At 34.6% G+C, this 222,174-nt stretch overlaps 22 protein-coding genes, 1 long non-coding RNA gene and 3 pseudogenes across 28 annotated transcripts; 9 read left to right on the forward strand and 17 right to left on the reverse strand.

Annotated features, from left to right (window-relative positions):
- Positions 1 to 2,577: 2,577 nt before the first annotated feature.
- LOC123911400 lies at positions 2,578 to 3,839 on the forward strand. Its single transcript, XM_045962802.1, has 2 exons — positions 2,578 to 2,934; positions 3,036 to 3,839. The coding sequence occupies exons 1-2, from the start codon at positions 2,731 to 2,733 to the stop codon at positions 3,786 to 3,788; spliced, it is 957 nt and encodes a 318-aa protein (XP_045818758.1). The 5' UTR covers positions 2,578 to 2,730; the 3' UTR covers positions 3,789 to 3,839.
- A 574-nt stretch (positions 3,840 to 4,413) lies between these two features.
- Positions 4,414 to 4,806, reverse strand: LOC123905214. Its single transcript, XM_045954841.1, has one exon. It carries the CDS (start codon positions 4,804 to 4,806, stop codon positions 4,414 to 4,416), a length of 393 nt encoding a protein of 130 aa, XP_045810797.1.
- Positions 4,807 to 6,206: 1,400 nt separating this feature from the next.
- On the reverse strand, positions 6,207 to 9,132 carry LOC123905216 (PKS-NRPS hybrid synthetase cheA-like). The gene is made up of 2 exons (XM_045954842.1): positions 7,417 to 9,132; positions 6,207 to 7,202 (listed from the first exon to the last, which is right to left on the reverse strand). Exons 1-2 carry the CDS (start codon positions 9,130 to 9,132, stop codon positions 6,207 to 6,209), a joined length of 2,712 nt encoding a protein of 903 aa, XP_045810798.1.
- Positions 9,133 to 11,149: 2,017 nt separating this feature from the next.
- Positions 11,150 to 22,293, reverse strand: LOC123911401 (peroxisomal acyl-coenzyme A oxidase 1-like). The gene is made up of 14 exons (XM_045962804.1): positions 21,988 to 22,293; positions 21,210 to 21,318; positions 21,021 to 21,082; positions 20,659 to 20,868; positions 20,376 to 20,463; positions 20,131 to 20,293; positions 19,251 to 19,449; positions 18,566 to 18,763; positions 13,014 to 13,145; positions 12,744 to 12,864; positions 12,523 to 12,633; positions 12,110 to 12,179; positions 11,652 to 11,835; positions 11,150 to 11,564 (listed from the first exon to the last, which is right to left on the reverse strand). Exons 1-14 carry the CDS (start codon positions 22,123 to 22,125, stop codon positions 11,355 to 11,357), a joined length of 1,995 nt encoding a protein of 664 aa, XP_045818760.1. The 5' UTR covers positions 22,126 to 22,293; the 3' UTR covers positions 11,150 to 11,354.
- Positions 22,294 to 23,701: 1,408 nt separating this feature from the next.
- Positions 23,702 to 25,936, reverse strand: LOC123911402 (60S ribosomal protein L10a-1-like). Its single transcript, XM_045962805.1, has 5 exons — positions 25,794 to 25,936; positions 25,498 to 25,717; positions 24,811 to 24,976; positions 24,341 to 24,546; positions 23,702 to 23,916 (listed from the first exon to the last, which is right to left on the reverse strand). Exons 1-5 carry the CDS (start codon positions 25,796 to 25,798, stop codon positions 23,863 to 23,865), a joined length of 651 nt encoding a protein of 216 aa, XP_045818761.1. The 5' UTR covers positions 25,799 to 25,936; the 3' UTR covers positions 23,702 to 23,862.
- Positions 25,937 to 30,628: 4,692 nt separating this feature from the next.
- LOC123911403 (E3 ubiquitin-protein ligase HOS1) lies at positions 30,629 to 37,694 on the reverse strand. The gene is made up of 10 exons (XM_045962806.1): positions 37,334 to 37,694; positions 35,838 to 36,228; positions 35,466 to 35,600; positions 35,186 to 35,361; positions 34,309 to 34,716; positions 34,040 to 34,198; positions 33,118 to 33,612; positions 32,277 to 32,414; positions 31,365 to 32,077; positions 30,629 to 31,233 (listed from the first exon to the last, which is right to left on the reverse strand). The coding sequence occupies exons 1-10, from the start codon at positions 37,448 to 37,450 to the stop codon at positions 31,065 to 31,067; spliced, it is 2,901 nt and encodes a 966-aa protein (XP_045818762.1). The 5' UTR covers positions 37,451 to 37,694; the 3' UTR covers positions 30,629 to 31,064.
- Positions 37,695 to 61,955: 24,261 nt separating this feature from the next.
- LOC123905217 lies at positions 61,956 to 63,158 on the forward strand. Its single transcript, XM_045954843.1, has one exon. It carries the CDS (start codon positions 61,956 to 61,958, stop codon positions 63,156 to 63,158), a length of 1,203 nt encoding a protein of 400 aa, XP_045810799.1.
- A 15,774-nt stretch (positions 63,159 to 78,932) lies between these two features.
- On the forward strand, positions 78,933 to 81,088 carry LOC123911408 (homeobox-leucine zipper protein HAT4-like). The gene is made up of 4 exons (XM_045962811.1): positions 78,933 to 79,408; positions 79,665 to 79,978; positions 80,075 to 80,154; positions 80,425 to 81,088. Exons 1-4 carry the CDS (start codon positions 79,237 to 79,239, stop codon positions 80,753 to 80,755), a joined length of 897 nt encoding a protein of 298 aa, XP_045818767.1. The 5' UTR covers positions 78,933 to 79,236; the 3' UTR covers positions 80,756 to 81,088.
- A 661-nt stretch (positions 81,089 to 81,749) lies between these two features.
- Positions 81,750 to 124,161, reverse strand: LOC123911406 (palmitoyl-protein thioesterase 1-like). Of its 3 annotated transcripts, none has more exons than XM_045962810.1 (12): positions 123,964 to 124,161; positions 123,783 to 123,867; positions 123,020 to 123,071; positions 122,910 to 122,930; positions 122,762 to 122,815; positions 122,175 to 122,225; positions 84,495 to 84,557; positions 83,588 to 83,653; positions 83,383 to 83,421; positions 83,040 to 83,162; positions 82,858 to 82,950; positions 81,750 to 82,430 (listed from the first exon to the last, which is right to left on the reverse strand). In XM_045962810.1, the coding sequence occupies exons 1-12, from the start codon at positions 124,055 to 124,057 to the stop codon at positions 82,191 to 82,193; spliced, it is 981 nt and encodes a 326-aa protein (XP_045818766.1). In that variant the 5' UTR covers positions 124,058 to 124,161; the 3' UTR covers positions 81,750 to 82,190. The 3 variants fall into 3 exon arrangements, with proteins under 3 accessions (XP_045818766.1, XP_045818765.1, XP_045818764.1); XM_045962809.1 differs by lacking the exons at positions 122,175 to 122,225; positions 122,762 to 122,815; positions 122,910 to 122,930; positions 123,020 to 123,071; positions 123,783 to 123,867 and adding exons at positions 84,806 to 84,856; positions 85,761 to 85,814; positions 85,909 to 85,929; positions 86,016 to 86,067; positions 86,657 to 86,741 and having other exon boundaries at positions 123,964 to 124,123; XM_045962808.1 differs by lacking the exons at positions 122,175 to 122,225; positions 122,762 to 122,815; positions 122,910 to 122,930; ... (1 more) ...; positions 123,783 to 123,867; positions 123,964 to 124,161 and adding exons at positions 84,806 to 84,856; positions 85,761 to 85,814; positions 85,909 to 85,929; ... (1 more) ...; positions 86,657 to 86,741; positions 86,873 to 87,064.
- On the reverse strand, positions 95,561 to 99,063 carry LOC123908596 (palmitoyl-protein thioesterase 1-like). Its single transcript, XM_045959280.1, has 5 exons — positions 99,037 to 99,063; positions 97,131 to 97,182; positions 96,552 to 96,673; positions 96,349 to 96,441; positions 95,561 to 95,966 (listed from the first exon to the last, which is right to left on the reverse strand). The coding sequence occupies exons 1-5, from the start codon at positions 99,061 to 99,063 to the stop codon at positions 95,814 to 95,816; spliced, it is 447 nt and encodes a 148-aa protein (XP_045815236.1). The 3' UTR covers positions 95,561 to 95,813.
- Positions 124,162 to 124,883: 722 nt separating the features above from the next.
- On the forward strand, positions 124,884 to 128,588 carry LOC123911405 (annotated as a pseudogene).
- Positions 128,589 to 129,064: 476 nt separating this feature from the next.
- On the reverse strand, positions 129,065 to 135,299 carry LOC123911409 (palmitoyl-protein thioesterase 1-like). 2 transcript variants are annotated; one of them, XM_045962812.1, is made up of 12 exons: positions 135,147 to 135,298; positions 134,991 to 135,069; positions 134,239 to 134,290; positions 134,130 to 134,150; positions 133,982 to 134,035; positions 133,289 to 133,339; positions 132,627 to 132,689; positions 131,223 to 131,288; positions 131,035 to 131,073; positions 130,694 to 130,816; positions 129,976 to 130,068; positions 129,065 to 129,450 (listed from the first exon to the last, which is right to left on the reverse strand). In XM_045962812.1, exons 1-12 carry the CDS (start codon positions 135,241 to 135,243, stop codon positions 129,298 to 129,300), a joined length of 891 nt encoding a protein of 296 aa, XP_045818768.1. In that variant the 5' UTR covers positions 135,244 to 135,298; the 3' UTR covers positions 129,065 to 129,297. The 2 variants fall into 2 exon arrangements, with proteins under 2 accessions (XP_045818768.1, XP_045818769.1); XM_045962813.1 differs by lacking the exon at positions 129,976 to 130,068 and having other exon boundaries at positions 135,147 to 135,299.
- Positions 135,300 to 136,526: 1,227 nt separating this feature from the next.
- On the forward strand, positions 136,527 to 140,674 carry LOC123911404 (putative disease resistance protein At3g14460). Its single transcript, XM_045962807.1, is given in 2 exon segments — positions 136,527 to 136,902; positions 136,905 to 140,674. Coding segments are annotated over 2 exon segments (3,819 nt in total). The 5' UTR covers positions 136,527 to 136,626; the 3' UTR covers positions 140,448 to 140,674.
- Positions 140,675 to 144,664: 3,990 nt separating this feature from the next.
- Positions 144,665 to 147,468, reverse strand: LOC123911410 (palmitoyl-protein thioesterase 3-like). Of its 3 annotated transcripts, none has more exons than XM_045962817.1 (8): positions 147,187 to 147,468; positions 147,024 to 147,108; positions 146,493 to 146,544; positions 146,382 to 146,402; positions 146,227 to 146,280; positions 145,740 to 145,790; positions 145,590 to 145,626; positions 144,665 to 145,171 (listed from the first exon to the last, which is right to left on the reverse strand). In XM_045962817.1, the coding sequence occupies exons 1-8, from the start codon at positions 147,269 to 147,271 to the stop codon at positions 145,092 to 145,094; spliced, it is 465 nt and encodes a 154-aa protein (XP_045818773.1). In that variant the 5' UTR covers positions 147,272 to 147,468; the 3' UTR covers positions 144,665 to 145,091. The 3 variants fall into 3 exon arrangements, with proteins under 3 accessions (XP_045818773.1, XP_045818771.1, XP_045818772.1); XM_045962815.1 differs by having other exon boundaries at positions 145,564 to 145,626; XM_045962816.1 differs by lacking the exon at positions 146,382 to 146,402 and having other exon boundaries at positions 145,564 to 145,626.
- Positions 147,469 to 148,353: 885 nt separating this feature from the next.
- Positions 148,354 to 150,685, reverse strand: LOC123911411 (putative RING-H2 finger protein ATL21A). Its single transcript, XM_045962818.1, has 2 exons — positions 149,286 to 150,685; positions 148,354 to 148,662 (listed from the first exon to the last, which is right to left on the reverse strand). Exons 1-2 carry the CDS (start codon positions 149,884 to 149,886, stop codon positions 148,541 to 148,543), a joined length of 723 nt encoding a protein of 240 aa, XP_045818774.1. The 5' UTR covers positions 149,887 to 150,685; the 3' UTR covers positions 148,354 to 148,540.
- Positions 150,686 to 150,788: 103 nt separating this feature from the next.
- Positions 150,789 to 154,560, reverse strand: LOC123911412 (deSI-like protein At4g17486). Its single transcript, XM_045962819.1, has 5 exons — positions 154,455 to 154,560; positions 154,114 to 154,349; positions 152,812 to 153,099; positions 152,444 to 152,524; positions 150,789 to 151,204 (listed from the first exon to the last, which is right to left on the reverse strand). Exons 2-5 carry the CDS (start codon positions 154,265 to 154,267, stop codon positions 151,053 to 151,055), a joined length of 675 nt encoding a protein of 224 aa, XP_045818775.1. The 5' UTR covers positions 154,268 to 154,349; positions 154,455 to 154,560; the 3' UTR covers positions 150,789 to 151,052.
- A 4,509-nt stretch (positions 154,561 to 159,069) lies between these two features.
- On the forward strand, positions 159,070 to 160,692 carry LOC123911413 (ethylene-responsive transcription factor 1A-like). The gene has a single exon (XM_045962820.1). It carries the CDS (start codon positions 159,549 to 159,551, stop codon positions 160,239 to 160,241), a length of 693 nt encoding a protein of 230 aa, XP_045818776.1. The 5' UTR covers positions 159,070 to 159,548; the 3' UTR covers positions 160,242 to 160,692.
- A 5,067-nt stretch (positions 160,693 to 165,759) lies between these two features.
- LOC123905218 (cysteine proteinase inhibitor 5-like) lies at positions 165,760 to 166,098 on the reverse strand. Its single transcript, XM_045954844.1, has one exon. The coding sequence runs from the start codon at positions 166,096 to 166,098 to the stop codon at positions 165,760 to 165,762; it is 339 nt and encodes a 112-aa protein (XP_045810800.1).
- A 1,929-nt stretch (positions 166,099 to 168,027) lies between these two features.
- On the forward strand, positions 168,028 to 168,632 carry LOC123905219 (senescence-specific cysteine protease SAG39-like). Its single transcript, XM_045954845.1, has 2 exons — positions 168,028 to 168,331; positions 168,439 to 168,632. Exons 1-2 carry the CDS (start codon positions 168,028 to 168,030, stop codon positions 168,630 to 168,632), a joined length of 498 nt encoding a protein of 165 aa, XP_045810801.1.
- Positions 168,633 to 168,639: 7 nt separating this feature from the next.
- On the reverse strand, positions 168,640 to 169,635 carry LOC123905220 (annotated as a pseudogene).
- Positions 169,636 to 174,545: 4,910 nt separating this feature from the next.
- Positions 174,546 to 176,032, forward strand: LOC123911415. Its single transcript, XR_006810523.1, has 2 exons — positions 174,546 to 175,073; positions 175,877 to 176,032. It is a non-coding gene; the product is annotated as an uncharacterized LOC123911415 (long non-coding RNA).
- Positions 176,033 to 181,482: 5,450 nt separating this feature from the next.
- On the forward strand, positions 181,483 to 184,343 carry LOC123911416 (G-type lectin S-receptor-like serine/threonine-protein kinase LECRK1). Its single transcript, XM_045962821.1, has one exon. It carries the CDS (start codon positions 181,592 to 181,594, stop codon positions 184,010 to 184,012), a length of 2,421 nt encoding a protein of 806 aa, XP_045818777.1. The 5' UTR covers positions 181,483 to 181,591; the 3' UTR covers positions 184,013 to 184,343.
- Positions 184,344 to 184,633: 290 nt separating this feature from the next.
- Positions 184,634 to 186,194, reverse strand: LOC123905221 (annotated as a pseudogene).
- A 586-nt stretch (positions 186,195 to 186,780) lies between these two features.
- On the reverse strand, positions 186,781 to 188,409 carry LOC123911418 (choline transporter protein 1-like). Its single transcript, XM_045962824.1, has 2 exons — positions 188,096 to 188,409; positions 186,781 to 187,741 (listed from the first exon to the last, which is right to left on the reverse strand). Exons 1-2 carry the CDS (start codon positions 188,204 to 188,206, stop codon positions 187,394 to 187,396), a joined length of 459 nt encoding a protein of 152 aa, XP_045818780.1. The 5' UTR covers positions 188,207 to 188,409; the 3' UTR covers positions 186,781 to 187,393.
- A 144-nt stretch (positions 188,410 to 188,553) lies between these two features.
- Positions 188,554 to 190,906, reverse strand: LOC123911417. The gene is made up of 6 exons (XM_045962822.1): positions 190,766 to 190,906; positions 190,650 to 190,677; positions 190,338 to 190,531; positions 190,143 to 190,179; positions 189,758 to 189,975; positions 188,554 to 189,369 (listed from the first exon to the last, which is right to left on the reverse strand). Exons 1-6 carry the CDS (start codon positions 190,838 to 190,840, stop codon positions 188,716 to 188,718), a joined length of 1,206 nt encoding a protein of 401 aa, XP_045818778.1. The 5' UTR covers positions 190,841 to 190,906; the 3' UTR covers positions 188,554 to 188,715.
- A 5,290-nt stretch (positions 190,907 to 196,196) lies between these two features.
- Positions 196,197 to 203,694, reverse strand: LOC123911419 (polycomb group protein EMBRYONIC FLOWER 2-like). Its single transcript, XM_045962825.1, has 15 exons — positions 203,580 to 203,694; positions 203,270 to 203,425; positions 202,966 to 203,021; positions 201,407 to 201,471; positions 200,990 to 201,042; positions 200,061 to 200,114; positions 199,921 to 199,980; positions 199,161 to 199,207; positions 198,948 to 199,069; positions 198,442 to 198,718; positions 197,907 to 197,955; positions 197,511 to 197,594; positions 197,124 to 197,203; positions 196,893 to 196,982; positions 196,197 to 196,570 (listed from the first exon to the last, which is right to left on the reverse strand). Exons 2-15 carry the CDS (start codon positions 203,393 to 203,395, stop codon positions 196,447 to 196,449), a joined length of 1,287 nt encoding a protein of 428 aa, XP_045818781.1. The 5' UTR covers positions 203,396 to 203,425; positions 203,580 to 203,694; the 3' UTR covers positions 196,197 to 196,446.
- Positions 203,695 to 222,174: the final 18,480 nt, after the last annotated feature.

Here is a 222,174-nt window from a genome sequence, read left to right on the forward strand (position 1 = left end):
TTGTTTGTGGGTATGCAATGTGTTGGTGCAAATTTGGGGGTTAAAATTAAGATGTGGGAATTTTGGGATTTAGGGGTTCATGTTTTGAGAATTGAAATTTTGATAAAAGCTAAGATTTTTATTATTTTGAAATTTATTTTCTGGATTTTCAATGATGAAGTTATGTAGAGTAGGATGAAGGAATGAATGAAGAAGATGAAGGATGAAGAGCATGATGGTGCACGGCTAGATCCGGTGGACATGCAAAATCTAATGGTTTACTTTTCTTCAAAAAATTCAATGGTTAAGATTAAAAAATGTATTGAAGTATATGGTGGACCACCTATAATGTTGGTCCACTTAATATATTTGGGGTTGATAAATTAACGGAATGGACTAATATAACAAACGGTCAATCTTTAAGGGACCAAACCGAAACTTTTTTTCTTTATGGGACCAATATGAAACTAAAAATATCTTTAAGGGACCAATATACTAATTAAGTCTTTAATATTATATTCACCATGTATATCATCATGTCACACTAGCTTGTCCTCCTTGCATCAAATAAAGGAGTATCTAAAATATAATTAGCGACACTTAATAAAGACTCAATTTTTTTCCTTATCTCGCATTAGGGAGCATAGGTTGATTAATGGTAATGTTATGTACACCCTGAGGTTGTGGCCTCTGGGGATTGCATCCATCTTCCGTCCTTCTCTCTTTGCCAAGGTTCACTCATGACTTTGATTTTAGAACCATTCACAATCCTCCACCTACACTCATTCATTAGTACTTTTCGAGAAAGCCAAATACTACGCCGCGCTTAACTTGGATTACTGCCAAGGTGAGAATCAAATAGTGAAGAATTTGGAAAGTACCTTGCTTTGTAAATTTTTGCCACCAATGAGCTTGGCTTTGTCATGATTTTCCACCCTTGTTTTGCTACCATTGCCAAATTAAAAGTGATATTTTCTCTTTATGCCCCCCACGTTTCTTTTATACCCCCCTTACTTACGTTTTTGCCCCTGCACGGTGTTTCGGGTTATACGAATTGAACTTTAAAAAAATTCGGTTAATAGAAATCGATCGCGTTTACCTTCGAGTTTTGTTAACCGAAGTTAACTGATATAGAAACAGAAGCATTTCATAACCTCTCAGTTATGTTTTTTCTTCTAAACACCAACAACACCACTCCTTCTTCTTCTTGAGAGCGATTTTGTGGAAAACTTCAACATCCTATCTCAAACCATTCTTAATCAAGTAAGTTCCATGCATTTACATTCACTCTTTTCTCATTCCATGTTTTTCTTATCACATTCACTCTTTTCTACGTTTTTTTCCCTCCCTGAGTAATTTTCTATCTCAAAATTCTATGTTTGAATTGTTGATTAATGGTTAGTTGTTAGTTTAGTTAGATGTTAACATGAATGCATGTGATATTAGGTTTAATTTGTGTATGCAATTAGATGGTATTATGGTGTACACTAAGTGTTTGACAAAATGTGTAAGTAAAATTCAATATGCTTCCATATGAATAATGTTAACCATAGGTGTTAGGATTAAATGTTGATTGAATTATAGTTTGAATTTATCATAGTTTATAAGATTGTATTGAGTGTGAAGATATTTTTCCATGTTAGGATAAATATGGAAGAAAATGTTGGGAGAGGTAGACATGGCAAGCCAAGCAATGCAAATGCTTCCGCTCGTAGAGAGCTTGCTGCAAATCGCCCTGCCAAACGAGGTCGTAGTAAGCAGCAAGGACCAATTCCGGCGCGAGGGACACATGATGCTGAGGCGGGTGGTTCGCGTACGCGTACACGGTCACGTTTAGGCCAAGCACAAAATGCTGCTGAGGATGATGATTTTGACGCGGATCAATTTCTAAATCAGGATGCCGAGTATGGCGAACCTGAAGAACCGCAACCTGATGAACCGCAACCTGATGAACCGCAAATTGAAGAACCGCAACAACCACCACGACGGAGACCGCAACAGCGACCACGACAACCACGACGAGATGCAGCAAATGAGGGTTATGGAGGAGGACCAAGTGATATGTCATTATTAACACAATACGGAAATCATAGGGCGGTTCTGATATGGGATGCAGAACCAGATGATCACGAGGTACCGTTAAGTGTATTAATTGTTTTATTAAATGTATTAATTGTTTTAAATACTGTGATTATGTTAATTAAGTTTTCAATGTTTTGTGTTGTTGGAATTTTTCAGGTTTTAAAGAGGACTCTGCGTTGCCAAGCTAGCGGGAAAAAGGTTATGGACATCGTCAAACCGCCTCGTAGTGAGAGGTGGTTTTGGGATCCAATAGAAGCATCGGGATTGGAGCCGCTTACCCGTGTCAATTTTAGCGTACTTGACTATGGGGTTATATGGGCATTTGTTGAAAGATGGCATCCGGAAACAAGTACTTTCCACCTTCCGTTAGGTGAGCTCGGCATCACATTGGACGATGTACAATGTCTGTTACATCTTCCAATCCAAGGAAAGTTTTTGAACCATACGAAGATGTCAAGGGGAGAAGGGGCTGACATGGTTAGTTCATATCTAGGAGTTGAGCGACAGGATATTGATAAAGCATTTGCCGAAACCAACGGGGTACATTTGAAGCATACTACCCTGCAAACTCTATACACAACAAACCAGACGTCTGCTGAAAGAGCGATTGCTGAAAATAAGCCGGCGCATGTTGTTAGGCTTTACAGGGAGAGGAGCGTAAGGGCTTTTATGCTACATTTGGTCTGTTGTACCATATTCAGCAACAAGAGTAGTTACTACGCGGATGTTGTGTATTTGCAGTACTTTCAAGATTTGTCATGCGTTCATGAATGGAATTGGGGTGCTGCTGCTCTTGTTCATCTGCAGCATTATTTGGATCACGGGTCTGCGGTTAGCACGACTCAGATGGCTGGCTACATGTCATTTCTTCAGGTAAAAATATATGAGCGTTATATAAGATATTATTTGTATTTGTCTAATTTGTCACATAGACTATGTTTGGCTATAATGAATCTTGTTCGTCATACTTTCAGGGATGGATTATTGCGCACTTTCCGAGACTTAGTGTGTGGGTGGAGGCTCCTAGATATACAGCGAACATGCCACTAAATTCAAAGGTTGTTCCTGGGCAAGGACATAAGGATGCAGCTGGATATAGAAGCAGTTTGGACAATATTCAAACTTACGATTGCGTGTTCAGCCCGTATGATGCCCACCGACAAGTGCGACCTTTGATAAATGCATGTTGGTTTTCTGGATGGTTAAGGTGTGGTAAATTGAAAGCCAAGCATTTGCCGGAACGTGTGCTAAGACAATTTCAACATGTGCAAGGCATTCCAAGAAACCCGAGTATGTCTGCAACGCCGGGGATGAACTTGTGTGAGATAGATCGTGTGTTTACGGAAGAATTGGAGCTGAGGATGATAGATGAAGAGATGAGGGGTCGGCCTGTTACAAGCCCGTGGGACACTGAACCCGGATATATGTCATGGTTTTATAGAGTGTCGCATCCAGTTATGCGACCCGTAGAAGCTCCTGAATCACCACCAAGGCCACCTAATTTAGAGGTGTTAATAGAGGCGGCGGAAGCAAGAAATGACCCTAATCTAATGCAAGTTTGCCGGAGTGTCAAGGTTGAGGTCGAAAGGGCAGTTCGCGATGGTGAGGCGGTTGAAGGAACTCCAATTCATGGTACTTTGCAGCGGATTCTGAATTTGCTTAATCCGATACTTGCTTATAGGCGAATTAAGCGGGGGAAGGGGACACGCTACCACACTCGGGGGTAGACTTTGTTTGTTTTTGTAACTTTAATGTTGGCGTGGTTGTTTATAAACTCTGATGTTTGTTTTTATTTTTGATGTAACTTTGATTATGACAATTGGATGTAGTACACTACGTATTTTAGTATCGTTTAATTCGTAATTTGTTACCGGTTGTTACGTTTTTTAGTAATCGCTAAAATATTTTTAGATTGGATGGTTAATATGTTGATGCTCTGTCATATATAACATACTAAAATGTGTTATAAACAGGTTTGGACCTCAAATGTGTAGAGGTGGTGCAAGGCAGAGAGACTCACATTTACTGGTTTTTTGGCCTGATATACTTCGGTTCATAAGGCTCGAAATTGTTTAAATTCCCAGTAATTTCGGTTTGTATCAATCGAAACTTAAGTTTCGGTTTCTGCGGGTCGAAATTAGTTATATTTTGCGAAATTCATGTATATAGGGGGTATAAAAGACATGATGGGGGGGATTGAAGAATGGTAGGATTTAACTCGATATTAAAATTGTTTCGATAGAACTCTAATATTGAAATTGAAACGAACTTTAATACTAAAACGAAATTAGACAAATCAAACACAATAAACGGAAATTAGGAATTACATCGGAATGAAATTGTTACAACGCATCAAATGGAAACATGATTTCGATCTTCCGGACGAACAAGGCTAGCAAGGATGGCTTCGACAGATCTTGTCAGCGTTGCATCTAATTCGATAGGCCCCCTGTTGCTATACTGCTCGAAAATTGAGAACATAGTTTCAATATCATCATTGTTTTCAAGCATCATATCGGTGAAGGAAATGTGTCCGTCGGGACCGATCGACGGTTTACGGTACTTGAGACTCGAAACTGTTCTGTTATCGTTCTGGTTGTTGGTGGTACGATTCAGCTCGTTCAGTTGTTGTTTCAGACCATCGAACGTTTCACCATCGTTAATGCGAAACAAAATTGGTTTTTCGTGGTTGAAGTAAACTGCTGCAAGGGTAGATCTCATGCGTTGTGTGAGTGAGACATCCATTTTTTTGTGAGTTGAGTGTTGAAAAAAGATGTGGTAATGTACATTAATTTATAGATCATATTGTTGCACATTATTGTGGTAGGTGATGGTTAATGTGGTAGGTGATGGTTAATGTGGTAGGTGAAGTTTAAATGGTAGGTGATGGTTATTGTTGCACATATTGATTAATTAAAAAACTTACAACTTACATTGTTAATTCAAACATTCATTAACTGAAAATTACGTAACATAATATAAAATTCAACAACAACATAAACGGAAAATCAAAACATAAACGGAAAATCAAAAACATAAGGTAGCATACAAATGTGGATATTTCGGATCAATTTCAATCCAGTCGAACATTTTTCTCACATCTTCATCATCTTTCAACTCTTTCCATTCGTATTTCCGTGGTGCATCATCATATCCTCCAACATGGTCAGCTGCCAGATCGATATATGACTCATAATACGCTAGTTTGTCTATTTTGATTTGTCTAGCGTATTTGAAGCGATACATGGCTTCAATCGTATTTTTGATAGTTTGAAGAGTTGTTAAAGTGTTTTTCAAATCAACGCAGAACAACTCGTCGTTACCGCGAAACTTGATTGAAAATGGATAAGAAGTCGCTAAATTGTTTTTAACAAACCGTTTTGAAGTACTCATTTTGTAGAAAACGATTTCAATTATTTTCTAACTCTCCCTATACGTATTTATAATACATAGAAATCAATAATATCCACATATATTGTCGGTGCAATATCGACCACGAATATCGACCACGAAAATATTGTCGGTGCAATATCGACCACAAAATATTGTCGGTACAATATCGACCACAAAAACTTGTCGGTGCAATTTTGATCATTTTTCACATAATACCTACCTTTCTTCAATCCCCCCCATCAAGTCTCTTATACCCCCTATATTCTGTTTCGCAAAATTTAAATTTCTTTCGACTCGCAGAAACCGAAACATAGGTTTCGATTAATATAAACCGAAATTACTGGAACATTTCGGTTGATAAAGATCGAATTATGCAGAAACAAGGCCAGGTTATGCAGAATCAGTTGCAGAACCACCTCAAAATCGTCGAGGTCAAAACCTGTTTTTTCTTTCAATTCATTTCCAAAATTATATCAGGCTAAATACAATTTGTTACAACATTTCATAACCAAAGTTTCATAATCATATTTCATAACAATAATACCAAAGTTCAATATACAATAATACCACATTTCATAACCAAGGTTCATGTGTAAATTGCGCATACAAAGTTAATATGTTACAAAGCATAATCGGCATGGTATACATCACAAAATAATGCGCTTAGCTATCCTTTCAAAAAATAGTGCGCTTAGCTACCATTTCAAAAAATAATGCGCTTAGCTAATTCAAAATGAAACTACTAAAATCTACTACAATTCCAACGGATCGTCTTTGCTACCCTTTCCAATCGTGACTAAGTCATCGCCTGCTCTTTCAATGGTCAACAGCTCACCAAACTTTTGCATTCTATCCAAAAACATGGGCTCCCATTCTGCAGCTTCTTCGGAACAAGAGTTTTTCCACTGATGAGCCATTGGAGGTATCGGACATCCTACTTTCAATCGCACTAACACAAAGTGGTCAGCGAGCGCGCCGATGCAAATAATCTTGGAATCCAAGTCTGACGTGTCTGATGGAGGTTTGCCACGCAATGGGAAACAAGTTCTAGATGCTCCACACCTTTCCATATTTGATAGTTGAACAACAACCCTCTGAAAATGAGTAGCCACAACGTAACCCATATCCGGAAAAGTAAACCATTTGTCCTTGGTTGCAATAGCATGTTTACTCCTTCTCGGTGGTGGGAAAAGTGCATCCGTGACATACTTGTAACGCTCAGTATCGAACAACTCCACATATGATTCCTTATGCAATCTCAGCTCCCTCTCCATGTTCAGTCTGATCAACTCATAATCTTGTTGATTTCCTTTTTGGTGCAAAGCTACCACACGGTATCCACAATAACCGTCACCTTGAACGTCAATAATATCTTCAATAAATGGGTGCATGAACTTCGGCATATGGTTGATAAAAGGAATTTCAGGAGGTGCTGGAGGTGCTGGAGTCAAAGTACTGATGACGAGTTCTTTAGGCACCTCAGGCACTGTTTGTGAAGTCGACGGCTTTGACTTTGTTGGTTGCGACTGAGATGCCTGTGTAGCTGCAATATGATCATCAACATGCTCCCACCGAGACTTATCCCTGCTCGTGTATCTTGTGACACGAACTGATTTTTTCTTTCTAGCACCTTTTGTTTTGGCCTTTTGAATCGGAGGTTTCACAGAGGTGGTTTCTGGATATGCAATGAGACGAAGTTGATTCCTAATATCATTCTTCACGCTAACATCGGCTGTTTTTAATCGTTCCTACAAAGAAAGAAAAAAAATCAAACTCATTAAAATTAATTGTATACAAAGTGTAACATTATACACATAATGTAAAATTAAAATCATAATAAAAAAGTATACGAAATGTAACCATTATATTTATGAAGGTGTAATAACCTGAATTGCTTTCCACTCAGCCAAGCAATCATAATCGTCAGCCACGTCGCCCGGTGCCGGCTCATCTTCGAAACACAGTTTCTTCCATTTGAGGGTGAATCTCATCCAGTCGGATAGGTTTGTTATTTTTTATCTTCTTCGCAATCAAGCATGCACATGGCAACCCGTATGTCCTTCTCATAACACAGCCACACTTTTTGCTATCCATACCACATTCTTCGACCCTGTTTGCTTCGTCATAAATGTGATCCATAGCCTTTCTTGAGATTTTATAAAACAAGAATGCGTAAAGAGGATCATCATCGTATCTGTGTTCCGCAACAGACATACTCCGACTGAATTCACCTTGTACTTCAGTGAACTGACTTATCAACATCTTATTTATCGCTTCCCATCCTTTCACCAAGTCACCGTTACCGTCCTTCAAGTAACCTTTCAACACACCATGACATGATTCAGCTCTATTCGTGGTGTGATTCCCCATGTGCATATGTTGGTCTACCCAAGCATTGACAACCCTTTCTTTATCAGTGTCTAGGACAGTCTCTTCAACATAACGCAAAAACTTTGGCCATCTCGCACAGAGCTCCCTAAACACCATAACATTGTCAGCATATTCTTTTTCCGTTGGCGACTCTAACACATCATTAAAAGCATCGGTGATTTGATCCCACACATCAGTCTGCTTCTCATTCTCTCCATTCTTGATTTTCACAATTTCCTTCATCTTAGAGCTCACGTTCTTTTTTACATGGAAACGACAAACCATTGCAGCCGATGTTGGAAATACCTCGGAAACTGCATTCATCAGAGCCAAATCCCTATCGGTGACAATCACCTTCGGTCTAACATCCTCATTCCTTAAGAGACTGACACACTGCTCTAGAGTCCAAGTGAAGTTGTCTTCTCTTTCATTGGTAAGCCAAGCAAATCCAACATTGAAAGATCTCCCAGTTGATGTGAATCCGACAATCTCAAATAACGGCATTTTGTATTTGTTTGTTTTGTATGTCGAATCCATCAAAAGCACAGTAGGAAAAAAATTGAACAAACTTATAGATTTAGGATGTGCAAAGAAAATGTCTTGAACGTGTTCGGATCCGTCTGCAACAACCGTCCTATGTTTGAAAAAATACCCGGTCTCGACAAGTCTTTTGGAGAGGTGTTGCATTTCAGTCATTGATGCCCTCATTTTAAGTTTTAATCGATGACTTAAATTGTAGAGTTGCTTTGCCGTTGTCTTGTTGTTTGGATCCCTATCTTTCAATGTGGACATTATATTCTTAGGCGGAACCAAATTCCTTGACATTTCCTCCATACATTGCCTTTCTTCCGGTTTGAGACGACCGACAATGAGATGGCCTTCAACTGCCTTGTCCAACTCGTGGTTATGTTTGCCATTTACAACGGTCAAATGCCATGTTTTATCGGCATGACAATAACCACGGAGTCGAAATGGACAGCCGCATTTCCTCGTGCCGGTTTGATCAGATTTTAGCTTCTTATTTGTTGACACGTACCGGCCTCCCCGCTCGCAATCCAACCTGAAATATTGCTTCCTCTTATCGCTGCCGTTGTCGGATTTGCCAATTACAATTGCAAACTTTAGCTTTAAGGCAATCTCCCGAGCCCATCTAATCAACTCATCTCGGTCAGGGGTTGCCATTTCAGTGTAAAAATGATCTGATGTATCAATCTCATATGCAACAGGTCTAGATGGAGGTTTATCAGGCGGAACCTCAATAATTCCCGGGGCACAGATACCTAGCACAAGCTCTCGTTTGCCCGTCATAACTACATAATATAAGAGGAATAAACACATAATTAGCCACATATAATACTTAATACATATAAAATTGGTAGCACATTCTATAATCCATAACAGCTAAGGCAATGCAAGCAAAACAAACAGACATTGCAAAAATTAAAGTTCCAGTAATTTCGGTTAGTATCAACCGAATGAATCCTTCGGTTAGGCTTGGCAAGCAAACACGTTTAAACCAACACAAAACCAAAAGTTCCAGTCATTTCGATTCGTATTAACCGAAGGATTCCTTCGATTTCTATAAATCGAACGATTTTGTGTCAGAAACCTACCAACCTAGCATATATGACAGTCGAAAATAAAACAAATTAAACGGAAGATTACCTTAATATTGTGCTTCAAATCGCCTTCCAACCCTTAGCAAACGTTCCAAACTTGATTTTAAGCAGCGATTTGACTGAAAAACGAATTGGATTTTGGGATCTCTTTTGGTAGTGTGAGGATGAAGTATTGAAAGTGATGAAGAATGTGAGAGGTTGCTTTCTATATAAACATAGTTCGATTCGTAAAACTCGAAGGACAAAGCGAGTGGTTTTTAAAAACCGAAGTTTTTATTTTTTCGATTCGTAAAACCCGAATTTGCTAACCAAAAAAGTGGTCATTTTCGAAAGGCAAACTGGGATTTAAGGGGGTATAAAAGAAACGTGGGGGGTGGGGAGAGAAAATATCATTAAAAGTATATAAATCCGGGAAACGTGCCTCCTTGCACTTTTGGGTAAGCCATACGATCTCATGCCAACCACCTTATTCCTTTGTTGTTTGCTCCACCTCCCCACCAAAAAGAGTTCATCATCCGTTCTATTTCCTTGATTGTGGAGTCCGGTAATAAATAAATACTCATAACATATGACGAGATGGCTTGTAGCACTGACTTGATCATTACTTTTTTACCGGCTTTAGACAAAGCCCTTCCTCTCCAAGAGTTTATGCGCTTCCAAATCCAATTCTTCACATAAGCAAAAGTCTCCCTCTTCTTTCTGCCAATCATAGAGGGTAGGCCAAGGTAATTACTGGTACCTAGCACGTGTCAGACTCCATAATTTTTTAAAGGTCCTCTTGGGCTGCCATACTCATATTCCTACTAAAAAATACCTCCGACTTAGTCATGTTGATTTCTTGTCCTGAGGCTGCTTCATAGGTTTTTGAGGATCTGCATCAAATGATTAGTTTCTTGTAAATTTAACTTGCAAAATAAGAAGCAATCATCAGCAAAAAGAAGGTGAGACATCATAGGTGTTCCTCTACAAATCTTCACGCCATGAAGGTCTCCTTGTGCCACCGAATTTTTTATAAGAGTTGTTAATCCCTCGATCACCAAGATAAATAGGTAAGGAGAAAGAGGGTCTCCTTGCCTTAGCCCCTTCCATGCACTGATGCACCATTTGTTTTGATTGTTGGATCATTTCATTCCACAGGAGCTTATCATGTGTCGTCCACACAAGATCATTCTTGGCCAAAACTCTCACTCCCTCACAAGTCGCACCACCGAGATCTTAATTCCCTTTTCGTTTTCCTTATCCAATCCAATTTCATAACAAAGAAAAAGATCAACTTCATCTCCTTCATGGATACACTACATCCAGCGAGCCATTGTTTTTTTTTTCTTTAAATAAAAAACTCTTCTTTTTACAAATTTAATTAAAAACTATATAAAAAAGGGTGTTATAAAGTATGTTTCATTGGCTTAAAAATTGATAACGGGTCAAACTTTGATTTTATATGTTGCTGGATCTAAATCTATTGATGTGGTGGGTTGCAAAAAAAAAATGTTGTAGTTAGTTCACTTTTCTGTTCAGGAGAGTAAAGTACAGGAGTAGGTGAGAGAAGGATCAGGTGTAGCCAGACCATTGTATTATTTTATGGAACATCTTAATCTAACATTAAAAATAGGTATTGCACGGTGAAAGACATAGGAGACTGTTGCAAGCACATCTCATAAGCCTGTGATTGCATTGTCCCAAGAAATGTACATGCCACAAAAACATGAGTCATAAATAATGATACTTCCACTCATGAATGTTATTAACCATGGACATATACACCTTTTTTTTTATCAATAGCCATGGAAATAAACCTATCATCAAAGTTCAACCGGTGTGTATTCATCTACATTTATTTATCCAAATTTCATGCAACTTTATTGACGATTTTCAATAAAAATAGTACCACTACCCCAATTATAAAATAATCTAGAGTCGAGCGTTACGTAGTTGTTGCCTAAGTATTGGTTGAACATGTTCTTTAAAGCCATCAGGAACAACTGAATCGTTCAAAGGATCTTTCCAAGCCTCTTCATACAACTTAGGGTACACATTTCCGTCATAGCGCCCAAGAACCGAACCAAGCAAGTGATCAGTGTAATTAAACGCATCAACAAGCGCAATTGCATTAGGACGAACCTAATCACACACAAAATCATTAGCCTTCTTATATTACAGTAATAAAAAGCAGAAAATGCTATTAACTAGAAATCGTATCGGACAAACCTGTGAATACAAGGACCTCAACTGCTCATTCGCAAGTGATCCTTGTTTTTGAGTGATACAGCCAGTGGAAAGAAAATCTCCTAGATGATTATGAAGAAGAAATAAAGCATAAACGCTGCAAAGAACTTCTAGTTGCTGTTTTACACCATTTCCAGGTATATCTTGCTGCAGCTTCTCTATAAATCTAAAAAGCACAAGGCTTTGATCAACTTAAATGTATAATATTCAAGTATTCTCAAATTTACTAAACAACATTCTGCACTTCTTTCGGGCTACCAAACCATAAATTCAAATTTAGACTTGTACATGAAAAGTAATTGAGAAAAAGGGACAAATATTATGTGTTTCTCTAGAATATAATTAGACTTGATCTTTCTGGAGACAATTCAGTAGAATAACAATTAATCACCGACACATTAATTACAAACAAATGACGTGTAAATTCATTAAAAACTTACTTGGAAACAACAATTAACTGGCAATGTGCAGCTGCTGCCTCAACTAAATCAGCTGAGAGTTCTTGAAAACCTACCGTCAGAAAAATCATTAGCATACAATAATATTTAATCATGTTTCACAAATTACAATAATAAATCAACAGTGCACTTATAAGAGTTTTTGTATAAAACATGTCATTTTATTTGTAAGTATAATTTTTACACTGTAACCTATACAAACAGAATGTACAAAAAAATTGCAATGTTGTAACAGGACGGTATAGTCAATCTATTCTTCAAACATGTAAGAAACCACAGTATAATGTTGTAGGTAAAGACAAAACACATATGGTCTCCGATCACAAGTCAGTAAATACCAATCTACACAGACATGTCAATATAGCTTGTGATTCAAACAATATTGAATCATTTACCCTCTTCAGGATCAGTGAACTTGCTGAGATTTTGAGCAACAGCAACAGACATCCTGGCAGCCCTAGCTTCAAATGCTTCAATCACTACATTAGGCTTCAACCAATCCTCAGCTGAAAGGAATAAAAAAGAGTATAAAATCACAAATAGGACACAGGAATGCTTCGTGATATTAAATGAAAACATATTTGACTAATATCAAAAGATTACAATTTCATTATACCTCTTTTAACATCAGATTGATATTGTATCAATTGTTCCACGCGAGCCAAATAAGCCGTGGTACCAACAGGTTTATTTCCAGAACCCAACTGAGATATAGTCTTGATAAGATACCTTGCCACCTACGTGAGATTTTCTAGTTGTCAAAAACATCCCAATGTTTTCACAGAAAAAAAAAAAAAAAAAAAAAACAAAGATAATTCCTAAAAATATCATAAATCAGACAGCTACTAAGGGAAACTGAATGATGTATATTTAAAAATTAACAAACCTGTAAAAGTAGGACAGTATTGTCTCCTTCATATGTGCAGGCAGGAACATACACTGCAAACAACTCAGGTAGACCACTGCTACAAAGATAACCATGACCGCCACAAAGTTTACGGCATTCTTCAATTCCATTCTACAAATGGAAGTTAATTTATTTTATTTGAACTTAAAAAGCTTACAATTACTAAGTGAATAACACATATATGACATGGTACAATTAAAGGGTAATAACAAATTGACAGCAACAAAAACATTTTAATCATTTAAAAGTAGAGAAGGTTACTCATCCGGTTCGTTATCCTTCATACAAATAGATAGCATGAATTGCCATTAAAAAAAAATATAGCATGTGTAGAAAATAATAAGTGAATACTGTTATGTGTTATTCCTCAGCTCAAGGCTGGTTTAAATAGGAAGAGTACGAAAATAAAAGGAAATAATAGATAAGCTTAGAATCTCCTAGAAATAACAAACTAGGAAACTAAATATTTTCCAACACCCCCCCTCAAGTTGGTGCATAGATATCTATCATGCCCAACTTGCCTATCAAATGCTCAAAGGTGGGTCTTGCTAAGCTTTTGGTCAAGATATCCGCAGTTTGCTGACTCGAAGTTACAAAAGGTAGACATATGATTCCGGCGTCTAACTTCTCTTTTATGAAATGTCGATCGATCTCAATATGCTTGGTTCTGTCATGTTGAACTGGGTTATGAGCTATGCTAATAGCGGCTTTACTATCAGAGTATAATTTCAATGGAAGCTCAATTTTCATCTTAAGCTCTTCTAGGACTTTGTGGATCCATAATCCTTCACAAATACCTTGAGCCATAGCTCAAAACTCAGCTTCTGCACTACTTCTTGCTACAACTCCTTGTTTCTTGCTCCTCCATGTCACAAGATTACCCCAAACATAGGTACAATATCCAGATGTTGATCTTCTGTCAGTGACTGAACCTGCCCAATCAGCATCGGTAAAAATAGACACATTTCTTTCACTATTCTTCTTAAAAAATAATCCCTTTCCAGGATTTGCTTTCAAATATCGCAGTATCCTATAAACTGCCTCAAGATGTTCCTCAAAAGGAGAATGCATAAACTGACTCACTACACTAACCGAGAAAGCAATGTCAGGTCTAGTGTGTGACAAATAAATCAGTTTCCCAACCAATCTCTGGTACCTTCCAGTATCAACAGGAACACTACCTTCTTCCCAAAGTTTTGCATTAGGATCCATGGGAGTATCTGCTGGTCGACATCCACTCATTCATGTTTCTTCCAATAAATCTAGAATGTATTTTTGCTGGGAAACTACAATACCATCTTTTGATCGAGTAACCTCTATACCAAGAAAATATCTCATGGATCCCAAGTCCTTGATTTCAAAGTCTAATGCTAATTTCTCTTTTACTCTTGCCATTTCAACTATATCATCTCCAGTAAGGATGATATCATCAACATAAACAATTAGGACATCAATTTTTCCATTTTGGGAGAACTTTGTGAACAAGGTGTGGTCAGCTTGTCCTTGAATGTACCCTTGTTTCTTCATGGAATAAGTGAACTTTTCAAACCAAGCTCTAGGAGACTGCTTTAATCCATACAAAGACTTATTTAGTTTGCATACATTTGATCCAAACTTGTCTTCAAAGCCAGGAGGAATGTCCATATATACTTCTTCTTTTAAATCACCATTGAGAAAAACATTCTTAACATCCAACTGATGTAGGGGCCAATCTAAGTTAGCAGCAAGAGACAAGAGAATTCTAACAGTGTTCAATTTTGCAACAGGAGCAAAAGTCTCTGAGTAGTCTATACCATAGGTTTGAGTAAAACCCTTAGCCACCAACCGAGCCTTGTACCTTTCGATTGAGCCATCTGAATTATACTTCACAGTAAACACCCATTTGCATCCAACCGTCTTCTTGTCATCCGGTAGTGTCATAACACTCCAGGTTTTGTTCTTTTCAAGAGCTTTCATCTCCTCAAGTACAGCTTCCCTCCCCTTTGGAACTTCTAGAGCAACCTGTACATTTCTTGGAATCTCTACACTAGACAATTTTGAGGTGAAGGCAGAAAAAGACGAAGACAAATATGAATATGATATAAAATTGGACAATGGGTATTTAGTGCAAGATCTAACAGGTTTTCTAACAGCCACAGGATCATCGATATCAGGAAACAAAATACGACTCTCGGAAATAGAGATAGACTTACCTTTTCTTTTTTTAGGAAGTTGATCATCCCCCGGTTCAGATTCATGACAGTGTTGAGATGTGGACTCATCACTTTCTTTGTGATTCTTTCTCACAAAAACCTTTCATTTCCAAGTCTTGTTTCCTGCTTCAAACCTATTATCTTTAAATAACTCATTATTTTGTGGCATTTCAATTAGATCATCATTATCATTGTTTTCAAGATTCTCATTGTTTTCTTCATCAGAAAATGTAGGCTCAGATTCACCAAGTTCACTACTCATAACAGGAGTAGGATTAGATAAAGAATCATGGCCATTTTCTGTTGGTGCAGAAGTATAAGTCTTAGAACTTTGTGATACCGGCAAAGATAAATTATTAGAAAAAGTCATGTACTCAGTTTGAAACGAATCTTCATTTAAATTCCCCCCTGAAGATGCGTGTCAAAAAAAGGTTTGTTTTCAAAGAATGTAGCATCCATAGTGACAAACATTTTCTGGTTTTTTGGATCAAAACATTTATATCCCTTCTGGGTTGGAGACTACCCAACAAAAACACATTTTATAGCATGCGGTTCGAGTTTGCTAATATTCTTATGTTCATAAACAAATGCAGTGCAACCAAAGATTTTTAATGTCAAATCATTTGAAACACGATCATTAGGAAAACATTCTTTGAAAATATGAATTGGAGTTTGAAAATTAAGAACTTTGGAGGGCACTCTATTAATTATGCAGCGGTTAAAACCGCTTCACCCCACAAATAATTTGGTACTTTACTTGCGAAAAGTAAAGCTCTAACCACCTCCAACAGGTGCCTATTTTTTCTTTCTGCAACTCCATTTTGTTGGGGAGTGTTAGGACATGAACTTTGATGCACAATTCCATTTTCACGAAAAAAATCACTCAACATTGTGTTAAAATATTCTTTGCCGTTATCACTTCTAAATACTTGAATATTTGTTTGAAATTGATTTTGCACCATTTTAATAAAATCTTTTACAGCCTGACAAACGTCAGATTTCCCCTTTAACAAGTACACCCAACAAACTCTTGAGTGATCATCTATAAATGTGATAAACCATTTTTTATGAGAAAGTGTACTCGTTCGGTTAGAGCCCCAAACATCACTGTGAATAACAGAAAAAAGTTTTGATGGTTTGTAGGGTTGTAATGGAAAATGAGAACGATGATGTTTTGCAAATTCACATGCTTCACATTTAAACAAAGACAAATCCTTATTACGAAATAACTCAGGAAATAAGTGTTTTAAATAAGGAAAACTAGGATGCCCTAATCGTGAATGCCATAACTTAACATCATCATCATTATTATTCAGAACTAAAAAAGATTCAAAGCATGAACTTATTGGTTTGGAAGGTAGTTGTGATTCAGGTTCAATGTCGAAGTAGTAGAGTCCTCCACTCTCCTTAGCACTACCAATCATCTTCCCCGAGTTCAAATCCTGAAAAACACAATGAGTACGGAAAAAATTAGTTTGACAGTTTCTATCTTGGGCTAATTTACTGACAGACATGAGACTACAAGATAGATTTAGGACATGAAGAACATCTTTAAGGGTTAGACTTGGAGACAACACAACCGAACCTTTACCCGCAATGGCTGAAAAGGATCCATCTGCAATTTTTATTTTATGGTTACCTGCACATGGACTATAAGAAGAAAACAGAGTAGAATTACCTGTCATGTGATCACTTGCACCTGAATCTACTATCCAAGCACGACTGGGACCGACACTAAAAAGGGCAGAAGTACCTTTTGGGGCAACAGAGCCAGAAAGAGTGTTAGATTCAAGAATTTTGTACAGTCTGTCTAGTTGTTCCATCGTGAATGAAAGCTGAATTGAAGAAGACCGTTGCGCTTGATCAGAATTACTGGCTTGGAATGTATGACCCTCACCTCCACCTTTGTTCTTATGATTTGAAGTTCGCGGAAGACCATGTAATTTCCAACATTGAAAAATAGTATGTCCCAAACGATGACAATATTTGCATTCACGACGATATTTGAAAGTGGATGATCGTCGTCGAGAATAAAAAAAACGGCATAATTAATAATCTTAGCCAACTAGCACCGGAAGCAGCAAAGAAAAAGTAACTACGGTGAACAGTGTACGTGAACAGTGCGTAAATAGTATTTTTGGTGAACAGCAAGAACGTGAACAGTGCCGGCAATGAACAGTGTTACCGAATGAACAGTAGCGTGTGAACAGTACCGCGGTGAACAGTGCCACACACAAAATCGGTTGTCGTGATCAGACCGTAAACACGACGGCGGCTAGGGTTTTGCGGAAGCGAGACCCCCAAAACCAAGAGCTCTCGATACCATGTAGAAAATAATAAGTGAATACTGTTATGTGTTATTCCTCAGCTCAAGGCTGGTTTAAATAGGAAGAGTACAAAAATAAAAGGAAATAATAGATAAGTTTAGAATCTCCTAGAAATAACAAACTAGGAGTAGGACAGTATTGTCTCCTTCATATGTGCAGGCAGGAACATACACTGCAAACAACTCAGGTAGACCACTGCTACAAAGATAACCATGACCGCCACAAAGTTTACGGCATTCTTCAATTCCATTCTACAAATGGAAGTTAATTTATTTTATTTGAACTTAAAAAGCTTACAATTACTAAGTGAATAACACATATATGACATGGTACAATTAAAGGGTAATAACAAATTGACAGCAACAAAAACATTTTAATCATTTAAAAGTAGAGAAGGTTACTCATCCGGTTCGTTATCCTTCATACAAATAGATAGCATGAATTGCCATTAAAAAAAAATATAGCATGAATTATAATTTAATGGCAACAACTAAAAAATCAGAATAACCAGCACTTCAGAACAACCAAGCTTTTTGAACTGGAAATCCAGACTATTAGAATAATTATATAATTGTTCTTGCAAAAATAAATCACAATATGCTATGACCCGTGGTTTTAATTTTTACTTTAAATTTCAAGCTGATAACAAGGAGGATGTGGGATTATATGCATGTATAATCACATTCATAAATCTTCAGACAGTTCAATTTAAATGCTTTATCAGTAATGCATGGTAAAACACTAACACCCATCAATGTCTTCAAAATATTCACATGTTTCAATTAACAAAATGAACCGCATAAGGTAGCACTATAGAAATGAGGATATGAGTTTCAACATATAGAGAGAGATAGGTTAAGGGAGGAGACCTGTCGTAAAACTTATGGAACCTCACTAAAGGATAGCACAACATAAAAAAATTCCCAAATAAGAGTAAATCGCATAACAGTGTTTTAAATTTAATCTAAAGAAGCATAGAAATGAAAATAAGTACTATTAAGTAGTAACATACAGCAGTTGCGGAAGTAGTCAAGGATTTCAACCCTGCAGTGCATGCGTGGGCCTCGGGCAATGTTGAAAAATCATTAGCTTGTAATTTTTGAGTCACATCAGTGTAAAGCCATTTCAGCCACTCACTAACAAATCTGAAAGCATATGCAGAAGCTAGCAATGGGAAGAGTCTAGCCTGCTGTGTTTTGTAATCAATCACCTAAATCGAAGCAGAGAGCACAAAGTAAAACACACATTAAACATAAAAAGACAATTCTAACCATTCAATTTTATTGTGGCCGGCCAATAGCAAATAATTAATGCAAAGATGAGGAAGAATCCCATCAACCTTCCAACTACAGAATTTGCAAAAACATTTTTTTTGGTATAAAGAAAAACTACCTAAATTTACACAACCAATAACAACTTAATTAAAATGATTTGGCTTATATTTTAATAGTACTTTTTTTTTGGTTTGTAGGCTCACCACCTGAAACTCACACACGCCACTGCGAGGTCCCAGGTTCTAACCCGGGTGAAGATGTCTAGCCTAACAACATATTTTAATTGTAACTTTGTGTCCTCAGCATATTTCTCCTTAGCTTTCATCAAATTTACTTAATGAAAAATACCTCCTTAGCATATTTCTAATAACCATGAATTCTCCGACATGCAACATACTTGCATCAATGGGTTTTACACCTTACCTGTGTTTCAGGACCTCCATTTTGAGATCCAAACTGTCGTCGAACAGCACTATATCTGGTAGCAATACAAACTGCTCGTGACAATGCAATTGATGCATCAGCTACAATTGCCTGCCTCACATATACCATAGTTCCATAAATTAACTGTCTCGGAACACCAGAATGTACAAATTTTCCTTCTCTGGTGACCTGTGAAACCCTGGTAGATTGAAAAAACAGAGGAACCACCACATTATTCTATTGACAAAAACTAAAAAGCACACTGGTATTGAAAATGAGTAGAAAAGGTCATCTTAAGATATGCTTTCTTTGTTACAGATCTTTCGCCCACCCATCACAAGAGAGTGATGAGTTCTACTTAGGATGAACAGAACCCTTTGTTCCATTTTGCTTTCCTTAACCATCATTTTTATCCAGTTATATAAGTACATGCATAAATAATCTAAAAGGAAAACTATTAACAATTACATTAAAAAAGAAGTAGCAAATAATAATGTAGATGTCAATAATTTGATTATTAATAAGGCACTTAGTCCTAAGGATTTAACATCTTGCCTGGTGTGAAAAGTAGGTGCCAGTGAAATGCTCTTAATTCATAGACAAAAATACCTTCAATAATCTACCTACCATTGCTCACTGAAGATAATGACTAAAAGTACTTTTATTCATGTATTGGTTAATACTATTTGAATTTTATTCAGTCTTCCATCTTGTGAAGTCACTCCACAGACATTGCCTTCTAGTTTGGGCTATAGTAACTTTGTCCTCAAAGATCATTTATGTGCTATAAATTATACACCATTAAACCTCCAACTAAGATGATTGGAATTTTGGTTGGTAAGGTTATACAAAGGATGAATATGTAAAACTGAACTACTACCTCATTAACATTTGATTCCTTGGAATTCGTACGTGGTCAAAACATAGAACTCCATTATCCATGGAGTTATATGCCGCATTTCCAAATTTCATTCCAATATCTCCAACAGTTATGCCTGGAAGAGGCAAGTGATCATCCACGCTCCGGAGCTGGACAATGAAACCTTCAAATAGGACATATAGTAGTTAATAAATTTATGTTTGAGTCTAACACAAGAAATTTGGATGATTAAATTTGGTAATTACCGTGCACTCCATGGTCTTGACCATCAGTAATAAGACGGGCGTAAACAATAGCATGCGTGGATATTTTACCCAACCCACCAGGCCACCACTGTTTCAAATCAGCAATAAAATGTGATGATATATCCAAAATACAGACAAATAAGCTCGATGAATAAAAGAGAGAAACACAACTGTTTTCCCTGATTGCACTTGCCAATGCACTTAATAACATTGTAGCATTATAGAATCCCAAACAGCAAAATAATTGTAAAAGCTTTCAGAAGACATCACCCATTTCACTCACTTTGCTGGAAGTCAATGTGGGGCTGTGAATAATGAACTCGTCTGTTTTTGGATCAAATGTTGCAGTTGTTTCTAGGCCTTGAACATTGGATCCATGACCAAGTTCGGTTTGGGCATAACAACCAATTATTTGCATATTATTAGCCAGAGGCAACCACTTTTCCTGCTGCTCATCTGTTCCTTGTCCTTTGATAGCAGGCACAAACATTCCCTGCAAAAAAAATATGAATAACTGAAATTTAACACAACCTGATAATATGCACACAAAAGATATATCCGATTCATCCACATATTTATTGGTTTTGTCTTTTGCAATCTACATATATCTTTGATTAAGAAAACAGGACAAAATTTGAATTATACCCAATGAAGATCCGTAAAAGCAGGCTGATCCACAAAGGATCTAAGCTTAGAAGCTTCCTGTTCTGTAAGAATACAACACATAATATTATAAATAGTGAAAGATATCAAATGTAATAGCCTAATAGGAAACTAATTGCGTCCCGTAGAAGAAAATAACAAAAAACCAAATGCAAAAGCCAGAAGTGTCACCATTAAGACGAAGCTCGATGACCCTTTTCCATGCATGAGCTGCTTTTCTCAAAGTGTTCTTAAATAACTCCTTTCTATCAAGTGCGGTTCTGTTATCCTTCTGGAATACCTAGAAATGAGAAACAGCCAAAGCAAGGTTACAAATTTTTATAGAAGCCGCAGTCATCATTATCACCAAAAAAATTAAAATGTAAGATATGGGAGACAGAAGCTAGCTACATTACATGTTAAAGCTGAACAGTGACCTGCAAAACATGAACTAATCACCTAAGCACTGAAATCTCCTAATGCATAACTAAAAAAAATCAACCTTTTGCAGATCAACAACGAGTAATATCATATTCACATAGTTCCAAAAGTAAAACACTACCTTTTGTGCAAAAATATTTATAAAAAACTTGTCAATCAAATGTCTATTATTCCAAAATAAATAAGTGTCTATTATTCCAAAATAAGTTCATGTTTGGATAAACAAACTAATTAAAAACTTGTCAATCAAGTGTCTATTATTCCAAAATAAAGTCAAACTGCTTTCACATAAGTTATATGTTTCATAAGCTATCCTAATAAGCCAAAAAATAACTTATGAACATGCCATGCCATTACTTGTTTCAATAAGTTTTCTCAGACAGTCTCATAAGTATTTATGCAAGTAGATAAGCTGAAATAAGTGGATCCAAACACGTCCTTAACTAACTAACTAACTAACTAACTAACAGTTTCTCATAGCATTGGTAACATCGAAATGAAAGAGAAGAAAATAAAATAAAAAATTCACCGGATCGCTTGCAACAAGACGAGAAATCCGATCGGAAAGTTCAAATTCTTGACGAGAACCAGCCCAAACGATCTTCATATCGTTCACATCGAATTGTGCCTTGTTCCTCTCGAAAGCTAAATGATCAACACCGTCCATTTTGATTCGAAATCCGAACGGAACTGTGAAGTGTGAACTAACTCAGTTTTTTTCTGCAGTTCGGAAATTTCAACACACCAAATAAATGGTTTGAACTTTGAAGAAATGAAGATAGTGCGTGTGTTCTATCTACTACTGTGTGATGATGACGTTGAAAAAGTAGCCTATATAATCTTGTTTTAAACGTTTTTCAACTTCAAATCAAATGCTATAGTGATTAGTCAAAAAAAAATCTAAATATTAATGATGTTATTTTTTCCACAAACATTGACTAGATTTTAATTAATTTATTTATTAAAAAAAATATTTCATCCGATCCTTTTTGTAAGGAATACTTTGAAAAAATCACACAGACCAAGACAACACATTTTACATTGTTATTTTCATTTAATACTCTTTTTTTTTACGCAATTCATTTAATACTCTTAAAAAGGACGGATTTTTTTTTTTAAAAGTGTTCCTTATAAAAATGACCGAATGGAGTATTAACATGTGTCTGAAAGGCAGCCGCGTCCGCATAGCTCGATTAACCAGGATATTTCAAATTATTGTAGGGACCGGGGTTCACCGGTCCTCCCACTCGTGAACCCCGGTCCTCCCACTTATTCACCTTAAAAATAGAAATTGCTTCTCAAGGTTCTGACGAATCAACCGATATGTTACTATTGATGCCGGTGATTTGAGCTTCCTGTTTCATTAGAGTGGAATTTATACCGAGGAGTATGGAACCAAGCTAAATTACAGCGTCAACCATGGTTCAACCTCCGGATCATGGTTCACTCGGTTAGACCAATTCAACCGCTATTAAATCAGCGTTGGATAGTTATGACTTTATATGATTTAGTTATAAATTTAGCACAAAATATATATATATATATATATATATATATATATATATATATATATATATATATATATATATTTTTTTTTTTTTTGACAACAGCACAAAATATATTATTTAGTATCCGGTTTAATCGGTTAATATAATTTTGTACTTGACACTACATAATTTTGTAGAATTTGAAACATTTTATGTTCCCCCTCAAGTCCACGGGACACCTGCATGCAGAAAATATCAAACATAGTCGCTCATTTTAAGTGAAAAAATAAGGCCTTTTTCTAAATAAACTTTCAAAAGTAATTTTAATCACTCTGTTTTCTAAATTATGAACCATCAAATTAGAAGAACTGGTACAAGGTCAGAATGAAAAGAAAAAAAAACTGAATTTTGTTCAAACTTGACTATAATTTGTTGACACCTCATTTCTTGAAAACGTTTGTAGCATGGTAATAACAACCATTTTCCTTTTATGAATTCTTATTTCATTGGGTACAAATGCAGTTTAATTATAATTGGTTCTGATACTACACACAGAACTGAACCCTCTCCCCCAAATTTCAGTCAATGGATAGTTTTGAAAAATCCTAAAGAATGTGATTGTTTAACATCATTGAATAAGGATATCTCAAGCATTTCTTAGCAATACAATACAATTGTTCTACAATTAGAAATATGAAGATTCTGCGGGAAAGATACTTAGAATTGAAAGGAGAAGAGGGAAAAAAGAAGTAAAAGTAAACCACGGGGATTAAACAGCATTCAATAACACAAATACTAACGACAAAATATCAACGAACAAAATTGTAGACATAGGAAAATTCATATCCAGGCTATTACAATAACAAAATATTAAATGCAATCCCAAATTCACTGAAATTGAAAACACCCCTTTAAAATTAAAAGACGCGGTATGATTTGCCCATTGAACTCTTCAGATACAAGCACCTCACCTGAAACCAGCAATAGTTTACATTAGATGAATGGAAGGTTCAGCCAGATTAAATATTCTAAAGCAGGGAAACAGAAACAGAAGCAAAAACAAAATCACAGCAGCACAACTGAAGAACATATATTGTGAACATTGAAAATAAGGTACTGCTAAATGGTCACAAAGTTATCTGAGGCAAAACTTCAACAAAAAATGCAAACTAAAACAACATTTACTATTGATGTTATAGTGATGTTATAAACATATACTTGGGATGGATATTGAGAGCATATTGCCAGTCATCTTATTATGTCAAAGACTATTGCTCAATTTGATGTTATAGCCGGTTATTGCGTATCATCCAATGATTCAACACAACCACCATAAAATAGAAGGTAACAAAGCAATGATTTTACTCGATGAGATGTTATGAGTTGAATACTTACATTCTGCCAATTCTTTTTTAACAAGGACACGAGGAAGTTAACACTCAGTTGTACATTTTGGAATATTTGTTTCTCGTCCATACTGACATTGCCAACAGCTACTCCCATGCACAACACTTTCTTAAGCTGGAATTTAACCATAGCCTTAGTCTCATTGACCTTAGCCTCAAGAGATTCTTGGTGGGAAACAAGTGTAGGGAACTTTCCTGCAAAGCCATGCAAAATATCCAAATCAGCACAAGCAAAAATTTAAATTTGAAGGAAAAAAGTTAAGGCAAACTTTCAGAGAAACCAGGTCAGTAAATAAAAGTGAAGCAGGGGGATAGAGTATGAACCAAATACAGTTAGTAATCTTAAATTTAAAATAACTTAATACATTCACATATTACTAACATAAAACATAAACAGGATCTATGTCAATAAATATACTAACAGACAGCAATCCAAAACGCCCAAAATAGAACACATGCCTGCCTTGTTGAGACCAGGACCCAACAGACGAGGAATCTGCTTGATAACAGCTTCAGAAGCTAAAAAGGCTTGGTACCTCTTTGCCAATTTCTTCACCAGTTTCTTATTTTTGTTTAACTTCTTCAAAGCTTCAACATCCATCGATTCCAATCCTATTTTCTCTGCCTGAAATGTGCATATTAGAATGTAAGGCATTAACACAAGCAACTTATTTAGCAACAAACAGATATTCAAAAACACTACTATCCTGGCTAAGTCCCAGATGCAAAAATCACTACCATCAAAACTAAACAAAAGCTATGAAGCACACATACACTAACACGTCGCCCTAAAACAATTTGAGAAAACAACACAATTCAAAGTAATCATCATGTGTTGGTGTCATGACTCGTGTTGAGTAGGACACCGACAAGTGTCCTAATCTAAGGAGTGTTCGTGCTTCAAATACATTGTTGAATCATGGTTACAAATTGACAGACGGCACAAACATTGTGTCATTTGACTCATTACAAGAAAATAAGTCATTACTAGCAATCAATCAACCAAACAAATTTCAAATAACAGAAAAATAATGAGGATAATAATAATGCACACATTTGAAACTCAACTTGAATTCAGCACTAACTACTTCACCTATGTGTATATTCAATTCAACAAACAGTTTGAGTGCAACATGAAATTGTTACCTCCTCAACATGTTGGGCATCACCAAGCATGCAAATTTTCATCTTGGGTCGAGGAATATGTGGTAACTTAACAGACCCACTAAAACGCTTATCTTTCTGAGGATCATAGTTTTTTAGACCAATCTGGAGCTCAATAGTCTCCACAAATTTACGTCCTTTATCCTTTGAAGCACCCATGATTCCTGTAATTGCTTCTCTAACAGCATCACTCTGAAGCTTACTGCACATTCAACAACAAACAAATCAAAATAACTCCATTTTAGAGAGAGAGAGAGAGAGAGAGAGAGAGAGAGTACCTCATCTTCGATACTCCGAGTTGCGATGGAGAAGAGGAGCTGTGAAATCTGGTGTAGTTGTGAAATCTGCTGTGAAAAACCCTAGGAATTTTGGAGTTTTGTTTTGGGCTGCTTTGTGATCCAAGCCCACTATACTTTATTTTTTGTCTTCAGTTGTTTTTGTTAATAAAATTATTGTGTGATTAAATAAGTTAAAATCATCCTAAAAAGTAGAAATCTATTACTAATTGAAACATAAACGGTGACGATTCGGATCGTCGGCTGCAATTATGCCTGCTGCCATGTCTACTGCAGGAGATCATCCGTTCGATTGACATCTAATCATGGGTCATTGTTATATAGAACTAGAGTAGTTTTACTTTCTCGGCTCCAATTATTTCTTTAGTGCACATAGTTACTTTTTTCTTCTTTGGTATATTCATGGCTGGGCATTTTATATTTTTTATATAGTTTTTTTTTATACTAAGATCCCGTTTGAATTAGTTTATTTTTGAGTTTATGCAAATACAATTTCCGTCGGTGAGAACTTATAAATTAATATAAAGGCTTATTTATTTACATAACCTATGTTTCATAAGCTCAAAAATAAGTCAATTCAAACGGACCCTAAATATAATTTTAGTTCTGTAAAATGATGAGTTTTTAAGTTTAATTCCTAAAAATAATTACATTTTTTATTTTTGTTTGCATTTTATAGGGACTAATTTGAGGAATTAACGTATGTACTTTTTGTATAAAATATTCAAAAAAAAATTATTATTAAAAATTGCAATAATATGAAAGACTAGAATTATAATTAAAATTTAATAAGAACTATACTTTAAAGTTTGTGTGCTTTTACCATAACCGATTCCCTTTCGTTTTTATTTATTTTAAAAAGCAGAGTCGTATAGTATTACTCTTAATTTCCTAAACGTGTAAACCACATTATAATTACTTTTAAAATTAGTTATATTAAAAGAAATTATACCCGTTAAAAAAAAATTATAATTATTTTTTAAAAAATGTCGTACCAAGTACCGGGTAGTAGCAGTACCAGGTACCAGTACCTATGCAACGTATTATAAGTATAACTCAATTATAATAAATAATAAATAAAAATATGCAAACCACAACCAAACTAAATAGATATAAACAATTAAATAAAATACTCTCATATATATATATATATATATATATATATATATATATATATATATATATGGGGGCCGCTAATTTAGACCCAGTTGGGTCTAAATTAGCAAGGTGCACCTTTTGAGTTGGACAAAAATACCCTTTCTTTTTTTTAAAAAAAAAAAAAAACATATTGGCGCTGATCCAGTGTCGCGCGCCTACCGCAGGACCACCGTTACAGACCGTTGATTTCCATCAGACGGCCAAGAGATGATCTCATCATGGCTGTCGGATCAATCAGACAGTCCAGATCATCCATCTCCATGATAAGCCAGCGCGTGCAACACACTAGATCTGCGCCCGGAGAGAGAAAATTTCATTTTAAAAAAGCAGGACACGTGTCAACTGCTGGGTGGTTGGCGTGTTTTTTTTTTCATTTAATACTTTAAACTCAATTATTTCGTTGTAAATTAATTTTTTATTTTTTTATTTTTATACCAAAATTCATAATTTTTTTTTGTCTACAAATAGAGACTTGGTTCGTTTGATTTGGACACAAAAAAAAAAACTCAATTTTTCACTACCTTTAATTATCTTTATATAATACTGTGAAACCATTTAGCTGGTAGAATGGTTTCACAGTATAACTCTCTGAAACCATTTTACTGGTAGAATGGTTTCAGTGAGTAATTTCTTAATTGTTTGCTTCTGAAACCATTCTGAAACCATTTAGCTGGTACAATGGTTTCAGAGCGTTGTACTTTGAAACCATTTCACTGATAGAATGGTTTCAGGGGAGTTGATTTTTAATTGTTTGCTTCTGAAACCATTTTACTACTAGAATGGTTTCACAGTATAACTCTCTGAAACCATTCTTCCAGCTAAATGGTTTCAGAAGCAAACAATAGTTTTTAATTACCGTTTTATCTCATTTAATTAACGAAAAATAGTTCCAGGTCTCAAAAAATTTCATAAAATATACCAAAAGTTCCAGAATATTATCTAATATTTTATTAGAAACAAATAAAAACACAATTGGTTTCAGAGTACAAATCTATGAAATTATTATTATTATTTGTTAAATGGTTTTAAATAATCAGCGGAATTTGTGAAAATAATTTCATGACTTGAACTAGGGAGAGTGAGGTACACAAGAGGGTTCTAAATAATTCATAGTACTTTACATAAAATTTTGGAAATTTTTTATGGAATTATAATATTTTTAATTACCTTTTTACTCATTTAATTAACTAAAAATAGTTTCGGGTCTCCAAAAATTTCATACAATATACCAAAATTTCCAGAATATTATCTACTATTTTATTATGAAAAAATAAAAAAGAATAGAGCCTCCCTGAGGCCGCACGCGCCCCCACGCGCCGCCGGTGAGAGTGGGCGACGCGCACTGTTCATCGTCCCTCCCACCCGTTTTATGCAGAAACGGGTCGTGCGACCCGGCTTTTGACCCGGTTCGATCTCCCTCAATACTCAACGAAACTCGACGTTCCTTATATGGATTTTGATCGTTTTTCAATTTTACAAAGGTTTCCGGTATTAGTTTTTGAAATCGGCGTTCGATTCGCACGTAAAATGAGGTCGAAATTTGGAAGAAATTTAAAAAATGTAATAGTTGTTCTATTGTTTCAAAAAAAAAAAAAAAAAAAAGGTATTTTTATGATGCAAATTACATACATGCCCCAGTTGCTCTATTGTTTCAAAAAAAAAAATGGGTATTTTTGTCCAACTCAAAAGGTGCACCTTGCTAACTTAGACCTAACTAGGGTCTAAGTTAGAAAACCCCTATATATATATATATATATATATATATATATATATATATATATATATATATATATATATATATATATATATATGCGCTAATGAAATAAAAGAAGTCGAGGCTGTAAATCTTCTTTTTATATTCAAAAGACAATCCAACGATTTATCATTTGCAGCAGTGATGGCAGCAGGCGTCCTTGCAGCTGAGGATCCAAATGCAAACGGTGAAATCTTTTTTAAACAGTAGTGGCATATAGTCGGTGATGACATTTTTAATCTGGTTAAATCAACTTTCCACTCAGATTACTTTGACCCAGCTATTTCTGACACATTGATCATCCACATTCCAAAAATCGACCCCCTCCCCCCACCACTTTCAAAGATTTTAGACTGATCAGCTTGTGTAACATCGTCTACAAGATCATTACCAAAGTTCTTGTCCAACGACTCAGGCCTCTTCTTGATTCTATTATTGGACCCTACCAAAGTAGTTTTCTACCAAGTAGAGGTACTTCTGATAATGACATTGTTTTATAGAAAATCATTCACTTCATGCGGTGATCTAAGAAAAAGAAAGGTTATGTTGCTTTCAAGCTTGACCTGGAGAAAACCTTTAATAATGTTAACTGGAAGTTCCTTCAATCTTGCCTTCAAGACTTCGGCTTCCCTGATATCACTACTCGGCTTATTATGCATTGTGTTACTTCCTCAACTTATTCTATCCTATGGAATGGTAACAAAATGCCCCCCTTTAAGCCAACACATGGTCTAAGACAAGGAGACCCTCTATCACCTTATCTCTTCATCCTCTGCATGGAAAAACTCTCAATCGCCATCAACAATGCTGTCCAACGAAAAGCTTGGGACCCCGTCCATATTTTCGACAATAGTCCTCGCATGTCCCACCTCCTCTTTGGCGATGACGTCCTCCTATTCACCAAGGCCAAGAATTCTCAAATTCGCTTCATCACTGAATTGTTCGAACGCAGAGTTACTTGCCATCTACAAGGGTTTCACTTTGGCGAAAAATATGGCTATTGATGAGTTGCTTTGCTACTCTGATTCTCTCCACTGTATTAACCTCATAAAAGGTCCCAATATAAATTATCATGTTTATGCCGTGTTGATTTAAGACATCAAGAAATTGATTTCTCAAAGTAACACTATTATTTGACACACTCTCAGAGAGGGAAACAATTGTGCGGATTGTTTAGCCATGCTTGGAGCCTCTTCAGATTCTGATCTTACGATTCACGCATCTCCCCAAAAGGTCTCTTAGATATTCTCCGGAGCGACGCGGCTGGAACTTTCTTCCTTAGAAAATAGTTTTCTTTTTTCTCTTTTTGTCTTTTGTTTTTGATTTATAACCAAAAAAAAAGCAACATAGACAAAACAAAAAAAATAGAATCTTTTTAAAATATTAGAAATCTATTTTTAAAATTAGAAATCTATTTTTTACAATAAAAATTTAAAATATTATAATCTTTTTAAAATTAGAAATCTATTTTTTATAATAAAAAATAAATGATTTTTAAAATATTAGAAACTTTTTTTTTTGTTGACAATAATTTTTTTTTATCTAGAGACGGGTCTAGCTCAGATAAATCAGATAAAAATTAAAATGGTTTGGTTTGAACAATGAATTTATGATTCTAAAATTACAAACTTGTTGACCTGACATATTATAAAAAGTATATCTCTTTTTGTTTTTGTCGAGAGTTTAATGAACATCGTCAGTATATAAAATTACTTTACATCAACGATGAGTCATAACTTGTCAATATATACTTAATGATTTAGCTCTATTTGTAGCCCCAAAGTATCTCAATCATTCATCGATAGAAAATAATAGAAAATACGATGATTTATATTCTACACAGCAAACATTTGTCAAAAACTACTCTCTTAATTTTCTCAATGCCAAGCAGAAACTTGTAAAAGAATTATATTTGAGGTTCCAACGTAATTATTCATCATCGTCATACAAAGCTAGTTACCAAAATTCTCAGCTCCAAGAAGTGCAAAAAAATTATCAAACTTGGAAACGTCGTCATGTGAACTCAGCCTTCCATCAATACATCAACACATCCCCTACTACGGCTTTAAATTTTCTCAAAACATAATTTCATACAAGAGAAGAAAATATAACAGCTCGGATATAAATACAGAAGGAAAAGGACATAAAAATGCACCTTTTTTATAACTATTTCCTTCATTGGGTATTAGCCATAAGTAATGCCAGGATCAGTGCAAAGGTGCAAGTAAAAGCTCGAAGTTTCATACAAGCAAAAGCTCTAATCCTAAAAAAATCTGTTTGATGTGCACTTTCTTGTTTCCTCGTGAAATTTCCAGATTCCTATTACCAATAAAGTTGTGGTTTCATCTCTTGGCAACTCTGCTTCGTCTAATTGTCCTGGATGGAGTTGCATGATGAGCTATATCCATCGCTTTTTCCCAACCTTGATCTGCTTCCTCATCACTAGTTTCATCAGATCTCCATCTTGGTCCACCATTGATGTTCACTTCAGTATTTAATTTCTTCGTATGGCTAAAGAAATGAAGTACACAGAAGAATTCAGTCTACACTCTACCCAATATTAAACTAAAATTGTATATTACAGCTAATATCAACAAAAGAAAAGAAAGAGTAACAAAATAAAGAGGTAAATAGATTAATACCTCAGAGAAACATCCATTGGATCATTAGTGGACACTAAATTCCAAATATTATCATCTTTATGTGATTGTACATTCCTACTATAAATATTTGGGAGGTCATTTGTGAATTCTTTAGGATAGCTGAGCGTGGATCTAGCAACAGGGTTAGCTGTAGCCTTCCAGGAGAACATGGGACTGGTAGTTTGATCATGGCCAAAAAGCAGGTTCTGTTCAACTCCAGGCAATACTTTGTCTCGCACGTTTTCTTGGGAACTGCTTGGTGATCTGCTAAATCCCTTTGAAGGCATACCATTGGTGAGACGGATCTTATGATTCCTTGGAGTTGGAGTGTTATCATATCTAAGAATTTTACCAATTTTACCTTGACGACTTGAAACCCTCTCACTATTGGTAAATAACCCCTTGTGAGGGTATGGTGGCGAAATGAAATTACCAACCTCAGGAACAGTAGTGGGGAAAGGCGTGCCTATTTTAGCTGAAGTTGCTAAAGTTGATGAACCCAACAACCCAGTTGTAGGATCTTTATGCAGCATGAGGGAGGGATTAGCAGATGAAGGAATCAATAAACTGGTTGATGTTGAATCTTGAACCTGATGAACATCAAATTTATCAGGAACTTCAGCTACCCCATGAGAAGTAGCAGCACCTTCATTAAAGTTTCCGCTTTTTAGTTGTTCCTGCTCAACTTCTGGCAACAACTCCAAGCTTCTGTTCTGTTTTATTCAAATTTAAAATCATTTCGCAAGCTCAATGTAACAATGACAGTTTAATAAACATGTGAATTATTTATAGAACAAGCACAATATATGCCGTGGCTGCAAACCAGGAAAAAATAACTAATGTCTGTTGTGGTTCAAGGATAATTCTGACAGAAAATATTTGATTCAGAATACTATATTTTAAATTACTTACAACCAAATTAGATCTCCACTGAATAGTCTTTTCTAATCTTGATAAAAATTCTTGATTGATGGAACCTTTTGAAATGAAGTCTTGCTCCACCTTTTCGAGTTTAATATGAACTTGATATGCTTCAGAGTATCTGTAGCGCTGAAACCAGATAAATCATAAATATATAAGCCACAGATTCTGTCTCATTTTTGTCAAAATTAAATATTACGGTTAGAAAGTTACACTAAACTATCTTGACATTTAAGAAGTGAAAGAAAGTTTGAGCTTATTTATGGCAAGAATCATAACCTAATATCAAAGTTAGGTATATAAAGCCACATCAATACCAAGGCTTACTGCACCTATTATGATCCATTGATCAGGCTTTCTCAATCATATCCACAGATGATATGGATGAACTGGCCACAAATAAAATATTATAGAAGAGAGTCGCATCAAGAAAATCCAGGAAGCAAGTTGCATTGGGGTGGGATATATGTAATTGGCAAGGAAGGATATGCGTAATTCCTCATCTAGTACCAGTAGTGGATCTGGCTGGCAGGATAAGCCAGAGGGAACTACACTTGCAATGGGGTGGGATGTAATTAGCAAGCAAGGACTAGGTGATAGTAGATACTAAAGAAATATGGATAAGAAATTGTTGTCACAAAGGATATGAAAACCCAAATAGGTGGATAATAGTGACATGCATGAAATGGACCAGAATTAAACATGAGGAGAAAAGTTAAATTTACAAGATTAAAAAATTACAACTGCAAAGACGCCCCACAAGCAAAGCCACAAAACCAATGGACTAACAAGATCAATGTTATTAGTGGAACTAGCTATTGAAGTTGATTACCTGAATATAAAACACAACAAGTAGACTTCCAGTTGTCCTTAGGGGGTCTTCGGTAGCATAATCCAAAAGACACTTGTGTATATATTTTTCTTCATCAGAATTCCACGGCAATTCTAGCATTCGGTCCACCAAGTTTCTCCGAATACAAAGGCAACAAATCTCTGTTACCAGGACCTCCACCCACTCAACCCCGTTACAATTTTGGCCTTTTTGTTTCTCAGTATCGCCAGACAAACCTTTATTGAAAGTCTTCTCTTTCGCTTTGGTGCAGAGAACTCTCTGATGCATAAATGCCTCAGTCAGAAGCCCACACTCAATCCTTACCCGCACTGCAGTGACAGCATCCCTAAGTGAATTCATCTGCAGTCCACCATCACATCCAGACCATCTCAAAACCATGAGAGCTGTATCAGGACTACCCCTTTCCAACAGTACTTCAGCAATTTTAGGATGGGAAGTTGGGCCAGATATTTCAGGAAGAAGGCGGCACGCTTCCTAACAGAATAATAAACCACATTACTACTCTAAAAGGAAAAGAACCGGTCCATAATATATTAATATTACAATATGCATCAATTTTTACACAACCATTCGGAGATCAGTTTTTTAGCTTCCTTTTAATATTGGGAAAGGGGGATTCTATTTTCTGGTTGCTATTATTTAGCTTCCTGTAGTGCTCCACTACATTCTCACCAGCTCATGCTTTATATAAGGATCATATATTAAATTCCAACATACTACTAATACTAATAGACATACTGCTAGATTGCCTAGATTCTTTTCCCTAATGAATATATTCCTTATCATCGGTTAGTAGTTAAAAAAATCAGTATAATAATCTTGATATAAATAGATTTATCGTTGTTTTACTAAGATAAACAAGCGTTGAAACTCATTAAGCATAACGTTATGGCTAAGTTACCTGTAAAGATTCGTCTGTGTGATCATCAAGAAGGTAAAAAGTCAAAGACTCAAGTAATGAGTGCCTGCTAATACTAAATGCAGCTGCAAAGTCCTCTAGTATGTGTCTCCATTCCTCATCAGGAATAGTCCAGTGGCGATCGTACAAATAATACAGAAACTACAGAAGTTAAGGAAAGAAAGAAGTATTGCTCAAAATAATAATCATTTCCGACAGGAACATCCAGAGTTCCAAATCAGCGAGAAAAGGTAAGGGTGATAAAAGGATACTATTGCTTGTTTTGCAATCACCGCGTCAGAACTTCCATGCAAAAAGAGTAAGTCGGCAGCTGCTCGAAGATTTTTGAAGGGATAGTAACTCAGCACATGATCCGTATTGGACCTGAAAATTGATGCTTCATCTCTCTGCAAGACTGCAACTTCTAATCCATCTCCAATTTCAGGTATCATCACCTCCTCCAAATCAAGATTATTCAATGCATCTTCAATAAATAGAGATCCATCATGCCCTTTTGACTCCGTAGATTCATTTATTGCATCAGGCCAAGCACGTCTAATCGCTTCTGATTTCCGTTTGCGGACAACTGAAGCCCAAGATGAACTATTGGAATTGGAAAAGTGAGATCTCACTTTCTCCAAAAATTCATGTCTAATACACCAAATAATAATCTCCATATGCTGGGTACAACAAAGTAAATAAATTAATCACCAGAAAGAGGATTGTAACGAGCTACTTTATACATAAAAGAACTTCATATCTTTAGGATAGTGGGAGACAGAAAGATATAGAAGGTTACCAAAATAAGGGTATAGAAACAACATGAATGAAAGGGTAAGACAAATATCAGCCACTTCCACTGAAAGCCCCCAACACACAACATATAACATCTAAACAAAGGTCATTACATCCACACTTTTCAAGATTAAAAACAAAGCATCATTTAAACTTCAAAGTTCAAACACAACATAAAGGAAATAGCTAGAAGTACCATAAAAAAAGAGATATCAACACGTTTATCTAGATGATTTTACAGCACACGATCTGGGCAAGAAACATGACAAATCAAAATATCAATGCAAATGCAAAAATTGTAAATAGTTATATTATAGGATTCTCCGTTGAGCACAAATTCTTGCAAAATTATACCTGCTTTGTCTTTAATATGCTCTCTTGAAGATGGTGCAGATCATGAAGTTGTGCTGAAAGAGTACCCTTAAAAGATGACTCCAAAATGTCTAGCACATTTGATATGCCCTTCAGGTATAATGAAAATTTCAGAAGTAAACTTAATCTATCTTTCATTCCTGAGATATCAAGATTATCTAGTAAAATCTGTTAGGGAGACAAATATTAATTAGTCTGAAAAATAGGTAATACTAGTAATTAACTTTAGATACCAACAACTATAAAAAAAAATTGAGGATACAAATTCCCTGTAGTTCAGTCATGATGTTTTTGAATGTCCTCTTGCACCAATCCTTCACTACCACTTCATCCAACAAAAATGCTATGACAGGATCACTGGAAACAGCAGTTTCATCCATACATACATCTGTAATATCTGTAAAGTTTCTGGTCAAGAAAATGCGAAGTAGAGATAATAGGCGACATTACAAGACATTAGAACCAATACAAAACATGGGAAATGAAGAAGAAAAACAAACTTTGAGTTTCTCTCAGACAAAAACACTAATAAGTACACAATTTTCTAACTAGCTTTCCTTACCAATAAATAGGTATTTTAATTAAAATTTTGTAAAATATTTATGCCAAAAAATGAGTGACACAGAAAGGATACAATGGCAAATTAAGGAAACCAAGTTATTCTCAAGTGCGACATCAAATAAAGAATAAAGGCGTTGGACGTCAGCAGTCAATTGTTTCTCCCCATCTTCTATTTCTTGAAATCTCTCATCACACCTTTTGGAAATAAGGCCAGCTTCCATGCACTCATAATAAAGTCGGTGACGCAGTTTAGTACCACTCTTAGGAATTGGGATTCTACAAATTGGACAGATGTCACACCGTTGACTACATTCTTCACATAATGAGGCGTGTCCACATGAATTCAACACATGGTGGACATAGCGACCACAGCTTCTCAAATCTCTAGTGGCCCGGCAGCGCTCAACTTTAGCTTCTTTGCACAATTCGATCAGATCAATAGCAGCCAAGTGCTCCAATGTTTCCTGAAACAAAACATCAAAGGCCATTTTTTCCCTTTGCTCAAACAGTAACTATTTATTTGAAAAATATGAAATGCTAATTTATATCTACAGCAAAATACTGTTTTTTACTTCGGCTAAACAGGCATAATGAGAATTCAAACTGAAATTCCATTTACAACCAAATGAAGGATTTGACATAGGTAACAACAATGCACTATACAAAAAAAAAATATTAGTATGAACTATGTGGTCAATAGCACACTATAGAAACATAGCGGACTGGAGCAGGCAGTGACCCCTACCGGAAGTATGTAGCAGCAGTAGCACCCGCTACATCGGCCAAACTCACAGATATCCACAGTTGTGATAGCCTCTAAATGCTACATAAAATAAAACTTGTTTTATTTATTACCCATTTTTTTGAATTTGAAATTTAATGTTTAGTTACTTTAAGCATCCAAAACTTGTTTGTTTTCTTGAGTTTTTGTGGTATTTACTTATATGTTCTGCATAAGACCTGTAACATTTCATTGCAATTTCATGAATTTTGAGTATTATTTAAATGTTTTGGGGCGCACGTGTGTGTGTGTGTGTGTGTGTGTGTATTAAATATGTATGCATAAATTCAGAATAGCAGTCATCAAACTATAGCTTTTTTGAGGTCAGCCGCTATGCACTGTTATCCCTGCTGGATAACTATAATTATCATTAGGTTTCAATATAAACTCTACAGTTCATTTTCACTGATCAATTTATAGCTCGTTACACCAATCCAAATAAAAACTCCATGCCACAAAACCTTGACTTAAAACCCTCACAAATTAGTTACTAATTAACACGAAACTTGTAAAATTAGGAATATGTTCAATAATAATAAATTTCAAGAATTCAATTTCTTAGTAGTTTACATTACACATTAACACAAGAACTTTTCTCACAGTGCTCTATACTGAAACTTATCATCATTCAAATAACTTTAATACTAAAATAACATTTCAAAGGTAAAATTAACTGTAAAAAATTTCTAACCAAACAGTGCGTTAGTGATTGAAAGAAACTAGGGTTTACAAAGTAGCTCAACGACAATAAAAACGCAGCAATTAAAATTGAGATGGAATAACAGTACCTGAACTAATCGGCTACTGTAGTTCGGCTCTACGGTTGGGGAAAATGATCTAGAAATGGCGGCGGCGCCACTGGAGCTCGACGAAATGGTGGTGCCTCCGTTGAGCTTCCTATCCATTATTTATCAGCGATGATAGGAAAACAGTGAAGTTTGTGAGATTTTGACGAATATAGAGATGAGGTGTGAGATTGGGGAATGGTGGTGGTTAGAGTTCACCGGAGGAACGCGTCGATGGTCGGAGAGAATAGAAGGAAGCTCTCGGAGAGGGAAACCTTTCACAGATTGGAGTTGGAGGGTTTTTGAAACATTTTTTGTTTTTTGCTTCTGTTACTGTAATTCTTCGCTTCAACTGATTTGGGCCAATAGAACAGAGTTACGGCCCAATATATCTTGGGCCCGATTTTTCGATTTTCATAAACGGGGCCGTTTGTGAGTTTTGAAAACTTCTCTTTCAGGGTCATGATTCTTTTCTCTCCCGAAAATCCAATTTTGCCATAAAAAAAATTCGGAACGCATTTTTCGAAGTTTTTCTAGTTCAAATTCATGACAAATTCGGTAAACACATTCCGAAGTTTTTTTTCAAGGCAAAAGAAATTCAGAAAACGCGTTCCGAAGTTTTTATTGAAGGGCAGAAAAGAAAATCCAAGGGAGAAAAAAGAAACATGGGAACCGGAAGAGAAGCTTTCGTGATTTTTTCCCCTACTGGAATTTTCGAAAACATTATGATAGTATTCTAGAATTTGAAATGCAGTTTTGCTTATGAAAATTAAGACATTTGACTCAAGTGGTTAATGAGTTCTTTCTATGTTAAGTTATTCGGGAGAAACCGAATTCGATTTTTAGTGCGAACAATTTTTTGTCAAACTGGTGGGAATTAGAGAATCAATAAAAACAAAAACAAAAAAGACTATAGAATATGTTTATTTAGTTAGTTTCACTAGCATCCTAGCTACACCAATTATAATCAACTTTTTCTCATTCATTCAATTGTAAAGTTAATCTTTCTCATAGTTTATTTTTATATTTGTTAGATTCCACCACCATGCTTCTCAATATATGAGAGTACACATTAACACAAGAACTTCTCGAACAAAAAAAATAATAGTGGTTTCAAAGAAAAATCAAGGCAGCATATATGAGAGTTTTACTATGAGTCTTTTGACCGATTGTGTCGATCCTTGAAATTCTCACCACTCTCAAACCCTTCCTTCTTCCCCCATACAACTTGAATTTTAAGGAATTATATTTTTTTGTAATTACAGCAGGACGCTATAATTCTACTATAACTGTTTTGGGCCACTTTAAAAAATTACTACTTTTTTGTTTTTCTTGAAGTTACTTTTTTGCGCTAACTCTCTGATTTCAAGAAGAACGCCGTTGATTTAGAGTTTAGCCGCAAATTAAATAAAGTTCGACAAAAAATTATTTTCATTAGAAATTAAATTCCAATCATTCGAAATAATTCATCCCGAGAGAGGTTTATTAATCATTTCAGTCTAATTCTTGATTTACTACTATTTCTCTTACATTATCATATTGTTATTTTGGTAAACTTTTAACACTATGTTGTAAGTAACTTTTAGAAAAAGAAATTAAACAAATGGATTTAATTACAATTCGATATCTCAAGTGAGCATGTGGTCTGAAACATCGTGTGCTGCTTCGGTTTGGGAGCTATCCATAAAAAGAACCCAACACACACTCACTCCCCAACAAAAGCTATTCAAAAGTGAATTAAGATATTAAGCCCCAATCTATGGTCTATAATAATATGTTAATGCAAGTAGACCACGTTTTGCACCAACAAAAAGCTTCCCTAATTTGCTCATTATATATGAACAATAGGGAACACACACCTGCTAATTATGCATTATTTTAACCAAAAGTGGCCCTCTCATACTCACACTAAGGCACCAACCTTTGTTAATTAATTAGTAGTAATATTGTGTTGGGCTGTCATATGATTTGGGGTCCATGAATCATGGTTGAATTTGAACAAGAGTTCAATGAAGAGAAGAAAAAAATCTTAGATGGGAAATGAAATTCGAACAGAATATAATAATTTAGGAGTAGTTTATATAATAATCATTGTTTCATGCTTCATATAATTACATGGAAACCTTTCATCATTTGAAGAATCAATAAGCAAAATGATTGGATTTATGTGAGCCTACGTTGATGCTATAGTTAAAGGAATAAGATACCTCTACATCATGAAATTTATAAATAATCATTGCACCCATGTGACATCTTATTCTTAGCATAAGTAACCTTTATCACCCCAAAGGACCAAAATGGCAAAACATGTTTTAGCCAAATTCTCAAATCCAATACTAACCGATAGGTACCAAAAATATTATTAAAAAAATTATTGTTTAAATTAAGAATTTTACAATTTTTTCACACTTATACTCCTCTGTTTCTAAAATATAAGAAAACTTTTACTTTTTACATTCATTATAAAAATGATATACTATTAAACAATATTATAGTCTAGATATATTAATTCTATAATTGATTTAAAAAATAAATTTTTTCTTATATATAGGATTAGAGGAATTAGTATATAAACTTAGTCATTTAACTATTGGAGAAAAAAAACTCTATTTCACCTATCCACCATGACCAACTGTAAAAAAAAAAAAACTACTTACATTACAAATTGTCTTTAATGATAATTACAATTGCCCTCCGTAAAAATGTTGTAATTGTTATAAAACTATGTATAAACAATAGGAATAATAGGGAAGAATAAAGAGAAAAGGAGAAGAGAGTAGAATAACATAGTCTGTATTATTCTTAAGTGTATACTTTACATGATACATGAGTTCTATTTATAAGCAAATGTAATGGGCCAATAACATGAGCCTAGAACTTATATGGACATCCACTAAATATTCATAACACTTCCCCTTGGATGTTCATCGAAGATATGCCTCATTAAAACCTTACTAGACAAAACCCATTGGGAAAAAATTCTAGTGAAGGAAAAAGAGTACAACATCCTTTGTGTTTGAACTGAACTGCCTCGTTAAAAACCTTACTAGGAAAACCCAGTGGGACAAAACCATGGTGAACGGAAAAAGAGTGCAGAACATATTTATGTCTCCCCCTCATAAAAACAATTATATATGAGATGAAGAAAATCAAATAATCTTCTGTAGTAGTTGCTCAAAAGTTTACTTGGCGATGACATGTAGAAAATTTGCTCTATCTTCCTTTTATGTTACTCCGCGAATTAGCAGTCTTGCGACGTTATCTTCATATTGAATTGTTGCAAGTGTTGAGTTTTTGTATGTTGGCTACGTTTTGCAAAAACATATTTTAGCCAAGTGTTGAGACATATGTGCTGACCCTAAGTGTTGTGACAAATGTTGGTACACTTTGGAACAACATCTGTCTGTGTATCTGTGCGCGCCAGCTAGCTGTTTTTAATTTCTACTCAATCTTTTGAAGATTTGATTGAAGAATTGTTTCAAGGTTTCTTACAGAGGAAGGCGCACGTGTTTAATGTGTTTCAGGAGGCAGCCGAACCCTAGTTATATTTTCTAAAGGAATTATATTTTTGAAAAATATATTTTTGTGTTTCAAAAATAGAACTATTATTTTCAGAAATATATCAGCTGCTGCCGCAATTCTAGAAGCCCTAATTTTGTCTTGAAGCCCAAGTCGTTCTACTACTATAAATACGAAGGCAAGCATATGGTTTCAAGTATCTAAAACCCTGTTCTTACAAAGCGTGTGTTATTAGGGTTTTAGAGTGTTAATTGTGAGCCTTTCTTGTATCTCATTGATGCAAGCTTAGGACCTGAGTTTATTGAGTTGTAAGTGTGAACTTCTCCTAAGCTTTGAAGTACGGAGATTGTTCTAGTGTTATGTGTGATTTGCTCGTAAGCTTTTAAGCAAGAGTAAATCATAGTTTTCATAGGAGTGTGTCTCCACCTTTTGTAATCGTTGAAGTTGATAGCAACGCTGAGTGTGTTGTTAAGGTGGGAATTGGGACGGGGTCTCATATCTAGGAGTTCCTAGGTAGAAGTGTCATTGGGTAGTGATTAAGTGAGGAGTTGTAAACGAGTGAGTTTAGCTTCGAAGTAATACTGCTGATAGTGAACTTCATTCCTGGATTGGTATCCCCTAGAGTAGGCAGGTTGGCTGAACTGAGTTAACAACTCTTGTGTGTTATTTACGTTACTATCTTTATTATTTTGTGTTCTGTGTTTTGTGTATAGACAAGTGTTGACGCATCTTGGTCAACATCTGTCTACTACGTGACGGACAAGTGTTGACACACTTTGATCAACACATGTCTACTGTGTGCCAGGAATTACAATTGGCATTAGGCTTGAGCATCGGTCGGTTTCACTCGGGTTCGGGCCGAAAATCACTAAATCGATAAAAACCGCAACCATTTAATTTGGACCCAATTCCGACCGTTTATATCTCTGGTTTGTTCGGGTTCGGGTCATACGGGTGGCGGGTTGAACGAGTCAGTTATTACGGGTTATATCAAAACTTTGTTTACATCTAAAACTCATCCATTCTCCAAAAATTCATAATTTTCGAATAGTTTAATACCTCGTACACAATGCAACAAAAGATAGACAAAGTAAATTAAAAAATAAAGAGGGTTAGATGCAGTTACTTTCTTTCAATATGTCGATCTAAAGATAATAAAATATCAAGTAGAAGAGACGTAGAAATTAAAATAGATTTAGAATATATATATATATTAGAATATTTTTTCCACCTTCTTCATCACCATATTATTAATTATAAGCTTTGTAAAATATAACATTTTTATCTTATATCAAAGATGGATAAAAATAACAAAGAGAAGAGTATATGAGATTGAGAGGGAGAGAAGGAAAAAAATTAATTTGCATTTAATGGTTGTTCGGTCGGTTTCGGTTATGGAGAGATAGAATTTTAGAGACTCGTACCCGCCTGTATGCAATCGTTCATGCCCGTTTTTTCGCAATTTGTTGACCCGAGACCCGACCCGCACCCGACCGAATGCTTCAATATGTTGTCGGTTATATCGGTTTCGAGTCGGGTCTCGGGTTCATGCTCACCCCTAATTGGCATCAGAGCAGACACCCTGTTCTGAATTTTAGGGTGAGCTCCAGGGAAACTTTTTCTGGCAGGTATGGACAAAGAAGGAGGGCTTGTCACCAGACCACCTCTTCTGGTTGGTGCTTCAAATTATGACTATTGGAAGTCTCGTATGATGGCTTTCCTAAAACAAATTGATAGCAAGACATGGAAAGCAGTTCTGAGAGGGTTGACACCACCTGTGAAAATGGACAAAGATGGTAAACCAACTCTTGAGTTGAAACCTGATGAAGAATGGTCCAAAGAAGAGGATGCGCTTGCTCTTGCAAACTCAAAAGCATTATACGCATTGTATAATGGTGTTGACAAGCACATATTCAGACTCATCAAAAAGTGTGTCTCTGCTAAGGAAGCTTGGAACATCCTTGAAACTGTTCATGAAGGTACCTCTAAAGTGAAGATGTCAAGGCTACAACTCCTAACCACTAAGTTTGAGAATCTAAGAATGAATGATGATGAAACCATTCAGGAATTTCACATGACCATACTTGACTATGATAATTAGTTTGATGCCTTGGGTGAAAAGATACCTGAAGAAAAGCTGGTAAGGAAGATGCTTAGGTCTTTACCTAAGAAGTTTGATATGAAGGTCACAGTTATTGAAGAAGCCAAAGATATCACAGAAATGAAGCTGGATGAACTGGTTGGTTCATTACAAACTTACGAGGTGGCTACAAATGAAAGGATGGATAAGAAGACCAAGAGCATTGCCTTTGTCTCGAATGCTGAGGAAGAAGATCAACAGAGTGACACGGAGTCTGAGAATAGCATCTCTGATGCAATGGTTCTTCTAGGAAAACAATTTAATAAGGTGCTAAAAATAATGGACAAACGTCCAAAGACAAGTGCAGTTGACACTGGTCGCAACACTTACAAAAATTTTAGAAAACCTATGTCAGATGAGAAGACAACTCTTAATAAAAGTGTCCAATGTCATGAATGTGAAGGGTATGGACACATTAAAACTATATGTGCAACCTTCTTGAAGAAACAAAAAATGGGGTTAACTGTTTCATGGTCAGATGAGGATTCTGAAGGAGAAGCTGATACTGCAAAGTCTATTCATGCACTGACAGATGTATGCACATCTGACACTGAATCATGTGATGAAGAGCTGACCTTTGATGAACTTGCTGAATCATACAAAGAGCTGTGTCTAAGGAGTGAAGAAGTCTGCAGAATCTCAGAAAAACAAAAGGAGACAATCTCAAAGTTGCAAACTGAAAGAATTGTCAATCTAACAAAAATCTCTGAGATTGGTGTTAAGTGTGAAGAAGGGTTGAAAACAATTGAGGAGCAGAAGGCAATCATCGCCAATCTGGAAACAGATAAGCTTGAGCAACTAGCAGAAATATCTAAGCTGAATGAAGAGGTAACTGAATTGAACTCTCATCTTGAGAATCTAAAGAAGCATGTTGTTATGTTATTTAAAGGAACTGACCTAGATGAAATCCTAGAAAAACTACCTACCCCTAGTAGAGCCAAAACAGGCATTGGGTATGAGTATAAAAGCGTTAATAGAATTAAGGATTACAACAAAGATGGAAAATATATGCCTGAGATAAGTAAGCAACCCTCTCCAACAATGTATGGAAAAATGTCACCGCACTTGTCCACCGGACATCATACTACACACAGACAAGTGTTACCACATATGGCTCCACATCGTCAAAGAAGGCAGAATCCTAGATTTATACCAAGGCATAAAAGCAAATATCGTTCATGGAGATGTCATCACTGTGGAAGAAAGGGGCACATAAGACCTTTCTGCTATAAGTTATATGGGTATCCAAATGAATCTATTCAAGAAAAACTTGATCCATCCATAACTAATGCAAAGAAGGAGTAGAAACAAAAGGTTGATGTAACCAACACCAAGGGCTGTGCAGCTGAAAGTTGTGAGAAAAGCTTGATTGCTCACACCTCTCTTAGAGTCTCATCAAAAGAAGATTGGTACTTTGATAGTGGTTGCTCTAGACACATGACCGGTGTTGAAAATTATTTGATGGATATAAAATCCTATGCAACAAGTTTTGTAACATTCGGAGATGGAGCTAAAGGAGAAATTAAAGGTATAGGAAGGCTGATTGACAATGGTCTACCTAAACTTGAAAAAGTTCTTATTGTAAAAGGGCTAACTGTTGATCTAATTAGTATACGCCAACTATGTGATCAAGGCATGCAAGTCAACTTTACAAAAAATGAATGTCTTGTTAGCAATGATGAAGGTGACATCCTGATGAAGGGTGTTAGATCGAATGATAATTGTTACTTGTGGGTTCCTCTTGAAGAAGCTAATGTATCTATATGTCTCTTAACTAAAGAAGATGAGGTTAAGTTGTGGGACCAAAAACTAGGACATCTTAACTTGAAGAGTATGAAGAGAGCTATATCTGAGGAAGCTATCAGAGGCTTACCAAACTTACAGATAGAGGAAGGCAACATCTGTGGCGAATGTCAGATTGGCAAGCAAACCAAAGTGTCGCACCAAAAGCTGCCACACCTGTCCACTTCTAGAGTTCTTGAGCTACTACACATGGACTTGATGGGTCCTATGCAAGTTGAAAGCCTTGGAGGTCTTCAGGTAAAACAAATGGAAGACACTATATTTATTTCTCAAGAAAAATATGCAAGAAACATTGTAAAGAAGTTTGGAATGGAAGGTGGGAGTCACAAAAGGACACCTGCACCTACACATTTGAAGCTTACCAAAGATGAGAAAGGAATTGATGTGGATCAAAGTCTCTACAGAAGTATGATTGGAAGCTTGTTATATCTTACAGCTAGCAGACCTGATATCATGTTTGCAGTAGGAGTCTGTGCTAGATATCAATCTGAACCCAAGATGAGTCATTTGACTCAAGTAAAGAGAATCTTCAAATATGTGAATGGAACATGTGGCTATGGAATATTATACTCTCACGGTAATAATTCTACCTTATTTGGCTATTGTGATGCAGATTGGGTAGGAAGTGCTGATGATAGAAAGAGCACTTCTGGTGCATGTTTCTTCTTAAGAAGTAATCTTGTATCTTGGTTTAGTAAGAAGCAGAATAGTGTGTCTCTATCCACAACTGAGGCTAAATATATAGCAGCTGGTAGCAGTTGCTCACAATTATTATGGATGGGACAAATGTTGAAGGTGACAGATGTAGAGACTAATGCAGCAACATCTGACCAGCACCTAGATGTATCTATTTCTGAAGTATCTAATTCTGAACCAGATAATGTCCCAACAAACAAAGGTCCATTAATCAGAGTTCAGAAGAACCACTTAAAAGAAATGTTTAATAGAAATCCTGACCAAGGAGTTACCAAAAGAAGATCTACATATGTAATTCTCAAGAATTTGAAAGAAGAAGCTCAATCTGGTAAGTTAAGGGGCAAGCTAAGTATTTGCCTATTTAAAGAATTGTAGCAGTTACTGCATGTAACGCTTGCAATCGCCTCTTTTCCCTCTCTCCATTGTATGGTGCACGCTAATCAAGGGAAATGTGATATGAATTCTTCTTCTAAAGTTAATGTTAATGTTGGTGCTTCTGGTAAAGTCATGATTGACTATGTGATTGATTGGTTCAAGAAAATCGTTTTTGAGACTAATGTTGTGCAAGATGTTGACACATCTTTGACCCGAGAGAATAAACAGGGTGAAACTGTTCCTGAAATCCCCGAACAGGTGACTGTTCCTGGAAATGAAAATGGCCAGGTGATGACTGATAATAAGGAAGAAGTGTCTGACGAACACACTGATGTTAATTCCCCATCTAATGAGAAAAGTTGTTTGAACTTGAAGAAGTTCATATTGGTTGAATGGTCCCTAGAAGTGGAGGATGGACTATTCATGACAAGGTGTTTAATAGATCGGTCCATTATTATTCAGGAGTGTAGCTTTGGTGATGATTTGTTGTATGGTTTGATTTATTTTCAAACCTATATTAACCTGTTGCACCTAGAGTGTGGAGTTTGTGCAAAGGTCATTATGTTGTGCCTGAAGTTTGTTGATGAGTTTTCTAGTTTGAATTTCGCTGCATATATATCTGATGGAAAACTCATGGTGGTTTAGTATGCAAAACTATGTTGTTCTTTGAAGATGTATCCCTTGGTGTGGTGATACTCGATGAAGGTCCAACTAACTTGTTAGAGATGCCAAAGATACTTGAGTGTGATCTCAAGTCCACTCAAAAAGGCAATCATATATGAGTTTGTTGAAGAGAGATCTGAATGATGTTATTAGCAATTTATTTTTCCAGACCTGAAAGTCAACCTCTAGTGGCTTTGATAAAAGATCTCTTAGTATGTTCCTTGAAAAGGGAACTGATGTCCTCCCAAATGTTGGAACATCTGACCAGCAGATTATGCAGTTATTAAGGGGGAGTCCTTAATCCGAAGCTGGAAGACCTTGAAGACATGTCAGACTCAATGTCTTGACACCTTTATATCGAGAATTTATTTTTCTCCATATGAATGGTGGTATTCCTATGAAACAGGATGGAGGTTGTTTACTCTAACTTGATATTATCAAGTCTATGAGAGCATGTAACTCTTGTTCTGTTGTAGTAAAAAGCACTTCAAGGGATTATGAACATTGGAGCTGTTTTCAACTTATGTTCAATGGTTAATTGTTATCTGTACTTTTAAGCGTCATCCAAATCACCTAGGATGAGCATTTTAGTTGTTTCAAGCAAGGAGGAGTTATTATTCTTTGAAGCAAAAGATTATTGTTCCTTGATATTGAAAGTTGATCAACTACTGATGGTTGATTCTTTTGTATCCCCCTGCTATTGTTAATTATGATGTTGGTGCTTCCACTAAAACCACAAGTGAGTTGCTGCTGATTCACTCGTGGAACTCGTCCCTAAGACGGATGTTGTGTCGGATGTTGATACATCTATGACACTGGAGACAAATGTTGTACCATGTGTAGGTACATCTGCTCAGCCAATGGTTGGTACTCTCACTAGGAAGCAGATGAAAATTCTTATGTTCTGAATGTGTCTCTGATATTGTGTGCTCATATATGTGATATTCAGAGGTGATTACTACTAGTATATATGACTGTTTCAGACATGTTTCTGAAACTTCTGGTTTGAAGTTCTTATGTGATTGTTGAAGATGGATTTGGTATATGCCTCTTGCAGTTGAAACTGGTTAATCTTCATCTGTGTGTGTGTAACTCTGAGCTAGATGTCATTGACATTGTGTCACCTGATTGGAAGAAAGATGACGTGTAAGTGTTCCTTCTTAGATGATGTCTCTTTCATGATGTGTAAACAAGGGGAAATGTCTGATGTGGTGGATATGATATGATTCCTCCACTACTGATTTATATATGATGAGGTATGTATCCCATTGTGTTATCTTCGGTTGTAGTAGCTCTGTGCACTATGTGGTTGATGTGACGAAGATAGTATAAGTTTATGTTTTATGACTTATGATCTTCATGCTATATTGCTGGAGTTTGGTGATGATATTGTGGATGAAAACTCGCATGTTCTCTGCATATTTTGTGGGTCTTGCCTTGGATTTCTAGCACCTCTGTGCGTGCCTATGATCTGTAATATGTGCACTCTGATATTTCTCTTGTCTGCTCCTCTATGTTTTCCTATGCATGGTGTTTGCCAAAATTATAGCTAAAAAGGGGGAGTAGTGTGTGTGTGTGACAAGTGTGTGGACAGATGTTCTCACATCTGGTGACTATTTCTGTATGCTCGTATTGAGGGGGAGTGTGTTTAATATGCATGTGTTGAGGGGGAGTAGTGAATATTCTTTCTCTATCTGATGTTCGTATGCATGTATTCAGGGGGAGTGTGAGTGATATTATCTCTTGATCGCCTGAATGTGTTTGATGTCAAGTGTTGTGGCACCTGACTATTGAGTCCACTATCCACTATGACTGAGAATTTATTTTTCTCAGATGTTTATGGGAATTTATTTTTCCCTGATGTTCTTATGATGAATGGATGCACTTTGACTACTGGGAGTTTATTTCTCCCTTGTGTTGTTCCATGAGGCTAGTTGTGTTTTATTCCGCTGTTGCATTGCCTCTGATGCTACTTACCTCTCTTGGAAGTAGTTTTATGATATGTTACCTTCTTTCCTAGTTGTGTGATCATGTTGACTCGAAGGAAAGGTAATATTGTATCTCTCTTAATGTTGGTCTAATATTGTTTTAGCCAAAATTTGTCAAAGGGGGAGATTGTTGGGTTTTTGTATGTTGGCTACATTTTGCAAAAACATATTTTAGCCAAGTGTTGAGAAATATGTGCTGACCCCAAGTGTTGTGACAAATGTTGGTACACTTTGGAACAACATCTGTCTGTGTATCTGTGCGCGCCAGCTAGCGGTTTTTAATTTCTACTCAATCTTTTGAAGATTTGATTAAAGAATTGTTTCAAGGTTTCTTACAGAGGAAGGCGCACGTGTTTAATGTGTTTCAGGAGGCAGCCGAACCCTAGTTATATTTTCTAAAGGAATTATATCTTTGAAAAATATATTTTTGTGTTTCAAAAATAGAACTATTATTTTCTGAAATATATCAGCTGCTGCCGCAATTCTAGAAGCCCTAATTTTGTCTTGAAGCCCAAGTCGTTCTACTACTATAAATACGAAGGCAAGCATATGGTTTCAAGTATCTAAAACTGTGTTCTTACAAAGCGTGTGTTATTAGGGTTTTAGAGTGTTAATTGTGAGCCTTTCTTGTATCTCATTGATGCAAGCTTAGGACCTGAGTTTATTGAGTTGTAAGTGTGAACTTCTCCTAAGCTTTGAAGTACGGAGATTGTTCTAGTGTTATGTGTGATTTGCTCGTAAGCTTTTAAGCAAGAGTAAATCTTAGTTTTCATAGGAGTGTGTCTCCACCTTTTGTAATCGTTGAAGTTGATAACAACGTTGAGTGTGTTGTTAAGGTGGGAATTGGGACGGGGTCTCATATCTAGGAGTTCCTAGGTAGAAGTGTCATTGGGTAGTGATTAAGTGAGGAGTTGTAAACGGGTGAATTTAGCTTTGAAGTAATACTGCTGATAGTGAACTTCATTCCTGGATTGGTATCCCCTAGAGTAGGCAGGTTGGCTGAATTGGGTTAACAACTCTTGTGTGTTATTTACGTTACTGTCTTTATTATTTTGTGTTATGTGTTCTGTGTATAGACAAGTGTTGACGCACCTCGGTCAACATCTGTCTACTACGTGACGGACAAGTGTTGACATACTTTGATCAACACCTGTCTACTGTGTGCCAGGAATTACAGCAAGAACCCTTCAGAAGAAAAAATTACAAATCTCTTGTATGTGATAAATCACGAACTTCAATAAAAACACATTCTTGACTCATCTCTCGTAGCGCTAAAGTTTCTTCATCATTTCATGGGGTTGTTGTTGTGATTTGTTTCGCAGATCTCTATGAGTGATTTTATTTCTTCATGTAAACATATAGTTTGTTTGTGATATATATCATTATGAGGATAAGAGAAATAACCTGCAAATATCTAAAATAACGAAACGTATACTTTATGATATATTGTCAACAAATATTAGGTCCATAATGTATTTGGCCCCAACTGAACTAAAATGTGGTACTTCGGGACCAATTAGTTCTTCATCATTTACTCGAACTCTAAAATATTCTTCAAATACTTATTTTGTAAGAAATGAAAATATCTCAAGCTCTTCAGGAGTTTCTTGAATATATTTTTATCATCAACATAAATATAAAAATTTCATTGTCAAATATTTTCTTAAAATAAACAAATTGTCATTTTCATATTTCTCACTTGGAAATATTCAACAAGAATATTATACAAACATGCACATATATTGCTCGAGTATATAAGGAGATTTATTCATGTTTATTAAGTCATCTCTCCAATAGTTTGATATATGTGTCTCACGAAAAATTACATCCTTCTGGGATTTTCATTTAATCATCATTATCAAGTGAGTCATTCAAACACATTGTAACACATATGTGCTACTAAACTTAATCAATTATAAAGAAGTTATGAATTTACTTCAGGTGAATACACCTCTTGAAAATTAATGGTAGACGTTTATCGTTATTTTCTTTTCGCGCGAAAACAAATTTGTACTAATTATTTTCATCTTCAAGTGTATGGACTGCTGGTCCAACAACCTTTTGCTTTGCAAAGCTAGTTTAATAATATCAATCGCGTCTACCTATCTAGTCAATAATTTCATTGTCTATAATCTTTAATAAACTTTGATCTATGATCCTCATTGACATTTATCACATATATAGCGCTTTATTATGGGCAAAAATATTGTCAACGTTGACTTCATCTCGGTTCCATCATATTTTATCCATGACATAATTTATTGAGATCTCTTTATTTTCATATATTTCAGGTACCTGATAAGTTCTTCTGGAACTCGAAAAATCAATCATTCATATTCTCACTTGGGTCATCTTTCTTTTTAGCTTTTTTTTTATTTGAGGATTTTCATCTTTGGAACCGATTAGCCTACCACGCTTCAGGGTGGTTAAATTTCATTTGCTTATCCAATAGGGACATCCATTTTGATTGGAGCCTTAGCAGCTGTTGATTAATTTCATAGACTATGCAAATGAATTATATGTCTTTAGAACTTCTGGTTCATACTAACTTGTAAGAGGATCAACACGAGATAAAATTTATTTCAAGTAATTCAATTGAACTTTTGGTTCACAATTTCAGCTGCTTATTCTCTCCCCCTAATATTGGGAAAACTAATTCATCACATGAGAACTAGCCTACATGGCTGAAAATAAGTCCAATTTTTTTTTTTTTTTGGCTCAATATTCTTTATAATATATATCAAATATATTTTCCCAATATTCTTTAAGAACTGTTTAAATGCATTATATTGGAGCAATTGCACATACACAACACATCAAAAAATGCTTATATGGGAATCATGTTTATAAACCAAAGTTCAAATTGTAAATTAGGGGAGAACTCGTAATAACTTGTTGGCTTGATGCGAATCATTATTTCACATACCATATTTGAATGTTCCCAAAATATAAAATTAGAAGTCATCATCTCATAAGTATCGGTCATGTAATTAAACTTTAGACGTCTAAAGAATGGATCTTCAAGTCCATTTTTTCTTGTATGATCATATTCTATTCGATATCAATTTCAACTGACATACGATACTTATCAAATATTTTCTTAGAATTAAAAAAATTAGATCTTAGCAACACTATTTGAGAAAACATTTTCACAATCTTCTGGTTGTGAGTTAACAACATGCATTTGACCAATTTAGTTGATGCATCAATTCAAGTCACAAAATGTCTAGATGGTCTAATTTCTCAAATTATCAATTTCTTTTGGGAACTGGTAACACAAAAATTATTAGAATGAGGGAACTTCAGGTCCTTCAATACATAACTATAGTTTTTTTTTTTTTTGCATCATAATAAATCCGGGATGACCCAACCGGTCTTGCCAACGATAAATTTAATATGATTTGTAAACTTCTGGTTTACAATAATTTTTGCTATGAATCTTCTGGATTCTTAGTTAAAGTACATCATATTATGGCTCTTCCGAGCTCATAATTTAAAACTCAATAAATTTCTATTAGCTTTTGAGGAATATCATGCATTCTTAATATTTACTTGTATTGTATATAATAAATCTTCCGGATTCGTAATTTATGTTTATTTTACTACAATTATTCTGAACTTGTAGAGAATGAATCTTCAGGATTTATAAAAAAAATTATTGCTTCTTTTCATAAATAATGATAAATATATACTTCTAATTTTAAAAGTCTTGCACACAACACTATAAATTTATGTGGCATCAGTAAAAACGGTTTTGCATTTATCACCTTGCCTGTAGTTACGTTTCAAGTGATAAAAAATAAATTGATTGTCTTTCAATGCAATAAACGCATGGGATCAATGCCTTTAATTAAACAAAAAAATTGAGTTGCCTATTTGTTTATGAAAACTGTATGTATGACATGATAATGACATTCAAATAAAACTCAAATGAATTTGAAAAGGCCTACATAAAAAATAGATCCGTAATACAAGATAAGTTAGATTTTAGAGTACCATAATATTAGTAATTTAGTTTGATTTCAGGAAAAAAATACACGTGTTTCTTCTTTCTTTCTTTTTTTTTCTTTCTGAAAAATGCCTTAAAACTAGGTGATTAGTTATTTAGTAGAAAATAAATTTAGCACAAATTTCAAAACAAATCATAACAAAACAAACTTGTTGTATCACCTATCAAATCTTATAAATGTGACTAATTAATCCTTCAACATACTCATAAAATTTGCTATTTCAGGAGCATAATCGAGAACTATATATATACCATTCAATATTTATACATAACGACTATGAAAAATCATTCTACGACTGTAGAGCAATTATTTATTTATTTTATTTGGTTCTTCGGGAACCATATTACAAATGATTTTCGCAGTGTTCAAAGAATAATTGATGCTTTGTGCAATCCTTCAGGGATGCGTGATAAGAGATCTATGTAAGAGATCTAATTTTGATTAATCCTTCATAGATGCATCAGTACTGAATTCTTGATCAGGAATTCATGGAGAATAAAAATTGGTTTTTAAGTAGTTCGAGAACTAACTATTGAATTCATTTGGAATTCATAAAAATTGATATTTTTCTAAGTTATTCGGGAACTAGGTTTATTGAATTCTTCAGGAATTCATAGATTAAATTTATTAGTTCTTCAGGAACTAACTAATGATTGAATTCTTCCGGAATTCAAGATTAAATATTAAGTTTTTCATGGAACTATATAATATAATAACTTGCAATCATTTACGGATGCATGAGCATGAATATATTTCTTCAAGAATATATAGAATAAATAAATTACAAAAACAAAAACATGATTAAAATTACATGATGCACAATAGCTAGCAACAAGACAATAAAATGGCGGTTTCGTATAAAGAATAATAAAAGCAAAACAAACAAACCAATTATTATGAATCAAGTAGTAAATTAGTAATAATATATTAGAAATACCGATCAATATATCTAAGGTTGCCATGAGGAGTTGATCGTGCGAGAACCATGTGTTGCCACAACTCTCTTGTCACCGGTTCACAAGCTCCCCTTTGCATCACCGTTTTTTTTCTTTTGCTGCCATGTCTACGACGTAACTTTGCAATGATAATTTGATAGAGTCTCGTGCTGATAACGTGTTATAAAACTATGTATAAACAATAGGAATAATAGGGAAGAATAAAGAGAAAAGGAGAAGAGAGTAGAATAATATAGTCTGTATTATTCTTAAGTGTATACTTTACATGATACCTGAGTTCTATTAATAAGCAAATGTAATGAGCCAATAACATGGGCCTTGAACTTATATGGACATCCACTAAATATTCATAACAGTAATGGTTTAACCAAATATTTTTTGTGTATAATTATAGAGATTAATTTTCTGAGATTAAAAAACATTTACGATTAAGAGTTGATCTTTGTTAGCAAAGTTATATTTTTCATATAGTACCAAATTACCAATCAAAGATCAAATTCTTAACCAATTAGTTAATAAATTCAAGTATTTATGAAACATTGTCTTGATTAAATTATAGTACTTCCTCTTTTATTTCTTGAAATTCAGTGGATTATACTCTTTTTGGGTTAAACTGAGTATCTACCGCACGTAATTGTAGAGATTAATTCATCGAATTTTTTGGTTAAGAGTTTTAACAATGTTTCATGCTCAAGTCATAAATCGAATCCAAAATCTTAGTTAAGATAGAAGAAATTTGTGTCATCTTATCTAATTGTTTTTGGGTTAGCGGGATTCTACTCTTTTATCAAGTACTACTCCGTCCCAAAATATAAGCAAAAAGTGGTCAACAAAAGTGGATGTATTTGGTTAAAAATTTAGTCCAAATACATTCATTTTGGTTGACCACTTTTTGCTTATATTTTGGGACGGAGGGAGTACACTTTTATTTCTTTCGCTTCAATTTTTTTAAGGAAACAACTTATTTATTTTAATCACGAATATACCCTTCCTCCTTGTTGCATATAAATAAGGATCATGTTAACATGTGCACCAATGACACATGTTAAGATTCTAAATATAGAAAATTGCATTTAATGTTAGAAAAAAATTTAATGTTTAAAAAGTTAAATACACAAATTTCAATATATTATTTCTACTTTTACTTCCTTAATATGTGCCTTTGATGCACATGTTAACATTTTCCTGTAAATAAATAATTTAGAATTGTTGAATATGTTGTTGTGTTGTTGGAGTTTGTTTGAAGTCCCACATTGCTTAGGTTCCCGGGCGGTTAAGTGTATAAATATGTGAGGGCAACCTTCCCCTTTGAGCTAGCTTTTGGGGATGAGATCCAAGCATATTTAACATGGTATCAGAGCCGGGTTAAGGACTGCAATGTGGACATTTGACCCAGGACCACGATAGGCGTGAGGGTGGGTGTTGAATATGTTGTTGTGTTGTTGGAGTTTGTTTGAAGTCTCACATTGCTTAGGTTCCCGGGCGGTTAAGTGTATAAATATGTGAGGGCAACCTTCCCCTTTGAGCTAGTTTTTGGGGATGAGATCCAAGCATATTTAACAAGAATAATCAAGCACGGGCATTCTGCATTCTTGTCCGCTGGCTGGATCACTTGTGTTTCTAACCCATCTATTCGAAAAAAAGCCACAAAATCCACCGCACGTGCAAAGCAATAGAAACCGAATCATCAAATAATGATATGAATGGTATACTATGCTCCATACACTTTTTTTCCCATACTAGTACACTTTATTTATTCATACTTTTTACACCTTTTAAGAAAAAATTATATATTACTTTTTTAATCAAAGATATTTTATTTCATCTAAAATAGCAATATTGCGAGGAGATCAAAAAATAATATGGCTAAATTGAAAGCCTAGCTATAAATTAAAAGCGACTTTATATATTAGTTTGTCTCAAAATAAAAGCTAAATTATAACGAGGACAAAACTTACATACATTTTCATACATGCATTTCTTACTTTTCCTCTCACTAAGAGGTAGTTTTTTTTATTAAAAAATAATTTTCTTTAATTTTTTCAAAATGAAAAAACACAAATAACCACCTCTTTGTGAGTGGAAAAGTAAGAAATGCATGTATGGAAATGCATGTAAGTTTTGTTCTTATAACTAACATTAAAGGAAGGAAGAAACATGCAATTGGACAATACAATTCTTAGTTCATTTCTCATAGTTAATTCAGTAAGCGCAACATTGACGATAGTTTGGTTGCCACCTTAAAAAATGACTTATAATAACCACAATCAATGGTTGGCTGAATAGATAATTGAAGTGCAGTAACCTCACATTCGAACATTGAGTTAATCGAAGAGAACCACACAATATAAGTTTCGACAATATGACATGAGCTATTACAAAAGCAACTGCCTACCAAAACGGCCTTCAATATTGAAGAGAGCGTGTATCATTAACATTACATTTAAGCGAAGTATGGATTCTTTTCGTCAAGATATAGGTTGACGAGGTGTATATTGTATTAGGGTCTCAGTGTGCTTGAGAGAATGTTCGATTGCACCATCAATAATCGCGAATAGAGTCGAACGTAGGATTACATGTGACAAAAACAATCACAACTCACAAGATTTTGCTCCCAAGTACATATGTTAACAAAAATGTATTATGATCCATAATAAGATATATATAATAATTGAAATAATGAAATAAAAATATCTATATATTAAAACATAATAATTTTATAGTTATTATTATTAAAATAATTACAACATTAGAATGTATTGAATATTCATTAATTATCTGTATATTTTTTGGTCTATATTTTTATCTTTCATTATTAAATAATTGAAATTTATAAATTGTTTTATTATTTACGTTTGAATCCAACTGTTAAAAGGCTAACTATCAATGTCTTTAGGACAATAATATAAAAAATTATTAGAAAAATTTATAGAATTTTACATAACCATTTTTGTTTATAGAAGTATAATAATCAACATATTTTCATTGTCAAAATTTTAAATAAATACTACTAGTAGTATTTTTTCTGTCTTGATTCCTTATGTTTCTCAAGACACCTTTTCAAAAAAATAAAAAAGTATAGTACAAAACTTATTAAAAAATATTTATTAATAAATATACATAAAAGTACTACTCTCTCCGGTCCTTATTATAAGAGAAGTTTTTCTTTTTAGATCCATTGTAAAATTAATATATCTGGACAATATTATAATCTAGATACATTAGTTTTACAATAAATCTAAAAAGTTAAACTTCTCCTATAATGACCAGAAAAGTATATGAACAGAGTGTTAACGTTTCTCTTAATGATAACCCAACTAACTAATGATTCGTTTAACGGTTTATCACATGATTACCAGCTCAGCCGATCACATGGCCAGATCTTTAAAATGTTAATCTTGCTTTAGAAAATTAAAAATTAAGACAAGTTGTGGATTATAACTATTCCTTGTTGGTACTACGTGGTTGCACATGCACGTGTGGAGAATCACACAATCCAAGTAATATTATGCCATGGTTAAGAAAGTGGGAGGAAGCTAAGGAATGAATAAGAGGAAGAGGAATTAGGATGAATAAAAAGTGATTAATATAATATGATTATGATGATTAAATGAAAGTGAGGTTTGACCATTGACTAGATCAAGCTCAAAACACAAAGTAACTTTGACCCTAAATGCACGTGGGATAGACATTCTACACGTGTGCTTCGCTGTCTCTGCAGTACCACTTGGAAATGGAAAATGGTGTGCCACGTAGGATCCATGTGGGAAAGAGAACATTTCTGCAAACCTTGCATGCAAACAATCTAGTTTCAACTTTCATGCTTCTATTTTTATTTTATTAAAATCAAAGCTTTTTGTCTTGGGCAGATCACTAATGATACATGCATTTTGGTACTCTCTCCTTTCATTATTAAAAGTAGTAAAAATTTATTTTTTTAATTTGTTATATAATTTTTATATTTAGTTTATATTTAAATCAGATATATCATTTATTTAATTTTAAAATTAAATTTTTGTTTATAATAGTGACTAAAGGAATTAGTACATAAAATGTGAGATGTGGTATAGTCTCATACTCTCATAAGAAAAATGTAGGGATGGTACCTCTAATCAGGAATTCGCGCTAACCTCTCACTAATCAAAAGAAATTTTTTGACAGAATGCACTCGTTTTTTTCTAAATCAGTTTTTTGGGGCGAGTACTGTTTGTACTTTTCCTACTAATGTGGGTTTAGTACCTCTTGTACTAATTCCATTTTTCTTTAATATATTAATATACTAATTACTGTTAAAAAAAAATTGTCTGGAGTACACCTTATTTTTAGTTCTATCCCAATTTGATTTTTTTTATTTATTTTTTAACATCTTTGTTGCACCGGATTTGCGTTAGATTTATACTCACGTAAACTTCATCATAAGAACAAAATTTTAATTGCTATTTTAGTTTGAAAATAACATTTATTTTAAAACAAATTCATCTTGTTAAAATGACCCACATTTTAAAATGAATGGAGTGTAACTTTAAAATTAAAGAATTTTAAAGACCACCTTTAGAACATTACTACTGTTAAATAAACAAATATTGGGTTGAAATATAATGAATTCAACTTTAAGAAATTTAAAAGTTGTTGTTTGAAATATAAAATTGTACTTGTTTTAATTTTCTCAACTAATACTCATATGACATTTGTTAACATAATTGCAAGGACAACCACATAAGAATCAACCTATTTCCCCCCACCCATTATATCCACCCCATAATTGTGCTAATGATTTTAGGGGAACAGAGAGATCCTTTTTAACAAGAGGGGGACAGAGACATGAGAGTAGGGTAGTGGTTGGTGTAATGATCCATTAATTGTTGAAGTGTGATTAACTTTGACAACGAATATAACATTAATAATTAAGTCATTCTTTGTGCAAACCTTAATTGGTTATTGGTGAAATATATATGCTGACTAGATTGCCATATTTTTTTAACGAAATTTATGTGACAAATTATGCTATAATCCGTTAAATATTTTTTTTTTTTGTTATAAATAATCCGTTAAATATTACTCCAATCAATACTAAATATAAGAAATAATCGAGTCAAAAATATTTAATATATTTAATCTAAAATTTAAAATTAATAACAACAATTTTCATTATTGACTTAACTGTTTTTTATAGGATAAATAAAGGATAAGAATGCGTAATTGATGATGTTGATGGAGAGCTCCGGCGCCATTAAATGTTGCGCGATTGAGTGTTATTATAAGTGTGACACTCCGAAGGTAACCATGTTGAAGTTCTGAATATGGATAATTTTTAAAGCAGACTAATTAGTAATTACTATCTTTTCTATCTAACCTCCGTATTATTGAGAATGATTCATTTGTAGTGAATTCAGATTGTCTTTGACCGGGTCCAAAACAAGACCAAGTTTTGTATAACGACTGATTAGATGAAATAAAATTCATTAATCCAAGAAAGGGGGGAAAGTGAAACATTTAATTTGGTTGGCGACAACTTGGTGTTTATGGCGTTTGAGAAATAACATTGTATTTAGAGGTGATTTTGCTGATTTTTCTGGTTTATTTGATCAAATTAAATTTGTCTCTTGGCTTTGGTTTAGTGGTAGAGCAGGGCGTAAATCAGGTTATTTGTATCAAAATTGGTGTATGAATCCTCTTTGTTGTTTACAAAGCATTTGAGGTCTTCAATATCTTTCTTTGTATTGTAAGGATTGAGTACTCCTTGTACTCCTTATTAATACATTGTTTGCTTATAAAAAAAAATTAATCTTTATATTTTAATCAACATAATCTTTTAAATACCACTTATACATCATTCTTGTTGTAGTATAAACCTACATATAAATATATAATACTCCGTCTGCTTATCAAATTACTAGCTTAATTAAAGAGACAAACTTGTATAACAATGCTAAGGGAGAGTACTCAATAATTCATGGGTGTGAGGGAAACAACACACATATACTGATATATTCCATCTGGTCTTATATATAAAAAAAAATTATTTTTTAGATTTATTATAAAGTTGATGCATCTGGACAACATTATAGTTTGAATGCATCAATTTTACAATTAATCTAAAAATTAAAATTTTTTTTATATATAGAATCGGAGGAAATAGTAAAGGACAAATAGTAGAATAAAAAAAAGACGAGATTCTTACTTAGAAACAAAGACATGAGAATGACTAAGAGAGGTGTGAAGTCTAATCAATTTAGGGGGGGTGTGTGCATGCGCGTGAGTAAATGTGGGGTGTGGTCCTACACGTGAGAGAAATAAAGAACTGAAGTGGTAGCACAAATTGTCCACAACCAATCATTGAAGTCTATACAATTATGAACCATCCTTTGCTAAGGGCAATAAAGGCAATGAATGAACATCAGGGTCCATAGTTCACGTGTGAATCACATGAGATGTACGGACCCAAGGAAGAAATACTATAATTTGGGTCCATATTTTGTTTGTCGTTTAACCATGTTCCCATTATTGGGTGTCTCATGACACGACGTGCTATTTTTTCAGTTTTAAAAAGCCGAGTAAATTTATTACTCCATCCGTCTCTTAATATAAGTCCGCTTTCTAATTTTTCACGTTATTAAAAAAAGTTAATAGTGTAATAAATATGTATTTTTTAGATATTATAATTACTATATATTGTTATTTATAAAAAGATGTATTTGTAGTTAACTTTACGTATTTCAATGCAAAATATGATTATGTTTGAAAAAGTAATAATAAATATGTCTAGGAAATTGAAAATGAGCTTATATTTAGAGACAATTTTTATTTTAAAAGGTGCTTATAATTAGGGACGGAGGGAGTATTTTTTCATAAAAAAAAACCTTATTTGTTTCAATTTGTGTATAATTTTCTCTTGAGAATATATGTACAAATTTTATTGGAAAAAGGCTAACTAGTTAAAAAAATATTATAATAAATTTACATTAACATTTGTGAAGTCAAAATTTATATTATATAAAAATAAAAATCATTAAAAGCTAAAAAGAATTAATTTACGAACAATTATTTTTTTTACAAAAAATTCAAAGCATCGTGCTAATTAATAATATAAAACGAAAAATTACATGCTTTATGTTCTGAACTGGGCCAAGGGCTGGCCCAATCCCTTCTGCCCGACATTTGGGGCACAACCCAACAAGGGGAGACTTCCCCGACACGTCAGCCAATGACGTGTCCTGCTCGACTTAACGGATTAGCACCACGTTAACCACGTGCTCATACATATGCGCATGTTGATCCACTCCTACGTAGCTTAACAGCTAAGCAGCACGTTTAGCACGTGCTCCTTTATCCAACCACAGCTGTCACGGAGCTTATCCCTTACCCGCGAATAGCGGAACGGCTCCAACCAAGATAGAGGCAAATAACGGCCTTCCCCTACGATACAGGGACTATCTTGGCAGTTGAGTCTATTGGGCCGGTTATCCCGGCCCAATAGACCAACCTTTGGCCTAGCGCTGGGGGCACTATATAAGCTCTCCTAGACAGGAGAGCCAGGTATTATGAATCATTCTATACCTTACTTTCTCTCTCTTCTTTTGTATCTCTTGTTCTCTTGCTGACTTAGGCATCGGAGCACCTGCAGGTACAAACCCCCCCTTTGGTGTGAAAGCTTGCTCAACGGACCGGCCTCAACCTTTCTGATCATCAGGTTAGATCAGTGGCGCCGTCTGTGGGAACTGAGTTCTTCCCCTTCTTTTGTCTTCAATCAAGACTCTAAAGATCAAAACCGATTCCGTTTCAACAAACAACTTCATTATGGCTAGTTCATCACAGCAACTCAACACCAATACCGGCGACGAGAACGTGCTCAACGTTCCACCCTCTCCGCCGCCGCAACATAACGTCGTTCTATCACCGGTGCGTGACGATACCACCGTAGCACGCGGTCCAGAAACCGACCCCCGCGACGGACGGGAAACCTCACTCTCGTCCGATGAAGAAGACGTCGAGGTCCTAACTGATCGTCGAATAGGCAAACGTTCGCAGTTCAAGCAAGAAACTCCGGCAAACAACGCTGGACAGCCCGCTACCTTGGCCAATTCCGAGATCACGGCCTTGATCGCTGCTCTGAAACAAACAACGGAGGCCATGCAGGCTCAAGGTCGTCGACTAGACGAACAAAGTGAAAGAATCGCCGCGCTGGAAAGGAGCCGGCGTCGCAGAAAGACCAACTCTCCCCCGCGGAGACACCAGGCTACTCCTTCCCCTCCCCGTCCGGCGGCCGTCAAACATCGACGCCCCGACCTAGAGAGGGTCGAAGTTACTCCTCGGAAGAGGGATCGTACTCCTCCACATCGCGAGGGTAGACTCTCCCCGGGCAAGAAAGGGAAACACGAAGCTTCGCGCCGCCATTCACCTCAAGGGTTGGCGCTGATGTCCAAGCAGGGCGCGTCGGGCAGCTACCGCTCTCGCAAATCTCGCAGTCCAACGCCCATGCCCGGCGATTATTCTCCTAGGTCTTCCGAGGACCATTCTCCCAACGGGAGTGATGAGGGCGATCCCCGATGCCCCCTTTCCAGAGACATCTTGAGGAAGCATATTCCAAAGGGCTTGGAGAGACCTCCTACGCTCCCCGCGTACGATGGTTTGACCGACCCCGACGATCACATTGCTAATGTCAATGCTAACCTGGATTTCAGGAATATTAGCGGTGCCATCAGGTGCAGACTTTTCCCGACCACGCTGAGGAAGGGAGCGATGGCATGGTACCAAAGCCTGCCCCCTCAATCTATCCACTCGTGGAAGGACCTTACAGACCAGTTCTGTAGACACTTCATTGCTTCCCGCAAGCACCCAAAAACTGTACACGCCTTGGAGGCCATATACCAAGCCGAGGGAGAAACCCTCCGCAATTTCGTCGAGAGGTTCAATAAAGAGGCCGTGCAGGTCGAGACGACCGACGATATGAAGAAGTATTTGTTGCAGAGGGGCCTTTGCCCGGGCAGCGATTTTGCCAAAGCTGTTGGCATAGAAAAACCACCCACCTGGGACGACCTCCTCTTAAAAGCTCAAAAGTACATTGAGTATGAGGAAGTCCAGGCAGCATATGTCGCCCACCTTGCCCGACCTGGAAGCAGCCACCCTGCCCGCGAATCCTCCCATAGGAGCGATGATAGGGGCGGCGACTGGGGACACGATAGAGGCGGCGATCGGGGTGGCGAGAGGGGCAGAGACAGAAGGAGGAGCGAAAGACGAGAGCCTCGTGGCCCTCCAAGCACATTCGCCACCTACACTCCCCTCATCAAATCACGGGGAGAGATATTCGCTGAAGTTCACATCTCTGAGTTCGACAGAGCAAATGTGAAGCAACCAAAGCCAACCCCCCTGAAGCTCGGCCAAGACAAAAATAGGTATTGCAGATACCACAAGAGTTATGGTCACAGGACCGACGACTGCATCCAGCTGAAGGATGCTATTGAAATCATGATCAGGAACGGACAACTAAGACAGTTCGTGAAAAGAAACAACGATCCTCGACCGGAGGCCGCGGAGACTCGCGCGGTCGAGGAGGTACTTCCACAACCAGCCGGGCAGAACAACGCCAAGCAGATAGCTACGAGCGTATCCCGGCCAGAAGATTTTGCTATCCCCAGCGGTTTTGGGGACACCTATACTGGTCCTACGCTTAGCACGTGAGACTATTTCACAGACTCATTCGTCATATCCGGTGGTCGTATGGACAAGCACACCGTCAGATCAATAAAAAGGAAATTCGAGGAGCTCATCAACACGTCCTCGAATATGAAAGCAACACTGGACAAGGCGAAGGGGCGGTCAATGCCTTTAGCCTTCTATCGCGAGGAGCTGCCCGGTGGGTCAGCCAATTTCCAAATTCCCCTCCTCGTCCGGGCAGACATGGCCAACATGGACGTCGTCGGGTCCTCATCGATCCGGGGAGCTCCTGCGACATTATGTACGCCAGTTTGTTCAGGACCTTACAGCTGGACGAGACACACCTCACCTCGTACTTGGGCTCAGATCTCACGGGATTCAACGGGGCAACCACTAAGCCTTGGGGCTATGTCGACCTCATAGTCACTTTTGGCTCCGAGGAAACTGCCAAGTCAATCAGGGTCAAATTCTTGGTCGTGGACTGCCCCTGCCTCTACTAGTGCATCATCGGCAAGACGGCCATAGCAGACCTGATCGCTGTCCCCTCCACTGCCCACCTGAAGATGAAGTATTACACTCATAAGGGGCAGGTTGCTACTTTACACGGGGACATTGAAGCCGCGAGGAGGTGCTTTGACGCAGCATCCAAAGGCAACAATTTCATTGGCAAAGCTCCTGAACCGAAGAAGCCAAAGCCTTCCTCGGAAACACCACCAAAGCCCTCCCCAGAAGCACCACCAAGTCTGCCCGGACCAAGTGTGAGCTCAGTTGATCTTGACAGCCGCACCTCTAAGAAAGAACACAATGAGGAGAAAAAGCTGAGGAAGGAGGAGAAGGAGGACGACGAGGCGAGCAAAGAGCATTACCGCCCCATTCCAGATGGAGACTTCGAGATAGTCCAGTTCGGCGGGGACCCAGCTAAATGAGTCAAGATTGGCACAGGGCTCCCCGACTTGGTAAGGAAGCAGCTGAAAGCCTGCCTTAGAGAAAATGCTGACTTATTCGCATGGCACGCTGCCGACATGCCCGGGCTGGATCCAAACATCGCTTGTCATCAACTTACTGTCGACCCACTTGCTAGTGCCGTAGTGCAACGTAGGCGTAGGCATCCTCCTGAAAAAGCTGTAAAAGACCTCCTAGAGGCAAATTTTATTTCTGAAGCCAGATACACTACCTGGTTGTCTAACGTTGTACTTGTGAAAAAATCTAATGGAAAATGGAGAATGTGTGTTGACTATACCGATCTCAATAGGGCTTGCCCTAAAGATTCTTATCCTTTACCTTGCATTGATAAATTAGTCGATAATTCTTCTGGCTTTAAATTATTGTCTTTTATGGATGCATATTCAGGATACAATCAAATCCCAATGGCTGTGGCCGACAGGGAAAAAACAGCTTTCATGACCGAGTCGGGCAACTATTACTACAACGTAATGCCCTTCGGTCTAAAAAACGCTGGTGCTACATACCAGCGGATGATGAACAGAGTATTCCGGGGAGAAATAGGCGACATGCTCGAAGTCTACATGGACGATATGATCGAAAAATCCCATGAGGAAACCGACCATACCGCCCACCTACGTAAGGTCTTCGAGCAGGCCAGAAGACACTACATGCGATTCAACCCAGAAAAGTGCACCTTCGGGGTACGGACAGGAAAGTTCCTCGGATTCTACCTAACAGAACGAGGAATCGAAGCCAACCCCGACAAATGTCGTGCCTTTACGGAGCTCCCAACTCCGAGCAACAAGAAATCCATACAAACCCTGAACGGAATGCTGACCTCATTATCCCGCTTTGTAGCAAAATCTGCTCAACACGCATTGCCCCTCTTCAAATTACTAAGGAAAGAAGCTGTGTTCGAATGGACGGACGAGTGCGAGCAGGCCCTCCAACATCTAAAGAAGGCCCTGTCCGAACCCCCAGTACTCTCACGCCCGGATGTCGAGGAAGTGTTATACATTTACCTCTCCGTCGCGTCTGAGGCCGTCAGCGCAGCTCTTGTCCGTGAAACAACGGAAGGACAAAAACCGGTGTAGTTTACGAGCAAGGCTCTCCAAGGGCCCGAACTCAGATATACACAAATCGAGAAGGTGGCCCTCGCCTTGATCAACGCAGCAAGAAGACTACGTCACTGCTTCCTAGCACACACAATCGTAGTCCGAACCGACCAGCCCGTCAAGTCGTTGCTTGGTCAGCCAGATATGGCGGGCAGGATGCTCAAATGGTCCCTCGAGCTTTCCGAATTCGACATTCGTTATGAAAGCAGGAAAGCGCTAAAATCACAAGTCCTAGCAGACTTTGTGGCCGAAATGACGAGTCCATCCTCCACGACAAGCGAGGCAGACAAATGGACAATATTCGTCGACGGAGCATCGAGCGCCACGGGAGCAGGAGCAGGAATTATCCTGGAAAACGAGAGCGGGATCATCATCGAAGTATCCCTAGCTTTATCCTTCCCGACCTCAAACAACCAAGCAGCATACGAGGCCTTCCTAGCAGGACTACGGTTAGCCGAGGACATGGAGGCAAAAGAAATTAAAATCTACACAGATTCACAACTTGTTGCCTCACAAGTATTAGGAGAATATCAAGCCAAAAATGATAACCTCTCCGAGTATTTAGCATTAGTGAAGGAAAAAATCACTAAGTTCGAATCCGTGGAAGTGCAACACGTTCCACGCGAGCATAACAAACGGGCAGACATCCTGTCCAAACTGGCGAGCACAAAAAAGAAAGGCAGAAACAAATCTGTCATTCAAGAAATACTCCCTCGACCAAGCATCGAGAAGACGACCAACGTCCTCGACATAAATGTCATTGGCGACAAAAATTGCTGGATGACCCCCGTTTATAACTTCCTCGCGAATGGAACCCTCCCCGACGATCAGAAAGAAGCTGCAATAATAAGACGTCGAGCATGCGCGTATGTTATCCTCGACGGAAAGTTATACAGACGAGAGTTCTCAATCCCACTCCTAAAATGCGTCGACGAGGAAACAGTCGACTACATCTTGCGCGAGGTACACGAGGGGATCAACGCCCATCACCTGGGAGGAAGATCGCTGGCCAGGAAAACCCTCTGAGCAGGATATTACTGGCCCACCATGCAGCAAGACGCTAAGGACCATGTGAAAAAATGCGACAAATATCAACGACACGGGGACATGCACCTAGCTCCACCCCACGAACTCAAATCTTTGTCGTCACCATGGCCCTTCGCTTGGTGGGGCATGGACATACTTGGCCCCTTCACAAAGGGACTCCACCAAAACAAATTCTTAATAGTCGCCGTGGACTATTTCACCAAATGGGTAGAGGCTGAACCCCTCTCCGACATAACGTCGTTCAGGATACTCCGTTTCTTCAAACGCGACGTACTCTGCCGGTTTGAGATACCACAAGCCGTCGTCACGGACAACGGGACACAATTCACGGACAAAGGATTCCAAGACTTCCTCGCTGCCCTGGGGACCAAGCAACATTTCACTTCCGTGGAACATCCCCAAACTAACGGGCAAGCCGAGGCCGCCAACAGAATAATCCTGCGCGGCCTACGACGAAGATTGGACCAAAATAAGAAGAAATGGGTCGAGGAGCTCGAAAGCGTCCTTTGGGCCTATCGCACAACACCACACTCCACAACCGGGGAGACTCCATTTCGAATGGTATATGGAACAGAAGCAGTCATCCCCGTGGATGTGGGCGAGCCATCTCGCCGAACCGAGCAACCGCTCGAAGAGGAAATGAATGACGAAGCTCTCTGTGAAGAGCTTGATCTCGTCGAAGAGATCCGTACGGGGGCATCCCTTCGGGAAGCCACCCTTAAACAAAAAATAGCTGCCCGACATGACATCAAGGTCATCAAAAGAGAATTTGAAGTGGGCAGCCTCGTCTCAAGACGAAATGCTAAGGACTCCCAGGATGGTAAACTGGCGGCCAACTGGGAAGGACCATATCGCGTCATTGACAAAACAGAAAATGGCGCATATTATCTCGAGGATCTTCGAGGAAAGAAACTTCCTCGACCTTGGAACGCCCAAAAATTAAAACAATATTATAGCTAAGTTATTGCCAAAATAAAAAAACACTTCTAAAAGGCTGCTCAGATCCTCTAGCAACGAGCCCGACACCTCGACAACGGAAAGCACGCGGGCACACGTGCTCGATCCAATAATTGAAAAAGAGATACTCTGGCTCAGGAAGGGCAGAGCGTCTCCCCGACGAGGATGACCTTTGAGACAAGCTCCTCGTCTTCGTGCCAAGGCTTAACGCCCAGCTCGCGATGGGAAGTTCAAGCCGCGGGGGCGGGCACAACAACGTGTCGGCGTCCGTATTAGCCTCAGAAACAACTCTAGGCGCTTAGACAGTTCCCTAAACTGTCTAAGTTAAATCCGAGGACGACCTCCTCGACGAAACGCGCTCGAAGCAAAAACTTGCAAATATAAAAACGGTTTTGTTGGGCAGGCATACAACAATGTCGAGCAGGTATACAAATGACAAAACCAAAAAATTTGTTAAGTTAAAAACGAGCAAGCATAAAGACATGCATAACACATTTCGAACAGGCATAACTTAGCAAAAACAAAAAGCAATAATTTAAACATACACACAAGGAGAATGAAATAAACGAGCAGGATCAAATAAACGGGCACTATCATAAAAATATCGGGCATAAAAACCAACTTGTTCGGATATTACAAAAAACGGGCACGCAGGCCCCCAAAAAAATTGTTATGAAATAAAAGACAAATAAACTACAAGTTCATGGCGCGCAGGCCCAAATAAGTCGTCGAGGAGGGCTAATGGCTTTCGTCGTGGCCTTCCTTATCCCCATCAGGATTTTTCCCCTCCTCGACAGCCTCCTCCTCAGCATCCTCCTCCCCGTCATCATCATCATTCTCCTCTTCCTCATCCTCCTCCTCTGCCAAAGCCATCTGTTTGTACTTCTCCGGAATTACGATCTGGCCTTTCTCAACCCTTTTGAGCTTGTGAATCCCCTCGGTGATCAGACCACGCTTGGAGTTCACAAGTTTCAGTTGGGCCACAACATTCTTCCAACCAAAAACCATGCTCGCCATCATTTGACCCCCAAACCTCCTGATCTCCTTCACGAGGTCTCCTCGAGTGGCAAATTTGAGGGTGTCCTCGGTTTCATCCTCAAGGGGAGCACACTTGGCTTGCAACATAGCCATTTCTTCCAACAGCTTACTCCTCTCCTCGGCACTGCTGACTTTCAGGTCCTCGAGCACCTTATTCGTCTTATCCAGCTGCTCAGCAGTAAGCCGAGCCTCCTCCATATTCTTAAAATAATTTTCCTGCTTGGACCTAAGGTCGAGCAGGTCATTTTCCAGCAAAGTGATCTCAGCCTCCAGCTTCCTGTTTTTGGCGGCCAACTTCTCTGCCTCATGAGTCGGGCCACCCTCATTCAAAACAAGTGCCGTCTCCGCCAACCTAATAACCGCCGCGACATCCCGGTTCAGTTGTTGTTGACGAGCAGCTGCAGAAGTGCCCAGCAGATAATTCCTCTCAAAAACAGGCACTTGGGGAGGATTATTGTCGAAGAAGCTCCCATTGGTTAGACAGGTGGGAAGAACAAACTCGCCATCCCCTTCGGACAGGTCAACAATAGTAGCCAGGGCCTCGTCCCTCTACCTCTTAGTTCGGCTACCCGGGGCCGCCTTAGAGCTCACAACCGGGGAGGACTGGCTCGGACTCCCGGACGCAGTTTCCTCCAGATTCATTGTGCTGCTCGACCCAACCTTGGCCCTCTTGGTTTTCTTCTTCGGCTTATCACCCTTGTGCTCGGCAGCCAGCTTAAAGAGCTCTGATGCAAGGTCGGCCATGTTATCTGCAACAAAACATTAAATGGTCAGTACCACGAGGAGGAGCAAAATAACAAAACATTATCAAAAATAAAGACCGGGCTTCCACTCTTACACTCTTACACGCAAGCAAAGCCTTGGTATTCACAAACCGGGCTTCCACTCTAGGCTTGCCATATTTATCAAGGGCCACCTTACCCGTAGCAGTAGTGAACGTGCAGGGCTTAAACCCCTTCACAAAGGTTTTCATTTTCAAAAACCCTGCCCGTTCCTCCGGGGTCAGATCCACCGCAGCACTTAAATACTCCTCCGTGCCCACCTGAAAATGCTCTGACGTCCACGCCAGCGGGAAACGAAGGGACCATTCAGTCACCGGTTCCCCTTGAGCGTCCAACTGAGGAGACCCATCCTCGAGGATCACCGCCTTATCCATGTAAAGAGAATTCAGGGCAAATTCCGTCACCGGCTTTATGACGTAGTATCTTTCCTTGAATCCCCGGGCAGATTCAACAAACATTTTAAAAATTTTGCTCGACGCATGCTTCAGAGAAACCCAGCCCTGTTGGTCCCCGACCCTCTGTCTCTGAATCTTAAAAATGTGAAAGAAAAGAGAAACGGTGGCCTCCACCTCCAGGTACCTACAGAGGACCTGATATGCCCGGATGAACGTCATGGCATTTGGATGGAGCTGCGAAGGGGCCACCTTTAGCCGACCAAAAACTTCAGCCTCGAAATCGTTGAACGGCAACTTATACCCCAGCTCTCTGAAAGCCAACTCATACATAGTAAACTCGCCCTCGGTATACGAAGAGCATATCCGCTCCCCTTCAGCGGGCACATGAACCTCCCAATTGACCGGCCCAGCGCCGTTGTTCTCGACTATTGTATAAAGCCGCGGATCGTTGGCAGTAACCACCGACGCGATGCCCCGCGGCTCGGGCGCAACCCAAGCTAATTCTGGATCTGTTATAGTGTCGACCAGCCTGTGTTTCGACGACGCCTGGCCCTCTGGAACTCCCTCTGTGTCCGACATTACGAAAACCTGAAAAGCAGCGAAAAGACAGTGAATTCGACAGTTATCAAATTCACCCTTTCACCGCAATTCAAGTGAAAGGGTGTAAGATAGGACGAGGACGCTGTCCCCGACGAAAAGCCCTTATCAAAATGGCAGAAACACGCTAATACAAAGGAGGCTAGCTAACGAAGTTGAAAACGGAGAGAAGGTCCCCGACACAAACTAGCAACATTGCTCGACACTCAGAAGCAAACTTAGTTTCGCATAAAACCTCAAGTTAAAAACGGGGAGAAGCTCCCCGACAAAGAGTTTTCTACAAACTCATCTATCAAATTTCCCAACAAAACTACGGGGAGAAGGTCCCCGACTCAAAACTCCTTTCAAGGATAAACGGGGAGAAGGTCCCCGACATTCATACAATTCGCAAAGACACGCAAGATTCGCGAAGGCGAAAACGGGAAGAAGCTCCCCAACATAGGGTCTAACTAACCTAGTTTTCTGCTACAATAAACGGGGAGAGGAAACAACATTCTCCTCCCCGACACAAAACACATAGATTTCCAGAAATCTATGAATGTTCTTCAGAGAACCCAGGAGATTCACAATCTTCATCATATGTTCGTCGCCATTTCCCAGAAATTCATCAAAATTCATCAAAGTTCATCAAGTTCTTTGTTTTTCCAGAAAAAGGGAAAAATAAGGGTAAAACCCAAAATAACGAAATACTACAACACATAGAAATGACGTTTGATAGTGAAAATACCACCACCAAACACCAATTTCTCACTAAAAACAGTGACATAAACTACTAACAAATGAGGCTCAAACTAAAAACTCAAAGCCCCAACACGAGACAAAACATAATCTATTATGGTCCAAGCACATTCAAAGGAAACACATGAACAGAGTCCAAAGAGGAAAATACACCCTCAAATCAACACAATAACGAGAAGGAACATTACCTTTGATAAAGAGAAAGTGAAGATCGAAGCTTTGGAACTGTTGGCAGAAAAAACCTTGAATCAACAAGATGAGGCTTTGATAGCAGCAGCAGCAACAGGAGAACGAAGAGAGTGCAACGAGTGAAAGTTTGCAAATGATCCCTTCTTCTCCCATTTATAGGCCTAAGGAGTTCACACGCCATGCATCGCGAATCAACGCACATGATCGCATCATAACCCTCGATCAAATCCAATGATCCAGATTAAAATCATCAAAGGGCTGAGATTTGATCTCGCAAAAACGAAAAGACGCGATGGATCCAACGGCCAGGAAACCCCCTCGTAAAACGAGGCAACTGCTGCATATTCCCAATGTCATCATTACTCTTTCCACTAGCACACACACGCGTCAAGATCAGACGAAACGTCTGTCTTTTCATTTCCCATCGAACAGACCACACATCTCTCGAGGGACTCATCATCATCACCAACGCAATTATCTCCCCGACTTAACGGACAAGCGAGGATTACGGGCAAGCGAAACAAACGCCATAAATAAACGTGCCCGCAAAAACAGGCAGCATCAACTTGATGCAATATACGCAATACTTCCTCGACAATCAGTCGAGGAATTAAAAAGCCAATGACTTTCAAAGGCAAAATCTCTTCCCCGTAAGTTCCTCCACGAACATCGTGGCACGCGCTACGAGCTAAGGAAAACTTCCTCCTTGAAAAGTTCTCCTCGTCATGCCACAGAGGAATTTACGAGCAACATATATACTCTCCTAGCGTAAACGAGCAACAATCATAATCAATGAATTATGAACTCCTCCTAGGATTGACGGGGAAAACAACTCCTCGACATACAGGCATGGACCTTAAGTCATTACTCCTATGACTAGGAGCAACGACTTGGGGGGCTCCTGTTCTGGACTGGGCCAAGGGCTGGCCCAATCCCTTCTGCCCGACATTTGGGGCACAACCCAACAAGGGGAGACTTCCCCGACACGTCAGCCAATGACGTGTCCTGCTCGACTTAACGGATTAGCACCACGTTAACCACGTGCTCATACATCCGCGCATGTTGATCCACTCCTACGTAGCTTAACAGCTAAGCAGCACGTTTAGCACGTGCTCCTTTATCCAACCACAGCCGTCACAGAGCTTATCCCTTACCCGCGAATAGCGGAACGGCTCCAACCAAGATAGCGGCAAATAACGGCCTTCCCCTACGATACAGGGATTATCTTGGCAGTTGAGTCTATTGGGCCGGTTATCCCGGCCCAATAGACCAACCTTTGGCTCAGCGCTGGGGGCACTATATAAGCTCTCCTAGACAGGAGAGCCAGGTATTCTGAATCATTCTATACCTTACTTTCTCTCTCTTCTTTTGTATCTCTTGTTCTCTTGCTGACTTAGGCATCGGAGCACCTGCAGGTACAAACCCCCCCTTTGATGTGAAAGCTTGCTCAACGGACCGGCCTCAACCTTTCTGATCATCAGGTTAGATCACTTTATATTAAAATGTTCTGAATAGCTATATATATTTCATTAATTTGAATAAATATTATTTATTTTTAGTCAAAAATATAGTTATAACAATCGTTTAGAAAAAATGTTGTAATAACAAATTGAAGTTGAAAACATTTTCTAAACGAAATGTTACACTATATATATAAAGAAAAGAATATAAACGCAAGCAAGTGGTTTATTCGTCATTGACAAAAGGTCTTTTCTTCCTTTAGGAGTTTATTTTTGTAAAGTACTTTTTTTTTTATGCAAAAGTAAAGTCCTTCTTTTCCTTTACAAGGAAAGCGATGCCATTATGATAATGATATTTTGCTGCCACAAACAATGAACAATTGTTTATGCTATTGATGATAGATCGGTGGATGAGCTAATGATTCACTAGACCTTCTAATAATAAAAAAAAAAAAAAACTACCGTCAAATCAGTGTTAATAATAATAGAGTAAAAATCATTGTAGATGTCAATTTTTAAAGAACGTAACAATGTTAGAAATTTCATATTAAGTATATTAAAAATGGTCATTAATATTTAACTCATGAAATTTTTTCACCTATGAGTTGGATTCTTCTCATATATTCAAGTCGTACCATGTTACTATTTTCATTATTTTTATAGTTTAATCAAATCAATTTCCTCTATATAATTGAATTTGAATTTAGTCCATGTGTCATTGAGTTTGAAAGTACTAGTGTAACATTGAATTTTGATAAAAAAATTATGAAGGAAACATAAAGCAGAAAATGCTCTTGATCTTTATCCATCTTATACTTTCCTCCACTCCTCTTTGCCCATGATGATCTCTATCATGATCACTGTCCTCTAGACGTGGCAATGTTTCAAATGTAATCTACATATTGTCCCCGGGGTATGTATGGCTTCACCGTGGATTCATACAACTCTAACCACACCAGCTAGCAACCATTAAAAAATTCAGACCCATCAATTCATCATACAATGTCATAAGTCACTAGTAAAATCATCATTCATATGGATCAAACCAAATTAATGGGTAGGGAATGTATAGAAGGTGGGAATAGTATAAATTAGTATTAAAAGGGGAAAAGTTAAATAGTGTTAACAACAACGAAAAATAGTGCTATGAGGTATATTAATTAGTAAACTAAATACTACTAATATGCCATCTTTACTTGATTCAGTTGTTATTTATGCTGAATTTGGTAAGAAAGAACCACAGTTTGATTCACTGCAATGCGATAATGAGAGAAATAAAAGCATTTGATGCCAAACCCAACCCACGAACCAGATTAATTAGATGGTTCAATGGATCGGATACTAGTGATGAAAAAAAAATCTAACTTAAAAAGATTATATAGTGCATACTGCACAATCATAAATAACATTATAATAAATCTTAGAATTGGGAGTTTTTTAACTCAATCATACAAAACCGGCTTGTGAGGTAAAAATTGCTTCTTATTTAGAAACTCTCGTTCATGCTATCTCATCTTCGATATGAGACTTTTCAACACACCCCTCATGCCCAATACTATTGGGCTTGTGCATTGATATAAATGATTGGTGACCCAACGGATCTTGAAGAGACTCTAATACCTTCTTAAAATTGAGAGTTGAATCTAACTCAACACTACAAAATCGACTTATATTTAGTCTATTTTTTAGTCAAAATACATTAATCATTCCATGAATCTAAAAAATTAATTTTTTCTTATATTAAAGACTGAAGAAAGTATCCGATATGAAATTTCTCAACAATAATACGAATTTTGCAAAATGTATCCATAATTTTGAAAATCCTTTCATAAAAACTCATAAACATGTGTGTGAGAGTATAATAGTAATTTGTTGATTGTGGAGAGTGGATGGTACGCACTAGAAGAAAGGGAGTGGAGGATGATGAATTAAAGGGGGAATAGTAGTACTAAAAACAGTAAAGAATGAATAAGATATCGGGAGTTCAAATGATTGTGATGAGGAAGATGTCGGTGCGTGAAGGGACAAGATGACACACAACAAATTTGTCCGGGAATGAGGGGCCCACGTGTGAGGTTATAGCACGTGTCTTGCATAAGGCAAGCATGTTGGTCCACGTGAGTTTGGGGTCAGTTAATGCTCCACGCTACCCTTCATTTCCCTATCCCCCTTTCATCCCACGTGAACTCCACGCATTCTTGTCTCCTTTCCCTCTCTCCAATCTTCATTCAATCAATTTCCTTTGGCTTTTTGCTAACCCTTTAACCATTATCAACTTGCTCCATTGCTTACTTTCAAAATTTTAGGGACAAGCCTAGTTAAAAACACCATTTTTAGATTTTCAGCATGAAACTTGAGATTTTTTTGGGTTACAATTGTTTGGTTGGAGTCTTTTCTTTTTAATCTATGGTCGGAGTCTTATAGTCTGTTTGGTACGATCGAAAAAAATTGGAATGAAAGAAAATTATGCAAATCAATTAATGAATTTGGACTAAAGTCATTCATTGGTTTGCATAATTTTCTTTTCTCACACTTTCTTTCCATCATACTAAACGAATCATTAACCTTGAATAAATAAAACTTTTTAAAAAGATATTGTACCTTTAAGGACCCGTTTGAAATAACTTATTTTTGAGCTTATTCAATATAAATTGTGTTTTATGTTGTTTTATAAGTTCACACTAGTGAAAATTATATTTTTACAAGCTATTTTATCATAAATCACCTTGACAAAGTTATAATAATACATAAAAGTTGCATAAGCTATTTACATAAGCTCAAAAAATAAGCTAATCCAAACAGAGCCTAAATTGGGTGAGGATTCTCTCGAGTGAAATTTTAACGGGAGGACCTCAAATGTACATCTACACGATTTATATTTTTTTAATAGTAAAAATTAAATACTAGTACAATAAAGAAAAAAATGAGTGGATAAGATGTCACATGAGGGAAATTTCATGGGAGACAATCCCCTCCCGCTTAAGTTATAAGACTCTCCTATTTATTGAACTAATTTTTTTTAGGTTAGATTTGACTAATATATTTAATTCCATCTACGCAAAATATAATTAAATTTAACTTTTTAATTTTATTGCATAATTAATAATTAATATATTTAAACTATACTATAAATCAATTTTTTTTAATTAAAGATCAAATATATTAATTAGGCAACAATTAATGTATTTGCTATGACATGTGTTAACCTTCTCCTTTAATATGATAGATATAGTACTTATTAGGTTGATAGTCATGATTGAATCGGCAGCATTGTTGCAATGATCGAACCTATCCTTTTGAATGTGAGTGTCCATTACGTAACTTCCATTAACCACTATTGTACAATTATTAGTAGTTGCAATAAATTTAAGGAAAATGCTAAACAGTGCCCTCGGGGCACTGGTTAATGAAGCAAAAATAGTAATTTAGTATTGGAGTTTGTGCAGTCAACTTCTCAAAAGTTTAAATAGTGTTATTTTCTATTCAAAACTTTCTTTTTTTAGTTTTCTTAACCAGTGCCCCGGGAGCACCGGTTAGCATAACCCTAAATTTAAATCATGGTCTATTAGTATTTATCATAAGAGTTCATCTAACATGTGTAATATTGCACATGTTAAAGCAATTAAAAGTAGTTGTTTCGATTTAATATAAAGTTTACAACTTCAAAAGATTACCCACTTTGGGACCGTCATGGTTTTGTCATTTATCAAAAAGGCGTCTCGGCGGATTGAAAGGTGTGAGTATTGTATATAAATTACCTAACCTCGATTACCAAGCTATATGAGACTATTTTCGATGTATCCATAACAGTAGCTCCAGTTGAGGCTAAGGGACTAAAAGGTGTCGACCCACGAGAACATGCGCAAGTTCGTTTTCCACCGACGACATCAATATTCTGATCTAACTTCAAGTTCACATATCCGAGAGATTGTCTGATTTGAGGTTAATCCGTCAGATTTTGTCCTTCATAGAAAAGGCCCATCAGTAATTTGAGTAGTGTTGTATATAAACTATCATTAGTCTCGATTACTAGACTCATTCGACCGAGTTTTCTAATTTAACTTATAAACACCCCTTAATTCAAGTTTGAACACAATACTAATAATTGTGTGAGTTTCTTCGTCGGCTAAGAAAAATTATGACCGAGTGTCACATGAATTAGGAATAATATTCGAACCAAACGAGGGACAAGAAAAATAATGAGGAGTAATCATGGCAAGTTACAGTGTTGAATGTTGATTTAGACAACAGTTGATAACTGTGTAGTCTAAAGAAAATGATGGCATGATGATGGTGTCCCCACTATTGGAATTTGACCTCAGCTGTTGATGTAGGAGCTGCTTCTCAATTAGGGTAAGTTTTCACGAGCAAACTGGCCCACCGGATTAAATGTTCCATAATTCTTGCGATTTGCCCTTAGACATCACCAAATGGACCAAACAGGAGAATTTAATTCAGGTTTGGTTGATTGACTAGTCAAAATTTTAGGTTACATCTTATTCCTCCCCCATTTTCGTTGTCAATTAATGCAAAGTTCAATGATTTTGTTGATTACAATCATCAACCCATCCCATGTTTAATGCAAGATTTCTTTTTTTTTTGGTTGAAATAATGAAAGAAATTTTATACAGCAGTACAACCTTAATGAAATTATCATCATTTTTACTGTATATTTGCTTCTTTTAACAAATGTCCTTAGATATTTTTTCTTTGTTTGTTTTTAGGTTTGATGTAAACTCATGATGAGTGAAGTTGCAAAAATGAAAAGATTACTATCGGGTCAATATCGATAGTCACCGTGGATATTCATGTTGATTCGTAATGAACATTACAATGTTAAGAATAAGTATCACAATTCCCGAGTCAGTCGGTCGTGGTAGACGACAATGAATGATGTTAAGTGATAATGATAGACGTGTCACACGCTAAGGTTGAATGAAATCTCATGACAAGTGAAAGTGCCAAAAAAAAAGAATTACCTTCAGATCAATATTGTTGTTAATTATTAACGAACGTTGTAATGTTAGGAATAAGTTTCACAACTCTCGTGTTGTGTCGGTGACATTAGACGACAATAAATTATGTTAAGTGATTATATTATAATAGATGGTGTCACACGCTACGCTAACATTGAATGATATCTAACTGAAATAAACATAATGGAAGGTGTTACTATTGTAACGACGATGACAGGTGATAAAGGATAACTACTGATTGCGTACATTTAAAAGAATATAAATTGTACACATAGATTGTAACTCAACGGACATAAATGTCAAAATTGTTAGGTCGGATGATATGACCAGGTTCGAACCCTGGTCTTTCTACTTTGTGTGTGAGGTACCCTGATCTTTGTGTATGAGTTTTAAATAGTTTGTCATTTCGTATATTTACTTAAAAAAATGTAAAATTATTACATTTTAATAGAAAATTAAGCACATAACTAAAATTTTAAAATGATCTGTTTTTGCACTAATTTAAAAGTTTTTAAAACTCAAGAATGAAGAGTTGTCAAAAAAAAAAAAAACTCAAGAATGAAGAAAAATAATAATATGTTTTTATACAAAATTTCAGGGCAAACTACCATTTTAACCCTTGAAATTACAACTTGTTGCCATATTGGGCTCTAAATGTATCAAAATTACAAATATACATTCGTAGTGACTCTTTTATTAGTAATTTCATGGACTACATTGATCAATACAAAAACATATTTGAAGACCAATTTGACTATCTAAAAACATACTGTATTTGAGAACCAAAATAACTAATAAACTAACGCTTTGACTAACATGCACAAGTGCACCATATGGTGTATGGTGCACAAGTTAGCGATTTTATTATAACGAATACGAATTTTATAAAATCTACCGTTGAATTGAAAATTTATATTACATAGATCATCCATAAAAAAAATTTAAAAATTTAAAAATCATTTGAAATGTTATTGAGACTTATAAATATTAACGGTATTTAATAAAAATTCATAAACCGTTAATTTTGACGGGTCTCAATAACATATCAAATGATTTTTAATTTTTTCAAAAAAAATTATGAATGATCTATATGATATAAACTTTTAATCAAAATTCGTATTCGTTATACTATTTTCGATGATTTGTACACGATACACAATATAAGAGACTTATGCACCATAGACTTTACATAAACTAAACATTTGTGCACCTAATTATAATTTGGGTCATGCTAACCGGTGCCCTCGAGGCACTGGTTAAGAAAACTAAAAAAGAAAATTTTAAAATTAAAAATAACACTGTTTATACTTTCGAGGTATTGACTGCACAAACTTCAATGTAATATTACTATATTTGGTTCCTTAAACAGACTGTTTAACATTTTCCTTATAATTTTGATACATTTAAAAATAAATATGACAACGAGATACACTTAGAAAAATGATGATTTGCCCAAATTTTTACTATAATAATGACTACTTATTCAAATATCTAACTATTCTGTGATTTTTTTTTCTTCATTGAAATAAATAAAGAATGAGAATGGTCAAAAGCAAAGAGTAGCATTATTTGGGGTAGGGGGGGCAAGACCCATGATTCAGATAATTCATAATTGGACTTGATGACCTGACTGGCATAAAGTCATCATGGTTGAACTCACCACTCCCCACTACCCCCCATTTTCTCTCCTTTCTATATATTCCTCACAACCCTGCCTCCCCACTTCCTAATTATCTCTCCCATCTCTCTCTCTCTCTCTCTCTCTCTCAACAAAAGCTTGTTCTCTTTCACTCTTCCTCTCCTTCAAATTACAAAGCACTTTAGTTTTCTTTCTTGTATTGCAAGAACTTATATTATTTAGAAATGATGGTTGAAAAGGAAGATTTGGGTTTGAGCCTAAGCTTGAACTTCCCTCAAAATCCACCACCAAATCCTCAATACCTTAATCTTATGTCTTCTTCAACTCATTCCTCTTCTCCTTCTACCTACAATCTCCAAAAACCATCTTCCAATGATGCTTTCACTTCTAATTCAGGTGTGTATCATTCAATTCTTTAGATCTGCTCCAACTCCTTAATCGGAATAATAATAATAAAATAATTTAATTCTTAAAAATTCTATTTAACAACCATTTATAAAATAGTTTCCTATAAATCTCTCTTTATTTAGTTTCTTTATACTAAACACGGACACCAGACATGACACATGTGTTATATCAGACACTGAACACGTCTTCTATCAGAAGTATCAAGGTTTCTTCAATTTAATTGACGATCTTATATTACATGCAGATCGGGATTCGGAAACATGCAGAGGCGAAGAACGATCTCTACTCCTCCGAGGAATCGATGTGAATCGGTTACCTTCCGGTGCTGATTGTGAAGAAGAAGCAGGAGTTTCATCTCCAAACAGCACGGTTTCAAGTGTGAGTGGTAAACGTAGCGAAAGAGAGGTTACTGGTGAAGATCTTGACATGGAAAGAGATTGTTCAAGAGGAATCAGTGATGAAGAAGATGCTGAAACATCAAGGAAAAAACTTAGACTCACTAAAGATCAATCAATTATTCTTGAAGAGAGTTTCAAAGAACACAACACTCTTAACCCCGTAAGTAGTAATTAATTAAGTACCATTAAGGTTTTTTTAATTATGTTTTGTTTTGTTTTTTAGGTGATTAATTATTTTGGTTAATTTTTTTTGTAGAAACAAAAGTTGGCACTTGCAAAACAATTGGGGCTTCGTGCTAGACAAGTTGAAGTTTGGTTTCAAAATCGTAGAGCAAGGTTTGTTTATTTGACTAATCTTTATTCATTGTTGATAAAATATTTTAATAATCGAACTGATCATACAGTGTTAGGTTTTCTCTCATCACACACTGACAAGACGAGGGGACGAGTGGTTAAAAATCCGCACGTCTCATCTCTGTGTGAGTGCGGGAACCACCTCTCGAATCGGTCACGATCGGTTCGATTTTTAAAACATTAATCTTATTTATTAATGGTTTTATTAGTTATTTGTTTGTTTATTTACGGTATGTAAAATTGTAATTTCAGGACTAAGTTGAAGCAAACAGAGGTAGATTGTGAGTTTTTGAAAAGGTGTTGTGAGAATCTGACGGATGAAAATAGGCGATTGCAAAAGGAAGTACAAGAGCTAAGAGCACTGAAACTTTCCCCACAATTCTACATGCAAATGACACCACCCACAACACTTACCATGTGCCCTTCTTGTGAGCGTGTTGCTGTTCCAACATCAGCCGTTGATGCATCCACGCGTCGTCATCCTATGGCTCCAACACACCCTCGTGCATTTCCAATGGGCCCATGGGCCACAGCTGCTCCAATACAACACAGGCCCTTTGATCCAATCCGGCCCAGATCTTAAATGTGTACGGCTGAACAAACAAACATAATTTTAATGAAACAAAAAAAAGTTTAGTTGTAAACATGGTTCCATGAATTCTGTGTTCAAAATTAATGTTTAAGATATGGTTGTTAGAAGAAATGATTTTGTGGGTCTCTAATGTTTTTTTATGTTTATTTGACCCTTATCTTCTTTGTTTTTTTTGGAGACATGGCCTATTCTAGTTCTAGTTCTAGTCTAGTTAGGAATTTTAGATTTTTATTTTAATATCTTTGTTCTTATTTCTCATGATTAATCAGAGACTTATGTAAAGTGAAGTTGATCTAATTAATTTAAGTATAGTTTCATATGTTAGTAGATTTTGTTCATAGAACTAAAAGTCAAATTTATATTTTGGCTTATTGCTTTAGGATTGATTGCAAATGTATCAAAGATCCTTTATGACTTTGAAGATATGGTGATTCCTTCCTTGGACTAATTATGGGTTGGTTGGGTGAGAATTTTTTGGAGAAGAAAATGGAAAGTAAAACTATTATAAAGGAGATTGTCCCAAATGGCAAAACATTAGTTCAATAATTTAGGGTCCTTATGGACCCCATTGATGTCACCTTCCAAGAGGGGAGAGAATTTTATTTCCATGAATTTATGTGATCATTGAACGCATGAGACTTGACAGAGATATTACGGTTCGATCTCCCGCAACTACGGTTGAAGAAGATGTTGAAATCACTTGATGCCATAATGGACTCTCGAACCAAATTAAACAGTTCAGTGGACCGGATCGAATATTACTGATGGTGAAAACAAAAAAATTAAATAAACGGATTTGACCAACACAATGTGGAAATGGTACATACTTTGACAGCTTAATTATTTGGCCACAAGTTTATCAATTGGTGTATATAGAGAAATATTACTAATTAAAAGAGGCAAATCCTTATGTACCAAAAAAAGATTATAGGAACAGAGAAAAGAGTGAAGATTCATTTTTATTCATTACAAACAATGAGACTCATTTTAGACCTATAGAAACATTTCTTTAGTAGATTAATCTAATAATTTTTAGCAATACATTCCAACAATGAACGGATATGAGTATTACACATAGACCAACAATGTACATCAATAATAGAATCAATAATTAAGTATCAGCTGACACTTGAACTAATATCATATTCATGATGCATCACAATCTTATATGCATCAAGTAATTTGATGCAAACAACTCTTTCGATTTGTCCAAACCTGTTATTCCATAATTTAATAGATTATTGTTTATCAATCAAGACTAGTATACATGATGACTTCTTCTTTTGTAGACTTCTCTTCATAAATACTGCCAATAATTTCACCATTGAAAGCCTTGCGTGGTATGCTCTCCGTAGATGACAATGATCGATCTATAGTAATGTCTTGGCTGAATCTTGATGATTCTTCCTCCACTGTATGATAGATATTATACCATATTGTCGATTGGAATAAATCTCTGATTACCTCTACGCATTCTCCAAAAGCCCGCCTTAGTGGTGCTACTGCAATCTTCTCTTGATGTTTGGCAGATCAAATATGGTACTATATGTTTCTTCATATCTGCTTCGGATATTCCCAGATGTTTTCCTGGAACGCTAATGAAATGGACACGGCCAGCTTCGTCTAAAGCTCTTAAGCCAATCCAGTCTTCAATGTAAAGTTTTGTCTGCAACAAAGCAGATTAAGGTGGTAACTATTAAGCAAAAATACAATTGGTCTATTACTACAAGAAACCATGCATCACAAAATATTCAATGAAGTAATGCGTTGATGCTGAATTGCTGATTTTGTTCCGACAGTCAAACCATAATGGTCCTCTAAGGTTACATTACAATGCATTGATGTGAAGCTATCAAGTAACAGCTAAGCTAATAATGCCAGGAATAAGTGCTTCAGACATCTATGTCTAAAATGGCAATTTCAAGATTTTTTTCAAAACTACAACTTCTTTGATGTTGAAAATGTTGGTAATGGCATATAAATAGGCAATAGAAGTTTAAGGAAGCAACTCTACTGATATACCATTTGACAGATGCCTGATTTTGGCACCATGTAGGCAGAATATATCTAGACATGTCGAATTAAAAAAATACCTCTTGTGGTGGTAAAATTGGCTCAAAGCTGCCATCTGGATAGTAACCAAACCAGGATGTTTCTTTTGGTATTAAAACTTTGTCGTCCTCAAACTGTCGGAGTATAACATAAGACAACAAATAAACAAATATCTCTCTTGAAGTCCTAAAATATCAAAGAAAGTTAGCTTTTGAGGACTTACCATGATAAGCACCAATTTTTCTAAGCTACTAAATCTTTCCTTGTAAGTGGAATTCCTCTGACCAGGTTTTTCATTGTTAAGCTTAGGGAGGAACCTACAGTACTCCAAATATTTAGGTATGGCCTGAAATCAAAATTGGTTTTAATGTGAAGGTTTTGAGCAACTTTTACGGCAACAAACAACTATGATAAATGGGTACAAAATATCATAAAACTGAATAGTCGAGTATAAGAAAACAGGCTCAGCATGGACTCCATTGTGGGAACATATATTTAAAATTGGCAACTAGATAAAAGTTACATTTCATTACTAAATTTCTACTTGTTAGACAATTTATACTCACATTTGGTAATTTAAGATATCCGCTAGGAGCTAAGTGTTCCTGCAGTTTTTTGAATTGAGTATGTTAATAGACTGTAAAGTGAGCAAAAAATAATGAGCGACAAAGTAACGAGATAATAAATGCTGGGAAGGTAATTATGTTATACAAGAAAAGAAGATAGATGTATCAGACAAAAGAAAAAAATAAATAGAAGATAGATAAATACTTGAATATAGGTAGTGTAAACCTCTCCCTTGATGAGATTGTCTGCAAGGACGCAAAAGATACCTTTCTGTAGAAAAAAAAATCATTGAACAACGGAAGAACTCGGTAAAAGAAAATTTTGATATAGATTTCATTCTACTGATCGGTCTATTTGTGGACACTGATTACATGACAAATATTTTTCATCCTTTTAGGGACACCACATTATAGTAATTGCTGCAATATTTTGCAAATAACCATAGCCATGGCAATATCTAAATAGTAGAGTGCACCTAAAATATGACAAGACGCACATAAATGGGTTTTATAATTTTATCTGATACTCAACAGGAGAATAAAAATAAAACATGCTTGATTTCACTTTGTATACTATCAATGGTATGACATATGCTTGATTATTTAAGGAAATAAAACATGCTTGAATATTGGTCCCCTATACTATCAATGATATGAAATTAAACACAGAAATATATGGTCTTGTTATGTTGAAAAACACACTTTTCCCTACTACTTCCTCCCAATCTCTACTGTCAAGACCAAAATTAAATAAGCTATTATGAATTTTACTATTCGGTTCCCTAAGATGAGTAAGGATGACCAAGGTCTATTTTTGGGAAAAGAACAGGGGGTGCTCATTTAAAGCCAGAGCTTTTTTTGCTCTGTATGGACTGGCCCAATACAGAAAGTGGCATCGGCAGGATTTGAACCTGAGACCTTGAGAGAAGCAAACTCCAAGGACCAAAGCTTTCACCGCCATGCCGACCCATGACTGATTCAATTAAAGAATGGCATGGTGCCAAGTGCCAACACCAAGTAAATTGATACTATTGAATGTGGTATTTCAAAATTCAATAGTATAACACAGAAAGAATAAATGCAACAAGCTGGAAAGAAACAATGATACTCACACCACATAGGGGAACTGAAGCAGTACCAGCATGAGGGCCCGCTAAAGAGATAAAGTTCTTAACCTGTTTCAACAATAATAAAGGAAGAATATCTCATGAATAAGTTGACAAGGGTAAGTATCTAGAGAGGCAAAAATACACAGGAGAACAATAATACAGACATTGAAAAGAGAAATGAACTACGCAGAAGCAAGAAAGATAAGCAGAACAAGATGGAACAAAATCAATATTTCTGCAAAGCCCATGAATAGCATGCTCGTTTTTCCACTATAATACGAATAAAGTAATGAAAGACAACTATAAATTCTTACGGGAGGTCCTCCTTCACAAAACTCGACCACACCTCGACCGATTAAATTTCCCTGTTGGACAACAGAAATTCAAGAATGAAGTATAAAAGATAACAAAACTATAAAAAGAAGCAATCGTGAGATGAATTATGTAATTAAGTAGTTTAACAATCCTTGCAATGTATGAAAAAGGAAAGAGTGGTGCATGGCCTTGAACCACTTTAAAATCGGCGCCAAACTGTGCAAATATCACGTGGAGTTAGGGTATCTGCCCCAATATTATGTCGATCCCTCTTTTGAGTAAAATAAGCAATTAAATAAATGATATCGAATTTAAAACAAACTGTTGCAACTTGCTGGAAAATCATGCTTCATAGATGCATAAAAAAAGGGAAAGTATAGATGTATTTTCAAATCAAATACTTTTGTCAAGGGGACGTGGCTTCTGCAAACCTTTTCAAAAACCTAAATCCTAAGAAAAGTAGAGAACACGATAGAATTATACAAGGACAATATTGTTAAATAGTGATTATGGCATCATGGATTTTGTGCTAGCCGACATAGCCAGTTTATGAAGTGTCACACGAAATGGTGGGGCCATAGGTTGTAATCCCAAGTTTATATGGTGGAAATTTTTCCATCGGTCGCAACAACATTGATCAATGATGTAATAACTACAAGGGCTTGAAGGATTGCAGCCACTAAAAGGCAGAAAAGGCATACTTGTAACTTAGTATTCACCAGAAGGAGATCATGGATGAAGCAGAAAGATGAGTTTAAAAATGCTTATAATTCTTTATCGGGCATAATTCAATTACAAATGGAGATAATTTTACTTCTGCCTACTTTGTAAAGGTTAACTTATTTCAAGTAGAGCAAAGATTAGGATCCATTGACACTCAAAGGAATAAAAATAAAGGCAGTTTATATCAACAAAAAAATAAGCAAAAGTAAAATCCCAATTCTCATGTTTTACCTGGGAGAGGCCAACAATGTTGTATCCTCCTTTCAATTCTTTCATTTCCTTCACCTGTACATGGTGTTTAAAAGAGTAAAAAGATTAAATTCAGAAGCATGGTAAGAAAACAAATGTTACCACGATAATGCAGGAATCTCGTTATCACCTTCTGGCAAACAACATCTGCCTGCAAATATATAAAACAAAACAAATCACTTATAATCAATATTTCCATTAGGCAATACCATATACACAAAATCTTCTGCCAATTACCTGCTCTTGCAAAGGCATAAACCATGAATCCCATGATCCATTGCCTACCTCACTGAAGAAAATAGAGAAACTTCATTAGTCACCAAAAATAATGTTTGGACGGAGTATTTTGGAGGGAAGGGAAAGACTTGATTTTATTTTCTATATTAAAGAAGCTATGAAACATTTCTTTTTTTTGGTCAAGTAGCCTAGTAAGTAGTAACTAGACTCACACATTTTAAGTGTGGAGAAATAGGGACTCCCAAGTTCGAACCCAAGACGGAAGACATCTGCAGCTACCAACTAAGTTGTACTTACATGCTAGCTATAAAATATTTCTAAAACTGAACCAAAATATAGACTTAGGACCGTTGGATTAACTTATTTTTGAGCTTATGAAAAATAGCATATGCAAATAAATAAGTTCTCACTAACAAAAATTGTATCATAAGCTGTTTTTTCATTAACTGCCTTGACAAGCTTACTAATAAAACATAAAAGTCAATCCAAACAGGACCTAGACCAGACCACCAAAACCACCATTCAAACATACCCTAAATTACAGTAGCCACAATCCAAGTATAAATTGTTAACAAATACTAGCATGAAAAACACAACAAAATTAGTTGATAGATGAAATTAAAGTAGTTAAGTAAGCATACACGCAAAATCCTTGAACACCAGAGTAAGTAATCAATTCCTCGGTGAATGATTTGACTCCATGGTTAGAGCACTGATCCCCAATTCCTGCAACACAACAAGTATCATTATCATGCATACATGCATAATTATAAAATATAATGCTATAGTGAAAGTGAAAAGTACATGAAATTTAATATAATGATAATAATACTATAAAAATGGAGAAGTAAAAATACCGTGAATGACAATGAAGGGTATTGAGTATGAAATTGGGAAGAAGAAGGTGAAGATGAAGATGAAGATGATGAAAGGAAAAGACAGAGAAGGAAGACGAAGCAGCAACATCATCGTCAGTAACACCACACGAAACTGCTACTACTTTTGTTTGTTGGTGCCACAGAAAGACAACACAACAAACAAAGAGATGCTTATCAAAAAAAAAAAAAAACAAACAAAGAGAGCTTCAGGGAACTTATAGTACCAGAATAATACAAAAATAATGATTTTTTTTTTTAAAAAACAAATGAGAAACCATTTTTTTTTTATTAATTAAATAAACAATATTCAACCAATGAATTCGTTCGAGTGACAAGTACGTGGTCAAAAGTTTAATTTCTAGCTTATATATATGAAAAAAAATAATTTATTTATTTAAATTGATATAAGAAAATAGATTAATTGACTAACTAGCTAGTGAACGAAGAAATTGATTTTTTAGAATAGTAGATATTTAATTAGACATGGAGTTTTTGGAAAGGAAAAACAAAGAACAATTTAATTAAATTATTGACTTTTTTTAATAATTTTTGTTTTTTGTTTTTTGTACGTTAGACAAACAATCTCTAGAAAAAAACCTTGGTAATTTAAAATTTAGTCATAAGATAAATAATTATTCTACGTTGAGAAATGAACTTTGTGACATTTCATTTTTTGACTGTTTGGAGAGTTTTTTTTTCTTTTTGAAGGAGGATAGTTATTACTTATTGTTAGTTGACAGATTGTGTAATCAATGATGGTAGTTAGTGTATTTGTTTGTTTATCTCACTCAGCAAACTAGGGACGGATCTAGAAACTTATCATACCGGGAATCGAAAAATAGTAAATAATAAAAATGATCTATTTATTTATAGAGATTATTTTTTGTTACATTGTCCATGTGATTTTTTTGTTATCATGTTATATTTACGATAAGAAACTCACCTTCGTTAGTTTAACGTTGACGGACTAATCACATCCGGGGAATATGTGGGCACAAAAAATGAGTTCTTCCCTCGATTGAATTTTGTTCATACGCAAGAGCCAAATATCAAACTTTTGACTACTTGCTTAAAGGACTCAAGACTCTTACCACTTAAACCAACTAAATTTTTAATTAAATGGTTATAGTTTTAATAATCCAACACTTATAATTGTTCAACAATATAAATATTTTTACACTATAAATGTATATCTGTTATGAAATATAAGTAATAGTAATAATATATAAGTATAGAGGAGAGAAGAAGATAAGAGAGAAAGAATAGAGATTGTATTATTCTCATCAAGGTGTATGTTTACATGACAATACAAGTCCTATTTATAGGACAATATAATGGGTCAGTGGAATGGGTCAATGCTTAATGGACATCCACCAAATTATTCATAACACCCCCCCTTGGATGTCCATCGAGGATATGCCTCGTTAAAACCTTACTAGAGAAAACTCATTGGGAAAAAATCCTAGTGAAGGAAAAAGAGTACATCATCCTTTGTGTGTGAACTGTCTCATTAAAAACCTTACCAAGAAAAACCCAGTGGGACAAAACCATGGTTAAGGGAAAAAGAGTGCAGAACATATTTATATCTCCCCCTCATAAAGACAAGTATATATGAGACGAAGAAAATCAAATAATCTTATGTAGTTGTAGTAGTTGCTCAAAAGTTTTACTTGAAGCTGACTTTGTAGAAAGACATGTCTTATCTTCTTTATCATATAGTCTTCTCAAAATATGTAGTTTGTGCAATTATCTTCACGTTGAATCGTTGCAAGAACCCTTTAGAAGAAAACTCACAGATTCTTGTATCTGATGAATGACACACTTCAACCAAATCACATTCTTGATTTATCTTCTATACTCCTCAACTTTCCTCGTCATTTTTTTCTTCTTCATGATATTGTTATTGTTGTTTGTTTCATAGATCTCCATGAGTAATTGTACTTCTTCATGTGAACATATAGTTTGTTTGTGATCTATACATTTACGAGGATTAAACAAATTACCTGCATATCTGAAATAACAAAATATATACTTGATGATATATTGACAACAAATAATAGGTCCATAATGTATTTGGCCCCAATTGAACTAAAATGTGGTACTTCAGGACCAATTAGTTCTTCATCATTTACTCGAACTCTAAAATATTCTTCAAATACTTATTTTGTAAGAAATGACAATATTTCAAGCTCTTAAGGAGTCTCTTGATGATATTTTTATCATCAACATAGATACATAAAAAAATTCATTGCCAAATATTTTCTTAAAATGAACAAATTGTCATTTTCATATTTCTCACTTTGAAATATTCAACAAGAATATTATACAACATGCATATATATTGCTCGAGTATATAAGGAGACTTATTCATGTTTATTAAGTCACCTTTCCAATAGTTTGATATATGTGTCTCACGAAAATTAAACCCTTTTGGGATTTTCATATAATTATCAAGTGAGATGATTTTCATGTAATCATCATTATTAAGTGAGCCATTCAAATACATATACTAAACTTAATCAATTATAAAGAAGTTCTGAATTCACTTCAGGTGAATATGCCTCTTGAAAATTAATGATAGACGTTTATCATTATTCTTTAATAATGAGTCAAACTTTAAATATTTGTATATATTATTTTCTCAAATAGTTTGAAATGTATGTCTCGTGGAAATTAAATCCTTCAAGGAGTTTTATATAATTCACACTAACAAGTGAGCCATACAAATATATCGTGACACATTTTTCAAATAAATTGAATTTTCCATGTGTTAATAAACTTAATCAAGTAAGACTTAATTAAGTAAGAGAAGGATTTTGATTTCACTTCAGGTGAATATTTCTCTTCACATTCAATGGCAAACTTTTACCAATATGCTTGAATAAAAAAATCAAGCTTTTAATGTTTGTATGTCAACATTTTCTATTCACACGAAAATTAATTCGTATCTATCATGTTTTACATCTTCAGGTGTATGGACTGCTGGTCCAAAAATCTTCACTTTGCAAAGTGACTTTAATTACGTAGCAATTGCGTTTTCATTTAGACAATCATTGTCTATAATTCTCAATAGAATTTAGTTCATGATCCTCATTAACTCTTTTCACAAATAGCGCTATATTATATATAAAAATATCATCAACGTTGACTTCCTTTCGGTTCCATCATATTCCATTCATGACATAATTTTCATTCATGACATAATTCGTCAAGATCTCTTTATTATCATAAATTTCAGGTACCTGAGAAGTTCTTCTGGAACTTAAAACTCAATTATGTCAAATACTCTTTTGAAGTTTTCATATCCTCACTTGGGTCATCTTTCTTTTTAGCTCCTTTTCTTATTTGAGGATTTTTATCGTTGGAACCGACTGATCTACCACACTTCAGGGTGGTTAATACTGATTTGCAAAATAAGATTGTCCAACAGGGACATCCATTTTGTTTGGAGCATTAGCAGCTAATAGTTGATTTCATAAATTTTGCAAATGATTTATATTTTGAACATTTGATTCAAACTATGAGGATCAATGTGAGATAATAACATTAATTTATTTCAAGTGATTCATTTGAACTTCTGATTCATATTTTTCAGCTGCTTATTCTCTCCCCTAATATTGGGAAAATTAATTCATCACTTGAAAATCAGCCTACAGGGCTGTAAATAATTCTCCAATTTTTGGCTCAAGATGATTTATAATAGATGGAGATTCATATCAAATACATTTTCCCAATATTCTTTAAGAACCGTTTAAATGCATACTATTGGAGCAATTGCACATACACAACACATCCAAAAATGCTTATATGGGAATCATGTTTATAAACAAAGTTCAAATTGTAAATTAGGGGAGAACTTATAATAACTAGTTGGCTTGATGCGAATTAGTATCACAATATACATGTTTGAATGTTCCCAAAATATAAATTAGAAGTTATGATCTCATAAGTATCAGTCATGTAATTACTTTAGACGTCTAAAGAATGGATCTTCTAGTCCATTTTTTGTATGATCATATTCTATTTGATATCGATTTCAATTGACATACGATACTTATCAAATATTTTCTAAGAATTTAGAAAATGAGATCTTAGCAAAACTATTTGAGAAAACAAACTCACAAACTTCTGGTTGTGAGTAAACATGCATGTGACCAATTTAGTTGATGCATCAATTCAAGTCACAAAATATCTAAATGGTCAAAAATCTCAAATTATCAATTTCTTTTGGGGATTACTAACCGATAAAAATTATTAGAATGAAGGAACTTCGGGTCCTTCAATATATATTTATAGTATTTTTTTCGCATCATAATAAATCCGGGATGACCCAACCGGTATTGCCAACAATAAATTTAATATGATTTGTAAACTTCTGGTTTACAATAATTTGTGCTTCAATTGCATTATTATATAAAAAAGTGTAGTATAAACTTCTGGTTTATAACTTTTTTATTACACTTAATTTATCAAAAATATGTATAGTAATATATAGAGATATCCAACATCTCTTCATTTCTTGTTTCCATATTGATATTCATATATGAATGACAAGAAGATTATACTTATGCAATCAATTGTTCTGCAAATCAACATCTCCCTTATTATAGGGCTGAATTGTTACTATTGTCATTTATGTCCGTTTAAAAACGTTTCATCATATTAACGAGTGAATGCCCTTACCAATCATTTGTACATTTATATAAATGAGCTCCAAGCAAACTTCAGGTTGCCACTCGAATTCTTCCTTGTAAATGGAGCCAATAAACTTTGATGACTTTACAAGTCTTCTCAAATAGCCACAAATCAACGGCAAACCAATATAAAAAAAACTCTAATAATAAATCAATGCAAGGATAATTTAATACTCAATTGTCTTAATAATTCCTCAAAATAATAATTTCAATAACAGTTTGCAAGTGAGCATTCAAATAACAACAAGACAATATAAAATTTACAAAATATTTATAAATATTCATATAAATAACAGTTGGTGTAATAATTATCTTAAAAAAAAACATTTGGTGTAATAATTAACAAAATTGAGCCTAAAATAAATTTCCAAATAGAACACTTTAACAAAATAATTAACATTAGTGTTACAACTTTTAAAGTAAAAGAGAGTTTCTCATATAATATTTTAGGCTCAAATCGTAAGATTATATAGTTTAAAATTATATATGATTCTCAGTTCTCACATTCAATCAACACCAAATATTTAAAAAAATTTCACAAAATAAATTCAAATCCCATAAACCAAGGATATGATATTAATATCAAACAAATATTCTTGAATTGAATATATATAAAAAAATATTCTGGGTATAAATTATAATTAAATTTATTTCCAAAAGAAAAAAAAAATCAATTAAATTGATTTATTATGGAAGAAAAATATTTCCTTAATAAAACACGATTCATACCTTAAGCATTGTAGTAGCTGAATTAATTCATAATAACTCAGAGGACAAAATTATCGTATAAAATAAAATGAATAAAGTATTAAGTCATGCACACCTTTTATTTTAGTAACATTCAAACTTAGTATATGAAAGTAATAGGAAACATCACAATTGTCAAATATAATGTAAATAAATAATCACTTAATTCATCATTTAAAAGGTCAAGTTGATTTCATCTTGCAAAAATCTCATAAGTAATAGGTAGTATCACAATTACAAAAATTTGGCTAATAGAAATCACAAAAGAAATTAAACGATATGATATTTCAATTGATATTTGAAAATTTGTCAAATCAACTAGTTTTATTTTCAAAACAAATCATTTAATTTCAAATGAATCAATCATAATACTTCCTTAACCGATAATGTAATAAATTGAAAACAATAAAAGAAAGAAATAAAAGGCATTCAATTGTTTTCAATCAGATTGATTGACCAAATTAACATATGAATGACATTTTTTTTGTTTTTGACGGTACATATGAATGTATTAGTAGTGTACTAAATTATTGAATTCTTCTGGAATTCACACGGAATAATCTTGAGTTCTTCATGAACTACCCTTTTGAATTCTTCAGGAATTCATAGAGAATAATATGAGTTCTTCATGAACTATGCTTTTGAATTCTTCATGAATTGACATAGAATAATGTTGAGTTCTTCAAGAACTATGCTTTTGAATTCTTCGGGAATTCATAAATTAAATCTGTAAGTTCTTCAGGAACAAAATTAATTTTTTCTAAGTTCTTCGGGAACTAAGATTATGAATTCTTCGGGAATTCATGTATTAAATGTCTAAGTTCTTCAGGAACTAAGAATAGGTTCTTTAGGAACCAAGATTATGAATTCTTCGGGAATTCATGTATTAACTTTCTAGGTTCTTTAGGAACCAAGATTATGAATTCTTAAACATGTTTATGTTCTTTTGGATGATCGAAGTGTCGATGTTTCACCATACAGGTGTCGGTCACGAAGCATAATGATGTTTTACCAGACTATTGTCGGTCACGAAACTCAAACAATATCAAACATCCAAGATACATATTATAAATAAATAAATAATTGATCAACATTTTATGTAATATTAATGATCAAAGTGTTATGCTTCACCATACAAATGTCGGATATCACGAAGCGTAAACAACATTGAATCAATTAAATACATAAAGGAATGATGCTTATTTATTTATTTAATTTTAATTATTATTATTATTTGATCTTTATAAGTATACAATGTTCAAACGATTCATAATCATATAATAATCAAAAATAAAAACTACTTGTGATTTCATAAAAATAGAATAAGAATTGTGTACCTCAGTTGGTAAGCTCGTGCTGATAACGTGTTATGAAATATAAGTAATAGTAATAATATATAAGTATAGAGGAGAGAAGAAGATAAGAGAGAAAGAATAGAGATTGTATTATTCTCATCAAGGTGTATGTTTACATGACAATACAAGTTCTATTTATAGGACAATATAATGGGTCAGTGGAATGAGTCAATGTTTAATGGACATCCACCAAATTATTCATAACAATATCAATAAAATTCTTATTTATATAATATAGTTATAAATTACAGTATACTAATTATATATGTGTTGACACCAAAATTATAATATTGGTAATATTCATTTCGACTTGGTGTTATAATTTGAATAGAAGAAAAACTCATTTCGATTAGGCATGGAACGTGATTTGTCGAAGTTAGCCATATTAAGTGGAATTCGACTAAACTATTTTGCTGTCGAAGGCTTCATTTTCAACAAGAAGTGACATATGTTTTAAGACATCGGAAGAAGTCATTCAAAGAGTCGAATATTGACATGGTTCTTCGATCAAGCAAACAACTCCTACGAAGAAGTTATCGGAAGTTATTCAAAGGGACATGTGTCAATCTTAGATATAGGAAGTTATTAAATATAAGACACTTGTCAAAATCTAAGATGTAGGAAGTTATTTTCTATTTTCTATAAATAGTTGTAATTTCTATGTACAAAGGGTTGGATCTCATTTTCTAAAAACTCTGCAATGCCCACGCCACGGAGCAAACGGGTTCAAGGAGTGCATAGGAATGGATTCCAACCACCCTTTACATTTCATGCAATTTAATATATTGTTTTGTTCTTGCTTTCTTTTTCTTTTGCAATTATGCATTCATTTTCATCTTCTTTATTTTTCTTTCTTTTCAATACTCACTTGAGTATTTTTTCTATTATGTTGTCGTGAGACAACTTGTTATTAAAAGTTGTTGGATGCGATTCTAACACTAAAAAGAACAATGATTTTGTTCTTAAAGACGCATGAATTACATCATAAATCCCGAGACTTGAACGAACACTTCAAAAAAAGGATTCTTATCGGATCCTGCAGTTAGAAGGACTTTTATCCAGGTCTTAAAGTAACAATGGATAATTATGTTTACGTTACCAAAAATTGGTGTAAACAATATGATATAATATGTGTCATATAATATATTATGTATATGTGTATGTAAATGAGGGGGAGGGGGGGGGGGGGGGGGGGTCTTGGCCACTACTTGCCCCCCTCCAGATTCGTCCCTGCAGCAAACCTTGAATTCAAATCCTTTTTACGGGACTTTCTTTTCTTATTAAATTCCTACTCAGTTTGAAAAGAAACCTCAAGCCGATAAGAGTTCTTCATCGTGTTCGACAATTTAGAAATCGGGTTGTTTCTGATGATGAAAACCCAATATTTTAATATAGGTAATATTAGAAGACGACTATCGGTATGTGATGGTAAGTAAGCTACCTATGGTCGGTATATCTTTGAAAGCTTAGACGGTTCATAACTACTCCCTGTTTCAAATTATAAGTCCCTTTGGAAAAAATTGTTCTAAATTATAAGTCACTTGGAAGGAGAAATTTTTTTTGGCTCATAACTACTCTCTCTGGATTCAATTTTTGACTTATACGTACGGGGAAAATCGGTTTGAAAGGGAGAACCCACCTTTCGTGTGCTCCACATGTTTCCCGACGAAAATTAATCATCACTAACGGTGGTAGAAACTTCGTACCAATATCATGATATCCCAAAAAAGGAAAATCCTATAATTTGCCAAAAAAAATAAAAAGAAAAAGATCCTATAATGAATTTGAGTAAAGTGAAACAATCAAAATGGGATTAATGGTGGCGGATATGATTCATAAATGAAGAACAAAAAAGTCAAGATGGGATATTCTTCCAATACAAAGAATTTCAATTGGAGATAGAAAGATAGTTTTCATTTTTTGAAGCAAGCAAGAATAAGATATTGATCCCAACTAGATTGCTACAGCCTACAGTTGGAGAAGAGGACTCAGATTCAGTTTTTTTAGGATAATGATTTTTATCCATCATAAATAAATGTAGCAAGTTTCTAATATTTTTTAGCAATACATTCCAACAATGGATGGATATGAGTATCAGAAGAACACATAGACCAACAATGTATATCATGATATTTGGCCGTTCAAATATGGTACTACATGTTTCTTTATATCTGCTTCGAATATTTCCAGATGATATCCTGGAATGCTAATGAAATGGACACGACCAGCTTCGTCTAAAGCTTTTAAGCCAATCCAGTCTTCAGTGTAAAGTTTTGTCTGCAAACCAGATTAAGGTAGTAGTCTAGTAAGCAAAAATACAATTGGTCTATTACTGAAAGAAACCATGCATCACAAAACATTCAATGAAGTAATGTGTTGATGCTGAATTGCTGATTTTGTTCCAACTGTAAAACCATAATGGACCTCTAAGGTTACATTACAGTGATGCCAGGAATAAGTGTTTCAGACATCTTTGTCTAAAATGGCTATTTCAAGATATTTTTTTTTGAAAACTACAACTTCTTTGATGTTGAAAATGTTGAAATGGTAATTGCATATAAATAGGGAATAGAAGTTTAAGGAAGCAACTCTATTGATATATCATTTGACAGATGCCTGATTTTGGAACTATCTTAGACATGTCGAATTAAAAAAATACCTCTAGCGACGGTAAAATTGGCTCGAAGAAGCCATCTGGATAATAACCAAACCACGATGTTTCTTTCGGGATTAAAGTTGCGTCCTGCTCAAACTGTTGGAGTATAACATAAGACATAAAGACAACAAATAAACAAGTTTCTCTCATGAAGTGAGCATTAAATATTCCTAACATATCGAAGAAAGTTACTTTTGAGGACTAACCATTATAAGTACCAAATTCTCTAAGCTACTAAATCTTTTCTTGTAAGTGGAATTCCTCTGACCAGGTTTTTCATTGTTAAGCTTAGGAAGGAACCTACAGTTCTCCAAATATTTAGGTATTGCTTGAAATCAAAATTGGTTTTAATGTGAAGGTTTTGATCAAATTTTACGAAAACAAACAGATATGATAAATGGGTACAAAATATCATATAACTGAATAGTCGAGTATAAGAAAATAGGCTCAACAGGGACTCAATTGCGGGAAAATATATTTAAAATTGACAACTTGATAAAACAACCACAGATAAGTTACATTTCATTACTAAATTTCTACTTGTTAGAGAATTTATCCTCACATTTAGTAATTTAAGATATCCGCTAAGAGCCGAGTGTTCCTGCAGTTTTTTGAATTGAGGTATGTTAGAGACTATAAAGTGAGCATAAAATAATGAGTGACAAAGTAACGAGATAATAAATTATGGGCAAAGTAAATATATTATACAAGAAAAGAATACAAAATTACAGATCAGACAAAAGAGAGAATAAATAGAAGATAGATAAATACTTGAATATGTATACCGTAAACCTCTCCCTTGATGAGATCGTCTGCAAGTTTGCAAAAGACATTGGTCTGTGGAAACAAATTAAAATCACTCAACAACGGAATAACTCGGCAAAATAAAATTTTGATATAGATTTCACTCTACTGATCTGTCTATTTGTGGACCCTGTTTACATGACAAATAATTTTTAGGGACACCACATTATAGTAAATACTACAATATTTTGCAAATAACCGTAGCACATGGCAATATCTAAATAGTAAAATGCACAAAAATATGACAAGATGCACATAAATGAGTTTTATAATTTTATCTGATACTCTCTACAGGAGAATAAAAATAAAAACTTACAAAATGATTTCACTCTCTATACTATCAATGATATTATGAAATTAAACACAAAAATATATGGCCTTGTTATGTTGAAAAACACACTTTTTCCTTACCACTTCCTCCTAATCTCTAATGTGATAAGAACCAAAATTAATTAAGCTAATATGAATATTTTACTGTTAGGTTCCCTAAGATGAGTAAGGATGACCAAGGTCTATTTTTTGGAAAAGAATGGGGGTGCACTAGGGGATTATAGTCTCACTTTAAGGAGGGACATGTGAATGAACGACTTGTTGCAATTGCAAATATGACAGCTACAGTTTTGGAAGCACATGAGAAAGAAAACCGAAGACGGGGAAAGTGAGACAAGAAAGAACCAGGCCTCTTTAATTGCCACGGTCTTATTTTTGTTGATCCACGCATCCTTATATGCACTCATCTCGGCTACCGACTCCAGTTGTATCATTTACATTAAGTTCTACGTATATGTTCAGATTGTCTTAAGTTCTAACCCTAGCCGTCACCTTTTTTCTTCTTCTTAGTTTATCAAAGAGGGGTGATTTCAGGTCAAATCTTGACCTAAAATCACCCCTCCAAATTGTTTTTTCTTTCTCGTTATTAAATAAGTGTGATTTTTCACATATTTGTTTGGTTTTGTGTTATTTGTTATCCCGTCCTTGTGCGGTGTATTCTGTTGTGCCGTCTCTGTGCGGTGTATTTTGTTTTCCCGTCTTTGTGCGGTGTTCATTTGTTTCAGGTTAAAGGATAAGATCCGATCAAGTACAAATCTATCCGATGTCGACTTTTGTGTCATCAACGCTGCAGATCTGGAGGCATGGACATTCCAGACACTTCAATATAGTCATATATGTAGGCTTATGTAATTTGCCGTTTTATGCTATTAACATGGATGCTGTGAGTTTGTTTGCAGATTCATCCTTTTTGTTTTTAGCAAATTTAAATTTGTATTACATCGATGTACTCTATCAGTTTGAATGAATGAATATCCTTTATTTTTAGTCAAAAAAAAATATTCAGATTGTCTTATTAATAATTAAAGTGGTGATTGATTCAATTAAAGAATGGCATGGTGCCAACACCAAGTAAATTGATACTATTGACTGCGGTATTACAAAAATCAATACCATAATACAGAAAGAATAAAGGCATCAAGTTGGGTAGAAACTGTAACGACCCAATTTTCATATTATTATTTTTATGTGTTAAAATATTTTATTTAACGTGGCATTTTAAATAAGTTAATAACTTTAGTTATTTATCGAATGCTTTAGTTATTAGGCGAGTAGTGAGGGTTATCGTGTTATTGGGCCAAGCCAATGGGCTTGAGGCCCAATGGGCCTTGTGAGGTGTGTGTGTGGCGCCCTTATGGCCATGAAGCAAGGGAGAGAAATTCATTTTACTCATAGTTTTGTGTTCTTGAGAGAAGAGAGGAGAGTTTGTGGAGCTAGGGCAAGAAGAAAAGCTAGAGGTTCGAGATCTTCGTCGAGTTTTCTTCGAATCCAGGTATGAGAGTAGTTTCCTTAATCGTGGGTGATCCGAGGAAGGGGAGAATGCCGATTTCTCCTCACCCGAACTTCCTCCACCCCATTTTTCATTTTGGTTTAGGAGAGTTAATCTTCGAGAAAGTGAAACCCAATGTTAATAACATGTTCAATATACTTCTACCATGTAGTGTGAGCGAAATCATGGGTTAAATAATGAGAATTTGTATGTTTTGAGTGATTATATGTGTTCTTGAGCTTTTAGACTCATAAATGTTAAATCCTTGCTTTTTCGATGTTAATGATGTGGATCGGAGAATCAATCCGTCCTTTTGTGCTTATATATGTGTTATATACATGAAAACAAACATATTTGGGGTTTATAACATGAAAAATGGGATTTTGGGTGATTTTGAGTGAAAAATCATTTTCTGAAAACTCAAGAACAGATGTTCTTCTGGTGTGGTTCGCTACCTGTTCGCTACAGCGAACGTGTTCGCCAGATGCTCGCCAACTGCTCGCCAGTTGAGGTTTTGTGTCTGTTTGCGTTCGCTACCTGCTCGCTACAGCGAATGTGTTCGCCAGATGCTCGCTACAGCGAACGTGTTCGCCACCTGTTCGCTACCTGCTCGCTAATTGGATTTTGGCTCTGTGTCTGTTCGCTACCTGTTCGCTACCTGTTCGCTACCTGTTCGCTATAGCGAACAGCTTTGTGACAGGATTATTTTGTTGATGTTTTGTTAGTGGAATTATGCACTTATAACATGTAATTGTGGTATTCTAACATACAATTAGGTGCTTTTAGCTATGATTAATTGTATGATGATGAGATATGATAAAGGAAGTGATTAATGAAGAATATTAGGATAATTGTTTATTCTAATAATGAAGAATGTTGGATATTATTCCACATTGTAAAGGAAGAAGCTTAATGCTATTAATTGTGAGTGGATTCATGAAACATATACATGCATTCATGAATTAAATAGGATATTGGATATTCCAATAAAGAAGTATATCGGATTATATTTATCCGATAAAGAAGGATATTAGAGGTGAGATACTCTAATAAAGAAGATGGTACCACATGCATTAGTAATGTCTAGGATTGACATTCATGAAGTTGAAGCATTAGAGTTGCATTAGGTTATATGTGTGCATTACTTGATAAGTGATATGTGACACATGTTTGACTACTTGTGATATTTGATAACTGATACTTGATAGTTGGTATTCGATTATGTATTTTGAGAACTGCTAATTGGATTATAGATGTGTATATATATGTATATGTATATGTATATGTATAATTGTGAGGCATGCTTATGGTATTGAAGTAGTGTTTAAGTATCGATTTACTTACACTTGTATTTTGATTATGTGATCTAACTCTCATGTTTTGTGTTATGTGCTGGACCGTTGGGGGTTCAGGTTCTCAGGTTGAGGATCCCGATCAGAGTTAGAGGCTGCTCGTGCTCGTGTAGTGCGCTTTTTGGTGAGGAGTTAGCGTAGACTACTCCTTAGATATATGTTATATATCTTTTTGATGGGTTGTATAGAATTGCTCTGATTAGGTCTTACCGGGTCGGGTTATTCGTTTGAATTGTATTAAGCCCGTGATGGCATATTTAACTTTGCTATTCCTATCTTTTGAATTGTAAACATAATATCCTTTGTTGATATGGCCTAGAGCCTAGGGATATTGTGTGAACAATTATGATCATTGTATGATATACATTATGATAATTATTCGCTTTTAATTCCGCTGTGCTAGCATGATTTTTAATTATGCCGTGGTTTGTATTATTAACATGTGACGCCTAGATTTTCTTAAGTGTTTTATTTATTTATATCTAATAAATACGCGTTAAGGGGTTGGGTGTTACAATAGTGGTATCAGAGCAAGGTCGGTTCATGTGGAACCAATTAGGAATAGTTGCCCATATATTCAACTTGTGTAGAGATAACACTGTTGATATTACCTTTCTAAGTTTGTTCTTGGATTGGTTGGTTGTTCAGGATCATGGCGGCTAGGGCTAACAATCAGATGGCAGATGCGATAGCTACTTTGACCAACATCGTGGCTAGAGATCATCAACCCGGGAGGGAAGATGAGATGAGGTTAGAGAGGTTCATGAAGCATAATCCGAAGCTTTTCATTGGAGGCTATGCTCCGGAGGCTGCTGTTAAGTGGATAGAGGAAGTAGAGATTGTTTTTGAGGCTATGAGGTGTACCGAGGAGAGTAAGTTGACCTTGGGTACTTATGTACTTCGTGAAGAAGCTAACAAGTGGTGGAAGAATGCTAAGCTGAGGATGGGAATTGGTGGAGTGGTAATCACTTGGGAGATGTTCAAGGGAGAGTTCTTGAGGAAGTACTTTCCGGCTGATATTAGGAACAAGAAAGTGGTGGAGTTCATGGAGCTCAAGCAAGGGAACATGTCTGTAGCGGAATATTCCGTGAAGTTTGAGGAGTTGTGTGCGTTTAGTCCACACTACAACACCGTGGAAGCTGAGAATGACAAGTGTGTCAAGTTTGAAAGTGGGTTGCGCCCGGACATCAAGCATCTTATCGGATTTTCTCAAATCCGAGACTTTGCAACTTTGGTGGATAAGTGCCGTATCTGTGATGATGATGGAAAGGCCAAGACTAATTACTACAAGGCCATGAGTGACAAGAGAGGAAAAGGTCAAGACCGTGGGAAGCCCTATGGTGACAAGGGGAAGAAGGTTGTTGAGTCTAGTGGTGGAAAGAAGAGAGGTGGTGGACAATGCTACAAGTGTGGTGAGTTGGGTCATAAGTCTTATGAGTGCCCAAAGAAGGTGGACAAGTGTTTCAATTGTGGGAGGTTGGGACACAAGTCGGATGTGTGTCAAGTGAAGGTGACTTGCTTCAATTGTGGTGAAGAGGGTCACAAGAGTCCTATGTGCAAGAAGCCGAAGAAGACTATGGGAAAGGTGTTTGCTTTGAGTGGAGATGATGCGGATCAGGGGGATAATCTCATTAGAGGTACGTGTTTCATCTATAACACTCCTTTAATTGCGATTATTGATACGGGAGCTACACATTCTTTTATATCCGTTGATTGCATGAAGCGTCTTAGTATACCTGTGTCTGAAATGTCTGGTCGTATGGAAATAGAAACTCCTGCTAATGGTTCTGTAACTACCCGTCTCGTATGTCGTGACTGTCCCGTAACCGTGTTTGGTAGACACTTTGGAATGGACCTAGTGTGTATCCAACTTAGTGGAATAGATGTTATCTTTGGTATGAACTGGTTGATATTTAATCGAGTCCATATCAATCATTGCGAGAAGACTGTTGTGTTTCCTAAACCGGAGGAGAGTTTGCATTTGATGAGTAAGAAGGAAGTAGTAGAGTCGTTGAAGGAACCTGTAGAGGTGTATGCGTTGTTTGCATCCTTGAAGATGGAAGGTGAAGTTAAGGTGGAAGAGTTACCGGTTGTTTGTGAATTTCCCGATGTATTTCCGGAAGACGTGTCAGATGTACCGCCGAAAAGAGAAGTAGAGTTTACGATCGATTTGGTACCTGGTACTAGTCCGATATCTATGGCACCGTATCGAATGTCAGCGTCAGAGTTGAATGAGTTGAAGAAACAACTAGAAGAACTACTTGAGAAGAAGTTTATTCGACCTAGTGTATCGCCGTGGGGTGCACCTGTGTTATTGGTTAAGAAGAAAGAAGGGAGTATGCGGTTGTGTATTGACTACCGACAGTTGAACAAAGTGACGATCAAGAATAAGTATCCACTTCCGAGGATAGATGATTTGATGGATCAATTGGTTGGAGCTTGCGTGTTTAGTAAGATTGATCTGAGATCTGGATACCATCAGATTAGAGTGAAAACGGAGGATATACCAAAGACTGCTTTTAGGACGAGGTATGGTCATTACGAGTATTCGGTGATGCCTTTCGGTGTGACCAATGCACCTGGTGTTTTTATGGAGTACATGAATAGGATTTTTCATTCATTCTTGGATAAGTTTGTAGTGGTATTCATCGATGATATTTTGGTTTACTCAAAGTCCGAAGAGGAACATAAGGAGCATTTGCGGATTGTTTTACAAGTTTTGAAGGAGAAGAAGTTGTATGCCAAGTTGTCGAAGTGTGAGTTTTGGTTGAAAGAAGTAAGTTTTCTTGGTCATGTGATTTCAAGTGGAGGAATAGCGGTTGACCCAGCGAAAGTTGATGCCGTATTGCAATGGGGAACGCCGGAGTCTGTTTCTGAGATAAGAAGTTTTCTTGGATTGGCTGGTTATTATAGGAGGTTCATTGAGGGATTTTCGAAGTTGGCTTTGCCTTTGACGCAGTTGACTCGGAAGGATCAAGCGTTTGTTTGGGATGTGAAGTGTGAAGAAAGTTTTCAAGAGCTTAAGAAGAGGTTGACTACCGCGCCTGTGTTGATTTTACCGGATGCTAAGGAATCTTTCGTCGTGTATTGTGATGCTTCGAAGATGGGACTAGGAGGTGTGCTTATGCAAAAAGGTCAAGTGGTAGCGTATGCGTCGAGACAACTGAAGGTTCACGAGAGGAACTATCCGACACACGATCTTGAGTTAGCCGCAGTTGTGTTTTCATTGAAGGTATGGAGGCATTACTTGTATGGATCGAAGTTTGAAGTCTTTAGTGATCACAAGAGTTTGAAGTATCTATTCGATCAGAAGGAGTTGAATATGAGACAAAGAAGATGGCTCGAATTTTTGAAGGATTATGACTTTGATTTGAGTTATCACCCCGGAAAGGCTAATGTGGTGGCCGATGCGTTGAGTAGGAAATCGTTGCACATGTCATCACTAATGGTGAAAGAGTTGGAGTTGATTGAAGAATTCCGAGATTTGAGTCTAGTGTGTGGAGTGACTCCTAAGAGTGTGAAGTTGGGAATGTTGAAGTTGACGAATCTTTTTCTAGAGAATATCAAAGAATGTCAAAAGACGGATAAGAAGTTAATGGAGAAGTTGGCAATAGTGGTTGAGGAAGGAAAAGAAGCTAATTTCAAAGTTGACGAGAACGAAGTTGTGAGATTTCATGGAAGAGTGTGCGTGCCCGATGTGCCCGAGATGAAGAAGATGATTTTGGAAGAAGGTCATAGGAGTGGAATGAGTATTCATCCTGGGGTAACCAAGATGTATCAAGATTTGAAGAAGTTGTTTTGGTGGCCAGGAATGAAGAGGCAAATTTCTGAGTTTGTTTATGCTTGCCTAGTTTGTCAGAAGTCGAAGATTGAGCATCAGAAACCGTCTGGTTTGTTACAACCTTTGTTTATCCCGGAATGGAAGTGGGATAGTATTGCGATGGATTTTGTGGGAGGTTTACCCAAGACTACTAAAGGTTATGAAGTGATTTGGGTGGTAGTAGACCGTTTGACGAAGTGTGCGCATTTTATTGCTATTAAGAGAGGTACCTTGGTGCCTAAGTTGGCCGAGATTTATGTGGAGCAAATCGTGAAGTTGCATGGTATTCCGTCGAGTATTGTTTCGGATCGAGATCCGAGGTTTACTTCGAGATTTTGGGAAAGTTTACAAGAGGCTTTAGGGACTAAGTTGAGGTTGAGTTCGGCTTATCATCCTCAAACGGATGGCCAATCGGAAAGGACGATACAATCTTTGGAAGATTTGTTGAGAGCTTGTGTTTTGGAGCAAGGAGTAAGTTGGGATTCGTGTTTACCGTTGATCGAGTTCACGTACAGCAATAGTTTTCATTCGAGTATTGGAATAGCACCTTTTGAGGCTTTGTATGGAAGGAGGTGTAGAACACCGCTTTGTTGGTTTGAATCCGGAGAGAGTGTGATTCTTGGTCCGGAGATTGTGCAAGAGACTACGGAAAAGATTAGAATGATTCGAGAGAAGATGAAAGCGTCTCAGAGTCGTCAAAAGAGTTATCATGACAAGAGAAGGAAAGACATTGAATTTCAAGAAGGTGATCATGTTTTCTTAAGAGTTACATCGACTACCGGAATTGGACGTGCTTTGAAGTCGAGGAAGTTGACGTCGAAGTTTATTGGTCCTTATCAGGTTTTGAAAAGAGTGGGGAAAGTGGCGTATAGGATTGCTTTACCGCCATCATTGGCGAATTTGCATGATGTGTTTCACGTGTCACAATTGAGGAAGTATGTTAGAGACCCGTCACATGTGATTGAGTCAGATGATGTTCAAGTGAGGGATGACTTAACGGTCGAGACTGTGCCTTTGAGGATTGAAGGTAGAGAAGTGAAGAGGTTGAGGAACAAAGATATCGCCTCGGTGAAGGTAGTATGGGGAGGACCCGCTGGTGAGAATGCAACTTGGGAATTGGAGAGCAAGATGAGGAGCTCGTATCCGGAGTTATTCTCAGGTAATTTTCGAGGGCGAAAATTCTTTAAGGAGGGTAGAGTTGTAACGACCCAATTTTCATATTATTATTTTTATGTGTTAAAATATTTTATTTAACGTGGCATTTTAAATAAGTTAATAACTTTAGTTATTTATCGAATGCTTTAGTTATTAGGCGAGTAGTGAGGGTTATCGTGTTATTGGGCCAAGCCAATGGGCTTGAGGCCCAATGGGCCTTGTGAGGTGTGTGTGTGGCGCCCTTATGGCCATGAAGCAAGGGAGAGAAATTCATTTTACTCATAGTTTTGTGTTCTTGAGAGAAGAGAGGAGAGTTTGTGGAGCTAGGGCAAGAAGAAAAGCTAGAGGTTCGAGATCTTCGTCGAGTTTTCTTCGAATCCAGGTATGAGAGTAGTTTCCTTAATCGTGGGTGATCCGAGGAAGGGGAGAATGCCGATTTCTCCTCACCCGAACTTCCTCCACCCCATTTTTCATTTTGGTTTAGGAGAGTTAATCTTCGAGAAAGTGAAACCCAATGTTAATAACATGTTCAATATACTTCTACCATGTAGTGTGAGCGAAATCATGGGTTAAATAATGAGAATTTGTATGTTTTGAGTGATTATATGTGTTCTTGAGCTTTTAGACTCATAAATGTTAAATCCTTGCTTTTTCGATGTTAATGATGTGGATCGGAGAATCAATCCGTCCTTTTGTGCTTATATATGTGTTATATACATGAAAACAAACATATTTGGGGTTTATAACATGAAAAATGGGATTTTGGGTGATTTTGAGTGAAAAATCATTTTCTGAAAACTCAAGAACAGATGTTCTTCTGGTGTGGTTCGCTACCTGTTCGCTACAGCGAACGTGTTCGCCAGATGCTCGCCAACTGCTCGCCAGTTGAGGTTTTGTGTCTGTTTGCGTTCGCTACCTGCTCGCTACAGCGAATGTGTTCGCCAGATGCTCGCTACAGCGAACGTGTTCGCCACCTGTTCGCTACCTGCTCGCTAATTGGATTTTGGCTCTGTGTCTGTTCGCTACCTGTTCGCTACCTGTTCGCTACCTGTTCGCTATAGCGAACAGCTCTGTGACAGGATTATTTTGTTGATGTTTTGTTAGTGGAATTATGCACTTATAACATGTAATTGTGGTATTCTAACATACAATTAGGTGCTTTTAGCTATGATTAATTGTATGATGATGAGATATGATAAAGGAAGTGATTAATGAAGAATATTAGGATAATTGTTTATTCTAATAATGAAGAATGTTGGATATTATTCCACATTGTAAAGGAAGAAGCTTAATGCTATTAATTGTGAGTGGATTCATGAAACATATACATGCATTCATGAATTAAATAGGATATTGGATATTCCAATAAAGAAGTATATCGGATTATATTTATCCGATAAAGAAGGATATTAGAGGTGAGATACTCTAATAAAGAAGATGGTACCACATGCATTAGTAATGTCTAGGATTGACATTCATGAAGTTGAAGCATTAGAGTTGCATTAGGTTATATGTGTGCATTACTTGATAAGTGATATGTGACACATGTTTGACTACTTGTGATATTTGATAACTGATACTTGATAGTTGGTATTCGATTATGTATTTTGAGAACTGCTAATTGGATTATAGATGTGTATATATATGTATATGTATATGTATATGTATAATTGTGAGGCATGCTTATGGTATTGAAGTAGTGTTTAAGTATCGATTTACTTACACTTGTATTTTGATTATGTGATCTAACTCTCATGTTTTGTGTTATGTGCTGGACCGTTGGGGGTTCAGGTTCTCAGGTTGAGGATCCCGATCAGAGTTAGAGGCTGCTCGTGCTCGTGTAGTGCGCTTTTTGGTGAGGAGTTAGCGTAGACTACTCCTTAGATATATGTTATATATCTTTTTGATGGGTTGTATAGAATTGCTCTGATTAGGTCTTACCGGGTCGGGTTATTCGTTTGAATTGTATTAAGCCCGTGATGGCATATTTAACTTTGCTATTCCTATCTTTTGAATTGTAAACATAATATCCTTTGTTGATATGGCCTAGAGCCTAGGGATATTGTGTGAACAATTATGATCATTGTATGATATACATTATGATAATTATTCGCTTTTAATTCCGCTGTGCTAGCATGATTTTTAATTATGCCGTGGTTTGTATTATTAACATGTGACGCCTAGATTTTCTTAAGTGTTTTATTTATTTATATCTAATAAATACGCGTTAAGGGGTTGGGTGTTACAATAGTGGTATCAGAGCAAGGTCGGTTCATGTGGAACCAATTAGGAATAGTTGCCCATATATTCAACTTGTGTAGAGATAACACTGTTGATATTACCTTTCTAAGTTTGTTCTTGGATTGGTTGGTTGTTCAGGATCATGGCGGCTAGGGCTAACAATCAGATGGCAGATGCGATAGCTACTTTGACCAACATCGTGGCTAGAGATCATCAACCCGGGAGGGAAGATGAGATGAGGTTAGAGAGGTTCATGAAGCATAATCCGAAGCTTTTCATTGGAGGCTATGCTCCGGAGGCTGCTGTTAAGTGGATAGAGGAAGTAGAGATTGTTTTTGAGGCTATGAGGTGTACCGAGGAGAGTAAGTTGACCTTGGGTACTTATGTACTTCGTGAAGAAGCTAACAAGTGGTGGAAGAATGCTAAGCTGAGGATGGGAATTGGTGGAGTGGTAATCACTTGGGAGATGTTCAAGGGAGAGTTCTTGAGGAAGTACTTTCCGGCTGATATTAGGAACAAGAAAGTGGTGGAGTTCATGGAGCTCAAGCAAGGGAACATGTCTGTAGCGGAATATTCCGTGAAGTTTGAGGAGTTGTGTGCGTTTAGTCCACACTACAACACCGTGGAAGCTGAGAATGACAAGTGTGTCAAGTTTGAAAGTGGGTTGCGCCCGGACATCAAGCATCTTATCGGATTTTCTCAAATCCGAGACTTTGCAACTTTGGTGGATAAGTGCCGTATCTGTGATGATGATGGAAAGGCCAAGACTAATTACTACAAGGCCATGAGTGACAAGAGAGGAAAAGGTCAAGACCGTGGGAAGCCCTATGGTGACAAGGGGAAGAAGGTTGTTGAGTCTAGTGGTGGAAAGAAGAGAGGTGGTGGACAATGCTACAAGTGTGGTGAGTTGGGTCATAAGTCTTATGAGTGCCCAAAGAAGGTGGACAAGTGTTTCAATTGTGGGAGGTTGGGACACAAGTCGGATGTGTGTCAAGTGAAGGTGACTTGCTTCAATTGTGGTGAAGAGGGTCACAAGAGTCCTATGTGCAAGAAGCCGAAGAAGACTATGGGAAAGGTGTTTGCTTTGAGTGGAGATGATGCGGATCAGGGGGATAATCTCATTAGAGGTACGTGTTTCATCTATAACACTCCTTTAATTGCGATTATTGATACGGGAGCTACACATTCTTTTATATCCGTTGATTGCATGAAGCGTCTTAGTATACCTGTGTCTGAAATGTCTGGTCGTATGGAAATAGAAACTCCTGCTAATGGTTCTGTAACTACCCGTCTCGTATGTCGTGACTGTCCCGTAACCGTGTTTGGTAGACACTTTGGAATGGACCTAGTGTGTATCCAACTTAGTGGAATAGATGTTATCTTTGGTATGAACTGGTTGATATTTAATCGAGTCCATATCAATCATTGCGAGAAGACTGTTGTGTTTCCTAAACCGGAGGAGAGTTTGCATTTGATGAGTAAGAAGGAAGTAGTAGAGTCGTTGAAGGAACCTGTAGAGGTGTATGCGTTGTTTGCATCCTTGAAGATGGAAGGTGAAGTTAAGGTGGAAGAGTTACCGGTTGTTTGTGAATTTCCCGATGTATTTCCGGAAGACGTGTCAGATGTACCGCCGAAAAGAGAAGTAGAGTTTACGATCGATTTGGTACCTGGTACTAGTCCGATATCTATGGCACCGTATCGAATGTCAGCGTCAGAGTTGAATGAGTTGAAGAAACAACTAGAAGAACTACTTGAGAAGAAGTTTATTCGACCTAGTGTATCGCCGTGGGGTGCACCTGTGTTATTGGTTAAGAAGAAAGAAGGGAGTATGCGGTTGTGTATTGACTACCGACAGTTGAACAAAGTGACGATCAAGAATAAGTATCCACTTCCGAGGATAGATGATTTGATGGATCAATTGGTTGGAGCTTGCGTGTTTAGTAAGATTGATCTGAGATCTGGATACCATCAGATTAGAGTGAAAACGGAGGATATACCAAAGACTGCTTTTAGGACGAGGTATGGTCATTACGAGTATTCGGTGATGCCTTTCGGTGTGACCAATGCACCTGGTGTTTTTATGGAGTACATGAATAGGATTTTTCATTCATTCTTGGATAAGTTTGTAGTGGTATTCATCGATGATATTTTGGTTTACTCAAAGTCCGAAGAGGAACATAAGGAGCATTTGCGGATTGTTTTACAAGTTTTGAAGGAGAAGAAGTTGTATGCCAAGTTGTCGAAGTGTGAGTTTTGGTTGAAAGAAGTAAGTTTTCTTGGTCATGTGATTTCAAGTGGAGGAATAGCGGTTGACCCAGCGAAAGTTGATGCCGTATTGCAATGGGGAACGCCGGAGTCTGTTTCTGAGATAAGAAGTTTTCTTGGATTGGCTGGTTATTATAGGAGGTTCATTGAGGGATTTTCGAAGTTGGCTTTGCCTTTGACGCAGTTGACTCGGAAGGATCAAGCGTTTGTTTGGGATGTGAAGTGTGAAGAAAGTTTTCAAGAGCTTAAGAAGAGGTTGACTACCGCGCCTGTGTTGATTTTACCGGATGCTAAGGAATCTTTCGTCGTGTATTGTGATGCTTCGAAGATGGGACTAGGAGGTGTGCTTATGCAAAAAGGTCAAGTGGTAGCGTATGCGTCGAGACAACTGAAGGTTCACGAGAGGAACTATCCGACACACGATCTTGAGTTAGCCGCAGTTGTGTTTTCATTGAAGGTATGGAGGCATTACTTGTATGGATCGAAGTTTGAAGTCTTTAGTGATCACAAGAGTTTGAAGTATCTATTCGATCAGAAGGAGTTGAATATGAGACAAAGAAGATGGCTCGAATTTTTGAAGGATTATGACTTTGATTTGAGTTATCACCCCGGAAAGGCTAATGTGGTGGCCGATGCGTTGAGTAGGAAATCGTTGCACATGTCATCACTAATGGTGAAAGAGTTGGAGTTGATTGAAGAATTCCGAGATTTGAGTCTAGTGTGTGGAGTGACTCCTAAGAGTGTGAAGTTGGGAATGTTGAAGTTGACGAATCTTTTTCTAGAGAATATCAAAGAATGTCAAAAGACGGATAAGAAGTTAATGGAGAAGTTGGCAATAGTGGTTGAGGAAGGAAAAGAAGCTAATTTCAAAGTTGACGAGAACGAAGTTGTGAGATTTCATGGAAGAGTGTGCGTGCCCGATGTGCCCGAGATGAAGAAGATGATTTTGGAAGAAGGTCATAGGAGTGGAATGAGTATTCATCCTGGGGTAACCAAGATGTATCAAGATTTGAAGAAGTTGTTTTGGTGGCCAGGAATGAAGAGGCAAATTTCTGAGTTTGTTTATGCTTGCCTAGTTTGTCAGAAGTCGAAGATTGAGCATCAGAAACCGTCTGGTTTGTTACAACCTTTGTTTATCCCGGAATGGAAGTGGGATAGTATTGCGATGGATTTTGTGGGAGGTTTACCCAAGACTACTAAAGGTTATGAAGTGATTTGGGTGGTAGTAGACCGTTTGACGAAGTGTGCGCATTTTATTGCTATTAAGAGAGGTACCTTGGTGCCTAAGTTGGCCGAGATTTATGTGGAGCAAATCGTGAAGTTGCATGGTATTCCGTCGAGTATTGTTTCGGATCGAGATCCGAGGTTTACTTCGAGATTTTGGGAAAGTTTACAAGAGGCTTTAGGGACTAAGTTGAGGTTGAGTTCGGCTTATCATCCTCAAACGGATGGCCAATCGGAAAGGACGATACAATCTTTGGAAGATTTGTTGAGAGCTTGTGTTTTGGAGCAAGGAGTAAGTTGGGATTCGTGTTTACCGTTGATCGAGTTCACGTACAACAATAGTTTTCATTCGAGTATTGGAATAGCACCTTTTGAGTTGAGTTGAGATTGAGATTGATTTTAAGTTGTGGAAGACAAACAACCGATAGGCAAGGCGCATGGCCAGCGTTCGGTCGTTTGAGGTATGAGCGGATGTACATCCGCCGGCCCCCTTTTCAATCCAATTTTATTTATTAATTTATTTATTTTTTGTTTTAAACTAAGCAAATTAAATAAATCAGATAAATAAGTAAAAATAAAACAAATAATATTCACAGGGGGCGCAGAACAGTAACTGGGAGGAGCGTATAGAAACAGGCACACTAGGCCAAGCCTAGAAAGGGGCCAGAGGGACTGTCCAAACAAAATAAACGGGGAAAGTGACCTCTACCGTCTGATCAATCAGACGGTCTTGATGAGATTCTGTCGAGAAACGAACACGGCCGTTGGATGGAAATCAACAGCCTTAAATCAATGTACTACTGTGAGGGGGCGTGCACTAGATCAAAGCACTATATATCACCAACTACCGATCCCCCTTTATTTTCTACAAATTTTCTCTTTCTTCCTTCACTTTCTCTCTCTCGGTTCTTAATTTTTCTCTGCTAGGGTTCTTGGTTATCAAGAACAGGGATGAATCTTCATCCCTTCCGGTGGAACGCCACCGTGAGACCCAGATTCCGGCGCGGTGGCCGCCGGACCGGTACGGCGCCGACGCCACCGGACACCTCTTTTTTTTTTTTATTTTATATTTTTTTATTTGACTAGATCCCCTTTAAACAACTCCAAAAATTCAAACTTCTCTTTTAAACACTGATTAGGCCTCGGTTATTTTTATTCAACAAAATCACAAAAAATAAATCCAATCCAAATACACATGGGTTCTACATACATCAGTCACATACACAAGTGATGCATAATAAGAAAAGTGAGTGGTACTAACCTTCCCTGCAGTGTTATCTCGGAGTAATTTTCATTCCTGTATTCCTCTTCTTTTCTTCCTCCTCCCGATGTCTTTTTATGCAATGCGAGGTCGACTCTCGGTAATAGAAGTGAAGGATTCGGAAGCTAGGATTTTGGATTGGAATTCTGTTTGTTTTTTTTTTGTTTATGCGTGCAATATTTTTCTCTTTTTTCTCTTTTTTCCTCTGTGTTTTCTCTGTTTTTTCTCTGATTTTTTTTCTCCTCCACCCTTTTTTGCGTGTAATCTTGAGTTTTTATAGCAATAGGACTAGGTTTTTTGGCATTGAATCCTGATTGATCTGATATGAATGATGATTGAGCAAATTTGCAAGTGAATGAAAATTTTCCTTTTTGGTTTGATTTGTTCTCATCTACAACTAATGTGATTCAATGTTGTTTATGAGTGAAATTTGATTTTTTCCTTTCCTGATACGCCTGTTTACCGTCACTCTTATCCTTTGTTTTGTTTTTTTTTTTTTGTGTCTTTTTTTTAACTAAAAAAAAATAATAATAATAAAATGAAATAAAACGAAAAAAGGACATCAGTGGGATTTGAACTCATGATTTTACACTCGCAACTCCTCAAATTCTCTTCTCAATACCAAATGAACTAAGTTAAATATTTGAAAGTGAAATGCATTGCAAATAATATAACACTAACCATGAAGTCAAAATTTGGGGTATGACAGCTGCCCCTATTTAAATATTTTTAATCGCATGATAGTGATAAAAGATAGTTAAATACAAGAAGACCCAAAATTTTGCCTGAGAGGGTAAATGAAGATGAGACTCTAAATTCTCAGCAACCACAAGACTCTAAACTGCCAACTAAGGATGGAACTCCGAAAATACAAATTAAAGATGAGACTCCGAATTTGCCAACTAAGGATGGGCCTCCGAAGAAATACAAAATAAAGATGGGACTCTAAAAATGTTAAATAAGATGAGACTCTGAAAAAATCAAATAGTGTGGGCCTCCAAAAAAAACTAAATAGTGTGGGCCTCCGGAAAAAATAATCTAAATAGTGTGGGCCTCTGAAAAAAATAAATAGTGTGGGCCTCCGAAACAAACCAAATAGTGTGGGCCTCCGAGAAAAAAAACTAAATAGTGTGGGCTTCCGAAAAAAACCAAATAGTGTGGGCCTCCGGAAAAACTAAACTAAATAGTGTGGGCCTCCGAAAAAAATAAATAGTGTGGGCCTCCGAAACAAACCAAATAGTGTGGGCCTCCGGAAAAACTAAACTAAATAGTGTGGGCCTCCGAAAAAAAATAAATAGTGTGGGCCTCCGAAACAAACCAAATAGTGTGGGCCTCCGAGAAAAAACTAAATAGTGTGGGCCTCCGAAAATATTAAATAGGATGGGACTCCGAAAATTTCAAATATGGATGGAACTCCGAAAAAAAACCAAATAGTGTGGGACTCTGGAAAAAACCAAATTGTGTGGGCCTCCGAAAATTTCAAATATGGATGGGACTTCGAAAAAACCAAATAGTGTGGGACTCTGAAAATGCTAAATAGGGTAGAACTCTAGAATTCGACATAGGGTAGGATTCCGCAACTCTCGAATTGGGTAGGACTCTGGAAACGCCAAATAAGGATGGAACTCTTAAACATCAAATTGGGAAGGACTCTGGTTTGCCATATATGATCGGACTTTTGATTTGCTGTATAAGATCAAACTTGATTTGTTTGCCGCATAAGATCGGACTTTTGGTTTGCTGTATAAGATCAAACTTGATTTGTCCGCCGCATAAGATCGGACTTTTGGTTTTGGAAAATGCCAACGAAGACTGGACTTTTGATTACCAACGAAGATTGGTTCTAGAAAATGCTAGCGAAGACTAGACTTTGATTACCAACGAAGATTGGTTCTGGAAAATGCCAGCGAAGACTGGACTTTGATTACCAATGAAGATTGGTTCTGGAAAATGCCAGCGAAGACTGGACTTTGATTACCAACGACCAACGAAGATTGGTTCTGGAAAATGCCAGCGAAGACTGGGCTTTGATTACCAACGAAGATTGGTTCTGGAAAATGCTAGCGAAGACTAGACTTTGATTACCAACGAAGATTGGTTCTGGAAAATGCCAGCGAAGACTGGGCTTTGATTACCAACGAAGATTGGTTTTAGGAATTGCCAACAAAGGCTGGGCTTTGGATTACCAACGAAGATTGGTTCTGGAAAATGCCAGCGAAGACTGGGCTTTGATTACCAACGAAGATTGATTTTAAGAATTGCCAGCAAAGACTGGGCTTTGGATTACCAACGAAGATTGGTTTTAGGATTTGCCAGCGAAGACTGGACTTTGGATTACCAATGAAGATTGGTAGCCAATGAAGATTGGGCTTTAGTTTTCCAACGAAGATTGAAATTTGATAAGACTTGGAAGATGGGCCCCTGGAATTTCCATACGCGTATAAGTCGGGCAAAGGTTGATTGTCGTCGATGTATGAACCGAACAAGGATATATTGTCGTAGGGGTATGAACCAGACAATGGTAAATTTTCATGCTCACCGGTGTATGAACCAAACAAGGGTATGATGTCATTGGTGTATGAACAAGACTAGGATTGATTGATTGTTTGTTTACTAGGGAAACTAACGAGTCACCCTTGGACAAGAACCCCTCTTGATGGTAGCAATGGACTTTTGACAAAGAACTAACTGGACTCCCTTGAGTGGTCACAAAATGCTTGTTTATGCCATATGTGCATGATTTTTGGATGCAAGGTATTTTGTTGATGCACTTTTAATGCATGATATGAATGCATGTTATGTGAAATGTGTGATCGATGCATGAAATGCCGACAAAGACCAGGCTTTAGGGATGCCAATTGTTGTTGGGCTTAGTTGATGTTTATGGATATTGGGCTTTGATTCGCCAATGAAGATTGGACTTTTGATTTGTCAATGAAGATTGATTTTTTGATTTGCCAATGAAGATTGGGCTTCTAGTTTGAAAGTGGTTCCACTTTTATTGGAAATTTTGGAGGTTTTGAAATGCAAGCATGATGCCAAATGCATGAATGATATGTTAAGACATGTCATAATGGATGCAATTTGATGCATTATTCGATGCTAGAGAAATTTAAGCTCGACTCATAAGAGATAATGGATCCAGTATGATGCGTGATTTGGATTCTAGAGTAATGTAAGTATGAATGATGCAAGATGCATGGTTATGGTTTGAATGTTTTGTAAAGTTTCCCCATGGTAGGGAATGAATGGGTTGAGAAGGTTTTTTTTGCTAGCATGATTCCCCGACACTCATGTTGAACTCAATGATTATTGATGCACGACCAAGTTTAGTTGAGCAGCTTGAAAGTATGGAGAGGAATTGCCCCTGTTGTACCTCATTTTGCCCTTTTTGTTTTTCTCTGTATATTTTTTTTTGAAAACATCCCTAACTTTTGCCTGGACCGCTCTTTCGAGTTTTCAGTCCACCGGGAGAATATTTCCTTTTTTGGTGCCCCTAATTTTTTCCTGGACCGCCTTTTCAGGTTTTCGATCCACCGGGACGCTCTCTATTGACTAAGTCGCCCTTTTGGGTTTTCGACTTAGCGAGCATTTTTTTTTACATCTCTTTTTCTTTGGGCCTTGTATTTTGAGCGCAGCTATGCTCCATTTTGGAGAGCTCCTTTTATTCCTTTTCGCTTCACTGATGGATGACATGTGGCAAAAGTATATCAGATGGCTGAGATTTAAAGTGTAAAAATAAATATTTGCATAACATCACGTTCTTCCTAAATCACTCATGGTCCATGGACCTGCAACCATCTCCTCCTCCACTGCATCCTCTGCCACCGTCCCTCTCCGCCAACAATTTATATACGACAACTCCATTTTCCTTCTTCAAATTTCACAAAGGATGATCTCGATCTGATTTTCGATTCACAAAGGATGCCAAAACAATCAACGATCTGTTATTTCACCTCACGTTTTTGACTACCCATTTGGTTTAATTTTGGTGGGTCATGTCAAGTGTCTCTAAAGATGAAAACTTGGCACTTTCTTCTGAGGATTCTTCTAGCCCAGATGAGTCTGAGCTTGAATTGGGTCTTGGGTTAAGCCTTTCTCACCCAACAAAATCACACCAGTACCATCATCATAATCACCATGGTTCTTATGCTAGAATTTTCACTGCTAAGGATTTTTCTTCTTCACCTTCTTCTGTTGGTACCAAAAGACCTGCTGATATAGCCAGAGAGGGACTGCGGCGGAGGAAGAAGAAATGCAACCGTGACTCCACTAATTGAGGGAGAAGATGTTTCTGTGCTTCCTATTTTTATTTTTTACTAAAACAAACTTTAAATCTCAACCTTTTGATCAATTTTTGCCACATGTCAACTATCAGTGAAGTAAAAAGGAATAAAAGGAGCTCTCCAAAATGGAGCATAGCTGCGCTCTTGTATTTTGGCTGCATCAGACTGTGAGCGAAGACTCTTCTTCATCCATGGGGTGATAAACACATGTTGCCCCAATATTTGAATCCTTGAAAGGCATGCCCCAGATTAAATCGTTGACCCAGACTGCCCCTAATACTTGATGTTGAAAAGTGTGCCCTTGATTGATTGGCACTTTGAAGGTTTGATCCATCATTAGAAACATTTTGGCCTCAATCAACAAGATTTTCGGATAATCTTCCCCTGGATTATAAGGATGTACTCTTGATTAGCAGGATCCCTAGGTGATTTACCCCTTGTTAGGAGTGTCTTGAAATGATTCACCTTTTAATCAGACCTTGTTGAAATTTCCTCAATGTCTAGTAAAAATTGTTTCTTTTGAAAAGTAGTTCTAATGCAACGCACATGCAAGTTTTTGAAATCGGAGAAAATCACAAGGAACATGTATGATGTTCAGAAGTGATAGAAAGAAAGTGATAAGCGATATTTCACAAACATGAGGAGTCAGTTTAACAACGATTTTGCTGAATATGCTTTCATAGTTAACCTAGCTTCAATTAGGTCTTTTGAGGGTTATAACGTGGTCTGGTTCACGGTTTTTGAAAAAGGATTATAAGGCTCAAAAATTTGATTTTAACCCACCCATTCTCCTTTGATGTCCTCCATTCCTAAATTCAATTAACTCAATGGATGCATTTAGTTGGCAAGAGAATTTTGGTAGCTATTATGACCGAGGTAGATACAATGGTCGAAGCACGGATGGAGTTTTTGAGGTGACAATCACTTTTTTTTCCACAAGCTTGTTCCATTTTTTTTTTTTAAAAATCCCTTACTTTTGCATGGACCATTTCTTTTGAATATGTGGTCCATCGGGATGCCCTGATTTTTTGCCTAAGTCTCTTTTCAATTTTTCTTTTTTACTTAGCGGGCTCTTTTTTTTTATTTTTTGGAACAACTCTGGTGAGATTTGCTTTAGATTCAGGAAGCTTATGACTGTCATATCAACCATTATGAGTTTTATCTTGTCATTATTTTTTCTATGTCAAATGATGTGCACGAGAAAGATAACATGCTTCAACCTCTTGGTGGAGTGATTAGATGGATCGATTCTCTTACATTAGGATGTACCATTGAATTAATTGAAGAACTACCCTGCCCCCGGATAAGATTTAAGGGTTTTTATAAATAGAAAGAACATCAACTTCGGGCTCAAAGGGGTTGTCTACGGATTATCTCCTTATATCTCCAGTGTTTGGGAAGGTGAAACAATGCCTTACATCATCAGTTCGGTCTTACTAGTAAAAGCATATGTCAGCAAATTCAGTTATTTTATTTCGTCATCCTCCTCCCAAGTTTGTTAACATACGAGAAGTGAAATGGAAAATCGAGTGATGATATAAGAAGAGAATATGATAAGATGGATTCCAAAAACATGCATGCTTGTTTTATTAAAAATACTAGTCAAGAGTACAAATTTAAAAAAAAACAATTCTTAGCAAGAAAGAAACTACAACTGAAAATAGCAAGTCTAATGACTCTAGGGATGAGCCTCCTTGCTGATCCATTGACTTTGAAGATGCCCCTTGACGTTCTCGGACTTGTCAAGGTGAGGGGTGACCATGGGATTCCTCCTTGAAGGTTAGCAATTTGCGATCGATGAGCTCCTGAACCTTGTATTTGAATGCCCTACACTTTTCAAGGTTATGCCCGAGTGATCCAGCATGGTATTCACATCTAGCATTCGCATCAAAATGAGGTGGATATGGCAGTGCTACCGGGGGAAGAGATCTTGGCTTCACCATCCCCTTTTGGATTAGGTACGACAAGATTTGACCATATGGTATGGGTACCGGATCAAAGTGCACATTCTTTCCTTTAGAGTTATTTCTAGGTCCAGACTGATTCTTCCGTTGGTATCCATTTTGCTGTTGTTGATACTTGGGAAGCATCCATGGTTGCGGTGTCTGAGGCGCTGGGCAGGCCAGTAGCAGGTCCGATGGAGGATTGTCTTCTTTTCCTAGTAGGATTTGTATGACCAAGCTCAATTGGGTCTTCGACTGGTTGACCTCATCTCTTAACATCCTTTGACCTTTTTGGAGTTCTTCCATAGTCTCTTGAGACATGCTTTAAATTTGCTTCGAGTATTGGGAAATCTGCTAGCGGAATTATGGTCGGGTGAGGATGAAGGTGTGAGATAGATGAACTTCATGTTTTGGGAATGCAGATGCATGTATGCAGATGCATGAAAATGCAAAAAAAGAATTTTTTTCAAGGCATGCTAAAAGATTTTAATGACATGCCATGATGAGACAAAAGAAGGTTAGGGTGTGACCCCAAGGTCCAATTTGTAGGGTGATTGGAAATTGATTACATAGCCTAAATAAGGGGCTCCCTACAATAGGCCGGTTCTAAATCTTTACTACCCAATCCCCTCACATGTAGGTTCTAAGATTTTTGTTTGTTTAAGGGCGAACACCAAGGTCGCGGCCCTCATTTAGGATTTCCCCACGAGATTGGGCTAACCAATTCGAAGGGTGTCCCTTAAATGGAGTCATTGGGTTCTATACAAGGTCCATAGAGTCATCGACCATGTCCAAAATTCCGCCAAGAGGATGGGCTAGCCAATTCCAGACGGACTTTTTGAACAAATCTACTCTAGGCGGAGTCTTCGCATATCACCGATTGGGATGTACATCCCATGGGCCCATACTACTTACTCCTTACTTAACTTAAGTTTTTTCTCAAGCTCGGGTGTAGAGCTTTTCTCAAACAACAAATCATAACCCACAATTGATATATATATACAACATAAATAAATGAAATTAAAACAAATAAAGCATAAAAGCAAGACCAAATGGAAAATAATGAAACACAATAAAAGCAAGCAAACAAACGGAAAACACTCAATCCTAAGACTAACAAGAATGGGCTTGACTCTCTTATGTCCCCAGTGAAGTCGCCAGCTGAAGCGGGTGGAAAAATGCGCGGGCGAAAAACGCTCGCTTAGACAGTAAAGTCGCCACCGAACTTTATTTATTCCCAAAGGAAAAGGAAAATATCGATAAAACCTTGAAAGAATGAAAAATGGTCGTCGCAACCATTTCCGGGTTCGGGAGTCGATTATGCGAGGGGAAGGTATTAGCACCCCTCACATCCGTTGTACTCAACGGGAACCTTCGCGTTAATTTTAGGGTTAAAAGAGTGTTTTAATTTATTTGTTTGCTTTTATTAATTATCGGAATTATTTACAAGAGGAGAAAAATGTTAGTTTTTTATTAGTGGGCTCGACAAGATGTTGAATCCTGCTCCTACGTATTCCCTGGTGCGATGGGAAACTCAAAGCCCCGTAGTTCTGGTAGAAAATGTTTGTGTGTTGGTTGATTTTATTTGTGAAAATTTATTTGTCACGCTTTAGCGAAAAAGTTTGTTTGATTAGAAAAAAAAGGGCTCGTGCTTGGGAGATGGTACCCGTTTGAGAAAAAATTGAGCGTGTATGAACGCAAAAAGAGTGAAGTTTGATGAGTTGAGATTGATTTTAAGTTGTGGAAGACAAACAACCGATAGGCAAGGCGCATGGCCAGCGTTCGGTCGTTTGAGGTATGAGCGGATGTACATCCGCCGCCCCCTTTTCAATCCAATTTTATTTATTAATTTATTTATTTTTTGTTTTAAACTAAGCAAATTAAATAAATCAGATAAATAAGTAAAAATAAAACAAATAATATTCACAGGGGGCGCAGAACAGTAACTGGGAGGAGCGTATAGAAACAGGCACACTAGGCCAAGCCTAGAAAGGGGCCAGAGGGACTGTCCAAACAAAATAAACGGGGAAAGTGACCTCTACCGTCTGATCAATCAGACGGTCTTGATGAGATTCTGTCGAGAAACGAACACGGCCGTTGGATGGAAATCAACAGCCTTAAATCAATGTACTACTGTGAGGGGGCGTGCACTAGATCAAAGCACTATATATCACCAACTACCGATCCCCCTTTATTTTCTACAAATTTTCTCTTTCTTCCTTCACTTTCTCTCTCTCGGTTCTTAATTTTTCTCTGCTAGGGTTCTTGGTTATCAAGAACAGGGATGAATCTTCATCCCTTCCGGTGGAACGCCACCGTGAGACCCAGATTCCGGCGCGGTGGCCGCCGGACCGGTACGGCGCCGACGCCACCGGACACCTCTTTTTTTTTTTATTTTATATTTTTTTATTTGACTAGATCCCCTTTAAACAACTCCAAAAATTCAAACTTCTCTTTTAAACACTGATTAGGCCTCGGTTATTTTTATTCAACAAAATCACAAAAAATAAATCCAATCCAAATACACATGGGTTCTACATACATCAGTCACATACACAAGTGATGCATAATAAGAAAAGTGAGTGGTACTAACCTTCCCTGCAGTGTTATCTCGGAGTAATTTTCCTTCCTGTATTCCTCTTCTTTTCTTCCTCCTCCCGATGTCTTTTTATGCAATGCGAGGTCGACTCTCGGTAATAGAAGTGAAGGATTCGGAAGCTAGGATTTTGGATTGGAATTCTGTTTGTTTTTTTTTTGTTTATGCGTGCAATATTTTTCTCTTTTTTCCTCTGTGTTTTCTCTGTTTTTTCTCTGATTTTTTCTCTGATTTTTTTTCTCCTCCACCCTTTTTTGCGTGTAATCTTGAGTTTTTATAGCAATAGGACTAGGTTTTTTGGCATTGAATCCTGATTGATCTGATATGAATGATGATTGAGCAAATTTGCAAGTGAATGAAAATTTTCCTTTTTGGTTTGATTTGTTCTCATCTACAACTAATGTGATTCAATGTTGTTTATGAGTGAAATTTGATTTTTTCCTTTCCTGATACGCCTGTTTACTGTCACTCTTATCCTTTGTTTTGTTTTTTTTTTGTGTCTTTTTTTTTTTAACTAAAAAAAAATATAATAAAATGAAATAAAACGAAAAAAGGACATCGGTGGGATCCAAACTCATGATCTTACACTCGCAACTCCTCAAATTCTCTTCTCAATACCAAATGAGCTAACTTAAATATTTGAAAGTGAAATGCATTGCAAATAATATAACACTAACCATGAAGTCAAAATTTGGGGTATGACACAGTGAAATAAAGATAACACTTCAGAATTTGGTTCAATCGAAGTGAGTTCATTTTAGAGGAAAAAGTATGGAATATCAACAATTGATGAGAAGGTCAATGTTTGGTTTATGGAAAATATATGCACATGAATATGAAACAATGGATTATCAACTCCCCTAATTATGGACAAGACTTCTCATTAACATTTCTTGGAAAACATTATTCTTCAGCATGACTTGCCACGTAATGGAATACGTAGAAACATAGGCAACCCAATATTAATTATTATAAAAAAATTGCGTAATGGAATATGTAGAAACATAGACAACCCAATATTAATTATTATAAAAAAATTGCTCTTGTAAAATTAGATTCTTACGGGAGGTCCTCCTTCACAAAACTCGACCACACCTCGACCAATTAAATTTCCCTGTTGGACAACAGAAATTCAAGAATGAAGTATAAAGATAACAAAACTATAAAAAGAAGCAATTGTGATATAAATTATGTAAATAAGTAGTTTAACCATCCTTGCAATGAATGAATAAGGAAGGAGTGGTGCATGGCCTTGAACCACTTCAAAATCGGCACCAAACGGTGCAAACACGGCCGTGCAAGTGGTGTTAGGTCATATGCCCCAATATTACGTCGATCCCTCTTATGAGTAAAATAAGTAATTACATAAATGATATGGAATTTTCAACAACTGTTGCAACTTGCTGGAAAATCATGCTTAATAGATGCATAAAAAAAGGGAAAGTATAGATGTAATTTTCATCAAATACTTTGTCAGGGGGACATCTTTTCAAAAACCTAAATCATAAGAAAAGTAGAGAACACTATAGAGAAATGATTAGCATTTAGCATCCATTGATATTTGTAAGAACAATTCATATAATATAAGCCGAAAGGGAGGAAAAAAACCAATGGAAAAAAATAAATAAAATCTCAATTCTCATGTTTTACCTGGGAGAAGCCAACAATGTTGTATCCTCCCTTCAATTCTTTCATTTCCTTCACCTGTACATGGTGTTTAAAAGAGTAAAAATATTAAATTCAAAAGCATGGTAAGAAAAGAAATGTTACTACGATAATGCAGGAATATCTTCATCACCTTCTGGCAAACAACATCTGCCTGTAAAGATTTGAAACCAAACAAATCACTTATAATCAATATTTCCATTAGGCAATACCATATACACATAAAATCTTCTGCCCAATTACCTGCTCTTGCATAGGCATAAAAAATGAATCCCATGCTCCATTGCCTATCTCACTGAAGAAAATACAGAAACTTCATTAGTCACAAAAAATAATGTTTGAATGGAGGATTTTGCAGGAAAGGGAAAGACTTGATTTTATTTTCTATATTAAAGAAGCTACAAATATAATTTTTTTTTGTCAAGTAGCCAGCCTAGTGACTAGACTCACACACTTTATTTGCGGAAAAGTGGGAAGTCCTATGTTCAAAACCAGGCCCCTACTACATATGTCCTTGCATCTGCCGACTGAGTTGTACTTACATGATAACTATGAAATATTTCTAAGAATGAATTAAGTGTGACCGAAAGATTAAATGATCATTTATTTATCATTTTATTGTTTCAATTTTTTTTTTTTAAAATCTCAAGTAAACACCAAAATATAGACTCAGACCTCCAAAATCAACCATTCAAACCTATGAAGCATGGACAAAGACACGAACACCAGACACGACACAGACACTGACATGTCAACACCGATAATAATTCGAGAAAATGACATAATTTAGTGTAATCAGAAGTGTCGGTGTCGTGTCGGTGTATGACACCGACGCATGTCTGACACCGATGCCTGTTCGACACCGTCATAAATTCAAACATACCCTACATTACAGTAGCCATAATCCAAGTAAAAATTATTAACAAATACCAGCATGAAAAACAGCAGAAATGAATCCAGTATTAAAGGAAACACTGCAAAATTAGTTGATGGATGGTAAGCATACACGCAAAATCCCTGAACAACAGAGCAGGCGATGAGTTCCTCGGTGAGTAATTTGACAGTAGGGAAAGAGCACTGATTCCCAATTCCTGAAACAAAACAAGAATCATTCTCATGAATACATGCATAATTATGAAATATGATGCTATACTGAAAGTGAAATTAAAATGGAGAAGTAAATGTACCGTGAATGACAATGAAGGGTATTGAGTATGAAATTGGGAAGATGGAGAAGAAGAAGATGAGAAAAGAAAGAGGATGAAGATGCAGCAGCAACATCTGTAACAAGCTTGAATTCTTTTCAAGTATTCATTGTGAGTTGATATAGATCGTATAATGAATAATGATAGTTATGATTGATAATCAAATGACACAGTCAAGAAGGATCAATGGTGGCAGTAGATATGAATATGATTCATAAATGAAGAGGAGTCACATTCAACTTTTAGGTGTCATTTAACATGGAAAAGTAGTAAAGTTTCCCACCATGGGCAAATTGGTTTATTACCTTTGGATCAAAAAAGGAACACACATTTATGATAGTCTCTCAACACTATATTATTTTTCACTTTATCTTTTAAACTATCTTCCACCACTATCCTCCTCCAAACCAAAACAACCCAGATTTCTTGTGTCATTTAATGTAATAGAAATTCTTTGGCCATGAATAAGAACCTTTGGATAATGTAACACATCAGAAATCTAACTGTCCTACAATGCTTTAAACAATAATAAAATAATGATAAAATAATAATAAATAGAATTATATCCTTGACAAAAAATGGGCCCAAGTTAACATGACCCTAATAATAATAATAATAACAATAATAATATATGGTCTAAAACTTCATGTTGCAATTACACACAAAACAACAAATTCAACTGTGCATACATTGCAGTATTATGGCAGAAGAGACCAACGCTCAAATCTCTCACCATTGGACTAAACCTAATGGTTTTTTAGGATAATGATTTTTAATCAACATTTTTCTAATCAACTTTTTTTCTTTATGACTTTTTTGTCATATATTCGTTGTAACTTTTTCTCAAGATATAGAAGTGAGTGTGCAACTTTTTCTTTTTATCTCTTCTTTTGTCCATTAACTATTATTCGTTTTCTTCCAAATTCATTCATTATACACTGCTAATCATTCAAACTACTATTATCCTTCAATCTTCATAGCTTTCATTTTCCTTCAAATTTCCTATACAACTTCCTTGCTTTAACTATAGAAGATGGCTGCAACTATGATAGGAGGAGCTTTTCTATCTGCAACTATTCAAACCTTAGTTGAGAAACTTGCTTCAAAAGAATTTCTTGATTACATCACAAACACCAAGCTCAATGTCTCACTCTTGAGACAGTTAAAAACAACACTGCTCACTCTTCAGGCTGTGCTAGATGATGCTGAGGAGAAGCAGATCAACAATCCTTCTGTCAAACAATGGCTTGATGACTTGAAAGATGCTGTCTTTGATGCCGAGGATTTGCTCAACCAAATCAGCTACGATTCTCTGCGATGCAAGGTGGAGAATACACAAGCTGCAAACAAGACTAATCAGGTGTGGAATTTCCTTTCATCTCCTTTTAAGAACATCTATGGAGAGATCAATTCCCAAATGAAGATCATGTGTGAAACCCTGCAGCTTTTTGCACATCATAAAGATATCCTTGGTTTGCAAATTAAAAGTGCAAGAGTTTCTCATAGAACACCTTCAAGTTCTATGGTCAATGAATCTGTCATGGTTGGTAGGAAAGATGACAAAGAGATAGTGATGAACATGTTGCTATCAGATAATGGCACTAGCAATAACAATATAGGCGTTGTTGCAATTTTAGGCATGGGTGGTGTCGGAAAAACAACACTTGCACAGCTTGCTTACAATGATGATAAAGTTCAAGAGCACTTTGATCTCAAAGCATGGGCTTGTGTATCTGAGGATTTTGATATTTTGAAAGTAACCAAAACTCTCATTGAATCTGTCACTTCAAAGGCATGGGAAAGTAATAACCTTGATGTTCTTCGAGTTGAACTAAAGAAATATTTGAGAGACAAAAGATTTTTGATTGTGTTGGATGACCTATGGAATGACAATTATAATGATTGGGATGAACTTGTAACTCCCTTGATTAAAGGAAATAGTGGAAGTAGAGTGATTGTCACAACACGCCAAGAAAAAGTTGCAATTGTTGCACACACATTTCCTATTCATAAATTAGAAGTTCTAGCTATCAGATGAAGACAGTTGGTCATTACTCTCAAAGCATGCATTTGGAAGTGATGAATTTTGTGGAAGTAAATGCTTAAACCTAGAAGTTATTGGCAGAAAAATTGCGAAAAAATGTGGTGGATTGCCCATAGCTGCTAAAACACTTGGAGGACTATTGCGTTCAAAAGTAGATACTAAAGAGTGGATTGAAGTTCTAAATAGTGAAATATGGAACTTACCAAATGATAATATTTTGCCTGCATTGTTTCTGAGTTATCAATATCTTTCCTCTCAGTTGAAAAGGTGTTTTTCCTATTGTTCCATTTTTCCGAAGTACTATCCACTTGATAGGAAGCAATTGGTTTTCTTGTGGATGGCAGAATGATTCCTTGATCATTCTCAAGACCAAAAATCTATGGAGGAAGTAGGCGACGAGTGTTTTGCTGAATTTTTATCTAGATCATTAATTCAACAATTGCATGATGATTCTAGAGGACAAAAGTTTGTCATGCATGACCTGGTTAATGATTTAGCTACAGTTGTATCTGGAAAAAGTTGTTATAGGCTTGACTTTAGTGGCGACAGCTCTAAAAATGTGCGCCACTTGTCATATAATCAAGAAGAGTTTGACATAGGCAATAAGTTTATGATTTTAAACAAATTCAAATGCTTAAGAAGCTTCCTACCCATTGGCTCTGGATGGGAAAGTTACTTATCAATAAAGGTGGTCAATGATTTTCTACCCTCACTTGGAATGACTTTAGTTACTTATCAAAATATGATAACATCACCGTGCTTCCAGATTCAATTGGCAATTTGGTGCATTTGCGCTATCGAGACCTCTCTCACACTAAAATCAAAAGCTTGCCAGATACAATGTGCAATCTCTACAACTTGCAAACCTTGCTTCTATCAGGGTGCTCAAATCTCACAGAACTTCCAGTACATATTGGAAAGTTAATTAATTTACGTCACCTTGATGTCGATATGACAAGCATAATAGAGATGCCAAAGCAAATTGTTGAACTAGAAAACCTTCAAACTTTAACTGTTTTTGTAGTAGGCAAGAAAAATATTGGTTTAAGTGTCAGAGAACTCGGGAGGTTTCCTAAACTACGAGGGAAGTTATTCATCAAGAACTTGGAAAATGTCATTGATGTTGTGGAAGCATATGATACCAACTTGAAGAGCAAAGAACATATTGAGGAATTAACGTTACAGTGGGGCAAAGAAACTGATGACTCACTTAAAGATAAAGATGTGCTTGATATGTTACAACCATCACCAAACCTGAAGAAGTTGAGCATTGACTTGTATGGTGGGACAAGTTTTCCTAGTTGGTTGGGAGATTCTTCATTTTTTAACATGGTGTCCCTTCGCATCGATAATTGTGCATATTGCATGACACTTCCACCACTAGGGCAGCTACCTTCTCTCAAGGACCTAAGTATAAGATGTATGTCAACATTGGAGACAATTGGCCCGGAGTTTTATGGAATGGTAGGAGGAGGTTCCAACTCTTCCATTCAACCATTTTCATCCCTTGAGGAGCTGGTAATTAAGGAAATGTCAAATTGGAAGGAATGGCTTCCCCTTCAAGACGACATATTTCCTTTTCCTCGTCTTAAAACTCTAAAGTTATCTAAGTGTCCTGAACTGAGAGGGTGTTTTCCTAGCCATCTTCCTTCCATAGAAGAAATCAAAATAAAAGATTGTGATCTTCTGGCCACACCATCAACTGAGCCTTGGCTCTCCTCAATTAAAAAACTTTTTATTGCAAGAGATTTACATTCTGAAACCAATACTAAACAGATCCAATGCTCATTGCTTGAGAGTGATTCTCCATATCTTCTGCAAGATATGACGATAAGGAGTTGTCAAATCCTTAAAGCTGTTCCTGAGATGATTGTAAACAGCACTTGTCTCAGAGAATTGAATCTTTGTGGCCTTCGGTCTCTCAATTCATTTCCAACAAATGGTCTACCCACTTCTTTGCAAACACTTTGTATCCGCGATTGTAACAACTTAGCATTCCTCCCTCTTAAAACGTGGAGCAATTACACATCACTTGTGAAACTTGATTTACATAATAGTTGTGACACACTTAACTCCTTCCCATCGAATGGTTTTCCTATGCTCCAAGATCTTTCCATTTGTGAATGTAGGAGTTTTGAATCTATTTTTATTTCAGAAACTTCTTCCCTTAGCTTGTCAACCCTCCAATATCTTTATGTCGATGGTTGCAAGGCACTTGCATTATTACCTCAACGGATGGACACCCTCACCGCTCTTGTATTTATGTACCTCCGTAATCTTCCAAGTTTGAAGTTACCATTTTGCAATCATTTATCCATTGTGGATACTCTAAAGAATGATATCCTTAACTAGTGTCATGCCCTTCGTTTATTAGTAATACAATCATTTATTATTGAAGCTCATTCTCCTAGAAATTACATGGTTAATACCAAAACAAGAATTTCAATTGGAGATTGAAAGATGATTAAATAAGGTTATCTCAACTAGATTGCTACACTTGGAAAGAGTCACATTCAGTTTTTATAGCACAACTTTTAGGATAATGATATGTATCCATAAATAAATGTGCAAGTTCTTTTTTTTTTTTTTTATATTTGTTACTAAAAATAAAAATTTCACTCTATAAAATTTTTACTCTGGAGTACTAGAGTGTCGAAGACGGTTGTTATTGTTAAGGAAGCAAATACATAATTTTTTTACTTAAAATTGATGCATTCAAATTGTTTAAAGCTATATTTTACCTTTTGAAAAATAACATAAAATAATATCTCTAGTTTTGCTTCCTTCATTGCTTTCTCCAGATTCAAGCAAGTTCCATGTTAATCTAAGACCAAGACTATTGTCTGAAATACAAGGGTTATATTTGAAAGGAATAGCAACGATTTTGACACTTTTACATGAACTAGGAACATGAACTTCAGGGTCAACCGTGTAAACATGATAACTTGAACCACTTTAAACATGGAATCTCAGTGAAATTTGTGTAAAAGTGGTAGTGGAACAATTCAGGTATGTAAAGTTTTTAACAACAAACACCACTTAATAACATTACTCTTATACATTTTAACAACATATTACACCACTTAATAACATTACTTATACATTTTAACAACATATTACATCTAATAATTTTTAGCAATACATTCCAACAATGAATAGATATGAGTATCAGAAGAACACATAGACCAACAACATACATCAATAATAGAATCAATATTAATAAAGTATCAGCTGACACTTGAACTGTTGAACACATACATCAACAATGTACATCATGATTTTTGGCCGTTCAAATATGGTACTACATGTTTCTTGATAACTGCTTCGGTTATTTCCGCATGTTGTCCTGGAACGCTAATGAAATGGACACGGCCAGCTTCGTCTAAAGCTCTTAAGCCAATCCAGTCTTCAGTGTAAAGTTTTGTCTGCAAAGCAGATTAAGGTCGTAAGCAAAAATACAGCTAAGCTATCAAGTGGTCTATTACTACAAGAAACCATGCACCACAAAACATTCAATGAAGTAATGCGTTGATGCTGATTTTGTTCCGACGGTCAAACCATAATGGTCCTCTAAGGCATTATAGTGCATTGATGTGAAGCTATCAAGTAAGAGCTAAGCTAATAATGTCAGGAATTTCAAACAAGTGTTTCAGACATCTCTGTCTAAAATGGTTGTTCCGACGGTCAAACCATAATGGTCCTCTAAGGCATTACAGTGCATTGATGTGAAGCTATCAAGTAAGAGCTAAGCTAATAATGCCAGGAATTTCAAACAAGTGTTTCAGACATCTCTGTCTAAAATGGTTATTTCAAGATTTTATTTTTGAAAACTAAAACTTCTTTGACATTGAAAATGTTGAATTGGTAATGACATATAAATAGACAATAGAAGTTTAAGGAGGCATCATGTAGACAGAAAATATCATAGACATGTCAAATTAAAAGAATACCTTTTGCGGTGGTAAAACTGGCTTGAAGTGGCGATCTGGATAATAACCAAACCAGGATGTTTCTTTTGGTATTAAAGCTGTGTCGTTCTCAAACTGTTGGAGTATAACATAAGTGTTATTTCCCAGTTTATAAAAAATCGATTTTTAAAATTAAATTAGGCAAGGAGAAGTTCCTGTCCGAGTCGCGGTTCGATACGCTCTCTTTAAGACGTTTCACGGCACTAACCAAATTTGTGCTAGACTATCAACCGCGAAGTCCCCAGGATAAAACAGTCAATTCAATAATATACCGTTAGAAACAGGCAGAAAAACACCTTCGATGGTTACGAACCAGTCTAGTATTGATATACGAATATCAACTCGAAGTATCACCAAGCCCAAGCCCGGCCCGGCCGGGCGGCGGCACGCGTGTGATATTCAACATTGTGTGCGGTCTACCTCGTTTACAAAACTGGGTACCCCTTGGGGCGTACCCCAAGTAGTGACCTTTCAATATATAAACACTACTTATGTGTGTGTTCCAACCAATGTGGGACTAATTGAAGCTTTTTTCAATTCACACATAGTTGTTCTTATTGTGTTCATTTCTATACCAAGTTTTCATCTACAAGTTTCACACTTGTTCCAACAATAAGACAACAAATAAACAAGTTTCTCTCATGAAGTGAGCATTAAATATTCGTAACATATCAAAGAAAGTTAATTTTTTAGGACTTACCATGATAAGTACCAAATTCTCTAAGCTACTAAATCTTTCCTTGTAAGTGGAATTCCTCTGACCAGGTTTTTCATTGTTAAGCTTAGGGAGGAACCTACTGCTCTCCAAATATTGAGGTATGGCCTGAAATCAAAATTGGTTTTAATGTGAAGGTTTTGAACAAATTTTACAGAAACAAACAGCTATGATAAATGGGTACAGAATATCATATATAACTGGATAGTCGAGTGTAAGAAAACAGGCTAACCATGGACTCCTAAAATTGGTAACTAGATAAAACAACCACAAATAAGTTACATTTCATTACTAAATTTCTACTTGTTAAGAGAATTTATACTCACATTTGGTAATTTAAGATATCCACTAGGAGCCAAATGTTCCTGCAGTTTTTTGAATTGAGGTATGTTAGAGACGGTAAAGTGAGCAAAAAATAATGAGTGACAAAGTAACGAGATAATAAATTATGGGCAAAGTAAATATGTTATACAAGATCAGACAAAGAGAAAATAAATAGAAGGTAGATAAATACTTGAATAAAGGTACTGTAAATCGGTCCCTTGATGAGATCATCTGCAAGTTTGCAAAAGACTTCTTTCTGTAGAAACAAATTAAAATCACTCAACAATGGAAGAACTCAGCAAAATAAAATTTTGATATAGATTTCACTCTACTGATGTGCCTATTTGTGGACACAGATTAAATGACAATAAATTTTAGGGACACCACATTATAGTAAATGCTGCAATATTTCGCAAATAACCATAGCACATGGCAATATCTAAATAGTACAGCGCACCAAAAAGTTGAAGAGAGACACATAAATGAGTTTTATAATTTTATCTGATACTCTCTACAAGAGAATTAAAATAAAAACTTCAAAAATGATTTCACGTTGTACTGTCAATGATATGAAATATGCTTGATTATTTAAGAAAATAAAATATGCTTGATTATTGGTTCCCTATACCCTATACTATCAATGATGTGAAATTGTTGAAATATGATGCATATTTCTAGAATCTTCTACAATACATTAGTAACTTGTAGAATAAACCATTACTAGAATGCTTGGGTAGCTAGTAGAATAAACCATTACTAGATTTCTATTAGGAAATATCATGAAATATCTAGAATAAATTATCTAGAATAACATATAGAGGCTTCATCATACTATTACTCTCTCCTCCTATAACAAGTTGATTACTAATGTGTTACCTCTTGTTTCATGTTACTAACTACTCCAATACTATCTCTCACACTACTTGCTACTATATTCCAACTATTAACTAAAGTCTTCTACACTATTCAAATACATTCTAAACTAACACCATCACCTCAACTACTAACAAAAACTAAACACAAACATATTTGGTCTTGTTATGTTGAAAAACACACTTTTCGATACCACTTCCTCCTAGTCTCTACCCGTCAAGGACCAAAATTAATTAAGCAATTATGAATATTTTACCGTTAGGTTCCCTAAGATGAGTAGAGATGACCAAGGTCTATTTTTGGGAAAAGAATGGGGTGCCCTAGGGGATTAGAGTCTCACTGTAAGGAGGGACATGTGACTTAACGACTTGTTGCAATTGCAAATATGACAGCTACAGTGTTGGAAGCACGTGGGAAAGAAAACCGAAGTGGAGGAAAGTGAGACAAGAAAGAATCAGGCCTCTTTAATTGCTAGGATCTTATTTTCGTTAATACACTCATCCTTATATGTACTCATCTCGGCTACAAATATTATCCCATTGCAGTTAAGTATTAAGTTTACGTATCTGTTCAGACTATCTTATTAAATAATCAATTCAATTAAAGAATGGTATGGTGCCAACACCAAGTAAATTGATACTATTGAATGTGGTATTTCAAAAATCTACCATAACACAGAAAGAATAAAGGCGTCAAGCTGGGTAGAAATAATGATACTCACACCACACAGGGGAACTGAAGCAATACCAGCATGAGGCCCCCCTAAAGAGACAAAGTTTTTAACCTGTTTAAACAATAATAAGGAAGAATATCTCATGAATAAGTTGACAAGAGTAAGTATATAGAGAAGCAAAAATACACAGAAGAACAATAATACAAACATTGAAGAGAGAAATGAATTACACAGAAGCAAGAAAGATAAGCAGAACAAGAAGGAACTTAATCAATATTTCTTTAAAGCACGTGAATTGCATTCTCATTTCTCCACTATAATGAGAATAAAGTAATGAAAGACAGCTATAGAGTTGAAAACAAAATGTTATTCTACACCCTATTGTTTAAAAACACAACATACGGTGAAACAAAGATAACACTTCAGAATTTGGTTCCGTCGAAGTGAGCTCATTTTAGACGAAAAAGTATGGAATCTCAACAATTGATGAGAACTGAGAAGTCAATGTTTGGTTTATGGAAAATATATGCACATGAATATGAAACAATGGATTATCAACTCCCCTAATTCTCAATTATGGACAAGACTTCTCATTAACATTTCATGGAAAACATTATTCTTCAGGCTTGCCACGTACTATGTAGAAACATATAGACAACCCAATATTAATTATTATAAAAAAAATTGCACTTGTAAAATTAGATTCTTACGGGAGGTCCTCCATCACAAAACTCTACCACACCTCGACCAATTAAAGTTCCCTGTTGGACAACGGAAATTCAAGAATAAAGTATAAAAATAACAAAACTATAAAAAGAAGCAATTGTGATATAAATTATGTAAATATGTAGTTTAACCATCCTTGCAACGAATGAATACGGAAAGAGTGGTGCATGGCCTTGAACCACATCAAAATCGGCGGCAAACAGTGCAGATATCATGCACAAGGCCGTGCAAGCGGTGTCAAGTCATCTGCCCCAATATTACGTCGATCCCTCTTATGAGTAAAATAAGTAATTACATAAATGATATGGAATTTTCAACAAACCGTTGCAACTTCCTGGAAAATCATGCTTAATAGATGCATAAAGAAAGGGAAAGTATAGATGTAATTTTCATCAAATACTTCCGCAAACCTTTACAGATGGCAATGAACAACATATTTTCAAAAACCTAAATCCTATGATAAGTAGAAACACGGTAGAATTATATCAAGCATAATCCTAACCACAAATGAACATAGTTTTTGTTTTCGCCGTCTAATAATTTTTAAAACCTTTGTAAAAATGAACTTCTTTCTGATAGAGAAATGATTAGCATTTAGCATCCATTGATATTCGTAAGAACAATTCATATAAGCCGAAAGAAAGGAAAAAAATCAAATCCCAATTCTCATGTTTTACCTGGGAGATGCCAACAATGTTGTATCCTCCCTTCAATTCTTTCATTTTTTTCACCTGTACATGGTGTTTAAAAGAGTAAAAAGATTAAATTCAAATGCACGGTAAGAAAAGAAATGTTACCACGATAATACAGGAATCTCATTATCACCTTGTGGCAAACAATATCTGCCTGCAAACATATAAAACAAAACAAATCACTAACAGTAAATATTCCATTAGGAAATAATATACACACATAAAATCTTCTGCCCGATTACCTGCTTTAGCATAGGCATAAACCATGAATCCGATGTTCCATTGCCTACCTCACTGATGAAAATAGAGAAACTTCATTAGTCACAAAAAGTAATGTTTGAATGGAGGAATGGGAAAGACTTTATTTTATTTTCTATATTAAAGAAGCTATAAAAAATTTCATTGTTTTTTTTTTGTCAAGTAGCAAGCTAGTGGCTAGACTCGGAGAAGTGAGAAATTCCGGGTTCAAAGCCAGACCCCTACTTATGTCTTTGCAGCTACCAACTGAGTTGTAATTACATGATATGATAGCGCTATGAAATATTTCTAAGAATGAAGTGTGGTTGAAACTTTATATGATCATTTATTTATCATTTTATTCATCAATTTTTTTATTTTTTTTTAAATCTCAAGTATAAGCCAAAAAATAGACTTAAACCTCCAAAATCCACCATTCAAACATATACCTTAAGTTACAGTAGCCACAATCCAAGTAAAAAATTTTAACAAATACTAACATGAATCGATGAAAAACAATGACCCGGAGCACCGGTGAAACATATAAATAAAGAAATTCTATCTTAGAACTGGTGTATTCAATGAATCGAAAATATAAAAAGTTATTTTATTAGCATTAATTTTATATTTTATTTCTATTTTTGGTATGCTTAACAAGTGTCTCGGGACACTGTTTAACATGACCATTAAATATTTCGGGGCACCGTTTAGCATCACCCTTAAATAAAACAAAACAAAAGTAGTTAAGTAAGCATACACGCAAAATCCTTGAACACCAGAGTAGGTGATCAATTCCTCGGTGAATGATTTGACACCAGAGCACTGATTCCCAATTCCTGCAACCCAACAAGAATCATTCACATGTATAATTATGAAATATGATGCTATAGTGAAAATGGAGAAGTAAAAATACCGTGAATGACAATGAATGGTACTGAATATGAAATTGGGAAGATGAAGAAGAAGAAGATGAGAAAAGAAAGAGGATGAAGACGCAGCAGCAACATCATCCGTAACAAACTTGAATTCTTTTCCACAATTCATTGTTGGAGTGTTTGCAGAGTTGATATATAGATGGTATAATGAATGATGGTAGATATCGTTCATAATCAAATCACTGGCAAGAAGGATGATTGGTGGCATATATGAATATGGTAGTTATGATTAGTGGTAGTTATGAATTCATTCTATAATGCTAGAAGATGGACTTTTACAGTTTTACACTTTTCATTCTATGATTCGTTTATTACTACCAATTTCAAGAGATACACTTGACTTGAGTGTGCACAAACATTAATTCATGCGAGTACTTGGTAACACAAATAAGCTAGCTTATAGCTTATTATACTAGATTATAAGCTTGTTTTATAAAATTAGAGGTATTTGGTAACAAGTTTTTTTTACCAGCTTATTATAGCTTTTGTTCATTTCAGATGTCATTTCAAATAGCGTTCGAGCTTGTAGTTTTTTACCTTTTTATTTCACTTTTAACCTTATTATTTTAATTTTTTTACTAAAAAAATTACTCAATCACAAAAATAACTAACCACTCACATAAAATAACCATATAATTTTATGTCATTTTATAATTACAAAAACTAAATTTACCAAACACTTTAATTTCACACTTATAATTTCTCGGTCCTAACTCATATTTTTCGGTCCTCTAATTTACACTTGATTTTTAAATAGCTCGACTGCAACCTCTATAAATATTTCAAATTTCATTATTACTTTATCTAAAAAAATTCAGCAAATTTTGATCAAAATTTTTTGTCCCTATTTTAAGTTAACTTGTGGATATTTTTCATATTTTTTAATGAGTTTTTGTATTTATGTATTCATAATATTATAAAAAATATCTCTAAAAAAGTTAGAATTGTTTAATAAAAAAATCATATTGTTAAGCAGATTTTTCATTTTTGAGTTTATTGAAGCACAACCCGAAGTGGCAAAATATCAAAGGGCGGTTGAAAGAAAATTGGAGTTGAGCTAGTCTAAAACTTCATGTTGCAATTACACACAAAACAACAAATTCAACGGTGCATACATTGCAGTATGACGGCAGCAAGACCAACGCTCAAATCTCTCACCATTGGACCAAATCTAATGGTTTTTTAGGATAATGATTTTTAATCAACATTTTTCTAATCAACATTTTTTCTTTATGACTTTTTTGTCATATATTCGTTGTAACTTTTTCTCAAGATATAGAAGTGAGTGTGCAACTTTTTCTTTTTATCTCTTCTTTTGTCCATTAACTATTATTCGTTTTCTTCCAAATTCATTCATTATACACTGCTAATCATTCAAACTACTATTATCCTTCAATCTTCGTAGCTTTCATTTTCCTTCAAATTTCCTATACAACTTCCTTGCTTTAACTATAGAAGATGGCTGCAACTATGATAGGAGGAGCTTTTCTCTCTGCAACTGTTCAAACCTTAGTTGAGAAACTTGCTTCAAAAGAATTTCTTGATTACATCACAAACACCAAGCTCAATGTCTCACTCTTGAGACAGTTAAAAACAACACTGCTCACTCTTCAGGCTGTGCTGGATGATGCTGAGGAGAAGCAGATCAACAATCCTTCTGTCAAACAATGGCTTGATGACTTGAAAGATGTTGTCTTTGATGCCGAGGATTTGTTCAACCAAATCAGCTACGATATTCTCTACGTTGCAAGGTGGAGAATACACAAGCTGCAAACAAGACTAATCAGGTGTGGAATTTCCTTTCATCTCCTTTTAAAAACATCTTTGGAAAGATCAATTCCCAAATGAAGATCATGTGTGAAACCCTGCAGCTTTTTGCACAGCATAAAGATATCCTTGGTTTGCAAATTAAAAGTGCACGAGTTTCTCATAGAACACCTTCAAGTTCTATGGTCAATGAACCTGTCATGGTTGGTAGGAAAGATGACAAAGAGATAGTAATGAACATGTTACTATCAGATAATGGCACTAGCAATAACAATATAGGCGTTGTTGCAATTTTAGGCATGGGTGGTGTCGGAAAAACAACACTTGCACAGCTTGCTTACAATGATGATAAAGTTCAAGAGCACTTTGATCTCAAAGCATGGGCTTGTGTATCTGAGGATTTTAATATTTTGAAAGTAACAAAAACTCTCCTTGAATCTGTCACTTCAAAGGCATGGGAAAGTAATAATCTTGATGTTCTTCGAGTTGAACTAAAGAAATATTTGAGAGACAAAAGATTTTTGATTGTGTTGGATAACCTATGGAATGATAATTATAATGATTGGGATGAACATGTAACTCCCTTGATTAAAGGAAATAGTGGAAGTAGAGTGATTGTCACAACACGCCAAGAAAAAGTTGCAATTGTTGCACACACATTTCCTATTCATAAATTAGAAGTTCTATCAGATGAAGACAGTTGGTCATTACTCTCAAAGCATGCATTTGGAAGTGAAGAATTTTGTGGAAGTAAATGCTTAAACCTAGAAGTTATTGGCAGAAAAATTGCGAAAAAATGTGGTGGATTGCCCATAGCTGCTAAAACACTTGGAGGATTATTGCGTTCAAAAGTAGATACTAAAGAGTGGATTGAAGTTCTAAATAGTGAAATATGGAACTTACCAAATGATAATATTTTGCCTGCATTGTTTCTGAGTTATCAATATCTTTCCTCTCAGTTGAAATGGTGTTTTTCCTATTGTTCCATTTTTCCGAAGTACTATCCACTTGATAGGAAGCAATTGGTTTTCTTGTGGATGGCAGAAGGATTCCTTGATCATTCTCAAGACCGAAAATCTATGGAGGAAGTAGGCGACGAGTGTTTTGCTGAATTTTTATCTAGATCATTAATTCAACAATTGCATGATGATTCTAGAGGACAAAAGTTTGTCATGCATGACCTGGTTAATGATTTAGCTACAGTTGTATCTGGAAAAAGTTGTTATAGGCTTGACTTTAGTGGCGACAGCTCTAAAAATGTGCGCCATTTGTCATATAATCAAGAAGAGTTTGACATAGGCAATAAGTTTATGATTTTAAACAAATTCAAATGCTTAAGAAGCTTCCTACCTATTGGCTCTGGATGGGAAAGTTACTTATCAATAAAGGTGGTCAATGATTTTCTACCCTCACTTGGAAGGCTGCGGGTCTTATCATTATCAAAATATGATAACATCACCGTGGTTCCAGATTCAATTGGCAATTTGGTGCATTTGCGCTATCTAGACCTCTCTCACACTAAAATCAAAAGCTTGCCAGACACAATGTGCAATCTCTATAACTTGCAAACCTTGCTTCTATCAGGGTGCTCAAATCTCACAGAACTTCCAGAAAATATTGGAAAGTTAATTAATTTACGTCACCTTGATGTCGATATGACGAGCATAACAGAGATGCCAAAGCAAATTGTTGAACTAGAAAACCTTCAAACTTTAACTGTTTTTGTAGTAGGCAAGAAAAATATTGGTTTAAGTGTCAGAGAACTCGGGAGGTTTCCTAAACTACGGGGGAAATTATTCATCAAGAACTTGGAAAATGTCATTGATGTTGTGGAAGCATATGATACCAACTTGAAGAGCAAAGAACATATTGAGGAATTAACGTTACAGTGGGGCAAAGAAACTGATGACTCACTTAAAGATAAAGATGTGCTTGATATGTTACAACCATCACCAAACCTGAAGAAGTTGAGCATTGACTTGTATGGTGGGACAAGTTTTCCTAGTTGGTTGGGAGATTCTTCATTTTTTAACATGGTGTCCCTTCGCATCGATAATTGTGCATATTGCGTGACACTTCCACCACTAGGGCAGCTAACTTTTCTCAAGGACCTAAGTATAAGATGTATGTCAACATTGGAGACAATTGGCCCGGAGTTTTATGGAATGGTAGGAGGAGGTTCCAACTCTTCCATTCAACCCTTTTCATCCCTTGAGGAGCTGGTAATTAAGGAAATGTCAAATTGGAAGGAATGGCTTCCCCTTCAAGACGACATATTTCCTTTTCCTCGTCTTAAAACTCTAAAGTTATCTAAGTGTCCTGAACTGAGAGGGTGTTTTCCTAGTCATCTTCCTTCCATAGAAGAAATCAAAATAAAAGATTGTGATCTTCTGGCCACACCATCAACTGAGCCTTGGCTCTCCTCAATTAAAAAACTTTTTATTGCAAGAGATTTACATTCTGAAAGCAATACTAAACACATACAATGCTCATTGCTTGAGAGTGATTCTCCATATCTTCTGCAAGATATGACGATAAGGAGTTGTCAAATCCTTAAATCTGGTCCTGAGATGATTGTAAACAGCACTTGTCTCAGAGAATTGAATCTTTGTGGCCTTTGGTCTCTCAATTCATTTCCAACAAATGGTCTATCCACTTCTTTGCAAACACTTTGTATTCGCGATTGTAACAACTTAGCATTCCTCCCTCTTAAAACGTGGAGCAATTACACATCGCTTGTGAAACTTGATTTACATAATAGTTGTGACACACTTACCTCCTTCCCATTGAATGGTTTTCCTATGCTCCAAGATCTTTCCATTTGTGAATGTAGGAGTTTTGAATCTATTTTTATTCCAGAAACTTCTTCCCTTAGCTTGTCAACCCTCCAATATCTTTATGTCGATGGTTGCAAGGCACTTGCATTATTACCTCAACGGATGCACACCCTCACCGCTCTTGTATTTATGTACCTCCGTAATCTTCCAAGTTTGAAGTTATCATTTTGCAATGGAGCTTTGTTACCTCCCAATTTAGATTCATTTTATGTTGATTTTGTGAGAATAACAAAGCCTGTAACAGAGTGGGGTTTCCAAGGCCTTACTACTCTTTCATCAATGCATATCGGAGGTGATGATATTGTTAACATGTTGCTCAAGGAACAAGTGCTGCCTATTTCCCTGGTTTATCTAACTATAAGGAATCTCTCTGAAATTAAATCCTTTGAAGAAAATAAACTTCGACACCTCTCCTCTCTAAAAAGTCTCGCCTTTTATGATTGTTCAAGACTCGAGTCATTGCCAGAAAACATGATGCTGACCTCGCTGAAATGTCTTCTATTTGAAAATTGTGAAAATCTTGAGTCGTTACCAGAAAACAACCTCCCTGACTTTCTTGAGCTACTGTGCATTAATGAATGCCCATTGTTAGAAGAAAGGTATAAAAAGAAGGAACATTGGTCCAAAATTGCACACATTCCTGTCATACAAATAAATGACCAAGTCACAATATGAGCCATGGCCATTCAGAAGCAAGGGGGATGAACTATTGCTTCTGTTATCATGTGCTGCACTGGCCTATAGTCATTATGGTCACTAAAAAATGTATAGAAATGGGACTCTTTTCTATTCAGTTAGTTTTGTGTATATTTTAGTTTTCTGATTCTGTTGCACTTATTACATGTTCTGATGAATGAAGTGCTTAACATTATCTTATTGTACCATATAAATATTTATGTGTTTTCTTTCTATTTTAATCATATGCATTAATCAATAACCATTTTTTATTGGTTTATATTACTACAGTGAGTATTACTAATAACAAGACTTGAAAATTATACAACTGAAGACACATTTACAACAACACTAAGTACAAACTATTGATATTTACATAAAGAATCAATCAAACAATGGATATTATTGCTATTTCTTGAGTCGAAATCCATCAGTTAGTTTAGATCTCTGACTCATTACATCATCAAATAGATGATTTACCTCCTTGCTTATATCACCAAATAATTTCTCTAACTCACTCAGCTTTCTCTGCATCTCCTTGCCTGCATAGTGTCTTACTTCATCACCAGCAACAAGGCGAGAAACAAAATTATTTATCTCTTCGATCTCGTTGAAGTTCAGCTTGTTCTTTACTATCTTTTCACTGATTTTGGAATCAAATGTGGCAACTAGTGAACCATCAAACCCACCAACAATTTTTCTTAGCTCGATGTATGGTGATGACAGATCGTCACACTCTCTAATCCATGCCTATTTTAGCAACATTAGATGCATTTTAGTAGGTTTTAAGCAATAAATTCAAGAGAAATATATTCATAAGCATGATTACTTGTTATCTAAGAAAGCAGGAAAATGTGGAGGAAAATGCTGAAATACACTACGCTGGGGGCGTGGAAAGGCCACGCGCAGCGTGAAGAGCTGCATCAGAGAAGACCCATTTTTACTTGACTTACGCCCGGCGTGGGACCTCATCACGCGCGGCGTAATTCACTGACCAGAGAGGTGTTTTTGCCAAGTTCAACTACGCCCGGCGTGGAGGATGGTCAAGCGCGGCGTGATGGAGAAAGTGAACTACGCTGGGGGCGTAGGGACCATCACGCGCGGCGCAAATAAGCCAAAGTCCCAGATCAGAGCCTTCAGATATCATCACGCGCGACGTGGGGCAGGTACACACGCGGCGTGGGCAGAGGATTTGCAACCACGCGCGGCGTGGTAGATCTGGCGCGCGGCGTGGTTGCGTATACTATATATTGAAATCTCAGTTTTCTGGTTCTGGGTTGGAAATTCTGCTACTGTTTCATCTACAATCTGGTTTTAGGAGCTTTCATAGTTGGATCCTGAACTTCATAGGATAGCTTCAAGCACCTCAGCAGCATGGATTCACACGCCATGAAGTTGAAGCGAAGAGGCGAACGAAGCAACATGAGGAGCTAGACTTCTTGTGGAGGTAGGATCTAGGATAGCTTAGGATGTAGATGGATCTAATGTAATCTGCTATATTGTATGAATTTACTCTTTTATAGTGTTTACTTAATGCAAATCTGTACATAATGCCTTATAATCCTTCATTACTGTTATAATGATTTTGAGTTAAGTCACGTATGAGAATATTGGTTTAATTTATGAACTGAATTGCATTAAGCACTCGAGTGTTTCCGGTCGAGAGATTGAAACATAGAGTGTAGCGAACGATCAACGCGCTTTCATATCATTCATTGTAGGTAGCTTACACCCGAGAGATCGGGGGAGTATCGACAACGAATAGAGTGGATTTTGACAAGAGATTGCGATTCACTAACTTGTTGATCCAGTTGTGAACACTTGAGTAATTTCATATGATACGGTAGATTGCATGTGATTAAGCTATAGACTAGGTGATTCCGATGATTCTACCTCGCTTTTCCACTTATTACAAAGCACGTTTTTCATACCGATCAATCACTCAAACAAATCCCCAATCTATGTTTTATTATTGCATGATGTTTATAGACACTATTATACTTGTTTAGTCGCGCAATCCCTGTGGATCGACAACTCATTTTTATTACTACGTGGCAATTTGTACACTTGCGAATAGGTCATCATATGACTTAAAATCACCATATAAAAAAGATAAGAGAACTCCACATACCCAAAAACCAATACTCTTCATTTCCTTTACACCCTCATGAACAATCAACTCCTTACCAGAAAAAAAATCTTAGCTTTATGATCTTCCGTGTGAAAATATTTACCAAAATTAGTGCTAAAACATCCTGCTAGTTTAATTGCTTTCAAATGTTTTCTTGCCAAAGAAAGTGATTTCTCCTTCTCCAACAAAGTCAAACCATGAGCCAAAGAAAGCCTTGCAAGGCCAAAATTAGAAAGAGAAGAAGAAATGGAATTCAAAAGCGCTAGCAAATTCATGGTGTAGTTGAGATACCATTCAATGGAATCAACATCCCATTGACTCATTGGATAATCAATGTCCTTAACAAGCTTTCCAAAAGCCTTGTGGATGATAGGTAAAATGCCAAAACATGTTAGAAACCATGACAACGATAAGTTTTCCGATTCAGGTTTCAATTAAACTGCTAATTGGTTAATGTAGTGTTTGGAAACATAAGTATGCAGTGATGGAGATGATAGCTTTTCATTAATTAGGTTGAGGATGACACTTATGGTGATTCTCCTTCTTAGAGAAGAGTTTTGAAAATTTGTCTACTACCATTGATAATTTGATGTTAGAAGACAAAGATGCTATAAACAACGTTTCTTTTGTATTAACTCTCCGGTTTTTAGGAGAAATGAACTTTAGTAATCTGAAATTTGACCGGGAGCCGAGGTAAGTTAAGTCTAGTGAAAAGAGGTGTTGACAACTACAATATTTCAAATAGAGGGGATATTGGTTTTTTTGGCTAAGCTAACTGCTAAGTATGTGTGGTTTGTAGATTAAATGGTTGGTATATATAGACATATTTTCATGTATAAAACAACATATATAACATAAAAAATTCACATTTAAAACATGAGAGAAATAAGTGGGACATTAAGTGTGCTTATTCCTTTGTGTGTTCCAAGTTTGAACTAAAAAAACACGCACAATTGGTCACTTGGACATTCCTTCAAGTACAAGGTAGCTCAATGAACGTGTGAGGAGGTATCGATCAAAACAGGTCATGCTCATTCATGTCACTTTCAAACATGAAGTTCAGGCGTGTGAGTTAGAATCATTTTACTAATTAATAAGTGTGGACACGTTTGAATAAATAAATTAATTAGGACGTGCAACAATGAATTTAAAATAAATTAACAATGAATTGTTCCGAGTGATAAGAGTCTTTGTCCCTTCAACTCTGCTCTTCACACTCTGCTCTTCACACTCTGCATCTTGCTCAGTCTGACCCATCTTGGTACATGGACACCGGAGCAACATCTCACATGACATCTACACAAGGTAATCTCTCATCTTATTTTAATTTGAGCAAAAATAATAGTATTATCGTAGGAAATGGTCATTCAGTTCCGATTCATGGTTTTGGAAATGCTAGCTTACCTTCAACTCACCATCCACTAGTTTTATCAAATGTCCTTCATGCACCGAAATTAATTAAAAATTTAATTTCTGTTCTCAAATTTACAACCGATAACCATGTTTCTGTCGAATTTGATCCGTTTGGTTTTTCTGTGAAGGATTTTCAGACGGGGACGGTTCTAATGAGATGTGAGAGTCAAGGCCAGCTATATCCCATCACCAACACAACCAAAAATAAAAACAAATTTCCTTCCGAGTTTGCAGCTTTATCTACTTCTATTTGGCATGACCGTCTAGGCCACCCAGGAGCATCTATTTTAGATTCTCTTAGGAAAAATAAACTGATTGATTGTATTTCAAGTTCAAAATTAAATTCAACATTTTGTCATTCTTGTCCTCTTGGTAAACATGTTAAAATGCCATTTATTGATTCACATAATTCTACTTTTATGCCATTTGATATATTACATAGTGATGTATGGACATCTCCCGTATTGAGTACTTCCGGTCATAAATATTATGTGCTATACTTGGATGACTATTCGAATTTTTTGTGGACTTTCCCAATTTCACACAAATCTCAAGTCTTTTCAACTTTTGAAAATTTAAGAGTGTATATTAAAACTCAATTTCATCGGGAAATTAAAAATCTTCAGTGTGATAATGGTAAAGAATATGTCAACCATAATTTTCAACAACTTTGTCAAGCAAACGGAATTTCATTTCGTTTCTCGTGTCCTCATACTTCATCACAAAATGGAAAAGTTGAACGAAAAATCCGCTCTATTAATAATATGATTCGGACTTTACTAATTCATGCTTCTTTACCGCCGCATTTTTGGCATCATGCTTTACAAATGGCTACTTACCTATTGAACATTTTACCAAACAAAAAGTTGAATTATCAATCACCTCTCAAAATTCTTTTTCAAAAGGATCCTTCCTATTCTCACCTAAAAATTTTTGGTTGCCTATGTTATCCCCTTTTTCCATCAACTACTATAAACAAACTCCAATCTCGCTCCACCCCATGTGTATTTTTAGGATATCCTTCCAATCATCGTGGGTACAAATGTTATGATCTTTCACAAAATAAAATCATCATTTGTCACCATGTCATATTTGATGAATCAACATTTCCTTTCTCTATATAGGTACTGTAAACCTCTCCCTTGATGAGATTGTCTGCAATTTTGCAAAAGACTCCTGTCTGTGGAAACAAATTAAAATCACTCAACAACAGAAGATCTTGGCAAAATAAAATTTTGATATTGATTTCACTCTACTGATCTGCCTATTTGTGGACACTGATTACATGACAAATAATTTTTACTGATTTCACTCTACTCATCTCAGCTACTGATATCATCTCATTGCAGTTACAAAAGATTAGCATCTGATTCCGGCTGTATCATTGTTCTATGTATCTGTTCAGATCGTCTTACTCTTATTAAATAATCAAAGTGGTGACTGATTCAATTAAAGAATGACATGTTGCCAACACTAAGTAAATTGATACTATTGAATGTGGTATTTCAAAAATCAATACCATAACCCAGAGCGAATAAAGGCATCAAGCTGGAAATAAACATTGATACTCACACCACACAGGGGAACTGAAGCAGTACCAGTATGAGGGCCCGCTAAAGAGATAAAGTTCTTAACCTGTTTCAACCATAATAAGGAATATCTCATGAATAAGTTGACAAGGGTAATAAGTATTTAGAGAGGATAAAATGCTATTCTACGGTACACCATATTAACTATTAGATTCTTACGGGAGGTCCTCCTTCACAAAACTCAACCACACCTCGACCAATTAAATTTCCCTGTTGGACAACGAAAATTCAAGAATGAAGTATAAAAGATAACAAAACAATAAAAAGAAGCAATTGTGAGATGAATTATGTAATTAAGTAGTTTAACAATCCTTGCGATGAATGAAAAAAGAAAGAGTCGTGCATGGCCTTGAACCACTTCAAAATCGGCGCCAAACGGTGCAAATATCATGTGCACGCCCATCTAATATTTACATAAATCATGTAAATCATGTACATGTTTAACAGTTTTACTTTTACCTAGTTTGTTGTCGCCATCTAATATTTATTCAAAACCTTTGTAAAACTCAACTTCTTTCTAATAGAGAAATGATTAGCATTTAGTATCCAATGATATTTGTAAGAACAATTCATATATGATATAAGCCGAAAGCGAGGAAAAAAATCAATGGAAAAAATAAATAAAACCCCAATTCTCATGTTTTACCTGGGAAAGGCCAACAATGTTGTATCCTTCGTTCAATTCTTTCATTTCCTTCACCTGTACATGGTGTTTAAAGGAGTAAAAAGATTAAATTCAAATGTACCGTAAGAAAAGAAATGTTACCATGATAATGCAGGAATGAATCTTAATATTATCACCTTCTGGCAAACAACATCTGCCTGCAAACATATAAAACAAAACAAATCACTAATAGTAAATATTCCATTAGGCGCAATAACATATACACATCAAATCTTCTTGCCAATTACCTGATTTTGCAATGGCATAAACCAAGAATCCCATGCTCCATTACCTACCTCACTGAAGAAAATAGCGAAACTTCATTAGTCACAAAATATAATGTTTGAATAGAGGATTTTGCAGGAAAGGGAAATACTTCGGTTTTATTTTCTATATTAAAGAATTTTTTGTCAAGTAAACTAGTGACTAGACTTACTTTATGTGCGGAAAAGTGGGAAATCCCAAGTTCAAAGCCAGACCCCTACTAACTACATATGTCCTTTCAAACATACCCTAAATTGAGTTGTACTTACATAATTAATAGCTATGAAATGTTTCTAAGAATGAATTAAGTGTGATTGAAACATTATATGATCATTTATTTATCATTTTATTCTTTAATTTTTTAATTTATTTTTTAAATCTCAAGTATACGCCAAAATCCAGCATTCAAACATACCCTAAATTACAGTAGTCACAATCCAAGTATAAATCAGTAGTCAACAAAATTAATTGATAAATGATGATGAAATTAAAGTAGTTAAGTTAAGTAAGCATACATGCAAAATCCTTGAACACCAGAGTAGGTGATCAATTCATCGGTGAATGATTTGAGTTCGTCGCTAGAGCACTGATTCCCAATTCCTGAAACCAAACAAGAATGATTCTCGTGCATACATGCATAATTATTATGAAATATGATGCTAGGAGAAGTAAAAATACCGTGAATTACAATGAATGGTATTGAGTATGAAATTGGGAAGATGAAAAAGAAGAAGAAGAAGATGAGAAGACGCAGCAACAACATCTGTAACAAATTTGAATTGTTTCCCACAATTCATTGTTGGAGTGTTTGCAGAGTTGATACTATATAGATGGTATAATGAATGATGGTAGTTATAGTTCATAATCAAATGACACAGTCAAGTAGGATTAATGGTGGTGGTGGTGGTGGTGGAAGATATGAATATCATTCATTCATAAATGTAAACGAGGAAGAACAAAAAATTCATACAGTCAAGTAGGATTAATGGTGGTGGTGGTAGAAGGACTTGTACGCTTTTCATTAGATTTTTAGCATTTGATTAGATGGTGCGAGTCTTTTCTAGCTTAACCAAAGTCCTCAAAGTCCTGGGAGCTTAACCAAAGTCCTGGGTTTGATCCATGGTCGGAGCATGCAGCAGTGTTAAAACTCTAAGGGAGAGTTTGCCATCCATTTGAGTCCCACAAGACTCGAGGAATTAGACTCTGCAGTTGTGCACAGATGATACCCGATTTACACAAAAAAAATCTCTGGGGTATTACTAAGACATTGAAATCAAATACTCCCTCCGATCCTTTTTATAAGGAACGCTTTGAAAAAAACACATGAACCAAGGAAGCTAATTTTCTCATTAATAATTCTAGAGTTTTATATTGTATTCCAAAAGTAACCTTGGACTAACATGGGGAATATGTCTCTCTAATTAATGTTAGTGCATTTGAATGAAGCATTTGATTTCATTCAATAAGGGTACAAAATGAAATTGTGCATTTAAGAAAGAATAAATTTAAAGAGTGTTTCTTATAAAAAGGACCAAATAAAATTTTCAAAGTGTTCCTTATAAAAAAGACCAGAGGGAGTAATTAATGAGTTTCCTAAAACAAATTATTTAGAGAAACCCAATTTAATTTTTTATAAGAATAACCTCAAAGTCATACTCTATTAAAATGTATATGTTAAAATTACTATTAAAATGAAGTGAATAATTAGTTAGAAATGCTAGTGATGAAAAACTAAAGACTAAGTCTATAAGGTGGTAATTAGCGAGGTCACTTTCATTTTAGTCCCATTGAAATGTTTTCCTTTGGATTTTACTATGCAATTTCCTTCAATATGTGAATTGTAACTTTGTTCAAAGAAAGTATATGGATCGTAATTTTCTATAGAAAAAAAAAAGTACATGGATTATAATTGCACATACTATATCGTATCTACATAGTATTCATCTAATCTTAGAGAGTAGCACCAAATTGTAAAAAAAATTGAAAAACATCAAATTTGATAATATGGAGAAGCTTGCATCTGAGAACACTTCTAGAAATCTGCCACGCGATGCAACAATTGCTCTTCTTTCTTATGGAAATTCCTCGTGGACAAATGAACCTTTATGCTTACAAGTGTTGCCATCACTAATAAACAGATGCTTAGGCCAATAACTGCACACGTGTTTAAACATTGTTAATAAAAATTGTGACAACTAGATACTACAAAAAGAAACATGATACATTCTAACAAAAGAAAAATTGAAAATTGATTATTTTAGATGCTATGGTATTGTTAGCTCAAACAAATTGAGCTAACCGGCTACCGGCCTAAACAAAAATAAATTATTTGATTTTTTTATTAATCTTCTAGTTTTTAGAGAAAGAGATTCGATAATTTAAAGTTCGGCTGCAAGGTAAATAAAATTTGATTAAAAATTATTCCTATAAAAAATCAAACTCGAATTCTTTGGAACATCAAACTCCTGAACAATTCATTCTAGGAGGAGCTCACATGACCCCAATGAGAAAAATATTACAATAAATGTAGGATACACTTTGTAGTGATACTAATTAAGCAAACTAATCTTAACTAACTTTAACTAATTCAATCCAATTCGCAAACTACCTTTTATCAAACTTCAACTAATTCTAACAATTTTCTTTACCAAAATTATTTCTATTGTTAATTTAAAGAAATTATAATGTCAAAAGACTCAAAATTAACCAAGCTAGTGTGTGTGTGTGTTGTGTTCGTTATTAAAGGTAATTAAAGAAAGAAATGGAGTTAAATTTACCTGTATAACGTGCTATGTGGGAATCTTTAGTCTTGTTTCCTTCATTGCTTTCTTCAGATTCACGCAAGTTCCATGTTAATCTAAGACCAAGACTATTATCTGAAATATAAGGGCTATATTTGAAAGGAATAGCAACGGTTTTGACTTCTTTACATGAAGTAGGAATATGAACTTCAGGGTCAACTGTGTAAACATGATAACTTGAGCCACTTAAACATGGAATCTCAGTGAAATTTGTGTGTAAAAGTGTAGTGGAACAATTCAGGTATGTAAAGTTTTTAAGAACGTAGTAGTATTGAAACGGTGTATGAGTGAGGTTAAGGTTGAGAAAGACTCTATGGACACAGTTTTTTGGATCAAGAAGATCAATCTTTTTGGTGTCATAAGAAATGGACTTGACTACTAAATCACCATATGATGGAAAATGGATGGTGGTGATGTTGTCTTTATGAAGAAGCTCAAAACCAGAAAGAGTTGTATCATACCCTTGTTGTTTTTGTTGACCCTTTATGTGAAATGGATAGTGAATGTCATCATTGCAGGTAGCAGAGGTTTGGAAGATGAAAAACAAGAAGAGGGTGAGAAAGAAGAGTGAATTCATGACTTGGGAATGGAGAAAATGTTATGAGGTACTTTTTTTTCTTTTCTTTCCAAGATGTTATATCAAGAATGAATAACAAGTGAAAGAAATTTCAGCCGTCTAGGATATACTAGTAAGCAATTTGTATATAAATAAAGAAATAAAAAGACTTTGGTTTCTTGCAATCTTCAATAAGCTTGGGGTTGGGGTCATGTAGACTTTGGGTGGTTTGGTGGCAAAATGACCAATTCTGTAAAGCAACGGCAAAAGTAAACTACTTACTCAATCACAACTACAAGTTATGACAAGTGTCTCAACTAGTGCTGTAAAAATCAATCGGAATAGTTTAACCGATTGAATCATAAATCAGTTAATCTAACGGTTGATTTAACCATGATTGGTTCGTATTCAGTTCAACAACATTGTTATGAACTTCAAAGTTGACGACGACTCATGTAGTTAGTCTTTGGAGTAGGGAACTTGCTACCAAGTCGTGTCCTTTCCACTGTCCTAATTAAATATAACTTGGCTTATTTGCTTGACTTGATACAGTCCTCCTAGGCAACTTCCTCAGAATTTCAATTCTATATTTTAGAAATAACTTGGTTGAAATTTTGTACCCCAATGGATACGAAATTAAAAATATTTAATTAACCAAAAATTGGCTACCGTACATCCCTAATAGTAATATTAATAAAAAAAATAGAGTATAGAAATTATGGTAAGAGTTTGATCAAGTCTCTTAAGGACATGGATGTTCTATTTCTATCAAGAGTTTGTCTTTAGAAAAGTTGGCAGTACAAAAGCAAACTAGAGCATCCACCTTTGCGTGACACTTCCACTTGATGCTAAAGACCAAAGTGCAAATTGAAGATTTAAATGAATTTGTCACTTTATAGGTGTGACTTCAACATTGGTGGCACTTGGTAGTAGCAAGAGTTGATTAATAAGATTAATAATTATTATAACATTATACCTGGACAGTTTAATTTGAATTTTACATGTACAGGGCATATACATATGATACAATAGATCGTCCTCTTTGTACTACAAACTATAGAGCATGCATTTTGAGTCTTTAAGAATATAGTCGAGAAACATGTTACACTCAAATCTAAGATTGTAGATATGGTAGAAGCAACGAGAACAATAGAAAGAACAAGAGACAGAAGATAAACCAATAGAAGTTATAGGTGCTCCCGCGCTAGCCTAACTGGTTTTTCCTTTAAAAAGGCAACATCGCCGTTTGGTGCATTTAGTAGACGGTGATTGGGCTCCTCCTCTTCACTCTCGTCAGACAGAGAAAAGCCATCAGAATCTGATCTATCATCATCATCATCTGCAAAAACAGAAACTTAGATCTTACTCTCATGCTTTTTGTTAATATCTAAGTAGATAGAAATAGAGGCATGCTTTAATTAATCTAAGATCCAATGAATACTACTACTACTACATCAACAAAATTTATATTTTACAGAACACTGCCAAGAAATTATTTAGGAGATCTCTTTAAGACACTACAAGAATTCAAAACAGATAGTTCGCCAATTAACCAAGGATCTCTGAAACTGGTGTCACATATGTCCGTCTATACTTTCACAAGGGACTAAGTTGTTGGGAGAAAATTCACATGCCAAACACACCAGAAAGAAAGTGATAAGAGTACACCAGAAATTATTAACATGGTTCGGCAACTCTTGCCTACACCCATTGAAAAGCTCCAACAAAATGTGCACTGAGTAATTCTTAGTTGGGCACAACCCCAACAAAAATTCATTTAGGCACACACCCATAAAATAGAAAAAGTAAATGTTAAATAAATTAGTCACATCATCTAACATTAATTAATTATTTTATATTTAAATTTTTTAAAATTATGTGTGTGTGCCCAACACCTTTTATTTGGTGTTGTGCCTATAGAAGTGTTCCTCGTGTGCACTATATCAAATAAGTTACAAAGTTCTATAGGAACCCGGAAATCCATCATGTTGTGTATCACCCTACAAGTCCGAGTACCTAGCATTACAAGGAATGATAAACACCAGCTCATTAGAGACACACTCTCGCTGCAAGTGATTCCCCACACTTGCTCACTTCTCTTAGACTCGCTGCTTCCACTATTGTGGTGGAGTGTGGCTTTTTACAACAATGAGTAAGTGAACATTTTTTTTCTTGGAGTAAGTGAACTTAATTACTTTCCACATTTTCAAAACCTTAATGAAAATCTCCATCACCTTTTTTCAATGGATGAGAGCTTCTCAATAACCAAAATAGTAACTCCAAGAACATAGTAATGCACTATGCGTTGGAATCACTCACTTGAATTATGTTCGGAAATTTGAATTGCTCGGCCCAATAGAGACAAATCTGTTTGCAATGGAGTGCACTTTTTTTCTTAAACTTTTTTCCTAAGTATGTATGGTACTTTTGTATATTAAAACTAAAACAGGTTTATCACATTCTATGAGGCCATTCATATTAGATAGTACTGTCTTTCTTGGATAGCCAATAAAAATAATCCAAAAGGAAACATAGAAGATTGTGAACAAATTGGCCAATATTAATGTCTGTATCTTACCAGCAAATGAAAGACGTTCAGGGACATGTCTAACTGCAGCAACCTGGATGCTTTCTGGAAGTAGACAATTGCAAAAAGAACCTAACAAGCCACACCACACATGATCAGATGATAACAAACCTAGTATGCGCAATCACCAGATCCACAAAATGAAGCTCAATAGTAAGCATGTTAGCACATTAATCCCGTGAAACTCTGTACAATCTATTTCAATAGTAACCAGAAATTATATTTGACGCAAGTAGGCCAGTATCTTACAAAACCAAAAGTAGAAAAGTAGGCAGCACACTAATTTAAATGACACACGATCATAAAAAATATGAAATATGACTCATTCAGCAAGAATTAGAGAACAGAATGGTTCTCACCTAAACGAGCAAGTCGATTAACCCATCCAGGAATAGGACTTCCTGTTAGTTGTTGGCAAACATCATCCGTAAAATGGTTGCAATTTTTGGCAATCAGATGGTAAGTATCTCCATGATATTTTGCAGAGAGACGCTCCATAAAAGAACGGAATTCTGAGAGAGACATATCAGTGCTTCCTAACAATACAGATCGTCTGAAGATGAAGCCAGGACAATTTCTAGGTTCTACCTCAAACACACCACTAGTCGGGTATTCATGTGCTCCAAAGCCATATTCCTTACCATGCACTGTAATTTTTTTTAAAATTAAGCAATAAGTTACTGCAAGATATTATTAGTAAATAGCATAAAAGTAAATCCCATCTCCTTGTCAAAAAGTTGTTCGAGGGGAATAATTCTGTCCGGTGTCTTGATCATTATATTCAAAATAGAACTTGTAAGTTGTAATAAGCTTCAGTCACTGTATCCAGAGATTTTATGCTTATGATTTATGAACAACTGTAAGTAGCCTCAAAACTTTGATAGCAGAACACTTACAGGAAATAAAAAATGGGAGGTGCTCTGTTAAACTACAATAGCTATACATTTATGAAACTGGCAACAACTATATACATACATGTGTAACTGTGTAAGCCTTTAGCAGGCAAACATCACCGAAGATGGAATATACATCCATACTCAGTAGAATGCATGCATTCCATTGTTAAAATATATATTTCTCCACTAGTAACCTAACCCCACGAATCATAAATTTGGCATTGAAGGACATTACAAACATAAATAATCCCAAAAATATACAAGTTAGTGAAATTACAAAGCACACTAGAATTTCTTTAACAGAGAAGAACAAAACAAGAAAAAAGAATAAAAAAATACAGCAGGATAGGGAGAGAACACGAGGGCCAAGTCACAACAATTCAATTAGTCGGTGAAAAAAGAGCCGAATCAACGATTGTATATTTGTATATTGTATGTATCACCAGAAAATCATAATCAGACATGATAAAATGTGAAGCACTCTAATACAGGTCTCCTTGCTTATACAATAGACAAATCAATTTCATTCATAGTCATACCATAGACCATAACCTAGATAGTTTTCTCGATATCATATAACTTTTTAATCGGCCAAAGTCGGTAATTAGTTGTTAATATTAGTATTTTCTAGTTCACCATGACTTGAGCATTGGTCCTTTAGCTCAATTATTTTAACACTTAACTCAAACCGGTTAAACTACCCACCTAGACAAATATTAGCGTATAAGATATTGTTGAATTTGTTTTGATAGTAAAGAAACAAACCTTCGATACCAGAATGGAAGATTCCAAAGCCAAAGAGGTAAAGATAATTATTGATAGGAGTAAGATCATATACATTGAGATAAACCATAGCACGAGACATATTTTCAGTGTTCCGGTCCCTATCGGAGCTTGAACTCAACTGAAACCACCGCATTGTGGTGGTTGTGAACACTTTCCTTATGAATCACGGCTTCATTCTCTATTATTATGCTGCAGAGCAGAGAGAATAAACAAATCTGCAAAATTATCAAACATCAACATCAGAGAGAGATTCAAATTATAGAAAAAGAATTGAATATGAATTGAAAAAGTGGATCTGAGAAAAAGGAAGAGGAAATTACGATTGTGAAGTTGAAATCACAGTGACTTTGGATTTGGATTTCGGCTGTGTCCTTTTGCGATCATCATTATCCATCACTGAGATTTTTTTTATATATGCTTTTTTATTTTTATTAACGATTATAGTACTATTTTATTTGGTGTTAATTTAGCAATTTTTTTTTTCATTCATTAAATAATTAATATATTTTATCGATCAAATATATTATTTATTTATTTATTGAATTTTTAAAAAAAAAATCCTTATATTTAAAGTTAGAGGAAGGATTATGTAGAAAAGAGTTTAAGGATAATTTTCTTTTTTTTTTAACACTCATAATAAACTCGCTAAAAAATAAAAATGATGAATTTACGAATAAGCTCACAACATTCGAGTTAACAGCGTAAAATAACCTAATGACAAAACTTACAATTGATATGACAAAATTCAAATGTCGAAAGTAGTTGCATCTTCAAATCTGCAACGTTGAAGACGATAAAATTATTTAATCTACCCATAATTTGGGTTGGAGCAAATATGTAAATCTGAACAAAACAAACATTATACCAAGACCAGAAATTAAAACAAACATTGTACTAAACAAACACAAGCACTATGACGGAGTAAAACAACTCCCGATGAAAAAATCACAAAGAAGAAAATTTAAACAAAACTTAAAAAAAAAATATGTAAAATATTCTCTTGAACTGCATAGCAACAATTCTCTATCAAAATTTTACTTGACAGAACTAAACTCTTAAGTTACTGAAACCTCTGCATATCAACAGTTTTTTTTTAATTATGTTATCATTTTCATTTTTTATTTCTAAGAACACCTTAATATTTTACTATTCAGGGTCCGTAGTATGGACCAAGTAAGCACGCTACAGCAAGATACAAAGTATCAATAATAAATCTTGTTTATTTTCAGGAAAAAAAATATAAAAAAAACCTTTTGTGTTAAAGAAAAAACTGTTTTATAGAAAATGTATTATATATTTAATATATTCAAAGCTTTGAATTTATTTTTTTTAAATAGTGAATTTATTTTTATTAAAAAATCATTAATTTTATGAAGTCATAATGAAATTTTAATGTTATTTTCATAAAATTATAACATGTGATGTCTACTAAGTAAAGTAAAATATTTTATTTCTTATGGGGGCTAATTTTTTTAAAGAATCCACCATCATCATCATCATCATCATCATCATTAGCAACTAGCAAGCAATTAATTTTAAAATATTTTCCTATTAATTAATTATATTTATTTTTGAGCTGACCAAATTTGATACCCCTTTTACCAAACCTATAGTACTGGCTGGTGATTCCATAAAACTTTAGGATTCAAACTTTTCTTTTTTTCATTTTAGTTTTATTTTTTTGTTGCTTTCCATGTTTCTTATTCTTCTTATTATTCTTCATTGATTAAGCAGTGTGAAAGATCTTCACAAAAAAAAAAAAGTGTGAACTAATCTATTTGAATTTTTCAACATCTAACCATATACGAGACTAATATGTTTAAATATTTTGCCAATTTTAAATTTAAATATATTATAGATTTAGATTTTAAATATATATTATTAGAATTTAAAATTTATATTTATGATCTTTTAAAAAAAATATTTACGATTGGAATTTATATAATATATGTTGCGTGAGCTTAGCTCAGTTGGTTGGACATTGCATTATATATGCAGGGGGCGAAGTTTGAACCCCGCCCCGGTCATCCACCTTAAGAGTGAAATTTCTAACTATTTGACAACAAAATTATAATATCTTTAGAATATTTAGGATTAATTTGTATTTTTTTTCCGGTCTTATATGAAGTGGTAATCTACTGAAATTAAACTCACATATGATTGTGAGAACCCGGGTTAGAACCCGGGTCACGACGTTCGACCTAACAATTTCAGCATTTTTTGCAAGTTGAACTATGACCTATGGGATGGATTAATTTGTATTTAAAGATATTATTTAAAAGTTTATTTTATTTAGCTCTATGAGAATATCTTTAAAGGTCTGTTTGGTTCAAAAGAGAGGAGATGAGAGATTTAATGAGAGGGAAGGGGAGGGAAGAAGAGGGAAGAGTTTTAATTATTTATGTGTTTGGTTCAAAATAGAGGAGGAAAGAGAAATAAAGAGATTTCAACTATATATTTGATTCAGAGGAGGAGAGAGATTCTAAAATTATTTTACTCTTTTATCCTTATAATCTTCTTAAAAAGCTAAATTTTGCAAATAAAAAAACTACATATATTAAGAGAGTTTTTTCAAATAAAAATATATTCCACCTAAATTTTGCAATAAAAAAACTCCGTCAAGAGAATCATGATATTAGTGGACCAACAAAGGCATGGTTAATAATTGAGGGTAATGAAGGTGGTCCACTGTAGACAAGTGATATACCGAATATGAATTTTACAAAATTAAACGTTGGATTAAAAATTTATATCGTATAGATCATCCATAAATTTTTTAAATTTTTTTGAAAATCATTTGATATGTTATTGAGACCCATCAGATTTACGTTATTTAATAAACCGTTAATCTTGATGCGTGTCAATAACGTATCAAATGATTTTCAATTTTTCTAAAATTTTTTTATGAATGATCTATATGATCTAAACTTTCAATCCAACGGTGAATTTTATAAAATTCGTATTTATTATAATATTATTCATAACTGTTCTACGGATGAAGTGTTACATATTAGAATTTACCTAATAATTGAACCTTAAAACAATGATCTCTTGGATTTTATGGAGCTCTGAATTCTCACATGACACTGTTTTTCTCTTGTCGGAGGAAAGAATCCAATCCACTCCAAAATATTCCCCGTATTGACCCTCTAATTATGTTGAATGCAATGTGACATTAGAACTTGACATTACTTGCTTTAGGGAGGCAGACACAGGAGGCAAGACTGAAGAATCAATCCATTTCTTAAGATGATGATGAAAGATGATACCAAACAATAAACATGGGTCACACCAATACACTATTGGACCAATCCAAATAATAAATAGGTCACATAAACCATTGAAACTTTGGTCGAATATGTGAAACTCAGGCATCAACCAATTCATGTGGAAGACTACCATTTGCTGAGTTGTGATCGATAACAACTACAGTACTCCCTTAGATTCTTAGGATTTACCGTCTGTTACTACTCATCTTATTTATATATTTACTCCACTCCTCTTGATTTGAAATGAGAGAGATGGAGGACTTGAATTGTCAGCCTGTGAAATATCAATGTGTCAGCAGCTCTTTGGTAGACCTTCTTGACTCAAATGGAGTTTGTTTCTATTAGGATGTTTAGATACAACAATAAAGTAATTTTATCAAAATATTTAATGGTATGATCTTTAAGAAATATCACACATCTACTTCTGATAATTTTATTGACTTTTGAATCCTATAGTCTATAATCAAACTCTTCCTAGCCATAACTCATGATCAGATACAATCTCGATTTCTTATCAAACTTGAACCTATACATTAAGTTAGTTAAATTTTTTTCACCGCGATAACTCTATTCTTTTGAATGTGTTGGATATTTTGGTGGTTGTGTGTTTTGGAGATAATTTACTATTTTTCACAAAATTGTATTAGAAAATTTGCAAATCCTTTGATTGAGAATATTGCAAGATCCACACAATTGATGAGACGTTTTGGATTGCCCAAGCCCAACAAAGTTGTGTGTCTTGGATCCTTTGAATAAAGGCCCAACCCAATAAAATGATGAAATATGTTTACTAGTAGTCTTTTTCCCAGGGTAACCTACTACTAGTAATTTTTTTTTACAATTAAAATGATGAAATTGTTTAAAAGAAAGTCAAGATTTTGGAATTGTGATTCTTCGGGGGTGATTATTATCACACACCAATGGACACCTTCCTGGAACTAACATTAAAAAGGCAGGGTAATGTGGGGGTCATAATTATGGTGAGCTATGTTATTGACTTTTATTATGTGAAAAGAAAAGAAAACAAACATTTACAAATCCATTCGTATTAGTATTGACCCATTATGTCCATTGTCCATGTCAGCCCCCACTTGCTTGCCAATGCAATTAAGCAAATAAAACAAAATCAAGAAGCAAAATCAAAATAAGAAGTTAAGAACAGAATGAAATTAACATAGACTTTAACATGATAATTTAGATTTCAAAAGTTAAACCTCAAGGAGTGATTACAAGGTTTAGCTCGTAGAAATCATAAATTGTTCGATGACCACAATCATTCTGATACATTCTGATCAAGTAAGATCATTTGTTAAGGAAGGACATTGGAACGATAGTCATTTACTGCTTATCAAGACTCCTCAGCCGTTTTTCAACCGCCATTGATGACATTAATATGCTTATAAATGGTTTTGGCCTAGTGCCAGAACTATATATATATTTCTCTAATGCAGAAGAGTCCGATTCAGATACATTATATTCTATTCTTAAAATCTTACTTCACTTCTTACAAAACTCCTCTCTCATTCCACGGAACAATAGATTGATGATTGTGCACCTCGTATCAGATCGTTTATTGCAGCAAATGTATCTCCTTAATGAAATACTTTTTCCATCAAAAACAAAATTTAGTGGTAGCATGAAAATTTGTTGACGAGGGAGCAAGGAAATTTCATGGCGATTATTACTACCATGACTCTTCTTCTAAACTACTCCATTCTACTGTACGAGGCACACACAGGAAACGACAAAACAACCATGCAATGCAACTTGTGCACGCCCATATTCTTGTCATGTTAATGACGCCACAAAAATTAAGTATTTTATTACAAAAAATTCAAAAATTAAACACGTGATAAAACTCAACCACTTATCCTCTCACAATTTACACATAAGAACCTTCCAAGAAGCTAAGCACAAAGACCAATATCCTTACAAAATTAATTAAATTTAAACCCGAAACCGTTTTTGTTACATAGATTTGAATAATTTTCAAAATCCATTTTCTAAGTTCATGAACCTTCACTCCTATAAATACCTTCTTCTCTTTTCCTTCCAAATTCGAATATTCAATTCATTACATCAATTTTTTCTCTCAAAAACCAAATTAAAAAATTTTACTAATTTCACACACACACAAAAAAAAACATGTACGGAGAAAGTACATATGAATCTGATGTGGCTCTTTTAGAGTCGATTCGGCTTCACTTACTTGGAGATTCCGATGTTTTTACATTCGGAGCTCCCAATAATGCTCCAATATTCTGTCGGAGCTCAAGTTTCAGCAACCTTAACCCATGTCTGAGTGAAAATTGGGGAGAACTACCACTCAAAGAAGATGATTCAGATGACATGGTGCTTTACGGTGTACTTCGTGACGCCGTTAATGTTGGGTGGATCCCATCTCTCGATGCAGGCTCACCGGAGAGTTTTTCTTCGTCTGGTTTAATGCCGTCGAGGATTGTTAAATCGGAGCCGGAAGTTCAGAGTTCAACTGAAATGATTGTTTCATCTCCGGTGGATGTGCCGACGAAGGGGAAGCATTATAGGGGAGTGAGACGGCGGCCGTGGGGAAAATTTGCGGCGGAGATACGTGATCCGGCTAAAAATGGGGCGCGGGTTTGGCTTGGAACATTTGAAACGGCTGAGGATGCAGCTTTGGCTTATGATAGAGCTGCTTATAGAATGCGTGGGTCAAAAGCTATGTTGAATTTTCCGCTTCGGGTTAATTCCGGTGAGCCTGACCCGGTTAGAGTGCCGTCGAAGCGGTTTTCTTCTTCGTCGGAGTATGGATTGTTGGTGAAACGGAGGAAGAAGGTGGTGGGGGCAACGGTGGATTGAAAATGGGAACTAGTGGGAAGTCAAGTGGGATAGTGGACACGTGGAGAAGAGTTATTGGGTAGTTGATTGTAATGCTGACGTGGAATGCATCTTTTTTTGAAAAGTGTTTTGTAATTATATGATGTTAATGTGCTTATTGAAGTGGTTCTAACTTCTAAGCCACTCAAGCATGAACCCAACAAATTTTGGAAGATGTTGCAAAAGGATAAAGAGGGGAACTCTAGTGGGAGTTATAAAATTGAAAGGGAAAGTAGAGGTGTAAACAAAAAAGCCTTAAATGGATAAGGAGAAAAAGAGAGAAATTGGGGTGATGGTTTTGTTTGTGAATATGAGATTTGTTAATTTTTGGTTTAATATTTATGAATATATGCATTTTGTGCTTTATAAAACTCTGTGATATAAAATAAAACACTTTAGTGCTATATAAATGGTGAGGATTGTTGTGAGGTCATTTACTTTCTTTCTTTTACTATTGTTATTTTATATTCACTTTCTTTTACTAATGTTTGAGTTGACAAAGACTGTCACAAGAAGTTTTCATATGATTACGGCAGATATTAATATTAATGAGGTAAATGGTTTTCAATGCTTATATTCATGTATGATTTTAGCTGCTTCATAAATTTGAAATTCTAAATCTTTAACTTCACTTTTTGCTCAAGTCTGTGATTATTCTCAACAAACCATGTTCTCAATCAATGATAGTTCTAACTAATTGAGAATTTGAGCCCTTTATACGTGAAAGATAGTTATGTTAGACTACTATTTTTGATTGGAAATACATTAAAGACAATGAGATCTTTTTTTTTTTGTTGAAATTTTCTCAAACAATGGACTTTCAGATTTGATATGAGAATGAATATGTTAGGCCAGGTGGGACTAAAAGTGTATAGGATCTTAATTTTGTTTCAATGTCATGGTTTGTTGGATTAAGTTAGATTTACGTTGACTTTTTTGTTTACTAAAGTACATTTAAATACTTAACTAAATGCACTAGAGCATTTTCTATTCATATTATCTCCGGTTTAAATGTTCTCAGGCTAAATTGAGGAGGGAAAACTAAGAAACATTATTTTGTCATTTGATTGAATATAGTTATTTGTATGTGATGTGTGTTCAATCAGAATTGGTTTTCCATCTTGCTGAATCTAGGATTGTTACATTACAAACCCTGCAACATCATGCAGATGCCCTTCAGCATGACCCAATGGGTGCAGGGATTACAACAATGGATTGAGTTTATTTTCACTATATTAGCTCTGATTATGTTACATTTTCTGCACATGAACTATGATTTTTATTGCCATTATATATAAGATTTTGAATTAGTTAAGAAAACTGTGTTGGAAGTTTGGGAGCTATTACACCAAAACTGGTGCATGTATCTTGGATGAAACATGTTGCATTTTGTTACTTTACTTTCCCAACTTTCATACAATATATTTGACTTACTTCTTTTATTACAGGTGCACCTATAGTATGTATGCTTTTTGAGAAGATAGACACTGGTGCATATATGATGAGAACCTTGAGGGATAAGGAGAAGAAAAAGGAATAGAATGGTAAATTGATGCATAGTGTATGGAGGATCGTTTAATGAATATATATGCTATCATACATTTAAAACCACATATTAATTTAATCTGTTGACTCTATGTTTGAAGAGATTATTGTGCCATGACTTTAATTTTGAATTTGGAGTTAGACAAAAGTTATGTATTTTAGGGCTTTACGAAAACTATGATTTAAATTTTTTTCTTATTATGTTTTCTATCCTTGGTTTGAATCTTCCTAAGCCTATTTTGTCGTTTCCTGTGTTAAAACTCGAGCTGATTTAAAGATATTAATAACAGATGATAGTGATCGATCACACACTTTTACAATGTTGTGTATCCAAAAGTTTGTCAAGCATATACGTATAAGCTACTAAATTGTAATGAAATACCATTTAATGTATTTTGTATGAATTTTTGTTTAAAGTTTTTTTGTATTTTTCTTTATGTTACTTTTTTTTTTGGATTAAAAGAGGACTAAAGCCCGAATAAGAAAATAACATATTAATCAAGTGAGGAGTGACAACTCAAACAATTTCAGCAAAAAAAAATTCTAATTTGAGCAGGAACTTGCTCATAAATAATCAAATCACGACCAATGTGTTTTTTCTTATTGGTCGTGTGTCTAAGTTTTCTTGAATTTTTGGCCGAGTTTACATAGGCTTAGCCGACCTACTGTGTCTAGATTTTCGGATATTAAGGGATGTCTTCACATTTTTTTTCACCACCAGTATCTGGCCTATTGGACCGTCTAATCTGGTTCGGGATCTGTTCTGGCATCAAGCGGTTCCAACCCCCTCTCGATCGCAGTTGCGAGGGACTAAACAGTGGTCTTCCCTATCAAATCCAGTGTCAAACACCACTGGACCAACTAACGATTAGCTAAATTCTTTTTTTTTTTAATTTATTTATGTTGGTTTTTCCCTACTTTTACATTTTTAATTCATTTTTTGTCAATTCACATTTATTTACTGGCTTGTGTGTTAGGGACTTTGAACTACTATTTTTATATGTTGTATTTTCTTGAGATGAGAAATATTTTTAGGCTAGATATTGTATACTTGAGGTAGCTTTTTGTCAGTGTTTATATAAGAAAATTAGGATTTTAAGACCTAAAATATTATCCTGCCCCCTGTAATTGTGACAAATGTTGTCTGATGTGCGACAATGTACATATCCATTCGGGATGGTAATTGTCTGTAATTAGAATGTGTCAATTGTATTGTCTGCTTTGTCAAATATAGATCCGGTAACCCGGTCCATTTTGCGAATGAGCCCTTGGCTCAGGCCAAAATATATATTATTCAAATAATATGGATTAAATTTTATTTTATAAAATAAAATTTATGCGCCTACTGATAGTTGTGTTTTTGATTTCAATTGATTATTTAGATTTTTTTTATATCATATTGAGTTGCTTTATTAACTCACTTAATTATAAAACTTTGGTCATCTGTGTTATTTAATGTGGATTTTTTTTGTTGCGCTAATTTTGTTTATGTATTAGATTTTTTATTATTTTAAAATTTTGTGTGATATGAATTTTATAGATATAATGGTACACTCATGAACGGTATAATCAACCGACGTTGATCGTTATATGTATTTTGTGTATATGGTCATAATCAAATTTTTTGATTTGTTGCATTAATTCAAATATGTGTAACTTTTTTTTTATCATCTCTAAATTCCGTGCGACGCACGGGTACTAACTAGTAATTAACCAAAACATTAAGAAAATAATTGTGCAAAACTTAAATTTTGATCAAGTGTATATCAATGGCACGTACATACATAATTCATAAAAATAAAATAAAATGAATTCTATAAAAATTGATCAAACCGAATACATGAAAATCAATATTATAAACTAAGATTATAATTATAATTATAACAATGAGTCACTTTGTTTCATTATGATAACGTAACAGAAATTAAGGCTTGACAGATCATATGAACCAAAAAGCTATTAGCAAATAACCGAAGCATATGTTGATAAAATAAAAGTTTAGTTTTTAAGTTCTTCAAAAAAAAATATATGATAGATCTTTATAATATTGGATTTTGAATTCTTCCGGAATTAATAAGAAATAAATAAACATCGAATCAAATTATAAAATTACAATAGCTATATATTTAAAAATAGATCAAGAATTATGTACCTTTATAATATGGTAGAGTCTCGTGCTAATAACATGTCAAATTGATCTAAACAAAAGCATTAATAATATAGATGAAGAAGAGAGAAAAGAGTGAAATAATAGTCCATGTTATTCACAAGATTGGGTTACATTACAATGATACATAGTATCTATATATAATAGCCAATTACATGGGCCAATGACATCCACTAATAATATTCATAATAGATTTGGTGGGATTTTTTTGGATGGCAATGTTTTAATATAATGAACTTATTTTTATTTAACTATATATTTTCAACAAAAAAAAAAGGTTAAGTCATGGGACATTGGTAATATTTTTTTTACTTAAAATATTCTTGTAAATTTGAAGATAATTTTGTGAGGAAAGAAACAAGTAGATTATTATAAAATTATTATACATATATTTTACCGACGGCTAAACTGTGAGTAACTATTATAGTTTTATGTCATCAATAATTATTTATATCTATTACGTGATGATTTTTTAGTTGTTTGGTATGAGTGAAAATGAAAGTAAAGTGCGAGGAAAGAAAAATACATATTTTATTGAATACAATAAATACCCTGTATAAATAACTATTAATGTTTTTATATAATACTAGCGGCACGTTAGGTGCGTTTCGCGCCAGTCGGTGTCTATTATGCAAAATTATATAAAAAAAAAATAAAGAAATGTCTTATATATATTATGGTGAGTTTGTTAATAAAAGATTTTTGCAGCTTAAAAAAAAAACAGATATGTCTTATGTTGGTGAGTTCGTTAATAAAAGATTTTTGTTGCTTAAAAAAAATTAAGGGTATTGTTGGTATTATGAAAAGTTCACACCAAAAGTTTTTTTGTATCCTCTTTATATATAGGAAGGTATAGATACGTTTTAAAAAGTTATGTTTCCATTTGTTATAGTATATATATATATATATATATATATATATATGAGTCAGGATCTGTTGACACCAGGTGTCAAATTAAAGTTTGACACCAAATCTCCACCGTTCATTTTCTAAAAATCAATGGCTAGTAATAGTTCTCTAAAATAAGTCACGTGAGCTTTTATCCCCTACTCTCTTCTCTTTTTTCTACACGATATAAGGGATTAACCTAGGCAAACAAAGCTCAATAAGGAGGAGTGGCGCTTAGGAAATAGAATTTCACGTGACTTAATATAGAGAATTATTACTAGCCTTTGATTTTTAAAAAATCAACGGTGAAGATTTGGTGTCAAACTTTAATTTGACACCTGGTGTCAACGGATCCTGACTCATATATATATATATATATATATATATATATATATATATATATATATATATATATATATATATATATATATATAATAATAATAATAATAATAATAAAATAAGTGATTGATTAGACGATTTGATTTTGATTGGAATCATTAAAAAAAATTAAGCCATAAAAAGTGTTAATAAAAAAAAATAAAAAACCAAAAAGGCTAAATTGAGAAGCAAAAAAATTATATATGATTGCTAAAGAAAATCGTATGTCTTAACTCAAAAAAATAAGTGTTTTATTGAAAGAAATAACATTTCACGCATTCACACGTTATGAACTCGTAGTTTATTATGCTAAGTTTTGACAACCACGAAACAAATCTATTGTCAAGCATGATACTTTTTTCTCATTCTACCAATTGTATCCCAACTATTTAAAAATGTTGATAAGTTATTTAGATCAACAATTTATTTTGATATTAATAACATGAATTTTTATTGTTAAACAATATAAGGAATACGAGTGAATGATGCTATAAGATTATATAATAAACAATATTTAATAATTTAAGCATGTGCAAGTTTAAAAGAAGTGAGGCTCTTGAAGTTCTGCTTTTCGAACACAATGGCTTCATAATTGCGAGCACTTGAAGCATCAGAGGCCAAAATGATGAGGCGGTAGTTGATCCCCGCGACTACTTGGGATTCACCCTTAATGATCCTAACGAGCTTCAATTTTGTTACAGTTTTCTCCTTATTGTACTCGTTGACAGCGAAATTGGCGATCTCAATCTCATGTGGATCATTGATGTTGACGGGATTAAATCCTCCTAGTGATTTAACTCTATCAATGGCTATAGAGGCCAACATAATGACCATGAGAAGAACAAGGGATTGAAACCTCATGATGTACTTTTGGTAACGTTTGTCTTTACAAGCTTAACAAATTGTGGTTGGGTGAGTTAGACTTAGCCAATGAGGTTCTTATATAGATATATATTACACAAAATTCAAGCTAAGTCGATATATATTTCTAAATATTAGGAATGTAACGAACCTCTTAATTACTCAAACGTTTCATTTTATTTTTGAGCTGAAAAAATAAATAAGTATAGGGTCATGCTAAACAGTGCCCCCAGGCACTAGTTAAGCATACTAAAAAAAAAACAAATGAAAAAGTTAATGATGAGAGAGAATAACTTTTTACATATTAAAGCATTGAATGCACAATTTACGAGATGAAATTTCTATATTTATATCCTTAACTAGTGCCCCAAGAGCACTGTTTAGCATTTACCATAAGTATAAAAGGCTATTTAAAAGACATAAGTACACTGTGATGAGAGTGGAAGGGTAGTATAATAAATGAGAAAGAGACTATATATAAATAAAGTCATAAAGATAAAGAAAAATGAAGAATCAGAATTCAACAATACTCTCCTTCAATTCCTCCAAGAATGAAGAATATTCAATTGCTACAAGTGACCTTGCTTCAACAATCCATTCAACTAGTGATTCATCTCATATTGTTACCAAATGTTACTGGCTGTTAAATAAGGTAGGACCGTTCGTCAAAATAAAATAAAATAAGGTAGGACCACACCACATGTGTATCATTGGTAGTGCGAGAACAAAAAAACAGATTATACATATACATGCTAACATGCATATGTGAAGATCATTTTTGGTTACCTATTGAAGACAACTTGAAGATTGGTGATTTATCAAGTTTGAACTCTCAATAATTGAATGAGGTGGGTTCTTAACCTTTAGCATAGCTTAACACTTTTAGTTGCATGATAACATTAGTTTAGGTAGGATATATAATACAAAAATTTAACTCTAAGGGTTTAATCTAGTGGTAAAAAAAAGTTTTGAATTCAAGATATTCTATTAATGTCTTTGAAGAAAGCTAGAGATAAATATTTCATAAGTGTTCTTTGAGCTTTATGGTGTTTTTTATCTTATATTTATTGGGGGATTAACCCAAAATAAAGAGCACAGAAGAATAAAAGATGAATGAAGAATGAATAATCTGAGAGAAAATGACTTATTGAAAACTAAGCAGAAATTGAATAAAGGAAAAATAAAATCTTATTCTATTGAGTTATATACAAATGAGATATTACAAGTGTATATATACACAAAAGTGTACCTAACCGACTTAACAAACTATGCCAGTTGTAACTACTAACTAACTGAATTACAACTAACAATAACTAACTAGCTGTTAAAGCTAACAGAAACGTAACTGAACCAAAATAGGGCTTCAGAGCCTCTTATACATCAGAACTTGTATCAATTTCAGAGGCTACGAGGTTCAAAGGCTATATTTTGCTTCAGAGGCTCTACAGCTTCAGAGGATGAACATGTTCCGAGTTTGAATTACAAAACCAATAATATTGAGAGAGAGATACCATATCCTAATTGCAAATTTTTTATCATAATTTGACAATATTAGTTTCACATTATGATCTAATCAATGTACCATGTTATACCACTATTTCTAAAATATTTATGTGATATACTACAATACAAAATATTCATCGTTAGTGTAAGTACATCTTAGGACTGTAGAGAAAGAAATAGATAAAAGACAATAACACATCAGATGCTAAATTTAACAATCCATCTAACTTGTATACATAAGTTATTGAGATTTAATAATAAGAATTTCCTTTCAATAGTTCACATATATGTAAGTAAACATATTGAAGACCCTCAAACCATATCACCATTCACCATGTTTTTCAAAAAAATTCTCTCATCTTCTTCTCGTTCTTTCTTTTTCTTTTAACCGGGTCTTGTATCACAAGTACTCAGCATCATGAATGGATGCTCAAATACAACATAACCTACCAAAATGCTGAGGAACAAAAACACCGATTAGAGGTGTTTGAAGAAAACCTCAAATATATCAATGAAGCAAACTCTGATCCGACAAAGACATATCAGCTAGGTGTAAATCACCTTGCTGATATGTCAGCAGAAGACATGAGGAGGTTAAGGAGCTACAAGAGAATATCCGCAAAAAAGGCAACTACTTTCTATGACAACAATGTGACCATTGATATTCCACACTCTGTGGATTGGAGGGTTCGAGGAGCGGTCACGAAAGTGAAAGATCAGGGGCAGTGCGGTAAGGGAAATTTTGTTTTAATTATTTCCATAATCTGAACATATATATATATATATATATATATATACCGTGTTTTAATTATTTTAAAATTTTGTTTTTTTAATTAGGGAGCTGTTGGGCATTTTCCGCCGTCGGAGCTATTGAGGGAGCTCACAAGATCAAGACCGGAAGGCTTGTTTCTTTGTCCGAACAAGAGTTGGTCGACTGTGACACAGTCGACCAAGGGTGTTTAGGTGGGTATATGGAGAGAGCCTTCGATTACGTGATCGAACGTGGTGGCATTACACACAAGAGGCAATAATAATTATAACAAACAAAGATACTTAATCATCAAACATAATACCTAATCATCAGACAATGGGGAAGGAGGAGTCCTCTGCAATACCACATAATCCCTTTTTCGGTACACCCATACCACGTTTAATCCTCATGTATCCTCTTTCTCCCCAACCAACTCCCCAGGAATTTTTTATGAGCCAAAAATCAACACCATTCTGATCTGTTCCATACCCAACCAATGTAACTCCATGATCCAATTGACTACCGCACGGCCCTGTGTAAATTCCACTCGAGTAAAGTTGGAAACTTAAATTCCCGGCGTCGATAGCAACTGATATAGGCTGATTTACTACGGCCTTCAGCAGTGAATCTTCATTATCTGGTACCTTCTCATATCCTTTGATTTTAGCCACTCGCATTCTCCCAGGCTTGCAAACACCATCCACTCCTCTGTATGGGTACTCTTCTTCCCCAGAAATGCCACCACGTTCGATCACGTAATCGAAGGCTCTCTCCATATACCCACCTAAACACCCTTGGTCGACTGTGTCACAGTCGACCAACTCTTGTTCGGACAAAGAAACAAGCCTTCCGGTCTTGATCTTGTGAGCTCCCTCAATAGCTCCGACGGCGGAAAATGCCCAACAACTCCCTAATTAAAAAAACAAAATTTTAAAATAATTAAAACACGGTATATATATATATATATATGTTCAGATTATGGAAATAATTAAAACAAAATTTCCCTTACCGCACTGCCCCTAATCTTTCACTTTCGTGACCGCTCCTCGAACCCTCCAATCCACAGAGTGTGGAATATCAATGGTCACATTGTTGTCATAGAAAGTAGTTGCCTTTTTTGCGGATATTCTCTTGTAGCTCCTTAACCTCCTCATGTCTTCTGCTGACATATCAGCTAGGTGATTTACACCTAACTGATATGTCTTTGTCGGATCAGAGTTTGCTTCATTGATATATTTGAGGTTTTCTTCAAACACCTCTAATCGATCATAAACACGAACCATTATTACAAACCATTACTCCCTCTGATTTTGCTCCGATCTCACTTTCCGTCCGATCTTGCTCTTGATCCTCGAACACATATCACTCCAACATAGACTCGATCCTCTCGCGATTGTTGTTCTTAGTTGAAATTTGATGTTGTGCTCGTTTCAGATTACTTCTGCGTAAGTTAAATTTCAAAACTCTACTTCAGATTATTTCTTTGGCATTGTTTATGCTTCTTTTCTCCGATTTAGTTTGTGTTCACTAATTGAGCTCCTGATTTGATTTGAATGCTGTGAATTTGTGTTTATTTTGCATATTAGGCTTAAATTCATTAGGTTTTGCACAAATTGAATTCGTTAGGTTTTGCCCAAATTGAATTCAAGTTATTGAATTTGTTCACCAAATTTACTTTACTGTATGAAATTGAATTTCAAAACTCTAATTCAGATTATTTCTTTGGCATTTTTTATGCTTCTTTTCTCTGATTTAGTTTGTGTTCACTAATTGAACTCTGGATTTGATTTGAATGCTGTGAATTTGTGTTTATTTTGCATATTAGGCTTAAATATATTAGGTTTTGCACAAATTGAATTCAGGTTATTCAATTTGTTCACCAAATTTACTTTACTGTATGATATAGAATTAGATGATACTTATTTGATTGATTCTATAAGTCACATTTCAAATGACATGTATTTAGATGATACACGATTCTTATTCTTACCGACAAAATTTGTTGTGAGACAATAATTTCCTCTGTATATTGCTTGCTGACTTCTGATTGGGCAGAGCAATGAGTCGTTGTCCCCTTTATATGTGTTCATAATGATCATCCTTTTTATAGTGTAGGTGATTTGTAAGTTAACCAATTAAACTCAATTTATAGATTATTCATATCAACCTTAGCAGCTTTGTCTTTTAATAAAAAATGAATTGATAGTTAGACTAGTCTTACATAGCTTAGAGGAATGTATGTCTTAGTATAAATATATTTGTGCAGTCATGACAATATATATAGCTATCCAATGTATAACTTTCAGCGTTCCAAATAACACTTCTTCTATCAAGTCTTCATTGCAATTGCAAACTACTTCATAGCTTTACTTATTTTAAAGGGATTATTTATCTTTGATGGATTGTATGGATAGTTTAAACATCAAATTATTAGACATGGTGAATTAGCATGAATTTATACATTGATGTTTCTCATTCTCTCTCTTTTCCATTTGCATATTTGTGGAACTTTTCCTAACTTGAGGTCGATAAAACAAACTTATTTAACCCTGATTAATATGCAGCCTATGTGTTTTCGTATTGTAGCTCTTAGGATGGAGTAGTGGATTCCAAGGTAGCATCTACACTTCGACCCTGTACTAAAGGTCTTTGGTTGTGGAGCTCACCTATTAAGAGGACTGCTCTTGATGGAATATTGTACAGTCTTCTGCTATTAGACATTGAAGGTATAAATGCTTATGATCAAACGGTTAGCTTTTTCAGTTTTCTAAGTGTTTACGTATGCTTATTATCTTGAGTAGATGTAGGTAGTCTGTTTCTAAGAATTACTATATTGTCTTACTCTGCATTTTATTTTTACTACACAGGGGACAAACAACAACCAGATATTTTAGGTATTAATAATACTAAATTAATTGCTCAAAAATCAAAATGAATGTCTCTAATCACAAATCACCATTCCTCTGACCAAACTTGACCTCAGTGGTCAAGTCCATGAATGGACTATCCAGATGCCGGTAAGTCCATGAACAGACTATCCGTTTTTACTCTCTTTCATCTTATATAGTCACGTTATTTGATCTGAAATTCTTTCTCCTTATATTGCAGATTTGCTGAAACCATTATTTTGTATTATACACTTGGTCTATATGAACAGATTGTACTAGTTTTTGCCCCATGCTTTGCTTTCAGTATCATCATTTTTATGTCATGTTCAACAGGCTGAACTTGCACGAATGAATGAAGACTTGGAGCTCTTCAATAATGACACAAATCCACATTATTTTTTTATGAAGGTTGTTAGAATAAACATTTTTACCCGATTTTTATTGTGATATCTGTTGAACTTACGAGTTATAGATTTTCTTTTTATGCATTCCAGAAAGAAGTCATTAAATCAAGAAACAAGGATCTCGTTCAACTTTTTATGTCATGTTCAAAAATTATTTTATTCATAATTTATCTATGGTCATTTTGAATTTTAAACTCATATTTTATTAGTAGAAAAGAGACGATTTTTATAGTGTATTATGGGGTATGAAATTCTTATTTGATTTTTGGCGTTGATTCCATTTTATGAATAGAAAAATATGGTTGCTAAGTTTGAGAAGAATATGGTAATTAACGAGCATGTTATTATTAAGTAATTGTCTAAATTTTCTTTAAAAATGTTTCCTTCTTGTTTATGAATTTTGTGGTTATTTTTAGATCATGTAAATTAAATAGTGTTTTCTTTATAAAATATATAAAAGCAATTTGATCAAACGAAGAAACTATTTTTATGAGATAGGTAAATGACTAATTTTTCGAGGAAATGATTTTTAAAATAAAAATGTTGTAATCATAATTTGTGAATTAGAGATTATATTGGTGACGATTAATGACCTTATGATTTTTGTATGATTAGTATTTTATTTCGTTTTTATGACGTTGTTTTCACTATTATAAATTGTCTTGTTGCCATCTGTCACTAAAACTTATAAGTTGTTTTTGATGTTTGTCACTAAAAGTCTTTGATTGTGCAATCTGTTTATTGCAGACTGTCATTATAGCACGTCTTCTGAATGTTTAATTTTCTGTTGTCTATCACTAAATCCATTTTGTGTATGTTTTGTTTTTAGATCCTGTCACTAAAGCTATTTTCTGCAAAACTGTTGTTATTGTTGAAAAAAAAAATTATAAAAGAAGAAATTGTTAATATTTTTTTTACCTTATTATTTTATAGGTGTTGCATTCTTATGTTATTATATATGTAGTAGGATTCTCTATTCTAGTGATTTTGTTGCAAAAGTAATTTATTTTATGAAAATTATTAAAAATAAATTTGTATGCCGTTAAGCCAATTAAAATAATTTCTTTCTTTACTAAAATAAATTTTGGATAAATAGATCGGAAGAAGTATAGCATGTATAAATAAATGTTAAGTATTGTTGATGGATTTTATTGTAAGTGAGCTTCGAGGAAAAGACTTGGTGTCTAAAATGTGGTATACATGTTTTGTGTTTGTGTGCATATTGTTTATTATTGTGTTGTTGATTCTTTTTTTTCTTTTTTTTATTTAATTGTTGATATCACATTATTAGTTGCAAGTTAATGTGAGTTTTGGAACCACAGAAATAAGACTAGATTGTAGTAATCTTTTATGACTTAATTTAATTGTAGAGCATAAATAACTTGTCCTTCATCCTTAAGAGATAGTGTGTCCTCCACACATCACTCAAATCTTGTTTCATAGGTCTTTTATCAACCAGTGTTTTCTTTGGGCATAAATACTTGAAATCTCGAGCTTAGTTTTGATAAGTCATGCCATTATGTGAGAAGCGTGAATCAAGAGTGTGACTGCTACCGGAAACTCAAAAAATGCTAAGTGCAGGATGTAAAGAACGAGATGACTCTTGGGGGTAGGATGGTTTATACTACCATTATGATCGCTGGCTCACTATTGACAAATTGGGGAACTGATCACCCTCAATCTCTTGTTAATAGTAGAAGGCATCATGATGACTGGAATGGACCAACCTCACCAATTGTTAGAGCATGCAGAGTCAATGCGACATTTTTGTGCGAAGGGGTTGATGACCGATTTTCTGATCTATCGAATCTTCTAAGACACGATTTGATTTAAGTATTTAGCTTTAGTTTTCCTTCCTTTCCTGACCTATTGCCTTCCTTCGTTACTTGATTTTATGACGTGGTTTATTTTTGGATATAAACTGTTTTAAACTATTTTTACTTCATACTTTTGGAGTAATTTTATTATACTAGAATTTTTCGAAATAAAGTGTAAAGTGTTATTTTTTTCAAGGAATATATTGTCTTGAACGTGTTTTACTTTATTTATATTAGACTATTTTACTGGAATTTGTTAATAAAACATTTTACCTTTGCAAATTATTTTGGGATTTATGTTATTGATTTATATTTAACATCAGAGTGCGCAGCGGGAGCATCATACTTCATGTTTTAATTCATTCCTAGACCTTTTATCTTTTTATTATCTAATTGAAAGAGTGTCTTGTTTAATTTTTATCTTTCAAGAATATTATCAATGGTGAATTTAAATAAAAGGCTTAAATGATTTAATTTTTATTTTTTTATTTTTATTTTATTTTTATTTTTATTTTTTTTGCAAATCCTACTTCTATATTTTGCTAATGTCTAGTTTCGGGGACGAAACTAATTTTTGGTGGGTAGAATATAAGAACCGAGAATTTTATTTTATATGTAGATAAGTATTTTACTCTATTTACAAGCTAAGTTAGAATATTTTAACTTCAATTTCATAAAGTGATTTTCTTACGCTATGAATTTACTTAATGAGGAAAACCTATTTAACCTATCTTTTCGGTTTTCTAGTTTCGAGGACGAAACTATTTTAAGGGGGTAATAATGTAATATCTCAATATTTTAATATGTCCTATTTATTTATTTATTTATTTTGTTAAATCAATTTGGCATGATAATTACTAACATGTATTCTTATCATAATTAAATACTTTGATAAGTTTTTACTTTCTAAAAACGATGTATTTTCATTAATTAATTAAGTCATAGTATATTTTATGAGTTATTCTATAGTACATGTTTTATATTATGGATTTTTATCCTATTTTATTTTAATCTAATTATTAGTGAATAATATAGTGAGAAATATCCAAAAAGACATAGGAATTTATGTGGAGAATGTATTTAACTAAGTGGAGAACTTAAATAATGTTTGCAACCTTTGATTTCTATGACCATTCATCCCTTCATTATCCTATTCACGCCATGACTAGTGGAAGAATTAAAGAATTTAACTCTCATACATCAATCCTCTTGATTATCCCTAGTTCCATGTGTTCTTTCATCTCCTCATCAAGCTATATATATTGCCATACGATCAATATTGAGCTACACCTTAATCTTTAGTTACCTTGCAAATAAGAAATATCACATATCTCTCTCTGATGTCTCTCATAGCTGCCAAACACGTTTATGAAGCATGGAATGGAAGTATTAAAAATTTCTATTTGGAGGAAGGTTGGTATCTGGCTTTTCAGCTTGATGTTGGTCATAGCTCCGATTGCTATCCTTTGTGTTTTATTTGCAACTAGGCATTTTCGGTCATAGCTCTGATGGTCATAGCGTCGAAATGAACTTTGGAGTGAGATATATCTCGTGTACCTTGTAGCTGCGAATTTAGGCTTAGAGTATTGCGCTTGGAACGAAATCGGCCAAGGTAAGGGCTTTTTCCCCATACACTCATGCACATAGGGTTTATGTTATAGATTAATAATGGAATATTTAACCGTTAAGAAGGAATGAAAATAGAAGGAATGAAAGAACTATTTTTATAACAACTCTATGCTATTTCATTACATTCCGAGTATGTGTGTGTGGCTGATTGCATATGTAATTCTATGATTGATGTGTTTTGTGGTTGATTGTGGATATGAGTGTTTGGTTGGTTTTTGATAAAATGAATATTTGGTGTGGTTTAAAAGAGAAAATTGATTTTGATTTGATCTGGTGGAAGTAGCGATGATTTTAAAAGAAAGTTTATATATTAAGTGTCAAATAGGGCGATTTAATATTTGTGTATATTAAAGTGTGTATATGAAGCATAGCATGACATATAGTTGAGTCATAGGTGCCAAATGGGGCGATTTGTTATTATGTGCCAAATGGGGCGAATACGCTACTTGGGGCGTAAAATTCCAAGTGCCAAATGGGGCGAATACGCTACTTGGGGCGTTAAATTCCAAGTGCCAAATGGGGCGATTTGTGCCAAATGGGGCGAATACGCTACTTGGGGCGTTAAATTCCAAGTGCCAAATTGGGCGATATCCGGATCATGGTCTAGTTGCATTTCATGCATCATTAGTTTGTATAAATTGTTATTAAAAAGAGTTTCTTGCATCGATTTTATTTTATTACTTTTTATGGCCGAGTATTTTATTTTTAGTTTATAACATTTACCTTCCGTTCGGCATGATTCAATTTGCATAAGGAAATTGACCCTTACATTAAATATGGTTGTAGGTACCAAAGGTGAAATATGAGGTGATGTGTTGCTTGTAGGTGCGCGGGACTAAACAAATTTGGGTTTTATAAATTTGTAATTCTTTTTAAAGAAACAAAGTATTTTTATGAGTAATTTCTTTATAGAAAAATATGGGTTGTTACATTTTGGGACAAGTTTTGATGTTTGCTTCTCAATTTCTTCATTTTTTGATCTCATAGAATATATCAGTATTTCTTTTATTTCCGTGCATTTGCCTTTAGAACATATTATACCGCCTATGATATTCGACTAAACTATATATACTAACTTAGGTCTTTACACTAAAAGATTATATATACTAACATGTATTAATATTCAATGGTTGGATGTACAATGATGACATGAGTTTAATGAATGTCACATATAAGCGCACATAAAATCTTATAATCTTATAGTTGTATGAATGGATGATTTAAATGTAAGAAATAGTTGTTGGAAAAGTTGATAAAATTATAATTTTATATTCAACATGAAATAACTCTCTATTCAACATGAAATAACTCTCTATTTTTTCTTCATAACATTGCGAAAATTGCTTTTTAGGCTCCCCTATTTGCTACGAAATCTCCCAAAAATCCAAAAATGCCCCTAAATTTAAGTCCCAATTCAGTTTGGATTCTACAAACCGAATCCAATAGCTTTCATATCGTAGGAACCGAAATAGCATAAATAGCTTGTTGCTTACATTCCATTTTCTCCACCTTTTCCCTTTCATTTTGCTTCGCTTGCTTTTCATTTTGGCTTCCAATTGAAACAAAAACAGAGTTGCACGCATTTTGTTTCCTGAAGCTACCAATCTCTCTGAAACTTTGCAAACAAAATCAATTCCTTTCATCCTTGATTGATTGTTGTTGTTCACCTGCTGCAGTTGTTGTTATTGTTGTTGTTGTTGTTCATCTTCATCTTGCTTAGATCATGTTTTTGTCTACCGAAAATGCTTCGATTTGATTTTCGTGTACAGAAAACACTTCGATTCGGTTTCTAACTACCAAAAACGCTTCGATTCGGTTCCTAACTACCGAAAACGCTTTGATTCGGTTTCTAACTACCGAAACGCTTTGATTCAGTTTAGCTGCCGAAAACACTTCGATTCAGTTTCAGTGCACCAAAAAGCAATGCATGGGGCCTAAATAGCAATTTTGTCAACTTGGGGGCCTAAAAGCAATGCATGGGACCTAAATAGCAATTTTCTAACATTGCTAACCAGAACATTACAAAAAAGATAGTGGGCTAGGCCCAATAAATTTATTTTGAATAAATAACTTTAACTCTAACTAAAATGACCTAATTATGTCTCTTACCATTTAACTAAAAACCATCCTTTGTATTATAAACCAATTGATCCATCACCTCCTGATATAGAAAACTAGTCTCACACCCGTGCGATGCACAGGTGTTATGTGGTATTTTATATTATAATGTTGAAAAATTATTTGTAGAAATTGTAACAATAAGTATTATAAAATGAAAATTATAATAATAATAATATAAAAGTGATGTACTTATCACTTCCTCCAACCAATATATATACCTATATGTATAGAGAATGAGTACGGACCATCAAAATTGAATGAAATATATTTATTTTTTTGGTGGGGTGTGCCAGCCAATGCAATAGTGCAACGCATAGGTGACACACTAAAATTGAATGAAATATGATAATGATAATGGTTATTATATATTTCAATCTCATAACCTAACTTTTTGCATAATCTTCACTCTTCTCTAAAATTATAATGTAATTAAGTCAATAATGTATATCTTCGTATTTTTTTTGTGTGACTAAATTATAAACTCTTTGTTGTTTCTATGAAAACAGTTGACATTTAAATGGGATAAATATTGAAAGAGAATCCAACCATGTTCATCTTCATTGTCACTAAGAAATGTTATAATAATGTAGAAAAATGTAACATCACAACATCAATTTTTGGATAATTGGAGAGGTATAATTCAATAATAATGTAGAAAATTGTAATATCTTGTGACATCAATTTTTGGATAATTGGAGAAGCATAATTCTTTATTATTTATTATGAGACTGATATAATATAAAAAAAAAATAGAGATGAGAATGATATAATATTGATTATATTGAAAAAATATATAAGGAATTGATGTGGAAACAAAAAAAATAGAGATGAAAATGATATAATATAAGGAAGTGATGTGACATTATTGTGTGATTTAATTGGATGTAAATGAGTGATGTGGATTAGGGTTAAGATGGATAGTAGGAGAACTATCTAGGAATTATATATATATATTATATATATATATATATATATATATATATAGATATATATGATCGAATGACATGGTTGATTAAAACCTTTCACTTTATTTGACGAAATAAAAAGCCTTATATATCATTAAAATTTACTACATTTTATGAATATTGAGATAGGTACCACTAAAATATTTTAGAACAATTTTTTTTCCACCCCTACAATTATACCTTTACTCCTACAAATATTAGAAAAATTCCAATATTACCCTTTTGATTTCACCCCTCAAAAGAATTCTGGTATATAAAACTTTTTCGAGATTGAATGAATTTGCAGTTTTTCGGTAACATAATTTTTTTGTGACAAATCCGGTAACATAATTATATGCCAAAAAAATTGAAAAATAATTTCAGATAAAATTGCCACAACACATAATTTACAAACCGGAAAAATTTATATAAATGAGTTCCGGAACTATTCTGTTACGAACCCAGAACTTCTTGTTGCACCTGATCTTTCTTTGATTTCTTTTTCTTATTAAATAAAAAATTGAAGGTCCCCACCAATAGCTTTGAATGAAAAGGAAGAGACGTGGAATGGAAAGGGACAATTGAAGGAGTTCGCTTAGTATATCATATCGCAAGTTCCGAAAATCTTTTGCAAATTCATGGATATATCCGTGAATTATTTCGCTAAATCTTATCTATATAGCGAATTATGGAAAATAAAAAAAATCTATGAATTGGAACTTCTAAAAAACAAATCGAAGAATTTTTTTAGAATTACAATCCCCATAAACACCAATAAAAAAGATAACCAATTTAAAATTCGTGGATTTTTAGAAGCACTTCTAAAAAGTTTTAAAAGTGTCCCGATTTGAAAAGTTTTTGTTGAATTTTTGGATCTAACAAATTTGACTCCTGTGTTTAACAAACTTGGTTCCGGAAATCTTTTGCAAACTGTTCCGGTTTATAAAAATGATATTCAAACTATTCCGGTAAGCATTAAAACTATTCCGGTTTTGTGATATTTTTCAAAAAAAAAAAAAAATTGATATTGATACCGGAACACTTATAACAAGTGTTCTAGTTTGTGATAATTCCCAGAATAAATCGCAACAAAATATCTCTGCTCTTTTTAAGTGTTCTGATAACCAAGCATCAGAACTATCCCATTTGAAACAACAAAATATCTCTGGGTGCCACTTTTTTTAGAGTTTCTTAAAGAGGATTTTGTGGATCTGATAGAGCTTATTGTTCGTGATGAAGATGGAGAAACGAACATGGATTTGTTAACTGCAAAGGTAAACGATGTGTTTGGGATTGCAACCTCCATGGTTGGTTTCTACAAATTCAAGAGGATTGCTCTTGTTATTCAATGCCTATGCTATTGCAAATCAAGTTGTGGGGGACAAACCAGAACACTTCGTTATAAGTGTTCCGGTAACAAAAAATGACAAAGTAAAATAAAACAAAATAATAAAATAAGGGTTAAATAGGAATAGTTTAAAATATGTTGGGGTAAAGAGTTAAATGTAGGGGTAAAAAAAAATTCAATATGAAAAGAAATTCTCAACTTTTTAATAGAGCTGTAAAAAGGGCCTTAAGGGGCCGGTCCTTTAAGGGGTGGACCCACTTATTCCTGATTATTAATTTTATTTAAATTTTAAACACAGTTTTTTTAGGGTGCCGATCGTGGACAGTGCTGATTGAAGAAAAAGAGAATAAGTTCACGACACTAGAAAAATTGTTTAAAATTTAAATAAAATTAATAATCAGGAATAAGTGGATCCGCCCCTTAAAGGGCCGGCCCCTTAAGGCCCTTTTTACAGCACTACTTTTTAACCATGTTGGAAGCATTTATATAGGCCCGGAGGCCCAGCTTACTTCAAAGTATACTACACTCATTAGGGCCTAACATAACCAACCTTTGTTATTTGCACACCCACCTTTGATATTGACACCACTGTTTTATTCTACTTTATTTTCCTTCACATTACTAGGGTGAGAGCAACGTAGAATAAAATTTGTTAGGTGTTATTATCTAAGAAAAATAATTGTTTATAATCAGTTTTCAAATACATAGTTTAAGCAATGTGTTAACCGTATAGTGGGGAAAAGGAATCGTAATTATATATGAATTGTTGAATTTTCAAAAAAATAAAAAATAGAAAATTAGATTTGAATTGTTACCTTTCAAGTTTCAACTGGTTTAGTATAATCACGAAGTTGAATTTTCGTCAACATTAAATATTTATTCCATTTTCTCCAAAGGCATCTAAGTGAAATAGGGATGGCAATTTGACTCATACCCAGAGGGTACCCGCAAAAATTATCCACAACGGGTAGGGTAAAAACTCGCATTTTGGGTACAGACACGGGTATGGGTAATTACCCGCAAAAATGAACGGGTATGGGTGCGGGTACGGGTACCTTAGTACCCACTCCGCCCCATACCCGCATAATATATATTTATTTATTTATTTTATTTAAATTATTATATTATAATATATGTAAATCAATTTAAAACAATACAACTCTACTAAACTATTACATATTTTTAATAAAAATGTTTATTTATAACATAATATAAAAATAATGTGAATATTTAACATAAATATGAACTTTAACACAAAGTTAGTAATAATTTTGTATATAATTTTCATTAGTCAATATTAAAATCTTTGAAATTTTTTAATTCTATTAAAATTATATGATATTTTATAATTGATCAATTTATTTTTAGTAAAAATGCGGGTAACCGGTACGGTATGGGTACCTAGGAACCCATAGGGTATGGGGGCGGGGGCAAAAGTTGTTACCCACACAGGTATGGGGATGGGTACAAGTATTTTTTCAATCCGCGGGTATGGGAATGGGTACTATAGTACCCTACCCATACCCTACCCATTGTCCTAAAGTGAAACACTCTAAATCATCAAAAGGATCCAATGGATTCAAACACGACAATTGCAAACATTTCATTTATACAGCAACATTCAAATCCTTTGAATTTTCTTCTAGCTGCGGTCAATTAAGTTTCTTTACAATATTACACTGATCGTTTTCACCCACTAATTAAAGTTAACAAATAATAACAAGACATCACATATAGTCAATTACTTGCACCATTAATATACTCATTTTTTTTTTGTCATGTCACCACTTAATATAGTAATAAAATTTACATAAATAATCAAAAGAAAAAAGGAATTAGTCAAATTGGTAAGCGTTTTGGTCCTCTTAAACATGTGGTTAGAGATTCGATTTCTGACTTATGCTTATAGAAAAAATTCAGTTGGGAGAGAACAATCCACCTTATACACCTCACAAATGGCGAAAACTAGTCATAGCTGTTGAAACTTCGTATCAATATTGTAATAACCCAAACAAAAAAATTACATACTACATAAATAGGCACATTTCACAAACTTCTAGCACCATCTCAATCTATCATTTCTCAAAAATGACTTCTTCCTCCACCCTTTACATAATCTCCATTCTTTTTCTTCAACTTGTGTTGGTCTTTGGAAACGTTACTCGAAGTTCTACACTCACTACTACCAACAACAACAACAATCCATGGCTATCACAATCTGGTGAATTTGCTTTTGGATTCCAACAACTTAAAACCACAACAAACAACTTCATGCTTGCAATATGGTACAACAAAATACCTGAAAAAACCATTGTTTGGAGTGCAAAAGACATAAACAACAACAACCTCGTACAAGCACCGACAGGATCACAGATTCAGTTAACATCGGGTGGACTCACGTTGACAACATCACAAGGTGAATCTATTTGGACAGCACAACCAAATGAAGCTGTTTCCTATGGAAACATGCTTGACAATGGAAACTTTGTTCTTGTAAACAAGAATTCTAATATTGTTTGGGAAAGTTTCAAGTTTCCTACTGATACCCTTTTGCCTAATCAATCTCTTGAGTTAAATGGAACCTTAACTTCAAGATTATCAGAGACTAATTACACAAGTGGAAGGTTTCAACTCTATTTTAATGATGATGATAATAATCATGTTTTGTTAAGTCCACTTGCATGGCCTACTCAATTACGTTACAAATTTTACTATAGAATTGATGTTCCTATTAGTTCGGCTTCTTCGAGTTTAGTTTTCGATGAATCAGGAGAAATTTATGTGGAAACAAATAATAATGGAACTAGAGTGAAACCTGAAGGTACACAATGGAAGAATTTAGTTCTTGATCCTAAGTTGTATTATTATAGAGTAACACTAGATTATCATGGAGTTTTCACCCAATATTCTCATCCAAGAGATACTAAAGCACAACAAGAATGGACTATTGTAAGGTATGTTCCTGATAATATTTGCATTGCTATATTCAATGAAAAAGGTAGTGGAACTTGTGGATATAATAGCTATTGCTCCATGGAAAATCAAAGGCCTACATGTAAATGTCCTTATGGTTATTCATTGATTGATTCAAGTAATAAATATGGGGGGTGTCAACTCAATTTCACATTTGCTTGTGGAGCTGATAATGGCGATGGATTGAATGTGAAGCAAGAAGATTTATATGAGTTCACTGTTCTTAAAGATGTGGATTGGCCTTTATCAGATTATGAAAAGATGCAGCCTTATGGTCAACAAGATTGTCAACAATCTTGTTTGCATGATTGCTTATGTGCTGTTGCTATTTTCAATAACAGAACTTGTTGGAAGAAAAGATTGCCTCTTTCTAATGGAAGAGCACAAAGTGGCGGTCAATTAGTACTTGTGAAAACAAGAGTTTCTCCTCTTGGTAGTCTTGGTCGTAGTCCTTCGAGTTCATCTGATTCGAATAAAGACGATGGAGTTAAGCCGATTCTTCGAGGTTTGCTTATTGGTTCAACTGTCTTCAATAGCATACTCTTGGCTTTGGTTGTTTTCGTGACTTTGTGGAAGCCGAAAAGGGTTGTCCAAGCTGCAACTCTAGTGGAAACAAATTTATGTTCGTTTAGTTATGAGGCGTTAAAAGAAGCTACACGGGGTTTTAGTGAAGAACTAGGTAGAGGTTCCTTTGGAATTGTTTATAAAGGTGAATTAAAAGCAGCAGCATCTTCTAATGCTGTTGCTGTTAAGAGATTGGATCGGTTGGCGCAAGATCGTGAGAAGGAATTTAAGACCGAGTTGAGAGCCATTGGTAAAACCTGCCACAAAAACTTGGTAAGGTTGATTGGATATTGTGATGAAGGAATGCATAGAATGTTGGTGTATGAGTTCATGAGCAATGGTAGTCTTGCAGATATCTTGTTTGGACAAACCAAACCGATTTGGAATCAAAGGATTGGATTTGCTATGGGGATTGCAAGAGGGTTGGTGTATTTACATGAAGAGTGTGATGCTCCCATCATTCATTGTGACATAAAGCCTCAAAATATACTCATAGATGAGTACTTCACGGCGAAGATATCTGACTTTGGATTGGCCAAGTTGTTGTTGGCTGATCAAAGTAGAACAAATACCATGATCCGAGGAACGCGAGGATATGTAGCTCCTGAATGGTTCAAGAATGTTCCTGTGACGGCTAAAGTGGATGTTTACAGCTTTGGTTCCATGTTGTTGGAAATCATTTGCTGCAGAAAAAGTGTGGTGCTGATGGAGTCAGGGGAGGAAGAGAAGGCAATTTTGACAAATTGGGTTTGTGATTGCTACATGGAAGGGAGCATAGATGTTCTCGCGGAGAATGATCAAGAGGCCTTAGAAGACATTGACAGGTTAGAAAAGTGGATAAAGATAGCAATTTGGTGCATTCAAGAGCATCCTGAAATGAGGCCAACAATGAGGATGGTCATGCAAATGCTAGAAGGTGTGGTTCAAGTCCCTAACCCACCATCGCCTTTTTCCTTCAGTTCGATTGCTTGACTTCCATGCCTTCGAGCCAGAAAATCAAAGAGGAGAAAAGGTTGACCTCACATTTGCTGTAAATAAATACCAATATAAATTCCTATATACAATGTTTGCGATTATTTTATGTTACGATACACAAATTGTTCAACTCAAACAGGCATTCAGATTTGTATAATTTTATACCATTATTCACAACTAATTAGGTTTGATCTTCGGTCTAGTTATTAAAACATTGTTAGCAACTAATTACTTTTTGTATCTTCGGTCTAATCTAATTAGGTTTGATCTTCGGTCTAGTTATTAAAACATTTGTATCCCAACATTGTCATTCAAAAAGATTTATTCTCTCAAACGCATAGAATTGCATGAAACACACTCAGATAAAAATGGAAGAAAGTAGTAAAATGACATAGTAATAAAATTTCCACAGAATGAGGTCAATAAAATATATCTTCAAGAAAATACATCATCATATGTATATATAGTCATTAATCTACACAGCCTGCTTCCTGCAACATGTCGTCGTCATCGCAAGTACATAGACAAAAGTAAACAAAATTGGTGAGTAATTATAAACACATAAACACATCACAAAATCATAAAATTATTCATAATAATTCACATAAGGGTGTAAACTTCATACCAATAGTATTATCAATGATTTCTTCTTTAACCCCTTGATAACCTTTGTTTCAAATAAGGACATTATCTTCTTTGACTCTTGTGTAGAAATCTTTACATTCTCTAACTTACTTGAGCGCTCTATAATATATCTCGCAAAGTCAAATTCAGCTTTTATATTTTGAATTCCTTTAAATTCAAATGTAACGAGACTATTTGAAAGACATGTCGGAGTTAACGATGACTCCTCCCAGCCCGAGTTTCCGTCCATGCTTTTAAATAATTTCTGCATTTAAATTATACATACCAAATATTGTGTTAGAATTTACCAACTCTAATTTAAAAAAAATAAAATTCATGCATACATACCTCAATGGCAAGATCCTTAAGGTTAGGAGCGCTTTGAAGAAAACTAACAAGCATATTCCAACTGCAATTCATAGATATTTGTACGGATAAAGATACTAAATTGTGAAAAGTGAGAAGACTTAAGTTGTCAAGATTGTCCTCCATGCTCAGTAACTGCACAACCAAATTAAAAAAGAGGAGATTTGCTTATAAGTTACAAAATATGGAACTTAAAAGTAATATATTATTTCTACACACCACCGAATAACTATATGTTTTGAGATGCATATACTATATATAGTACTATATATATATGAAACTTAATTACCTGAACGGTTTCAGGATCAAGAGACAATGATTTCACATTAGAAAGTCCATTCAAGAGGGTGTACAAATTACTGCGAGAATCCGAATTCCCAGTAATGCAAAGAGAAGCTTGATCAACATTGGGAAAGTTTACAAATTCATATTTTCGGGCAGAATTATCAATAATATCGAGAATTTCAAGTGATGACAAGAGATTGATTTTAGCAGTTCCGACTTTGACCTCAGAATAAACAGCATCAGGCATAATGACATCAAGGTATAATCTCTTTAATAAGGGAAAAGTGATATTCAAGGGTTGTTTGAAGAAGTCATTTAACGAAAATTCTTCAAGACATGGACAACCAGATAGAAAACTAAGATCAAACTCTGAATGATCTTCAAAGATAGAATTTAACACAATATGTGTGAGATGAAGAATCTTTAAAGATGGAAAATATACTACATTGGAAGAATTGAGTTTAAATTGAATTTTGCCCCCCAATTTTAAGACGACGAGTGACTTAGAAGTGGAAAGCCTAAGAGGCAAAAAGGTTGACTTTTGGAGAGTCAAATCCATGTAAAGTTCCTGGACATTGAGGTCTAATGCCTTTGAGATCCACATGTGTACATGATATGGTTCACCACAAAAGTCACCAACAAGATTCAGTTTTCTTATATTTTTGTTGCGTCTTAAGAGAGCTGCATATACATATACAGATTGAGTTGTTTCTTCCGATAATTTAAAGTGAAGGTCGAGTATCATGGTGCAGATGAATGCCCATCTTTTGGATAGAACACTTGTTCTATAAGCCTCTTCTGTTGACATGAAAGACAGAATATGACAAGCCAATTCGTCTGAGAGATTGCTTAACCGGTCATCGGAGGAGCAAGCCACTCTTTTGGCCTGATTGGCTTCCTCCATATTCTTGATGTCAATGGAGAAAGGAATTTTTATATATTTTTTACGGCACTATTAATATGGTTTCATCAAATCAATGTGTAGTATAAATAATAACAAGGGTAGGTGTTTTTTTTTGTTTTCTTGAAGGGGAAGTTTGGTTTTTTTTTTTACAGAATATATATATATATCAAATAGAAAAAAATTTCAAGGCTGATTTAGTATGAAACTTATAGGCATTTTTTTTTTTGGACTATATAGGCATAATAATATGACATAGGGCCTGTTTGGAGTTGCTTATTGTTGAGCTTATGAAAATAGATTATGCAAATAAATAAAGTTTTATGTTGATTAAAAAGTTTTTTGAAGGAATGTTGATTAAAAAGTTTTCACTAACAAAAATTGTATTTTTATAAGTTGTTTTATCATAAACTATCTTGAAAAGTTTATAGTAATACATAAAAGTTTATTTATTTGCATAAGCTCAAAAATAAGTCAATCAAAACGGGACCATAATGATTGGATGATGGTACATATCTAATGAAACTGCTACTACAGTATTCATCTTAAAATTAAATCTTATTATTTTTTATTTCATCCATAAAAAATGGGTCACTTAACAGCATTTGTCGCCCCAGGCACAGCTTTATTCGCCCCAACCACAGATTTTTGCCCCAGGTGAAATTTCCAGACAGATCCCTTTTCACAGCTTTGAGTTTTTTCTGCCCAAGCGCAAGACTTTTCGCCCCAGGCGAAATTTCCAGACTTACATCCAAATTGATCCCTTTTTCTTCCCTTGCAAGTAATCTCAATTCTATGCAACTTCCAACTAAACTATGACCAAAAAATACATCAAAATACCTACTAAACTCCATTGAAATGATCTAAAATACATGTAATGACCAAGAGTCATCAATGCACATAACTAGATACTTTTAGTCTGCGACGAAGAGATTCAAGCAGAAACCGGATTGATTCTACAAATGACACAATCAGAGAACCCAGAGCCACAGATCCGATACTGTAACGCATAAACCTCTTCATGGAGGAAAAGACTGACAGAACTGGAATTTCAGGCTGCACTCAGAAATATATATTACATTTAATAATTGACACAATTTTCCGTATGTTCCACACAATGAGCTACATTTTAACAATTTATCATGCCAAATCTTATACCAAAGAGGAACAATTTCTCAGCCAAATAGCAACTTACTGATGTTTCACCATGGGCCCAGTAATAAGAGGCAACAGATCCGGCAACTACTGTTGACGAGGACGCTACGAAAAATTGTGTAGACCAATAGCACCCAAATAGGTGAAAAAGAATGGAGATTCCAATGTGGTGTGTAATGAATGCTATATCCACAACAGCGATCACAGTTCACCCGTTTTGCCACAAGATCATATGTGCAGCAGTTAGAGTTGCAGTCGTTCTGAACAATCTGGACAGAGCTGAATAAATGGAGAGCAGCTGAAGTCCAAAACATGTAAAACACAGCAAGGATAGCGTACGGAATTAGTGGAAAAATTATGAGTGCTTGAACTTCTCCAATCAATTTTGCTGCTACCTGTGAACAAAGTTAGGATTTTATCAATTAAATTGTTTGACTCGGGTAATGGAAGGAATGATGCATTACCATTTCAGTTATTAGCAGTTTGAACACTGTTGCTTTATCGGAAAATTGTGTTTAACACTGTTGAAAACGAGCATGGACTTTATCTATTTTCCTAGAACAATAGGGCTTTACGTGAACCCTCAATTGCAAAGTCCTTAGTAATGAGTAGAGTTATATTTGCGTAGGAGCACTCGATAAGGTTAAAAAACCACATCTGATCACTTTCAGATATGAACTCATGTAACAAAATTAAGAACAAAACTAAGAAACTAGTTTACTAATTGCATATTACAAAGTGATGCTTGCCTTCAGGACTGATGTTGCCATAAGGATGCGTCGCACAATAGCAATTGAAGTAAGAATGGCAACAGCACTGATAGCAGTCATAAGTATAGTGACAGCACATAGATGAGTCATCTCCTGAAATTGATATTATTTTGTTAGATCTACACATGCAAAAAATATCAAGTCTTTGAAGACTAGAGAAAACATGAATCCTTTTCACAATAGGATGTTACTCACCCTCCCAAATACATTAATGCAAGGGTCATGCTCACCAATGATGGGAGAAATAGCATCATTTCAGGAAAAAAAACATTAACTTAGTATTATTGTTTGACTGATGTTTGTCCAAAATCCAGATAAAGAAACTAAAATATTAATCACTGTCCCAACATTCAAAGTGTTGTCAACCAAATGCATGAGCAGTACAAGATATTCTGTTTTTTTTAAAGACAGAAATTATAACAAAACCAGATAGCACAAAGCATAAATCATACTTTGGTTATGAAAAATAGAGTTTCACAAAGCTACACAATACACCCCTCATAATGTTTCAGCAATTTTGGTTTTCTTAATGCTACAAATACTACTACTTTTATTGACAACCAAATAGGCTAGAGCACTTAGAAAACGAGCCAACTTTGTCAATGAGGGGAGATATTTCCAACCCTACGAACCCATCGCTCAAGCCTAAGTTGCTTCAAAGCAGGCCCATGATCAGGTTTACATTTCTGTGGGCATTGCCATTTCCCTGCAATCTCCATAACATTGGATTGTTGAAGATGTGTTGCTTCTGTCAATGCCTTTCTCTTTGTAACATTACTCTTTTCACATGCCAATGGAACTGCTCCTGTACTTGTTGAACACTGCAACAAGGTCTTTTCCGGTTTCTTCCAAGAATTTTCATCATTTGATCTCTTGCAACTGTTCTTCCTTGTTGTAACAAAACCATCATTTTCTTTATTTGTTGTACAAGTTGAGCTTCCAGTCGAGAAGCTTTTAGCTAAACTTGAGCTAATGTCAGGCTTCTCAGCTTTTGATTCCGCTTCTTTAGTAGTATCATTCTTTTGTACTAGCTTTGGAGGCCTCATTGCACATGTATCGGTGTCCAATGACATTAAACGTGCTTCTCCATTACAGCCAGAACTTCTATGATTCTGGTTCACCGTCTCCTTGTGCTTGGTTGAACCAAGACTATGTTGCAATGCCTTATCTTCCATGCATGGCTGCAAAATCTTTTCCAAATAGGAAGTATCGGCAACAGTTAAATTTTTCTTCATTCGAGCACTACCATCACCCTATCATTATCAACATCAAAGAAAAACTGTGAGCTCAAATTACTTGGAGAAACACATGTATTTCGATTCATATATTGAACAAACTTTATTCCTTTGAACTTTTGCAGAGTAAATGATCTACTTCTAGGTGCAAATGAGCGTAAACATTTACCTTTGAACTTTGGCAAAGTAAACAGTATTCATTCATGCCCTCAACTAACTAAATGATTTACTTCTAGGTTTAATTGAGCATACATGTTTATTGTCATATTACAAAGATGAATAAGATGCACGATCAGAGAATAAAAGTTATTGACATCGATCATTAAGACACTAACCAAATATGTATTATTTACCAATTACTCACATAACAGATTTTATCAGAGAAATTAGAATTTTTTTGTCTTACCTCCATGGTTTTATCAAAAGAGCTATTGCGTTCAGCACAAACTTTCAGTTGCAAATTCTCAGACTGGCCTTCATCTTTGTTTACGACTTCAAAGTTGAACCTCTCCTCCTCGGACTTATTCCCATCAGAAACTTCTTCATCACTTAAAAGACTACTTGTATCAAACGCTGAAGACTCATAATTGTAGCTTGAGAACCAGTTTCTGATATCTGGAGGTTCTGAATGTCCCGGGACCAAAAAGCGCACACAATTCAACCACTATTAGCTTGTCGGAATAATTGACTATTTCACATATTATAAAAATTTGCAGAGAAGTCCTCTTGGCAGCCAAATTATAAATTCTTTTAGCAAAAGAAATTCTAAAAGAAGCATTGAGAACACATACCAGAGAAGAGTGAGCATGAGCTGCAATGATCCAGATTCTGCAAAGGAAAATAAAAGCAACAACAAAAAAAAAAATCAGAAATTTCTTTTTTACTCAAAAAAATTAGGCATAAAATTATTTCAAGATTCTTATAATATTTTCATTTGCATTAATATTTCAGATTGAAAAATGAAAAATTGGTTTAAAATATTTCACCTTGGTGAAACATGGGTCTTCATTATGACTATCATCTTTATCTTGAACCCTAACCCTATCAAAATCCTCTTCATGTTCTTCATCTTGCTCCGACCCACGTCTACTGAAATCCGAATCTTGGAGAGTGAAATTAGAATCTAAATTGGGAGACTGATATTCATAGCTTGAGAACCAATTCCCAACATCAGGTGGCTCTGAAAGAAAAAGGAAATCCCTTTTCAGGTTTTTTGTGTGTAAAAATTAGAACCCACGAAATTATTCACTCCTAATTGCAATTCTCATGATTTATTCCAATAAGATATGGAAACATACCAGAAGGGCACGAAGGCGAACTCGAAACCTAAAAGAAAGAAAACATTTATAAACACTAACTCATAAATCATAGAGAAAGAAAGATTAGAGATTGGGAGAATAAGTAAAATGGGTACCTGGGGTTTGATGCTGATTTGAAGGTTTGGGATTGAATCCATGGAAGGAAATGCAATGCAACCAACGAGATACATGAATGTTACTTTTAACTTTTAAGTTTTGCAGTTTTTCACGATGTTCTTCAAAATTTTGAAATTGCCGCTACTTTTTTAACGCGCGTTTGGCTTTTACTTTTGGGTAACGCGCTTTTGCTTTATTCATTTTACTTTTGGCTTTTATTCATTTGCTAGTACAACTGCTAACATTAAAATGTATCTTTTTTTAATTAATAGAGCAATTTGAAATAAAATTTTGTTAAAGGTAAAAAAAAAAAAATAATAGTATATTAGACTAAGATTTCAATAGAAGAAAACTTGACTTTCTATTTTGAGTTACATTTAATATTTTAATTCGTGAGTGTAGAGTGGATTAATGTTTGGTGAGCACTCCGGTACACGTCTTATGTGGATGTGTACCGGTACACTGTTGAGGTGTATAATTTTAATTGGTCCACGTATAATGATAATTTAACATGTTATTTAAAGACTTATTTAAATAGAAGTTTTCTAAATTACTCTTTTAATTTACAAAAATTTCAAAATGGAGATTATTGTAATTTAGAAACCTTAAAAAAGAAAGTAAATATCTCGCCTCTCTCTCTCCTTTAATCTTGGTTTTAACTTTTAATATATGTATTTTTTTTCCATCAATTTCTTTTCTTTTTTTTTGTAATTATAGCACCCATTGAATTCAGTCTGATCTCTTTTTTTTCCATTAAGTTTATATTTTTATTTGATATCTGCAATTTCGTGATTTTTCAATGTCTGACCAATGGATTTTTTTTTTAGGATGTGGGTGTTGGATTTTTTGTTTTAGGTTTATTAAGTATTAGCGGTCATAGAAAATTGCCCTTATTTTTGTTTTTTCTAGTGGGGTTAGGATGAATAGAAATCTCATGATAAATTTGAACTGGCTTAGTTTAAGACAAAAATTTGAGAGTAAAAACCGTATATTTGCCATGATACCATGATTATATATTGAAGGGTCGTATTTCTGAAAATCAAAGTTGAAAGATGTTGTTAATTTTTGTTTAGAAAAATAGTATTTTTGAAGAAAATTAAAGTCGAAAGGTGTTGTTAATTTTTGTTTAGAAGGGTAGTATTTCTGAAGAAAATCGAAGTTGAAAGACGTTGTTGAGTTTTGCTTAGAATATTTGTATTTCTCGAAGAAAAAAAAATCAAAGTTAAAAGATATTATTGATTTTTGTTTTCCGTGCGTGACGGCGGAATGACATTGGGGATGTTGTTTTAGTAATAGCTTATGCTCTTTATATATATAAAACAAAGGGTTAAATATGTTTTTGGTCCTATAGTTTCCCATAATTTTCGTTTTAGTCCCTAAAGTTTGTTTTCACACTTTTTAGTCCCTGAAGTTTCATCGGTCAATGTTTTTAGTCCCTACTTTTCATTCAACTCGTGCGTACCATTTGAAATTTTAATTTTTTTTCCGCGGTCATGATTAGTACATTATATGAATATTTGTTACTAAAGTTTAAATTTTTTTTAACATGAATTTATTAGTTATTTGCACATAAAGTTTAATATATATTTACGGTTGAACCATTAATATATATAATTATTAAAATACATTTTTTTTTTACAAAAAAACTTATAATTCTTAATATGTATATATATTATTGTAATACTGTTAATTTTTAGTGTTTCCTAATATATTTTATTGGTTAAATAAATTTAATTTTTTGTCTTCATAAAAATATGTCATGCTTTCATCCCTACAAATTGTTGATGCATGCAATTATCGCCATGTTGTTAAGTTGATGTGTATTTATGATAATTTTGCAAATACGTGTTGAACATTATAAAAAGTTTGTTCAAAAATAAGGAGCTCAATATTTGGTTTTTAAGTCAAAATATTTGTTACTTTTATCTTCATATTTTGATTTCAAAAACTCATATTTAATTCATTTTATTTTGAAAAATGCTAAAGTTTTGTAAATGAACTTTTTAGATTGTTCTATAAATGTTTGATTGTCGAAATTTAAATTCATAAGTTATTGTTAGTTCAATTAGGTGATATTGAACGACTTCATTGAGAATATTAGAAATCCTTAATGAAAGTAAGTATAATTATAATGATAGTAATTTTGAAAGAAATCAAACTTGAAAGATGTTGTTAACTTTTGTTTATAAAGATAGTATTTTTGAAAAAAATCGAAGTTGAAAGATGTTGTTGATTTTTGTTTAGAAAGGTAGTATTTTTGAAGAAAATCGAAGTTGAAAGATATTGTTGATTTTTAGAATGGTAGTATTTCTGAAGAAAATCAAAAATGAAATATGTTAATTTTTGTTTACTATGATGGCAGAATGACATTAAGGAATAAAGTTGGGATTTTGTTTTACATCTTTACTTTTATTACTTTAACAAGATGATTATTTGTCTTGTTGGTAAGTTGTATGTGTTGTTAACGTATGGTCATGGGTTCTGATTCTAATCCAGATAAATTATAATACAGACCACTTCATTAAGTGGTCCATGGTGGACCAGTCATTAATAACATTATAACGAATATAAATTTTACAAAATTCACCGTTGGATTGAAAGTTTATATCATATAGATCATCCATAAAAAAATTTAGAAAAATCGAAAGTTTATATCATATATATATATATATATATATATATATATATATATATATATATATATATATATATATATATATGTCAATAACATATAAAATGATTTTCAATTTTTCTAATTTTTTTTATAGATGATCTATATGATATAAACTTTCAATCTAACGGTAAGTTTTGTAAAATATGTATTCGGTAAATCACTTGTCCACGGTGGACCACTCGTGAAGGCGGTCCACCATAGCATTAGCCTTCTAATCCATCATAGGCCAAATTTTGTTTTACTATTTTTTTACTAAATTTTTAGTCTTTACAAAATTAGAATCTTTTGATCTAGTGGTGAAAGGTTTGGGTAGTCGCTTGAGGTCATGGGGTAGTGGTAAAAATGTCTATTTGGATTAAATTATTTCTAAACTTATAAAAAAAAATAACTTATGCAAATAAATAATTGTTAAATCTCAACTATAACTGAAATAACAGTTACTTAAAATTTCTTCATGAACCAATTTTTATTTTGCTTTTATTTTTTAGCTTATGAAAAATATTTTTTACAAACAACTAAACTTTGATTTATAAGTTGCTTAAAAAAATATTAATTTACAAGTTTTCCCTAGTGAAAATGGTGAAGGCTAACATGCACAAATGTCTTAAGTGGTGCACGTGTGCTTGTTAAAATTATACAAAATTCACCGTTGGATTGAAAGTTTATATCATATAGATCATTCATACAAATTTTTCATAAATTCTTTGACAAGCTTATAAATAATATATAAGAGCTTATTTATTTTTCCAAGTTTAAAAATAAGTCAATAAGTTTTATCCTTAAATCATATTTAACCCTACGAACCTACTAATTTCAAAAATCCTAACTCAACTCTTAACGCCGATATTAAATCATATTTCAATTAGATTGTTCAAAATCACTTAATTGGGATGACATACAGTAGATACTTAGAAATTGTAATTTTGATAATCTAATGGTTAGTCGAACAGATTGTGGTACCATCCGCGGGATTTCTGTAAATACCTGAAATGGAATGATGGCAGAAAGAATTTCGATACAAGCATAACGACTGTGACAAGGGAAATCAATTTTCTATGAAACAATTCAATACCACCTAGTTGGAATGACACACGTATGATTCAAATTTTTGACAATATAAACACCTCAATATCAACTAGTTTGATTAATTGTTATTCAAAAAACCTAGTTATCAAGAACTGATAATTAAGTCTCTACCAATTCATTTTTTTTTGTCAATAGTCTCTACCAATTCTACCATAAGAACTAATGAAATAAATTGACCAAATTGAAATGGAAAATATTTAAGAATTTAAATGTCGACAATCTAACGGTTCAACATTAACTAATTAGATTAACTATTACAATAAAATATTTAAGCATATTAAAAAATTTAAGTTTTTTTGTACAAAAAAATAATTATATGTGTTAATGGTTAAACAGTAAATAAATATTAAACTTTGTAAATTAATAATATTAAAAAAAATGAAAGAAAATAATAATAATAATAATAATAATATAAAAAAATTGTTTAAATCATACGTTTTTTTTTATAGAAAATACAATGTGTTGAGTGTTGTTAAAATACTAAAATTATATTATTTTAAAGGATATTAAATAATATTAAATTATTTGAATCTTGTTAAAAAAATGTGACATAGATTAAAAGATTTGATGCATGTTTTGATTTATTGTGGAACATGATTGATTGACTATATTTATGTGAATGATACATTTATAAATATTAAAAAGTTGTGTCTAATGATGAAAACTTAATAAAGAAACGAAATCTACATTAAATGGTTGACACCTATTAACCATCTCAGCGGTGTACCGGTACACATCCACATAATATGTGTACCGAAGAATTCACCTTAAGGTGATGGTGTTTAGTTTATATATAGTCATTTTATAAATTATACATAAGTTAATATCTAGTGCAATATTTAAACTCGCGATAATATAAAGTTTATGACATCTCTATCGGACACGAGCAAAGTTGTCAGCAGCATTTTCCTAGTGGTGAAATAAAAGGAAGGTTGATCGAAGGATTGGATCTACATGAAGCTTAACATTCTAGCTTAGGCGGAAGACAATCCTCAGACAACCTACCGACACTTCACTTTTCGAACGAGCTAACCAAGGCTACCTTCAATCGCACCAAATCTAACGTTAGATTACTCTCACAACATAGGCGCTATTGCCACCTTCTGTAGCCCTTCATGCACCATCTCAAAAGCAAATCCATGACTCAAAACCAAAGCTCGTTGTTATCTTTTCCACAAAATCAATTACTTTCTATATTGTGCGGCGCTCCTTCAATTGAGCCCTTAACTTTCGTAAAAAGTGGTTCTAGGATTTGAAACAACAATAGAGAATCATGCAACAGCTCTGAAGAGTTTCTAGCAAACAATGCCGAAGAGTTTCTAGTTACCAATGACGTTTCACAATTCAGTGTAGCGACGATAATATGTTCTTCCCGTATATACTTTTTCATGTACCATTTTAATGCACATGTCACGGCAGATGGATGAATAAAAAGATCCAAGGGGTGAGGAAAAAGGGAGGTTGACTATGACACAATTGGCACTATCCGGCAAGAGATGACGGAGGTGGGTGAGAAAACCAATGTAATAGTCCATGGAAGGTCTGGCGAAGCTTTATTATTCAAAGATGAAAAAATGTCGTGTATGGTGCATAACCTACCAGACTTGTGTATCATAGACAGGCCATTCCTGGCATAAAATGTTTTCTTCTAATTATTTTAAGCTAAAAGATTTCATAAAAGTTCAATGTCATTAAAATTAAGAGAAATATTGTATGGTGAATGTAATATAACATTTTTTTCAAGCAGATGCTGTAAAACTTTTAGTACTGTATACATTTTTATAACTGTATAAAATAATTTTTTGGTTTATAACTTAGACAACACATAATTCATTAAGAAATTGATAGTACAACAATTTGTTACAAATACAGGGCACAGAAGAGTATATATATATTGCCTGTGACCGAGTCAGTTGGTCTTCAATCTGTACCAGTATCCGATCCCCCGTTTTTGTAGTTATCTAATATTATATTGCAGTTGTTCATTGTGCAAGCATCAAGTAGACCATGATTCCAAAGTTTGATCATGAATAATCTCCAACACCTGAACATGAAGAAGATATTTAATTTTTCAAAAATATAAATTTGAAAATTTTAATAAGATGAGATATGCAGCAAGCAAAAGCTAAAGGAAGAAAACTTAAATAAGATGTACACTTTCAAGTGGTTGACATATTGGAAATTCATACAACAAGGCACGAATTATTTAAGCATAATAAGCAATTCAGTTTTTGTTCTTTTAAATGATAAAAAATGCATGTTTTCAGGATCAATATCTATGCTTGTTTTGGATTATCCTTCAGAATAAAAACTTTTTAGCAGGGAAATTACAGAACTCAGAGGGGAGAAAGGAGCAGAATGAGTACCAAAATAAAGCTTGGGACGAAATCAGCTCTTTTGCATGAAGCTTGGAAAATGCCTCACAAGCCCACGGAACATGACCATCAGCCAGTACCCTACCACAGTAAACAAAACACAAGAATCAACAATAATCATGCACATGATACATAACATTTGTTTAACTTATTCTGCAGAAACCGTTAAGGAGGAAAAGAAACAAAAATAAAATATAAATATTGGCGGTCATCAATGGACACCTTTGTTTCCTCATAAAAGAGTTCCAGAGATGCATGAGCTGCTTTTCATCTTTGGAAACATCCACAAAATCATCAAGCATCTGCAACATTAAAAGTTCAACATTAAACAACGGTGATTAATGTTAATTTGGTAGGACTTTAAATATCCAATAGTAAACTGCACGAGATCTAGAAAAGGATCAAAATGAACGGGGAATTTTACGAAGTTAAAAGAAACAGCATAATTTCAATAAATTGTAATTAAGAGTTGGAGAGCCATACTATATTAAATGTCCATGTTCGGTCTACAAAATGTGCTCGGAAGGAACAATCTAAATGACTAAATGCATCACTTTGAAATATTCAAAAGACCAAAAAACAAGCATTTGAAAGATATTTTAAGCTTACCCTTCTATCTTCCAGGTTAGCAACACCATCATCAACTTCATCTTCACTATCACGATCTGATAACACTTGGTCTAATGCCATGGGCTTCAATTAACACACAACAAAACAAGAGATGGACTTTGTTTGTTAGAGATTAAATTAAATTTCTCAAAGCTAACGGTATCTACAAGATGAGGTTAACAGTCTGGTATTAAATCCATATGTGGGAGATGCTATATAGCTGTAACAGTTATCAAATCAAAAGGACTTTTTTTTTGGATCATAACACTTAAAAGAACCTGTTATTCACTTGTAGAAATTAACTTATACATATACATAAAATAGTCCATACACCAAGCATGTTAAGAAGCGCAATAAGTGAATAAAAATTCAGAGAGATGTAAGATAATCAATCACCTGAACTCTATGTGAGTGAAAGAACTGCCTCTTCTGCAGGAGCATCCGGCTGGAGAAACAGTTTTGACAAAAATGAATCAAAATGCCCATATCAGGACTTCATAAGATTTAAAAAAAAAAATTATGGTAGTGACTCAACCCTCTCAAACTAATAATATTTTATGGTGATTACAAAATTTAAAAGGCATTATTAAAAAACATATATCTGATGATGCAACAGTAAGAAACTTCAATCACAGAACATGGCTGACAGAAATACGATACATGAATTGTTCAACTCAAACAGGCATTCAGATTGGTATACTTTTATATTATTCACTGGTTAAGTTTGATATTCAGCCTGGTCATTAAAACATTGTTAGCAACCAATTACTTATATATTTCATTAAACAGACAGCAAAGCAACATCAGATATAAATTAAATAACAGAATTTAAAATATAGTCGAGCATGATAAATTCATTTAAAACTCAAGTTTATACCAACAAAAATACAAGATAAGAAACAACAAGGCTCTGTGAACATAGTCAACATACTTTTTTGAGTCTGAACGGTCCGTATTTAACTTCTTTGCTTTAGTAGGCAGAGCAGGATCACTTTTATATACAGATTTGCTACATTCAGGGTCCTCCGAAGATTGGGGCATGGCAATTGAAACACCTGGAATGTTAAAACTAGATTCTACATGCTCAACGTAATCCATGGTGCTAGGATGATCAGGACCAAATTTTACCCCACCATTTCCTTCATTCTGCAAATTCTTCTCACTATGAGATGCTCTAGACATATTCTCCCCTTTGCATGACAGGATATCTACAAATAACTTCAGAATTTCAGTCCATTTCACAAAGAATTTATGGCCAATGAATTGTATAGACATTACACTTTATTAAAAAATTTGGAATAAAAGAGTAGGTATTTGTCCCTCCCCTATATACTACAGTAGAAGAATATAAACGTAGTGCATCATAGCCAATTTTATGCGCTTTAGAGGCCCCCAAAAAATGTCCTTTTTCTTATAAGCAAAAAATAAATTTGATACCATCGTCTTTCTGTAGAGTCCCATTTTGTATGCCTTCTGGTGAATCCAACTTCAAGAACTTTATATTGGTGTGCTTCTGATTTTTAAAAGAGCTTTTTGGTCTACGCTTTCGAGGTCTAGAACTGTATAGTTTATTAAATAACATCAAAGTCAATAATCTAAAAATCATATAAATTAATCAGTGATTGCTTTAACAAGAAATTGAAAACCAACCAGAAGAAGAAGGGTTGTGTTTGTGGAATTACTCCATCAGCAACATTCTGCATAGATATAGATACACCACGTGTCAATAAATTAAATAATTAGTAAAAAACAAATCAAAGACTTCAAATGAAGAATCCAATCAAGTAGTCATCAAAAAGGAAAGTTCATAATTCAATCTTAGTAACATGACCGACACATTTGAGACAAATGTTCTGTTGAAACTTTCCAGGCATGCATGACAGACTAATGCTAGGTCATCTTTAAACCTTTATGCTTTGTTCATCCGTTGACCAACACCTATAGGAATACATTGGGCAACTGACACATTTTGCAGCAGCAAAAAAGGATAAGATAGTGGAAATTGATACCGTTTAAAGATATTCCATGATTATAGGATGCATTATAACATTTTATCATCAATACCACAACCCATAAAACTAAACAGATCCAATCAAGTTAAACTATTCGACAGCATTTTTATGGTAATCACCTCAAAAACAAGATTCTATGGGATAATCAATCTATGAATTCATTAGGAATGAGAAGAGAATACCTCTGTTGACATCATAAAAAGGAAAAAATGTATTATTAGGCTAGATCTTAGTTTTTTTTTCTTTCAATAGTACCAATGAGTTACTCCTGAACTTAATCAACATTCAACAATAACTTGATACAATTTGCAATCCATACACAAAATAATTCAATCACCAATTTACAATCCCTAAGCAAAATAATACATTCACCACATCCAATTTAAGAAGGTTCTGACCTCTGATCTCAGTATGTCAATTTTTACAGAGACGTTCACTGCTTGGTAATCATCAGTAACCTAAAAATTAAAACTAGTTTTAAAAACCATTCAGAAAAAATCAAATATAAAAAGTTGACTTTATAGGTACAGCTACAAACCCAGAACTCAAAATTGAACAGATCATGTGATGAACAAAGATGAAATCGCAAACCCTGCACAAATAAACTGAGATTGATAAACTTGCTAAAGAAAATGGAGAACTAAACTAGCTATTGATTAGAAGATAATGTGAAACTTACCATACGAGTTCATATATCTTTGATAAAAAAACTGAACATTTGTCAAAAATAAAAAACTGAACAGAACAAATATCCAAACGATAGAGTGACAAACACATCGTCATCAATTTGTCTCGTTAAGTTATAGCACAAATTAGGAAAATAATTTTAACATAATATGAGCAAGTTTTTTTTTTTTTTTTGACGAAATATAATATGAGCAAGTTGAGATGTATAAAATGTATTGAAATTATGTATCCAATCAACATTACCACAACAAAATATTACTATGTGGATGTTTGAGTTCATTTCTGTGAGAGGCAAAAGTGATTTGAAAAAACACAAAATTGATTTCAATCATTATTTGACATGTTTGGTGTTCCTGAGTAGAATTGTTTATGCCTCCAAAATAGATTCTAATTTAAAGCTAGTATTTGGAGCTACCATTAAGATAAAGGAATTTTAGCCTCAAATGTGTTGTTTGTTCTACTCAAGTTTACGTGAGTATATCCAAATATAAAACACTTTTAGAGTTTTAGTTCAACTCAGTTTTAACCAACAGGAACATTAAAAAACAAGTTTATACAAAATTAATTATCGTGGCTGTAGAACCAACCAAACTACATACACTCTGCCATTTAAACAGAAGAATGAGTGCATAAAATACTGAAAGTCGACAATTTTCCATGAAAAACAGTTTTTGAAGTTATCTTTTAGCCTCTAATAGACAAAAAAGGGACAACAACCTTCCTAATTATTAAACTATGAATGAACAGAGCAATTACTATAGCACAACTCACAGCATATACCTTAAAGCTCGCACACTGCATCAAGCAAAATGGACAAGAAAAGTCTTCAGTCACTACATTTGGAAAGAGACAGGAAATGTATCAGTACTGTCAAAATCACTATGTATATAAAAAAAATTGTCACAAGGAAAGAGAATAATATGACAGAACACCTAAAACAAATAAAAAGAGCAAAAAAAAAATGTCAACTCAAGAGAGTAATGTTTACAAAATCTTATTATTCCAAATTGAAGGTAGATGCAGTTCTGCACTTGAAAGCTATCAGCGTATGGAAGGAAGTTGAAATCAGTGAATAAAAAGATTGGCAAAATCTTTACTAGTTTCATGGTTCTCAAAAAATGTACTTATTTATATAGGAAGGCTGTGGTAAGATGCAGTGTTGAACATAGTTGGTGATAATTTGATAATATGATGTACCTTCAGTCTTCCGAAGCATGTTGTAACAGTCCCTATAGTTGAAAATCACAATTCCTGCTCGCACCCTTCAAAACAGATAGCCACCAAACATTTGCCACCCAATAAGGCGAAAAAGAAATACAATCAACAAGAAACGCAATGATAAAGCATAGCAGTAGAACTCCTTTGTTAATTGTTATTCAGGTAAACAAGCAAAAATTACCGGTTGTTGAATATAAAGTTTGAGAAAGACGTGAATGCAAATCACTTAAACTAGGAATCAATCCACTTACCATAAATATTGAAATATAAAACAACATAGCCTGTGCCTTTCTGAATAGTTTATACGTCTGCTTTTGCAGCTGGCTTAGCGTTTTTCCATAACAATTAAAGAAAAATAGCCAAATAATCACTGTTTTCTCCTTTTCCTAATGTTAACACCTTTCTTCAAAGAGACATTTACTTATTTTGAGCAGGTTGCCTCAACACTCGCTCCTTAATGAAGCAATGCATATTACATAATATCGATATCTGAAAATGGAGAATCTTTATTCGATATGCAAAGGGGCTGATTTTTCTTTTCCACTAAAACCTAAGTATGGTGCCTTAGCTCCTGTTATTGCTGTTCGCCAACAAATTAAGGACACATGTACTATGATTTCTCTCTTAACAATGTAAACCTACTCAGTATTGTCAATTGGGGATCGCGGAAAATAACGGGTTGTTCAAATTCTGCTACGAAACAATGCTATAGCCGCAATCTCACAATATTTTGTATTAAATAGCGTATTACGGAACAATAGCGAATTGTTCTTCAAACTCCACTTTGTAATAGCGCCGCTATCTCTGCCCTTGAACAGTGAATTGAAATTTCATTCGAGGATAAACCACCCGGCAACAGTGCCGGTTTTTCGAGAGTCCCAAATTACCACCACCCCCTTCAAGTAACATCCACACTACCACCCAGATTGAAGTCTTCACTTCTGTAAGTCGTCCTCTATCGTACACTTGGTGGTTTGATAGTCAAAGAAATGGTGGGGAATTTTTATTCTTACCAACTTGATCTTGTTGCACCGGGCAACAAACATTTGTGAACCATTTCACGAAGTACGTGTCCAGACCAGATAATCCATAGTCTCGATAATTAGCTCTCGGCCTTCCGGTCAAAAAACAACGTCAATGAAGACGTTTAGGCAACAATGTGGGTTTTTATACATCTCTTGGTTGGTTCTACATCATCATGTTTACTTTTTTTTCCATCAAGGGTTTGTATTCATAGCAAGTCAACCAAGTCTTATTAAAGTTCTCACACAATGGTACAAGGAAACAAAGCAATTACGATTTTGCAAATATAACTCGCCGGATTTTTCTTTTTAATACAAACCCTAGATTTTTTTTAAATAAACTATATCACACATGTCCTTAGTTTACTACCGAACAGTAATATCTAATAACATTTTGAATCAACAAAATCGTGCCAAATAAATGGTATAAAGAGTAATGTACTTCGACAAATGGAAAGACGAAACTAAAACTAAATGGAATAATACATGTATATAGTAGTTAGAAGAAATATTTACCTCCTTTTACGCTTTGCTTTTATTTTATAGCGCAAACATCTCCTAAGAAAAGTAGGCTGCAATAGAAATGAATTCCAAGTAATACCAATCAATATATCTTTCATTTCAAAACAAAAATAACAACAAATTTTGACAAAAATATTTTGATATTCAGCTAGATTTCAGTATTATTTCAGTATCTAAAGTACCAAAAGCATCCAATAAATTGATTTTATAGTACTTAATTGACCAAATCTTATTGATTATTATGAAATAATAAGCATATGAAAGTAAAAGATTTTGATGAGAAGGCAAAATGAATTACATTATGAAGAGAACGACGATAGAGAATATTGTAGAATTCAACAGGTTTGCAATAAACCAAAAGACTTTCATCAGCTGTAAGTTCTTCATCACCGGAATTATGCACCGGAGAATTTTGCCGGCACATTTTGTTTTTCTCTGATAAATAAATTTCAACCTACCACAACACCAAATCAAAGTTAAACACGCATTGTTAAACGCAATCACAGTTACTATAGGAGAGAGAGAGAGAGAGAGAGAGAGAGAGAGAGAGAGAGAGAGAGAGAGAGAGAGAGAGAGAGAGAGAGAGAGAGAGAGAGAGAGAGACTTACGAAGATGAGAGAGAAAGCGAAGGAACTCTTGTTCGCCGATAAAGAGATCTGGCGGAGAAAGGAAGGAACTAGCACCGTTAACGTTTTTTTTTATCTCTGTTTTGCTTTTGGGCTTAATTTGTTTACAACAATAATGGCTCATTTTAAATCTTAGCCCAATAGAGGGTCTTTGTTACATCAAGTATACTCTCTATTTTACTTTCTACACCGCTATACTCCCTCCGGCCTTATTTATAAGCAAAAATTGTTTTTTAGATTCATTGAAAAAGCAATATATCTAGTCTATATTTAAGCTAGATACATTGATTTTTCAATGAATTTAAAAATTAACTTTTACTTATAAATAAAGCCGAAGGGAGTACAAGTGAACGAAATACCGAATTATCTACTAAATTAGTCGCTGACTTTGTATATAAATAGATTTCTTGAGATTGTAAATACTTTAAATATGTTTGTTACTCTATTTAAATGTCAAGTTGATTTCAATATTTATCTAGTTGTTATCAAAATAGTTCATGATATTTTTAGCTTATCGGTCTTTGTTTATTTTTTTTATCAAATAGTCACAGTTTTAAATCGATATGTGCCACTTAAATTATGTGATGTTATTGTCCATATGATACTTAATACTCCACATCAACATATGTAGTGGTGTTAGAAAACGGATGTCAACTGAAGGACCAAGTTGAAAATTATTTAGCAGAGAATAGAACTAATTTGAAATATTGAAAGAGACAAGTTAAGAACCTATTTGAGAGCGAGTTTTAGACACAAATACAAATTTAGTGATTTACTCATATGTGATCTATAATATAAACTATATACATTATTAGTTATTCGATGAAACTAAAAAATAAGCTTGTTTATAATTGAGATAAGAGAGAGTAGACAAATACATTTACTTTTGTCACCTTATCTATTTTTTCGCGCGACCTATGAATTTACCAAAATACCCCCGTTCGCTACTTAAATAACGGACGATATTTTTCAGAAATAACGTTCACTACTTAAGTAACGGAAGGATAAAAAGGAAAAGGTGTAAGGGTTGACAAATTTGATGGTGTACTGGCAAAAGGAAATGAATGGGCTTTGAGCCCAACGGCAAAGCAACAAACCTATATCTTTTGGTGGTCGTCTGGTTCTGCTAAAGTCTGTCTTGACCTCTCTACCTGTCTACACTCTTTCCTTCTTCAAAGCTCCCTCAGGTACTATTTCCTCTATTGAATCTATTTTTATTAAATTCTTTTGGGGGGGTTGTGAGGATTCTAGGAAAATTTCTTGGGTTGATTGGAAATCTATTTGCTTAAGTAAGGAGAGTGGAGGTTTGGGGGTTAGGCGGTTGAGGGAGTTTAACCAGTCTCTTTTAGGGAAATGGTGTTGGAGGATGTTAGTGGACAGAGAGGGGTTGTGGTTTAGAGTGTTGGCAGCTCGTTATGGGATTGAGGGAGGTAGACTTCGAGATGGAGGCAGGAGAGGGTCGTCGTGGTGGAGGGAGATATCGCGTATTAGGGATGGAGGGAGTGAGATAGGGGGCAGGTGGTTTCAAGAGCAGGTTGTGAAGAGGGTGGGGGACGGGTCAGACACTTTTTTCTGGACCGATCCCTGGGTGGATGAGATTCCTTTGTGTCAGCGGTTTGGGCGCCTGTTTGAGTTGGCTGTGACCAAACTGCGTACGGTGGCAGAGATGTTTGCTTTAGGGTGGGGTGAGGGAGGCGAGGCGTGGGTGTGGCGGCGGCAACTGAGGGCATGGGAGGAGGAGATGCTGAGGGAGTGTCAGTCTTTACTTCTTAACATTTTATTGCAGGCTCATTCTACTGATAGGTGGCAGTGGCGTCCTGATCCGGACACGGGTTACTCTGTTAGAGGAGCATATCAGCTTCTCACCTCACATATTTCGGTTACTATGGATGACGCGGATAACCTCATTTGGCATCCTCAGGTTCCTTTGAAGGTTTCCATCTTAGCTTGGCGTTTATTGCGTGACAGGTTGCCTACGAAAGTAAACCTGGTTACTCGAGGTGTTTTATCTTCTACAGCTCACTCATGCATTTTTGGATGTGGAGAGACCGAGTCAGCCCATCACTTATTCATCTCTTGCAGTACTGTTGGTTCTCTTTGGGATTTAGTGCATTCGTGGATTGGTATTCCTTTGGTGGGTTTTACTACTTTGCGCGACCATTTTGTTCAGTTTGTATCTTCAGCAGGTGGCTCTCGCGCGCGTCGTTCATTTTTACAGCTCATTTGGCTTGCTTGCGTTTTGGGTTGTATGGACGGAGCGAAACCATCGATTGTTCACAGGATCAGCAGATACACCCCATATTTTGTTGGACAAGATCAAGCTTTTCTCTTTTAGGTGGTTGAAGACGACGAGTGTTACGTTATCTTATAACTACCATAGTTGGTGGTCTAGTCCTATGATTTGTTTGAGCTTTGTATGATTGGTTTATGATTATGTTTCTATGACTCTTTGTAAACTTTTGTAGTCTATCTTGGCACGTCTTGTGCTGGGAAGGCTGATGTGGTAATATATCTCATTTTAGCTTTTTCAAAAAAAAAAAGCAACAAACCTATAAAGAACTCTTCTCTCCCGACCCCCCTCATTTCTTTTCTACCCCCTAAATTTTCGTTTTTGCCCTTGGGGGTACTGCGGTTTATACGAACCGAATTTTTTTGTCTTGCTAAAACAATTCGGTTTATATAAACCGAAATATTGTGTTCCAAATTTTTTTTCCATATTTCCTGCATAAATTCTGCATGAGACCCTCAACTTTCACAATTTATTTGAAATACTCTTAACATGGTTCTTCTCTCATGTTAGAAATCCTCTTTATGCAATGATATATATCTTAAGTAATAGGAAGATATCTTCCAATAATATAAATATTATTTAAAAATATTTTTTTTCTGTGAACAATGTGGAAAAAAGCAATCATCCAAAATTGTGAAAAAATAAAAAAAAAATTGACAAAAAAATTGGTGAGGAAAAAAAACCCAATGAGCTTTGAGCCAGAGCCCATCTGCAAAAACCGATAAAAATAGGTGAAGAAAATCAATGAATAAACCTGTGAGTCTTAACCCTGTCTCCCATAATCAAGCCATTGCACTTTCATATTATTTATAGGTTCGTTCAACTATTATTTCCTTTAATTCTATTCTTTTATTATTTTTGTTGTATGACAATGTGAATTTCCCCCTTTTCATCCTAAGTCGATGCAAAAAATATTAATATTATCATTCTATAAAGTGTATAAAGTGAAAAATGGTCTCTTTATCATGAGATGGGACCGTTTAATTATGTGGTTCCTTTCTGTCATGAAACTATTAGACTGGTTCCGGAGCTTCGTTTATGGATCAATGACCAAATTATCATTCAAGTATATATAAACAAAAAAAGAGATAACACACGCATAAAAAGCATACATTTTAGTTACCATTAATGTCAAGACTAGAAAACTCAAAAAGATTGAGGGCATTACTGAGGAGGACGATGTATGGCTTCACACTAACAGTTTAGTTTCATTGCCAAGTACTTCAACATAGCTAGGTTTCTTGGTATAGCTTGTATATGTACTAGTTTTATTTATATTTTCTTAGTTGAGTATAACAAAAAGACAAGTGTTTATTATGTTTGTTAAGAGCATCTTTGTTTAATTATCAGTTTATTTTGCAAAAACAAATCACTCTACATCAGATAATTCAGTGCATGCATGTAAAGTGATCATTGCCATATATATGATCCATTCCAACAAGCTTGTAATTTCAATCGAGGTAAAAATATATTAAGTGCTTCTTAATCTTATTAATAATCCATCAATTTGACCTCTGAATTATCATTTTCTCTAATGTTTAAAGGAGTTGAGGGACTAAATTGATATATTAATTATTACTAATGGTTTAAGTATCATTTAGTATATTTTGATAGTTCAAGGAATAAATTGGAGAGATTGATAATTTAAAAGACCAAATTGATATTCAGGTAAATCAGGACCGTTTCTAAAAAAACATTACAAATGCTAGTATGGATAGTATCCCACCATTGAGAGTCTTGAATAATGTATAAGCCAGTATTAGCAATTCCATCGGCACATTGATTTCTTCACGATAAGTTTCACACAATTGAGCCATTTATTTCTCAGGTTTCAAATGATCATAGAGAAATTATTAGAACCAAGAGTTACCATTAAAGAATCATTCTCCAACCACAACAAATTTCAACCCTTGAAGCAAGCAATTTTTCAATATAATAGTCATCGTCACTTCGACAAGTTCTCTGTAAAAAGCATAAGAACCGCAGAGCTATCTCAATAACCACAAGCAACTATTTCAGGACTACACAGACCTCACCATCAGTATTGCATTTAATCCAATAAACCTTTGGGGGATATCAACAGACCTCTTTCACATGATTGTATTCAAACATAACTCAACTTGCGTTTAATTTAATTTTAATCAAAATTAATTCAGTCAAAATCAATTATCATTGTCACATAAACAAACATGCATAGGGCATCTTTTCTACTACGATAAGAATGATTTGGCTGTGGTTCAAAACACTCTCTTCCACTAACATGAAGACTACCATGGTTCCATCTCTAATGAAAGAGATACCAAAGATTTAAGGTATGTTTGGATGGAAAATTTTGAAAGAAAAAACTTACTGTTCTTTTCTAAGGAAACTATAAAATATTTTTTAAAAATATATTGGAAAGTTATACGATTGACTACCATATTACTCCACTTTTTTAGTGTAAAAGAAAAACTATCTTATTATATTTATTTTTTTTTAAAAAAAATCTCTAATTATCAACAAAAAAAAAACTCAAATTTTATAAATAAACATGAATCTATATCGTCTTTGATTTTGTACTAATCTCAGCCATTTGATGTTTGAAATCCTTAGTTTGGTTCCTGTTCACTGCCTGCTTAACTCTGCAAGGTATGTTTGAAATCCTTATTTATCAAGCTTGGAGTTGGAAACACTTATTTGTAGTTGAAAAAAAATGATGGTTGAACACTTTATAAGTGAGAGGACCCATAAATCTAATGTCTTAAGGTTTTTGGTGAAAATGTGGTGTCCAACTTATTTGTATAGTTGTACTGAGCTCAATATGGATGATCCCCCAGCTGCCCCTCGTGACCCAACAGGGTTTTACACAAGATATTTTAGTAATTTGAGATTGGGATTTCTTTCTGATATTTTTTATTATTACACTAGTTTTATTCACTCTTGCTCATCATGCTTGTAAGTTGTAATTGTAGGCATATTTATAATGCTCATTTCTAATAACTACAACCAAGCATTGTGAAGTCCATAACACAATATCTGTTTCTTCGATTTGGATCCTCAGCTGCAGATCCCTCTGCTGCTGTTTCTGCTGCACAAATGAGAGCCGTCGGATTAAATCTAGCGGTTGGTATATTAGATTCAATTTTCTGTCGCACGCAGATAACTTTTTTGTTGCTTCTCTTACGCGACCCTTTATGAAATGTGTTTGTTGGGACTTTAGTGTGGAGAACGGAAGCTACAGGTGTGAAAATATGGGATTTGGAATTTGATGGAACAATTTTTTTATTTGTCTCTCTATTTTGCTTACTTTTAGTAATTCCTTCCTCATTACACTCTTTTCTATTTCTCATACAAGTTGGGAGCTTTCTCTCTAAAATCTCTAAAGCCACAATGCCCAGATCTCACTTTCTCTCTTTGGATTCAACAATGGCAGACACAGACAAAAAAATATGTGTTATTTGTGGGTATTTTTATTGTTAATTTTTTTTTTTTATTGTTCAAATATATGGAAATCTGTTAGATATCAAAGAAAATAATACATAATTGCTTGTGAATAAAAGTTGAGAATTGAGATCGAACAATTTTTTTAAAGCAGTCAGAAGTATACATTCGTGTAGAAACTCCCTGGTCTCATAGTACTGTTCACGCACATGGTGGTGTTGTAGGCTTGTAGCTGTTTTTCCCTAAATGCTAATTTATTTCTACTATATTATACCAACCGCTAGATTTAATCCGATGGCTCTCATTTGTGCAGCAGAAAGAGCAGCAGAGGGATCTGCAGCTGAGGATCCAAATCGCTGTTTCTGTCTTCTTTTCTTTTTTCGACAAAATCTGCCGTTTCTTTCTTTTATTATCAGTTTATTTTACAAACACACAAATTAAATCACTCTACAGCAAATAAAATATGTTGTTTTGTTTCCTCAAGTGAATGCATGTATAGCTGCTGAAAATGTAAAGTGTGTTGGAATATTTTATAATATTCCAATAATATTATGTGGGCAGATATCTTTATATATAATTATATTAGCTATTTATCAATAAGAAGTCTTGATTGATTAAGTGATCAAATAAAGTAAAAAAGACTAATTAGATTTCTATTTAGAATTAATTAATTGGATATGGGCTCACACTATATATAGGCTATGGTCCCCAATATACCGTACATAAGAAAATAATCTCTTCTCCCCATCTGACGAGAACTCAAGGCATATTTTCATGTTTGATTCATTTTTGCGTGGTTCATATTTTCATGATTTATTGATATTGTTTGATTTATTGATATTGTTTGATTCATTTTTGATATTGTTTGATTCATTTTTGCGTGGTTCATATTTTCATGTTTCGGTTTCAATGGACTTTTCCCCATATTCGTATGAACCCTAAATTATAAAGCAATATATATGATAGCTCCAATGGCTTAATAGTATAGAAAAGTTTGTCTTAAAAACTTGTGCGGCATATATGCCTTATTTGTTTCAATTGGAGAAGTTCTTTTATTTTAATTTCCTGATGGTAAAACCACATTTGAACGTAAGTTTTGGCCAATTAAAGCATCAAGTATTTGTTTCCTTTGTGACTCTATTAACAAGGATTGTTTAATCATGTTTTGAATCCGTATGTGATTTTCCTGTGGACCATACTTTTGCAATATCCAGTTTTTTTTAGTCAAATATAAAAGATTTGATCCTTTTATATGTTTGATTAGTAAAGAAAGAATTTTATAAAAGTAATTTTACATTCATTAGAGTATTTGATGATCTTAATTTTTGGTACTGGTAAAGATCAATTACGGGACTTGTTTGGAAAATAAAGTTTTTTTTTTATTATAATATGGATTCAGATTTTGTACAGCTTTTATATTTTGTTACATTAAAATTTGGTAACTCTTGGGTGGGTTTTATATAAATCCCGTAAATTTTTCTAAGTTTAAAAATATGTATAAGCATATTTGGTTTTTTGACTTGCTTGTATAAAGCTATGGAAAATAAAATTCGGTTCATTTATTTTCTACTTTATAGTTTACATATCTGATTCTTTTGATCGGGTTTGTTTGTCACAATCATAATTTTTGTTTAATCGAAAGTAATAAGGATTTTGTTACAGAAGTTTGCAAATTTGGTTTTAATTTTTAGTGATAACAGTTTGGGAATTATTGCCTAAAAATAAGGATTTGACTTTTAGGTGATTACGATTTGTTTTGAAATTGGAAAGATTTAAAAATCAAATATTTTGATTTGGCATACCTTTCAAATATCGTTATCATATTTTGCAGTTTAATTTCTATTTGAAATTAAAATTGATTCACATTAATTTTATACTTAAAGTTTATTTTGAGAAAGGACAAAACTTACATGCATTTCCATACATGCATTTCTTACTTTTCCACTCACAAAGAGGTAGTTTTTTTTTATTAAAATATAATTTTCTTTTATTTTTTCAAAATGAAAAAACACAAATAACCACCTCTTTGTGAGTGGAAAAGTAAGAAATGCATGTATGGAAATGCATGTAAGTTTTGTCCTTTGAGAAATAAGGCATATGATTTGGTAAATATATATTTGGTTATTTTATATATATATATATATATATATATATATATATATATATATATATATATATATATATATATATATATTGTACAAAGACTAATTGCCGTTAAATAGCAATTAATAGTGATTCTCAAAATACTTTTATCAAATTTGATATGTGAAGCAATTAAAGTTTGATTCCTTAAATTTTGGGAAAATATAAATTCTATAATTATTTGTTTATTTATAGAATATAAAGTTTTGGTTTTCATCTGTTTTGAAAAATACAAGTATAGAATTTCATTCATTTATTTAAAGAATCATTGAGTATATGTGAATCAATTGTGGCATGAATATATATATATATATATATATATATATATATATATATATATATATATATATATATATATATATATATATATATATATATATTTGGTATATATAAAGATTTAATTTTTATTTAAAATTAAATATTTGGTTTATAGCATGATTATGATGTTTGAGTTTATTGTTATTAAGTTTCTACAATAATTTTCTTTTATCATGCTCTTCGGATATATTTCATGCTAATTTAGTTTGCTTGTGAGTTTGTTCTCACACTAAGGGATGTCATTTAATCTTTTGATTATCAGGTGACATCATAATGAATAAGGTCTACATTTTGTGAGTAATGTCTTGTAAATTTAAGACTTTTCCCATTTGATTTAATAAATTATTAGGTGATTTTGACTGAGTTGGTTGAAACAACATGTTGCAAAAGTAACCTCTGTTGCGTAGATTTGATTCAGTTAGAATCACATAAGGATGTATAAAATTATTCATACAAACTATTTTGGTCTACCAAAAGGTAGACACAATTCGGCCGAATAATTACATGCATATATATTCAATTTATTAAATTGTCTAGTAATTTTGATTGAGTTTGTCGAAACAAAAAGTTGCATAAAGCAACCTTCGGTGCGTAGACTAGATTCAATTGAAATTATAATAGTTGTAGTATGAGATTATTCACGCGAGCTGTTATAGTCGGCCAAAAGGAAGACGTGCAGTTTGGCCGAATAATATACATACATGTGATGGTAAATGTGTGGTAATTATTAAGTTTATCCATGTGGGTAATGGTTGGTGTCAAAGGCGCACATTATCTGACAGGACTTATTACCAACATTTGATCATTACATTGAGAGTACCGCTTGCAGTTAATTTTTACAATCAAAGATTGGGGATTAATGGTGCGGTTTGTATCTTGTTTGTCTTATAATTTACAAATAAAGAAGTGTACGTCTCTATATTAATTAATTGACGTGCCTAATAAAGTCGTGATAGTGTAGATCCATACAAGTATTTAGTGGATTGCATTCACACTTATAATGATAAACATGTGACGATTATAAGGATTTATTATTTTTTAATATTGATCGTCAGTGTTTGATCATTGTCATGAAATACCACTAGCAATTGATGTTATTTTTGAAGGGCTTGACATCAATGGTGCATTAGGTATTTTGGTGAGTAATTTTTTAGTTCTCTATAAACTAATATAGTTTATGTATCTGCAAAAATCATGTTAGAATTATAATTCTTAAAATTCTAGCGCTTATAAATAAAGGAAGAACATTGTGTTCTTGGATCTAAACTTATGTCAAGATGGAAAAACACAAATTCTCTTACTATTCGGTAACTTTAAAGTGAGACTCAAGTATAAAAGGCGAGTATACTCCGAATGACATAGTTCATGATCATAAAGTTTTGAATTTCAGAGACATTTGAGGTATTATTTAAGATGACATAATTTTTTGTCATGTTTTCTTTGTTTAAATTAAAGTGCTTCTAAAGCAATAAAGCGAAAAATAAGCTCTCGTCGGAGAGATAATATTTCATTCGGATTATTAAGCAAAGAAAATCTCAAGAGCACATTAGGTAACTATTTAATCTTGATAAAGCGATATAATTTTGACAATCAAGTTATCTTGTCGAAAATTTAGCATATAGTGTTCTATTTGCACAATTAGTCTTATAACTATTAAAGTTAGAAATGATTCTTTAATAGAATCATTTCATAAAGTGTGCAATAAAGAAACAGTTGAAGCAAGAGAAAATAAAATAGTGCTCATTATGTAAATACCTCAAAGGATAAAAGCAAAAAAAATTTGATCTGAACTGACAAATTTCCAATGATGTTGAAAGACACATCAATCTGACGGGGAAATAAGTCGGTGAAGATTGATGGTTTTTCAACTATTTGTTAGATTGTTGTTACTAACTTATATTTGTATTTAAAAGACAATTTGGTGAATCATTATGTGAATTAAGTTTTGCTTTAAGGTTATAAATTCTTTGTTATTATTTTAAACGAGAGATTCAATTTGTCTTTTAAATTCAAATATTATTATAATCAATTAAGTTATGACTTGTGACAATCTAGAATTGTTGAAAATTTTGAGAAATATAAACTTTGGTCTCATGTTAATGAACATTATGAGACGGAAATTGCAAAGTCTCTTGAAGATATTGAGTTTGGGGAAGAGATATGGTAAAAGAACAAAATTGAGTGAGGAAGAATTGGTTCTAAATCAATTCATATAGTTACTATTTATATAGTAAATTTGGATCCTCATAAGGACATTAATGTTCTTTCTCTCAATTAGGTTAAGAGATTAATTCATGAAGATCAAACTCAATACCTTCAAGAAGTAAAGTATGAAGTGTCATAAAGTATTGACTGAAAAGAGAATTCATGTTCGTTTTGTTTTGAAAACTCTATTAGGACAGTCACGACACTTGTTACTTATTATAGTTTTTGGAGCTAAATAAGATGGATATCAAGATAGTGTTTCTTAATGGCAATATCAAGAAACACAATAAAGTACAATCAGATGAAACTTTATGTCAATAGACACAAAGTAGATAATGTGCAAACAAAAGAAATCAATTAATTTGTTAAGAAAGTTGTCTCATTATTGATACCACAAAAGTCTCATAAGGTGATTGTCTCATTTGGTTTTTGAGATGTATATCATGGAGAGTTGTGGATTATACAAGTTCAGTGGGAGTATGTTTATATTCTAAATTTAATGTGTCGAATTTATTTTATTTAGTCAACAGTGATATATGATTGTTGTGCAAAATCAAGAAATCACTAACAAAAGTTTAGTGACAAAATATCTTGGGCACATCTCTTTTGTATTAGGCATTTCGATACTTAGAAATTATTCTCAATGTATCATTCAGGTATAACAAAAGAGTCGTATCAATAAAGTTGAAAGTAAATTCGACATGAAAGTCAATAAACTAAGGAATTGCCTTAATTATAAAGGGAGACTATCTAGTCTCAATTATTGTTCAAAAGAAAAATCTGGAAATTTAGAAAAATAAAGTATTTTAATATATGCTTCAGCTTTGAGAAACTTATGTATCATCTTACTTATACACATCCGGAAATAGTGTATATAATAAGATCATTTGGCAGATACTTGAGCAATTCAAAATTTGAATTGTTAAAATGAGGCAACCATAAAGATTGTTATAGAGAACAATAATTTGTGCTCACATATCAGAGATCTAACAATTTGGAGATCATCGGGATGTTTGACTCTGATCCTTTTGGATGTCTATATATAATGAACATTTTAACTCAAGAACTGACTGTAAGTATTTATGTCACTTGGTTGCATAAAGTAAAAGTTTTTGAAAGACAACTCAAGTTATATTGTGACATACACCAGTCAGATAATAAAATTTCAACAACTATTTTATAAAGTTTGTTGACTTATTAGTTGTTGTTGAATGATAGAACATATATAGAGATAAAGTTCATGCTAGCTGGCTCACTAATCAAAAATGTGACACCTAAGGCCTTTCATATTATTTTTTTTGTCATTAAGGATGTCTTGGATTAGTGGGAGTCTCTCATTCGGTGTGTTCTAACTTTGGTTTTTGATACTGATACAGATTTTGTTAAGGTTTTCTACAGAAATAAAGTTTGAGGTTATTATTATTATAACCGGTTCTGTATCTTTGGTGCAAATATTGAATTTGAAACTTCAGTTTGATCTCACTAAAGTTTTCAGTTGGACCAATTGGAAATAGACATGATTTAGAGATCACATTGCATGAAATTTCCATGCCACTCATCCATATCAGATCTATGTTGTCAAGTACATTGATGTGGTGGTCGTCGGGGTTCCGTCACGTTATACGTCAGTGACGACAGCCGCGGTGGTCCCATTATTGGTGTATGAGATGGACCAGATTGTAAAGTTGAAATCTAAAGATAAATATCATTCGTATGCGCGCCTAAGGAACAATGATATAATTATAACGATATGTAGCCCAAGTGGGAGATTGTTGGAATATTTTATAATATTCCAATAATATTATGTGGGCAAATATCTTTATATATAATTATATTAGCTATTTATCAATAAGGAGCCTTAATTGATTAAGTGATCAAATAAAGTAAAAAGGCTAATTAGATTTCTATTTAGAATTAATTAATTAATTGGATATGGGCTCATTATGAGTGGATGTCAGGATGGCCCATTTCGGAATAATGAGACCCTAATTGGCCATCACACTATATATAGGCTATGGTCCCCAATATATGATGACAATTTTAGCAAGTGAACTAAATTCGTCGTTAAGTAATAAAATTTATAAGATTCGTATCCACAGGGATTGTTCTTATTTTCAACTAGACAATTAAATTAAATTAGGATTAATAAATAAATTGCAAAGGGGGGTTTTCAGATTGATTTGTAGTAACAATGACAATAATTAAAATCGCAAGAAAATTGAAACGTGAACTTTTAATAGAGAAAGACGATTAGGAATTAATTTGAATCCTCTCTTCGTCCCTAACTGGTACTCTAGGTTCTAGTCCTCAACAATGAAATTCTTATAATTACGACAATATAACAAAATAGACCGAGTCCAATTCCTTGGCTCATCAATCCCGTTTATCTAATAAAGTACCCTAATTCCTTAGGCGAAACTAATATTATCAAAAGCTTTAACGAACGTTATATTAACAATCATGCCAATTAATTCTATATTCCTATAGCAATTACGATTGACAAACAATTAATCTAGTTCCAGTATAAACCCTAGGGTCAATAGTGATTTATAACTTAAAATCAATTCGAAAGTGATCAATTAACGAAAAGCAATAAACACAAGATTAACTGAATAATTATAAGTTTTCATTGAATAAACTAGAACACGTAGTTACATGGCTCAGATAGTTTCAAAGAGAATCATCTATAATTCCTAATCTGATAAGATTAGTTACTCATAATAATAATTGACATAACAAAAGAGTTAAGAAAATTATACATGAATAACCGATGAATTGCTTCGACGGCGAAACCCTGCGTTTTTCTTCTCTTTGCTGCTCGTCCTTTCTTTTCTCTCAGGAAGTGATCATCCCCTTTTTGATTTTTAGTCATATATATAGGCTTTAGCAATAAAGCAGATCAAGCCTCTCCTTTTGACACATCACGTCCTTATTCATGCATATCAAAACAATTTGTTTTTTAATGACGTGTCAGCACCTTATAGGCAGATTGCATGGCTGGTCATATGCATGTGCAGCAGCAAATCGCGCCCCCCATGTGATCCTTGTAGCAGCGCGAGAAAAACAGGGGGCGATAATCAACTCAAATTCTTGGAATTTTTCTAAGTTATTTTTCTCCTTTGGTGTTTATCTTCAACTCTTTGAGGTGTCAATTTCTTCAAATATTCTTCTTTTTGACCATGTAAAACTCCTTAAAACTAACTAAAAAGCATTAAAATTACAATTAAAAATAACAATTGACCGAATGTCATCAATATACCGTACATAAGAAAATAATCTCTTCTCCCCATCTGAAGAGAACTCAAGGCATTAGGGTACCGGTTGAGGAAGAACCACACGAGCCGACGGGTGCCTGTCATCCGATATCTCTCTCTTTGTGTTTCAGGAATGCCATGTGTCACATCAATGGTTAGTATCTAATGGATTCTTCTATCCAGGTATTTCTAATGCTGATTTTGATAAATCAACATATCGTAAATCCTGTTTTATATACATGCTCATATGTTTATTTGGTTTCTGCACTAAAGTAAGATTATGGTTTTAATCTTTGTTATTGAGAGCATGTATGTGATTGTTAATATTAAATTAATTCCAACAAAGTGATCATTGCCCTATGATCCATTCCAACAAGATTTTTATTATTATTTATCATAAGTGCAAACAATTGTGTTTTAAGTTACAAATATATCTTTAAGTTTTACGTTTGTATTAGATAGGTCTCTGATTTTTTTTATAAGGATTAAAAACCAAATTTACCAATTTTACAGGGACTAGAAATACTTTTTACCCAAAAATGACATATCTGATATAAAATTAAAACTTAAAAGACTTATTTGTAAGTTATAATGGTAGGCATCTTTATAATGCTCATTTCTATTGTATACAACCAAAACATTTTGAAGTCCATAACGCAATATCTCTGTTTCTTTCTTCTATTGTCAGTTTATTTTGCAAAAAACAAATCACTCTCTACATCTATTATGGAGAGCAAATAACTATGTTGATTCCTACCCATTGCAACAGTAGATGATAATCAAGTGCATGCATAGCATGTACTTTCAATTGAGACCAAAATTTCACAAACACATTGCCAAACCTTTGTTTTAACATATCAATACCAACCGTTTCACTTAATATTTTTTTTTTTTGTAGAAATTATACACTTAATATTAACTTATATGTTTGATTGAATTCAAATAGAGATTTTGATTTTTGATTAAGTTAGAAGAGATGCGTATTATGTCTTCTAGACACACTTAGATAAAAGGGGTTCATGTTCTTTCTCCATTTAATTTCCCTTTCTTAATTTGTTTCTATTTTGTTTTTTTACTTTGGGCCTTTAGGTTTTTTATTGTACCAAATAAACTAACAACTCGTGATCCTTATGCTTATTTTTTTTCTTCTCTTTTTTTCAAAGTGGTCGGTCCCAATCAAACTTATTTGTTTGTGTGTGTGGTGAGTAGAACATAAAGAAAGTTAAAAGAGCCACATAAGTGTGACATTGAAGCATCTTTTTCTTATAAGAAGAGAGAAAGAGTGTGAACCATGAAGTGTAAAGGGGTGTCCACTAATTGGTGAACATGATAATAAAAGGAGCCCACCTCGTTTAAAATGTTTATTGTTTTAAATTAAGGTCATGCTGAGCAGCGTATCTAAATAACTAATTAAAGTTTGATTAAAAAAAAAACTAATTAAAGAAACAGAAAATAAAATTTTTATATTGATTTCCATTTTTATATTTTTAAAAAATTAATTAACAAATTTTAAAATATTTTTACTGTATTTCTATTCCTTAATAAAGTGCTTCGAGGACACTTGTTAACAATTTTTTTTTAAAATTATAATGATAGTGATAATGATAATGATGAAGTTATGAAGGCGACGACATCAAAGGAGCCCACCTTTAGCAATAATACTATAGTGTAATTTTGGGTCATGTTTTAAATCCTCTAAAATTATTTTCGATATAAATGATTGATTAAATTTAGATTAAATTGAACAATTGGTCTCTTAATTTATTTATCAATTTTATATTGATCTTTTAACTAATTAATGTTATAAATTGATCCTTTAACTTTAATTATGTTTGTCATATTGATAATTTTTGTTAGTTTTTCTAAAAGAAAAATTTTAACTTTGCTTACTTGATTACCGATGTGGCCAAATGGATATGTTGAAAAAGAAAATCTTTCGATACCCATTTTCAACAAGAATACTCCTTTTTTAACAGGTTGATAGTCTATTTATCCTCAATCTAAAAAAATTGTCTGAACTCATAATCATATTCACTATCACGCTTAACAATATTACTAATAAATGAATAATTTATACGTACATATAACGAATAACAAAAATTAATAAAGTTAACGCTTTTTGAGAAAAACTAATGGAAAGAACCAATAAGCAAAAATCAACTTTTCAGATTCAGTGAATAACTGATGTATCTGGACTATAATGTAGATCAGATACATCACTTTTTTAATAAATCTAAAAAGTGAATTTTTGTTTATAATTAAGGATGGAGAGAATAGTTGTTTAAGACTTGATGTGATGATCTTTAGACTCCCTCATGACCTACGGGTGTTTCTATTGCAGATATGTTTGACGCTTATGCATATATTGGCAAAATATAAACAATTCACACACTTTTATATAATGTTTTTATAGGTGAAGCTCTTAATTTCAACTCTCAATTAGGTTCACGAGTTAAATTTAGCACTAATTAATTTAAAGTTTGACTCTAAATTAGATGGATAATTTTCATTCAAATAAGTGTAATGTTATTAAGTTCGAAAATATTATTTCACTCTGAAATAACATTTTGCTTTTCATTATAAGAACTAGTGTTGAGTCCACCAACTCTTTAACACAGGAGTAGAGTACTTCTCTTTCGTAAACGAAACCCTCTATTTAGTTGAAAAATGAAAGATTATCGTGATCTCCCTAGTATTGGGGCACTCATTTCACATGGTCATGATAAATATTGGTATGTATCCCACCAAATCATTCTTCTTTTAGAAGTGGAGGGATCACTAAGCTAGCCACACACATCATATTGATCTGTGACTAAACTGCAAAAAGCTCATAAGTAGTGGAAACTGAAAAGGTTGTTTTTCGATTTTCTTCTTTTATTGAAAAATTATGAATCAAAATCACATTGCTTGCTTTATTGTTTTTATTTGACTTTATTGTTTTTATTTGATGATGACATTGGGTTAAACAAAAAGTTATAAAATAAGTAACATATGGAAAACACGAAAATAATAGTAAATAAAAAAAATAGTTCCCTTTCAATTAGCCTTGTCTTAATAAATAAAGACTAAATGTAATGAATATTTTTAGAAGTCTGCCAAAATGTAAGGATTAAAGACATTTTTAATGGTCATGCGGAGCAGCCCATTAAAAGTGACTGCCAGGAACTTCTCTTTGGATGGAGGGAGACTCTATTATTTTGCCCTCATCCTGGTTGAGTTGTTCCACATATCAGGGGAAGTGGATAGACTCGTGCGATACGTGTTCGTGTGTGGATGAGCACGTGGAGCACGTGCTACGCTGACGTGGACGGTTGAAGGTGCGCTTTATTGGGCCATCCTCAACGACCTAGCAGAAGTGGATTTAGTCCAGCTCTAGGTCCAATCCAGAACAAAATGAAAGGTCGAAATTTAACAACGTCAATTGAAATAAATGTGAGATATTACTTGTAAACATTTCAACGTTCAAATCACCCATCAAAATTATTACGGACAACAAGTTTAAATAATTGAATCTAATGACTGTTAGTGACTATTGATATATAGTTGTAATTCATGGACTATATGGCTAGTATAGGAGAATGAGAAGTCCAGATCATATAATTTGGTTTTGGCCTAATGTGAAACATTGTCTCCTTCCTTTTGTCCCTTGTTGCACTATAATTGATACTCAAAATAAATTATTTCAGTCCATAATCCTCCATCTGATCCTCTCTTTTGTCTATACTCAAATATTATACTTACACATAGAATATACTAATCTGATAAATGTATGTTTTTTTGAGCTTTCATTCCTCAGAGTTATATGACTTATAAAATACTCATATATACTGTACTTGTTACGCGCCTAGCTGGTCTTCGAACTACGCATATAGTGTACCTTGTCCATGTTTCGAGGAATAAATTAGGGTATGGAATTTGTCGTTTTTTTCAAAATCACAACGAATCGTCCTAGTTCTCACTGTTAATTGAAACATATATAAACATAAACAATAGTATATACTACTATTTTATTGTCAACAACACCGTGTATTGGAATTAAAAAATTAATTTGATTAAACAACTATACTACGTGCTAACACGTTAAAAAAAACATATTATAAGATGTGTGCTACCAACCTTTGCTAAAACAAACAAGCATTGAAGTTTATTTGCTGCAAAGATGAATGTGAAATGGAGAATGAAGAATGAAGAAAAAGACATAACAAAAGTCAAGAGACAATGTGTTAGTTAAAATAATTTGGGAGTGATTATTTAAGTGAATGTGGAAGTGATACTTAATTTTAAGATTGTGATATTCTGAGCTTTGACAACGTCGAGAGCAGGTTTGCATCATACATCCTTTGTGGCAATATATAAGCAAAAATCATCTTTTTAGAATCATTGTATATTCAATGTATCTGGTCTATATTATAGGTCAAATACATACAGGCGCGTCACGCGTGTGTGGATATATAGGATATTATTTTAATCAGTTGTACATCTTACACTGCACATGCATCCTGCACCCCACACCCACCATTAGAAATTCATCTCTAATAGTATCTCATTTTAGGGATGAGTAGAAACCCGTGACCTGACTCCAAATTGATATAATTGATAATACATCGAAGCTTCTACTCAAGTGCAAATTGGGATTCTGGTTATTAATTGTGAAAAAACAGGCATGAACTGTTGCATACGGGTAGAGCTATGTCAAAATGGACTGCATCATACCTGACTAAAAAGCTCGTTTAAACGAGCTAGAAAAAGTATGGTTCGAGGCGGGCCCTATACAGACTTGCAGGCTAGCCCGCCACCTCCTGTTTTTTATAAAAAAAATAATAAAAAAAATCATTTAAAAAATGAGTGTTATTGAGAAAAAATATCATCAAAATATCCTAAATTATTGCATACACATGTCAAAGTACAACAGTATAAATAAGAGAAATTTAAAACCACAAAGGAACCT

The sequence above is a fragment of the Trifolium pratense genome, linkage group LG2 (genome assembly GCF_020283565.1).
Source record: "Trifolium pratense cultivar HEN17-A07 linkage group LG2, ARS_RC_1.1, whole genome shotgun sequence".
NCBI lineage: Eukaryota > Viridiplantae > Streptophyta > Magnoliopsida > Fabales > Fabaceae > Trifolium > Trifolium pratense.

Excerpts from the sequence above, each read along its gene's own strand:
- LOC123911412 (XM_045962819.1), bottom strand. The coding sequence starts at position 154,267 with ATGCGGTGGTTTCAGTTGAGTTCAAGCTCCGATAGGGACCGGAACACT. Across the intron at positions 153,100-154,113 it reads CTTCCATTCTGGTATCGAAG|TGCATGGTAAGGAATATGGC; the intron begins GTTTGTTTCTTT and ends AAAAAATTACAG. Across the intron at positions 151,205-152,443 it reads TGAACGTCTTTCATTTGCTG|ATGATGATGATGATAGATCA; the intron begins GTAAGATACAGA and ends CTGTTTTTGCAG.
- LOC123908596 (XM_045959280.1), bottom strand. The coding sequence starts at position 99,063 with ATGAAAAATGGGGTGGAGGAAGTTCGG. Across the intron at positions 96,674-97,130 it reads CATCAAGGGAGAGGTTTACG|CAATACCTAAATATTTGGAG; the intron begins GTATACATATTC and ends TTTGATTTCAAG. Across the intron at positions 95,967-96,348 it reads CAATTTTACCGTCGCTAGAG|ACAAAACTTTACACTGAAGA; the intron begins GTATTTTTTTAA and ends TCTGGTTTGCAG.
- LOC123905216 (XM_045954842.1), bottom strand. The coding sequence starts at position 9,132 with ATGACGGGCAAACGAGAGCTTGTGCTAGGTATCTGTGCCCCGGGAATT. Across the intron at positions 7,203-7,416 it reads ACCCTCAAATGGAAGAAACT|GAACGATTAAAAACAGCCGA; the intron begins GTGTTTCGAAGA and ends CTTTCTTTGTAG.
- LOC123905218 (XM_045954844.1), bottom strand. The coding sequence starts at position 166,098 with ATGAGGTTTCAATCCCTTGTTCTTCTCATGGTCATTATGTTGGCCTCT.
- LOC123911411 (XM_045962818.1), bottom strand. The coding sequence starts at position 149,886 with ATGAATTCACTCTTCTTTCTCACCCTCTTCTTGTTTTTCATCTTCCAA. Across the intron at positions 148,663-149,285 it reads CCACATAGCACGTTATACAG|TTATTGGCCTAAGCATCTGT; the intron begins GTAAATTTAACT and ends ACACGTGTGCAG.
- LOC123911417 (XM_045962822.1), bottom strand. The coding sequence starts at position 190,840 with ATGTATCTCGTTGGTTGCATTGCATTTCCTTCCATGGATTCAATCCCA. Across the intron at positions 189,976-190,142 it reads CTCATGCTCACTCTTCTCTG|AACCTCCAGATATCAGAAAC; the intron begins GTATGTGTTCTC and ends CGGGACATTCAG. Across the intron at positions 189,370-189,757 it reads CTTTTGATAAAACCATGGAG|GGTGATGGTAGTGCTCGAAT; the intron begins GTAAGACAAAAA and ends TGATAATGATAG.
- LOC123911406 (XM_045962808.1), bottom strand. The coding sequence starts at position 86,984 with ATGATGTTGCTGCTTCGTCTTCCTTCTCTGTCTTTTCCTTTCATCATC. Across the intron at positions 85,930-86,015 it reads TTATGCCTTTGCAAGAGCAG|GCAGATGTTGTTTGCCAGAA; the intron begins GTAATTGGCAGA and ends ATATATTTGCAG. Across the intron at positions 82,951-83,039 it reads AAAAATTGGTGCTTATCATG|TTTGAGGACGACAAAGTTTT; the intron begins GTAAGTCCTCAA and ends ATACTCCGACAG.
- LOC123911401 (XM_045962804.1), bottom strand. The coding sequence starts at position 22,125 with ATGGACGGTGTTGATCATTTAGCTTTCGAGAGGAACAAGGCACAATTC. Across the intron at positions 20,869-21,020 it reads CTTTTACGGATCTTCATTGG|GGAATGTTTGTGCCTGCTAT; the intron begins GTATAATTCAAA and ends TTTTTTTTGCAG. Across the intron at positions 12,180-12,522 it reads GTTCACTGATCCTGAAGAGG|GTTTTCAAGAACTCTCAGCT; the intron begins GTAAATGATTCA and ends TTCTGACGGTAG.
- LOC123911410 (XM_045962815.1), bottom strand. The coding sequence starts at position 147,271 with ATGTTGTTGCTGCGTCTTCTCATCTTCTTCTTCTTCTTTTTCATCTTC. Across the intron at positions 146,403-146,492 it reads TTATGCCATTGCAAAATCAG|GCAGATGTTGTTTGCCAGAA; the intron begins GTAATTGGCAAG and ends ATATGTTTGCAG. Across the intron at positions 146,281-146,381 it reads CAGATGTTGTTTGCCAGAAG|GTGAAGGAAATGAAAGAATT; the intron begins GTGATAATATTA and ends CACCATGTACAG.
- LOC123911403 (XM_045962806.1), bottom strand. The coding sequence starts at position 37,450 with ATGGATAGGAAGCTCAACGGAGGCACCACCATTTCGTCGAGCTCCAGT. Across the intron at positions 35,601-35,837 it reads GGTTTCCTTAATTTGCCATT|ATATTACAGATGTATGTATG; the intron begins GTATCCTTTCTG and ends GAAACTTTACAG. Across the intron at positions 31,234-31,364 it reads CCAATGGATGTTTCTCTGAG|CCATACGAAGAAATTAAATA; the intron begins GTATTAATCTAT and ends TCATTTCTTTAG.
- LOC123905219 (XM_045954845.1), top strand. The coding sequence starts at position 168,028 with ATGCTCAAATACAACATAACCTACCAAAATGCTGAGGAACAAAAACAC. Across the intron at positions 168,332-168,438 it reads GAAAGATCAGGGGCAGTGCG|GGAGCTGTTGGGCATTTTCC; the intron begins GTAAGGGAAATT and ends TTTTTTAATTAG.
- LOC123905217 (XM_045954843.1), top strand. The coding sequence starts at position 61,956 with ATGCCCGGCGATTATTCTCCTAGGTCTTCCGAGGACCATTCTCCCAAC.
- LOC123911400 (XM_045962802.1), top strand. The coding sequence starts at position 2,731 with ATGCTACATTTGGTCTGTTGTACCATATTCAGCAACAAGAGTAGTTAC. Across the intron at positions 2,935-3,035 it reads GCTACATGTCATTTCTTCAG|GGATGGATTATTGCGCACTT; the intron begins GTAAAAATATAT and ends TCATACTTTCAG.
- LOC123911402 (XM_045962805.1), bottom strand. Across the intron at positions 24,977-25,497 it reads ATGCCCAACATGTTGAGGAG|GCAGAGAAAATAGGATTGGA; the intron begins GTAACAATTTCA and ends TGCACATTTCAG. Across the intron at positions 23,917-24,340 it reads TAAAAAAGAATTGGCAGAAT|GTGAGGTGCTTGTATCTGAA; the intron begins GTAAGTATTCAA and ends TGCTGGTTTCAG.
- LOC123911416 (XM_045962821.1), top strand. The coding sequence starts at position 181,592 with ATGACTTCTTCCTCCACCCTTTACATAATCTCCATTCTTTTTCTTCAA.
- LOC123911408 (XM_045962811.1), top strand. The coding sequence starts at position 79,237 with ATGATGGTTGAAAAGGAAGATTTGGGTTTGAGCCTAAGCTTGAACTTC. Across the intron at positions 79,979-80,074 it reads AACACAACACTCTTAACCCC|AAACAAAAGTTGGCACTTGC; the intron begins GTAAGTAGTAAT and ends TTTTTTTTGTAG. Across the intron at positions 80,155-80,424 it reads TTTCAAAATCGTAGAGCAAG|GACTAAGTTGAAGCAAACAG; the intron begins GTTTGTTTATTT and ends TTGTAATTTCAG.
- LOC123905214 (XM_045954841.1), bottom strand. The coding sequence starts at position 4,806 with ATGGATGTCTCACTCACACAACGCATGAGATCTACCCTTGCAGCAGTT.
- LOC123911413 (XM_045962820.1), top strand. The coding sequence starts at position 159,549 with ATGTACGGAGAAAGTACATATGAATCTGATGTGGCTCTTTTAGAGTCG.
- LOC123911419 (XM_045962825.1), bottom strand. The coding sequence starts at position 203,395 with ATGTGCCGGCAAAATTCTCCGGTGCATAATTCCGGTGATGAAGAACTT. Across the intron at positions 201,472-202,965 it reads AAAGCAAAGCGTAAAAGGAG|GGTGCGAGCAGGAATTGTGA; the intron begins GTAAATATTTCT and ends TCTGTTTTGAAG. Across the intron at positions 201,043-201,406 it reads CATGCTTCGGAAGACTGAAG|TGACTGAAGACTTTTCTTGT; the intron begins GTACATCATATT and ends TTCCAAATGTAG.
- LOC123911409 (XM_045962812.1), bottom strand. The coding sequence starts at position 135,243 with ATGATGTTGCTGCTGCGTCTTCATCCTCTTTCTTTTCTCATCTTCTTC. Across the intron at positions 130,069-130,693 it reads AGAATTTGGTACTTATCATG|TTTGAGAACGACACAGCTTT; the intron begins GTAAGTCCTAAA and ends ATACTCCAACAG. Across the intron at positions 129,451-129,975 it reads CAGTTTTACCACCGCAAAAG|ACAAAACTTTACACTGAAGA; the intron begins GTATTCTTTTAA and ends TCTGCTTTGCAG.
- LOC123911418 (XM_045962824.1), bottom strand. The coding sequence starts at position 188,206 with ATGACTCATCTATGTGCTGTCACTATACTTATGACTGCTATCAGTGCT. Across the intron at positions 187,742-188,095 it reads TGGCAACATCAGTCCTGAAG|GTAGCAGCAAAATTGATTGG; the intron begins GCAAGCATCACT and ends CTTTGTTCACAG.